General features: G+C 30.6%; 28 protein-coding genes and 1 long non-coding RNA gene across 47 annotated transcripts; 15 read left to right on the top strand and 14 right to left on the bottom strand.

The window, feature by feature from the left end:
- The first annotated feature begins 8,965 nt into the window (after positions 1 to 8,965).
- Positions 8,966 to 27,009, top strand: LOC126840258 (lysosomal-trafficking regulator). Its single transcript, XM_050575883.1, has 46 exons — positions 8,966 to 9,217; positions 9,299 to 9,439; positions 9,639 to 9,727; positions 11,388 to 11,538; positions 11,618 to 11,886; positions 12,144 to 14,263; positions 14,361 to 14,456; positions 14,547 to 14,701; positions 14,769 to 14,902; positions 15,024 to 15,134; positions 15,204 to 15,367; positions 15,434 to 15,549; positions 15,626 to 15,791; positions 16,619 to 16,786; positions 16,858 to 17,111; positions 17,201 to 17,563; positions 17,646 to 17,724; positions 17,796 to 17,986; positions 18,084 to 18,257; positions 18,320 to 18,601; positions 18,675 to 18,930; positions 18,995 to 19,107; positions 19,196 to 19,420; positions 19,504 to 19,713; positions 19,776 to 20,093; positions 20,322 to 20,525; positions 20,628 to 20,832; positions 20,922 to 21,098; positions 21,163 to 21,319; positions 21,390 to 21,528; positions 21,618 to 21,865; positions 21,934 to 22,155; positions 22,249 to 22,361; positions 22,440 to 22,651; positions 22,713 to 22,856; positions 22,933 to 23,177; positions 23,240 to 23,306; positions 23,561 to 23,692; positions 23,769 to 24,010; positions 24,081 to 24,382; positions 24,456 to 24,625; positions 24,909 to 25,132; positions 25,491 to 25,692; positions 25,768 to 25,985; positions 26,052 to 26,123; positions 26,191 to 27,009. The coding sequence occupies exons 2-46, from the start codon at positions 9,335 to 9,337 to the stop codon at positions 26,318 to 26,320; spliced, it is 10,134 nt and encodes a 3,377-aa protein (XP_050431840.1). The 5' UTR covers positions 8,966 to 9,217; positions 9,299 to 9,334; the 3' UTR covers positions 26,321 to 27,009.
- Positions 27,010 to 27,379: 370 nt separating this feature from the next.
- Positions 27,380 to 30,873, bottom strand: LOC126840675 (UDP-glucosyltransferase 2-like). Of its 6 annotated transcripts, none has more exons than XM_050576562.1 (6): positions 30,737 to 30,873; positions 29,500 to 29,589; positions 29,185 to 29,440; positions 28,519 to 29,111; positions 27,996 to 28,438; positions 27,380 to 27,804 (listed from the first exon to the last, which is right to left on the bottom strand). In XM_050576562.1, exons 2-6 carry the CDS (start codon positions 29,500 to 29,502, stop codon positions 27,516 to 27,518), a joined length of 1,584 nt encoding a protein of 527 aa, XP_050432519.1. In that variant the 5' UTR covers positions 29,503 to 29,589; positions 30,737 to 30,873; the 3' UTR covers positions 27,380 to 27,515. The 6 variants fall into 6 exon arrangements, with proteins under 6 accessions (XP_050432519.1, XP_050432518.1, XP_050432520.1 ...); XM_050576561.1 differs by having other exon boundaries at positions 30,741 to 30,873; XM_050576563.1 differs by having other exon boundaries at positions 27,381 to 27,804; positions 29,512 to 29,589; positions 30,741 to 30,872.
- A 1,365-nt stretch (positions 30,874 to 32,238) lies between these two features.
- On the bottom strand, positions 32,239 to 36,365 carry LOC126840677 (uncharacterized). Of its 3 annotated transcripts, none has more exons than XM_050576570.1 (11): positions 36,349 to 36,365; positions 36,062 to 36,123; positions 34,794 to 35,457; positions 34,563 to 34,718; positions 34,424 to 34,493; positions 34,150 to 34,316; positions 33,261 to 33,343; positions 32,901 to 32,967; positions 32,761 to 32,826; positions 32,610 to 32,687; positions 32,239 to 32,500 (listed from the first exon to the last, which is right to left on the bottom strand). In XM_050576570.1, the coding sequence occupies exons 3-11, from the start codon at positions 35,451 to 35,453 to the stop codon at positions 32,444 to 32,446; spliced, it is 1,404 nt and encodes a 467-aa protein (XP_050432527.1). In that variant the 5' UTR covers positions 35,454 to 35,457; positions 36,062 to 36,123; positions 36,349 to 36,365; the 3' UTR covers positions 32,239 to 32,443. The 3 variants fall into 3 exon arrangements, with proteins under 3 accessions (XP_050432527.1, XP_050432524.1, XP_050432526.1); XM_050576567.1 differs by lacking the exon at positions 36,349 to 36,365 and adding an exon at positions 36,187 to 36,322 and having other exon boundaries at positions 32,240 to 32,500; XM_050576569.1 differs by lacking the exon at positions 36,349 to 36,365 and adding an exon at positions 36,184 to 36,319 and having other exon boundaries at positions 32,240 to 32,500.
- A 2,587-nt stretch (positions 36,366 to 38,952) lies between these two features.
- LOC126840861 (uncharacterized) lies at positions 38,953 to 40,794 on the top strand. Its single transcript, XR_007686104.1, has 4 exons — positions 38,953 to 39,108; positions 40,190 to 40,415; positions 40,517 to 40,613; positions 40,690 to 40,794. It is a non-coding gene; the product is annotated as an uncharacterized LOC126840861 (long non-coding RNA).
- A 2,439-nt stretch (positions 40,795 to 43,233) lies between these two features.
- Positions 43,234 to 47,930, top strand: LOC126840260 (F-box/LRR-repeat protein 4). Of its 2 annotated transcripts, none has more exons than XM_050575885.1 (12): positions 43,234 to 43,686; positions 43,900 to 43,993; positions 44,064 to 44,277; positions 44,339 to 44,540; positions 44,613 to 44,723; positions 44,786 to 44,911; positions 44,984 to 45,108; positions 45,181 to 45,290; positions 45,355 to 45,513; positions 45,587 to 45,752; positions 45,827 to 46,178; positions 47,686 to 47,930. In XM_050575885.1, exons 1-11 carry the CDS (start codon positions 43,423 to 43,425, stop codon positions 46,167 to 46,169), a joined length of 1,914 nt encoding a protein of 637 aa, XP_050431842.1. In that variant the 5' UTR covers positions 43,234 to 43,422; the 3' UTR covers positions 46,170 to 46,178; positions 47,686 to 47,930. The 2 variants fall into 2 exon arrangements, with proteins under 2 accessions (XP_050431842.1, XP_050431843.1); XM_050575886.1 differs by lacking the exon at positions 47,686 to 47,930 and adding an exon at positions 46,562 to 46,580.
- Positions 47,060 to 57,858, bottom strand: LOC126840259 (protein white). Its single transcript, XM_050575884.1, has 13 exons — positions 57,565 to 57,858; positions 51,745 to 51,937; positions 51,238 to 51,476; positions 50,097 to 50,168; positions 49,752 to 49,850; positions 49,427 to 49,665; positions 49,166 to 49,349; positions 48,950 to 49,099; positions 48,722 to 48,853; positions 48,424 to 48,652; positions 48,113 to 48,218; positions 47,680 to 47,851; positions 47,060 to 47,297 (listed from the first exon to the last, which is right to left on the bottom strand). Exons 1-13 carry the CDS (start codon positions 57,649 to 57,651, stop codon positions 47,196 to 47,198), a joined length of 2,004 nt encoding a protein of 667 aa, XP_050431841.1. The 5' UTR covers positions 57,652 to 57,858; the 3' UTR covers positions 47,060 to 47,195.
- Positions 57,859 to 63,771: 5,913 nt separating this feature from the next.
- On the bottom strand, positions 63,772 to 65,705 carry LOC126841026 (uncharacterized). Its single transcript, XM_050577215.1, has 5 exons — positions 65,608 to 65,705; positions 65,151 to 65,328; positions 64,705 to 64,784; positions 64,266 to 64,431; positions 63,772 to 63,866 (listed from the first exon to the last, which is right to left on the bottom strand). Exons 1-5 carry the CDS (start codon positions 65,692 to 65,694, stop codon positions 63,799 to 63,801), a joined length of 579 nt encoding a protein of 192 aa, XP_050433172.1. The 5' UTR covers positions 65,695 to 65,705; the 3' UTR covers positions 63,772 to 63,798.
- A 4,706-nt stretch (positions 65,706 to 70,411) lies between these two features.
- Positions 70,412 to 74,164, bottom strand: LOC126840442 (translocon-associated protein subunit gamma). The gene is made up of 5 exons (XM_050576184.1): positions 73,821 to 74,164; positions 72,666 to 72,793; positions 72,516 to 72,607; positions 71,570 to 71,701; positions 70,412 to 70,662 (listed from the first exon to the last, which is right to left on the bottom strand). Exons 1-5 carry the CDS (start codon positions 73,960 to 73,962, stop codon positions 70,596 to 70,598), a joined length of 561 nt encoding a protein of 186 aa, XP_050432141.1. The 5' UTR covers positions 73,963 to 74,164; the 3' UTR covers positions 70,412 to 70,595.
- An 870-nt stretch (positions 74,165 to 75,034) lies between these two features.
- LOC126840443 (cofilin/actin-depolymerizing factor homolog) lies at positions 75,035 to 76,137 on the top strand. The gene has a single exon (XM_050576185.1). It carries the CDS (start codon positions 75,254 to 75,256, stop codon positions 75,698 to 75,700), a length of 447 nt encoding a protein of 148 aa, XP_050432142.1. The 5' UTR covers positions 75,035 to 75,253; the 3' UTR covers positions 75,701 to 76,137.
- Positions 76,138 to 85,080: 8,943 nt separating this feature from the next.
- LOC126840620 (hydroxymethylglutaryl-CoA lyase, mitochondrial) lies at positions 85,081 to 99,204 on the top strand. 2 transcript variants are annotated; one of them, XM_050576484.1, is made up of 6 exons: positions 85,081 to 85,401; positions 97,500 to 97,666; positions 97,741 to 97,864; positions 97,956 to 98,168; positions 98,415 to 98,603; positions 98,681 to 99,204. In XM_050576484.1, the coding sequence occupies exons 1-6, from the start codon at positions 85,375 to 85,377 to the stop codon at positions 98,963 to 98,965; spliced, it is 1,005 nt and encodes a 334-aa protein (XP_050432441.1). In that variant the 5' UTR covers positions 85,081 to 85,374; the 3' UTR covers positions 98,966 to 99,204. The 2 variants fall into 2 exon arrangements, with proteins under 2 accessions (XP_050432441.1, XP_050432440.1); XM_050576483.1 differs by lacking the exon at positions 85,081 to 85,401 and adding an exon at positions 90,450 to 90,725 and having other exon boundaries at positions 98,681 to 99,201.
- A 2,478-nt stretch (positions 99,205 to 101,682) lies between these two features.
- On the top strand, positions 101,683 to 115,305 carry LOC126840876 (RNA-binding protein 33-like). Its single transcript, XM_050576862.1, has 4 exons — positions 101,683 to 101,897; positions 108,649 to 108,790; positions 110,204 to 113,391; positions 114,532 to 115,305. The coding sequence occupies exons 2-4, from the start codon at positions 108,764 to 108,766 to the stop codon at positions 114,803 to 114,805; spliced, it is 3,489 nt and encodes a 1,162-aa protein (XP_050432819.1). The 5' UTR covers positions 101,683 to 101,897; positions 108,649 to 108,763; the 3' UTR covers positions 114,806 to 115,305.
- A 1,897-nt stretch (positions 115,306 to 117,202) lies between these two features.
- On the top strand, positions 117,203 to 122,551 carry LOC126840877 (dnaJ homolog dnj-5). Of its 2 annotated transcripts, XM_050576864.1 has the most exons (12): positions 117,203 to 117,287; positions 117,374 to 117,470; positions 117,535 to 117,670; positions 118,981 to 120,181; positions 120,244 to 120,378; positions 120,439 to 120,654; positions 120,728 to 120,848; positions 120,911 to 121,132; positions 121,229 to 121,382; positions 121,454 to 121,569; positions 121,634 to 121,996; positions 122,065 to 122,551. In XM_050576864.1, the coding sequence occupies exons 4-12, from the start codon at positions 118,990 to 118,992 to the stop codon at positions 122,198 to 122,200; spliced, it is 2,655 nt and encodes an 884-aa protein (XP_050432821.1). In that variant the 5' UTR covers positions 117,203 to 117,287; positions 117,374 to 117,470; positions 117,535 to 117,670; positions 118,981 to 118,989; the 3' UTR covers positions 122,201 to 122,551. The 2 variants fall into 2 exon arrangements, with proteins under 2 accessions (XP_050432821.1, XP_050432820.1); XM_050576863.1 differs by lacking the exon at positions 117,535 to 117,670 and having other exon boundaries at positions 117,229 to 117,470.
- Positions 122,552 to 123,071: 520 nt separating this feature from the next.
- On the bottom strand, positions 123,072 to 129,048 carry LOC126840879 (coronin-2B-like). 3 transcript variants are annotated; one of them, XM_050576867.1, is made up of 14 exons: positions 128,726 to 129,044; positions 127,901 to 127,988; positions 127,481 to 127,678; positions 127,300 to 127,416; positions 127,023 to 127,172; positions 126,785 to 126,949; positions 126,491 to 126,712; positions 126,103 to 126,189; positions 125,892 to 126,014; positions 125,705 to 125,822; positions 125,509 to 125,636; positions 125,357 to 125,446; positions 125,176 to 125,259; positions 123,073 to 124,780 (listed from the first exon to the last, which is right to left on the bottom strand). In XM_050576867.1, exons 2-14 carry the CDS (start codon positions 127,913 to 127,915, stop codon positions 124,640 to 124,642), a joined length of 1,638 nt encoding a protein of 545 aa, XP_050432824.1. In that variant the 5' UTR covers positions 127,916 to 127,988; positions 128,726 to 129,044; the 3' UTR covers positions 123,073 to 124,639. The 3 variants fall into 3 exon arrangements, with proteins under 3 accessions (XP_050432822.1, XP_050432824.1, XP_050432823.1); XM_050576866.1 differs by having other exon boundaries at positions 127,901 to 127,993; positions 128,726 to 129,043; XM_050576865.1 differs by lacking the exon at positions 127,901 to 127,988 and having other exon boundaries at positions 123,072 to 124,780; positions 128,726 to 129,048.
- A 1,907-nt stretch (positions 129,049 to 130,955) lies between these two features.
- On the bottom strand, positions 130,956 to 144,736 carry LOC126840875 (mediator of RNA polymerase II transcription subunit 12). The gene is made up of 38 exons (XM_050576861.1): positions 144,402 to 144,736; positions 144,020 to 144,319; positions 142,456 to 142,618; positions 142,199 to 142,377; positions 140,975 to 141,246; positions 140,780 to 140,879; positions 140,568 to 140,719; positions 140,375 to 140,469; positions 140,031 to 140,242; positions 139,698 to 139,965; positions 139,454 to 139,594; positions 138,718 to 138,836; positions 138,542 to 138,640; positions 138,323 to 138,475; positions 138,096 to 138,249; positions 137,885 to 138,031; positions 137,538 to 137,638; positions 137,277 to 137,406; positions 136,914 to 137,207; positions 136,667 to 136,849; positions 136,436 to 136,561; positions 136,126 to 136,200; positions 135,938 to 136,054; positions 135,555 to 135,867; positions 135,326 to 135,488; positions 135,170 to 135,265; positions 134,870 to 135,024; positions 134,684 to 134,781; positions 134,310 to 134,617; positions 133,687 to 133,880; positions 133,484 to 133,613; positions 133,021 to 133,416; positions 132,523 to 132,771; positions 132,047 to 132,399; positions 131,863 to 131,978; positions 131,731 to 131,795; positions 131,554 to 131,661; positions 130,956 to 131,251 (listed from the first exon to the last, which is right to left on the bottom strand). The coding sequence occupies exons 1-38, from the start codon at positions 144,489 to 144,491 to the stop codon at positions 131,075 to 131,077; spliced, it is 6,591 nt and encodes a 2,196-aa protein (XP_050432818.1). The 5' UTR covers positions 144,492 to 144,736; the 3' UTR covers positions 130,956 to 131,074.
- A 532-nt stretch (positions 144,737 to 145,268) lies between these two features.
- LOC126840543 (protein misato) lies at positions 145,269 to 149,402 on the bottom strand. The gene is made up of 8 exons (XM_050576371.1): positions 149,170 to 149,402; positions 148,981 to 149,067; positions 148,171 to 148,387; positions 147,550 to 147,803; positions 147,193 to 147,477; positions 146,712 to 147,022; positions 146,414 to 146,628; positions 145,269 to 145,767 (listed from the first exon to the last, which is right to left on the bottom strand). Exons 1-8 carry the CDS (start codon positions 149,248 to 149,250, stop codon positions 145,559 to 145,561), a joined length of 1,659 nt encoding a protein of 552 aa, XP_050432328.1. The 5' UTR covers positions 149,251 to 149,402; the 3' UTR covers positions 145,269 to 145,558.
- Positions 149,403 to 149,864: 462 nt separating this feature from the next.
- On the bottom strand, positions 149,865 to 153,993 carry LOC126840364 (WD repeat-containing protein 3). Its single transcript, XM_050576042.1, has 14 exons — positions 153,841 to 153,993; positions 153,568 to 153,768; positions 153,252 to 153,485; positions 152,989 to 153,186; positions 152,772 to 152,927; positions 152,484 to 152,686; positions 152,243 to 152,384; positions 151,796 to 152,182; positions 151,516 to 151,737; positions 151,133 to 151,399; positions 150,820 to 151,068; positions 150,570 to 150,739; positions 150,144 to 150,369; positions 149,865 to 150,062 (listed from the first exon to the last, which is right to left on the bottom strand). Exons 2-14 carry the CDS (start codon positions 153,736 to 153,738, stop codon positions 149,913 to 149,915), a joined length of 2,775 nt encoding a protein of 924 aa, XP_050431999.1. The 5' UTR covers positions 153,739 to 153,768; positions 153,841 to 153,993; the 3' UTR covers positions 149,865 to 149,912.
- A 9,855-nt stretch (positions 153,994 to 163,848) lies between these two features.
- Positions 163,849 to 185,752, top strand: LOC126840375 (protein patched). Of its 2 annotated transcripts, none has more exons than XM_050576058.1 (15): positions 163,849 to 164,079; positions 175,363 to 175,555; positions 175,639 to 175,846; positions 175,927 to 175,996; positions 176,262 to 176,359; positions 176,434 to 176,551; positions 176,635 to 176,727; positions 180,464 to 180,585; positions 180,689 to 180,974; positions 181,061 to 181,219; positions 181,598 to 183,304; positions 183,457 to 183,596; positions 183,676 to 183,775; positions 183,863 to 184,165; positions 184,251 to 185,752. In XM_050576058.1, the coding sequence occupies exons 1-15, from the start codon at positions 164,011 to 164,013 to the stop codon at positions 184,554 to 184,556; spliced, it is 3,972 nt and encodes a 1,323-aa protein (XP_050432015.1). In that variant the 5' UTR covers positions 163,849 to 164,010; the 3' UTR covers positions 184,557 to 185,752. The 2 variants fall into 2 exon arrangements, with proteins under 2 accessions (XP_050432015.1, XP_050432014.1); XM_050576057.1 differs by lacking the exon at positions 163,849 to 164,079 and adding an exon at positions 172,005 to 172,627.
- A 634-nt stretch (positions 185,753 to 186,386) lies between these two features.
- LOC126840376 (NADH dehydrogenase [ubiquinone] 1 beta subcomplex subunit 4) lies at positions 186,387 to 187,395 on the bottom strand. The gene is made up of 3 exons (XM_050576059.1): positions 187,137 to 187,395; positions 186,923 to 187,066; positions 186,387 to 186,574 (listed from the first exon to the last, which is right to left on the bottom strand). The coding sequence occupies exons 1-3, from the start codon at positions 187,281 to 187,283 to the stop codon at positions 186,506 to 186,508; spliced, it is 360 nt and encodes a 119-aa protein (XP_050432016.1). The 5' UTR covers positions 187,284 to 187,395; the 3' UTR covers positions 186,387 to 186,505.
- A 3,643-nt stretch (positions 187,396 to 191,038) lies between these two features.
- Positions 191,039 to 193,649, top strand: LOC126840473 (ATPase ASNA1 homolog). The gene is made up of 6 exons (XM_050576233.1): positions 191,039 to 191,408; positions 191,472 to 191,619; positions 191,676 to 191,830; positions 192,327 to 192,582; positions 193,027 to 193,230; positions 193,297 to 193,649. Exons 1-6 carry the CDS (start codon positions 191,284 to 191,286, stop codon positions 193,429 to 193,431), a joined length of 1,023 nt encoding a protein of 340 aa, XP_050432190.1. The 5' UTR covers positions 191,039 to 191,283; the 3' UTR covers positions 193,432 to 193,649.
- Positions 193,650 to 194,217: 568 nt separating this feature from the next.
- On the top strand, positions 194,218 to 195,830 carry LOC126840525 (uncharacterized). Its single transcript, XM_050576340.1, has 6 exons — positions 194,218 to 194,500; positions 194,578 to 194,782; positions 194,850 to 195,018; positions 195,098 to 195,234; positions 195,295 to 195,408; positions 195,479 to 195,830. Exons 1-6 carry the CDS (start codon positions 194,367 to 194,369, stop codon positions 195,761 to 195,763), a joined length of 1,044 nt encoding a protein of 347 aa, XP_050432297.1. The 5' UTR covers positions 194,218 to 194,366; the 3' UTR covers positions 195,764 to 195,830.
- An 878-nt stretch (positions 195,831 to 196,708) lies between these two features.
- On the bottom strand, positions 196,709 to 199,032 carry LOC126840344 (ATP-dependent RNA helicase DHX33). Its single transcript, XM_050576012.1, has one exon. It carries the CDS (start codon positions 198,783 to 198,785, stop codon positions 196,806 to 196,808), a length of 1,980 nt encoding a protein of 659 aa, XP_050431969.1. The 5' UTR covers positions 198,786 to 199,032; the 3' UTR covers positions 196,709 to 196,805.
- Positions 199,033 to 199,181: 149 nt separating this feature from the next.
- Positions 199,182 to 201,367, top strand: LOC126840574 (vesicle transport protein USE1). The gene is made up of 7 exons (XM_050576422.1): positions 199,182 to 199,481; positions 199,837 to 199,883; positions 200,030 to 200,108; positions 200,202 to 200,334; positions 200,400 to 200,581; positions 200,641 to 200,785; positions 201,032 to 201,367. The coding sequence occupies exons 1-7, from the start codon at positions 199,383 to 199,385 to the stop codon at positions 201,067 to 201,069; spliced, it is 723 nt and encodes a 240-aa protein (XP_050432379.1). The 5' UTR covers positions 199,182 to 199,382; the 3' UTR covers positions 201,070 to 201,367.
- A 1,790-nt stretch (positions 201,368 to 203,157) lies between these two features.
- LOC126840401 (protein Wnt-1-like) lies at positions 203,158 to 217,302 on the top strand. Its single transcript, XM_050576098.1, has 7 exons — positions 203,158 to 203,473; positions 212,956 to 213,088; positions 213,158 to 213,278; positions 214,072 to 214,232; positions 214,303 to 214,410; positions 215,884 to 216,155; positions 216,849 to 217,302. The coding sequence occupies exons 1-7, from the start codon at positions 203,406 to 203,408 to the stop codon at positions 217,036 to 217,038; spliced, it is 1,053 nt and encodes a 350-aa protein (XP_050432055.1). The 5' UTR covers positions 203,158 to 203,405; the 3' UTR covers positions 217,039 to 217,302.
- A 6,334-nt stretch (positions 217,303 to 223,636) lies between these two features.
- LOC126840592 (mediator of RNA polymerase II transcription subunit 20) lies at positions 223,637 to 225,435 on the top strand. The gene is made up of 5 exons (XM_050576443.1): positions 223,637 to 223,768; positions 223,855 to 223,997; positions 224,093 to 224,352; positions 224,479 to 224,589; positions 224,795 to 225,435. The coding sequence occupies exons 1-5, from the start codon at positions 223,755 to 223,757 to the stop codon at positions 224,912 to 224,914; spliced, it is 648 nt and encodes a 215-aa protein (XP_050432400.1). The 5' UTR covers positions 223,637 to 223,754; the 3' UTR covers positions 224,915 to 225,435.
- A 350-nt stretch (positions 225,436 to 225,785) lies between these two features.
- Positions 225,786 to 229,116, bottom strand: LOC126840599 (homer protein homolog 1). Its single transcript, XM_050576457.1, has 8 exons — positions 228,884 to 229,116; positions 228,656 to 228,812; positions 228,465 to 228,596; positions 227,977 to 228,261; positions 227,773 to 227,897; positions 227,504 to 227,685; positions 227,294 to 227,439; positions 225,786 to 227,224 (listed from the first exon to the last, which is right to left on the bottom strand). The coding sequence occupies exons 1-8, from the start codon at positions 228,916 to 228,918 to the stop codon at positions 227,039 to 227,041; spliced, it is 1,248 nt and encodes a 415-aa protein (XP_050432414.1). The 5' UTR covers positions 228,919 to 229,116; the 3' UTR covers positions 225,786 to 227,038.
- Positions 229,117 to 229,274: 158 nt separating this feature from the next.
- On the top strand, positions 229,275 to 232,317 carry LOC126840598 (protein SAND). Of its 6 annotated transcripts, none has more exons than XM_050576454.1 (9): positions 229,279 to 229,380; positions 229,505 to 229,642; positions 230,064 to 230,295; positions 230,373 to 230,570; positions 230,682 to 230,925; positions 230,992 to 231,167; positions 231,457 to 231,577; positions 231,663 to 231,944; positions 232,015 to 232,316. In XM_050576454.1, the coding sequence occupies exons 3-9, from the start codon at positions 230,072 to 230,074 to the stop codon at positions 232,153 to 232,155; spliced, it is 1,386 nt and encodes a 461-aa protein (XP_050432411.1). In that variant the 5' UTR covers positions 229,279 to 229,380; positions 229,505 to 229,642; positions 230,064 to 230,071; the 3' UTR covers positions 232,156 to 232,316. The 6 variants fall into 6 exon arrangements, with proteins under 6 accessions (XP_050432413.1, XP_050432411.1, XP_050432409.1 ...); XM_050576452.1 differs by having other exon boundaries at positions 229,280 to 229,380; positions 229,486 to 229,642; XM_050576456.1 differs by lacking the exon at positions 229,505 to 229,642 and having other exon boundaries at positions 229,275 to 229,380; positions 232,015 to 232,317.
- A 678-nt stretch (positions 232,318 to 232,995) lies between these two features.
- LOC126840946 (pyridine nucleotide-disulfide oxidoreductase domain-containing protein 1) lies at positions 232,996 to 234,611 on the top strand. Its single transcript, XM_050577039.1, has 2 exons — positions 232,996 to 233,092; positions 233,166 to 234,611. Exon 2 carries the CDS (start codon positions 233,204 to 233,206, stop codon positions 234,557 to 234,559), a length of 1,356 nt encoding a protein of 451 aa, XP_050432996.1. The 5' UTR covers positions 232,996 to 233,092; positions 233,166 to 233,203; the 3' UTR covers positions 234,560 to 234,611.
- Positions 234,558 to 235,689, bottom strand: LOC126840947 (pre-mRNA-splicing factor 38). Its single transcript, XM_050577040.1, has one exon. The coding sequence runs from the start codon at positions 235,463 to 235,465 to the stop codon at positions 234,629 to 234,631; it is 837 nt and encodes a 278-aa protein (XP_050432997.1). The 5' UTR covers positions 235,466 to 235,689; the 3' UTR covers positions 234,558 to 234,628.
- Positions 235,690 to 236,863: 1,174 nt separating this feature from the next.
- LOC126840556 (prefoldin subunit 5) lies at positions 236,864 to 237,752 on the bottom strand. The gene has a single exon (XM_050576388.1). It carries the CDS (start codon positions 237,581 to 237,583, stop codon positions 237,134 to 237,136), a length of 450 nt encoding a protein of 149 aa, XP_050432345.1. The 5' UTR covers positions 237,584 to 237,752; the 3' UTR covers positions 236,864 to 237,133.
- Positions 237,753 to 250,279: the final 12,527 nt, after the last annotated feature.

Genomic DNA, 250,279 nt, shown 5'->3' with positions numbered 1-250,279 from the left:
TAAAATTGTTTAGTGAAAGTTCCATTACGATATCATAATTAGTCATTAAGTAACCTGATCGTGAACTTGAGGTGTTTTCACAACAAATTTCCGGAATATAGCATCGCCCAAGTCGAAAATTAAATTTAAAAAAAAACGTTTTTCACTTTTTTGGTTTTATGGAACTATTTGCATAGGATATGTAAGTTTGAGACATTTCAAAAATCCACTCGCACACACACACATTAGGTGATTTGGCATGGAATGACCCTATTTAAATTTAGCTGTATAATAGCTAAGAAATAAAAAAACTTTAATACGAGTGATTTTTGATAGAGAAGTTATAAGACGTATACTATGCTATAATTTCGACTTTCAACTTTTTTATGAAAAATCTTTATGGTAGATTTTTACTTGAAAATATCTTTTACATTATGTGTTAAAAACGTTTCGAATCTATTCACAATATTAGAATCATACGTAGTTTCCATTTTGTTGGTAACATTTTTACGACAAAAAATCTTAATAACAAATTTTAAAAATATTGAAAACGTGTTTAAAATTATTTACTGGCATCAATTTTACGGCATGGAAACAACCATTTCCAATAATCGTTATTATGACCTTTTGTGGAAAAATTGAAAGGCAGCTCTGATCATGACGTTAAAAAGGTGGTACATAATTTGAAAGTGTTCATAATGGCATCATTTTGTTTAGTGAATCGTATTTTAAAACGTCTCGTATCTGTTTATTAAAATTCATTTCTCTGAATGCTTTTAGGTATAAATCCTTTATACAATATGAATGTGTTGTCCTTTCTACAATTCGATTTCAGTAAAACATTAGTATGTTAACTCTAGTCACTATCCTTTAGTCTCCTTTTCTGGTCGTTTACTGTATTTGTTAACTGAAAAACCCACATTTTCCTAAATGACCATTTATAGGATATGCTTGAACCAACGATTTTTTCATATTTTTATCATACAAATATAAAACAGATTTTTTAAAAAACATTACAGCTTTAATAAGAAAAAAAAATACGATTATGGGAAATTATATATTTATAAGACAAGCCTCTAATATCATTCTAACTAACGTACTTTCAGTTTTCGCTTTTGCTATATTTTAAAATTATTTATAGAAATATTATCCTTTTGAAATTTTGAATACAACCGGTGTCTAGTAAGTCAAAATTAAAAATTAAATTAACTTTTTTTCTATTATTATAAATTAAATAACTCTACAAAAAATATCAGTCTAAAATAATATACGCTGAATATTTTCGTACAAAATACTAAATACGAATTAATTAAATATTTTTAAATCCATTCAATTTCAATATTAATTTTGAAAACATAACTTTCACAAAATTATGAAAATTAAATAATTGTCAAAATAATAATTATTCTATAAACGTGTCATAACCATGCCAATGGCAACACGCATATCACAATTCTTCTTCAAAACATCAATTCGTTATTTTTTTTTAAAAGTTTTTAACGCATTCAAGGAGATACCTGTCAGTCAGATATATCGGCGTTACTCTATGGATTTTATTTATTCGACGTCCATTTGTAATTTGTTCGACGACGTCTGATTAGTAAAATGAGTTAAAAGAAACAGTTACCGAAGACTGAAACTCATTTCTCATTTCTCAGAACATTTAGAGGTTAAAATATTTAATTGTGTGACAAAGAAAAACACAACGATAATAATATTATTATATGGCACAGGACGGCGAAAACTCGTTGAAAATATGAAACCTAGTGACTCTGAAGAAACACATACCTAGTATTACATGACAAATTGTAACACTTGTATACGGTTTTTGGTTCACTCAAACCAGCTGACGTGGAACACACTTAAAGACAATCAAAGCCAATTGCCAGTGCCTTCTAATCCCTTTGAGACTATACCACAGCCAGCATACTATCCCACTATAATAATAGTATAATAATCAATCAGTACCTCGTAATACGATTGAAATTTCTGATTAGGAACTGCTGAATTTTACTGAACTGCTGAATTAGCTTGGCTATATTTGTAATAAAAAAACTTGTGGGTTAAAAACTATATCCAATCTTGATTACTTTAAGTCATCACAGTGGCTATATTTAAAAGTGAACCGCTAGATGAATCTAATTAGCAAGTGATAAAGTGACGCTTTAGAATAAACACACAAAAAAAATTAATACTTTGAAAACAATTTTAATGATACGCATAACTTACGTTTCATGAAAACACAATTATAATCGTAGACCGTAAAATTAAATAAATTGAAATGTATTACTCTAATGTGGTTATATTTTAAATGTTTTTTGACTTATAAAAGGTTTTGTGCATTTTTTTTTTTTTGCTAAACAACATAATGATAAAATATTATCAATTACTAAACTACTATAATTATATATAACTAGTTGTCGGCGATTGAGGTATATAAAAAAATCTAACATACCTAATTAAAACTTTATAAACGACCGTATAATGTTGTAGAGAAAATAATTGGGTATCTCATAGTTAAGCTAATTTCATTTTCTTTTATCTTACAAATTATAAATATCATTTTTTTTATTAATTGTAGTAGTTTTTTCTAGATTTGCATCGATGTAAATGTATATGTATATTAATTCACGCCAAATCGTCCGTTTTATGTAGTTTACGATAATTTTTTTAATTTATTATTATGTCATTGATAAAATTGTTAATTTTTTTTTCAAATAATACCTAGTTGTTTTTTCAATAAAAAAAAATTGGTAGGTATATTCGGATTGGGTTTAAAAAAAAACTCTAATACTTTGAACTAAACAATAATTAAGACAATGCAATTTATAATAGCTACTAAAAAAAAAAAAAAATATATATTATTTAGGTTTGAACTTTTATAGAATCGCGCTGTATTAAACTATTTTAGTTAAGAAAAAAACCCTGTAAATCATAAAAGATATATACATAATACATTTGTATTTAATGATGTTACAATAGGGTTTTTGTTGCCGTTCTTATCTTTATAACCCAGCTATAGACCTAACTTTAGTCTAATTTATTTTTTGGACTATCACAGCATCATCTTTAACAGTGATTTAAAAAAAAAATTCTAAACATAGCTACGCATATTCTCTATTGTTGGCTAAATAACCGTAGACAATTTTTTTTCCATCTTTATAATGGATGAGAACTTTATCTAGGTTCTCTCGAAGGTTTTTTTTAAATTACTAACCCGACATTCATAATTTATATTTTAATTGTGACATTTTTTAAACTTTTTTAAGCGCTTGTATTTGAGCTAAAATTAAAGTTTTCTAAAAAAACCGACGAGAGACCTAGTTGAAGTTGTATTGTTTTTAACGGTTTTATTGTTTTGCCATGACCTACACATTGCTTTCCATATTCGTCGTCTAAGGCCTTGGATTTACAATATAAAATTCATGGTGTAAATAGATAAAAGTACTATATAATTTTATAAATTCAAATGGTGTGGAAGACAATTTATACTACCGAGAGTTTTGCCAAAAGCAGGGTAAAGACAAGAGATCTGGACATATGATTAAAAAGTGAACTTTTATGGAAGATTTGGACATAAGTGGACTATTAAAAGTGCAAGTTATAGAGCGCTAATTATAACAAAATATTCAGATGTAGAAGAGAAAAAATGTTATAATTTACCAGCAAAAAAGATTTAAAGTGCAGGAATAAAAAAAACCGAATCAGCTAATCAAAACCTTGCTATCAGAGTAAATTATGCGCGAATGTCGGTAGCTTCAAAAGCAATGGATAATCAGTAGTTTTTACAAATCATAGATTAAAGTATCACCATTTTGACAGTGCAGTTAATATTTAATAAAAAAAATAAGATAAAAAAATAAACGTACCTATTAATTTTGGATCTCCAATTAAAATTGAGTTAAAAAAAAATATCAATATATAATTGGCACTTTCAATGCTAATATGTATTCTATATAAGTATTAGTGAATTTATCATAATTTACATATTCGTATTTCGAAAGTGCTTTTGGTCAAATATCACTTGATAATGTTAACCGATTAGTAGAGTCATTTTGATTTTTTTTATGAAACTAGCAAATGGTACAAAAAGCATATAAAATATACTAAATAGCATAACTGACTTAGTAAAAGAGTACTGCTTTTGTATGATAATTTATGGAAGATAGTCAGAGGCGAATAGGCTTCCCTTTCAAACTCACCCTTTAGGTAATATCCAAAACAAATTTTTATTATTTTTATCATGCACAGTATAGCCTATATAAATATAGAAAAATCCTATCGAGAAGTGTTGAAGTCTTTATTACCAATTAACCGAGAAAGTTTAATATCTTATATATGTGTTGATAGAATTAAAATTTGACCATCAAAAATATTGTTTAACGTGAATTTAGAATTCAAGTTAAATCAAATCGTATCGAAATAAATGTTAAATGTTCGTAGTCCTTTGGGTTTAGCTGAACAATTTAGAAAATAGAAAATATTAAGTATTTAGTTAGAATTTTTATATTTTATATTTAAATAAGAAAACACTAACAAAATATTATAACGCACATAAACTTTACTCGTGGATTTTTTTTTTGCCCAACACCGAGTTATTAATATCAACCTGCAAGTAGACTCAGTTATTTTCAAGGTTTTCCATAAATAATTTATTTATAAACATGGTAATGTGTTTGGCAAGTTACCTATCTTCAAATGGTTAAGGTGAGGCTTCAGCCTTACTCTACAGCTCTACCGAAACTTGTTCTCTGAATTCAATTAGCATTTTCATGGGGCTTCAAAGGACAATAATTATATTATTATTACAATTAGTAATAACGTGATTTCTTCACTCATCATATAATTAAAGTAAAACGGTTTAACTATCATTTTCTATAAGTACCTGTTATTGAATCTATGACTTAAAATTGATGCCTGTATCAATCTCTAGGTCTGTAATTTGTAGAATGACGTTTAATTAGTTACAAATAGTTAAATAAAAAACGCTGAACAACTATTCGCTTATGTTAGTAAATTTTATGATTTATGGGTACACAAATACACAACATATGGCTAATAATGGTAGGTATTTCCAATTTGTTTTATGTATACAAAATATGAAAGTATATAAATATAAATTATAAGTGTAGCTTTTTTTAAATAAAGTTAGCATATAATAGCCACTTTATATTTTATTTACAAGTTACAATATGTATTAAAGAGTATATTGGAATTAATTTTGCTTTGTTTTGGAAGGACTTTGGAAGTCATTGATAAAAATTAACATCAAGTACAAATAAATTTAATGATGGATCAGCGACGGAAGATTAAGAGTGAGAGATAATGAGAAATAATGCCATTGTATAGTTTTACTTTTCAATGAGCGATTATTTATTTATCCCAGTTTCCAATAAGTATCATTATTTCAGAATACACATTCTGAGCAAAATTGTGGTAATTATAATTTGAAAGGCTGTAACAGTTTGTTTTGTTTTACAATCTACAGTTATTAAATAGTTTAAGTTAAGTCAGGCGTTAGGTGTTAAGTACACGGTTAGGTTATGTACATATGTGAGTGTAGAAATTGCATACCTTTTACTCCTTAAAAAGTGATCACTGATTACCAATCGATAACAGCTAATAAGTATTACAAGTTATAACCATGAAATACAAATGTTATACAACCAAACAACAATATAGTGTGTAAACAATAATTTAGAAAAATAAACACAACATGCACTATATAATGTGTATAGATAACCATCCTTACTCGTCATCATTCGCATTACGCCATCATTATAATAATTATTTCCCAACACGAATAATACATACTAATATACCTTATTCATTATAATATGTGCTCATTACAGGATGAACATAAATCATTGAAATGAAAATCGGTCTAAAAATAGTTATTGTTAAGAGTATTATCTTATGGTTTATTTTTTAATTATCGATTATCAAGAACATTCTAAAATTATAATTTACACACACACTCAGTACAAATATGCGATTACGAATAATTACAAAATACACAACCAACATTAGGTTTACCAATTAATTATTATATTTTTTTTAATCTTTTGTGTAAATGATAATAATTGATTGATAGTAGTAGATGTACGTGTGTATTAGTTTTCAATGACTGTAACAGAAAATGAAAATATTACTTTTTGACGTAGGCATATTTCATCATATCAATTCATTAGTTGTTTTTTACATTGTTTACCTTTTGGGTTTTCTCAGATTTTATCGTTTAGAACTTTAGCTCGTCATTGATTATAATATAAATGGCGTTTTCTCAAAAATTATTATTTTTAAATGAAATAAATATTTTATCGGTTGCTTCTAGTTTGTACATAATATTATGTTGTGTTTTTTTTGGTCAACGTATATTTTAGATGTTAATAAATAATGTTGTTTTTTTACCAAAAAAGTCGTGGTTACATTCGTAGTAATATTATAGCGATCATAAATCACGGATCATATCCGTGTTTTGTGACCTATTGTGTATAAATTACTAAGTTATTTTTTTTATTATTAGGTATATTTACATGTATAAACATTAAACACAATAATGTTATTCAACATATTTACACATCTAATCTATGCACAATGTATTGTAAACTAGTGACAACATAACCGCTATTGTTAAAAATATACACAATTATATTATTGTTCAACATTATTTAGGCACAGGGCACTATACAATCACTGGAAGATGTGCCTCTATCTAAAGATAGGCATAGATAGGACACCTGTCGGCTATCACCTCTACCTTTGCACGTTTTCATGTCAAAAAGTACTACCGTTTTTTTTTGTAAATTTGTTTATTTGTTTTCAAATTAACATAATATTATACGGCATACTACGTATTAAAGTTACATATTGTATTTGACGAGACCGTACTATAAAACGGACTTTATGCTGATCAGTTATTATGATGAGATGTTCACTATCGTCTATCACATTATAATATGTTATGCAATGTGTAATTGAACACTATGAATGAAGCGATTCCAATAGTGGGGGTATTGTTTTGGTTCGAGAGACGGATAGTAGTAATAATATTAAAGTTTCATAATAATACATGGATCATTCATTGTCATAATATAATGCAATCGCAGTACAGCATTACGTAGATAGTAAAAAAAAAATTTAAAAAAAATCTAATTACACGACTCGAGGAAACCGTACAATTTATGCACAAAACCGATTATGCAATACTTTTTTTTTTATACTATAAAATCGATTTTTTAAGCTCAACCTATTGCAAACGCACGGCGCTCAAAGTAAAATAAATATTTACGAGGACAACACTGTTTCCATTGAGATCCGACCGTCATTTTATTGTATAGTTTATAAACATATAAGTTGTTTTTATTATTAGTTATTACTTCTACCATACTTACAAGTAAATATTGTATACAACAACTACATAGTATAATATGTGTAGTAAAATGTAAAATATGTAGTACACTATTGTAACGTGGTCGAGTAATTCAATACACTTTAGTAGGACATACATTTGATTCTCGTATATAATATAATATTTTAGACTAGGAATAATTGTATTTACCACCTATGAATAAGTTTAGATTACAATATAACCTTCAATTTATATATCAATAATACGAAGAATAGGTACTAATTTTAGTAATGTCTTATTTTTCTCAGAATTCTTGATATTATTTTCAACGTCTATTTAAGTTTTCTAAAATGGAAAGGTATGCATTTATAAAGTATCCGATGCAGTTGTACCAATTACCGGTCATAAAGTGTAGAAAGTAATTTATTCTATAAACTAAAGGATTTCACCACATTGCTCAACTCAACACGCATTAGTAGTATATAGTGTTGAACATTTTCACCTTCTGCATAGTTTAAAAGATACCTAAATCAACAGCTATCCGCATACCTTACCTTTGTGTGAAGGACAAATCATCCCCCTTCTTTTTTGAGATCTAAAAACTGAATGAAAACATTTTTAATTTTCTATTTGAATAAAATTAAATACATTTTAGAAAATTATTTTTGAACGTACAACATACGCTGAAAATACCATAAAACTGCCGAACCTTGGTCATCACCATTTGTAACAAACATTTTTTAGTACTCATAATGATTTTTTTAAACTCCTAGAAAATGTCATGAAATTTTTATGAAACCTTTCACTCGAATAACTACAAAATTATTGAATTCAGAAAAAAAATCGGATTTCACCAATCGAAAGAACGTTACAATTAAAATACTCTTGAGAATCAAGTTAAGAAAAAAAAATATACTTTAAAATAAATTTAAAACATTTAGGCGATTTCCATTAAGTGACAAAATCTCTAATGAACTATTAAAAACTACAAACGAAGACATTTTATTTAAAAAGGAGTAGTCCAACTTCAAATACGGGTGTGGCACTGGCCAGTGGCCACAATTGACCCTTCTCCTTAAACTTGATCTAGGGACTTAGATCTTAAAGTTGGAGTCCTTCGTCCCCCCCCGTGTAGTTGAAATTGTTTCAGTGGTTACCAATTTACAAACCGGGACGTTATTTAAATATAATTATTTAAAATAAAAATATATTTGATTTATTCGAATAATAATTATTTTTCAAAATGTTGATTTTTTTTATAAATATCCACGCTCATTATATAAATGCCCATTATTTACAATTTACGAGCAATAGTAAATAATAGATAATTTGTTATTATTCATAATATCCAAAAGGGGGGAATTTATTCGTTAGTAATTTCAGTAAAGCTGGTCTGTAGCCAATCAATAATTATCGTCAGTTGTATACTTGTATACAGTATACTAGTAGATCACGGTATTATATTAACATCTATATTATTTTGCGGTGTTTACTATATATTACAGCTATAATCTCGTCGACAGTAATAATTTCCAATCGATTATTTCTGAAACATCGATACGTCCATTATTTATTATTATTATTGTGCTGGTGAAACGATTGGCGAGTTGTGCAATAGAATACTGTCGAAGCAGACAGTCGTTTTTATGCCGTCGCCGTAGCATATCGCATCTCGTGAGTCCAGTTAATGTTGTGATAGTGCCGTATCACGTGTGAACTGTGGTAGTGATAAGCGCGCCAAGAACAGGAATTATAATATTATTCTTTTCCTTCTCATTCCTCTGTAATTATTCTCAATGCGGCTGTGTTATGTAACCGGTCGAATGAGTGTACAGTAATATAGGAAAAATTTACAATGTGTGTTTCTTCGAATAGCCGTTGAACGCTGTATGTACCGTGAATGTGTTTTTTTATTTGTTGCTAAAACGGATTAACGTTTATAATATCATGCCCCTTTGAATTTTTCAGACTATTTATATCTTATACGATTAACAATTGTACTACATGGATTATTCACTGCCGATAAAACCGTCGAAAATACACATCTTCTGGGAAGCTTATTCGAATAGTACAAAATCGATCGAGGGAAACGCACTGAAAAATGATTTTGTGAGTAATAATATGTATAATATTATCAATACTATATTATAATATTTCCTACAAATATCTCGTAATATAACATCACTTATACAATGGGCAGTGTTTATGATTGATCTTAAACCGGTAGAATAAATAATAAAGTGAACCAATAAAGTCAATATTCTATTAAATAACACTGTTAATAATTTTATTTATTTTTTTATTTTAGAAAATCGCTTGGTTTGACTTGTTGCTCTCTGAAATACTATTCGTCTATGAGAAGACTAAAAAAATTCCAGAAGACATCCCTAAAGGAAAGTGAGTAACAAGTAAAAAATATTAATAGTTGAATAGACAGATACTACAATGTTGAGTGCATGGTCTTTATTTTTTTTATTCTGAAGATAAATTTAGTCGTGTATAATAATATTAAGAAGGCTCAATGTTAGGAGTAACATTCTACATTTCTCTACAATATTATTTTAAATCACCCTAAGACAAGGGTCAACAATAGGCGGCCCACGGTCCGAAACCGGACAGTGGAGGGGAAATTAATGGACCGCTAAAAATATTTTACTGTTTATTCTGTTTTTATAAAAAAATAAATAAATTTATTAATTCATATTTAAGTATTTTCTGGATATAAAAATTTTTTTTTATTAAAATTATCCGGACCTCCTTAGAAACTAATGCCAACCCCTGCCCTAAGACTTCACTCAAAACCAATTTTTACGATTCTAGAGCTGCTTTTTTTGCAATATGTAGTCAGTGACGGTCCCTGTCATTGGCCCAATTAAACTTAAAATTTATGCTGTCGTTTCAACGTGTGTGAAAACTGGTATAGCATAGATCCAACCTCTAGAAGTCATTCCTTAAAATTAATTTTCTGTTATTTCAAAGTATACCCAAGATTAATCCTATTATAATAAATAAATGAGCCTATTAGAATAGTCAGATTTTTTTAAACATCTTAGAAAGTGATTGCATTTTAGTCTTTATTTTTGTATAAAATTTGGGTCTTTCAATCCTTTTTTTAGTAAATCCCCAATTGAAAAAAATATTTGTTTTTGATATTGCTTGAAAGTTTGTTAATATTCCAATATATAACTATTATTATGTTTTGGAAGATATTAAATGTTTGAAAAATAATATTAAACAAAATGTTATCAATTAAAATATAGAAAATATTATCATAATGCTTAAATATAAGAAATATTTTCTTAATATTTAAACAACATGGTTTAAATAATAATTTTTAGAACACTTAATTCAGTAATACATTTTAAAAAGCTAGTAACTGTTTTTTTTCTATATTAAATTTAATTAATTCTATTTAGTTGTAAATTATATCAGCTAAAAATGATGTCGTTAGATTTATGTTTTCTATGGAAATATATTATTATATTTAATCACAAATCTTTTTATAGTTCTGTCTTATTATTTTGTTATTTCTTGCGTAATTAATTATTCAACTAAAATTAAATTAGTTCAAAAAGTTGATAAAAAAAAAAAAGGTTTGTACATTTATAAATTACAGTTCACAATTGATTTAGTTATTTTTTATAACTGTTGTAATATTTGAGTCGTAATACTGTTTTATGAACAGCTTATAAAAATAGTAGTTGTGTGTAAATGACCTTTTCACATGGGTCCATAGTCCTAAAAACAACAGCCTAACTATCAGTTCCAATTTTAGAAATGTCATAAATTGTTTTCAATATTGTAGATACTTTTTTTTAACGTAATTTTGGTAAATGAACTATGTATTACGTACTATTGATATCACCAATATAAATAACTTCACGTCCCAAATTACTACAACTAACTTATATGTGGCCTAGTAATGGTATCAGCCTATTGTTTTCATTGTGTTCAACAACCAAAATTGTGTGTTGATTACAAGATGTATATTTATTTTTATAAATTACATTTCATGGATGACCTTATTAAACTCATAATATTTACTTTTTTCTTTTAGTATGTCAAATGCATTAGTCAATCAATTATTGTCCGATATCGATCATATATGCTCGGTTTCTGGAGAAGAAGATTTTTCTTGTTTAAAAAAATATATTTTAAATGATCGAGGATGGAGATGTCTTACTGTTTTACATTTACTAGGCACACAAGTAAATTATTATTAAAGTTAAAAAATACATTTTAATGCTTTCAAATTTTTATGTGCTCTTTTTTTATTTTTATTTTTAGGATGTTCAACAATTGAAGGAATTGGCCAACGTTTTAGTATCAATGTATAATATATTTAATGACGAATCCGATAGTAAGGATATAAATCATGATGTAACACTGACAAAAGATAATCCGTACATGCTTCCGTCTGACGAGTTCAACCTAAAGCTAGATGAATTGATCAAACTTACTAAATTCCAAGGTGTAAAAACAAAGTCTAAAAACTCTGGCAGATCAAGTCCGAGTGTACCTAGATCCCGTCGCGTTAGCTCTGTGTCAGCAAATAGGTATGTCATAACAATATTAGTAGTAGGTATACTAACGTAAAAAAGCCAGCATTTTTGGAAGGTAAGGTTAAGTCAGAAATGATTGAGTATTGAGAAAAGTATTAAATAACTTATAAAAAAACTGTTATAAAACTGTAGATTGTAAAAACCATTTATTAATCATTTTTATAAATAAGAAATTTTGTTTACAATTATATTGTTGGATTTTTACATTGTAGGTTTTTCTAAATAAAAAAAATTGTATTTCTTTTGTACAGGTTTAAAAATCAATCCATTGAAAATAATGACAAGGGGAACGATGTTGCAGAATCTAGTGAATCAGAATCTCATACTGTTTCTGAAATACCCAAGTCGAGCACACTACGAATTCGTTTCAACCCTATGGATTTTGATTATTTTACGTCTATTGTGCGTAGTGAAGATGAACAAGAGTACGATAACAATGAAGAAAAAAGCTCCGTAAAAAGAAAAACTTTTTATCCCGGCTATTTTTTCGATGATCGTATAAAGACTATTACTACCTGTACGACAACTCCTAGCAAATTGAAACTATTAGTACTTGATTTGCTTACACAGATATTATCGAAAGGTGCTCAAACCCAATTTAATAAATGCACGTTAAAGAGTAGTCACCAATTTGTACCGTTCATTGTGATGAAATTTTCTTTGGACAATATTTCCCTGTTGCAGTTCGATCCGTGTAACTTATATGATGACAAAATACAATCCAAAATGTTGTACAACATGGTTTTAGCTGTAAAACAACTTTATCAATACCCGAATATCAGTGAAACAATCACACAAGAAGGTATCGTGCCATTGCTGTTGCAGATTTTAGAAGGTCTGGTGACCAAATCCAGAGCTTATGAAATAAAAGAACATTCCTGCCGTCAAAAAATTCTTTTCGGAGTTCTTTGCGCCTTGTTAATGATGTACTCGCTGATGTTGTTTGAGTGTTATTCATACAATAGTCATTTTCATTTTTTAAAGCACATTCGTGTAATGCTCGACTGTCAACGTGGGAAGTTGATAGAAAAATGCATTTCGGTAATGCTTAACGTGAGAGGAAAAGAGCTTTGCAATGAACATATTAAAATTGTCGTAAACCTACTGGGTTTGTTGGTGTTAAACATGAAAAAAATAAGACAGCGTATGGTACACGTTCAGGACTGTAGTAAAGTTCGACACAGGCATTGTAATAAATTAATGATGCACCATCACGATAAACTTTTTGGAGAAGTTTACGTGAGCAGTTTAGTTTCGTCTCAAGACACTAGTCAGAACTGCTGCGTTACGTCATTATCGTTGATTCTCATTCGCCTAATGATAAATTTAGAGAGCCCCGACAAAGAATTATGGTTTTACCTCGCCAAAACTATTGGTGTTGCGGGAACGTGTTGTTGTATACCCCTGTCAGCAGTTTTACCGAAATTGTTGAAAGTAGTTGGTGAAAACGATTTCAAGAAGAGTTCCATGGTGTTGCAACTTTTAGAAAAAACATTATACAGAGACGCTGGCGCCGCGTACAAAGACGTCGCTTGCAAGGTGTGTGATGATGAAAACAATGGTACAATATCATATGAAAAGAGCAAAATTAAAAAAGAACAAAGATGGTTGACTTTTGAATTGTTCAGAAAACTGTTAATTGGGCCGAACTTAAAATTGTCTTATGCCGTTGGGCAGCATTTATCTAAAAATGCTCCTGTATTTATAAAAGATGTTCAACATATATTGTTGTTTCGAATATTTTATCCTGTGTTCAAAGCGAGTGAAAAATCATATATAGAAAATAAAAATGATTCCGATCGTTTTCTGTTGAATGTATCGCTGAACGTATTCAACATACTATTAGTGTCTTTGGATTTTACGTCAGAATTTGATTCGATGAACGGAGTCAAGTACATAAAAGATCTAATAACCGATCCGGTGTTTACTAAATTGGCGTGTAGCGTTTTAGAAACAAAAATAATGTCAAAAATGTGGACTTTAAATCAAATAAAATCTACTCCCATCATAATAACGGACACCCAAGCTGAAGATTTGAACGTCATTGTGAATGCAGTGTTTAATTTAGTAGAGTTATTCTGTAGCTATGTGATGAAGCCTCATTCGATAGAGATAAATTTGAAATTTAAGTACAGTCTTTCAGTTTTGGCGGATATATTACAAGATGAAATTGCATTTGATTCTGTAAACAAGTATAACGACTATAATAGCGTCATATCTAGATTGGGAGATTTATTTCAATGTTTGGCTAGACTTTCGTTGACGTGTCCAAGAATAAGAAGTTATTTACAAGTATCGTCCGTCATACATCAATATGACACGCTCTTATCAATTGTATCTTTACTTTTGATTAGACCTATAATTGTGGAAGGTACGTTATATTTTTATAGGGGTTTTTTTCCAAATGCAATAAATTTAATATATGTATTATAAGTGTCTTATGTTAAATGTTGATTTATGATTTGTAGGTAAAATTGAAGTAGCGATCGAAGACAAAAACGTTATGAACTTGAAACTAATTGAATGTTTATTGGTGTTAAACCTGTCGATTTTTGAAAATAAAAGTTAGAACCCAATGAATCATTTTTTATTTAAAATAATTATTTGGTTAAAAATGTATTGAATAGTCTCTGATTATGAAACAATTTTTTTAGTTACTTTGGATTCCCACGTAAAAGACTTGTTAATAGAAGCATTGTCTAAGGGCCATATTGGAATCAAACAAGTTTGCAGCTCTTTGATAAGGTGTGCTACAGTATCTTCCAACCGACACAGGAATTCTTTAACGACAGGACTGTCATTAACAAAGGTAAATATATAATTTAGAAATACTTAATTCCCCTCATTTATCAATTGTGTCAAAAATATTGTTTTAGTTGTTAGACACTGAAACACCGACTAAAACGGAATGGATGCCATTTGAAGATGATGACGATTTTAATTCAGGAGATGAAGGTTACGATGCTGATATTGAATTTCAGAGTTGGATTAATATTGATTCTTCTGATAAGTAAGTGTATACAAAGTGTTTAGTAGTTTTTATATTGTAATTGTCACACGAATGTAGAAAAAAAATTAATGGAATTAGTGAAAATGATTGAATAGATTTTAAAATATGTAATTTTTTTTAGGACTGCAGACGAAGTAATTTGTCATAAAATTTTCCATACAGATTCTAAAAAACTGAATATCATGCATCCTGCTTTATGTACATTGGCCGTAGATTTAATGACTTTTGCCAGGTAATGTTTGTGTTATTGTTATTATGTAATGTAATATGATGCATTTAAAAATTGAATTGTTCCAAATAGAAACCTTGATAATTTGGAAGGAATTATTTACTGTTTACAAAGACTAATCGCAATTTGTAAAGATAACAACGAAAGCTGTATAAAACTCGCAAAAGAAGGACTTATTGCTAAACTATTAGGTTGTATTAAAGAACATATGGCCAACTCAGACAACGTCGAGCTTTGTTAGTTTTATTTGATTGCTTAAGTAAAACATATGCAATTCATATTTATGTTGTTTTTTTATACAGACGATACAATTTATATTTATATGATGGAACTAATTGCCTTGATGGCTTGCCACCACATTGAGAATCACGAACTTCAAACATACTTAGAAATGTTTAAAATGAATAATCCGTCGCTAGTAAGAAGAGATATTTGATGAATAGATTATAATGGATAACAAATCTAATATGTATGTTTTATTTTATTTTGTTTAGAAATTGGTACTCCTACCATTGACATACTTGCTAGATCATATATCAGTATTGTGGGAACCGCACTACAGTATTAAATTTCCAGCCAATGTCATATCAGACATACCGATCAGCGATAGACCAGCAGAAGCCTTAGCTATTTTAACTCGAGAAAATCATAAAGAAATGAGTAAGTAATTGGGTTATTAATAACATGCAGTATGGTCTGTAATATGATACTTATATATCAAGTATTTCACAATAATCTAACAGAATTGTTTATAAAATATGTCACTGTGTCAAATCTGTCAGATTATCATTATACATTCTGTGGCAAGGAATATAAATAATAGTGATGGGCACACAATGGACTAATTCCCACCTAATTAGTCAGAGGCAGTACTGTGTAACTAATGTAGTTTTACATTTTTTACTTATTAATTGATTTACAAATAACAAATAAGTTATTTAACTAATGACTAGAATGTGAAGAGTGATTTATATCTAATGTCTAAAGAGTAAGGAAATCAGAAAAGAAGAAAACAAATTTATAAAAGTTTATAGAAAAACTATAACTTACTATAAAAGCAATTATATTGTGCCAATATTGCGTTATTGAATTTTTAATTGGTAAACCAAATAAGTTGACTAAATTAATGAATCAGTTTACTAATCATAAAATTATCGATTATCAATGACTAAATTAAGTTATAATCAACAATTATATTTGGTAGACTTATCTATAAATAGGTTGACTAATACTCTTCTAATTAGTTAGTCTTGCAAAATTATTCGACTGATTATAATGATAGTTACATTATATAACTAATAGTCAGTAATTAGGGGTGGAAAACTGACTAGCAGTCATTAATTCAAATAGTCTATTCTACCCATCACATTATTCAGGAGGTTAGCCGATGTAATTCTTAACAATATGCTTATTAAGTCAAAGATATTAGTGACATAAGTAATAATTGTTTTGTTACAAACTGATAAATTATTTATTATTCTTTGTAGGACTATTAACACCTTGGTCAGTTTTTGCATTGAGTTTGCCTATAAATACAGATCTAGGATGGTCTATATTTTCAACAGGATTTTCACTGTCATTGTGGCTTCATATCGACCATGTGCATAAATGCCCAAATAGCAAACTTAACAGCTCGTCTGAATCTATTGGGAAAAGTAATTTTCTTTAAATATAATATCACTAAATAAATCAATTAAAACAATTTCTTAAAAAAAATGGTTTCCAGTCCAATATTTTTCCAAGGAAACAAACTCTTTAGACGATTTAACTCATATGCTATCTATTGGATTCGATGCAATGCTTGTTGAGTTTTGGGTGAACCCAAATTCTGATGGACTTGTTGCAAGACTGTCGAGGCCAAATGAAAATAAATTTGATATACTTTCCGAAGCAAATTTCAACAATTGTATAAGTTCGACAGCGTGGCATCATGTCGCTATTAATGTTAATAACATTAAGAAAGGAGAAAAAAACATTGAAGTAAGGGTTTTCTTTTTGTTCATCAAATTATAATCACACGCTACATTTAAAATTTTGTAAATTTTCTAATGTTTTTTTTTTTTTTTTAGATTTCAGTAATAGTAGACGGTTTGTGTGAAAATAAAGCGAATCTCTCATTTAACGGATTTCTCATCAAGAAACCTAGGCCGTCCAATGTCCTCTTAGGCGACACTAGAGATATTGCTCCGCCGATATCCATAGGAAATATAATGATGTTTAGACTTCCAGTATTAACTAAAGAATGCGCGTGTACTTTAGTTGCTTTTGGACCAGACTTGGAAAATTTAGCTGATTGTTCAAACAATTTACTGAAACCCAATTTCAGCATATTGTTTAACGATTCGGTTTATAACTTGAATTCATCGCTAAATTCTAATTTCGACTGGCATCAAATGGCAAAACAATGTTACGAAACTATCAAACCTTTACAAGTACTTTGAATTGAACAATTTATATTTTTATTTTTATTGTTAACGAATAATGATTATGTATTTTTTGATTATATTATATTAGGATGTCATATTATTAAGTTTTACACCAAGGGAACCTCGCACAGTTTGTCTATATTCGCTTACTCTGCCTAATCCAACGGGTAATTTTGTTTACATTTTATAAAAATGTATTAAAAAAACAATAAAAGTGTAAAAGTAATTTTTTTTTTAGGAGCATTATTTCCACCTACGCAGCCGTTGATGTTCAAATTGGCAGTGTACGACTTACGCGCTTGTCAGAGTCCGCCGCAGGTGGTATCCACGGTTATTGTGAGTTCGATTGACGTTTTCGAACCACATGGATTTTTGACTGTGGTCAATAATATTGGAGGAATATCGTTACTCTTATTTTTATTTGCAAGGGTAATTTTGTTTTTTGTTAAATTTATACTAAATAGAGGGCCGTCTCGTAAAATATCGAGGCTAAAAGTATTGTATTTGAAAATCATTATTTTTATAGGTTTTAGAACTTGATTCGTCGAGCGATGACCAAGTCAAAGTGTTGAAAGTTCTATTACACTTTATGCAGGCCGATTCAAAACTTTATTCAGAATTCATAATGCTCGATGGATATAAATTATTAACAAAGGCTCTAACCTCGTCACGAACCCTGCCGAGTTGTTCGATGTTAATGGTATACATTAGTTGAGTAAAATAACTACAAAATATTATTAAATACAATTTGTATTTTTTAAGGTGCTCTTGGAAGCAGGTTGTAACAAAAAAGGAGCATTTGTTCGAGTCAACGATGAATGGACTATCAATATGTTCTACGAAGGAGTATTACTCAACACAAGTTTTATCAAAGAAGTAGTGTTACCGTGTTGGAAAATATGGACCGACAAGGACGAACAATCTATTAAATATTTGTTCAAATTTTTCAAACACCTTCTGTCGTCAAATCACCCACATAGAAAATTTAATTTAAAACAGTTGCAGTCGTCTGAACTGTTAGAAGTGATTTTGCTGCAAATAAAAGTATTATTTCATTTGTTAAATGTGTTTATGATTCTATATGTAATTTTAACTTTGTTTTTTTCTTTTAATTTAGTGTCAATTATTGTTGGAAGATAGTAACGAAACAGCTTTGTCATGTTGCGTTCAGAAGGATTTGGTGGAGTTTGTGCAAAATGTTTTTGATTTGCGAATGAATAAGAATTACTTAACTCTGATATTAGACTTCTTAATCGCCGTTCATTCAGCCACTTGTCTATATTCTCCACATTTCAAACCATCTGTTTATTTTGTTTTAACACCTCAATCAAAAACATTTTCATCACCAGATTATCAAATTTTTATTTCATCAGGTTCGATAGTGAAAATAGTTAAAAATTAAAAACTGTTTTAATTTGTTCATATTTCCTTGTTTAGAATCATGCGAGTCGGACATTAACAAATTGCATTTGATAAATGACTATTCCGAACCAGACTTTTGTAGTTCTATTGATACCTTAAGGTTGAATAATGAATTATTAAAACTTCAGGTAGATTAATTTATTAGTGGTGTATGCAATGTAGTTGCACAATCCGTGGATTTAAAAATAATTACCTCAATTTATCATAATTATTTAGGCCAAACAAAATTCAACAAAAGACGATAAATATTCCAAAACTTATTTATCAAAGGCTAGCGGAGAAACATCAGATAGTAGTGAACACATTATTCCCGAGGAAACTGGCCAGGATTCAGGTATTGATAGCAGTGTGAAAGATGTCGGAATAGCTATGAAACTAACTGACAATGAAACCTCTTGTGATGCTGATGCTTACGAAGCAGAAGTCTACTTTGACACAGAAGTAATTGCAATTAATTATATATACTTACAAACAAAATCAAACACATTTAATACATATATGTATATTTATGTTTTCGGTTTTAGGCTAAATCAAATAACATTAATCAATTTCGATTAACCGATACAAAAAGTAATTGTGAACTCATTGAAGGCTTATTTTCCATATTAAGAAATGCGTTGATCAATATGTCAAGCTCTATTCCGGAAAATATCTTAGACAAAGTGTTCAACATAGAAAAGTTTATTATTCTACTCAACAATCCTAGACCAAGGATTAGAATTATCATTTTAAAAGTAAATACATTTTCAATTTTAGTTGGCTTACAGTTTTGGTAATATTTTAATTCATATTTCAGATATTCAACGTGTTCTTGCAACGTTGTAGTCCGTCATACGCTAAAAAGTTCTCTACTAAACTCAAAGGGTTTTATCAAATGGCCAACGTGTTGGCGTTGCACAACACAACAATAAGTTTAGTCGATACTTGTGCTGCAATGTTCACTGGTAGCTATTGGCTACCTTTGGATGAACAACTTCAATGGGATCAGACTGTTGAGATGGCGTCGCTTAACTTTGCTGCGCTTCCGCTATTGCTATCACTTATACCAAAATCGGCACTTAATTTGACATTGTGTTCGAGTATAGTGAACTTTTTCCTCAAACTCGTAACAAAAGCAAGTTATTTAACTTATTCACTAGTCTGTGTTTACATAATTAGTTTATCTAGATAATTTTTATCTATCTGACAAATTCTATATCATATATAAATAATTTTATTCGCAAATAAAAAACTAATATTTGTTTTAAAACAAAAATTATCCGTAAAATTATTTATTGTTTAACTTTTTACTTTAACTAAATTTTGCTCAACACTGACTATAATGTTGCTTTGTTTACTGTAGATTCCACAAGTTTTGCCTACTATCATCGAGTATGGTCTGATAGAAAGTCTGTTTAAAACTTTATCAATAATAGCATGCATTTACCCATCGTATCAATCGCACACGGAATTGAGTAAACAAGATATACTTGTTGACGATATAAACTCGCTTATAATAACTCTAATTACTTCCGCTATCCACACTCCAGGAGTACAAAATATTCAAGTAAGCCATTTATTTTTGTATATAAAATTATATTTGAGTTTTTATTATAAAACCTAGTTTTTCCATATTACTCATGCTCGTGAACATTTTTCTATCTTATAGATTCTAAATGACGCCGTTTATCAATGTAGATATTTACAAAACACTGAATTACAAACGTCAACAGAAGGGTACAAGTCAAACTTAATTCTGAGAGAAACCCAGCGCTTTATCTTAGAATCTGGAATGGACACTATACAAGATCTTATACAGACACAACCTCCACCAGCTCCCGCATTGACTCGCCTGAAGAAAAATCTCAGCTCGGGTACATTTTAAATATAAGTTTAAAAACTATTTTGAAAAATGTTTTGAAACCAAGTGAATATATGTAATTATTTTGTTATATTTCCATAGTTTTAACATTAAATCACACTAAGGATTTTGTTGTCGAGCCTTCCATGTCTGCTAGCGAATCGAGTTTGTTTAGTGTTGCTTCCCTTTATTACCGTCAGAAACCTTTATCTCGGGCTGAGCTTGTAGAAAGATACAAAAACATTATCAATCGGTCTGTTGAGTTTATTTTTGCCCCAAGTGAGTATTGTAGTCTATTGCCAATATTGTCATAGATGTAATAATTGTCATGTAATAATATTAGACGTTAGCTGTGCTGATGATACCATCCCAGAAGTTCCGTTTGCGTGTCATTTATTCAATATCTTTCTATACAATCTGAGTAGCATAATTCAAAGTACTCGTGAACAGAGACAACATCCGTGGGTTTCAATTTATGGCGCCGCTCGTGATCTTATAAGGTAGTTATGGAGATTTTAAAATTTTGCCACTGTGTATGACATGATTTCAAACAATAATTTTCTGTTCTAGGTTGCAAGCTGCCAATTTGTTGGTTTGGCTTTTAAGCCCTCAGCAAACGAATAGGATTCGCTTATATGCCGTGGAATCGTTAATAAAAGAAATAAGAACAAAAGATTTTTATAAAAATATAATTTACATTAATCCACAAGTATGATTATATTGTATAAAACAATTATTGTATAATTTAACAGCGGTTGTTGATTATGTACTTGATTTGTATACTTGTTTTTATTGTAGACTGAACAACGGTTTTACATGTATTTGTTTTCACTAATAAACGCCAAGTTGCCGACGCCATTAACCGAAGAAGAATTGTATAAATGTGAAGTTTTAAAAGAAAATCTCATAGAGTTTGAATTGTTAACTAACGAAAGCAACGGCATGGCTTACGAAAAAGAATGGGAGGTACAAATCGATTCTGTCGTAGAAACTATGAACTTGGAATTAAACGAGATGTACGCCAGTCAGAAAAACAATATTATCAAGTATGTCCATAAAATTATTAAAATATTAAATGTACAAATAACTCATCGGCAGTGTTTGTATTTAATAGAAGCGTTTGTAAATGGGATAACACGGTCAAGTCGATTTGTAATGCAGCTTTATTATTGACTACTCGTTTGTCCGAAGAACAGAATTCCCAACGAAAACGGCTATTAGAAAAAACAAAAGAAAACTTCAGAAATACAATTCAAGCTACATTACGTTGGAAATCTATTATCAATCAAATGTCCCACGAAAAGGCACCCTGGTATTTTCCAAAGTCTTATCCAACGTAAAAAATATACCTCGTAAATAATATTTAAACAAAACAAGTGCAAAGGTTATACAAATTTTTTTTTTTTTTTCAAAATTCAATACAATTTAGATCGTGGGAACTTAACCCAACAGAAGGTCCCAACAGAATGCGAAATCGTCTTCAACGGTGTCATCTCAAAATTGCAAAAAGATTTATCAAGCCAGAATTTTCTCAAAAAGTCGGTTAGTGCTTTCTCAATACACTTTTGTAAAAATCATTAGAATTTAATTCGAAAATTAATTTTTGTATAATTTCTTCAGAAAAGGATACAGTTAAAGGGCCTTTGGAATATTTGATATCAGATAATTTAGAAGTGCCCGTGTCGTCGGCAGTAGTCGAGAGTTTGTTATCGCAAGAAAAAATATCGTACATGAGTACTGCTAAATTAGTACTTCTTTGGGAAAAAATTAAATGTGAAGTCCTCGTTAGTGAACATTCTATCTATATTGTCCCAATTGCCGGATCTCAGAATGTAAGACCATAAACAAAATAGTTAAAAATAGTTTAATTTTTTTTTTATATTGTTATTGTAGACCGTTCAAAATGATTATTCGCACGTTCTTAAGTTTGACGAAATTAAGGAAATACACAATCGTCGTTATTCATTAAAGGAAAGAGCCATAGAGATATTTCTCATTAATGGAAAAACATTTTTAATCGCTTTTCATTCTCAACAGGTTTGTTTTTGTTCTGTCTTGACAGTTTTGGTTTTAAATTTAACTTGTGTGTTAAACATTGTGTTTTTATTCTCAGGAAAGAGATGAATTTAGTAACTATTTATTGAATTTTCCAATGTCCAATCGAATTACCAGTGAAATACTCAGCGAGACAGTAAATTTATGGAGGACAAGACAAATTACCAATTTAGAATATCTAGGTATTCTGAACAAGATGGCTGCACGTTCTTATAACGATTTAATGCAGTATCCTGTCATGCCTTTTGTATTAGCCAGTTACAATGGCAAAGAGCTAGATCTAAATCAAATGTCTACTTACAGGTAATGACAATGTAAAATATAGTAATTGTGATAAGTTTTGTTTAAATTATTTTGTACATTAGAGATTTAATGCGACCAATGGCAATACAAAACAAGAAAAAAGAATCTCATTACATTCAGCATTACAATGTAAGTTGACAGTTTTATTACTTTTTAACTATAGGTCCCATTTAAGTTACAGACAAAATTTATATTCTAATTCTTAAAAAAATAATGTTTTATTTTCTAAAATACAACATGTTTTATTGTGCGATTCAGTAAAATAGATTTTTCTGAAAGCTATTTTTTTTCATAAGAGTATAAAATGTGGGTTTTGCCCGGACCTTCTTTCAAACCCCTTTTTTAAAATGTGTTGTTCAATCTCATTATTTTTGATTTGCCAGTATTTGAAAGAAGAAATGCATCGATTCGGAACTGATCCTCACCACTACAGTTCACATTATAGTAACTCTGGAACGATACTTCATTTCTTAATTAGAGTCCCACCTTACACTCAAATGTTCATCAAATATCAAGTACGTAATAATTGTTTCTGATGTTATATTTATTATTTGTTAGTTAAACAAGTAAAAAATGAATGGATATTTTAAGGATAACAACTTTGACGTACCTGATCGATCGTTCCATTCTATGGAAGTCACTTGGCGTTTATCGTCCGATGAATCGACCACGGACTTAAAAGAACTCATTCCAGAGTTTTTTTATTTACCAGAAATGTTCATTAACTTTGAACAGTTAAATTTTGGAACAAAACAGTCCGGTGACGTCGTCGATGATGTACTGTTACCTCCTTGGGCTCAAAACAATCCTAGGTTATTTGTATTAATTCATAGGTATGTAAAGAAGTGTTCAAATTTGTTTGTTATTTGTTTGTTTGAAATATGTGTTTTACTATTTTTAAAGGCAACTATTAGAATCTGATATTGTTAGTGAAAACTTGCCTCATTGGATAGATTTGATATTTGGTTTCAAGCAAACCGGTAAAGCTGCGATCGACGCAATCAATGTATTTCATCCTGCTACCTACTACGGGTCACACATAGAAGAAACAGACGATCCACTAGCGAGATCCGCATTTAAGACTATGGTAAATACCTATGGCCAGACGCCAAGACAGCTTTTTCGTTCACCACACCCAATGACGGTTGATGATTATTCTATGAAAAACTTGACCAAAAACACTAGTTGTCCAAGTGTTATATCGGGTAATTATAATTGACACATTCATAAAATATTATATGCAAACTCCAATAAAATACATTTATGTAAACGTTTCAGGCGTAAAGAACTTGAAATGGGGTAACTACGTCGGTTCTCCTGAAGAATACGCTCCAAGTTGTATTTGGAAAAGCCAACATAAGACTCCGGTTTTTAATTTCTTACCGCTGCGTACTAACGATGTTTTCGGACTGTCTAATAATTCAGCGTTAATTTTGACATATTCTAAAGTAATTGTAATTCATATATTTCTCTTTTTACAAGTACAGGTTTTGTTGTCAATTTAAGTTGGAGTCTTTTGTGTATTTAATATTTAATTAATAAGAAACCCTATCCACAATAAAAACAATTATACGCAGTTACCCGTATTTCGACAAATAACAGCCGACTGCTGTTAGTGCTGATAATGGAAACATAAGTGTTTTTTTATTTTTTTATTGTGGATATGGTTTCTTATTAAATTAAATAAGTTTTGTCGTTCATCGTAACCAAATTTTTTATTTTAATCTACAGGAGAAATCATTGACATTACTAAATGAAGGTGTTACAATAATGGCTGTAGCAATATTGTCGTGGAGTCATGCTGACGGCTTAGTACGTATTAAGCAGCGCAAAGAAGCACCGTCTAGACCGGCTTTAAAATTCTTCTCGGGTGATATAGTCAGTACGATCGCTACAGCACCGCATTGTCCATACATTTGGATTGGCTTCAAGACTGGTCTCATCCATGTGTACAAGTAATTAATAATGATTTCTTACTGCACATTATAACTTTTTTAAAAATCCAAAACTAGTACTACCGATATACTGTAGACAAAAAAAATCGTTAACCTATTTCCTAATAATTTGTATTTTTAACAGTTTTTTTCCAGAAGTTGAAAACATTTCCAGGCCGATATTTACATTATTTCTTATAACTAGTAGTGTGAATTTTGGCTTAGTAATGTTTTCTATGAATTGCATTCAAATCACTTTCATAACTATAATATTTTCTAAAGACTTGTGACTTCTCTGACCCGCCCCCCCCCCCCCACTGTGCTGGCTTTTTGATTTTCAATTATTTAAACATAATTAATATCTGAAAAACTGTCATAGATTTTATTTCGATACTACTGCTGGAAACGTAATGATATATAACGAACCTTTCATTCTTGTTGGACATCAAAGTGAAATTTCATGCATTTCCGTAAATCCAGCTTTTAGCGTTGCCGTGAGTTGTGGAAACGATGGCTCGGCAATTCTTTGGGATTTAAACAGTCTTACGTATGTGCGATCGTTACATCCAATGGATTATTCAGTAAGAAATTTGCGTTAATCCCTTTGTACATTTTTAACAGACGCTTGTAAAAACGATTGTCGATTTTTGTTTTAGATTAATTTAGTTACAATAAGTGAAACACTGGGTGATATAGTGACGATCGCCTATAATGTGAATACTGAAAAGTCTATTATGACTCTTCAAACGATAAACGCCTCTGTTGTCGGAACCGTAGCCAGTGATAAAAAAATTACAGCTGTATGTTTTTCTAACGCACCCGAAGGTATCTCAGTGAACGTCATAGCAACCGGATTGGAAGACGGAAGCGTCAAGTAATTGTTGAGGAGGGGCAAATGGTACCTATGTACTAAAAATATTAAAATATCAATTGTTTACAGGTTATATAGTACGTGGGATTTAACTTTTGTGAGTGAAATACCGATTAGCCACTTTGATGGTGCTATAATTGCGTAAGTTAGCTTTAATAATAACGCATATTAGTGGTGCAAAATGTTAAAAAAATGTTTAATCTTCTAGGATTATTTATTCAAACGATTCTCAACACTTATACATGTCTTCGGAAGGCGGTACGGTAACTATTTGGGGGTCGTTTGGTTCGAAACGAGTCAGTGAAACCCCGAAATTTTTAAACCTCAGTATGCTATGAGAAAGTAAGGGATTGGTTTTTGTATAAAATAGTATTATCATAAGACTGTAATGTTGAACAAAAATTCATTTCTAAACAATTACCTTTACTATAATTTTATAAATATTTCTTTATTGAGTTTACTACTGTAAATATGAATTATTGATAACTAGTCCATATTCCATATTTAAGTGCATTTATTTAAAAATTATATTTTATATTTATACAAATTTGTTTAAGATAGAACTTATCATAGTTTTGTAAATTATTAGTATATATAATTTATGTACTGTTGTGTTAATGTTTTTATTTATACATTTTTTATTATGGTTTTTTTTTTCACTTATAAACTGAGCGTGTATTTTATTGAAAATTTAATAACTCAAATTTTCTTTATATTGACTTATCATTGTTATAATTGGTTGAGTTCCTACTTAAAAATTTTGCAAAATTAATTAAATTTTTTTGTAATAGTAATTTATTTATATTTTTTTAACATAACAATAACTTAAGCGACATCACATTTCCAGCAATAACGTAATTTTTTTAATAAGTCAACGTGATAATGATCGACAGTGCCAATGTGGAAAATATTAAGTATTATTGAGTTGTTATAAACCTTTGTTTTACTTGAAAAAGTATTAATAGTATTTATTTATATATATTCTATATATTAGATAAAAATCTGTAAGAATTTATGTTAGTGTTAATCATATTTTTCAAATGTTTATATTATTTGTTATTTTTATTAAAATGTATGTGTTAATTAATATAATTTATACTATTATAATTTTATAAAAAAAAAATTTGTATTTATAAATTAATATTTACATATGTCTAATCATTGATATTTATTTAGAATGATATTAAATACTATAATAACTGCTATAAGTATATTATATACTGATGACTTGACCATTTTGAAAATAGGTTTTTTTTTTATTTCACTTGTTAATGAATTTTTTTTTTTTTTGCTCAACTATAAAACAATTTATAGTAATAAAAAATAATGAGTTTTTTAAACTTATTTTGAAAAAAGTAAATTTATTTTAGAGATGTTAAAATATATTTCTGATAATTGGCTTACAAATAATAATTTAATTAACAAAACAATATACTAAATGTGCGTATATACAATAATTCATAAGGCCTCTACAATTTATTTTGATTACAATGCTCTTAAAAAAATATATATCTTATTAAATCGTTATTAATTTTATTGACTTTTTTTCTGACTATCAATTTTTGACCTACGGGTTATACAGTAACAACACAATTTGAGTATTTTTTTAAGCAAATATATAAAAATAAATAAGCTTATTAAAATAACTCCGACGACATCGATGAGTAACAATTGAAACCAATTTAAGTTGTTTGCGGCAGTCTTAAGATGATGAGCCCCTTTGTGACGAATCACATACTCGATCCAATAAACGGCTCTATCGACTGGCTTAAGAGGTTGATCTTTAAACCGCCGAGACAATTCTTTGGCATTAACTTGATACCTAGAACAGAGTTGTACATGAATTATTCTAATAATGAATAAGTTACGAATAAAAATAATTATTCAAGAATAACCAAAAATTATTATTTTATAAATAATTTTCTATTCTGAATAATTATTCAAGTAAAAATGTATAAAATAATAAATGCTTCTAAAAAAAAACACTATTATGATTATAACAAATAAACCAACGTTTTATCATTGAGTATCTTAATTAAACTGTCTTCGAAAATGTCTTCTGTTAGTTCGGTGTACTTAATTCGTATCGCTGCTCCTCTAGTTTGCATCATTATAGAGTTATACCATTGATCTCCGAAAATAGCTATGGCCAACATCGGAACACCATAATAAACTGCCTCTACCGTACTGTGTACGCCGCCGTGTGTAATAAAAAGTGTGCAGTTTGGATGTCCGAGTATGTCTACTTGTGGAAACCATTTTCGAACAATCACATTAGCCGGCAGTTCTGGTAAATCGGTCGATTCCCATTTCCATAAAACCGTTTGCTTGAGTTTCCCCAGCTGACGCAAAAACATAGTGACAGTTTCTTTTGGCAAATGCATAGCTTGGACGACAGAACCAAAACTGAAGTACACCACTCCGTTGGGCGAGTTGTCCATTATTTCTTGCAGGTCCTGAAAAGTAATAATAATATTAATTATAATTGCAACTATTTATTTTTGTTTTTTTTTTTTTAAGTAAACACCCATCACACATTTGGCAACGGAGAAGCCGGTTTCAAATGCATTCCGGCGACTTGTACGAATGACGGAACTAGTGGCCGAGGCGATCCGATTGTGAAATGTGCGTTCATTAGTGTTAAAGATATGTTTTTGGTCATTTCTTCCAACGTCGGTCTTGTTTCCCATCCGGTGTAGTTGAAATATTTGTTCATAATTTCGGTTTGTTTAGGCATATAGAATAACGGATAGAGGGTCAATTGAAGGAGAGCGACCAAAACGTTTGTCAGTCGGTCAAAGAACGGCATGCGATCCGTAAATCCAGAATTCTGATCGGGTATGTACGCAGGATGAAAGGGTTGGCTATGCCATTGAGAAACAAAAGCGGTCGGAGTCGCTGGGATTAGTTGTACAACAGGTGCACCGTATTTATGACCCATGGCGACGAAACATTCGTGTTGGAAATTTTCAAATATAACCAGATCAAACTGATAACCATCTGCTTCGATAAATTCTTGAACTTTTTTATTGTTTAACGTCTGCTCGTTGATTTTGGTGCCGAGAAATATTATTCCTATGGGAATTGTCAGCGGCTTCAAAAATTTAACTTTATTCAAAATACTGTCATCTGAAAACATTATAAGATATAGCAATTTGTAAACATCATAAATTTGTATTATTATTATTTTTTTAATACATACTTTTATTTTTATACGCAAATTCATTTTTCTTCATCGATACATCAATATGATGGTAATTAGGAGGTGGATCTTTTAAAGGAAAATGCGATAAAACTGTTAGATTATGACCTCGAACTGCAAGTTCTTTTAGCATAGGTTGGAAAGCGCCATAATGACTCCGTGCAAATGTCGGTAGAAAAGCTAATATGTTGGCTGACCAACACGGACATGAAAAAGTTAATACAACAACACCAAATAGAAGCAGCAATTTGTTCATCTGTAAAGGAAATATGACATTACTATATATTTTACATATTATTTTAGTAATTTAATGACCATTGAACTTACACTGATTTGTCACAAAAAAGAAAAACTTGGTAGTATTTTAATTTCTAAAATCTTCTCTCACGGCTGAAGGTAGGAAAACTGTAAAAGTTGAATAATAATAGTATATTATTGTGATAAGAGTATAAATAAAATAAATGTCAAAGGTTATACTATTACGTAAGTAATTATAATATATATACTAACACTAAACAAAATACTTATTACACCTAATATGAAATAATAATAATAATATAAGATAATGGGTTTCTTATACAAAAGAAAGAAAAGGCTGGAATACCTGAACTAAAAATTTCAACTTTGACCTTTTTACATATTTATCAATAATACAAAATTAAGAATAATTTACAATTATATCAATAAAATTTTATATTCTGAATTAAAGTTATCAAATTATATTTTAAGGTGTTTAAAATACATACAATTTTCAAACATTTTAAATTAAAACAAAAAATGTGGTAAAATAATGAACTTTTGTCATATTTTCTTACACATTAATTAAGGGGTTAAAGGAACTAAGATTTTTGAAAATTTTAATTTTTTTTATTATATTTATTTTAAAATTTAAGAATTGTGTTTATTTTAATTAAAAATCATATGACGCATTTAAATGAAATTTATGTGGCACATTCTAGGCATGAAAAATCTAAGAAATTTTTTTTTTGGATCAATAATATTTTATTTAAACAAGGGATTTTTCCCACTTAAAATTCTTACGACTTTCAGAATCTATCATTTTGCTAAATTAAAAAAAAAACATGGATTATGCACTAGACAAACTAAAGTATTATTATTTATACTAATCATTTGTTTTTCTTTAATCAATTAAAAATAAACCACTAAGAAATACTGATAGCCACTGTAGTCTGTAGGGCATTATTTGTAAGAGAGTGTTCAACATTCAAACAGATAACTTGGTCCAAACTCCATATTTTGATAAGAAATTTACTTTCTTGAAATAATAGTGTAAAAACAGACAGATCAGTACTACTTGTCAAACAAAAAACATACAACTGTTTTAAAGACTGTTTTTTCAACCTACTGAAAACCCTTAACCCTTTAAGTTTTAATAAATATTATTTTGGATTATAATTGTTATATAATTAACTAATGTCTTGGTATTTCACCTATTAGGTGAAATATTGTACTTAGTGTTTATAATAATAATTGATATTGAACTGGAATCAAAAAATTATTAATATTAATTAACTATTAGAACTATTCTTACACACTTGATATTTTTTAAAAACTATTTTGGATAATACAATACGTGTTTCGTTACAACCCTTTCGAAATTAAAAAAATCTTTAAATCACTATACACAATATTGTTTTATTACTCAAATAACTTTACTGGTATTTATGAACTATATACTTAAAATACATAATTAAAAAAAAAATATATATATGACGTTGAATTACAAAAAAATTAACTATGCTTAAATTAAAACTACAACTTGATTTGTAATTCAAGTATTATATTAATAAAAGTGTTATTGGAAAAAGTAAATTGCTACATAAAATCATAACGTCTTGTGACCTGTGTTGTTCTTTCGAAAAAATACAAATTACAAATTCTTATCAATTGTATACAAACACAATATTTTTCCAATTAATATTTTATTCTGTGATAGTAGTTTATTTAGCCTACTTTAGAGTTTAGATTAAAAAAATCGAATACCAAATGGCAAGACAAGTACCTATGTACATTACTTTTGACTCTTGACTGTCTTGTAGAATCTGATATTAAAATTAGTTACTTTCTGGCTACATAATAAAATGAATTTACAGATAATTAATTTTTTTCAGAACTAAACTATTCTATTCAATTATTTTTTAAAGGACTTACCTGTCACAGTTACGGACAGTTTAACTGCAGCTATGAAAAGTAATATAGTTTCAACCCAAGAATACATTTTACAAGGGAGTGGTCTAGATTGTGCTGTTGAGGTATTATGCGACAATTTGATTCAGGACCAGAAACATTTAATGATCATGTGTTTTAGCACAAGCTATAAAATGATAAATATTTGTTTTCCATCTCGATTACCTAAGCAGTGTATACATTTTTAATCCTCGAATATTTAAAAACATTTTTGGAAGAGTAACTCCACTCACCCGCAGCCACACATACTGAGTCAGACGAGCAATAGATTATTTTGGATGTACGATATCAATTGCAATAGATTGGACAACCTGAAATTGCTACGTCAACAGTTATTAATTTGTTGGTGTTATTATTATTTCTTCGAGTTTACGCTAACACAACATGCACCATGTTGGTAAGATTAAATTTCTTGTCACGGTTCAATACATAGTAAATTCATCTAGTCAAGATAGAAATATCTTAATTGGTTGAAAACTAAACTGGTTGTTCACTATTTTTTTTTTTTTGTGAACCTTGTCAAAACAAAACAAAATTGGTCGGTCTCAAGCGATTCTGCCTTAGCATGGCTTTACTATAATTTGGTTGAGAAATTGTGGATTCAGCTATATAATATAAAACAAAAAAATCTTAAAACTACCAACACGAGTCGCCTGTGTATGACACCTACTTTCAACAAAAAATTCAAAAATTATTAGTTGACATTTTGTACATACGCAGTCAAATATCTTACCTGAGTTTTCCCGCTAAATTTTGGTTATTTTTATATCATTTAATTGAAAGGTAGTGTAAAATTGAAATGCTGTTACAAAGAAAAAAAACAATTATTGAAAAATACAGTTATTTAATTTAAGTAAAAAAAGGTTATATAATATATTATCACATGTTTATAATAAATCAGACTTGCTCAAATATTTTGATTAAATAAATTGCTTTAAATTCAGCAAATAAGTTTATAAAAACAGATAAAAAAAAATTATAATTATAATGACAAAGCAAGTCACTGAATAAAAAAGTATAGAATTAAAATAATGTATCAAAGTTTTTATAATTAAGGCTTCACATTTTCTTTCCCTTTATAAACAAATCGTTTGTACCCTGGCAATGCCTAAAAACATAAGACCACATTGAATTATCAGCTTATTAGTAATATAAAGCTTTCAAACTAAAAAAATTAAAACAATAATATTACATTAGACGTTTTAAAAAATATTTACCTTAGTTTTAGTAGTTGTTTTAGTTTTGTTGACTTCTGCATTTTTGTCTTTTATATCTTTATTTAAAACAACTGTTGACTGAAATGAAAGTTTTACATTTTTTATTTACAATTGACAAATCCACATATACAATTAGTTTTTATATACTTACATTGGTACAATTTTTTATTGATGAACTATTGGGCGTACTCATCTTCCTTGGCTTTATCAGTGAAGTCTACAAAATATTTAAAAAAATAATAGTAATATCATAAAAATAAGAAAATGTACATATTTTTTAATGAAACTTACATTTTTAATATTTTTTTCTTTTATGAGTAATGGTGTGCGAGGACTTGGTAATGATTTACGTAAACTCCTATTTAAATATGAATAAAAATTATTGTATGTAATTATGATTATAAGAAAATTAAATAAATAAATTCATGAAACTAGTCAATTTAAAACATTATTTTAAATGGAATACTTTTTCGTGGCTGTACAAAATGTATTAGTTTCAAAAACTGTTAATGGACCACTACTATGATTGCTCCAGTTTATGGAACTAAAATAATTTTGTACAACACATTATTTATATTGACACAACTTAAACATGAAATAAATTGTCGTAACAGTATTTTAATATAAAACATAAATTTAAAGTAATCGTACTGAGACTTAGCAAATGTATTGTTTAATGGAGTTTTCGATCCCATACCAGACAACGTGGGCGTTGAAGCAGCAATGGGTTTTATCTAAAGAAAAAAAATAAATACACACATAAATATACTGAATATTTCTTCAATTTAAAGGCGTGAAAACTTTTAAAAATGATCTATACAATGTTATAATATCGTAATATTTGAATATTATAAAGTAGTTCAACTATTTATGTTACCCAAATCAGTTAGATCATAAAAAGATAATAACGAAAAAATATATTGCTAACATTTTAGTTTTGATGCAGAGCTTCCCAGGTATTGTTTTTACAACCTTTGTGACTGGACTCACAATATCTTTTAAATCACTTAATTTATTTCTTTGTACAGCAATTTTATAGATCAGAAATTGTACCTGAGAGGTACTTTATTGGGCTAAACTTTTTAAAAGTTTAACCCTTTCCCTTTGATAAAAACACTTAATTACAGCCGTCTTTAAAAATAGTCCGATTAGTTTGGAAATTGCCAAATTTATAAAGATTATTCTTAATATTAAGTACTATTGATAAATGCTGACTAACTCTAAAATACCATAAGCCTTTTCTCCTAGAAGGAATCTTAGCCTTAAGGTTTGGATTCAGACTAAAGGTAGATCTAGAGTGGGTAAAAGGTACAATTTTCTCAAAAATCTGTAGTCAAACTTTTTTAACTGATATGTTTATAAAATGTGAGCTATGGAATCAATTAATGGATTATTTATAAGCTTAAATTAAAGACTTTTTTAGTATTCGTGTTTGCAATATTTAACAACTAAATTGATAAAAAAAAACTGTCTTTAGTCTATAAACTGTATGAAATTAAGAATTAAAAAATTTTTTTATAAACAGAATTACAAAGCATACTTGAATTTCTGGACTTGTTTTCTTTTCTTCCATAGAATCTTCACTATAGTTTCCTTGAACCATATCTTTGACAGGAATATGAGCAACAAAAGGACCTTTAGTGTTTAGTGGTTTTGTTTTAGACTTCACAACTGTTTGACTATTTATTATTTTATTGTTGGCAATTCCTAAAGCAGCAATTATACACGTAAATAATAGAATTTATTATAAAGAGAAAAATTATAAAATAAAACGAAGTTACAAATTTAAAAGCTATAATAAAATTAAGTATTACCTATACGACTTAGGGCTTTCAGTTTGATATCAATTGCATCAACATTCTTGAGTTCTTTTTTATTGTTATCCTGAAATAAAAACGTCCTTTGTACTTCATTGAATATTAATTATTATTTTCTATAGCAATATATCTTTACAATTTTCGAAATTTCAAATGATCCATGAGATCCATCAGCATCACTGAAATTATCAGTTACCCATTCAGGCTTAAGAGCATTTAAATCAAATGAATTATATTCTTGAGCACTTAAAAACAAACTAGATGTATTATTGTCATTGATATCAATCATTTCCTAAAAAGTAAAATTTATGAAATAACAATTCTCTATTTTCTCATTTAAAAAAATAAACAAGTTTAAAGTACTTACATTAATTTTATTAGTACTTCTGGAAATACAGCTAATAGAATTACTATAGAATGCTTTATTCAACATACAATCCGTTTTATTTAAGCTCGTCTCTTCGTTATGTTTATAAAAAGAATTTTGCCTATGTTTTTCTCTACATTGTTTTTTACTAGCTTCAATTAGCATTTCAATTCGTTGGCGTGTTTGTTCTTTAAGCTGTTTAATTTCTTCTTCATTGCATGGTAAATATATATCACTTTTGTTTAAATCGCTGCAACTTGATGACAAGCCTGGTTTTAAATCCTGTACGCAGTCTTGTTTAATATCGATTGTAAAACTTTCTTTTTCTGTTTGAGATCTATCATTTGGTGTAATTTGCTCATTGGGAGAATGAACAATATCATCAATACCAGTTAAGGAAACACTTTTTTGTATTTGTCTATCTTGTGGTTCCCATAATGGACTTAATATTATACCACATGGTGGTTCTATCCTTGACGATATATTATAAGGAGCTAAATCAAAAGGATCCATAGAAGCAGCTTCCAATTCAATTACATCAAACGGGTTGTTAGTAAAATGATTTTCATCCATATTTTTAGTCTTATTGACCTCTGGAGTTTTCCAGTCAATAAGACAATCAGACGATACATTCAGTATATCACCTCTGAATGAATTCATAGTTCTGAAAATATATAATTCTATATATTACATAAATACGGGTGCTGCAGTGAATTCTGTTTTTTTAAAACGGTTGGAGTAGCCAAAGAAGTGGGCAGGATTATCATTGTGTTTCATATCCAAAAGCATTTATTTAATTAATAGTTATTTTTAAATAAATGAATAATTTTGATAAGATTTGTAAAAATGATTGACTAAACTCGGTTCAAAACAAGAAGCGGTCTCGGCAGATATTAAAAAGTCACGTAAAAAAACAGCCGTCTAGTAGCAAATTTGTTATTAAGTTATTCTTGCTTAGTTGCATCAAGGTATAAAAATAAACGTACTAGTAAATTTTTTAAATATTTTATATTATGTTACAATGCAATGATCAGCGCTGTGATAAAATGTAAATATAATTCAACAACTATTAATATTATACCTAAAAATATCTTAATTATGTTAATCTATTTAGTTTTTTTTTTATGTACCGAGTTTAACTGTAATGATTTAAACATTACATTTTCGAGCATTTATAATACTGTATTAAAATTAAGAATTAATTTCGTGTGAGTACGTAAAAATCATTATTTATTATTCTACAAACTTAGTAAGTAAATTTTACAAACCTCAAAACAACGTACAATTCTTCGGGAAATGCCGGAAATACCTTCGATTTCAATAGAAATTCCTAAAATTAGTGTTTAATAATAAATGTAATAATTAATGTATTGTATTTAAAACAAAATACAACTCATCAGTCATCAATGCTCGCCTGCTCAGCAGTCAGCACTGAACCATAGAAAAGAGATTTGCACTGAACACAACATAGAACTATTGAAGTTTGAAGTTTGAACATCAACCGTCAACCGAGCGAATTAACCAAATACTATAAAATATAAATGATAATACCTACCGGAAAGTCAATGCTAATTTGTGTCAAACCAGAATTTCCCCCCAAATAACAGTGTTCCCCAAATAAAGGAATGAAAATAGCGTTATTCTGAAACGATGTCTACCCTGAAAATTGAAATTTTACATCGGCTTATCAATTATAAATTATTATCATATGCGTAATATGCATACGGTGTATTGTATCACAATATATGGTTACACTGATCATTAATAAAATTTGAATTTTGACCGAACTTTGAAGATTAAAATAGCGGTCATCATAATTTATAGTCTCTCTCCAACTGTGACACACGACAGCGGACAGACGCTTGTTATTTTATTATTATTTTACAAACCTTACTTAAAGGTGTGTACAATTAAATAATCAATTAAGTTAATTGATAATACAAAAAAAAATATTGCACATAAAAAAATGTGTATTAAATTTACAACTACCGCTTATTTAATATTACCGCGGTAAGTAGTACATTCATAGTGATTTTACCTAGGTAACTTTACATTTAAACTATTTTGTTAAGGGGCCTCTACACTAGCATTTATTAAGGCGCGTTGTATAGGTAATTTTTCGCTAAATTTAACATTATGCTAAAATTTTTAAACATACATATTACCCGGTTAAACCCATGATTGCAATATACAAAGTTATTGCACATAATATACCCTTTCTTCATCATGGAAATTACATTCATAATACATATTGCAAATTTATTAAGCATTTGTTTCTATTAAAATAATAAAATATACATTTTATTATTGGGATAATATTATTTAATAACTCAATATAAAACTTAAACTCAAAGGTACTGCTTTGGTGTTCTATTATTAATAAACAGAGGAGTCCTAGTATATAATTGAAGTATAATTCAAAATATGTACTCTACACAAATAACACCTGTATATAAATGTATTAGCTATAACCAATGAACTAAAAAAATCTAAAAATTCATAAGAGCTGGAATTAAGACAACATTATACCTCCAATTTATTAAGGAGTTAGTTATTGGTAATGTTTTGCAAAATCTTATTGTTAAAGGCTAAACTGTGATACGTAATTAATAATTCAGTAATTAGGACTCTTTTTTTTCTAGTTAATTTATTTTTCAGACTTATCACAAAACCAATAAGACACTTATTTTTTTTTACTTGTAGGTACATGCTTTAATACTTTGAAAATGTTTAAGATCATCCCTTACTATACGTAATAAGACTATCAACTTTGTTTTTTTTTTTTTAATACAAACACATATTTTTATGTATTTTTAACCGGGTGATAAAAAATGTAATGTTTAAATTGTCGTTTGAATTTTTACTTTTAATAATTGGTTCGTCACTTATGAATTTGTAAAGATTTTAATTTAAGATCGACATTCGTTCGGTTTTTTAAAGACAGCAGCTCGCCGATTCACTTTTCCGTCAAAAATAAAATCGAATTGAAGTACTTATTTATTCAGTCAATGAATTAAGTAGCTTATTTCCAAAACTAATAATCAGCACTTTTTTAAATTTTGGGAAAATAAGAAAAAATTTGTTAAACATTTCTAAAACAACAATATTTAAACCTATACACATGTTTGACAATTTATATGATTAAATCAATTTACCGCCGCCCAAGTAATGTACTTAGAGGGTCGGGTGTGTTATAAAAATGTAGAGGGGGGGGGGCATTTAGAATTATGTATTTCAAGCCCCGTCTTTTAATTTATTTAAATATACTAAGTCCCGTTTAGACTGTAGTAAGTGGGATGTAATATAAAAAGATGTAGGTAGAATTAACGACTTTTGTTATATTCCCCTTCTTTGTATAAATAGTTTATAAATTATGTAGAATGATTAATGATAATTATGTCCTGTTTATAATTATTTAAGTAATAATAAACATAATATTTAATTTTTGTTAGTCGGCAACACTGATCTCCGAAATGGAAATGTTTCCATCACGTCCCGTCCCGGGTTTTAGAATTATTTTTTTAAAAAGATCTTTTTTTATTACAATCTGGATATTTATTTCTATGATTCCCACTCTGTTATAAAATCAATTACAGAAGTAGCTTCTGATTTACCTGAAGATTCAGAAAGCATAGAAACTCCCATAAGTTAAACGATCCCATCACCGGAGACTAGCACAGCTAATCGCTCAACGGATGTTTTAGAAGTTGAACTGGGTAACATTTTAACATTCCAATAGACAATTAATGGAATATTAGATTTGAAAGAAGATTGTATATATTTTGATATTTGTTCCCTATTAATTATTCTACCCCGACAAATCATATATTTACCAACAGACACAGTAGCTATATTTATCACTGCTGGCGCTACAACTGCGGCTACTACGTAGGTTGCGTTTCTAATTGAAACATTAGTTCTATCAAGAGCGGAAGTTAACGTTTGACTCATAATTTTTAAATATGATTTACGTTCAATATTAACTACGTTAATTTTGATTAGACTTCTACGATCATCTTAGTTTTCTAATAAATTACAATTTTCTATTATTTTTCAGTTACAATTTTATTTCTGGTTTTATTGCAGGGTAGGTTTGTTTAGAAGAATAAATAACAAGGAACGTTTTAATAAAAAAAAATATGAACAAATCAGTAAAAGTAATTTTTTTTTTAATCATATGCCTAAATGATGTTCTTCGAGGTAATTCGGACAGTGTTACTGGTATAAACAAAATAATGAAGACTAAAACACTTTATAAACGCCAGACAGCCAATAATGATGGGACAAATAAAGAAACAAAATTTAAAACACAGTTGTAGGTTATTATACTTTTTCTTTTCGTTAACAAGTGTGTTTTAATATCAATGAATATTTCATCAAAGAAATATATAAAAACTCTCTTGAAAATTAAATGGATATTAAGTTATAAACGGGGTATTACACGATTTTAGTGGCTTCACATATTTTATTATCTACAAAATATTATAAAAACATTCTATCAATCATCTATGTAGTATTATACAATAAACTACCACTAGTATAACAACATTTTACAATATAAAATTTGTATCATATTACTATAACATTAGATCATTATTGTGACATTGTTATAAAATATCAACTAAATAAAACTAATAAAGCGTATTAAAATAATTTCTATGGTGATCGTCTTAGTTTTCTAATAAATTACAATTATCTGTTATTTTTCGCTTAAAATTTTTTTTTTCTGGTTTTATTGCATGGTAGGCTTGTTTAGAAGAATAAATAACAAGGAACGTTTTAATAAAAAAATATGAACAAATTAGTAAAAGTAATTTTCTTTTTAATCATATACTTGAATGATGTTCTTCGAAGTAATTCCGACAGTGTTACTGGTATAAACAAAATAATAAAGACTAAAACACTTTATAAACGCCAGACAGCCAATAATAATGGGACAAATAAAGAAACAAACACAGATTCACAGAGTGATATGTTAACAAGGTGTAGAAAAAACTCTTTGATCAAGCACAACTTTTATAGAAAAAAGCACGGCGTACCACTGTTGATTAACAGTGAAGAGGTTAACATACTTTGTATAATACTAATTTCATAATGGGGTATTCATTTTTCAATGAAATTATTTTTGTAACTTTAAAAGTTATGTGTTTGTATGTTTATTTTACTCAGCCTTTTTCTAAACTAAACAAACGCGTTATATTTCTAAATAAGAAATGTTAATAGATGTTATTTCTTTAAACCAGCAACTATCAATAAAACATTGAGCTAGTTCAAATTAAATTCGACTGTTTTAAAAAAATTCCCCACAAGTAAATTACTTTTATTGACAAGATTTTTTTCTCCGAAGTAAAGTATTATTTAATTTATTTGAATTTGTTTTTTTACCATGATCACAGCTTAACCAACTTAGTCAAGAATGGGCTGAACGTTTGGCCGAGGAGGACAAAGCATATCATAGAGAGAACAATACAAATGGCGAAAATCTATATTGGCTTTTACATCCAAGTATAAAATTATCTTTGAATAACGTCAGTGATTTAGCAGTAGAAACCTGGTACAACGGAATTCAATTTATAAAATTTAGCTGGAAGGAATCTCATATGGCTATCGCTAACAAAGCTCGTAAGTAAAAAAATAATTTAAGACGATTTTAATTAAAATATCAAAAATAGATTCTCACAATTACTTAGAAAAGAGGCCGATAAACTTAAATATGTTTACAGAGTTGAAATCGGACCATCTTAAGTAGACATCATTTTGTTAGGATTTAAAGCGTCCAAAAAAACCTACCACCGCTTTCAATCCCCTTAAATCATAAATGTAATATCCCACTTTTTTTTCTACAGTTACAGTAGTGTGCTATTAAATATATAATTCCGTGTTTTGTCATACTTAGACTATTTCAGTCAGATGATTTGGAAGGACAGTAAGGAGTTGGGAACAGGAGCAGCTATAAGTAAAAGAGGTTGTATATATTTTGTGTGCAATTACAACCCACCGGGGAATCTAGTTGGATCTTTCAAGAAGAATGTTCTTCCTCCAGTTGACAGGTAACCGAGGAAATCTTTTTTTTAAATAGTATGACGTAATATGCTGTATTCTCTATCTTATTGTCAACTTTACTTTCCTTAAACTAAAACTTAAAATATTTTAACAATCCACAAAATAGCAATTTTTTCTATTCAACAGCCTCAGTGACTTGCACAGAAGTGTTTATTTAAAAAACAATCTCATCACCTTCAGTTATAACAAGTTATTATCCAATGTTTGTAAATAACAGTTCCTATTAACCTGTGATCTCTCCGACCAAACTAAGTGCTGAACACTCTGTGCCGGCTTTTTACACGAATTTTAGAGAAATTATCAATATTATTGATTTATTATAATTCACTTAACAGAGGTTACAATTTACCAAAAGTCAAACAAGACATATTCAGCCATATCACTATTACTAAACATAAATTATTCTGATAAAACAATACATTTAATAATTTCGGTAAAATAATATTTCATTTTTTTGTTACTCTATTTATTATTATTGTATTTTTATATTTTTAGATGGCACGAATATGATGTCTACGGATACAAGCAAAACAAAGCAGATGCTGTTGATTATTCGAAATTTATTTTTTCAATTACAATATTTTATCACGCATTACAATAAAAATCTATAAACCTATTATAAGACTTGCTATAGCACATATACAATTTACCCTTATGCCGTACATACATTCCCCACGGCCTAAAACATAATTTAAGGGACCGTAAAAAAAAACTGACCAACATCCGGCATGTTTAAAAAAATTATTTTAGTTTCGATACATAGCTGAGGTGTTATTATTTATACTTGCATTATTCTATTGACAATAACTATATGACAATACAGCCAAAGTGTACCTAGTGTATGATTTAATTGATCATACTTGCATATTTTCCCTGCAAAACGATTTAGCTATAAAAAAAAAAAAAAGTTACAACTCCTGTAAAACGCTCAAGATACGCAATTGTTGTAGCGAGACGTTAGACAGATTGTAAATTTCGTGTACCAGGGTCCGAACAATAACGCACAACTTCGTCGTACGGCCAAAAATATTTAAACAAAACAGTCAGCGTTATTAAGATAATGAGCCCTTCTACGGGTTGATTTTCCTTGGACCCTGGTACCATGAGTCGTGACGCGAGTACGACGGGTTAGCACTTGAGCAGTAGCAGACAGTCCCCGCGCAGCGCACTCCACTGTGGTCACCATAGACCTAATAAGAATTCTTTTTAGGTCTATGGTGGTCACTGAACAATCACGATATAACCGTTGATTATCAAATATACATTTGATTATAATCAATCTGATATCGCACATCTAGATCAAAACTGTAGCAACTCACAAAAAACACATTTTTTTTTTCAGGAATTCCGAAAAACTTATTTTCAAGTTAAATTATTTTACCTGTTTATTTGAATAAAACGATTTTTGTCTTAGGATTAGTCATTTTTACAAAATGTTTACCTACAGCGCCATATTTTGGAGGTAATCGAGATAAATTTAAATTTGTTTTGTTGTTAGTTTATGCAACTTTGTTTGTAGAATTCGAATATACAAATCATTTAAAAAAAAAAACCAACTTTTTGAGTTGCTACAGATCAAAATCTAGGTGTGCATGTGAACTGTATAGCTATTAAATATTAATGCACAAAGATGTTTTACATGTTGCTGGTTTATTTATAAAGATAGTGTGAGAATTGCATAATAATTTAGTTTTAAAACCTATTTATTAATGATCAAACTTTTAATTATTTTTTTTACTTAATTTGTGATTCGCGTTGCCTTTTCTCTTACAAAGGTTAAATTATTTTAACAATTCATTTGATAAAATATTGAACTTATAACAGGTACCTATTATGTTAATTGTTATTAAAAAACGTGTAATATACATTTGAAAAATCGTGCAGTTTGAATAATTATTAAATGTACCAAATAATAATGTCCAAGAACGCAAGGTAGGAAGTATACCAAATTATAAGCCATTTTAAATTTAAATATAAGTCAAATTGTGGAAATTTACATTAGTAGCCTTGTTTTTCAAGTTACTTATAGCTATTACATTTTGTCTTTGTCAGAACACATTTATGTTTTCCGTCAACCAATTTACGGCGATAAAAAGTTTTTTTCCTGAGCTTCCCAACTTGTTTTTTCTATAAAGTGAACCAGTGAGTCAAGAAATCTTTAATTATTTATCGTGGGCATTAGAAAATGTTAATTTGAAATTTTTTATTTTCTAATTGAAATACAGCTAGATACAAACCACACAACCATGGTTACGGAACCATTTTATCTATAGCAGCTGCGGTGCACAAGATGAGCCCTAGTTCCCCTACTTGTTTCTTTTATAGGTACCGTGATTAAACATTTATAGTTATCATTACTTATCATCATTGGTTAAAATCGTATTGTATTTAATATTTAATAATGTAAAATTAATATAGATTTAGGAATAATAGGATTAGTAATTTAATAACAATTTAAATTTTAACTCTTAGTTACCTATGTGGTGTTCACTTTTATGAAAATGTGTTCACAAAATCATTTTTTACTAGTAATTTGACATTGTTTAGTTGTGTTGATCAAATCGTCATGACCGAAGAACAGGTCGGTTTCAATTTGGCCGATCTGAAGAAGTTGTGCAAGTCTTATATTGACTACACGAGAACTTATGCAGACCTAAACAACCAACAGTGTCATGAAATGGATGGATTCGTGTTTCAGTTTGCATCTGAGGTTGTTGACTTTAGCTCGCAGTACGGTAGCGACATTAGTATATCATACACAGCCAGCAACCTTACAGGCAAGCCGAGCAAATTTCCCAATTATGGAGATTTTCCACAATCCTATGTCATGGTAATTTAAACAATTTATTATTGCAACAACAAACATTTCATAATTCTGTGAGATGCAATGTATGCTTTCTTTAGTGTCGTGTAGGGATAATATGATAACGTTCTGTGAGTCTATCTTTCATGCTGTATTATACATAGGAAATAACAAATTGTTAATTAAAAACTAAAAATAGAATTTACTTTTATAATTATAGTTACTTAATTAATTTTTCAGAGATCTTATGGTCCATGGAAAGAGCAATCTCCATCTAGAAAATGTATAATAATGCCACAAAATGCAGATAAAATTAAGAGTGAAGATTTTATAAGTAATATTAATCATCATATAAGTAATCTCTAAGGTTTTTTGTTTTAAATACCTTTTCGTTTTTAATTTAGTTTTGTCATTTGACATACCCGTCATTCCCATGGTAATTTCCATTTTTGAAACATATACACCAGGATCAGTTGTTCGTATATCAGGTAAAGTAGTTGACCAACCAGATACGAAAGCGTGGAAATTGTTATGGGAAGGCATGCCTCAAAATTGTAACGGCCTACGACAATCTCGATTGTTCACTCCGCCAATAAATTTCATAGGAGAACGTATCAAGTATGGTATAAATGTGGTAATTGAAGAATTATACATTTTAAAACTGAAATTTTGATTTTAGGCAAATATGTATCGAGTTTAATCATACACAATTGGAGTACTACACGGAGTTGGATGCCGTTTCTTTAGGGGGTATTATAAATTACCCAGAAGATGGTGTAATCCGTGTAACAAAACCTCCAATTACACCATCTTTGGCAGGTTATATTTTTGATGATAATCAAGATGCTTCGGAAATTAGTGTATCTTCGAGTGTGCCCAAAGTAATATAATATTGTGATCGGGTATCATATGATTATGTATTTGCATTGCTCATGTGTTCATTGAATTTTTAGATGCCCATTTCAACAAGTTTAGATCCTTTTTTAAAATTAATAAAAAACATAGAAGAATTAGAAAACGAATGCCGCAAAGCGCCAAATGTCGATCTCATATCTCAATTACCCGTATGTTTTTGTTTTTTATAAGTTAAAAAACACATAAGGTAGTAATATTTTGTAATTCGCAGGATGAAACATTGCTGCAAATATTTTCATACTTGGATTTAAAATCTCTGCGTAGATGTATGGCTGTTTGTAAACGGTTCAATGATATTTGTAAAGACGAATTTTTGTACACTGAAATAAATTTAAAAGTGAGTTTATTTACTTTTAGTGTCGTAATAGTGTAAACCTATTTGAACCATATGTATATACTTGGTTTTCAGCCATATTGGTCTTCATTTTCATATTCAATGTTAACTTCATTAGAACCTTATTGTACTCGACTAACAATGTTGGATTTGTCATGGTGCGGCATAACTAATGGAATAACTAGTACGGAGTTTAACTGGTTGGTGTTTGTTGATCAATAATAATTTCCACGTATTGATTAGTTATTAAATAATTTTTGACAATTTGTTAGTTTCATTAAAAAATGCGGAATCAATTTTACACATTTGCGATTGGACAGCTGTGGATTTGTCAAAGGAACCGTGTTAACTGCCATTAGCTTATACTGCCCTAATCTCAAAGGTATGTTGTATTTTAAATTATTGTAATTGTAATTACAACCATTATATTTTTGTGGTATTATTAGAATTAAGTTTAAGAAACTGCACCTCAATCGAATTTGAGTTTAATTGTATGCTGTGTTTTCCGAAAATTGAACGATTTGACTTTTATCGGACTAATGTTAGCGTGAAAGCATTAGAATCCATTCTGCGTCATACACCTAGATTGAAACACATAAACTTAGGTAATTATTTTTAAAACTGAAAAATGTATAATCATTTTTTTTTTTTTAATATTTCTGAGTTTACTTTGATTAGGATCTTGTAAAAAAATTGAAACTATGGATCGAGTGGCGTTTACTTTGGCTTTTTGGAACACAGAACTTGTGTCTGTAGATTTTTGGAAAAGTTACACTTTGTCACCAAATGGACTACGATTCTTGACAGCTTGTTCTAAACTCGAAGAAATCGATCTTGGATGGTGGTTAGTATTTGTTATTCAAAATAAAAAATTGCATGGTATAATGATTATTATTATTACCAATATTTTTTTTTTAGTTTGGGATTAAGTATTCCTGGCGACAGTCTTGTGAGTTTGGCGAAAGCGTGTCCAAATCTTAAGAAGATTATTATTGTGTCTTTGCGAGGTGTATGCGACCGAGATCTGTTTGCATTCTCTGATAACTGTCCCTTATTGGAACAAATAGATCTAGTCGGTCTTAGAGCAATTACAGCTGATGCTTGTTCTAGGTTCTTACAGAATTGTAAGCGGTTAAAATTGATGGATGTCAATTTCTGTGAGAACGTTAAAGAAATGAATATCCTCGATTGGCGGCTGAACTATCCGGAAGTTTGCATAAAGTATACCACTTCAAATCATACCAACGTATATCACTACTAGACCATCACAGTAAGTATAAAATTATGTGTTTAAGTGTTTCTAGCGTTGTTTCTGCTGATCGTTTGTTCTTAAACTATTTGTTTGACAATTAACTTATTAATTTAGCTATCTCTATCTATCGAGTAAAATACCGAATTGAGTGTCTGAAATGCATTTAAAAAAAAACTTCCTCTCAAATAAAAATGTCAATATTTATATGACAGTTTACTTTTCTCAAAAACAAATTATTGAACTTTTATTGAAACTCATTTGTTTCAATATACATGCAATTTATGTTGAAATTATTCGATATTTTTTTTTGTATCTTTATTTCATTGTAACGTGTCATCACTTTTTTTTCTAGTTGAATTTCTTAAAATATATATTTAATTAATCTTTAATACTGTTTATAGAGTGAGGCGTATGTGTCATTTGCCAAAACTACTGTTACATAATTATTTTTAGATGAGGTACAGTAATAATAATAACAATAACTTACAACAAAACATTATAACCGTCTCTGGCGTTAAAACTATATGCTTAGATGTTAAAATATTGACATAGTTTTTATTATTAAATGAAAACGTGCATTAAAGTAAAATATGGTTTCCTCATTCCATTGATTTTTTAATATACTTTATCTATACAATGTATTATTATTAAACAAAATAGACATTTTGGGTTATTGCATAAAATTTGAGGGAAATTTTGAAATCAATTTCGATATGTAGAGTACATTGTGTAGGTAACTGTCCATTATTATTATTTTTTCTGAATACTTGATAAACGTTAATCACGTTATTTTGATGTTTATAACTAGTGTATGCTATTATAATATCTAGATATGTGTTGTAAAATGTTTAGGATAAAAATATAAACTTTCACAATTAATAAAATATTTATATACAATATAAGTATAAAATTTGCGTGTATTTAACAATAAATAATACGTAAATAAAAATAATTAACGAATAACAATGATGTTATCTTATGACAATGCCCAGTTCACTTTCAATAACATTCGTAAAACATTGTCCAATGTACATTTCATTTGTTTCTTGTTGTTCGGACAAGAAGGGCCAAAAATGCCAACATCCGAAATATGAAGATCAAACAGAACAGTAGAATTATGTCCATAAAGAAATCCGACTAGAAAATGTAAATTAAAATATTATCAGATTATATTTAAATACATTTAGTAACATAATTTAATGAAATCTAAGTGGATACAGTGCAGTATCAGTAATTTCAAACTAATGAACAGTAACCTTAATTAATATATTTATATAATCCAAAGCTTACACTTTACGTAATCTAATATTGCACATAACCATGCGTTTTGAAAAACTAATATTTTAATTGTATTGTGCATTGTTATATAGAAGAGAAAACTTAAATATTTAAAATTGTAAGGTTTTCAATGACTATCAAATTTCTTGTTTTATGCAAAAATAATCAAATTCTCTTTTAAATGTCTAACTTGAAATAAAATTAATTTTTAACAATAATGTGTACATAGTTATTTTTTTACCTCTAGAAAATTATTTGACTCTAAGACGCCGTGACCAGTTCGAGGACAAGTGGTGTTTACTCTATTACACTGAATTCTTTCGATATCAGCCCACTGATTTATTTGAAGTCCTTCGTTGGCATACTTGAACCATGAAAAGAAGCTCAACCACCGGAAGTAAGGGGGAATCGAACTACAAAAACAATTGGTGTTAATAACTAATATTATTTGTATATACTATTAAAGCGATAAACAGTTTTTTTTTTAAAATTTTGTCTTGTTCATGTTTTAATAAAAAAAATATATATATTAGGGTGGTCCTTTATTTTTGTCAAGTTCAAATTGTGAAAAAATATTCCTCTTTTTGGGAGGCATCTATTTAAATTTTCTAAAAAGAAAAAAAATTAAGGACCACCCTATATATATATATATAATATATTATATTAGGATTTACCCAACGTTCAAGAAGTAACCACCAAATAGCAAGAACGGTATAACAATAGTGGGTCCTATTGACAAAGCAACTGATATACTGCCACTCACACACGATATTAAATAACCTGTAAAATAATTAGATTTAATTAGAATTATTAATTAACATTATTTCTATCGGAATACAACAAATTGTGTATCTATTAATAGAATGTCATGTTTATACAAGGGGTTAGGCAAAGAAATTATTTGTATCGACTGCTTCATTAAATGCTCACTAAAACGATTATTGGTTTAATCGTTTCTAATAAAGAAGAAGACCTAAGCACTCACCGAAGGAAACTGCTACGAGACTAACTAGAGTTATAATCAAAACGGCCGTAAGAAAGTGTATCAGTTTAGGGTTGAGACCGATTAAATAGTACATGATGGCAGTAAATATTACTGGAATGGCCAGGAATATAGGCACTTCGGCTATCGTTTTGCACAGAAAGTAAACATCTGTTCGGTACATGCCGTTGTGATGTTCACGCATAAACACTGGAAGCTCTGAACAGAATACCTAAAACGAATTGTAATAAGTAAGACACGATAAATAGTGTGTGCTTACACAAATCAAAACGCCACTCACATTTATAACGGCTAAAACGTTTTGAAAAGTCATGTTCGATATACACATAAACAGCGCACCGTTGATGTTCGTAACGCCGTCCTGATCCGGATGCTGATTGTAGAATATAAAACTTATCAAACTTGCTACCATCTGCAAAAAAAAAAATCATATAAGGCAAGTACTTGCGACATGTTACAGAAATTAAACGGGTCGATCATCACTTTTTTGACAATTCTCTGCTCTTACCACTGTCTGTACGATTCTGACTTTGGTTATGGTCGGTTCTTTCTTGACGCTCAACCAAGACCGCCAAAACACAGCCGAGAACTGTTCGAGCCACGTGGCTTTGTAAGGCGAACGATTGGCCAACCTTTGGGGACTCAAGTCTAATGTATTCTACAACAATTCACAACAACATCTGTCATAAATAAATTTCATTGATTTTTATAATGATAATAATACTTTTTTCATGGCAGTCAAATCGTGCTGATGATCCATCATGTTTTGTTTGTATTTAGAATTCTCGTACGCTTCACAAACGGTGTCGATGGTCTCGTACGAAGCCACTTCTTGTGTAGGTACCACGGCCAACAGTTGTATAAAGAAATCGGCAGGGTTGTGATTTTTCGGACAGGTGACGCCGAGCCTTGAAAACGATATTGTTTTATTAGACCGGTTCCTCAAAAAAAAGGGAAGATATATTCCATGAACATGTGTACTTACATTTTGAAAAACTCTATAGCCTCGTTGGGCGTGCCTAAGAAAGCGGTCCGGCCGCTGGCCAATAGAAGTATCTTGTCGAACATGGAGTAAACTTCAGAAGAAGGCTGATGAATGGTGCACACGATAGTTTTGCCTTTGGTCGACATCGACTTGAGTACACTAACCACATTCTGCGCCATAAACGAGTCCAGTCCTGACGTGGGTTCGTCGCAAAACATCAAAGGTGGATCGGTGAGTACCTGGAAAACATTAAGCATATTTTAACGCTATAGTCTCCATCTCCAAGTGCATATCCAAAGGAAGTCTCATTAAAAAGTATAGGTACTTCTGAAGCAAAAGATAGACGTTTCATTTCGCCACCTGATAATCCTTTAATTTTTCCAGCTACACCGATTATTGTATCTTCACACTTCTTTAACGATAGCTATAAAATTCAGGCACAAAATTAAAATCATGACGAAAAGACAATAGTTACAATAATAATATTGAATGTTAAGACACGTGTAAATGCAATTTGTATGATCTATTACATTTTTAATGTTTTATGCAAATCTGATGGTTAAACGTTTACAATAAAAATGAACAATTTTTAAATTGTACTCGATTTGTTCACATAAACTTGATCAAACTCTGTAATATGCCATGCCACTATGATATTAAATAGGTGTACCTCTTGTATGACTTCTTCTACGCGAGCCATCCGTTTTTCGTACGGTATATGTCGATCCATCCGAACTAGAGCCTGTAATTTTCAATAAAATATCATCATGATTCATAATCAATTTATTTAAGAGCACAAAAAAAACATAGAATGAATTTGAACTTATAGGGGTTTGAAATCAGTAAGTTTTTTTGACATTTGAGACCTAAAAGCCTGACAAAATTAAGCCCAAGTAGGATGGTCCAATTTCAATTCAGTAAAAAGATTTTAATTTATCGGCCTCTTGTCTAGGTTATTGTGGGAATTGGTTTGTGATATTTTAATTAAAATTGTGTTTAAATCTTATTTGAATTTCTCAAATTTGTAGTACTCTATTATTGGTTTTTTATTTTAAGTAAACGTAACAATTATTCAAAATTCTATTTCCGCAATAAACTAGAAAAAGGCCGACGAGTTCAAATATGTGTACAGAATTAAAATCCAAAAGGCGTAATTTTGTCAGGCTTTTAGGTTTACATAGGTTTTTTGTAAGAAAAAAAATGACTTACTGGTAGAAAAAATTATATACGTTAAAAATTATACTCTAAAGTTTATACAAATTATCCGGAAAATAAATTTACATGGTCGAAATTGATTAAGACCACTTTTTTCTTAAATATTGCCTATATAAAACCCCTTAAAATCCACCAGCTTTCAATAGAAATTTTTTGTTTGAATACAAACTTAATTGGAATTTGGATCACATGTGGTATTTTTTCTGGAAAATTTGTGAATTTTTCTAATATATTTTTCAGAAAGCTGAGATAATTTTACATAAAGTGTGTAAATTTCAAACTGGGATCGCCATGAAAACGCTTAGTAAAACAAAAAAAAAAAAAATTGGGGAAATTTCATAGAAAAAACGGGGAAAATTACCACAGTTGAAATAATTATATGTAAAAATAAGATATGATTTCGGTTTTTTCGAACCCACGACAGCTTGTGTACTTAACTCTGTGAGTTTAAACAGTATTTTCAATCGTATTTGGAGCTTTTTTTACTTTAATTTTAATTATATCTGGTATCCGGCGGTACAGTTGTTGGGGGGATAGGTACCGAATACGTTTTACAGTATAAATGTAATTATTATACTAAGGTACTTAGGTCGTACTTGGAACGTCAGATGTTCCCTGACGGTGAGAGTGCCGATGAATAAGTCATGTTGTTGGACGTACGCAGAGACAGCTGCCAATGTGTTTGCATTAACAGGCATGCCGTTGATGGCTCTTGTGCCCATTTCCTCGACGTTTCGATCGCCCCTGAACGTTAAGGAATTTAGTAGGGTAGTTTTCCCAGCTCCGCTAGAGCCCATTAGAGCCAATAGTTCTCCGGGGTGCGCAGAACCACTCACTACAACATAATATATATATAAAAAAAATAAACACCGTTATTACTATTGCTACAACAAAACAAATCGTACGGAATAATTATTATAATGTTATTTATACAATTATTATTATTCATCCAGTTGATGAATAATACAGGTGTATACGTAAAATATAAACACAATGTGTAGTGATAGTACCCCCCCTATTGGGTTTCAGAGAGTTGACCAACGAGCCTTTTAGGATCGCCCAGTTGGAGAACCAATTTTAATATTTTATAATACATTTTTTACCGTTTTTTAAAATTTGCTTTTTCTGTAATTTGTGCTTGGAGTTGTTCGAACAACAGGAAGCCATCGTCTGGTAAATATTTCGACTTTTGCCGTTTTTCGTATGGACATTCATGTTGGTCCATGTGTATGTAATACTCTGCTGATTGGACAAATCCGTAGTACCAGCAAACGCGATCGGATCCCTGGATTGGTCCTGTAATTAAAACACAAACATTATTGCAAACAGTTATTAGCCGTCAATCTCATCTACCCAGAGAGATAGATGATTTAACTTTTATCCCTCCGTACTAATACCAATACTAAACACTATTTGTCATCTATAGAGTTTTTGATCGAGTAAATCAGTGAATAAAAAATAGAGTACAGACACAAAAAGCACAAACACGCGTCATTTTAAACTGAACACCTTCTAGGTTCGTATCAAAGCTAAAAAATTGGTTTAGATTTCCAATAACTTACTTTCAAAATTTTCCCCGACTATGAAGCTTGACCAAGTACATAGGTGTGTACCAATGCTGACCAAGAAAATCTAGACTTAAATATTGAGGTAGTCTGGATTTGATCTCACAATGTACGTGGGGGGGGGGGGATCAGTGGAGCCTATGAACCTCAGTTTAAGAGGATTCCCCTCTTGAAGAGTCATTAAACTTGCACGTTATTTAGAAAATATGTTATGTGTAATTGGTACACGGTTGGTGCAAATTAAAATTCATTTAAATACAGGAAAATAGTTTTTTTTAATAATTAGTTAAACATTAGCTGTATTAAACATTATATTGGCGAATGACGAGTTTATCGACATTTTTGAAAGGTGGAAAAATTGGTGGTCTGTAGCTTCAAAATAAAGAAGTATCAACAACACATTTTTCGAAATTTCAAATAAAAGTAAAAATATATGTGTTAAGTGTTAACACCCGTTAACGTTAGAAAATCCCATTTCATTGATATACACCATTTTTAAATCGTATACCTACCTACCGTTTAAAACCGATACCTACCTAAATTAATTAAAACGCATATTTTCAATAGTGTTAATACACTAATAATCGATAATACACGATCATTAATAATTTATCTGTGTGTATTTAGAATGCGTTCACCGACAGAATTCGTTAACGCTACTATCAAACATTGAGAGATTAATCTTTTCAAGAATAATTTCGCTTCACGGTTTTTACTGATATTACAACAATTGAACAGATTCGAAAAACGGAATACGAACAAATTAAAATTACTCCTAAATCTTAATCTAGTAAATAAGTTATCAACTTATTAGTATATCATAATAGTTATACAAACAGACAAATTAAACCGAGCGCACGGACTTTGGACTTAAGAATAAATTACAAGTACGAACCAGGAATGTGATGATTAAAGTCATAAGAGAACTTATTTGTTGTCAATAGTTATAATACTTATAAATACTCATTTTTTATATATATATATAACTGCGCTTAACTAATATTATTATTCTGAAATACAGACGTATTATGACTATGATTTATACTGTACACACAATCAGTATTGTATTATCTTAAAAAATATAATTATAATATAATCTCTTTTTTTATATACATAGGTTCCTTCAACATTTGTCAATATTTAATTTGGTAGATATTTGGCTTGTATAATCTACTTTCATAATTCAAAGGTCGATTGATAAAAATCGACGTTTGGAAAAAAATTTAATACTTCTTCGTTGACACAAAGAAACCTCCGGCGTGTTAAAAACCTATTTTTTTTTCAAAAGACAAAAAACAAACAAATTGCCAATGATTTATCGAAATCAATTTCATTAAATTTTATAAAATTATATTACACTCTTATTTTGAAAACAAGAAATCTGAGTTAAAAGTATAATTATAGCTCTATAAATATTTAGGTATTTGTCAATGTTTTGACCAACATTTTACTTCACATTAAAGATATTTCATAAGCGATTTTTCATATTTTATTTAACATGAAGATGGACATAGATGAACATTTTTTTTTATAATCTAATTATAAATCAATTGTGAAATTACGAAAAACAATTTTACATAATTTAAAAAAAAATAAACAATTTTTTAAAAAATAAGTAATAACGTAAAGCAATTTTTAATTTATATTTTTTAGTTCACTCGGCACTAAATATTTTGGTCTAAATTTAAAAATTATTTAGGTACTTAATATGTTAAAATAATTTTGGGAAAAAATTGTTTATTTTTAGTAATTTTACAGTGAAATCCTAGTTAATGCAATTTTGGAGAATCCTATACTTAGAGATTCCAACAAAATAGGAAAAATAACAAATAACTACAAAATAACAAAACATGAGTGACATAGGTACACTTATACACCTATATATGAGGCGTCTAGTTTCAAAAAGTGTTAAAAGCAATTTTTGAAAATGTTCACAAACATCTAATAATTTCTTCGATGGGTGATTTAAAAACCAATCAAGATTTTCCCTACACGGTTTGGAGTTAGTTATAATCTTTAATCTTTGATATTCAACTATAGTTTTACATACAATGTAATACAGTGTTTTGAAACTAGACGTCTCTATGGTGTATACCATATAATATACACCTAAAGAATTCAGTTTTGATTATAATTATTACATTGTTAGTTTTACATACCCCGTTAACAGGGATAGTGTGAAATTATAAACACCAAATGACGGACCTTTTTGACCTAACGTACCTATTCCATATTAGCTATCTAGTTCAAGGGTGCCTGGTAAAAATTCAGGGGGCGCCTATGATTTTTAATCGATTTTTACAGATTTGGGATATTGGATATACATTTTTTTCATTTTCAGATAAGCTGGGGGAATCTGTGGACTGCGATTGAATTAAAAATCGCTAACTACATCTATACCGATTTACACTGTACTGTTCTTTTTTTATTTCTAGTAATAAAAGCACAAGGTGAATACTGATAAAAACTGCCATGCTTCAGTGGTATACTGATATATTTTTATTACACGAGTAATTTAAGTAATTATATTACAGGTGAAATTATAGGTAAGTAAATGATCTCAGAAACCATTGAAGTCATATCATGCTGGTGTTAGATATATGTAATATAAACCAATATTAGTTTAGGTGCAGCTGTTGTATAGCTTCTATCAGTATCGGTGTAGTAATAATATATCAATATCGACAAATGATAATATACCTACTCCGGACACTTTAAGAAGGTTGGGTCACACGTCTAAGGGGAAAATGTATAAATTACTTGAGAAAACGCTTTGATACAAACTATAAATAATCTATTACCAGCAATTTTATTGATGAATTTTTTTTTGCGATTTGAACATAGTTAAGTGCATATTATGTTTATTTGTATGTTGTTAAAGTACAAATTTGAGTGTTTCACAGTTTCCTTTTCCGTAGAATTATTCCAGAAAATGCCTTTTAAATCAAAACTTTTTCCACTAAAGATAAAATGAAGGACATCTTAATCAAATTAATTCTTCTAGAGTTCTAAATCAATTATAAATAATAATTAGAGTTTTGAGGTTTTCATAATACAAGTGATTATACATTTATATATATATATATATATATATACAAGTACATTTCTGTGGTCAGTGGTGACAATGTAATTATGCTTGGAGTAGACAGTAGTAGATTAAACAAGAATACATAACCCTTCATAATCTCTTCCATAAATTGATTGTACAAGAATAATTATTCTTGTACAATAAATCTCATCCAGGAATCAAATTTGAGATTATCTCAAGATTTCCATTAAATACGATTTATTCAGAAATCGGAATACTGCTTGGGACATACGTGGAATATAAAAAGACTCCTGGTATCATCCAATAGATTCTCTCCACGTAGGGAGACCCGTCTGGGGACAGGAATAAGATAATCGCAGGCAAACCCTGCCAATGGTGTTAAAGTAACAATAAATGAATATGAATATTGTCGACTAAAAGTTGGAAGTATAATATGTCAAACACTGAACACGTAGGAATTTTGATTAAATAGTGCATATTTTTTTAAGAAAATTAAACAAAGTTATAATAAAATATAATGAGTGCTACGGAAGAAATATATTTGTTAAAACTCGAAAAAATTCGGTTTTTTTTTTGTTAGACAAAAGTACATACTTGTATGTATATTTTTTAAACAGTTAAATTATTTTTAGTGCAAAAACAGCCGAGTTTAGACATCAATTGGAAAGTAAGTTTAAAAAATAATTATTTAATTTACGATTGACAACACATGATAGGATAATTGTTTTATTCATTTTGATCATGCCAAATTAAGTTTAGGTTAATTTGTGTTTTCTTCAGCATTTAGGGTATAATTGTTAACGTTTAAATTTAAGATGCATAGTAATCAAATTTTGATTTTTTTTTTTTTGATAGACTATAGTTTACAATGTAATTTCTGTACGTCGTTATAGGAATTAAGTTATATACATATGAATTTATTTAACACATCGTTTTAGATGTGTTATTAATCGTTATAACTTAACAAATCTTTAAAAAATTGGTAGTTGATCAATAGTAAATAATAGTTGATAATAGTGCTAACGTATAACATAAAACAAATTCTTGAATTTTAAATACGTACGAAATAGTTTACAATTATTAAAACTATTTAGTATACAATTGATTTGTATAGTTGTTTGACTAAACCGGTGGCTTTTAAAAATTGAAGTGTCGTTTGTTTATGTACGACGGATTTGGACAAATAGCTTTTGAGATGTGCAATGACTGCGATGACATACGGAGAGTGATCTATTGTGTTTTTCTTGATATTTTTTTTAATTCAGTTGGTAAATACTTAACTGATACATGGATACCACGATTTTCACATAGGGGAGGTTCTTCGAGTGATATTTTTTTTGTGTTTACACGATAACTTTTTTTTTTAATATCTTTAGAGATAGTAAATTGTACCTATATATTATTTTTTTTATGTTATGTCATTTTGTATGTTAAATTATTCCAGTGTATGTTTTATGTATTGATATTTGTTTTATTATAATCAACTATTTTATAGTAATTAGTATTCATAATATTTGACGTGTTGAAAAGCATCTAAACGTTTTTAGGTAATTGAAATAAGCTCATAACTTAAAAATATATTTAATTGACTTTAATTGCAAATTTAACCCAAGTAAAACTGTCGGAATATTACCATTTATATCAACAATTGTTGAAGTTATAACAAATAATGTACTATATAATAATTATGTAAATCTTGGCATGGTCATGTTTGTAATCATCAGTTGCTAGTGATTAGAAAGTATATAATATTATAAGTAATCATTTTTAATTTGTTTTATAATGAAAATCACGGATTCTAGATGCACATTAGGTAAATGATAATTGATTAATTTGCATAATATAGTAATAACACATAATATCTAGTTTCTTGGCGTTATTTCATATAAATAAATTAAGTCGTATCTACCAATAAGTACCGAGGTTATTCGTGTACCTATCTAATGCGTAGTTTATATTATATTTCGTTACCATTCGTAATACTTAGCTAGGTATATCAATATATCATTTAAGTATGTATAGGAACTATAGGAATCGGACAATGCTGTATTTAACCGTTTAAGTAAATTCTTTAGGCATTCATTCGGTTTTTATTTAATTGTTTGTTGTAACAAGCCTTACGACAAAATATACCTAATCTAACGGTTAAATATGGGTGGAATTTGTAAATTTTCGCCTAATATTAATAGTGAAGAGTTTGACACATATTATAGACTATAATGTTTTCCACAATAATCATTAAGTGATGCATCATAACAAATGAGAGAGGTGCGGTAACATGAAAACATGATCAAAAATGTCAAACTCACCAGACTCAAGTAGTGGGACTTTGCAGTGGCATCTCCATTGTTGTTCCTTCCGCCCAGCAACGGTTTTCTTTCCTCTTGGTTGCCCATTGGCTGTCGCGTATTATATAGTATTAATTATTGGTTTGGTTACCGCGAATAAAATATATATATATATTTCAAGGATCTATAATATATACCGAAATAAAATACCTAGATCACTACGCTGGTATGGAAAGGATAAACGGTGGTATTCCCCGCACGTTGATGCGCACACGTGCTGACCGCGACGTCTGGCTGTCGCATAGATACTGTTAACTGACCGGTCGAGCAGAAGGTTGTGGCGATGAAGAAGCACTGAGAAGTGTGGGGGAGAGAGGGCGATATTACGTAATGTATGCTGTACAGTACACATAATTCACCTGAAATAAATATCATATTATTTTATTATCAATGTAATTATTATTTCAATAAGGGCATCGCTTTATTGATTCAACGACTGACCCGGGACTCCACGCTCAGTGAAATCGTCGCGTTTGCAGTCATAGACAAGTATATTATACTGTTTGCAGTGTGGTCTGGTCTAATCCGGTGTATAATATTAGATTTTACTTTAGATAATTGCTACACACATCTACAATTTATTATTAATAACGATAATAATTTATCTAATCTGTGTAAAACTGCGTTGCCGTATGCGGTCACCCTGTACACTTTGAATATGAATTCCTTGTATATATTAACATGATATATTATATAATGATACACGTGGGTATGTTCAGGGTGATCAACTTATCGTGAACCACTTATGTTTTTATACAATTTCATCTCAATTTCTCACAATTTTTTTTTTGTTTTTACCTACCTCTCAACTTAGTTTTTTTTTTGAAACTTAAAAATGGTACGGCATACATTTCATCGACTTTTTAAATTGAGAATAATGTACTGAAAATGTTGACTGGTCGATAACCAGTTTTGGACAACTATTTTTCAAGTTATAAGAGTTGAAAAGTTAATTAACTCTTGCCCTGAACTTGAAACTTCAATAACTTCATAAATAGTTATCCAACGCTGGTTATTGACCAGTCAAAATTTGTAGTACATTATTCTCAATTTAAAAAGATAATGAAATGTATGTATGCGTTACTATATTTAAGTTTCAAAAGTTGCTATGAAAAAAACGAAGTTGAGAGGTGGGTAAAAACAAACAAAAATGTGGAAAATTGAGATCACATTATATAAAAACACTTCAATAACAAAAATAATTCAATTATTAATTAAACTCGGTGAGATATTGAGTGGCCCATGTTAAAAAAATTACCATGTATACCAGTCAAAAAGTTTAAAAAATAATTCAATTATTTGGATATGTTAAAATAAAAAACGAATACGTACAACTTTTATATAAGCAGAAAGAAAAATAAAAAGATTCGGTAAAATGCACTAGAAAAACAGGCAATTTTTAGAACTATGTTCTTTAGATAGCTTTCTAGCATTACCATGTTAACTTTTAGTCTCGAAATTTCATATTAAGCCTTATAAAGTTATAGAGTATAATATAGAAAATGTGCTAAAAAAAAAGTTCTAATCATGCTCTTAAAAAATTATACTTTTGGCCGCCTAAATTGGCGTTTCAGACCACTGTGCGCCGCCTAAAAAGTTTCTAAATACAATAAAAATAAGATAACAATTTTTTTTTTTAAATATTAATGTCAACCCGTGCTCCACAAGGGTTGAAGTTTAAATGGGATTTAACATAGGATTTCGACTAGAGCCGACGATTCTACACGTGTATTTTAAACTTTAAACAATAAGTTGACTATTGTCTCGAATCAGTCATCCTATTTTAGATTTTTTTCATACAGATGTTTCGGTATATTCTTTTGAAACTGCTATAGGTGTTGTTTGAATATTCATCCAAAAAAAAGTTATATATTTCATTTTGAATAAAATCGCCTATAAAACACAAATAACGATCATGTGTCCCATAATAATGTATGCAAATTATACACATTGTCTTTTGGTTTGATATTTGTTTTATGGCTACACTTTTATGGCTTCTCTTGTCAGTAAAATGCGTGCTGTAAAAGTTTTAGAACAAAAGCAAAACACCTAGAAAAGCCAGTACAGCAGGGAGGGGGCGTAGGGGAACGGAGCATATTGGGACGAGGGCTGAGGAAACATGGGCTTTTATGAATTATTAGAATTTGAAAAATATGTAAATTTATCGGTTGTTTTTCTCGATTTCAAAAATCAAGTATCGTTTTTTGTGTGTACAGGTGTCCTACACTCTAAAAAGTTTTAAAATGTAACGACTTGGGTTAAAATTGTTAGGAAAAAAAAACTGCCGTCCCTACAAAATAATAAATGAAAACGCACGCGTTATACAGGAGATTTTTTTATCATGTGCCACTCAAAATCTCATAGGGTTTAATAAGGAATTAAAATTTGTTTTTTTATATTGTTTTTATACAATATGAAATTAAAAATTTTAATTTATTATTAAACCCTATGAGATATTAAGTGGCTCATGATAAAAAGATCACCTTGTATACAAATAATAAAAAAAAAATTGCTAGATACTCCTAAACGGCATTTATTAACACTTGTTCTAAAGGTAAAAAAATTCCTTAGGAACTAATTCGGCTATTTCAACGGTTTACAACTAATTTGACTAATTTTAAATTCGTAGAGCGCCGGAATTTTTAAGTTGAAAATGCAAAATTTTAAATATTTCATAAGAACTCAAACGATTAATTAAAGATGTTCTTCCTTGAAATGGAGAAAAACACCCAAAAAAAATGTTTATATTTTCTAACTCTAAATTACAAAGCACTAATACTTTTTCAAAAAAAATAGTCTAATTAGTTCGAAATTTGTATAAAATATGTTTTTAACATTGTACTACCAATAAACGTTGACAAACTAAGTAATAATGTACTTATATTTAGTCTTGTGCAGGGTGGATACAATAAGGGTTGATCGTCTGTTTATAAAAATGTACTGTCATAGTTACCCATATATCGTAATTAACAATATAATGAACATATTTTCATTACCTGTTGACTGTTGATTCACACGCACACACCTAGAAACTGACTACGGCCAAAGTGTATATTTACCCTATTTTTGGGGTTTTTCCTTTATAAAAAAACTTTGCTTTAAAAAGGAAAATAAAGGGGGAAATGCTATCCTTTCTAGGGGAAAGGGTTTATGATATTTGTTTGGTTTGTTAATGTTTATCGATAGTACTATGTTTGAAGAACAATTCACATAAATTTGGAACATTTTCGACTATTTTTAAAAAAGTTATAGAGCGTCGTAATTTTAAGTTGGAAAATTCGTAAATATTTTAGGTGTTTTTCTCGATTTTTATGGGGAAGGGGTGACTCTTTTAAATTTTTGGCCCGATAAAGTACCTTCCAGGTATGATTTCTGATCTATAGATTTGCTGCACGAAGAAATCGGATCAGCGGTTTACGAGATATCGTGGGTCCAGACACAAAAAAAAAAAAAAAACACATCATTGTAAAAACAATACCTTCTCAGCTCCGCATCGAAGCTAAAAATTACATTTCTTAATAAACCCTATAAGATACTGGGTGGTTCGCGATAAAATGATCACCCTGTATGTCATAAATAAACACGAACCACACAGTAAGTACATACGAACTAGTGACGACGATACTTTGATTTTGCAATGCGTTAAACACCATTTGGCGTTTTTGTAAAAATTGTAAAACGCTTACATACTAACAAATATTATATTCTAAAATAATATGTGACTTACAACGCCAAACGCTTAATATGGGATAGTAGTGTTGGAAAGCTTAGAGACCAAAACTCCAAATATTTAAGGGATCTCCAATTATCACCCTGCCCGCCCTTTTTAGCCATTAGTTCTTTTAATTGTAATCAATTTACTAAAAATTTGTAAAAATCCACAAGCTTGGTAGTTTCTCTGAAAACAAATAACTAAGTGGGGGCTGTGGTTCGGCACTTGGTCAGCTCAATACAGACAGATGTTTTCGACTCCTCACATTAATCCAACAAAATCAAACTAAAACAAATACTTGCCTTTTACTACTAAATAAAAAATATGCCTAAAAAATAACAAAAATAAATTTTTTATCACATTGTTGTAATTAGGTACAATGTTTTTATCAATAATGATATTTCTACTATAACAGATTTTATTTTTTTTAATTTTATTTGTGATGTACAGCGTGGGGCAGATGGTTTCGAAAGTTCTTGTGAGGTTATCCTGATAGACTTTACCTTAAGAAAGGATTAGACAGGAGGTGGTTTAAGTCCCACTAGCCATGCTGAAAAATGTGTTTAACAACTTTTCTTGAATGCTTTTTCGTGTACTTTGATGTGGTAAAAATATAATTGGAAAAAATCTATGCCATTTTTTATATTCTTTTCATAATTGCTCTTTACTCTGCCCCTTAGTATATTCAATACGAATAAAAATACATATTTTTGTCTTATAAGAAATTAAAATTTCATATTTTATTTTGCAACATTTTGATTTTGTCGCAATATTAAATTAAATATCTGAAAACTATGTAAAAATTACATAAGTAAAATAATAAAATGGTTTTAATATGTACCGTGCCTAACGTTGTGTTTTTGAAAATCAGTGTGAATAATAAAATATACACATTCGGTTCGATAATATATCAAACAATTTGGTCTTTTTAAAATTAAAAATTAAAAATTTCGATGCTCTCTGCTCTCGATTTTTATTTCTTTGCTTTAGTATAAACATTTGTGAAATTCGAAGGTTACAAAAAATCATAGGTTGACAATATTCTCGCTTTAGACATACTATTTTAGGATTTGTGCAGAAATTTTAATATGTTTGTTTACCCTGACTGTAGTTTGTACACATTAAAACTCATTGTTGGTATATTTAAAGTTTAAAAAAATATGACTTGGCCAAATACTGTCGGATCGAGTACTAGTTTATTAGGCATGTTCCTGACTTAAAATTTCGACCACGTCAACCGGTTAATTTGTATAAGCTTCGTAGTATTATTTTTAGTTTAAATCATTTTGTCTATGAGTAAAAGCCATTTTAGTTAATATAACATACATTTTTTGTTCCATCGCACAGGCTGAACCAGTGATCCGATAAGTAATCTGAAAACAGATTTGAATTTGTCATGAAGTTTACTTGGGAGCCTACTAGGTACTTTTTTGATATCTTTTTCTTGCTATGAATAAGAAACGTTTGAGCATTTTATAAAATTTCAAATTTTAAAATCAAATTTGTAAAGGGTTAAAATTCAAAACTGAAAAAAGTGCCTTGTCGAATCTCAAGTAAACTTAATGACAAATTCAAATCTCTTTTCAAATTACTTATCGGATTACTGGTTCGGCCTGTGCGATGGACAAAAAATGATGTGTTTTGACTGAAAAAACCGACCGCATGCAATCCCCTTAACTTAAAATGTATAAGATACGGTTTACTTAGTGAATACTACATGAATAATATATTACATTTAAAAAAAACACGTGGCACGTGGTCGGTTTTTTTTTATGTTTTAGTCGAAAAAAAGCCAGATCAAAATTTCTACTGCTTAGAACGGTCCGACATCAACTCTGTTAAAAACACAAGTACATTGGCAACTTTACTAGGATTATGTAGGAAACAATTTTTTTAAAAAATTTTTTTTTTTTAAATTGATATTAATATTGAAAAAATTGCAAATTTAGTTTTATTAACTACAAAAAACTGAAATTTTTAAATGAATATTGGCATTTGAAAGATTAGCACTTTCAGTAGTACTATTTCATATAAATATATAAAACTGTGACCCATGATCTGAAAGGTAAAATGATTTTACTTTGGGCCGTGTCTCTATTTTGTACAAATTTGTTTATAAAAAATGTATATTTTCTGTTTATGACTACAACGTGTACCTTGTAATGCCCTAATAACTCTTTCAAAGTATTATACTTTGGAAAAACCATTTTTTATAAGCAACATAAACCAATTGTTATAATTAAAAATATTACCAAGTAATGTCCTCAGACATAGGTCAAATCTTATAAGAGACGGGAAAATTAAGAAACTATTTTACTCTGTAAATGATGGAACTATTTTATTGATATTTCATCCAAGATTTGACGCACTTAAATAAATGCTAACAAAATATAAAAGCAAGATTTATAATTTAAACAAAACTACATTTGTATGTGACAAACCACATACATAAACATTTATAATTGAAAAAATTATAATTATAATCAAAAAGATCCAGGAAAGAAATAATCAATAGCGATGAATGTGGCTTCCTTCTTAGTGAACTCGTATTCTGAAAATAAAAAATATTATACAATTTTTAACAAACGAATCGGGTCAATTTAACAGCAAATGAGTTATTTGAGATGCGATACACTTGATGAATATTATTATTTCAAATTATTAGTGAAGAAATCATAATGTAAATTTTATTTTTTACATTATTAGTTAAGATTAAAAAATGTAAAAAAAAAAACCGATCATGTGTGCCACAAGTTTTTTCAATCATTCTGTCCACCAACAATTTTTCAATATTTTGTCTGGTCCGAGAATTATGTTATTTTTTGGTTTAAAAATAATTACAATTTCGAGAAAAAAACATGACAATCTCCATTAATAAAATGGTTTTTCAATAATTTTCATCATTTGAATCAAGACATTTATGAATTATAATTATATTGTTCATTATTACCTGATCTTGCCGTTTTGTACGGTATTGACGTTTTCGGTTCACTAGCATATGGGTATTCGTCAGTAGAACACGGAAATTCCGTTCTGAATAGTGTAAGTATATCTTTTAATTCATCAAAGAATATGCCATTTTGGTCGAACGTTCTGAAGCACCTACTTACCCATGTCTATTGTTTTCAGAATAAAAACTATACATTAGAATGTTTTCAATAAAATTAAAAACAAATTGTCTAGCGTAGGGTGTTAAAAAAACCATTAAAAAAACAAATGGTTCAAGTATAACACTAATTCACCAAACAATAATTTACATGTTGTACAAATCAGCAAGAATCTTGCTAATGAATTTCGACCTATTTTATATAATTTCGTTGAAACTTGCAATATTTTGAGAGTCCTAACACATACAAGTTGACTAGCATTGTAATAAAGTTTTAATTTACCGCCATAGTCGGGGTTAATTGCGCAACATCTAAGTACTTTGCGGCGTATCTTTCAACTTCCTGCAATGTGTATCTATACCCTGAAATTATAAAATATTGCAAATTTTTATTTAATAACTCAATAGGACAATTATTTTACCTCGAACGAACTACGAGCGTACACTTATAACAATAATAATAATGTGATATTATCTTAGACAGTTTTATCGAAATGTAAAATTAAAAAAAACAAACATTTTTGTATCGAACATTTTGTCAAAAATATTTTTGCACTCTCAAAAAAAGTCTCCCTGATTCTTAAATTTTTTATTTATTTTTGTGGTTTAAAAATATAAAATAATTTAAATCTATACAAATGACAAACTAGATTCGTTAAATGTATTTTCAATATTTTTTTCATAATTCAATATATTAAGTTAATTAGATAATTGTCCATTGTGTATTACTTGTTCCTATCTGTTGCAGTTCTTCAAGACTGGGAGTATCTATATGTACTCCGAATTGCTGTGCTGCTGTTACAATGACATCTTTGACTCCATTTAAGTTTATGATCAGATCTCTGCCATCTTCAACGACCATGCCATCTGGATTTGCATAATTATCGACTATGTTTTTAATAGTTACCTATTGTTTTCAGAATAGGAATTAGACGTTAAAATGTATATTATAATTTACACATCAAAATCAAAACACTAAAATACCAGACATAATTATATACTTGGTGAATTTTTTCAGCGTAATACCATTGAATACCACAGTAGTATTTTTCCTTATTGTTACTATATTGTAATAACTTTTTACGTGTAAATATCATTTAAATAAACTCTTCGGTGCGGAAGTGGGTAAGGTTAAATCATTTAAAAATAAAACACATCTTGAACATTGTTAAGCAAGCATACTTACAAACCGTTCTACAGTAGGGTCCAAACAGTGACATTGTAAGAGGTATAATTCCACGCAAAAAAACAGTATGACAATTTTTAAATACATTTAAAAAATTTAAACAATATACTTGGATTCGAAATATTTAATTTATTAGTTTTGGAAGTAAAAACTGTATTGAAACTATTCGATAATAGTACTCAATACTTATGTCGATTTTATAACGAAATGGGAGTGTTGTATCTTTTTGAATTATCGCAAGACTTTCTATAAGAAACTATACTACAGGAATGGAACGGTTTCAACACTGTAAATATTGAGCTGTGCGATTTCGGTGTAAACAAATGTTGTTTACGAACGTTCTTGTTTGTCATTTTTAAGACACACGCACCCTCTTACTGTTATTGTTTTAGTGAATAATATAATTTCCAATGTCGATGATGTTTACCAAAGTCTGACGACTTTGGCGTGACGTTGCAGCACGGTTTTCAACCAGGTCGCTCTACCACGACACGGGATCTTGTTCTAAGCGTTAATTTTTGTATGAATTTTTCCCATTAGGATCGCAGCTTGATGTTATCTGTACGGACTTTAATAAAGCATTTGATTCTGTTAACCACTGCGTTGTCACTGCAAAGTCCTCGGTTTTGGCGAGCTTTTACTATACAGACTCTCCTACTATCCTGTACTTGATCAACTTTGAAGTTCCACGATTAATTATTATATCAACAATAACTTTAATGTAATAATTATTTTTAACACTTCACTTGAATTAACGAATCGGCACAAATGCTCGAGTCTACCCTGGTTGTTTAATGTTTTGAGACTATACTAGAGACACACATTTGGAGGTAGAGACCAGACAAATTTTTAGTAAAACCACTACAATAAATACCCTACTATAGCATAAATTTTAATATTATTAAATGATTTTGTTAAATAATTGGTTCTAATAAATGCCGTTTAGTAGTCTAGCAACTGTTGTTAAGTTGTTGTTGCGGTTGGTTTTTAAGGCGTTTTGTATAGGCAATATTTAGGAAAAAAGTGGTTTTAATAAATTCTGATCGTGTCAATTAATTTAACGGTTAATTTGTATAAGAAGGTTCATGGTATTATTTTTAATTTAAATTATTTTGTCTATGAGTAAAAACCATTTTAGTTAATATAACATACATTTTTTGTTCCATCGCACAGGCTGAACCAGTGATCCGATAAGTAATCTGAAAACAGATTTGAATTTGTCATGAAGTTTACTTATGATCGGTCAGGGTACTTTTTTTATATCTTATTCCTACTATGTATAAAACACGTTATATTAAATTTCAAATTTTAAAATCAAATTTGGAAAAAGGTTAAAATTACAAATTGAAAAAAGTACCCTGACCGATCACGAGTAAATTTCATGGCAAATTCAAATCTGTTTTTAGATTACTCATCGGATCACTGGTTCGGTCTGTGCAATGGAATAAAAATGATGTGTTTTGACTGAAAAACCCGACCGCATGCAATCTCCTTAGTATTTGTATGGCGCGCACGTTTTCATTTACTATTTGCCAGTAATTTTAAAAATGGTTTTAACTCAAGTCGTAACAAACACGTTATGCATTGTGTGGTATACAAAAAAAAAAATGATACCGACACCTTGATGTTTCAGTGTGTAGGTGAAATAATCATTAGATTATTACATTACCTACTAGCTAATTTCAAAATATAATTTTGAAACATGTTTTTAAAATGCTTTGTTACGGATGACACCAAGGAATGTTTAATCCACCAAGTATTAAATCTAAGTAAACACATTGAAATTGGGTGGTGGTGGTGGTGGGTGTTAAGAAATATCATAACTGAAAAGCAATTTATTCATATGAATTAAAGTGTGATCTAGTAATCTTCTTGCTAGATAATCTTTACATGAACCAATTCAGTTCCAGACAGAACAGTAGTTTCAAGCCAGTACAGTCCAAACCAAGCACAGGGTAAACCAGCAAAGTTAGAAAGTATTAAATTGAAGTGCTGTATTTACAAATAATCATCAAAGCGTTAATTTGAAAGTGATTTTATCCGGGAGGACTAGTTCAGTAGATTATAGGCATAATGGAATCAAAGCATAGAGGGAACGGAGAGGTTACAGGTCCAAATAAATATTTCTTATAAATTTCAACTTGATCCGACACTTTTTATTGAAATTATTGCCAGTAAAAGTTCTAACTTAAATACTTGTACGGTTTTTTTTAAATTTTAACTGTGAAGAAGTAAACTTTTTCTACTTTTACTCCCCGCCCCAAAGTACCAACTAGATAAAATTTGTGATTTATAGAGTTGCTACTCTAAGGAATTGGTCCAGTGACAAGCCCACATAATATTAAAACCAATACCTTCTCTGCTTTGCATCGAAGCTAAAAAAAATGTTTTGGCACAAACCTGAAATAGTATGTCTAATGCGATGATATTTTCAACTATAATTAATTATAACCTTCGAATTTGAATATATCAAGTTATATTAACAAGCGCTAGCACAATGTAAAATAAAGAAAATTCTAAAATAAGTCTGTATGTTATACACATAATATTATTATTGTTATAATATAAAAAGCAAGAAAAATATTCAATGAATATGTGAAATAAAATGTTCATCAATTAAATTGCAATGACATTTTGGTAATCAACTTCGTCATTTGTATAGCTATTATTAACTATTATTTATTTTTTTCACTAAAAAATCATAACTCTGGACCAGTAAAAAAATTGAAAATACTTGAGACCTTCTTTTGACGATAAAATTGTTTTAACAAAATCTAATAATTTTACAAATGTTTTGCAAGACGTGCAAACACATGATTTTTTTAAGAGATTTTATCACTTTCGGTTATAGTAATTTCTGTAGACCTGCGACCTTCTCGTCCCCACTATGCATGCCCCGAACCTATTGTACTGGAATTTTTTTTTTTTTTTACAAAAAAATTATAACTGAAGAACCACACGACAAATTGAAGAAAAAAACATGAGACCTTTTTTGATGGTGTACCAAAAAAAATGTATAATTTAATATTTGAAATAAATAGCTTTGCATGTGTAACACATTGTTATTTTCAATTCTTTTGCGGTCAAATTTTGGTTGTTTTAGTTATTTAAAAAATGTACGATATTTTTTACTTTCAGACAGGAAATTTACATTGGACGAAGTTCAATGGCTCGTCAAAGAATATTTAATTACCCAAGATCCGGCAATAATGGTAAATAAAAAACAATAATACTATATTACAGATAAAAGGCTCGTTAGATTTTTTGTGTGGGGATATTCACATTATTTCAACTCACTATTCTCATAAGTAAAATAGGTTTAAAATAATCTCGTAGTATGATAAGTACTTATATTATAGTATTTATATGTTTATTGTCACGGTGGTAATCCCACTCCAGAAGAACAAGCACTTAGTATTTATGATAATAAGAAATTGCTGAGATTCTTATTTAACGACATACAAAATGTAAAATATTGTTTAGAAAGTCAATGTAATGTTTTTACCAAAAAGTTCATTATCAAAGAGTATTTTTTTTAAAGTGGTTTTTTATTAAATTATAAACGATTCTTAATAACGATAGGAAATAATGCTTATAAATTCCTAATAATATGTTAGTATGCTGAAAAAAATCGCAAGGCGCATATGTTTGTCTGGTAATTTGGCAATTTGATTTTGCTAATTAAGTCTCAGTTTAATGTGTAAAATATCACAATATACGATTTATCGTTTATTTCTAGTTCTGTAACAATAGGGATTTGACAAGAAACGCATTCGTACAACATACAAATCATCAAAATATCGTAGACATTGGAGGTTTAAAAAAAAACAATAAAAAAATATTCAATAAATATGTTTAAAAAAATGTTCAACTACAATTGCAAAGGAATTTCAGTAATCAAATTCGTCATTTGTATAGCTGTGAATCATTTTTATTGTTTTTTAATTAAAAAATCATAACTCGGACCAGTAAAAAAATTAAAAATACATGGCACCTTTTTTTTGGACGGTAAAAAAGAATTTAGCAAAATCTTATCAATTTTACTCAATGTGTACAATGTACTGAGATTTAATTACGCAAGTAACAGTTTTAACAGTAAGATAATTGTTATCATGAAAAAAAATATATAAATAATAAACTCTTAAAACTAGACGCTTAAATGGTACTTACAACTTTAGTTTTTGATTTGTTTTTTTCATGTTAAATTGTTGCAGGTTGTACGAGTTCCTACATGACTTTTTTTCTTTTTAATTTGAAATAAATAAAAAAGTGTTTTATTTTAATGATAAACAAATATATACATATTTTTTTTAAATTTAAATTCGTTTATTAGTACACTAAAGATTCTTTGGTTTTTATCGTGCTTACCTGATCCATCTCACTAAATATTAATACATTAATATTATGTTACTCATCAGATTAAAACTCAAGACACACCATTTTTGTGTCTGTATTTAAATATTTTCAATTGAATTTCAGAACAAAATAATAATAATAAGATATGTATTATATGTTCATTAAATATTATTATTATTCAATATATTATGTATATTTGTGTATATATAATATATATACTATATTAATTATTATTATTATCCCAATACCCCAATTATATTTGCAGATTTACAAGACATTTACAAAAGTAATAATAATAATAAACAATAAGTCAGTGTAGTATTTTTGTTGGGGAGTGAGGGATGTTTTAAATATTAAGATTTTGACTACTAGCTATTGACAATAAATAAACTATGTTTTGTTTAATGAACAAAATAAAATTGAATTATTAATAAATAAGAAAATGATATCACTTATTATTAAATATTTATTTTACACAATGTGTTGTATTTATTTTATAAACTATAAAATACATTAGTTTAATCTTAACAACATTATAAAATACAAATCATTTTTAGTTTTAATCCGTAAACAGTTTTGTTAGTAAACAAATTGGAGCTGTTTAACTTGTATAATGTACACGATGAAATAATTTACTGAGTACCAGTTGAGAACAATGCTATCAATCCACTTGCTATACCAACGGAAAATATGTAATTCCTATAAATAATACGAGTTAAGGCTTAATTTATCAAACTTTAAAATACCTAAAATATAAAAAATAAACAATTATTATTTACTAAGGTAACAATGTTAGCATTTATGAATTAATCATTTAATACATAAATGATACATCACAATACAAAATGTTATGTTATCTAACGTTTATCACAGATGAGCGGCCGTACCTAAAATGTGATCCGAGTCAAATGTATGTTCTATTTTAGATATAATTTTAAATAATCTAACTACTTTAACACATTTAATAACTTTATAAAAATTATTTGCTACAAATAATCTGTTAGTCCATAGATGGATTAAATATTTGCAGGTTGGGTTTGGTTTGATATTAAAAATTAGGGTTTGTCACTTAGTAGCTTTTATATAGTGTTCAGATATCGATTTGGTCACGTTTACTATAAGCAAAACACTATACTATCAGTAGGGTAAAACAAACGGATTTAACATAAAAGACAAAAATGAATTATAGTATAAATAGTAGTAGAGGCCTACCACCCTGCATACTAATTGCTATTGTCTCAAAAATAAAAACTTAATTTTAATATTTGTTGAGATAATGTGTAATCTACTAATTATTAATTATCTTAAGTTTAGGATAATAAAAGTTATGAATTTCATATTTTAATACTTAACATGGGATGTTTGTAAATATTTTTAAACATAGTGATCGCTAGTATCAGGTAGTGATCATAGTTAATCAAGTTGAGTTAATCATGTTTATTTCAAACTTAATAACTAACAAAGGAATTGTAAGTAGTATATTTTCCAAATATTGCATTTCCTACCTTAAGAACGTAAATGACACAGTTGGCATTTATTAAGAGGGTCAATAATGATAAATCATACAATAACTGTGTTTTTTAAATTAAATTTATCAAAAGGATACGCTGTTGTTGAGAAGCCTTTCAGTAGGTAAAAACTGAGCAAGACTACAATGACCAAAAATATTGCATTGTTATAAAAAATTGAAAATGCAGTTGCTTCATAATCTGCTACATCGTTTTTCTGGAACAAAGCTCTGAAAAAATGTAAAAAAATTATAAATTATTACATTGAAATTAATTTTAACTAAAAATTAACGTTTACAAAAATATTATATTTTTATTAATAGTATATTCTAGTTCAAAAGTACTTCTAGGAAGTATTAGTCACTGGCCATGGCCGTGCACCACCTGGGAAGTACTCTTGTGGATGGAATGAACTAGAAAAAAAATGTTCACTTTTTAACTCCTATTAGTCTAATAAGAATTATCAGTGCTTGATCAAGTATAGGATGAGCAAAAAGCTACGCTTATGATTTCTAGTGTCCCACGACGACAGCACTTGACTTAGCTCTAACATGGCTTTTATTTTGGGACATAATCATTAGAGAATGTTTAAAATTTAACTTAATTAGGCTTATTTGAAAAGTTTAATGTTTCGCCGAAGATTAAAATCACTAAATGCAAATTTAATACCTATTTAAATAACTGTATGAAGAAATAAATTATACTGACAGAATTGGGGAAGTTACTTGAGCTTACCAATACATTTTTATTCAATTAAACATTTTTCATGACTAAAATGTAATCCTATCAACAGATATATTACTTATTCTTAATCCTCAACGAGTAAATCAGATTTCATAAATTTTAAGTTATCGATAGTATGCTTATAAATTTCATTTGTCGGTTATTTGTGAATAACCATCCAATACTGGTTATAGTCAAATAGTAAAATTTGTAACTACTTTAACTATCTTTAATTAGTCCAAAACCCTTATGCGGGTACTGGGAACTATATGAATCAGATTATTCTAATAATATAATATGATAATATAATAGATTAGGTACTTTTCATCTTTTTCTTTCTTGCTAATTTTCTTGTCTTCGGCATATTTAAGTGTAATTTCTCGAGTCACAGCTTCTTCTCGTTTAATAGCAATCTAAATCATAAATCATAAATTAATTTTTGAAATGTTAATTTCGTTCCATAATTATTACTTTGTGTTTCAGTATGAACTTGGTGTTTTTGTAAGCAAATGCAATCAGGTATGTACTACCCAAAGTAACCAGGATGAACCAAATTAGTGCTGGTTTCATGTCAATCATATGTATTCTCCAATAGAGCCCTAAAACACAATTAATCGGGATATAAATAAACATAGTGTAAACCTGATAAATAATAAATGTAATTTTGGCAAAAATAATAAGACCGGTGCAGTAGCCAGTAAATGATAGTTGGATAATTTTTTTTAAATATTTTGAATGGCTAAAGGGCCCTTTGTTCCTAAAATAGTGACATTTTCCCTAGGTTAGGGCATTGTATCCATTAATGTGTAGATATAAACGGAACATTTGGAATAATATGTATGATTGGCAGAAAAGACAAGCGGGTTGAGTTTATTTTGAGAGTTGGTGGTCGAATTTCATTTGAATAGCATTGCAAATCTTGGACGATACCTCTTTTACTCCAAGTGTTAAAATATATTATCTTCTGTAAATCTGTTTGGAACCACCATGAATACTAGTCGTTGGGGCAAATGTTCCATCAAGATGTATACACGTGTCTATGATTGTATCTCAGACATTAGTAATCGACATAATTAAACTTAATTTATTTGTTGATTAACTTTTTAACGATACAAAAAAACTATTATACTTTTTATTTATTTGTATTGAAAATTAAGATAATTTATAAGCATGAAAACGTTATAGCAACTATTTTTTAAATAATTGATTGAGGGAACCTGAATTTTAAATTTGTAGTAAGAACTTAGAAATTAATTGGAAACAGCTTAAGAAGCACATGTAAGGCCATTGCTGCCCCCTCCTAAGGTTTCCTGACTTTTTCTTATAGAACTTAAGAACATAATATTTTAATCTATATTATAAATAATAATGAAGTTAGTGAAACAACTAGCACCAAAAAAAGTACACTTTTTTTTTATACACTAATGATTTATATAAAAAAAAATGACTTTTAGACATTACTAAAAGTATATATAATAACTTTTGTAACCCTCTAATAGAATGTTTTTAAATTTTCAGTTTAAACTTGTGATTTGATTCTTAATGACTATTTTATTTACGTGTTGTTTAAATTTTTTTTAGAGAAAATCCGAGGAATTGATTATCACCGTTTAAATGTATACTTACAAATTGGTAAAGCAGACACCATGAATGCACTTCCATAAAACAAGGCCGATGATTTTTTGGAAACATTTCTGCTAAAATCTGACAACAATTGTTCTTCTTCTTTGGTAAACAAACTCTGTTCGGATTTCTCTTTTTTGCCCATTTTAAATGATTATACCTAACTATCGAAACTTAATAACAAACTTTAAACTTTATTTACTATTTTATGGTAATATATAATATGTATATTTATTATTTATATGAAACGTGTACTGTAGACTAACTGACAAGTGACAACTGTACAGGGTATATAATACTAGGCCTAGGCCACAAACTACACACTCAAACAGACTACAGTTATGTTACTGTTTACGTATCATCCATTCACCGCTAAATCACCAACCGCGCACAACGTGTTCAATCTAACAGTGTTGCCGAAGTTGAAAAACAAAATGTTGTTTTATTTCAAAGCGATAACACACTGATATCTACGAACTACGCTTTCTCGATCGAAACCATAGACCTATAAAAAAATCATATCCTATGGTCTATGGTCGAAACGCACAAGTATTAAGTACTTAAGTAGCAGCTATAGAATGCAAGTAACGATGAAATGATAACGAATGACAATATTATGATTTGTTAATGCCAGTTTTTAAGTAAATCGAAATTAGTATAATATATGTAAAAATCATAAAAGTACCTAAATATTGAACTTAAAACATAAAAAAAAAATAAGTCAATTATAGCAACAAAAAATTTGTCTTTTCAATGAAAAAATGGAGTTTCCAATGAATTTATATAAACATTTAGATACCGTTCCTGGAAAGTGGATGTTTATGACTGAATACCAGCACCGAAGATGTATTTTAAATACATTTTTCAAAAACTATTCTACCCACTGGAATATAATATATTATATGATTTAAAACATACTTTTTCCAGCACTAACTATAGTTTTTAATCGACCTCCGGATTGATTTTTGCGCTCAAAACATTTAAATTTGGCGCAATTACAGAATTACCTTGGGAAAATATCGTTTTTACTTTTTATTATCATCTATCGCCGGTTCATGATTAGATTGCAACGACTGCAGCCGAGCTCAGCTGCAGTTGCAGCTGTGCCGATGTCGTTGACAGTGTAGGCGTTTGCCCGGTAACCGTGCGGTAACGCGTCGCGTTCGGTTTTCTATTCCATGATAACGCATACAGGCTCCTTGGGGTGTGCTTAAATCGGAGTCGAGCTGAGTCATATTGCAAGAATCCTCTGCTCGCTAGTACTACCATAAAAACCGAACGAGTTTTTCGCTCACCGTTCGTGATTGTCCGCGCAACCGCAAAGCTGTGCCGTGTAAAACAGTTGAAACTTTAAGTGATCAGCCGAGCGACGCGTTTGACCATTGTGTCGTTTTCGTTCACGTTACACGTACAATAACCTAACCGCATCTGACGATATGGCATCGGGTGTGACAGTAGCGGACGCGTGCAAAAAGGTGTACGAGGAAATCAAGAAAGACAAGAAGCACAGGTACGTTGTTTTTCATATAAAGGACGAGAAGCAAATCGACATCGAGGTGATCGGCGAGCGCAACTTCACGTACGACCAGTTCCTAGAAGACCTGCAAAAGGCCGGCCCGCAAGAGTGCCGTTACGGGCTGTTCGATTTCGAGTACACTCACCAGTGCCAGGGCACGTCCGAAAGCTCCAAGAAACAAAAGCTGTTCTTGCTGTGCTGGTGCCCGGACACGGCCAAAGTCAAGAAGAAGATGGTGTACTCGTCCAGCTACGACGCGCTGAAAAAATCGTTGGTCGGCGTCCACAAGGCGTTCCAGGCTACCGACCAGTCCGAGGCGTCCCAGGAGGTTATCGAGGAGAAGCTCAGATCCACCGACAGGCAGTAAAGAACTTTATTTTTTTTCTAAATATTTATATATATATATATATATATACAAATCATATATGTATAAATATATGCGCCAAAATATATATATATTTATAAGTGAAGGTTTTTCATCTTTTACGTTTTGGTATTTATAAACAATATATAAGGAAAACATTTTAGTACTTCCACAACGTAATCGTTTACTACTATACAAAATACATTTATGAATTTATATTACATTTACTAACATTAAAACAAAACAAACAAAAAAAAAAAACCCCCAAATAATCATAATATTCATTATTTTTTTTTTTTTTGTTTTTATCAAAGCAATATGTTCCCGTGTAAGAACATATATTTATTTTATATCTATATATTATATTTATAAGTATTAATGCATGCGTGTTTAATTTTTCATGGACAAATTATACATAATTAGAAACTTGATGCTCTCTATTTTATTTCGTTTTTCTTTCTCGTGTGCCGGCTGGGCTTACAAAACTTCTCCGGCATGCTACAAAAATATGTTATACCTTTTTTTTATGAACAATTTATTTAAATTTTTATTACGGTGTACGCCGCCGACAAGAGGGACGTGTATAGGTTGTGTGTAAATATAATTAAAATATATTAACAACGTTTGAAATTATTAATAAAAATATGATGTGTAATTTCCACATATTATGATGCGATCTGGACTTTGGATTCGGATTTATTTTGCCGTCCCGTCTATTATCGGCGTTTACTCATCCGACCGATTCACGGTTGGTTAATTTTATTTGGTTTTTTTTTTTTTTTGCCCGTCCGCCGCAGTGGCGCGGCCACCGTGGTCCGTGTGAATTGGACGCGTCGTTGATAAGCGGCGGCGACGACGGCACGGCCGCAGTGGCGGCCCTTGTGTGCATAGTAGAGATACGGGCACCGGGGACCGGCGCAGTGCTGCCAACGTTGCGCGCATCTCTCCGAATAAAAAAAAAACGTGCTCTCTCTCTTTAGTCTTTAAATGGGAGTCACGGGACGAATGGAGAGAGGAAACCGGCGACGAGCGCAACGTCTCAAATTATAAACGGGCGTCTAAAATAAGAGCGTCCCACACACAGACGTTCGGATTGGAAGTTTTTTTCTCTCCACCGCAAGGGACGTTATTTGTGAAGGCCGGTGGTATAAATGGCCCGTTTTTGTCGTACGAACATTGTTGAAATAAAAAAAACATGTATAATAATTATAATGTAGGTATTGTGTCATTAAAGGTGATAATGATATTTAAAAACTAATACATTTATGGCAAAAAGAAACCTGGAATGGTAAATGGTTGTATTAAAATCGAAATTATCTATCAAAAAGAACATATTTTTAACTTTGAAATAGCTTGTGCCTACTGAAATAAAATAAAAATTTATTTAATTGTGAAGGAAATATTTATAAGTAAAAAAAAAATAAAGTCATGCGAGTACCTTTACAGTATTTAGTGTAACTTCGGTTGTTTCACTAAATTAACACTTAACTGTATGATAGTGCTTGTAAAATCTGCATTTTGCTCACAAATAAAAGTGTTATCACATTTATATAGTTAAACGAACCGTTTTGTGTGTCATGTAAAAAGTACTGCCTAGTAAAAAATATGTTGTACCTCTTCCTCTACAAAAAAAATGGTGTTTGATCATTAAATATTTAAGTTTGATGTTTTTTTTTTGTCAATGAACAGCAGCAACGTGGTGAGCTGGAGGGATTATTCTTAGAAACGTTTATTTATGACTTGGCGTAACAGAAGCTGTTCTGTATTTGAGGGGGGTCTGGGCTATATATATATATATATAAATTATACAGGACGATTAAGTCGACGTATAAAGTCCTACTTCTGTATACAGGGGGTTACTTACATTTTATGTAACAGTGATTTTTTTTAAAGAAATAATTATATAACCTAAAAATAAGGCAGCCCAATTTTTTTCTAGTAAAATATTAACATTATTTTTTTTTAAATTTTAAAGCTATGAAATTATTATAAAAAATGTTTTATTTTTATTTAAACGAACCGTACACACATCAAAAGAAAGATTTTGTACTTTCTTTGTTTTTAATTGTAACTAGATAATACAGCACTATTCAAAAGCAATGGAAAAAAAACATCTTTTAATATATTTATAAGTATTTTATTTAAAAAAAAAAAACAAGTTTTTACCAACTAGATTTTTTGTACGTCTTGTGAAATACCCAATTTGTTTAATGTTAATTCATCTAAAAAAATGTGTTGTATTGAGGACGACAATTTGAAGAGATAACATTTTTAAAATGACAATTTATTAACTTTAATATTTAAAACCAATACTAGTTTTGCATAAAAAATATATGTATATAATTATAAATGATAAATTAAAATTTTGATTAGGCAATGATTATTGGTAAAAATGATGCCAGCGTGTACATACTTGTATAGTAAGTGCAGTTTAAACAACTTTGTCTACATAACACAAAAAATTGCTAGGACAAGCAAAATAAAAAACTACTGTGATTGGAAACTGCAATTATTATATATATATATAATCAACAAGAAAGAAAATATTATATACAATGTACTACTATAATATTAATCATGTCACAGCTATGAATATATTTTTACAGTTAATACAATATAATATCATACAAAATTATTTTACTCGTTTTCGACGAAGAAATGTATACGAATATAAATTTGTGTGTTGTGAAGCAATTCATAAGATTAAAAATAGATGTTCTTAGCAAAATTAGTGTTATTTTATGAACGGCATCGAATCTACGAATCTGGAGTAACAAAATTTATAGGTCAAGGTTCTTGAAAAAATGTATGGTAAATAAAAACCAACAGTTTGTTGTAAACACAAATGCAGATTCCTTTATCACTTTAAAAGAAACATAATTTAAATTAAGACAACCATTTTACAATAGTATGCATTTTATTAGAAAATGTATACAATGTACCAACCTAACGTAATTTTTTTAATAAATAATAATATTGTTAAAAAAATATCAAATGATCAAGATAAACTTGTGCGAACATAACAAAATGTAATTATCTGTGAACTACGGTAATAATATTAGTCATACCGAAAAAAAGTATTGTTTAAAGCTATTTATATTTATTAGTCAGTAAAACCGTGTTAGTCACCGGTGATTAATTGTATAAAATAAGAAATATTTGAATTGTCATTAAATAGGTATCATTATAATTTCAATAAAACAATAAAATGTATATAGGTCATCTACAAAATTGTTGAAGTACTCGACACAAGTTACCAAATACTTGTACTTACTTTAATTGAAGAATACTGTTATAAGTGCCTACAATAGGCAAAACAAAACATTAGTAGTTGGTAATAAACTGCAATGTAGAAATGCCAATATTGGAAGATTATAACTTTTTTGCCCTCATCAAACGATAAAAATATTAACCATACATAAGTGGGTATTAATTTATTTTAATGAAGGCATTAGCCGATTGCAACCAATAAAACTTTCAACCTGTCCAAAGTAATAATAGGCATACAATGATATAGTTATCAATCAAGTTATTTTTTTTTATCAAATTTTCACAGTTCGTTTATAAAGAAAACGGACAACGACAATATTATTAGGATTTTTTTCGGACAAGTTTGAGACAAGTTAAAGTTTCAAAATATTTGTCTAAACTAAAACAGCTACACAAAAATTGATAGGGTTTTGTAATGAAATTTCTATGAAAATCGTATTAATAAACATGAACAGCAAAATATATATTACAATATATTGTATACAAACGACAACGTTTTACTACGAATAGTGAATAATTAGAAAAACTATGACTATTAGCTTCGATGCGGAGCTGAGAAGGTATTGTTTATACAATGATGTGTTTTCATTTTTTTAATATTTTATTTTTATTTTTGTATCTGGACCCACGATATCTCGTAAACCGCTAAACCGATTTCTTCGTGTAGCAACTCTATAGATCAGAAATCATACCTGGAAGGTACATTAACGGGCCAAAAATTTAAAAGTCACCCCTCCCCATCAAAATCGAGAAAAACACCTAAAAAATGTACGAATTTTTCAACTTAAAAACACGATGCTCTATAACTTTTTTAAAAATAGTCGAAAATGTTCCAAATTTATATGAATTGTTCTTCAAACATAGTACTATCGATAAACATTAGCAAACCGAAAAAATATCATAAACCCTTTCCCTTAAAAGGGATAGAATTTTTTTCTTTATTTCACTTTTTCAAGCAAAGTTTTAGAGATTAGATCTGAAAATTAGACCAAAGGTAGATCTAAAATGGAACTATAACATATACAATTTTCTCAAAAATCTGTAGTAAAATTTTTTTTTTATAAAGGAAAAACCCCAAAAATAGGGTAAATTTACACTTTGGCCGTAGTCCGTTTCTAGGTTGCTATGTGTGTGTGTGAATCAACAGTTATACTATCCACAGATTCGCATCGAATCGTTTATTTAAAAGTTATTTTATCACTTTTAGTTGTAATAAAATCTGTAGACCTGTGACCTCTCCGTCCCCACTACGCCCTGACCTCACTGTACTGGCTTTTTTTTTTTATTAATAAAGCCTGGACAACTGGGCCATTGGCTAAACTATGACTATTAATAGTAATCATAAACGATTACTGTAGAATTAGTGGTTAAGTTATAATGTATACATTTTTTGTTGTTTTTACAACGGAAATCTGGCGGATTGTCGAATGAAACGACTACATAATAAGCCTTTTTAATTTTAGATATATTCCGAGTTCTCAGTTATTACTAGGGCAAAGCAAACGACAGAGATATTCTATACTTGTGTTGTTGCTCACATACATAATATTTAAAAAACTGTGCTGTTTAAAATAATGCAGCTTTCAAACACAAATCCTATAACATCTTATTTCTAAGTACCATAATAAATAATAATACTATTTTGGCCACGTCACAAATACCTTTTTAGGCAGTTATTCACATCATAATATGATAATATAATATGGTAAATGATTATCATAATGTGAATAAACAATTTTTTTATGGCACATCCACTGAACTAAAAAAAAGTTGCAAAGCTAATGTAGTGAGCATTATACTTTGGCGTTTAAATGCATTTCAGAAAACCCTTATTTTAATTTATTAATTAACAGTTCCCCTCTATGTAGGGTTTCTATTGTTTATAGATTTGTGCGCAAACAAGTCTTTGTCTTTAAGGTTTTGGGCAAATGTGTATTAATAGTGGATATAGCCAGCACATATTCTAATAATATATTTGAAAACGGTACTTACATTTGACCAATTTTCATGTTAATTAGGTATCCTTCTCAACCCTCTCATAAGTTTATTATATATAATTATCTAAAACTACGATGATGATATTTAAAATAAAAAATTTGATATAATAACAAGTGAGCAAAATGTTACTCAACAGTGTATTTTTCTTTAAAATGTTTTACTCAGCTATTTTGGATCATTTAATTGCATTGAATCAGCTCATAATATTATTAACTTTATAAATGATAATTTACTGATCTATTTAATTAGTTAAGTGTGCAGTTTGTTGCCGTTTGCACAATATTTTAATTTAAAACTATGTTGGTTGATACCACAACCTTGGTAATGTGCTAAATTTACGATGGTGTCAGCAATAACAACAATAACGTTATCAACATTTTCAAGAAAAAGTTTTATGATACGACATTGGTAAACCTCTCATTTTTATTTTTAATGACTAAAAATCGGATACATAATGTAGTAAATTGTTAAGTGGTAAAGTTATTAATGGTTCGAGAAGTTCATAATTAAATGTGTTAGGATATATTTGAATGACTCATTGGTGGGCTTATGGTTCATGGGCTAAGTAAACATTGATTGAACCCGACACACAGATTAGATTTAAATGATCTTAGGGTAAAGGAATACAGTTACATCTTACAGGGTGAACCGTAAGATGTGACTTTCTAAAATGCGGTTGATCTCGGTCAGGTGACTCGACCGAGTCGCGAATGTCATTTATAACTCACAAAGATTTACTTTATGCGGCATTATTTCCTTTTCTGAACGTTTCTAATTCGTCCTTGTCGCAACACGGCACACGCATTATTGTTATTTATTTTTTATATAATATACCTATACTATGTTCAAATGCGAAGTACTGCACTCTGACCAACACACAGCCGGCCTTGTTTTTGCGCCAACTGTATGAGATTATAATATTTTTATGCATGTACATGGACGTCAGATGACAATGCACTAGTTTAATATATTATGTATTCTAACAGAAAACCAATTTTAAAAACCCGATAAAGTGATAAAAAAATAGTACAGCCAAATTACAAATCACTACCGATAGGCAGAAGATTTAGTAACTATCCTGTATAGCAGCATACAAGGCTACGGCACCCAATTGGTATAGCATAATATTCGACAAAAAGTCGTACACGGGTGTAGTTTGGTTGCATTTTTTTATTATACGGCTAAATACATAGGTTGTTTCTGAAATTATGTTCACGCAGGAAACGGCGCAGTATACACTATATAGCAACACGTGAGTGTTGTTGTTTGCATAACTATTACGCCTAAAATCATAACTTTTAACCGTGTTAAAAATCTGTAGCAAAAAAAAAAAAAAATGTACAATATTTTTAAAACGTCTCGCTCGGCCGTACGATTTCTAAATAACTCGATAATTGGTCGTTGCAAGTTATTTTCCGATAAATGTCAAGTTGTAAACAACGACAATTGGTTAAAAATCGCGTTCCCCGATGTAGTAGAAGAGGCAATCAATCGTCAAGTTTCAGTAGAATACAAAGCCGGCATGGTATACCGGTCCATGGTAAGTAACACACTACTTTGGATACTATAACTAGACAAGTGCAAATGCCGTTAAAATTGTCTCATTGTATTTGAAATGTGTAATAGGAATGTTGCTGTCTTTGAAATTGAGATGGGTTATCGTGTACAGTGTTTAGTTACCTGGCTTGGTGCCATTAGTTTTTTAAGTGATGTTATCACTTTCAGTTATAATGATTGATAAGGCGTCACCTACTCCGCTATGTCCACTGTACTGGCTTTTTTTACTATACATTGCTATAGAATTATTCAAAGTTTTATTATAAAAAAATATAATTCTGTTATTCTGTTGTACAATTACAACATTTACCTCCTAACTGATCCTATGTGCAATGTCCTGTGCTGTCCAGGCAAATTATTTCAACAGGCACGATGTGGCTTTAACGGGATTTTACAAACGTTTCCTGAGACATTATCGCGAAGAATTCAACCACGCCGACGGTTTGTTGGAATTCTTACAGAAAAGAGGTGGAAAACCAGAGCTGTTCGACATAGTCAGGCCGTCCAACGAATGGGACGGCGTTGAACACATTGTAAAATCGGCGTTAGACCTGGAAAAGAACAACTACGATGTAAACGATAGTGTTAATCGTTAAAAATTATTATTTAGCGGATAAAATAAAAATAAAATAATAATAATAACGAAAATTACCCGTATAGGCACTGTACAAGATAAACGAATTGGCTCAAGAACACAAAGACGTATCGACCAGTGAATTCTTAGAGTCTGTTTATTTGACAGAACAACTGGAGGACCAAAAAGACTTGGCCGACTTACTTACCAAAGTGCGGTACGCGATCGAGTCGAAAACAATACATTTGCTCGACTATAACGTTGGCAAGATCGAAGCGAAAGAGTTTAAAAAATAATAATGATTTACACATTTACCTGGTAGAAAGCATACAACAAAAAAGTGAACCATGTTTTTTTCTGTCGAACAATTGCGGTGACGATCTCGTTTTCATCTAACATTGATTGGAAGATAATAATATAAAGGGCACAGGGGGAAAACGGCAGTTGTCACATTATGAAAATTTTAGAGTATAGCAAAAACAAATTTCGTGAATTCCTTTACCTCTTACATAAGAACAAAAAAAATCACATTAAATGCTACTCTAATAATAAATGTATTTATTTAAACAATCTATTGACATAAATAAAAAAAAATTATTGGCAAAAATTGAAAAAAACTATTTAAAAAAAAAATGTTTCATAATGTGACTACTACCGTTTTTCCCCTGTGCCCTTCATAAGTAAGAGGTTAGGAATCCAAAGCCCGGAAGTTTATACTAGAGCAATGAGCATATGCATATGTCGGTTGTTTTTAAAATTATCATAGAAATATGCATGCATTAACATATTGTCTGAAAATAGCCACTCTCTCTCTCTCTCTCTGTATATATATCTCTGTACATAGTTAGAAAAAATTCTACTTTTTTAATAATCAAACATAGACAAACTAAATAATTGTCAATTATTTTTCTTTTGCTTTTACACATCATTGAAAAATTAAGTTTTGGTCTTGAATTCTTTGAAATATGATTCAAATTTTTACATAAGGACATACTAACGGATTATGAGAACATTTTTATGTTTGCTAATTGATTAACAAATTACTATTTGACTAAGCCCTAATACTTCTAATTAGTTAACAGGAATGGTCGTTTTTATGTCATGTTCCTCACTATGATATTTATATTATATTTTGTTCGTATAAAAAATCACAACATACGACTTAAAGTATTAGTGAAAATTATAAAGATTTTTGCAAGTTTTCTTGTTTAATTTTAGTATGTATAATTGTGTTTGTAGGTTTTAATTTTTTTTCCAATTTTTTTTCAAAACGCTTTCTCTATTGTTCCACCAATAATATACTACACGTATAATATTAAGTGTAAACATACTAATAATTAACGTTAATAATTTTTTGTTAATAAAGGCTATTAAAAAAAAAAAAAAAAAAAAAATGTTAATAATAGTATACTCGTATTGATGGTTTGTAAGTATTTTTTCTCATTGCCCGCTTTACATTCAGTAGCCAGTTTAATAATTTAAGTTTTTCAAAGAAAACCAGTAATGATACACCTTTACTTATTTAATATAAGTTTTAATTTTAATTTGTGTATTAGAAATGTATTGAATTTTGTTCTCACGTGTATAACAATAACACCTAATATACAATCACAATGTCAGGTACATTTCAATTGTTCCGTGTTTATCAAGGCAAATGAACGAGGTAATAATTACTATTTTTTTTTTCTATATTTTAATATCGTTTCAAAACAGTTGAAATGATAATATTTTAATTAATTTTTCATTATTCAACTGCGGTGTTCACAGAGTTTATGCGGTGTTTACGACCTCGACGTTCACAACATTTGTTATTCAGTATTGTGATTTGTGTGTATTCTTCACTTGGGTATTTTTTTCATTTTCTCCGTAGTTAAAAAACAGTCGGACGTACGTCAGAAACTCATAGTTCTTTGCTTTAGCCGTTGATATTTATTTATTTACTGACCTCTTTCCGTCCAGTGACGTTGGCAATTATACATGTAACGCGTTATAGTTTAATATTGTTTTAAGAAAAAAAATTAAAAAGCCTCTTAAATTATAAACGGATAACAATTCAAAGTAATAACAGTATATACCTATTGGCTATTGCGTATGTATCCTTAATTAAATACTACTGATAATATTTTATCATCGAGATTAAACAATACTATAATACATGGTAATTATCTATTGTATTAATGGATAAAATATATTAGGTATTATTATAATACCTATCCCGGTCGAGTAGTCTTCTACTATTCAAATTTTGTGCAGTAATTGAATTTTATATAAAGTAAACATGGTGCGACTATATCTGCTGAAACAGGTAAGCTTTATAATATTATTATTTAACTATTTAATTAGGCTGTAACGTTGGCATAAATCAAAAATGACATAATTGACTATGTATCATGAGTAGTTACATCAGAATGATTATATTGTGTTCACTAATAGAATAACTTTAATAGTTTTTAGGCTTTTAAACTTATTTTAATTATTCATACATAATATTTAGCTGGGTAGTGGACAAATTATAAATAATTATAGGCAAGTGATAATTAATTTACAGGACTTTATTAATAATTGTAATTTATTAACTGAAACGATTTCAAAAAAAATATCGTCGAAAAAAAGATTAGCTTAACTTAATCTGGTTTAATTACTTCTCGTGTAAGTAATTTTTTAAAAGTATACAAATATAATAATAAAATTAAATCTTTATAATTATTAAAATTAAAGAATACAACCTCCTATTTGAATATTGATTAAATATATCGCCTACTAATTTATTGTATTTATTTTAGCGATCTAGTAGATTAAAATAGATAAAAGACAACTTTTTTAAATTAAAAACATTGTTTTGGTTTATTTATGCATATAAACTAGAATATTGTTTTTAGACACACATAATTTTAAAATGCACGACCTTTGATTTTATAATAAAAAATAAATTATAAAATCAATGATAATAAATTGATATTACATAATATTTTATATTTTTGACTTAAAAATAGTTTGTTCAACCGTAGCATTATCTAGTTGCCTTATAACTCGTTTTAATTTAAAACTTAATATACAATTAACAATGGATTTACCTGACGATACGAATTTCAACTGACAATTACTTGATCTTAAATGTTATCTCAACAACACAATTTAATGAAATGTTATTAAGCGAGCACTTCAATAGTAATGTCAATTATCAAGTAATCTTTAATACCTTATTAGCCTATATATTATGTACAAAAATAATTAACTTCTTCTTTTTGATGCCATATTTTGTGTACGTGACTCATCACTTGTTTTTTATAACTTCCAAATATTTCTGACTATATATTGTTACTATTTTTATCTGCGTATGTGAATATATTGTTACATATTAAAATTCAATTGAAATGTCGTTATCTCTCTTCTTATCGTCTCTTTTATGTCTTCTCCACTTGGCTAACACACTTGTCAACAATGTACTTATACTTAATATTCCATGTACATTTTATTCTATTATTAGCGCCACTCCTGACTTTTTACATAATCATTCTTAAATCCTTACCTCAATCGTTTTTTATTGTCTACGTGATTTAACTTCTTACCGATGTTACACCTAACCTACCATAGACGAGGGCTGACTTATAATTTTTTTTTACAACAGCTATATTTTTAGCTTCCCTTAGGCCACACGTTTAAAAAACCATATCGCCTTCCAGGGAAATAGCCCTTCACTTTAAATGGTATATTAACGATGTAAGCCTGTCTGGCCTTCAGTGTTAAAATTCCTTGTTGTCCGGCAACGAGTATGCAATATTGTACGTCACTGTTTGAATTCTTTGTTAAATTTTAGGATAGGAACAATGTAAGGTTAAATATATGTATCAAAAAATAAAACGAATAGAAGTAAAAAGTATAGCACTGAGTAGCGCATTTAGGGATGGGGCTGAACAAAGCAGGTAGGGAGGATTAGTTGATGAGATAAAATAAGAGTGCAATAGACAACAGTGAACATCTTGTAAAATAAAAAGGAATAAAATTAATGATTTTCGTGGATCTTTGAATAAAATGGATAGTTGAAAAATATAATAATGTTTTTTATGAAATTTATTCATCAAAATAATATTTTTTTCCAACAGCTGTAATCTTCTGGCATAGAATTCACTTACTTTTCACATTTATTAGGTTTATTCGTTTTATTGTTATTTGTTCGGACTTCGGGCTATTTAATAAAAACGTCTACTCGGCAAAAAGTTCAACAATACATTTTAGTAACTTATATATTATAGGGTGTTCAATGACTTTGGAAAGTTAACCCGTTTTCATACTAAGACAGAAACCGGTTCCCAAACGAATTGAATACTAGATACAAGTCTATTCAAGAACGTTTCTGAATCACGTTATTTTTTCAAAATCTATTTTTATTCTCCAGATTCTTGAATGAAAAACAATAATTATTGTTTTAATACATTTTTTTTTTAATTTAAGGAAGTAACATTAAAAAAAAAACACAGTTAAGACTACAGACCAGGGTGTATTTAGGGTTTTGGGGGGGGGGGGTAGGGCTGAGGCACTGAGTAAATGAGCAGTTAAGTAATTTCTGCGTTTTGATCAAGTTTCGATGTAACTTAGATCATCTAAGGAGAATTCAAACAGTTACTAGTTCTCCTTTAAAATGTATAGCCTATAGGTATTGTATTATTTTTTATTAACTCGCTCAGTCTTTACAATTAAATGGTGGCTATCTAAAGTTAAAAGAGTACATGCAATGTTGAATGAAGTATACAAGTAAGCAAAATGTAATTTTCATTTTCTTACTTATATTTTCAACGTTTTCTCAAAAGATAAAGGTTAAACCGTTGTCTGAGGACAGTTAGGCCTTACCTAACCATCTTAACCGTTATACTCAGTCGTTATGTTATTAAATATTCAAATAAGTTATGTTAGATGTTAAATAAATGATTTTTTGGACAAATCGCTAATTTAAATTTTCCTGTAGGGGAGGGGGGGCATCAACTCCAAATACAATGCTAATATAGTGGTAGGTTAGTTGGTTTTTTTTTTTAAATTTTTACCATCATTTATAATAATAATATTATACTTGATGACACCTTGAACTATATAATATTTTATTATTTCATCGTGAACGTGGTGGTTTTGCTTGACGACAACGACCTTGTTGTCTGCAATCCGGCCGAGTGAGGAGGCGGACGTTGAATAATAATATTATCATGACGTTTCTCAGTACTACAACTAATTCACTTCTATGAGTTCTACTAATTACCATTCTGTTTACGATAATAAGCATATAGTATGTGGGTACAGCACAGTCTTATTTTTTCCTCCTAATCTAGTAGTATTGTAATTCAAATATATTCAATATTATGCTGTTACAGGTCGAAAACCCACAGTAAGAAGCTCTTTAAAAATTAAGTCAGTATGTTATATAATCATTTAAATGATTAATCCATATCTACTTATGATTTTGTTTTTTGACTAGGAAATACAGATTTAACAAAAAACACATTTCTCGATGCATTGTTTATTGCCATAAATTAAAACAAAAATGTTTCGAATAAGTTTAATAATGATTGAATGTTTTTTACACGTTCATAGTATGTTGTTTTTAATACTAAATACATATGTGTATCTATTTTCACCTTCTAGTTGTATAACTTTGGTCAAATTCCGATTTCCGCGAAAACTTCTAGCAAAATAATACAGAGTGTGGCGGAGCCGACTGACGAGTTTTGAGGGGCTATAAATTACGAACAGTAAAACTTAGTTAAAAACGGTTTGTTTTATTAAAATCATTAACAAATCCCGTTTTTTAAATTACGGTTTGAAAATGATATCACCAAAATGGTGACCGTCATTAGCAATACATTGTTGTGAGCAATTTCCGAAGTTTTCCCACGATCTTCGGCACGTTTAATATGGATATGACCACGATTTATTCAGTGATTCTCTCCTTCAGGTCTGCTAAGGTATAGGGACGATGTTTGAAGACCTTATCCTTAGGGAAGCCCCAGAGGAAATAAATCGCACATGCTAAAATCAGGAAAGCGTGTTGGCCAGCCCACGTCACCCCTTGAGATACCAACCACCTAGGGAACATTTGTCGAATAAAAAACTAACAAATTTTGAGCTGTGTGCGCTGTAGCCCCTATTTAGTTGAAACCATACATCCCCCAAGTCATATTCTTTTTCCATTTCCTCCAACCAGTGCTGCAGTTAAGTGTCCGACATTAGAACATATCGCTTCGAAGTGACAGTGACAGTCCTGTTGTCCTCCTCAAAAAAGTACCGGCCGATCACCCCAAGTCGGGACCCAGTATTTCCCAATTTGGGACATTGTCACTTTAGTGGAGTAGAATGGTCTTTCATGGAGTTTCCGTGGGTTATTTTCAGCTTAGTATCGAAAATTCTGTTTATTTACAGATCCTAAGATCGCTGAGTAAACACTAAATATCGGCTACAGCAATTTATTGCTGCTGACAACCGCCATCTTGGAGGCATAATTTTAAAAACATAACTTAAAAAACGGGATTTCACACTGATTTTAATAAAACAAACAGATTGTTTCTAAGTTCTACTAATCGTTATTTATAGCCCTTCAAAACTCGTCAATCGGCTCCGCCCCACTCTGTATATTTTACATCACCAAAAAAGTTATTACTTACTTTTGGCTTTTGCTTAAACGGATAATAACCATTTAATGTATAAGACCTGTCCTATACTAATTATCCACTCACCAGCCTATAAAGGTGTAGGGAAAAGTATTGTAACTATATACTATATATATATATATATATATATATATATATATTTAGATGCCAATCATCCAAACGTATTTTCTAAAACTAATTTAACTGTTGAAATTGTTTAAATATTTATAGTTTAAAAGTCGAGACTATATTTTATTGTTGTCGAACAATACGTCGTAACGTTTCAAAAGATTTTGTTTATACGTCAATAAATTTTGCTATCAACTGAATATATATTGATATAATATCACAGATTAGAAGTTTTATCTAATCTGCGATAATATCATAATGTTAATAATTTTAATCGATAATATTTGTAGTTATAAAATATTTGGTTTTGGTAACGTTTTTAATGTCTGTAGAGTACTACGGTATCACAAATGTAAGCATAATTGTGGCAAAAATAAATTCCTCCTACGATCTGTTTTCTGACCACTGTGTGTCGTCATCTCGTTGGCGGTTGCCGGTTGGGTAAACATATTAGTTTGCGTTATTGCCATACAGAGACCGACAACGACAACGACCGCTGCGCTATACAGTGGGGCAAGCGCAGAAGGAGCAACGCGTTGAGAACATTACACATTATCACTTGCACCAAACAACTCTGCTCACTGCTTGGCTCAGTGTCAGTACCCGCTTTGCCGTTCGCGTAGGGTGGACTTGTTTTGACCGTGTGTTTGTAATAATTATCCGTTGTCGTTGTAGTACAATATTATACTACTATTATCCCTGGGCCGTGCCAGCCGTATTCCTGTGTCTTCCGGAATTGATATTATCATTCATTGTTTTATATATATCGGGACACGTTTTCATTAGCCCGTCTAATATTATGAACTTCGTCAACGACGTGACCAAGTTCATTTACGGTGGGCTCAGAAACGAAGCGAGTAGGCTGAGGGTATGTGTATACTTTTTACCGATAAGCCATAATAAAAAAAAAATATATATATATATATTGTAAAACTGCACGCTTCCTTATCACTGACGATTGTCGTTGTTATCACCGATTGCGCCCGTTTAGAGAACGAGATAAAACTCATCTAGTTTTTAATTTCTATTACAAGTTTTAGGGTTTGCAGGGGGTGAAGCAAGCGAGGCCAAATCGTCTCACCAAAAAATAATAGTAAATATAATATTTTAATAATTAACTTGGGTGTTTAAAATGTTAATATTATACACTAAAAATGTATCGAAGAAATTATCAATTTTTTGGTCACACGTGATTTATTATCAAAAAAATCGCACTGTTTACGGTTCTACAAAAAAAAAAAAAATTGTATAAATAATCATGTTTAACGTAACCGTGTTGTAAATCAAATCTTTAAAATCGTATTCCCTAATATACGTGATTTTATATATATATATATATATATATATTTCCTACACTAACCTTTAGCCTTAGTCAAACTGTATTATTTAAAAAAAAAAAAACAAGTTGGAGCTTATTCCTTTTTTTGGAAACGTGCAATTGCAAATTGTAGTTAATTTTAAAATAATTTGTTTGTGTATGTATACTTACCCATATTTATCTTGTTAATTGCATTTCGACAGGTGCATGACAAATGTGTAACATAGGCAACCTTCAAAAAAAAAACAGTGATGTCCGGGTCCTAAAAACAAAAATAATCATCTAAAAAAAATGTCTACTAAACAAAATAGCCATTTTATTTTAAAATTAAATAAATTTACAATGTTTAAGTTCTTAAAAATTTACATTGTTGTAGAATACATTCAATTAAAAACAATAGAAATTATGAAATACTATACCGATTACTGACGCAATAAAATAAGACTATGGTTATCGGTTTTAATCCATTCATTGGTTCAATTATATTGGTATTTTTTTGCACAACTCTTACTTTTCAATATATAAAATTAAATATAATGCAGATACACGTGTTTATTATTATGGTCACTAAAAATTGCAATAATATAATTTTACTTAAGTCTTAAGTCTAGAACAAAATAATAACCAAACGAATTCCAATTCAAAAATAACTTTGCCAACATTGCATTGAAACTATAATAGCAAATTAATTATAATAATGATTGGTACCAATTAATTTTCGTTTAGAATTGTCTGGTTCTGCCTTGTACTACCATGTAATAAAATAAAGATAATAATATGGCGCGCAATTACAAAATATAATTATACTTAGTTGGGTACTGCTAAAATTAGGTTAAACTAAATTATTTATAAATATATATATATGTCGTTATAGGGTCAAGTGAAGTAATAATTCATAGTTATATAACATAAACGAAGTAAAAGTAAATGCAACTATTTTTTATGTAGAACAAATGTCAATGCGCGCTAAAAATGTATATAAAAAAATAATTAATGCAAAAATACACTTTTGGTTACTTCTATGAACAAAGATTTTTTCGCCTTTCCCGACAGAACACTTAACGCTGGGTCGAATGGTGTAACCCTTGTTTTTCTATCTTGAAAACGTAACAGTGTCTATATTAATTTCCTATTTTAATTTAAAACCTTATTTTTGGTCGTCCTGTACAATTTTCTGAGCGCGTGTTAATATCGGTTAAGGTCAAACAATTGTAATATGAAATAGAATTTTTCCAACCCAAAACAATTTTGTTTTCGTTTGAATCATTTATCGTAAATATTTTTTTCATAAATTACAATAATATGCACAAAATGAGAAATATTGATATATTTTCCTTGTATAGTAACTGGTAGCTAAGAAATATTGTAAAATCCTAATGCTAGAGTTTAGTAGTCATAGATTATAGATGCATATATTTTAACTGTGGTTCGTTGATTACAAGTGTTTTAAACTTTACCGGAAATTCAAACTCGAAACGGTTATCGGTGTTGGCTATTGGAGACTTTTGTTCACTCAATTGTTATACATCCAAAATTTAAAGTTAACAGTGATATTTACCTGACAAGGTTAGATTGGACGACTACGTAAACATTTTTACATCGTAATTATTTAATTTTTGTAATTTCATACAAATTTTAAACTGTACATTATAAAAGCCAGTTTAGTTAGTTACTATATTGGTACAATAATAAAAAACACTTGTTTTTGTCAATCTACCTTACAACAAATAAATATAACCGGTACCCTTATATTGTTCTAAGTATTAACTGTAAAAATATTACCATGCAACTACATAATTTTTTTTTAAACATGTTTGAATACTTGTTCTTGTTAATTCGTTTCATCAAAAATGAATTAATTAGTTTTTAGACATAAAAAACATTTAGTTGAATGAAGGTAGGATTAAATCTAAATCATTTATGAAAGGTGCCATTTTTTACTGAATTTGATTGATGATAAACATACGCTCAATGATCGTTTGTATAGCAATATGTTTAATGTGTTATTTATGAACTATACGAGTAAAAAATCGTTTATTTTAGTTTTGCACGTGTTTAATTTATTGTTTTTGGTAACTTAAAAATAAACAATTCATTTCTGTTGGACGGTATTATCGATTTTTGTTTTTTAACTCTACACGACAACACTACAATAGTAGGTACAATGCTTTAAGACTCATTTTCATCGACCCCTGAAACGGTCAAGGTTACATTACGATTACAACACCGTAACAAAAATTAAAAGCCAGCTGTATGTACATATTAAGCTTAAATAGAAATTTGAACAAGTTACAGCCAACATCTATGGTACAGCTGTATAATATAGATAAATATAGAAAAATGTACATGGGTAGGTAATCATATTCATATGTAAAAATGATAACAAACACGATGATATAGTACCTGTGTTTTGTGAAATGTAAAATTGCATAATCAATGTTTTTTTTTTTTCATCTTGCATTTGATTGGCGATTTCTGGCATTTAATTAGCTGTTATTTTACTGATCTCTTACGTATGCGAAAAATTCCATTAACAGATATATTTATTCTTTAGAATAAATGGCCTAGAAATCGAGTATTTTTGATCGTACTTACAAAACTAAAAAAAAAATTTTAGTTGAGATTACTGCAATACAAAGTGATCAGAGATACACCGAGTAGGGAAATTTAACTTTTAACTATTTTGTGATACGTTATGTTTGAGAATAAAAGAATGGAGAAGAAGATTCATTTGAAGTAATAAGCAAAATTATATAGACTGCAGTGAGACCAAAAAGGAAGTTTTGTGCACTGATTGAAATAGATGAAAATACAATTTTTTTTTAAAAAAGAGCGTAAAATTACTAGGTTTGACAGAGGAAAGATTGTGTACATTTGAGGAAGAATAGGAAGAAAAAAATGTGAGGGTTAATGTGAAGAAATTAGAAGCGTGGATAAGCCTAGAGAGATTTAGAGGTAAGGTTAAACATGGAGATGTGTGTGAGAACTGTGTTTTTTACCATCTATAGAATGATTTTATGGCATATTAATTATATAGAATGTAAATTATATTATATAACTGGGCGGTGCGGATAATATCTATCCTAAAGTATTTTCTTGATTAAAGTTCATTTAGGATAAGTATTATCATAATGTAAGCATTACTTGTTCTAAAATAACCACTTGTGACGAAACACCGCATATGCATATTAAACACCAATTTCGAGTTATTTGTTTCAAGCACGTTTAACACGTTTTGGAATTACTTAACAAAATAGTTATCGATTTTAGGTATGAAAAATATCAAATAGTATTTTTAGTTTTTTTTTTATTAGTATAAAAGTAAAAATATTTCCCATGTCGATTAACATTATTTTAATCGCTTTCAGTTAGATATTATATTATTACTTTTATTTCATTGTTGCACATAAATAAATAATGATAACAATATAACAGATAGTATGTTTTTTATATTATGTACATACATGTAGGTCATTGGTAGAAAAGTTTTGGATATCAAAAGTAATTATTTACTAACTATTAGTACAACGACACCAGAAACATATTTATTTAAGTTAAAGTATGATGTTATATTATAATAGTTGAAGTTAATTTCAATAGAAAAAATCTATGGGTATTGTATAATATTTGTTTTTATTTAAAATATACTATTTCAATAAACATGTGAACGTTGATAATAAAAAAAAACTTACGACCTAATTCACTATATCTTTTGATAAATAATAAAGGTCCCATAAACAGTTTTATTATTACATATTGATTGACAACTTCATTTACATCACGTAAGATTTGCTTCCTTAGAATTATAATGTTATATCTCAAATCATTATGCTAATCTAGTTGTACATAATTCTATACTTGATAATTGGTTAATAATAGTCACGATAATTGTACAACAAAATTTAAACTTTTTTTCAACCAGAACTAAATTTCAATGATTTGTATTATACATGTTTCTCGGAAAAAATTAGTTTTTAAACAACAAATTAAGATTATATTTATCGTTTCTATATTGTTTTAGCATGAACACTATTTACATAGTTTTTCTTAGTTAAAATCAAAATTATGATATTTTCTTTTATGTTAAAAAATCACAAAGTAAAATGCAACCAGCAATAGGGCAATCCACATTTTTTAAACCTACAATTAAAAACCAATTATGAAGTACATGTTCAAAATAATAAATAGTAAAAAAAAAACAGTTAAATGACTTTACTGCACAATGTTCCATTTATGAAACAAAATATATATTTATTGTTTATATCTGTTCATGATTTGTTGATATTGTTTTTATGTATAGTTCAAAAGAATCGGCATAGATGTCACTAGATGTTTCCATAGAAATAAGTATAATATAGCTAAAAGCATATGAGTTTGTTATGATGAAGTTCCAACAGACCAGTGTAAGAAAAAAAAATAACGCAGTGAAGGGTTAAGATGCGATTTACAAATAATATAAAACGGGTGTTTTTAGTTTGAAACTGATGAAATTTATTTTTAAATTTCAAAATTTGTGTTGTATCACTTGTAACCAATAAAAAATCGTATTCAGTCGAAACCTTTCGAAATATCTCTTTGGTTTTAGAACAACTATAATTTATATTTGAATAGGGAATCGTTTTTTAAGATGATGCGGAAACTAACATACTTAGTTTACCTTGGTTAATGTTTGAACGTTAGAAATAATTTAAAATAAACTCAATCGACAATAGCTGATTTGTAATATGCGTCAAAATACATATATTTTGATTTTATCTTATTTGGAAAAACACATCATTATTATTCAATATGCGAAACGCCTAAAAACAACTGTTTACGTTTAGATTCTGTCAATAATAATAATAATAGTAAACAACGCATTCCATGTGCAAAGTAAAAAAACAGGTCGCAGACAGGAAAAGGTCCCACACGTGTTATCTACAGACAAAACATAGTAATTAACAGAGAAATATTATACTTACTTTACGGTACGGCGTTGTTTACTATAGCGAAAAATGTATGTAAATTGTAAACTTACATCAGGTTTTACCGATTCGTACACACAATACCGAATAGTTATTGTAGTTAATAATAATGAAAATAATTATTTTTACCATTGTCGATCGACAGTAAGGCTGTGTATTGGGAAAAGTAATATAATAGCTGAACAAATCCATAATAATGAACAGTAGTCGTACCATACCTAGCTATAGCTGCAGGTGACAAAAAAATATTGTCGAACAATGACAAACTATTATGAAAACTGTTAAAGTAACAATACAAATTGTATCTAAAATAATTATTCCATAAGTCACACATTTATCACGGTTATACGTTGGCGAAGAGTTTACAAGGTCGTACTGTCCAAGGGGTATTTAAAAAGATGTTTAAGTTAATAAATTTGGAGGTCAATGACTTTGTTATCGGGTGGTGTCCAATATTAATACTTATTAGAATACATTACATAGTCGAAACCAACGTTTTCTAAATTTTGTCTCTAAGAAAATAAACATGTATAAACTAGGTGTAAAGTTTAAAATATAATCGTTAAATGTAATTTTAAAAAGTTCTAAAATTGTGTTGTTTTTTAGACATTAAAATAAAAACAAATTCTCCTTTTCACATTTCGGAATAACACATGGAATTGATTCCATCGATTGATTTTGTATTTTTATCAATGTTGTTTTGTTGCAAAATTAGTCAACAAAACATATCAATGGCTGTAGTTTTTTCCCCGAAAATAAATAAAGATAATATTATGCTAGGAATTGCTGTAAACATTAAGTGTATGTTTTAAAAAGACATCAGAAAGTTGCACGCATTCGTTTTGATGGGACAGTTAACTTCCTGTAAACAGGTATTTAAATTATGAATGTTTTCCAAAACAAATTTTTATCTTATGGGCAAATATACTTTATTATATGAGTCGTGACCTTCCAATTGTATTATTTTGTTTCTTTTTACTCAAGTACATTGCGCTTAGTCCTTGATGAGGTTTACAACGATCGCCGTCTTTAGCCTTACAACATTAATCAATGCTGTTTTAAATCGTACCTACTTGTAAAGTCATTATTGTATCCATACGTTTCTTTTAATTGGAAAATATTGACAATTATATATATATATATATTTTTTTTTTATTACGACTATCAGTTAAGACTTATAATTAGTAGCTTATGTTATAACTATAAATTGCAATCGTCCTTTTGCGTGGTGTCAGTCAGGGTTTGCTTACATTTTTGTTAAGCCACCTTTGTAATTCTAATAGGTACTAGTGTTTTTCAATCTTATGCAAATCTAATCTGAATATTTTTATATTTATGTTTGGTACTTTGTCCGTTCCAGAGCTATGCGGTTCAATCGACAAACCGATATCCACCCAAAGTTCGCATTGTCGAAGTTGGCCCCAGGGACGGTCTTCAAAGCGAACCAACCACTATTCCCACAGACGTTAAAGTAGAATTCATTAACCGACTATCCGTCACTGGACTGAAAAATGTTGAAGCTACTAGGTAAGTTTATATACATTTAGATTTTAGAAACAATAAAACCTATGTTTAACCTATGTATTGAATGTCATTTACAGTTTTGTCTCTCCCAAGTGGGTCCCTCAAATGGCAGATCACGCTGACGTTTATAGCAGGATCGACAAAGTGCCCGGGGTTTCCTATCCGGTGCTAGTGCCAAACATGAAAGGTTTAATTACAGCAGTAAGTCGAAATTGTCAACAACTGCTCAGATTTGTGATACACGCAATCATATTGAGTTATTGTTAATAATAATAAATCTTATTCTGATCAGATGCAACACGACGTCAAAGAGATCGCAGTATTCGGGTCCGCTTCCGAAGGGTTTAGCCGGAAGAACATACACTGTAGCATTGCAGAGAGTCTAGTGAGGTGTGAAGATGTCGTTTCCACCGCTTTGGACCACGGTATTAAAGTTCGAGGTTATATTTCATGTGTTTGCGGATGTCCATACGACGGAGCTGTTTCTCCTCAAGACGTTGCAAAGGTACTTAACGTGATCGACCAAAAAATAGGTTAGGTCTAAAAATAAGCGTTTCAAAAATATGTTTAAATATTATAAATTTAATAATTATACAAGCAATGTAAATTATTTACATTTTTCAAGTGCTAGGTATTAAAATGTTTGTGTAGTAGTCATTGTGTAAAAAACATAGGTTAACAATGTAACTAACAAACCGTTGTTAATTACGACAGTTTATCGTGTAATGATTACTGTTTGTTTGTTCATTAGGTATCAAGTGCGCTGTACAACATGGGTTGTTATGAAATTTCTCTTGGAGACACAATCGGCGTTGGCACTCCTGGTACGATAAGGCCAATGTTACAAGAAGTTATGCAAGTGGTACCCGTTGAAAGATTAGCTCTGCATTGTCACGATACTTACGGCCAAGCCCTGGCCAATATACTCACTGCACTAGATGTAAGTTATAATAATAGTGTGTTTTTTTAAAATTAAATATATATTTGCTTTATTACATGTTCGTTGTTCGTTGTTAGATGGGCGTTACTGTATTCGATTCATCCGTTGCCGGTCTTGGAGGTTGTCCGTACGCCAAAGGAGCGTCCGGTAATGTTGCCACAGAGGATCTTATATACATGCTGGAAGGAATGAATATTGAAACAGGTGTAGACATGGAAGCGTTGCTCAGCGCCAGTAGGTATATTTGTGAACAACTGTGTAAGACCACTGAATCGAAAGTGGCCAGGGCTTTGTCGGGAAAAGAAAAACCTCTCAAATTTATACAGACTTACAGGAGCAAAGCAATGCTGGCAGATCATTAATGTTTCATTCACAATCGGTTGACTTATTATATTCCATTGTTTTATTAAATTGTACTTTTCGGTGATTTTTAATTTTAATTTATTATTTATAAGACTGAGTATAATTAGTAATTGTAAAATGTTTATAATTTTAATAAAATGTAGTTTACTTTTAACGTGGTTTTACATTTTATTTTTACAAACGTTGATCAAGACAAATTTTTAAATTTGAATGTAATGTTTTTCTAATTAATTGATATTTATAAATTGTGATACTTAATGATTTTTTTTTTTTTAATTAAGTTTGTATTTACTTTATAATTCATTTTCATAGCTGTACAAAAATATTTGAAAATTATAAATGTCTAAAATATTATTGTAATTTGCCCTCAGAATTATGATTTTGTTTTTAATAATAACCGAGACCTTTTATAAGATACTACAAATAGTTCTCTATTTATATTTTTTTATTTATCCAACTTTTAGAGTTTTGTGAACAGTAGTTAAGTTGATAATTAGAATAAGTATACACAAAAGTTGATTTCATTTAATTATGAAAAAAGAACATTTTGGAACTCGCTAACATGCCAAAAAAAAAAAAACAAAAGTGACATATTTAAGTTTGTAAAAATTTTAAATCTAAAAAACTACCAAAGAGGCGTTTACTCGTTGAAAAAAATGTATAAGTTAAAAATAATACTTCAAAGTTTACACAAATTAATCTGTAAATAAATAAATTTATTTTAAATTTACATGGTCGAAATTAAAATCGAAATCTCTTTTTTCTTAAATATTGCCTGTATAAAACTTCTTAAATCCCTTTCAGTTTCTTTAATCGACTTAAATTTACTACACTAGAAAAAATATATATCAAAGGGTGGCAAGTTAATAAGAATTAATTTTGGATGGTTATCATGTATATTTTTAGTAGCATTGTTTATTTGGCTATTATTTAAACAACTGATATTCTGATTAGAGAAACGGAGTAATATTGGAAAAAAAGATTTATATGGGATAAGTCAAGGAGACTAATTATCCTACTATTACTATTTTTTCGATAGCTATGTAATAATTATTAATTTTTGAGTTCCTTCTTTAATCTTTCATAAAGTTATTTATACTGAAATTGTAAGTAAATATTATTAATTAATAATTTTCATACTTTAATTTACTATTTTTTAGTCTTACACCTTTTTCATTTAGGTTGGTTAGACAACTCTTGCTCTACAAGAGACAAGAGTTGCCATCCTGGAGAAATGGGTTAACTTACTAAAAATATATATAATTATTTTGTTAAAAATACATTTGCCTACTAACGGTAAGTATCTTAATCGACTATTACCGTCCAGTCAATTATGAAGTCTACCTTTTAAAATTTAAGGCGCAACATTTGACATATAACATGTAGAACCACTAAATAAGTGATAAAAATCACTAAAAAAATGCTTCTATGTGAATCTGTGTATAGTTTTTATAATTTAGTAGTTTGTATTTTTAATAATACATACCACAGTGGCAATTTTGTGTTTAAAACCGTGTTATTATATTATTCAAGGCAATAGCTTCTTAGTTCCTAGACGAGGCTATTTTTTTAAACATATTTCTCCTAAAATAGCATTATATAATATTATCTAAAAAATTAGAAGCTAGGTGATTTTTTGTATACGGTTTTGGTTTTGGAAAGTCATTTATGGTTTTTACTGATATTTATTATGATGTGAATTTTTCTACTATTGATGATTCATTTCGAGTGCAAATTAGATGCATTTTCCGTTTTACAAACGAGACAATAATAGAAGAAATCAGACCATGGGAACCGAATGAAAAAGTGTTTATGGAAAACAATAAAAAAAACAATAGTATCTCATAGCTATATTATGATATAGGTGTACACATTGAAATGATAAAAATCAAATACACTTCTTTAAAATAACTATAGTCACGTAATTAAAGAGCATATTAAATACAAAAACAGTAACCAGTAACGACTTACGACCCAAACCAATAAAAACAGAAGGTATTTTTGGATTAAAAGTCTCATTTACAATGTACATAAGTAGTTTTAAATTAACATACTATGTACGTTAACCAAATTATGGTTGTATGTAAATGATCAGTTTATTAAAAACTCATAAAATGTCATTTTTTGTGATGTCATAATATATATTTTTTATTGCTCAAGTTTGTGAAGTTACGTCATTGAAATGAGTATAACATTATTGCTTCATATTATTAGCCAAGTGTGCTCAGTTTTTCTAAAAAATTGCATTTACTGAGACAAATTTAACACAAAATGAAGTAGTCCAACATTCTTTTGCCATACATCACAAAAAAAAATGGCATTCAAAATATGTAACAAACAAAATAATGTGTTCTATGTAGTTATTGTTACAGTTTTATTGTGATTATTTTATTATGTTATGATGACTAATGGATTATTGTAAACGTCTCTCGTTTGTACGATAATACCAATAGTCGATTAGAATGTGCGCCCTATTTATAATATTGTTATTGTGCTCTACTTACTATATACATATTTTGCATACAAGCATCTGTACCGCTACCTGCATAATATTATTACACTCGACGGCTATTAAGAAAAAGGTATATTACACCACAACAGTATAGTATAACATTTTTGCATACAGTATAATATTTTATAGTCGATGTTTACCCATATTTTTTTCACACTATTCAAGTAAATGAACAATTACCCGGCGCCACGCAGTCAAACGCGTGCACAGGTTTTTTTTTATTCTAACATAATAATAGTATAACATTAGCTGAGCATGAAAACCGGTACTCTTATAATATTGACATGTAAAACGTAGCAAAAAAATGTAATCTTTTGATTTGCGGTCAACTACACTAATCTTGAAATGCTCAATCGTCTGTAACCATTCAAGAAATACCTAAACATGAGAATATATGACCACCAATAGTATTGCAACCTGTAAGTAAAATGTAAATTATTGTTTACCAGTGATAGTAATTACAATCCGAGAGATTGCTTTCTCGTCGGCCATTGAAATTGCTATTATACTATTAATATGATATTTATGCCAAAACCGTTTCCAAACAATTACATAATATACAATTTACAAAAACACCCAAATTGTATATGAATTTTGTGGTAATTAAATTTTATAAACGTCAAAAAAGAGCATCGGCTGTATTATTGTAAGCGATGAGTATACACTTGAAGTACCTATTTTGATTCTGAATGTTTTTACATATTGGTAATTTTGACTGTACACGTCATATATCAATTATATAGTCAGAAATATTTTTCAAACGCTTTCCCCGCTCAATTGGTTAACTTTTACCATTGATTATAAATACTATAGTCCAGAACAAATATGTAATATAATATTTACAATTAATGCTTTTACTATGCTACCTTAAAGTATCCAATTTTATTTCCAAAGAAATTATTTTCTATTTGAAAATTTAATCAAGCTACACTTGTAAAGGTAAGAACTGTTTTTTTCAGAAAATAGAAATCTGATAAATCTAATTTAACTTTCAACAAAGAATCCACTGCCCGCAGTAAATAATAATAGGTACTTATAGTAGTATAGTAGTATTGTGTATAAGTATACACAATAATCTACAGTGAATAGTTTTAGCTCCAGTTAAAATTTTGGAAATAAATTTAAAACGAAACGAGACTAACCAATTAAGTTAACTGAATAAGGTAATTACACAATAAACTTTAACTTAATTGTCAATATTTTACATAGTATGCATAGAAATACCGAGTACATTTCTAACAAACTGTGCGAACACTAAACATATGAATATTATAAAAGTTATATTCTTTATACTTGATCAATTTTCGGTATTGCTACTGCCTAGATTAAACTTAAATATGTTTAATATTCGGTAATTTTAAATGCACATATTATACATAGATAGAGTTCTCTATATTGTGTCTAAGTTACGCTTTTATAATTAAAAGTTGTTCTATTTATCTCGACGACACAATGTGTGTAATTTAAATTATTAAGTTATTTTGTGTATTTATCTTCAACACAATTACCTAGTTCGATTCGGCTATAATGTAAATTATGATTTTGTGTAAAATTTGTGTAACCGATAAGTGAAATGGAATTGATTTAAAAAAAAAAAAAACAACAGAACTATGCAATATGAATTATGCCACCTATATTAATCAACTACACCATGCTGTCCAAATAGACTGATAGGGACACAACATTTGAGTAGGTACCGCTATAGTGTGAATGATGGCCGATACTGGTCAGATACACACGATTTATTGTTCTGGTTGACTTTCACTGCCATCAAATTTGATTTCTGTTTGTGCAACAACATTCATATTTCAAATTCACATTTAAATGGGTAGTCATCTTTTTATTGACGCATTAAAAGAAGCCGCAGTAACTGACGATATTTTATATGTACACGACATGACATAATATCTTGTGTTACGTGACCGCGTCATCTCCTCTAAGTAGCATAAAATAATAAGGTTAGGCTATTAGATTTTTTTTTTTAAATTTATAGTACCTATTATTTGTCTTGAAGATTTTTTTAGAAAACTTTGTGTACTTTGCATCAGCTATTGGAATAAAATAAAATATACACATATTCGTTGAGCTTTTTTGTTTACCAATGCTCCCACTAGATTTTCACTTCCGTCCTCGTGCGTCGTGGCCGTTGTATTGAAAGTGAAAACGATTGTTTTGTATGAAAGCAAAAAAAAAAAAAAAATCATCCTTTTCAGTTATACTTGTACAATATATTTCACTCTTTCTTCCTACAGCCAGCGTCTGCCTCCCACAAAACGACTACAGGTATGCCAATGAATTATTAATATTCTTTACTGCTACTACAGACTACTACTACCTATACTAGTTACTACTACACACAACAATAACTTTCGATAAATTCAACGTCACACTTGTCATGAACGTGCACGACGCACGTGCCAATTATGATAATTGCTACATAATAGAAAAAACACACACACACACACATATAATAGGTATCTAATTTGTTTCCTCGGTCTATGATTGATCTGCAGACGGCAAGGAATATTTGAAATTGATTTTTTATTCTCGCCGTTTTAATACAATGCAAACTTTGTGATTTGTCATCAGTTATTATAGAATATCACAACAACTTTTCAATGAAATATTAACAACTGACTGATATTGTGATTCTATGTTGTAGCTTGCGACCCTAACTTAACTGTGACTGTCGACTTCCCGCACCCCAGGGTATTTGAGCTAAATTGTAAAATTAAAATTCACATTGCGTGTACCATGTAGTTTTACCTCGTGTGCAATGTGCAATGTTCAATGTGTTGTGTGCACACTGCATAAGTACTTTTGCATATATTATATTAATAAGGCTCGCTTTGGCAACTTTGTCGGTGAAAGTTTATAGTGCCACGCGAGCAGCGTTTGTTATTGTTGTTTATTTTTCTGGTAAATATACATAAAACGTGTAGAATATTATCGGTAAGGTACCCGCATATGCAGGAAGACGCACAGTGTCCAGTTATGTGTCTATATTCATTATAATATTACATATTAGTATTTTATTCATCCTAGTGCGTTATTGAAAACCACACGATAACTTGTTGCGCAACGGTTCATGATAATCCAGCGATAATAGTCTCTCTAGATAAAGCAAATACATTGTGCATACTTGATAATATATTTATACAAAATGTATTTTTTAGTAAGGATTTTTTTATTTATTTTTTCTAATCCGTTTAACGGAAACGGTCATAATCGCGTCGTAACATCTTCATAGAGAACGTGCGTGCGTAAACGTTATAGACACCGCAATCGCAAACCGTTTCCCATGTAAGGTGGCGATAAAACTTTTTATTTCCCTCGACTATTACCTGCCGTCATTACACACCGTAGCGCGACTGCGTTGACCCCACGATGACCCGGGCCATACTTTCATTTCTCTCTCGCCACGGCAGTGAAAAATACATGTACCTACGTTTTTTTTTATTTCTTTTTACATATATTTTTTTATATATTTTTTACCAATGCCGACGACGACGATGATGATGTTCTGTTCCTCGTGTATTGTATTACGCCTGCGGGCATGGTGAGCTATGATGGTTGTTATCCCCTTTCACCACTGCCGGCTATAGATAGGTACACATACAACACACCCGGTTATTGCATTTATATGGATGCCATTTTTACGTCACTCCGCGCGATTATCCACCTAAAGCTGTTATTATATATATTTTATATACCTATTTATTATTATTGCGAACGGACGCTGTTTTTTTTATTTCTCCTCGAGATGCTCGACGACAGTGTCCGGCAGCGTGGAATCTTCGCACGCCGGTCTCGTGTAAACGGTAACAATTACACTATTATATGGACAAATCGTTACGGCCCGGTAAACGCGAGGAAACGCTATCGGTTTATATTTTAAGAGGAGCGCAAAAATAATATAATAATAATTGTCTATTGGCCGACACGAAACGAGCGAGAGCGTTTGGAAAACTATCCGCGAGAATTTCGAATTAACTTGTTTATTATTAAATTCAGTTACATTGAGGTTTTTTCGAAATTAATTATAATTAAACGTTGTTTGCCAATGAGCTGTAGGCTATCGCGATGATAATTGACAGTCCTTATAACACATAATTCGCCTTCCCTCCTTATTAGCGTATTCGTTGATAGAAAATATATTTATTACTAGGTACTGAGATCTATCTAAAAGATTCTATGTAAAAAATAAAAAATAAATTTCATTAAATTTTAATAATAATTTTGTACAAATAAATGTTTTTGTATAAAAATACTATACCATATATTTAAATCCTATTGTAAAATGTCTAATGTTGACTCAATTTATTCGAACTCTATCGCTTGTTTAATTTTCAACTTATCAAGTCCTTGATGTATAAAACACTTAACCAAATAGAATGTACAAGCTAGATGTCAAAAAAAAATTCCAAAAAATTGTAAATAGAACTAACTGGACACGAGTTCCCGATATATATTTTAATATACCATGCTTGTAAATTCAGTAAATAATTATTTATTTTGTTTGTTTAGTTATGCCAAATAAAGTATTGATGATTAAGTTAACTGAATATTTCGGGTTATTTAGTTAGGTTAAAAGTTAAGGCTTACTGCATGAGTATTTTTTCTATACCAATACCAAAATTGGCTACTCTATACTTTTATATGTACTCGTTCTCAATAAATTATGCTTGTGTTGGGCCCAATTTGTTTTACTTTTTCTAGCATCAACACCTCGTTAATTGCTAGGTATATAGATAAATTTAATTTTTGTGATTATTTAAAAGACTCATTTTGTGATTCGGGCATGGGTCTAGACTAGAAGAAAGAGAGCAGTTGGCCAGGATTAGTTTGGTTATCTTACACGAAATAGTATCCCAACAATAACACTTGGTTAACTCAGTATAAATATGATAAAACAAGTATCTCGAGACCTCAGCAATGTTGTGTTATTTTGCTTATAACTAAGAAAGTATTCAATCAATATGTTTATTTGCCCGTTCCCTTCTATACAACTTTCCCAAACTACTGATATCTCATATGATCAATTTTGTTCAGCCGTTCACTCACAAAAAGGTGACAAAATGTATGATAAAATTTACTCGCGTTTAATGGGTATAATTAGTATGAAAATCAACCGGATTTTTTTTTTTTTTTATTACAGCTTGAAATAACGAATTTTAAACAAAATATTATGGCTTGTCTTTAGGAAAATTTTGGACCGTATTAAAAATGTTTGTCTTTCTATAATAATACATTTTTTTCCGCCCTATGCGTATCGAGCAACGACAAAGATATCTATTTCCCAATAGACAATATGTCTTTTCAATAATATTTGATCGAATTATCTGCTAGTAAGATACGTTTTGCGTGCCTATTAACTTATTAGACTTCCAATAGTAACGTGGGTCTGAAACCCACAAAATGAATGGCTGCACCAGGGCTTTTCGGTCTGATATCTTGTGAAAATATTTATCGTGGACCAAGTTGCGTGATAGAGTGGCATAATAATTATTCATCTCACGCGAATTGCTATTTATGATACAATTATGGCCGTATTATTATTATCTACTGCTGTCATTCAATATAATATAATATTATAGTTATAGGTATCGTATATTTTGAAACACGTTCAATCGACAAATACCGTTTGCAATTTCTAAAGAGCTTGGAATTATTATTTTTATTCGTTATGACAATAATGTTGTCATAAGCGAGTTCAGAATTTTAATAGGAAAAATAATTGAATGCGTTATTTGTAACTACTGTTACACATATTATATCTATATATTTATATCTTTATATATATCTCCCTCTATATATAAATAAATACACATTAAACATTATTATTATTATTATTATTATTATGTAATTTCAGTACTCACTTAATACAGTGGGTATGTTTATAGTTCCTTATTGATGCATTACGATTCTTATGTTCATAATTTAGACACCGAACCGAACAGCTATTACGTAGGAACCAATTTATAATAATACACAAACTATCTGTATAATGAATATAATATTCCATTGTGTGTTTTGTTTATTTTGATTATAAATATTTCCTTTTCTTTACATTTTACCAATGCGAAATAAGTAGGAACACCCACCTTATACTACTACATTTTTTTATTATTATTAATACAAATATATTTATGATAAAAATCTAACAGATTGTGTTGATTCAGTAAATTCAGTAAATTAAAATAAATGTACTCAAAACAAATGAACTCACTAGTCAATATGTAAATACAGTAATATATTCCAAACGAATACCCGTCAATACAAATAATATTTCATAAAGACGTGTTTTTTTAATGTTGTTGAGTTCATTTTGAATTGAGTTAGTTTCATTTCATACTCTGTAATATTCAATAGCACAGTTAGGGGCTCTAATTAAAAACTCCTCCAAAAAGGTTCAGTGCGGTTTTGGGGTTTATTAAGTACCTGCATACCTAATTAATCTAAAATTGAAATCCGGTGTGAAGTGGAAAATCTAGTTGCTATTGTCTACCTATAACAATAATTCTATAAGAGTTTGTTTGAAAATGCACTCTTCGAGTGTTTTGTTCTATTGAAACGGATGATAAATGGTTAAAGTGGATCTTATAATATTATATATATATATTGTTAAAAATAAAAGAGAAAGATCCTTGTGGGTACACCTGTCACCTACGACGTAGGTAGGAGGTATATGCTATTAGAGAAACAAATGGATGTAATAATAAAGTATCTATATATTATTATTATTATCTAAAAATCAAACCCTTCGCCTTTCAAAAACGATTTAACCGTTCGTGTGTCTGATTATCTGTTCATACCACTTATTAAAAAGCAAAGATTAGCGGCGGCGGCAAACATTCCAAACGAAAGTATCTTATGTACAAAAAAAAAAATAAAATAATGGTAGATTTAGGTAGGGAATCTTGGGCATCCTCGGAGTAGTAGCGGGTGTGAATATAGCGCCCAAGAAGAAAGTGACCAGTTTTCGACAGTCGGTTGCACAGGTCAAAACTCTTCCGTGAACAGAAGATTGTGTGTTACTATAATAATATAATTTACACGTTAAAAATTAATAATCAACAGGCGATCGCGCATGAATTTCCTAAACGGCTATACAGTATAATTGTTACTTTTTTTTTTTTTTTGTTATTATACAAGTGATTTTCGTTTCAGTTAATTTTTTTTTGGTTTACTCGTACTCTGTGTACATATTTGTGTATAACTCAGCTATGAAGACCGTAAGACGTATTTAAAAACTAATTGTTTAACCGAAAAACCCGAAGACACTATGGTTGAATCGCATCGACTTCTGCGGGTAAGTGAATAAATACAATATATTATATTCAATAGATTTTTTGCCACGCATACTTAAAAATTCCCATACCTCATACTATGTGATACTTGTTTTATTTTTAAACGTTCCGATCAATAAATATCCATTTAAATACGCCGAGTTACACATGAAATTGATAAATTTAATGGCTCATTCAAATGCAATATACCGACCGATCCGGTAGATCATTGTCCAGTGAAGTTAGTTAGTCGGCTATTAAACTTTTATACAAAACCGACTTTAGAATATACATATCTATGGGTGCTGTAGTAAAAAGGTGTTAGACTAGTGATATTTTTTTCCAAAAAGAGCCAATTCTGTGAGTCATAACAGTGAAAATTGCATACAACAGCTTAGACCAATAAGAAAAATGTACTTAAAAAATCGTTTCGATTGCATTAAACAATTCTGGAAAAGAAAACTTATTTAAAGTAGAAAAATAACATATTATATAGTTTACATTATTTTTAATTTAATCATATAAATAATATAAAATATATAGCACGAGCTGTATATGTTGAACAGTTTAAATAATAGTAATATTTTGAAAGCTTTTATGAATTATGTCTTTTTAACAGCCTAATGATAATAAAAATAATAGCCTATTAAATTAACGGGTAATTAATTTGAAACATACACTTGTGTTTTTTCTTTTATTGGCTAGTTAGTTGCAATACAGATTATTTAAGTATTTTAAATGGATAACATTTTTTTTCTATAGTGGCTACTAATAGATTTATAATTACATAAAAATTCGAAATAAAATAAAATTAATAACATTAACTTTGATTAATTTGATATTTATGTAAAACAAATGTATATTATCGATTAGTACTCACAGTGAATATAATTATTTTTTATTGATTTTTTCATGTTAGAGTAATCTCATTGATTTGAAATCGTATTTTCTAATGTCCACAAACAAAAAAAATTACTATTATAAATACCATAACTAATTATATAGAATAGTAAAAATATTTCTACAGTTTTGGCTATATGTTATATTATTATTATTATTACTGTAATACGGGAAGTGTCAATCCAATGCCAGAGAGATTTTTTTTGTTAGAACTTCGACAATTTGACCATTGTTAATTCATGTTGTCAAGAATTCGCACGGTTTTCTCTCATTGTCTTGTTTTTTTTTTCTTAACAAGATCTTGGCAAGATTCATTCAAACACAAGATCACTATTGTTCGCGCGGTCTTCCCTTATTACAGTAGTTACTGCACCGGATAATCTTAATCGACCATTAAACGCATCGTGGCCATCGTTAAAGTAACTCTATTACATCATTAGCGCATCCATCTTGAACGTTTTTTTTTCTCACGTGTACATTACTATTTTTTTTTTTGTTTATTATAATTGTACCATACAATGTGTAACACGTTCTAGGTTTGCTTGCTGATCGGATTGTTCACGAATGCGATTTGTCTGCGAAACATTGATCAGTCAAGACTGATAGCGGATAGGCCCAAAAGCATCATTAAACCTTCATCGCTATGGGACCAAAACAATTCGAACAATTGGAAACACAAGCAAGCCGCCGTGCCACCGTACGCTGTGAAAATGGAACCTATGGTACACTATTCGCAGCAGGATCCCCTTTACCTCAACGCTGCTGCTGCTGCCAATAACGCTTCTTTAGGGAAATTACTCGTCAGCAGCGGCTATGTAGGTGGTTCTGAACCGAGAATATCCACAGACTACGGGGTGCCCGGCACCGGTTATGGCGTGCCATTTCAACACGACTATTACAAAGAGCCAGAACCGATTATCGAAATTATCATAAAAGAGTCGAACGAATCGCTGCCGGCGCCGCCCACGCCACCGCCTACACCTGTTACGCGTCCCCCGAAGGAACCGGTTCAGGTGTTCTACGTGAAATACAAGAAAAATCCGAATTCGTACGGCGACAAAGAAGATGATATCATCTACGAGCCGCCCGTGCCGGCCATAACGCCCAGTTCCGAAACGGCGAGTGAAAGTGAAACGACATACGCTACAGAAGTCGCACCGCAATACAGTTACGCCACGGAAGCGCCGACTTCTAGCACGACGTTCAGGACGATAATAAAACCAGACTCCGAGGTGTACCACGGAACCGGTCTTCGAGTGACGTTTGGGAAAACCGAAGAAAAATGGGGGTCCACGTTGGACGAAGCGCAAAAAAGAGATTCGGTCAGCGAACCGAGCGAACAACAACGTAAGTTCAAAAATGCGGATCAAGAGTTCAAAAGAAGTTACGTTCAACCTCCTCCTCCTAATGCACAACATGCAGATTATCAAAGGAGTAATAATTTTGAATCGCCACAGATTTCCAATCAGCCTCAACCAAACAGCAATAACCAGAGACCTAACTTTGAACATCCAACACAACAACAATCGTTTAAAAACCCTGAACCTCAAGTTCAAACTTTTTTCAGAGAAGAACACCCCCATTCAAATTTCCAAGGCCCAGTGCCTATTCGTGATCCAACATCAAGTAAACAACAATATAAACCGCAACAAAACAATTTTGCAGGTATCGTAGAACAAAAACCACAACAACTTAATGATAATTTACCACAACAGTTTAATCCTCAAAGGGTTCCAGCTTTCCAATTAAACCCACCACCTAGGAACCCAGGCACGTTTATCGAAAGACCAGTCCAGCCTAATCAAGAAAGATTTGTCCAGCCTAATCAAGAAAGACTTGTCCAGCCTAATCAAGAAAGATTTGTCCAGCCTAATCAAGAAAGACCATTTTTAAATAATCCTTTTGAAAATCGCCCAAACCCAAACCACCCCCTTGAAAATAGACCTCCGCAAGAAATTATTTTTGATAATAAACCTTTCGAAAGTCGTCCTATTTCGGACCAACCTTTTGATAATCGACCTGGTCAGAATAGACCATTTGAATCACAACCTATTCAAAATAGACCTTTAGAGATCCGGCCTACTCAAAACCGTCCAATTTTAAACCGTCCGTTTGAAAATAACGCAAATCAAGATAGACCGTTTGAAAACAGGGGCAATCAAAACATTATCAATTTCAGACCACATAATCCTCCAACCAATCCGCCGAGTGTACCACCAAATTCAAACAATCCATTTGTGCCAAGCGATAGACGGCCACCTGTTCAACCTCCACAATTTCCAGTTAATTTCAACAACCAACCCGTCGGTACTAAACATACAGTAGATTTGAAATTTCCCCCACAGCAACATCAGCAGCAGCAGCAACAACAACCGCAGAAAATTCAGCAATCTCAATTCCAAGCCCCACAATTCCACCAACCACAATTTCATCAACCCCAATTTCAACAAATTCAGTTCCAGCAACCGCAATTTCAACAGCCACAGCTGTTTCAACAACAACCTTTTCAACAAATACAATTTCAACAACAGTACAGACCGGAAATCCGTTTACCCATAAGCAACAACCCAACAATATTTCAACAACAACCACAATTCAATCCGGAAGTTAAGTCGGCCGTTACACAGTTCCAACAACAGCCATTAAAGTCGCAACAGTTTAACTCTGAAAACGTCAAAGCTACATCAATTCCTCAATTTCATTTGACTCCGTCGAGTGGATTCAAACTGGAAACACATCACCAATCAGCTCAATCTGGTCAATTTATAGAAAATTATAACAAACATCAACCAAAACAACCGGAACAAAATTCTTTCCGTACAGACAACGGTCCGTGGCAAGTAATGAATCATCCTCAGCATTTTGCTAAACTTCAAGAAAACAAAGAAACCGCCAGCGCGAGCACGGTGAAAAACGCTATAGACGCTACACACAAGACCATACTTAAGACCACTGAAAAACCTGTATCCTATGTAACGTCTCAGTACAAAGACCGCAGCACACTAGCTTCCACGACTGGCCCTCCGCCGCCTAAACCGACAGCCGCAGAACCGACCAAAAACGAGTCGACGAAAACAAATACCAAAAACATTGCCGCTCTTCCCGACGAAGTCCCGGACGAACTCCGGGAACAACTGCTTTCGTCTGGTATTCTGAGTAACGCCGACATTCAAATATTGGACTACGACAAAGTCGGCGACATACCGATCGAAAGTTTGCCTCCAGAAGCTTTGGAAAATTTATACGGACAAGGCAGTGCCCCGGTGCCGTCGATTGCGCTTCCGCCAAACAGCACAAACGTCCAAATGAAAGTCATCAAATACGATCCGGCAACCGAGGAAGGTAAAAATATCGAAAACAAATATGTTGCGGACAGGCCAAAAGCTCAAACACTCAATCCGGTCGTTTTAAACGACACCGGATACAATCGGTTTCTACCGCTTAACGTGAACGGTTCACAGTTCCCAATACCCAACTCGCCGTTATTGAAAAACAAGGCCATCGGAAGTGTAGTGATTCTGTCGCCCGTGGGTTATGATTTGCCGGAAGATCAGAGCCGGTCGTCCAGAAATACCGCGGTCAAAGTGAAAGGCGTTCATTTCATCGTAGGCGACGTGGTCAAGAACCTTGTCAAGGATCCGAGTGCAAGTAATTTCCAGACTTGGCTAGAAAAAGAGAAAAATACCCCGACCAACGAGCAGTCCGTTATCCTCTTGGTCACAAAGTAAGTTGTGATGCGGTGTGTCACTTGATTTTTTATTCTCACTCCATTTTTACCAATGTTGGGCGTAATCGATTACTCTAAGATTAAATTACGTAATCGATTACAACAATGTAATTATGATTAAATTAATCATTAATCGTTTTGTAAAAGTAATCAGTAATCATGATTACATTTTGTAATCATTAATCATTTTGTAAAAGTAATCAGTAATCATGATTACATTAATCATTCAATTGTAATCATGAAAATTAAAAAAAAAATTGTTTAACCGCCCCAGGCTTTCTCTAAAATATATAATATATAAACATATTATATAGAGTGTTCCACGGTGATTTAACCTTTATAATCCCTTGGAAAAATTATTTTTTTAATTCTGCTTTTTCTAAATATTTCATTAGCCAACAAGAAGTTTATTTATATTTTAGTAATTTTTATTTAGTAAGTAGTTAATTTATATTTTATTGGAATGGAACGGTGCTATTTTTCGTACGACGCGTCGATATGTAATAAAGAAAACCTAGGGCGGTTAATAAAATGTAATTATTAATCATTTCATGATTACAATTAAATGATTAATGTAACCATAAATATAATCATGATTACATTTATATGATTAATGTAATCATATATGAGGCGCCTAGTTTCAAAACCAGCTATACAACTTTGGAAAGTTTTCACAAAACAACAAATAATTTCTTTAGATAGAACCAACCAAGATTTTCAAACAAACACAGTTTGAATTATTTGTATTCTTTATTTGATATTCAATAACAGTTTTACATAACATGCAATACATTGTGGTCACTTAAAAAACAAACATGTTGTCAAAATGTCTTAGGACTGGATTTGAAACTAGATGGTTCATATGTAATCGTGATTACATTTATATGATTACATTAATCCAACACTATGATTATTGATTACAATTATTAATTGTAATCATTAATCATTAATCAGATTAAAATTTGCCCAACACTGATTTTTACACTTTTAAACCGTTTTAAAACCAATTCAAATTACAATAAAATGTTTTAATTCCAAAACCAAAAAGTGAGGATTTTGATTATTGTTAGACTACAAAAATGTTGCAGTATTATGTTTACTAGATGAATAAAATTATGTATTTATATCGATTTTCAGGCCAATCGGTAAAGCGAGTGGAAAAGAAATTTACATGTACGACGTGACACACAACCGGGTCAGTAAATTGTCCGGTGAGCTAAGTGCGACTTTCGTGGACGTGGCCGAGTCTAACTCGCAGAGTCACGACTTGGATAACTTATCGTCGGACGAGGAAGCGGACGTGGTTGTGTCCGGAAGTAGTGCAAACAATGATCCCCGCATCGTATCCGGTTACAGTAAAATGAATAATAATAACTCGGCGAGTAGGAAAAATGGCGCAAGCGATAATTAGACTGATCTAATATGAATACTTTAAAAATGTATTTAATTGTTTTTAAAAATAATCGGTTTGCAAAAAGTAATCGAAGCAAATTATCAACTATTTATAATAACGACATCAATAGTAATTTATATCAATGCATTATATAAACGATATCAGTGTTTTATATATATACAACAACAGAAACACCGATAATTAATAATTGTAATTTTTTTTTTTTCATTTACCCGATTGGTATTTCTTTTTGACAAATTAATCACTTAATATAAAAAAAATTAGGAAAACTGCGCAGAGAAACGATACGAAATCGTGCGTTCAAAAAATGTGTATAGCTACAATACTTATGTTAGTTATATTATTGTGTTTCATTGTATAAATTATGTTTGCATAAATATCGACAATTATAATATTGTTTTGGAGTTATTATTGTAATTTATGATAAATCAAGTGACTTTTTCAACCAACTTTACCTGTTAAATATACTACATAATAAATAATTACTTGGATTGAAATGTGTCGATAGAAATGTATTATTAAATTAATTGATTTATAATATATATATATATATACTATATAGAGTCAATGGTACCAATTAGATAATATGAAAATAATAGTACCCAGAGCAAAATCAGTTGTTCAAAAATATTTATAAATGTTTTAAAATGTGTCTTCTAGGATTATTATAAGTAATCAACAAAATACTTAGTAGTAGTTTTTCTTTACCAACGAATCAATAATTATTGATATTAATCTTTGAAAACATGACATTGGTGTCACAACTCATAACCTACAACGAACAATTGCATTTTAATGTCAATAATGTTTTTATAACTTTGGTTTATTGTGGAAAATAGTCTTAAAAAATTTGAGATTGTACCAATGTGTCTATCACTCGGTGAATAATTAGTTAATTGCCAATTAAATCACTTTAAAATAATAAAATGCAGTATTAAATCCTAGTACCTTATTAGTTAGATATTGGGCTACGCTAGGAACATATTATATTCATAAATCATCATATTATAATTGATAATTAACAGAACGGAGAAATGTTAATAAGAGGTTGTTATAATTTATTATGTTTGCTATTTGTGCTTTACAAACTTTATGGAAGAAATGTGCTTAAACAAACCATTTTTAATGCACACGGTACAGAGTGAATTAGCTAACTAAACCTTTTATCAATTTCTTAAAATTCTAATAATCTTTAACTGTTCCTATTATTTAGACTTCCTGACATGAAATAATATACATTTTTTAATTATTTGCATTAAAAATACACCTTGTTTGTTTTTACTGTCGTCTATTTTTGATAGTCAAATGACAACCTACAAACTTGACAATTTTTTTAATACAACAATTATCCAAACATGGTAACTAAATATACAAATAAATTTACTTCACATAACGATTATAGGATTTATGTTCATATAAAATGTTGTTTTGTCACAAGTACATACTTAATATAATATGTTCTATTACCAAAATAAAACGTTATGTTGTTTGTATTGGTTGGCCTAATTACATAGTTACACTTATCGTAATTATCGTTTAATAATTAGCTTTATAAATGTAGATAAGTATTTTAATGGGTCGTTAATATTAATGAAATTGTTTGTACCTACAGGCTATATTTGTATTTATAATGTACCAACAATTGGCTTGGATCCATATGAAACAGCAAACTATTTCTCTTTAATCTATTTTCGTACTTGAATATTTAAAAATAGTATAGTGTTATTTTATAAGGAGACAGTCGAATACAAATAATAAAGCTATCAGATATTGTGTTTAAAAAAAACTAGATGCTATTGTGTTAGGAAAACAAATTCACTCAATTCGATGCTTATGAATTATATCCGATATAACAATAATGATTAAAAACTCTAATAAAGTTTATAACTATATATATTTAATGTAGAATTGTTTAAACCCTTCCTTAAAATGTATCGTAAATGAACATTAGTTAACATGAAAAATGTTTAATGGCATTATGAGAATAATAAGATAACAAAAGGAGAGGAATTTTTTGGTTCTGTTTTTCAAAAAAAAAAACAATCCTTATCATAATAAGGTAATAACAATACGTTTATTTATTTATTTTTTTTTTTTTTTGAAAAACGTTTAACATTTTTGTGCAATCAAAACGAAAGTAGCAAAATATATTTTAAACAAGTACAACCGACTCCTAACAATATTTCGGTTAGACGACATAACTTACTTCGGAGAAAAAAACATAAAAATATGTACGCTGGCGCGATTGGTGCGTGGAAACTAACCTTAAAAGTAAATAAAATAATAATAAAAAGTCAACGAGAAACTGTGTAAGAAAGGGAATACACCTAACATGATATGAAGAACAATAAATTGCAGTATCACACGTTTAAACGTTTTGGAGGGGGCAAGCGCGGGGGATCTCATCGATGATTCGTGCACATGACCCGTGCGAATATCGCAAACATGGCCGACACCATTGTTTTGATTGCATCTGCATGTTAGTAATTATTGTATTATATGATGTTTTATTCTCAAAATGATCGCCGCCCGCCGACTGATTGAATATTGTTATTTATTTTCTAGTATTTTTTAATTGCTCGGTGTTTCTTTTTATTAATACACCATCGTCGATAATGTGAACGACACAATTGCTACCGGCAGCCATCGACTACAATTTTTGGTGAGTTTTCTTATCACAAAAAAAAAAAACCCTAATTTAATATTAAATCTCGACTTTTTCGTAGGAGGTACATTTATAACGTATAATTTTCTCGTGTTAGCCCTATGCTGAATTGACATTTTGAAATTAATATGTTTTCACACATTTTTAATGCCGAGTAAAGATCACATCACCGTCACTCACCGATCACGACGTCCGGGGTAAGAACAATTCTGACAAAATACAAATCTTTAAATGTATTCCAACATAATACAATCTTATCTCATGAAATTCGCCTATTTCATTCATCATAATATTTTAATGTTATTAATGCTAAATTTCAAATAAGTCTTGACCGATTTACTGTTGTACGACAACGTAAATATAATGTAAAATAATTTTATTTGTTAATTTTTTTATAATAATTTAAATAATTCTATTGTGTTTCATTAGATTTTTACAAAAGCAAACTGTCCATGTATAGGGCTTGAATGATTTAATTATACAAATTTATATGATAATTAACCTTAGTTCATCTTTATGTTATAATGAAAACTAGTGACAATGTGGGTTGGGATTAATGAAAAGTTTGTTAGAATAAATAATAAATATACAAATAATATAGACAATAAAGACATACTAACAGGCTTTCAATTGTTACATATTATTTGTTCCTTAAATTTAATAATTGTTATTTTAGTCAGTTAATGCAACTTTTTAAGTAATAAAAAATATGATCTCTCTATTAACTAACACCTCTAATATACTATACACATAATTTGTTCACCACATCTTCTTCTTAATAGCTTATTTTTTACGTCCAAAGAAAAGTTGTTATTAAAACATATTTTTATATTTATATCAGACATTAAAAACTCTTAAATGTATAGCAGGTTTTTTAATAAACCATAATTTTTTTTTTAGAAAATAATACATTAGTTAAAAATTAACATATTATTAATTAACTATATTAAAATGCATTTAACGGTAAAAATTCTATTGTTCTTTTGTTTTAAGACTTAATGTCTAGTCAAGGCTGCAAAACACTGGGAAACTATATCTATAAACATAAAACAATAGCATTAAGTAGCTATTTTATAAAACTGTAATTATTGTAATAACATTTCAATGTTACTCTCATTTGCGTAGTTTCTCTATAAATATTTATAAAATTATCCGATTAATATTATGTTAACACTTGATAGTTATTGCTGGTTAATAGATAACATTACAATTTATTGTTAGGTAAATAAATTAGTTTACTGGTGTGATGTTTGAATAATGGTTGTCACTTAAACAAATATCATTAACCACACTTGGTTTTAAAATACTTTGATGTAAAATATCTTTATAAAAGTTAGACTGAAGCTCTGCTTTATAACAACTTCATCGTTAATGTAAAAATAAATTAATATCGAGAGAATTTTATTTTTTCGCTTTAATGATGACCATTAATATTTTTTATAAACCATTAACTATTTGTGCATCTAATACATTAATTAATTTAATATATATTTTTAATTGTTTGTAGATTTCGAAAATGGACAACGCTGGTCATCATCCATCTGCAGTGAAAAAACGTTCCATCGATGATATCATTAATAACATTACGTCGGATCTCCAAAGTTATGAAGGTCGTTACATGGTTTTGGGTAACCCTAGACAATCAAATGATTTTATGTGGCAGCAAGTTAATAACTATGCAACGCCACAACAGCAACAACAACAACAACAACAACAACAACAACAACATAACATTTATAATCCCGAACCAATCAATTTGACAAATAATCAATATGTTTTGAACTCTAATCAGTATAACCGGTACATGCAACCTCAAAATCCTATGCCACCGGGTTTTGTAAATTATGACCACCAAGTTTATCCACAACATCATCATCATCATCATCATCCTCCTCCTCCTCATCACCATCAACAGCCCCAACAACAACAACAGCAGCCGCCAACACCACAACATCCTTCTCAGCAACAGCAACAGCAAATGAACTATACTTACTATCAACATTCACAATATAATGGCCATCCTGTATCATACCAAACTCCGTCGTATGGCCTTTTCGATACACCCTGCAACGATGCTCTAATTGAAAACTTAGTTCAAAGTTGGAGTCAAACTCAAAGTGGAGGTGTTTTTAGTCCATTTGGGAATCAGGCGTTTCAGACTTCAAGAGAAATGATCCCTGAATGTGAAATCAATGTTCACAATAGTTCACTGCCCTTTAAGGATAAAACAATCGCTACTCCAGTGAAGAAGGTTCGAATGGTTGCAGAAGTCCGTCCAATGCGACCAAGTTATTCTGATGTTCTTGCTAAATCTCCTGCTGTTGGCCCTGTAAAAAAAACAGCGGTTTGTACACAAGTAGAAACACCTTCAGACATTAAAAATACTTCAAAAGCCAAGACAGCTGTTAAAAAGAAGAAAAACTCTACAAAGGTTTCCAAAGTTGAATCCGGTTTGAAAAGACAAAATTCTTCAGCCAGCAGTGAAGAACGTAATACTCCTATTATCGAATTCAAAGAAGATAAAAAATCTGAAGCTTCAATTAATAGTAATGATAAAATATGGACTTCTTCTGAAGATTTAAATGGATCTGAATATTACGAAGCTGATGAAAATGCATACGGTAATATTCCGGTACCAAAGCCTAAAGAAACTAAAAAAGATAAAGTCAAAGTTAAAACCAAGTCTACGCCTCATCCAAAAAATTTAGGTAACGTTTAACTGTTTATACATATCATCAAAAACTCGAGAAAACAAAATATTATTTTACAGGTCACAGTTTTAAGCCTTATAAAGATAATGTTGACAAAAACAAGACGAGAAAAACTTTAAAATCAAGCAATATGAATGGCGTTATAAAAAAAGACAAAACTATTAAAGACACTAAAAGATGTATTGAAGTGAACCGTATGTATACTTTTTTTACATTTTGTATTGATTTACTAACTTATCTAACGTTATTTACAGACATAATTATAAGTAACGATAGCAATACTGAAAAAGCAATTGACAACGACAAAATGTCTTCTAAAATTTCTTCGGTTGTGTCTCAGCCACAACAAACTACTACTAGCAAAAATCAAGGATCGCGTAGTACGGCTACATTTACCGCCTTGCCGTTCAAAGCTAGATATCAGCGTGTAACTAAGAAGCGTCCCCGTAGCTCTGCCATTAATACAATGAGTAAATAATTTATCAACAAATAATATCAAATTTTTTATAATTTATATACATTTTTTTTCCCAACCATTTTTAGTTAGCAAGTATTTCAATTATTTACAGTCCCGGCTTGTACAGTACGCCCCTTTGATGGTCTTTTGGTTTATTCATTTGCTATGGGACGTTATCACTATGAGTTTACATCTACTTATTCATTTGTAATTATAAAAAATTGAAGTATTACGATAATTTTTATATTAATTATGCAAAATGCCCATAGGTCGGCATCTGGCATGACTCAAGTATTTGACTCTTGCAAAAAATGTTGGTCGCAGTTCTGGCTTGGAATAAGTGCACCGTTTACAGGTGCATCTCATTGGGCAAGGGTTAGATGGAAAGATCCTCAACCAGACAACACTCTCCAGACAAATATTCCACTGCCAACGACTGGTGAAGAGGCTCTAAAAAGGCTGCTAGCTTGTAAAGGCAAAGATCCTTACAGGTATACTCACAAAAAACATCCCCCCCCCCCATTGTTGTTTTGTGGATATTGTGTTTCAATGGCTAAGATTATAGTTTATTGTTGTTTGTTGTACAGTATTTTGGGTGTGACTAGTGACTCTTCGGAGGACGATATCAAGAAGTATTATAAGCGACAAGCAGTTCTTGTTCATCCAGATAAAAACAATCAGTCGGGTGCCGAAGAAGCTTTTAAAATCTTAATTCATGCATTTAACATGATAGGAGATCCAGTAAGAAACAGGCTTTATTAAATTTATATTATTTTCATAAAAACTAAAACACAACAAATATTTTGAAACAGGAGAAACGTAAACTTTACGATAGTGGTATTGAACATATTAAGGAAAATTACGACGAATTGAATAAATTGCTGAAGAATCTTCATGAAAAAATGGCACAAGTGGCTAATACAATCAGGTAATACAACCTTGTTATTTTTTCTTCCGTGTTGGTCTTTTAACCAATGAAATTTGCCCATCAGATGTACGAGTTGTGGCAAACGGCACAAAAGAAAACTAGTATCCTGCCGTCCAATGTACGCTGCACGTTTCTGTGCACTGTGTAACGTCAACCATTCGGCTCGCGACGGTGATATCTGGGCAGAAAGTAGTATGTTTGGTTTGCGATGGAAATACTACGGTTGCATGGACGGCGGTATATACGACATAACCGATTGGGCCACTTGTCAGCATGGTAGTTTGAAGCATATGAAAGCGGACACACATTCAGTACAGTACAGAATAATATTTGGGGGCAAACAACAAACTCCCGAACCAACAGTTTCCACATCGCCGCCTCCACAACCGCGGACTCAAGTGCCTCCGCCGCCCACTCCGTTATTTGAGTATGTTAAATTAATGTTGAACAAACTTTTAAATAACAAAATCTTCTAATAACATTTTTATAATATAGTTTTCACCAACCTCATTTGGATGAATTTCTAAGTTCGTTCTACCAACATCCTATGCCGGGATCAGCCACTAACGGAGAGTTTGGTACTACATCGGATATTCCCCGACAACGCACCAAGAATAAAAGGAAAAAATAAACCAAGTTGCTTCCTTTAACAAGCCCCCGTTAGATATTTAAGAGTTCAGTTAAAAAAAAAAAAAAACGAATTATGAAATAAGTATAGGACGACTAATCTTCTATAAAAATTACACGTTTCCTATTTAATTATTATTTTCTGCGTTTTAAAATAACCTTATCACTTCAGTAAAATCAATAATATCAGCTAACCATAATTTAATTTTTTTCATTATCATTTTTGTCATAATTAACACATCTTTAAAATCAAATCAAGTGGTATTATTTTTAATAATTTGCGATAGTGTTTTATTAATTTACTACTACATACCTAACATATGATTTCCTATTCTGTTTTAATGCTTATTCTTTTATTTAACTTAATATATTAATATATATTATTATAATAATAATTTCATCATAATATATTCCTGTTAATTTACGTTTCAAGTTTCCTTTTTATTTAAATGATAACCTAATTTAAAAGTAAGAGTTTGTTTATTTAATTTGTTTAATAAATTAAATTTAACATTGTTTTTTTTTTTCATTTTCATCTAGTGCAACTAGATACTACGTACAAATTATAAAATACATAAATTCTGTGAAATCTAAACAACAATCTGTTATTTATTAGAAAATAATCTATGATTATTTTTTTTCGAGTCAAATGTATTAATTAATTAATATACATGCAAAACTAATTATTTAATACTCGTCCAAATGCTAAGAAACTATAACTTTTAGCGAAATTAAAATATTTAAGTATTGTATGCGGTTTGATATTGAAAGTATTGTTTTATATACATATATAATATATGATAAGTAAAATTTCTATAAAAATATTATTATAAATTTAATATTTTGCATAGACGTTTTATAGTGTAAAACTTTAACAATGGTAATTAAATAATAAAATATACGGTTGTGTATGACAAAATGTTTGTTAAATCTAATTATCAACTGTAAAACAAGAGCAAAGCTCTGAAGTTTCAACTAAAAAAAAAAAAGTAATATTCAGTTAATACAAAACTTGACATTATTTCAATAGTTGAATCGGAAAAAAAATACAAAGTCATAAGTTTAATAACAATATTTTGTAAAAATAAAAAAGGAACATCAAATAGTACATTTATTTCATTAATTTTCTTTAAATACAATAATTTACCGATGGAATGAAATGTTAATAATCGTACACAACGGATGGAGCGAGTAGCGACTATTTATGTGTTAAACGATATCCTGAGAGAAATGGCGTCTTAACAAATGTTTAACATGGCCCGATTATCAAGAAATACATAGTTTTATAAAAAAATCACCTTCACCTTTGGTGTGTTACAACAAAAATACAAGTTACTCATTTTATTTTGCTTTGTTGATCTAAATGAATTAGTCAAATTAAAACTATCGGCTTTCGATGTTCAACTTATGTTTTATTGTTCGAAAATATTTAAACAAAAGCAATTAAAACAAATTGTTTTAAATGACACAATTATGAGCTCGTAATGTACCTCGTTGAAGACTTATACGATAATTTAGAATAATTATACCAATAATATAATCGTTGTTTTTAACTAAAGTATTTTTTATAAATAATTTGTTTATCTTAAAAAATATACACTTATATTTTGATTACCCGTTATTCAAAACTATCTGAATGATTCAAATGATGACAATAATACTTAACAAGTTGTTTACTTGATGCTTAATTTTTTTAATCTTACAACTATATTGCACTAGGTACAGCGTAAATAATTTCCTGTCGTAACAAAATAGTTATAACAAAAGTCAAAAAAGTAGTTTTCCTAATTATAAATATAATCTAAAATATAATATAATTTGTCCATATACTCTAATTATTGTTTGTTGTACAAAATACTTACATTTTTTTTACAAACGTAAAAATGAAACGCAGCTGAACAATTTGATAAAACAAATTTTACAACTCTATAGCCTCTTTATTAGTAAACATATATATATATAAAAAAAGAACAATGCATATAATTACGCAATTCTTAAAAGCTTAAACTTATTTGGTAAAATGGAATTATTGCAGAATAAAATGTATAATATAATTTGATCCAAAATTTGTGTTTTTGCCTTTAGTCTAAACCCTGAATGTAGTCTTAATTTTAAAAATGAGTTTGGTTAAATGATTTACAAGTTCACATTAGACTACGATAAGCACTTAAGAGGACGTTATACCCCCGTGTTATTGTCTTTAGATATTTTATAATGGTGTTTTTGTTCTAACCGAGTAAAACGCATTCTGCGGAGTTATGAAGCTGTGAAAATAAATTAACCACCAAAGTGAGTCTTAATAATTGAATTAATACTTACAGTACCTTTAAGTTTTAAATAAAGATTTTATAAAAAAAAATTGCCTATACCAAACTTCTTAATAAATAGGAATTATAACTTCCTTTTAAGAAAAATACTACATCGAGAATTTGGACCTAACAAATCACTGAAGTCTTTGAACTTTTAGTTGCGATTGAAGGGTAGATACGAGTTCTTCTAAATCTCGAATTCGTCTGTCTCTGTGGGCCAATTGCTTTCTTAACATGTTTAACTCTTCGCATTGTCTTGTAAAAGCTTTTTTCATCTATAATATACAAATTGTTTATTAATTATCTAATTTGTAAGCCTTTTTTTTCTTTTTAATTCATAAATAATCTTAGAACTAACTTAATTAAAATAGTCAGTACGTCAAACTACAGAAGAGACGACAACGTAGAATTTAAAACTTCATTAAGATTTAAAATCGGAACTTGGATTATTGGAAATAAATACATATTATGAACAAAAATAGAGCCTGCGTGCATTATATGTTGAAAACAAAAAAATATTAAATATTAAAATAGATCTCTCTCTATCCAGTGATATAAATGTAAATGTTTACAAATTTTAGCTTCATGTTAAGTTTTTTGTGAGTAGTTTTTTGCAATAATAATTTTTTCGAGTAATTTTCCCAACCCAATTTGCTAACATTGATCTTACTTGATATTCATTTTTAGAGTTGTCGTTATTGTAATTGAAATTTTCAGGTACTCTGGTATTGACGTAATCTTCTTCTTTATTACCCTAAAATATATACAAATATATAGTAAGCTCATATAAATCCTAACAGAGTGTATAAACTAAGGTAAGGTGTTCACAATAATATAGAAAATCTACCCACCATTGAATTTGTTAGTTTTTGTTGTATTTGTTGAAATCTCGTATTTTGGTTTACTTGGGTTTTTTGTATTTTCTCATTTTCCGGTAAAATCTACAAAATTTAATCGGTTAAAAAAAAGATTTCAAAGAAAAACGACGTTTCAGTATTCTCACGTCTAGTGGCCGATAATCGGGTACAGTCTCCTTCGAAAGAAATGCATACTTCATACGATAATTTGTGTCGTTACGAGTTGCTTCGTTGCATACAAATGCTTGAGGCTTGTGCGTTTTTACAGAGACACCTGCCAAAAACAAGTCAGAGTTTTAAAATATGTATATTTTCAGTTTATTTCATATTTATTATTATTACCAGTTTTCATCGACATCAACACCGGTGGTTTATTAATGCCGCCAAACCATTCTTGTGCACTCAAAGCTGGTACTGGCGCGGCAGTATCGGGATACAAGTCGTGTTGGTACTGATCGCTCTAAAAAGGTAATTTTAAATAACTCAACATTTTGATTGCTCTTAATCATTAAAATTATTTTCAACTTACTTTGCGTGGAACTATCATTGAAATGGGTTCACAGACATTACGGGTTGTATGCAATTTGTAAAACCTCATTATCTCGCAACGGCTCACATTGCAACCTCGTTTCACCATCATTCCAAATCCTTTCTAAGAGACATAATAATACATTTTTTAAAATTAAAACGACATAAAATCTTGAGCATTGCAATGTACAGTTAATGTATTAGTTAGTTACCTGTGGACAACCAGATATGAATTGATTCAAAAAGTGTATATAAGGATGTTCATCGACTATTTCATAGTATCTTACATTACCGTCGCCCTAAACGAAAATTAAAAAATTTAAATTAATTTTTTTAAATGAAATACACCGTGATGAATTTTACAATAGATACTCATCTTCTCAGAAAATAATTAAGACTGTAGTTTTTTTTTTTGAAAATATTTTTAATTATGCAATATTGTACAACGTTGTTAAATTACCAAAAATTGACCATTTTCAGTATTTTTTCAAAGCGCTATCAACTAAGTAAAACAAAGTGATTTTTTTCTGAGAATATTAGTCTTACTTTAAGTTGATCATCCTGTATTTATTATTTTATGTATTATATATGATGAATTACTTTTCCGGCTAAGTAAACCATTTTTGTATCGAAATCATAGTATGGAAATAAAATTCCAGAAGACGAATCGACCGTGAGACGATTTAATGGTTCTGACAAATCGCTATGATTCCAAACGGCCAGTTGTCTATCAGAATATGTCGAAAAACCTGTTGTTAGTATTCGTTCATTGTCCAAATAAACCGCCTTGCATGACCGTGAACCTTCATGGCAAATTCCTTCCTAAAAGTTAAAGCCGAATTGACTATATTATGTTGTGACAATTAAAAAAAAAAAACAGTTGATATTACGTACCGATACTACGAGCCCGGACCTAGGGTCAATTGTTCTGATTTTTTTGTCTTTACAAGTAGTTGCTAATCTGCTTCCGTCTCTATTGAAAGTGATCGAGTGCACTATATCGGGATGACAATCGATGATATTTATGGCTTGGCCGGTTCCTACGTTCCATAGTATAACCTTTAAAAACAACACAGATTAAATTTTATCCATTATAAGTATTTCGCATTCAGTGTTGAACCAAAATGGTTACCTGATAATCAAAGCCAGAACTAGCCAAAACATTTTCTGCAGTTGGATGCCACTCTATGTAACCAACTCTGCGTCTATGACCACGTAGTTCTGTTAACCATTCAGTGAGATTGCAACTCAATCCACTGTCCGGAATGTACCATAGCTTAATCTAAAAAACATAATTCTTACTATGTAAAACAAGTAGACGTAGATATGCAGTACTGATTCAATTCTTGAATTTGAGACTGACATCAGTTAAATGATTTAAAAAAATAAAAAGATACAGTGACACTCACAGTGCAGTCGTCCGAACAAGACGCAATTATATTGTCGTTGAATGGATTCCACTTAATATCCAATACAGGGCCACTGTGGCCAGTGACTTTGCTAGTATTTAAATCCAAACGACCCGTCTAACAAATATAATATAGAATTAAAACGGTTGATAAACTTGCTTCAAAAGGGAATGGTTTTTACCTTAGTAATTGGCAATACTAAAAATGCTCCTCCGCCTGCAACTTCAGTGACAATTGCTACAAATTTTGGGTTGGCTGCACAAAAATTGGAATCATGAGCATTACGCGTTATTGGAATATTATCGTAAAGCTCTTCTCTTCTAGATGGAGAACCATAAACGTGGCGGAACTTTGAACTACGCACCCCACGGAATAATGACTAAAAATTAATAAAATATTCAAGTACACAAGTAATGGTTGAATAATAAAATTTGTCGACACTTTTTATGAAAACTAATACGTTATCTGCCGAACAAAAAATAACACTTTGTCTCTTTGTCAATCCAAAATGAAGTGTTGTGTATCGTTGACAAAGTGAAATGTATTAGTATTTATAAGGAATGTCGTTATGATCATCATACAAATAAGACAAGTGCCATACCGTATTATTTATCATATTGATGATATTTTTGCATAAAAATTAAACTTCAATAGCATTCATGCAGTTCAAAAACAAATCTAATGTAAAACTAAACTGAAAAAAAAAAACAAAAATAAATAAAATTAATAATGAAAATCAACAGTTCTACATACGTTTAATGTACGTATATCATTTTGTCATACTCTACTACTAAAACATACGCAACTAATCTAATCATCAAAACACTCTCTTTTGAAATCAATTAAGACAAGAGCTAAGCTAAAAGTAACAGTTTACACTTAACTGTTACAAGTGTAATGTGTATAGTGGTATTGCATACAACACAATATGAAGATATTAGACTCATGAATTATGCAAAAGGACAAGGAAAACGTACAAATAAATCCTTTCTCTCGGTCTGTATTAATTATAGTGATTGTTACTATACCGTTTTACAACCGAGTAATTTCGTATTATTTAATTTATTATTTTAGATTAAATCAAAACTTAAGCACGAAATCCATCAGCTAATAGGTCTTATGATTAAAATCAGTATAATGTATGTTTCTTTGCAATTTTTAAAACAAGCTAGTTTTTTTTTTTAGCACTCGGTTTGATGTTAAATAACGTGTGTCGAACAACAAATAAAAATTAATCGTGCGAATAAATTTTGCAAACCATATAGGTACACCAAATACATTTTTTATTTTTTTTTTAATCGAGTACCTATATCTATTTATCTTTTTGGGCGACACGTTTAAAAAAAATAAAACTAAGGGTTTCATACAATACACATCACACCCTTTGGGTAATAAATTTGCGGCCACAGTTTTCTTCAGTCTTTACCTTGACGACCGGCTTGCTACAAGCTCTGATGTCTACCAAGGCGTTCGATTTGAACACATCGTCGATCTTGTAACTGGTGTGCTTGTCTAGTGTTCCCATGTTTGTGACGGAGTAATAATTAACAAAACCAAATAATAATTAATTAAATAATAATAATAATAAAAAAACGCTAACGACACAAGTCGACTAACGAGACGACCGACGACGACAAGTGAATGGACGCGACTGAAAGCGCGCGAGGCGAGAAACAATACAACACGAAACAAGTGCGTCCGTAATAGCGCGTTATTGCTATTGTTGACATTTCGACTGCGGCGCCGCGCCGGTGCGCTGCTCCGACGACCGACTCTCGTTGCCCCTATTATGATTTATGAGCAATAATATAGCGTGGGCGGCGGTGGTTAACATATTCTAACCATGGTAACCATAGCCGAGGGAGAGGGCGAGAAGGCCGGCGAGCCGCGGACGGGACGAGGTCGACAACCCGCGTCCCGCATGTCCGGCGTCCGCGTTTCATTGCTGTGGGTCGCGACGCCAGGGTCCAGACGCGACACGACGGCTCCGCGACCGTCCATAACTACTAATCCTCATTCCGTCGGCGACCCTTTTAACATTATTATATTTATGAATGTACGTAATTTTAACCCCGGGACGTGGGTGGGGGAGTGGAGTAGCTAGTCTGGAAATGTATTGGTGTCGTGCCTAATGCCTATAACCAAACCGATTATTGCAACTGACACTCAGTCAAGACAATATCTTTTAGTACCTATTTAGATTTAAACTGAAACTAAAATAAGAATTTCCTATTTTCATTTACGTTTATCTAAAAAACTTGACTATCGAACAAGTGTTGGAAAGTACCTGAATACTATAGAGGGAAGGTCTCTAAATGGAACTGTATCCAGAAAAGGAGAAATAAATGTATTGGTCGTGCACTGAGGGTTGAGTCATGATGGATTACTTGAATCCTACATATATAGTAGTGTTACATTAAAAAAAGTTTTTTTTCTAAATCTGCTTAAAAGAGAATAACTCTACGGAAATCGGCAAGGTAATTCACATAACTTTATGGATTTTGTCTGGTTCTTATAGATTTTTAAAAGTTAATTTTATCGAAAGTTTAACTACCTAACGTAAAATGTTTAATTTAAATTCACTAATAATTTAACACACTTATCCAATATTTCTCTATAGAAGTTTTATAAATAAATGGAGTAAGTCTAAATGATTTACAGTTTGACCAAAGGCTATGTATTGGCTGTAAAATGTAAATAGTCTTAGGTCACGATTCACTATGTATAAAAAATGACTGTAATGCAGTCATGCAGTAAGATCACGTGTACCATAATTCTATATTATGTAAATTTTAAGCATATAAATACTCAAGTTAACACGGACTCTCTTGTTAATTAAAATTGAAAAAAGTGTACATTCATAGTTTAACTAGCTGGTTTTTTTTATACGACATTCATGCATTATTTAAACTCGCAAATAATTCATTAAAATTTAAAAAAAAGTGCTGTGACATGACCTCGGATTTCTTTATTGTTGTGTTATAACGTATACATTATTATACCTAATAACCTAAGGTACTTGCAAGTGTTGAATGATGAATGGATAATATTATAACGCAATACTTATCTAATACGTTTTGCCATTGGTACCAGTTGTCAACAGACACTATAACATAAACAGCTAAACTATAACAAGTAGGAAAAGAAGTAAAAACAACAATAAAAATGAATATAACTTGATTGATTTTAACAATGACCAGATAATAAGAAACATATTACTCGACTATGGCCTTGATAACTATTTGATTTTTAGATTTGCAAACATGTGCAATAGACGTCCTATTATTATTATTTTACACTAAATAGTATAATAACTAAAATTAAACTATAGTAAAAAAATGATGTACAATTATTATTCATATTTTTTAAATGAATAATTATGCAATTAATTTTGCTTGCCTAAATAATATAATCAGAATAATGAAGTCTCCATTTTGTTCAGAGACATTCTAGTTGTCAGTTTTACTTATACATTACACAGTATAATTTGTGTACTGATAAGAGTATTTATGAATAATGTAAGACAAAATTAATGATCCGTAGTAAAATCCATTATAATAATATTTTACAGAAATCATGTTAAAAAATGTATAATAAAAATAAGTTAATTTGCATCACATATAAATAAGTACAAGGCGCGTACTTATTGATAAAAAAAAAAAAAACAATAAAAAATACTAAGTCACATTTGATACACAGTATGTTTTCTTATACATACATTTGTCGTAACCACCTCTAAAAAATATTATGTATTTTACATTGTAACACCAAGAAATTAGTAAGGCGGTGGCTGTAAACCATAAGGATGTCCTTGTTGTTGTTGCTGCGGATTTTGCATTTGCCTTTGCATGTGATGCTGTTGTTGTTGCTGTTGTTGTTGTTGTTGCTGCTGTTGCTGTTGTTGTTGCTGTTGCATGGCCATTATGTGACGGATACGTTGTTGGCTCAATTGCTAAAATAAAACAATAAATTCAATTAGTGGGGCTGGTGTAAGGTAGTGGGCATGTAGCTGGCTACTATGTGTCGTATAAACGGTTTGATTCCCGATGTCACTTTTAGGTGAATCTATAACATGTTGTATATACTCTAATTTGTTATGCAACAGATTAACAACACGTCCCGTACAGCCTATCTGTTAAGAAACTTTTTACTGATATAAGGCGACAGCAGGTTCTTAATGGGCCACAAACTAAATTTCTATCTAAAACATTCACACCACCCCATAGTTACACCACTCATTGTTTATACACTTACCTGTTGGTATTGTGAGTTTTGCGCCTGTTGGTTTGGCCCAGCTGGACGAGTGTATGGCGGTGCCGGATTCTGGGGACCACCCATTGGATTCATTGGGACATTTTGGTTCTGAAAAGATTACCATATTAATAAAATGACAAAACATAAATGTTTTTTTAATTGTAAATTTCGACTGACTTGCATGTAAGGAGGTCTCATTCCGGCTTGCTGCCCTACATAACCACCATAGTTTTGATTCATACCTGAATAAATAAAAATCATTTTTAGAATAAATAAATGTTCATATTCACTAAATTAAATTACACATACTGGGTTGCATATTAGAATACATTTGAGTTGGCTGTTGTTGTTGTTGTTGTGGATACATTTGTGGAGTGTTCTGTTGCTGTGGTGGAGGTTGTATCGGAACATTGTGTTGACCTCTTCTACAAATTTTTTAATACATAAATGCTTTTGTAAATAAAAATTACAAAAAGTGATATATTTTACTAACCGCATAAACTGTTGTCTAGGCATAGGTTGGAAATTAGGGTTCATGTTGGTCTGTTGGGCAGTTTGACCCATGTATTGATTAGTAGGAATTCGCATTCGCAACATATGGCTCAATGCTTGTTTAGAAGTATTTACTGGTCTGTCAAATCGAGATACAGGACCTGGAACTTGTGTAGGAGGCACTTGCTGAGAGTAAAAAGCTCCGCCCTGTGTTTGTTGTCCATAACCAGCCCATTGAGGATTTTGCTGAGGAACAGGAGCTGGACCTGGAACCGGACTTGGGCCAGGACCTTGTTGCATTGGGAACATTCCTCCATTTGGATTACCATAACCCATGTGCTGCGTTTGTTGGCCCTTTAATAATCATTATTAATTAATTTAAACAAATTGGTTACTTAAAAAACAACAAATGTCGATATTTCAAAAAATATATATATATAAAAATATTCAGGTATACAATATAAAAATTTAAATTACCGGCATTTGAGGATGCATTTGAGTCGGTCCCATTTGGGTATTTGGATTCAGAGGTGACATCGCTGGTGGCTGCTGTTGTTTCTTACGACGTTGGTTTGGTGGGCCGCCTTGAGCTTTCATACCTCGTTTCATGCCTCTTCCTGGTGATTCAGGTACAGAAGATGGAGTATCCGGTCGTCCTCCTGGTCCTGGGCCCATATTTATTCCTGGGCCCACACCTTTAATCTGGTTGCAATAAACACAAGGACACTACATTTTAAAAGTGAATGTACTGTTCATTTTACTTTCCCCAGAATAAAACAACAAATTATAAGCTCCCGAATAAAAAAAATATATCACTCATCGTAACTTAAAAGATAATAAAAACAAAAAAAGGACACGTAAAAAATATTTATAAATATACAATACCTAATTATAAAAACTGACATTTTAACAAAATTAGATATATTAAATATTATTTAAAAAAAATATGAATTGTTTATAAATTTGTACACGTACCGGTTTTTCCTGTGGTGGTTCAAGATCTTCAGGCGGTAAAGGTAAAGGTTCCAAAAAATATGATGCCGGTTTAACTAACGAATGTGTGTGGAACTTCAGCATCCTGTGATTCTCTTCGTACCATAATGGTTTGCGCTCTACTCTAACTGCACTAAACCAAGACCATGACAATGGAGCTGGGTTTTTGTGTCCCTCTAACAAGTCCCAAGTGCTTACACGTTGCTTATCACACACTTTCAAACCTTGCTTATCATTAGTGTCTAGTCCCGAAGATATTTTATTTCCTTTGCCATCCGTACCAATTTGTTCACAAGACACAATTTCACACAGTTGTTTTCCTAAAGGCAGAAGTTGTCTCACTTGAGAAATCGATGCTGAATGCTTTTCTCCTACCTCCTAGATTAAAATTCAAAATTTAATAGCTGTACAATTGCAGATTAGTTTCGTATTATTAAATTATTACTTTTTTTAATTTTTTCATTAAGTTTTGATAATGTTTTCGATTTTCTTCTCCTTTTTCTGTTTGAGAATCTGATACAAGAGTCGAATGTATTAATGTGGCCAGCATATCAATGACAGTGCTAAATAGTTTTCTAAGAAAAAGAAAAATACATAATATATGAGACGTTATATATTTAATGTATTTAATATATTAAACATCCTTACGTATTATTAGTCAAGTCTATCACACAATATGTCACAAGCTGTACTAGAAGAACTGCCCAATCAGTTGTTAGTGCTGTGCTTCGTTGAATAGTATCAAACATACCTCCGACGAGACTAAATCTTAAAGCAAGGGAGTCTTGCATTGCATCTACCACTTTATTATTGGCGCAACCTTCTTGAATACCAAGGCGCTCCTGTAGTTGAAAATATAATAAAAGTTATTAAACATAAAAACATGCAAACTTGGTTGCACAATATGTATATTATTTTTCATAAATAATTACTTTTGTTGTAATATTTACAATAGTTATAACTTAAAAGCAACCAACAAGATTTTTCATAGAGAATCAATCTCTTAAATCAACAATTTACTCAAGCATTATTTCCATCTTCGACCATTATTATTACTTGAATATTAGGTCCTTTTATACTCTACATATTCACATTGACGAATGTCAAGTCTCTGGTTATATTTTCCTTCAAATTTGTTACACTGTACACCACCATTACTTATTTTTTCGTTCCTACTCTGTTATGTAGTTCTTTATACTTCTACGGAACATACACTTTTTATTGTGCGCTTATTTTTAAACTAAATATATGTTAATTAATGTTTTTTTTACCTCCTTGGATAATAACAAATATTGTGATAATTGATTGTGTATCGATGACAGTAAACTTTCTCTTTGATCATCCTGTCCTTTTAAGCAGCTAAGCACCAATGACAAAAATGGCTGGTGGTACGCTAAAATAGCAGCGGGTGGAACAACGGGAGTTAAATTTTGAGCAGGTCGGGGATGAGGTGGAGTGCCTTTATTACTGCTCCGACTGCTACTGCCTCCTCCGCCCACTCCATGAGTAGAAATTGGAGTAACATTTCCAGATGTAGTACCACCTACTCCTACCATATTTCCACTTTCTAATACTTGGCCTAAATAATTATTTGAATAAGATATAAAAAAACAAGTATAATTTATCTTTTTATTTTTTATTTTACCAGCTACTTTAAGTACTCTTCCTTGAACTGCACTCGGTAATTTTGAAATAAGAGGTGCTAACAACCACATTGAATGAGTTTTTTTAGTACATTCACTTCTAAAAATATAAACAATATTTAATAAACAAATCAAATTGTCAGTAAACATTCTTTGTTGTTGATAAGTTAAAATTAATTTTAAATTACTTGTTTTGTGAGTTTGGATTATTTTGGAACATTTCAATGGCAGCTTTGGCCACAGTATCTAGCCATTGGTTTAAATCTGGAGAGTTGGGTGAAAATTGTTTGAACATGAGTTGCATTTCCAACCAAGACATTCTTAACGTCCATTGATCAGAATTCTATAAATAAATATATACATACTGGTAAGCTTAAATTATTTAATTTTCATATTATCTTATAAAACAGGGGTTGTTGGGTCACACCTATTCCCTCCAATATATTTATATTTAGATACATCTAGGGCATATTTAAATGTGTTTATACCTCTAAAATATTGGTAATTATAGTCTTTGAATCCAAAGAAATGTCAGATCCACTAGCAGTTTCTGGATAACAAATCATGTGCAAAAGTCTTTGAGCCTAAAATAATATCATGACATCAATGTTAGAACACACACAATTTACAGTACGATTATTTACTTGTTTTGAAGAGAGCATGTTATCTAAAAGCATATCTTGGTGACAAAGTTCTTCTGGATTTTGGAGACAACGTTCTAATACCCATTCTTGACTACATATTTCTCTTAATACAAATTGCGCTAATTCAGACAAACCCGGTGTTTGAGTGTCGGAATTTCCAAGGCTAAAAAGAAGTTAAAACACCAAATGCTATTAGTCCAGACAACTAAAAAAAACTAAATAAACCTACCCTCTTAGTTCCATCAATAAATGGTCAGCTGAGCCTCCTAATATATCGGTTGTACCCAAAATATGACTGATTGACAATTCACCGGACATTTTACTAGTGCCACCAGGAGTACTAACTTGACTTGAAGGTGATTTTTTTACAGACTGATTTGGGCGTTGTGCCGTAGCATCACCAACAACGATAATAGCTTTCAGTACGGCTAACAAAGGACCAACTCTGATGTTGTTATGAGCCGCAGCCAACAGATGTCTATCACAGCTCTGTTTGATACTACAACCTGAGCTTGTATTAGGTATCGGATTGGGCGACGTGCCTAATTAAATTACAATAATTAGCTTAATTTGTTAAATGGCGAACTTAGAAATAATTTAAATTTTACTAACCAACTGAATATAAACTAGGCTGAGGTACTTCGGTGGTTTTAAAAAGACGCAACAGTAAATGACACGTTAGTCTAGCACTTGCTTCAGCTTCAGGATCGGTGTCAGCAGCACCATGTCCTAAAAAATAATATATTTATTATTGATTTTTATATACTAAAAGAAAATAGCACTTTTTAAATATTACTGACCTTCATTGCTAACTGTCAGTAAAGAAGGTAAAGCAACGTGAACTACAAAATCTTCCAAAGAAAAACAATGCCGTGCTGTAAAGAAAATAAATATGTCAATTACAAATGTTTAGTTGAACTTTATACATTAATAGTATTACCATTGATTTTAATATACAGATAAGTGGTGCTATACATACAAATTATGGGCCTGTCTATATACTATGATAAGGGTGCCTCTTTCTGCTACCAATGCAAATTGATTTCTGTGTTCATGTATAGCTCCGCTTATCTGTATATTATAAAACCAATAATATTTATAAATACTTACCAACAAGAATAGATGTGAACAATGCTAAGGAATTGTGAACAGCTATATCGTTCATTTTAACATGTGAAAAAACATCGCCAAAAATAATGGGGTTGTTAGAAGAACAACATAGAGCCATGAGAACACCTTTAAACAAAGTAAATTATTCAGTCGGTACTTTTATTATTGTTAAAATGTTATATAAGTTAAATAACATGAAAGTATACATAAAGAAAAAAATAATTGAATTACCAAGCCATTCTGAAGCTAATGAACTACAAGAAGCTGTTAATTCTGCACTTAGTATTGCTAAATCATTAAGACGTTCTATATCTGACGTTTCAGTGGCAACAGCAATTATCACATTACAAACCAGACTGTAACGATTGCTTTGCGATTCGTTTAACTGTCTGTACCAGCCCGGATCAATTTTACCTATTAATACATAAATAAGTCGATTTAAATATAGCGTTTCAGAGTTAGAAAAAAACACACTTACAGCCTCTTCTGAATGTCGAAATGAGTTCATTCATATAACTAGAATTCCAGTTTCCTTGGGTCATAGTAGACGGCTGTAAATTTGCATGAAGTGTCTGTCTTATTTTTACATATAAATTATTGAAGGATTCTGCTCCAGGGAGACGACCTTTAAGTAGTGGAGCCGCTGATAAATATAAATCATATAGATGGGAAAGAACGCAGCGCTCCACACTTAGACATTCTGCAGGATTTGAAACATGTTTGACTACACGATAAAGATTTTCAAAAGCACCAACAACCTGTTCTTGATTCACTGTAAATAAAATACAATTTAATTGTTTAATCAAACATTTAAGTATAGATAAAATAATATTATACACACATAATAGGCAACAATGGTATCTACGTAAAACTCCAACAATGTACAGCACTAACGATGTTGTGTATACACGCACTAACGATGATCCCTTTGCAATTAGTTGAGCTTCAACGTCAGGTATATCCATTAAGATCTAGTAATAAAAACAATACTTCATTGACATTTTTTAATTTTATTTATTTCAATTAAAATGTATCAGCATTAATTGAAATTAAAACATGTTATATATGAATGTATTAATATTGGCTATTATAATTTTATTACTTGAATGCAGACATCCAAAAGAGTGTTTACATTTAACGCTAATTCCATAAGATCAAATAAAAACGCTACGTGTTCTTGAACAGGAAGATAATTCGAATTTCCTGTTAACAAAAATCAAAAAATCAAATAATATTACAAATAATAAAACAGTAGGATTTCGAACAACAACTGGTTTGTAGGTAAAAATTATTATAATTAAAAGTGACAAAGTCTCTTTGAATTTTCATAGATGTGAGCATGTAAAACATGAAAAACAACTTTACATTTACCGGCTTTAAATAAAATAAATAAAGATATTTAATACTAACTAATTAGTAATGATACATACTTAATAAAAAATAAATTACCTGTAGCAAATGCATTGATAGCTTCAAGTACATTAAGGCTACACTGCCATGTCACTACGTGTTGATCGAAATAAGATAAATTTTGTACTCGTGCAGTAGTAGCTTCAAAATTGAACTCGTTACGAGAATGTTTTTTTACTTTTCCACCTGAATTAAATTATATATATATTTGTATATAGAATTGTAGATACTAATATATTGTAATAATTACCTTCAGCAATATCAATACTGAACTTTTTACTAAACAACTTGCAAATATCTTTGCTTATGCGTTTAACAGTATGTCTTGCGTCATCTCTCATTTTTCCAAAACCATACAACAGAACATGTCTTTGATTACAATCATGACTTGTGGTCTCTTCATCCTAGAATTATTAATACATTTGAGTAAGGATATATCATTTAGTTTGTTCATCGAATATCGGATTTAAAATTTACTAGAGGTAATGGAAAATGGGTTGCATAAAGTAGATGGCGCGAAGGTCTACATTTATACATATTTTCATTGGTGTTAGTTGAAGGATCATTCGAATCTAATCCACCGATCGACGAACCGGCAAATGGTTCAACTTTAGGTGAATCTGGTGCATCCTAAAACGAATAAACAACTAATTTAGTTAAGACTTTTTATAGTGATTATTTAACCATTAATGTTACCATTGAATTTTGTTGCTCTTCTTTAATGTGTTGTAGTAATTTATCAAGATCATCATCGATTTTACTATCGTCATAATCCATATGTCTGTTGTGATGCTCCTAAATAATTATAATATTGAGTTTGATGAAAAGTATAAAGTTACAAAGCAACTTAATGCATTTTACTCATCACTTACTGGAACATTGGGTTTTAAATCAAACAAGTTATCATCCTCCATGTGAACTTGCCCTTGAGATGGACCAGTACCCGATGGCGTATCTGCTGGTTTATTACTGCTTGCATGTTGAGCCATTCCTAATACAGTAAATTTAAATAGTAAACACTATTAATTAAGTACTGTATTGGACTGCGAAAGAGTGGCGCGATGATTGGAATAACTTTTCCATATTAAACAAAAATCTGGTGCTACACCCCAATCAAGCAGTTAAAGGAATGGAACTGCCTAGAAAAGAATGGTTAGTATTAAACTGTCTACGAATTGGCCACGGCCGCTGTGGTGACATGATGTACATGTGGCTGCTTAGAGATAGCCCAGAATGTAACTGCGGCAATAAAAGACAAACTGTAACTCAAATTATAACAGAATGCCAGGCGAGAAAATTTAATCAGGGTATCGAAGAGATTCATACACCAAAAGCAATAAAATGGATAAAGAATTTGGACGTGTATTTGTGAATTAAATTTGTATGTAATAAAATATTTTAGTTATCATTACTTATTAGCAGCTGATTAAGAGTTAAATTTATATATTTTCTATGTTTTTTATTACTTATTAATATACTAATGATGTCATCATTATTATTTTTATTAACCCATGTACGGTCATTAGTTTAATTCATTTTTAGACCCTATTATAACGCTAATTTTGTGTAATCCATACAAATAAATAAGTAAGTAATATGTTTTTATACCAATATTATTAGTCGATTGTAAATCTCCTCTTGATATGAGCGTGCACATATAAGCATCGTGGGAAAAAACATCATTTCGTATAAGTTCAGTAAATAAATTAACTAAATTTGTGAATGTAGTACGGCTTGCACTAGTGTTTTCTGTAAATGTTCAAAAATACTCAAGTTAGTAATTAGGTATTAAAAAAAAAAAAAAAAATAGCTGCTCAGCTTCATTTTAAATCTATCAAAGTAATTTACTTACCTAATACTGGAGCATCATGGTCAAGGAAATTCATTAAAAGTGGTTGAAAGAGTGGAAGAGTGGATGGTGATGAAACAACAGAATCTTTATCTTCATTTGGGCCACCGGGAGCAACTTCTACAGACGAATCGCTTTCACGACCCGTAATTTCTGCCTGTCGTTTATCTAATAATTTCGCAACTGCCATACCACGGTGTTCACCGTGCCTTAAGTTACTTAAAGCCCATTCACATAAAACTTTAACAATAATTTGATCCTGTTCTATGGTCTATAAAATTGAATTTATTTATTAGTAAGAAATAGTGTACTTGAAATTCAACTAAAAATAGTTACGTATTCCACTTTATTATCCTTGGATGACTCATTTTCTATGGTTTTTGAAATTCCTCCAACAGCGATCGGCACACTGTTCGAGCTATCTTTTATACTTGGCAATGAAAATATTTTATTATACAGAGTATCTAATGAATTATTTTGATCAATACGTTCAAAACTATAACGGTCTAATGCATCCAAAACTGTTAAAATTTTCATTGTTTTTGCACCTAAAATATGATAAAATATAATATGAAATACTTGTTATTAATTAAATTTCAATCTGCATCACACTATGTTTTATGTTAAGTCTTATAATAGTGATATAATATTTCATCACTTTTAAATTTATATTATCTTACCAATAGAAGATTTGTGAAATTTATCTAAACACCATCTACCTTCTGCTGCTTGGCTCCTTTGCTTAACAATTTCTTCAAAATGTTTTAGTTTTATCCTAGAAAGTTTAATTAATAAAAAAATCAATACTTATTAAAAATAATTGGTAATAATTTAATATTAATTTTATATAAAAATATTGTGTAATTACTTTACCTTAATGAAACATTGTTTGTTCTTTGCGGCATAGGTAACACAACTGGTGAACAAGGAAGATAATCTAACGGTGAACCATTTAACACAGACGGAAGTTTTCCACCACCCAAGTGGTTCCAAACTAGAGAAGTAGGGCATTCCAGTGAAATGACCTATCGAAAACCATACACAATATTTAAAACATGTAATGTAAAACAACAATAGTAACTTACCTGAATTATACAACTTAGCGGAAGTATTATATCTCTATGATGAGCACAAGACATTATGTCATTAAGTATTGTTGCTGCATTGCTAGTTCCAGAATTATTACTATAAATAACATTTGAACAGTGGCCATAAATTATTACAGTTATAAACTTGTTTGTATTTAACTACTTTTAAATTAATATTAAAAATATTTGTACCTGGGGACACTAATACTAGAGGCGCCTTTAGAATTTGGACTCGAAGGGGGGTTGGAATCTACGACAGAATTACAAATTGTGTTTAATTTTCGCGAACAGAAGTAAACCAATTTACGACTCAGGAGTTCGGATTGACAAAACTCCGAACAATACTGCAAAGCTAAAGGACACAACACTTTTAATAGTCCGTCTTCACTGGACGATGATGATTTATAGCGCTCAAGCAAATCTAATATCCATTGGAGAACTTCTTGTCGTTCTAGTAGACCCTCCTTAAGGAAAAAAATATATATTAATAATTAATAAACAGGTTTTTAGAAAATAAAATATCAAGTTTTTATTATTTGAAATCTACATTTTTAAGAACACCAGTTCATACTTTAATTTCTATATTTAATAAAAAATAATCACCATACATTTTTTCCTTTAAATTATTTTAACGTTTAATTACGTACCTAGGGGTGTTCTAAACAACCCACTGCTTTAGTATTGAAAAAATTGTAAATTAATTAATATTTAAAAAACTTTTAGGGGAGATAGGAAGATGTTAATAGGTTTTTTATTTCCATAAATTTACTTAAATTACCAATAAAAGTAAAGGATAATGAAAATACCTCACATACCTAGTTATGTAGATTTTTATCACATACCTAAAGAAAAATTAAGATGGGTGTGATTAAAGATTTAAAGATTTTCTACGCTTCAAGTGAAAGAATGTACATCATGTACATGTTTTTACCACACTTCAGAGTTTGTTACATAATAAAAAAAAAATAATTCTGAACTGTAAGTATCTTTATTATTGTATAATAAAGACGCTGTAGAACTCTTTGTATGGAAATAGGATTTGTAATCGACAATGAAAGTTTGTGTAACAAGATATAATACGATATATAATTTAGCGTCTGCATGTGGGCAAACACTAATATTTTTTAAAAATTCTTAAGTATTTTAAAAGTATTAAACTATTTGATACTAATGTTAGTAATGCGAAAGAAGTATGATAATTTGTCCACGCAAAAAAAAAAACTCTCCTCGGGGAAGTACATATTAAAAACTACTTTTCAAGAAAAGATGAATTTTAAATAATTTTTTTTTTTCAAGGAAATAAGTGAAAATTTAAATAAAAGACATAGGTAGTATAATTAATTATTATCAGTAAAATTATAAGTATAAAAAAAAAAATCTTATGATTAATGAATATTATCGTTATTTATACTTTACTTGATACATGTATTTGATTAAACTAGTACAATAATTCCATTGTTTAAGTGATATTTTTTGTTCTTCGGTCATTGACATGTATTGCATTGAACAATTTATAGAATTTGATGCATTTTGGTAATAATCCTGAAGTTTAATTAATTGTTCTTTAGTAAATTTTAATAGCGTACTCGTCCATTCTACAAAATACAAAAAAAATTTAATAACATTGTTTTCTTGCATTGGATGATAAAATTTAATACGGAAACAAAACGAACCTAAAGTAGGATCAGGTAGTTGACGTTTTGATTTAATTTTTGCTTCGGATACGGCAATTGTGTAAGCAGAGCTTAATTTAATGAACCATGTAGCACGAATAAGTGGAACATTATAATCACACAACAACATAAATATTTCTTCTTTTTTGTTAAAATTTGGTGCCTGAAAAAATTAGAATTTTAGTTGACTTTTTTCAACAAATAAAAAAATAATATATATTTTTTATTTATACACTATATGTATGAATGTGTTGAAGCTTTCGCGGATTGAAATATCACATGAATAATTTTCGGATATATCCGCGTCAATGGTTGTTAACTCTTTCATGCACAAGAGATTTCAAAATTTCTATACCCAAGATGCACGGATACTTAAATTTTAAATTTTTTATTTTTTTTATCGTTGATTTGTACTTACATATGCATTAAAAATAATATTAAAAAAAAAAAAAAAAAATTAGTGGCAAAGTCTAGGAGTTACAGTATGTGGGATTACGTATATCCCACCGCACATACTGTGCGCACAACATTTGCATCTCGTATTTTTTTTTCATATCAATATACTTTTATACCATTTATTATAAACATACCCTAATATGGAAACGAACAAAAAAAGAACATTCAAATCGGTTGATTATTTCCCTCACAAATAACAAAATAAGTTTTGAACATTTTCTGGGAAAAAAAAATATGTGTATATGCCGATGCCTTTTGTTCAACATAGACAGGACAAATCGGCGTTACTTATTAATATTCTATAGACACACGGTCGTATGAAAAATGCTAAAAATAAACGAAAACGAGATAAATAAAATTTAGAAAAATAATATAATATGTGGTATATTATTTGTCCCACCATGCCGCAAAGGTGAATTTTTATGTGGGACAACTGTAATCCTACCATGCCGGAAAGTGTTAACCGATGTTTTGGACCCTTTGCAGAGTCCATCTTCAGGGTCATGTCACGACTGTTCCGCTGCCGTGACTGTACTGTACTAAAATATCAGTACAGTCACGGCAGCAGAACAGTCGTGACATGTCCCTGAAGATGGACTCTGCAAAGGGTCCGAAACATCGGTTAACAACCATTGACGCGGATATATCCGAAAATTATTCATGTGACTATATGTATGGTTATGACTGAGATGGACACATTCATAAAAGACAAAAAGTGAGTAAGTTAAGGCCAGTAAATTATGAATGTTGGGCAATAAAAGACAAATAGCTTAGAGGCTTCGTTATTAATATTTATATGAATAACGATTTAGTTTAACAGGCGATATAAGCGATTTTGAAAAAATAGGAATGGAGTCAGATAGAAGAAAGTTTAAACTGAATAAACAGAATGGTAAAACAAAAATGTTAAAAATGGTACATGAATGCCACTAAATCAGCAACTATAAATTAAAATTACTTATATAAAAAAAATAAATGTTATTATGGAAAAAACAATAGGAATAAAATATTATATATTTCCACCAAGAACTTATAAACTTAATGTTTAAAATGGATTATCATTAAAACTAGATAATTGTCCAGAATAAAATTAAAATGTTAAATTTACTTTTTTTGATAGTATATTCAGTGGTTTAATTCCAGCTAAATCCTTAAACCAAGCTTCAACAGTAGTTTTAGACCGTTGGGTGGCAGGCCAAAAATTGTCTTTAGGATTAATTTGTAATCGTTTTCTTCCTGTGTCTAACAGTGTGTTTAATTCTTCTTTTTTGTTGATAATCGCATTAAAGAATGCTCCAATTTTTGAGGCTGTAATATTATAATTACGGGCAGTTCCATGTTGGTGCTCGTCAGATATTGTAAGCGATGTAGTAAACCCATGTTTCACATTAACAGTTGTCAATTCGTCCTGAATTCAAAATAAATTCCAAATGGTGCTACACAACTACATACTACAAAAGAACAATAAATAAACTTTGTCACAAATTTACCTCTTTTTGCTTGGGTTCTTGAGGATAAACATCTGGAGGACCGAGGCGCGGTCGTTTCAATGGGCGCTTCTCGTAGGAGAAACCCATCATTTATATAAATTTTGTTTAATATTTCATTATAAACGATTCAATTTAAACATTACTTAAGGTAAACAATATATTCAACTTGGAACACTTCCATTCCAAACGTACTTCCTATCCTTGATATAATTCATTCTGATTACAACAATAAACAATGGAATCAAATCAAATTAAAACTAAAATTAAAAAAAAATCACAATTGAGACTATTAACGATATTTCTTTCTACTAAAATCTATTAATTTATAAATTTTATTTAGTATAACAAAAGTATAATATCTTTTATTTTATTGTTTACGCTATTTTGTTATTTTGATAAAAATATAGATATATATTGATAAACGTAAAACGTATGGTGAAAACAAGTCTTACCAACATTACATGTTTATTAGGTGACACTGAATATTTTTATTTTTTGCTATACTGAGTGATCCATCTGGTGAGACAACTCATTTTCTCAGAAAATATGTTTATTTTGAAAATAATTTGTTTTCCTTTACTTGTAGCCTGTAGGTACATATTTTACTATATTTTTCAACGCGTTGAACATTTTTAAATAAGACATTTTATTTGCTATATTTAATGAAAAAATGATAACCAAACAAGTGACAAGTTTTATTTAGCCGTATTAGAACCTTTTTTTAATTTAAAGTGTAAATTACTTAAAAAGTAATTAATTACAATATTTGTAAATACAACTCGTTTGAAATAATACAATTAAAAAAAAAATACAATATATTTGTAATAAGAACATATGTAAATGTGATTTAAATATAATAACAAAAAATAATACTAACCAAAAGTAATTAAAAAGAGGTAAACAAGACTTAATTAAAATTAGAATTTAGAAAAGCAAGAAATGTTGTAAGTTAGCAGATTGATGGGAGGAAATCTGAGGATGATAATACAAAAAAAAAAAGAATTTATAAACTTAAGTTTAATTATGTTTAGAATATCATCTTGAAATGAGGTATACAGACTTATGTGAAGACAGTGAAATTCAAGTAAAAAATTAAAAAAAGCTAAATGAAATAAAAAACAATTTTTAACTTAAATTACATTGAATTATGTGTTCTTCTATAAACAATCATTTGTTGAATAATTATCACTTAAAACTAACAAATTTTCAAGACATTCATTGAAATCCACTAAATCGATACTGCTGTCAAACATCTGACTCAATTTTGAACCTTTAACTTTATCAGAGTCTTTTTTTAATTCCACAATCATATTTCCCATTGAATTACTGTTGTGCAAACCACTAATGACTGTGCTTTTTGCAACCACTAATAAAAAAAAAACAATACATTTTGTCAATGATCAAAAATCTTCAATGATCTTGAATGTAACTAACATAAAAATTAGGCTATGAGTATCTTAACATGTACAATGTTTATATACAGTACTTTATAACTAAATCCTAGTTCATGCATTCTAATATAGTGTTAATATTGCTGAAATTTTTAATATTTTGGCCACCAAAAATTTAAAACCTTCCATTGCCATTATGTACCCAACTTATACCCATTGACTTTGCAGGTAGCCATTTAACCTATTTGGTTAAATCAAACAATATTTAGTGAAAGCCAAAAATATAATTTGGAAACAAATAATTACTAAGACATTGCGATGATTATTATAACGATTACTAATTGAACAATAATTATAGTACATCAACACAAAGATCTTATAGAACCTAAGTAAATATCGATCTCATTCGGAATATTAAAATTATTATTCTTCTTCTGACACCACTTTGGTAGTGGTCTATAAAGTTGTTTTTTTTTGTGGATTCTAACAAACACTATCGTATTAATGGTCCAAGCGCAGACAGTTCAAGGTATCAGATGACAATGAAAAGTCAGATTGAGAAACAAATGTTGTCTGTCTTCATCAAGTTAAAACAGATTTGGGATATTGACATGCAATTACCTGAGGTCGATGGTCTGGTAGTATCTGTTAAAAATCCATCTTGATTAATATACTGGGAAAATATGTTAGGGAACGGCGCTATTGTTTCTAGCGGAGATTCGAATCCTAACACTTCAGTTGCTCTCACTTGATCGCAATATGTCAAAAAAAGTTTTAACATCTCATTGGTTGAAGAGCAATGATGAGAAGCATTTTTCGAATCCTTTATAAGATTACTAAGAGAAAACAACCATATTATTATAAGTATTGTTACTCTGTAGGGTGTTAAAGTAATTTTAGCGTAATTTTATGCGTTCACCTAGCATAGAGCTTCTTTTCATTTAATCCTCTTAAAACAATTAACTGTGCGACAGACAAGTCTGTTGTACACTTTGGTGAAATAGGTTGCCATAACGGTAGTTTTGCATTTTCCAGGTAATCCATTAAATTGGATTTGAAATGGAATCCGAGAGGCATTTGTACAGAAGCACTGACCGCTTTTCGCCCTATCGGAGTTAATTTTGTGCATATGTCATTCATAGACTTGCATTGAGAACGTCTTCTGTATCCTAACGAAAACGTATCCACAGCCGAAGCTAATATAGCACTCGTATTGTAGTCTAAGTGGCTCTGAAAAAATACAACATGATTAATTAAATACGATATATTACCATTGATTATAAATATTTAATTTTAATATAATATAATAATTATTTATAATCAATGGTATTATATTTTAACACATCACACAATTCATTTAATTAATAAAATATATAAAAAATTCATATTTTTGTACATACTTTGTATGAAATATGTTCTAAACTAAGATTGGACAAACTTTTTGTCCAACCACCGTAAGAGGTAGTCAATGGAATGAATATATTCGAATGTTCAAAAAGCGACGAGAATAACAATGCAGTGTTTACTGCATATAGATCTATATTTTTTTCTTCGCAAATCTGATTGACTGACATTACCGGCATAGCAATGACCGCTTTATTTGAATAATCGTCTTTTAAATATTCAAGTGCCTTACAAGACAAACCACCGAATCCATTTAGAGAGTCCATCATGACATGAAATCCCTATTTACATGTTAAAGAACGTACATAATTAGTCTGTTGATCCAAAATATAAAACTGATAAATTGTTTGCACCTGTAAGTAATCGCATTCTTCAGCATATAATCGTAAGTTATCGACCCAAGTTTCTTTCATTTCATATGAGTCCCACAATGCAGTGCCTTGTGCGAAATTATCAAATGTGCGATTCGGATCATTGTGTTTGTACTCACTAACAGTCGTAATTGTTCTCGGATGAAAACGAGCTTTCAGGTAATCTGACCATAGCTTTACTGTTTCATCCAAATCGTAAACTTTTTCTGAAACGCTTATTTCTTTATTATCACCATCTAAAATAAATTGTGGTCAATTACAAATTGTACACTACAAATTCTAAATGTTACAGGACAGCCAAACAACATTTTTGGTTTTACTTTTTAACCAAATAATTGGTATTTGAACTACAATTAATGTGGTACCTAATAATTTAATTAAAATTTGCTTGCATCATAAAAATATAATCGATTACAGTTCAACCAGTAATAATTGTATCATGTGATATCTATTCAATGGTGAATAGTGTCAATAAATTTGTCATATTCCCCCCAAAATATAAAAGACTATTTTTTTCCACAGAGTTGCCTATGCTCTTTTTCCAGTCCACCATTGATAAATGTAAAACCTCGTAAGTGCAAAGTTTGAATGCATGACTCTAACCTTTTAAACATTTTTCTTCTTCAGCCAAGTCCAATAAAAATTCATTAGGAACAATTTTTTCTTCTTGAATCGTTTCAATTTTATTAGATGAACATTCTTCATTGTCTTGAAGTTCATTATTATCAGGTTCATATAGACCTTTATGCACTTTTGGAAGTTGATAAAAACTATTCATAAGATCAACACACAACAGACGAGGTGTAAACGTCACCTCACCCTATTTCAAAAACAAAATGATTAATAGTAAAATAAAAATCAGTAATATTACAGTAGGTATAATTTTTTTTTTTTTGAACCTACACAAAAATAATTATAATAGTGACGCCTGCTTAGGAAAAGGACCTTGGGGGTAACTTGTTAGATTAAGTTTTTCTGTTGGGAAGATTAAAAACTGAAACCTTTTGAAAGTTGAGAAGGTTGCAAAAAGTAGTTTTTTAGCTTGAAAATGTGTAAAATGTTTTTTATTTTTATTATAAAATTTTCATAAGGTCTTTTCTCAAGCTCACGTCAAATATTACGTTGATATCAAGTTTCACATTAAACAATGACGTCCATTTTATAATAATATGTTTTTGAAATTTAAACAACAACTTTTTAGACAGAGATTGAAAACTACCCTAAAAATACACAGGAAAAAAACAAGAATAATTACGCTCTATGTCTAAATTTAGTATCGTATTAAATCCTTGTTCTTAGGTTTTTGTAGATAATTAAAGTTTTAGTAGAAAAAATTATAAAAGACTGTTGATAAATAATCAACCTACGTTGTACAGACTACAGAACGAAAAAATACAAATACATTTAGTTTACCATTAAATTTGATCCTTCTCTGTAAAGAACGTCATGGCATACTTCTAACGGCTTTGGAATATTTTCATCGTAACTAAAACTGGCTTCCTATGAAAAGGTTTAAGAACATAATAAATACATTTAATTATTTTAGTTTCGTTGGGGAGCATAGAAGGTATTTTATTTAAATGTACAAGAACATAAAAGTACCTGTAGATTCCAGAAATGCGTTCCGATGAAATTTGAATAATTTCCAAACTGTAATGTGATACATTCTCTAAAGGAGTTCATTTTGATTTAAATTTATATAATTGACAAAACAGTATTCACATACATAAACTTATACGTGCAATTAAACTTGCGAAATCAGTTAAAATTAGTTTTAAAACTGCTCACAGCTCATCTCACATTGCACATGGTCAACAATATTATCATGATAAAAAAAATAGGCAATAGGTATGTCAGAATTTTTTTAATACGATGGCCGACTTTTTCCCTTTGAAAATACACGGTCGCCTGAGAAAACCGGCGGCCATTTTCCGGTTATCACAAGTTGCTGACATACCTGTTTATTTTTCATGATGTTGCTAGTACAAAAAATTGTTTCTTATATGATAACTGATAACAGAAACAACATATTTTCAGATTACGCCTACCTGTTATCCGCAAAATAGTACACTAGATTTTATGCGCCATTATTATATTTTATTGCAGATAATTGAGACATTAAACAGTAATAGTTCAGAAGGTGTGAATTAACTTCAATTGATACTATCTATACATTTTAATGATTTAAAATAAATACCCATAATGTCCATTTCAAGAACACATTTTTTAACAAGAAACGACATGTTAAAATAACAGTTAAAAAAAATTAATGTAGAAACTAATCATACAATAACACGTCTAGAAAAAAAAAATCTTATTTTATTTTAATAAAAACAAATACAAATTTAAATTTGTATAACAGTGGTTTTCAATATTTTTTGCTTTTGCCGTTTTCTCTTCTTGTTAACGTTTTGAGTTATGTTAAATACGAGTTCTTCTTCTTCTTGGTTATTGTTTATCAATAACAAAGAATGTAAATTTTCACCTACGAGATCCTAAAATGAAAAATGTGAAAATAGTTTAATCAAAGATCTTCGACACTTATTACTAAATATATTGAAATTGTTTATACTTACTCGAAATTCACTTGTTCTTTTATTAGCGAGGATATTTAAATTTCTTAACCTAGGCAGCATATCTTTCGATGATGTTAACGGTTTGTGCAAAGTCTGAACCAAAAATATAAGAGAACGAACGACCGCTTCGATGTCATGATGGGTGTGACCCAATAACGAAACCAATAATTCCATAAAGTAACATATACTATCAAATGGAATTAACAGTAACACCTCTTCTAATTCACTGTAAAAAATATTTAAATAAAAGTTTAAACTCAGCGGTTTAACCGAATAAGATGCACTAAACAAATCTAAGGGTTTTTAAAGATAGAATATGTCAACGATATGTTTGCTTATTCGAACTCAATTATAATTGGGCAATCTGTTTCTTAGAATAAAAGCAATAATTTCAATCATAATTTGTAATTATGGAATATGCCATACCTTGAACGAATTCTTTTGATAATCTCTAATAAATAGTCATCAGTTGTTTTTACATTGAACGCACTCATTATTAATGGTAGAGACGGTAAAGCCGTTTCTTTACTTTCACTTTGAGCACACGCATCTTTATATTCTTTAATAACGTTCAAACATTCTAGCAAAAGTTCTGCCTGAAATAATATAATTATATGAAATGATCATAATAATAAATTATGAAAATTTAGTTGTTATTATTAACTTGTCAACCTACTCCTTTTTCAGAAGTTATAGTTTTCTTTGTAGGCAATGAAAGTACAGATGGTCCGCCATAGACATTTGTGTCTTCGCCCGTAGCCAATTCATTATTATCTTCTTGCGCTCTTTCTTCTTCACGTTCATCCTCCAATACTAGTGGTTCGTCAGTTTTCTCATATAACCTTATAACATTGTCTTGACCAGAACTGATGACATAAGCACCGTTACTACTTACAGAAGAACTATAGCATTCACCACGATGACCCTGAAAAGGATTATTAATTTTATCGACAATACACAAAGTATTTTTAAAATTGTTTTTTTTTTACTTGTAATGTTAATATGCGTTCAAAGGCGTCTCCATCCCAATGTTTCACATATCCTAATTTGTCCGTGGTAAAAAACTGATGAGTTTGAGGTACAAATTTTATACTGGTCAAAGCCGAGTCCGTCGTCAGACGTCTGTGACAATCTCCGTAATCCAAGCCCCAAACTCTTATTGTTTTGTCACCACTTGCAGTTATAATAATAGACGAGTCGTAACTTATATCCAGATCGTTAATAGGAAGCGTGTGTCCGTAAAGATCTATGAAATACTGGAAGGAAAAAAAAGGATTGTGTACAAAAGCTTAAGGGTAAATATATTATTGTTCTTAAAAAAATAATAAAAAATGTATTGAACATTTTTATATTCTACTAATTTAAACTATACCTTGAATGTGTCCATAAAAAATATTTTGACGGTGTTGTCAAGTAAAGCTACTGCCAAGAGTTTGTTATCCGGGCTTACTTTAGCGCACTGAACATTTTCGTCCAACTCTAATGTTTTTTTATGTAATAATGATAAGACTCTTCTATCAGTCTCTGGCAAAGTAACTAATTCTAATTGCCACAGTTTAACTGTACTGTCTCCTCCGCCGGTGATGCATCCCAACTGCAATTCAATATATTAATTAAAAAACATTTTATTAGACTTAAATAAATAATTATACCTCATCCGGTAGCAAATAAATTGATTTGATGTCTTTGGTGTGAGCGGGAATAACTTCAACTACGTCTCCAGCGGCAATATCAATCACTAACAAATTACCATCTTCGAGTCCAGCTAATACATGCCGATCGCCAGGCACGACACACATACACTGAACAGGACTGGTTGTATTTACAGTACGAATACAATTTAAACTTTTCCTGTTCCACATTTTCACAGAATCCGCTCCACCGGTAAAAATGGCCAAATTATCTGAACTAAATGTTACAACTTTTGCGTAAGATCTATGACCGTGTAAAGAAATCTTGCGCACAAGTTTTACTTCTTTACTTTCATTCAATGGGATCGAGTACAATATTAAAGTATTATTGGCTAGACTTACGGCCACCTGATAAAACAAATAAAATTAACTACCATTTTTATAATATTTCACTAAAATGTATACTACCTTGATGTGAGTTTGATTTAACGTTACATTAGCAGATTTGATTTTGAAATCTGTTAAAATAGCTGGTAGTCTTCTAACAGTGTCTTGCAACGCTGGATTTGTTTCATTCAAAAACTTAACATCATCTATATTTTCTTCACGTCTAATTTCAAAATAAAAAAAAAATGTATTTTATAAATTTTTTTTTCAATGCTGTTACAATTAATTTTCATGTAAATAAAAAAACATCCATTCATCTTACTTAAGAGCTTTTTTTCTAAATTTACGTTGTCTGTTACGAAAACGTTCCAGTGCTTCTCCATCGTCGGTGAAAATAAATAGCTCCAGTAACTTTCCGTGTCCGTGGCAACAAATAATATGATTTGTATTATCCGTAGCAGTCGACACAACACGACCAGGTCCTTCTCGCATTAACGATCCCACTTTATCACATTTTATCGGAGCCTTAAAATCAGGGATTAAAATAATGTTATTTGATTAAAAATGTTTTATTTAAAATTTCTAAGCATAATTATTGAAAAGTACTAACCGCATAATCTAATAACCCGTCTGTTGACAAAAGTTCTGTCATTTTAATGTCTTTTTCATCTTCGTTAGTTTTTGATATTTTCCAAGTACGTAACTCAGCATCATTACTGCCGGCAACAATAAAATCACCATCGCGTAACACATTTAATGTCCATACCTATAAAACATTAGTTGTAAAAAAAAAAATGTATTGTTAAAATTTATTTATAATATATTACCTCAGTTATGTGACCGGCTAACGTTTTAAAACAGTGGCCAGTAGTCAAATCCCAAAATTTGATGTAAGTGTCTTTAGACGATGTCACTACAACATTGTGTTTACTTATAAACTTTATGTCTGTCACTACACCTTTATGACCACAAAGTCTATGTAATCCTTTTTCAGCAATAACATCCCAGACTACAGCTTCGGTATCCTAAGCAAAAAAAATTATTATATTTAAATTTAAATTGACTTTACTAAACATTAAATAATATCCACCTTTGAGCCTGACGCGAGCATATGACCGTCTGAATCATAATTTAACGCGGTTATCGCTGATCGATGTCCTTGGAACGTCCCAACTAGTTCACCAGTGGTCAAATCAAATGTTTTCACTATTCCGTCAGAATAACCGGCCGAAATGTGTTTGCCGTTGGGAGCTGTTGCTAATTTAACAACGCTCACTTTCTTAGAGGTATTATTTTTCGTATCTTCGTCTTCTATCATCATGACCTAGTGATCAAGTAAAAAAATTGTATAACATTAGACGATATCATATTGAGAAAAATGTTTATATATTTTACAAAATACTTACCAACTTGGCTAAACGTAAATCCCAAATAATTATATTTTCACAAGCTCCAACTGCAGCATATCGATCATGTACCCCGTCAATAGTTACAAAAATTATATTGCAATCGGGATGGCATATTATGTTGAAATTTTTCAATGGAGCGTAACGTAAATATTGTTTAGTCAAACCCATTTTTTGTAAGCAATATGTTCAAACGCCTTACTGTAATAAGGTAAAATTATGAATATTTTTGTGTGCTTTTACAGTGAGAGTTTATTAATGTAAGTTAATTACTGTTAAAATCATTTAAAACAATAATTGTTGTCCAAGTACATAATCATTATTAAAACATTACTTAATTTTTGAATAGTTTAATATAAACAAAGTTATAGAAGCTAACCAATTACCAAATTTGAAATTGAGTATTTATGAATTATTATCATTCTAAACCACGTGCTGCCTTCAAGTTCTTATCACTTCTTTTGATTTTTTTTTATCACACTTGGATTTGTATGTTGAGTTTTTAACGCCATCTAGTTGCTTAATTTTAACTTTCAAGCAAATATTTACAAAAAAATCTAGTAAAATTTGTTCCAAATTTGTATAGAATATTCTTTGGATACTATCACCTAAAAAGTAAAAACTATTTTATTATTTCACTATTTCAAGGGTAGTATACTATTTTAAGTAGGTAAATTGTTGCATTTATATCTTTGGTCCCAGGTTAAAGGAGTTTAAGTAATTTTTTCGCATTTTTTCTTTTTTTTTACAAATTATGATAGCTTGTATTTTACTGTATTTATTGGTCCAATTGGCTTGCAGTTATGCAAAAAATTGACTTAAGTCCTTTATTATATTATTGATTCTTAACGATATTTAATATTTATACCATCTACAAATTCTCATCGTAGCGTTTTATTTATGAAGGATTATTATTTTTATAACCTCTTGGTAATAATAATAATTCTGCAGTTATGTGATTACTGATTACACCGACCACTCTGTAAGGCTTTTATAATAGATAAATATATAAAAAAAAAATTGGCAAAGTGATACTATTAATGTCTTGCAATTAAATACAAACCTAGTGTGAATTTATAATGATAAATTTGATAATATAAAAGAATACTAAAGTTTTGACTATAGTTTCTTCTTCTACTAGTTTCGTTATTACTTTTATTACCCGAGCGTATAAATACAATGTTAATAATCCTATCATAAAACATATTATATGTTTTATGGATATAATTTGAACGTGGGTGGTCGAGTATTTTACTTAGGCAGCGTTAACCTTCTTACCGCAGAAATTTGTAATTTTTTTTCTTGCATACTATAATATTATTTTCTTGTATTACATAAAATTATTAATACACAGAAATACATATTTTGTTTTAACTGTATTAAATTTTTACTTCATTTATAAAGTTAGTGGAAGTTCCTATAGCCTTAGATCTCGTGGAAACGTATTAGGTATATTTATGAAGTATGTCTTTATCTATACATTACAGATTAAAACCTTTTCACTCGCCACAGATAAAAATATATAAAAGAAAATGAGAGAAGAGTAGTAAAAAATAATTTATAATATGGTTTACTTGACTTATCTTAAGGGCATTTTATTAAATCATTATTTAACTTAAACCTAACCTGACCTTAGGTTAAAAATGCAGTACATTTTTATTTTTGGGGCATTTCTGTCCGTGTAGTATTTATTGCATTATCTATTTAACTGCTATTGAAAATAATGTAACGTCAAATAAAACGGTTACTTCAAGAAGACGGACATGCTAAGTAAACTGTAATTTTTATTTTTAATCGTAGTACCTAATTATCATGTTTTGTTATATATATAAGTATATTTTGTATTTTAGTTGGTTAATATTATTTAAATATCGCTAAACATCTAGCTGCCGTGTACAATTGTTTGCCTATTCAACGTTAGTCGGGCAATCAAGTTAAAACCCGTAAAAATTTTGGGAGACCAAAATGACCGTTTTTTATATGTTTTTTTCAAAATAAATTTAATATTTTGGGGCTTTCAAGTGGTGCAATATTATTATTTACCTCTTGTACAACAATTTTTCTTCTTGTAGATTTTTTCCATTTGATAAAAGGTTGTACAGTGGGTATATTCTCATGCTATAAGGTGTGTGGTAAAGATTAAATACGATTTTGACAGTTAAGTATAAATTTCCAGCATTGAATAAAAATATAAACCTTGACAAATGATTTGCCGCCAAAACAAGTGTCGCTCGACGTTTGGCCAGCATCGGACACAAGCCGTCTTATTAACCAGCGCGCGCGAGCGACTTATATTAATTAAAAGGAGAGCGTCTCGGTCCGTGCCACGGCACGGCGGCAGCTTACACTGGTCCGGCGGCGCAGCGAAGGGCAAGAGGGCCCACCCACGGCGGCCACACAAGTAGACAACACCGAAGACCACACGCGCGCGCGCCAACAACGTCGTTGCAGTCTCCCGGCCACTACCACCACGGCCTCAGCCACGGTCGTCCGTCCCAAACCGACACACACACACATACTATAACCGTGTCAACTATACTAAACGACGACGCCAACTTAATCGTCCATAATAATAATAATAATAATATTATTATTTTACGTTCGACTGTAATTGTTTATTTTAAATGGGAATATAATAAATATATTTTTTTACGTACGAATAACGAGTACGGCAATAATTTTGTACGAGACAACGTCCGTCGTAAAATTCGACATGTCCCAACGCACAAGCCCGGACGTAGGCAGTAACAATAATTATTAACATTTACTGTATCTCATTCGATGGTAATGCGATCTGCGAGTGTGGGTATTATCAATATATAATATATTTATGTGTTCACTGGCATTAGCGGCCGGCGCGGCGCTACCGGTAACCAATGGCTGTACGCCGGGTGTTGTCTCTGGCGGTGTCGGGTTGTACCACAGTCTTAGTTGCTCGTCTGTTAATTTCCAAAAGGGGAATAACACCTCAGAATTGACCCTGATTTGTTTAGGGTTTGTCCAAAGTTGGGCAAAGCTATTTTTTTATACCTATTTTAGCTAAGTAATTTAAAAAAGTAACTGAGACGACTTTAGTTATTTGAAAAACAAATTAACAAACTAAGTTTAAAGTTAAAAGTATATTTTCATAGTTGCTCCATTAAAAAATACTTATTTTTGACATAATTCAGCCAATTCAACCAATTTACTAATTATCAATTACTAATTTATACCTTCTTACTCTCTCATCAAAGCTTTTACTTAAGATCCGGATTACCCGGATTTTATTTCATGTTTTACAAAAACTAGTACCTAATGGGATCACAAAAAACCATGTTTTACCAACAAAACGGTTATTTTAGTCATTTAAAATCCTTAAAGTAAGTATGTAATATGTTATATTTAGTATTTATAAGTATTTAATTGTGTGATCTCATTAGGTACTAGTTTTAGTAAAACCAGAAATAAAATCCGGCTAATTCGGATATCAAGTAAAAGCTTTGATGCGAAGCTAAGAAGGCATTAGTTTTACAGTAGGTTAGGTTAATAGCTAATGACTTAACTATACGATTATGTCAGTTGTCACTCATCTGTATTCAGAGACGGATCCAAGACTCTAACCGGAAGTAAGACAGTTACCAATTTTTTGTGTTCCTAATACCAAAACTTGTATGAAAAATGTTCAGTACCCAAAGATTTTTTTTTAACGGGACTTCCGGGAATGAGACTCCTAGCCTCAGTGCTCCCTCTCATCTAATTTACGTAATCATCAAACATTTTACCCAAAATCCGTTTCATAATGTATTAATTCATGATTTTTCTTATGTATACATTTTCCATGGAAAGACAAGTCCCCTTCCCTTAAATGGACACCCGTGCTTAGTTGTACGATTCTCTTAATAATAATAATATATTTAATGTAATTGTTCGTTTTGGTACAAAGGGGTTACGTTATTGCAGGTGAGTGTATAGCAGACCACCCTCGTCGTATTGTAGTTACTTACATTAACTCCAGTCTCCAACTTGGCCGTAGGATATATAATTATTTTCCTATTCAGCAATTTAGAGCACAGCGGAAGATCTAAGGGGTGTTCTTTAGCTTCGGCCTCCCCTCAACAGTGTCCAGCATTTTCTTTATAACAACTTCGCCCTCTATTTATCTAATATTATCTTATGACATTTTCATGTCAAAATACTAATTTCAAATCAGCTTTGGTACCTTGTTTCTTTATTGTTAAACGACCAAAAAACATTGTTTCATATCTCTCTCAATATTTTTAGTCTCTATATTCCTATCGGTTGTATTTTGTTAATTATGATGAGGTTGTGAGTATTTTAATTGTCTATACCTCTGTATATGAATGTGTATAGGTACCTACCTCTAAAACAGTATACCCGGCAATCGCGTTTGTCTGGTGTGTGAAGTATTTGATATTCTGCAACTCGTCCTCTAGGCTCTGTTTATGCATGAGTAATATTGTAATTGTAAAATTTTAAAATATAATAAGAAATAACATACACACACACACACACTGCGTACAGCGTACATTACTCATTCTACAGACAACAATGACTTCCATTTTTCCGCAGACACATATTTTTTTCTCGAATATTATATTATTATTATTATTATTATAACAAATTAATATCACATTATTGACTACTCATGTCTTATTGAATTTCAACACTAATGTCTCCTTATAACACATCTCTGGGGCTACTTAATAGTTTTGCTGAGTACAACTGAAAATGCCAAAAAATTACATAACTACTTTTATTGTTATGACACAACAAAAGCTGACTCTACTAAAAATCACGTTATTGTGAGAAATGTCATTTCCCGTTATTTCCAACGATTTAAATTATTTTTTAAACTGGTCTAATGGGCTCTTGCCAGTTTTATTAATTTGAGTAACTAATATTATCTATTATTATTCTGACTCATTATCTAACGATACAAATATACAATTTAGCGATAAGATTCTAAGGTCGCATGGAAAGCTTTTCTCGTGCTTAGGTATGTACAGTGTATACTAATTGTCACCACCAGTCTTCCAACAACTGTCATTTTTTTTTTTAATACATAGAGCACTTTGTAAATTGTCTCTTTAATATCCCGCGGTGGTGGTCCATCGAAGCGTGGCGCATATGTTAAAGAAGTTGTAGTAAATAAAGTATTATGTAGCTATACGAAGGAGGAGTACAATCGAATCCATTTATATGATTCAGTCGCATAGAAGAAACTAGACATAAACGCTGTCGAAGTCAATTGGTGAACGACGACCACCAACGATGACAACGTACCCGAAATTCATATGGGGTAGGGTTTATATATATATATATATATACACAGTGAAAACACCATCCAAAGAAGTGAGATTAATTTTAAGAATTCTCCAATATACTTTTTCTGTATAGCTGTCATGCCGCCATCGGAGCACGCGGAATTCGTTTTATTTAAATTTTTAATATACGAAAAATGCGTTAAAAAAATATGCAAATATTAAATAAATGTATATTCGTTTTAAACGGGATATTTAAAATATGTCAACCGTGTATTGTACGACCCAAACTCTCATTTTTGTTTAATAATATATTGAAAGTACATTGTACGATGACACACGAATACAATAGTAGATAAACCGATTTCTTCATGTGGAAACTCTAGAATTCATTGTACATGAAAGGTACTTTATTGAGCTAACAATTTAAAAAGTTCACCTCTTTCCCTTCATAAAAGTAAACTAACCATACTAAAAAAAAGTATGGTTCACCTTTTATTGTCCGGTCATAAGGGCAAATTTATACAAGGGAGCCAGGAGGAAATTTTTTGATGCCAGACGGTTGGAATCTAGTTTCTGATTTGCTGAAATTTGGTTAGCTATTGGAAGAGCTACAGAGAAAAACATGTTGATAAAGTCTCGATCTTTGATTTTATATATTTGTTACTTATTTGTTTGTTGTTATATTGTAATACTTTCATTTTTCTTTATTTTTTATACCTTTGTTTCTGGAAAATATTTTAATTCAAGTGTATTTACTCGTTAATTGTACTAAAAGGGCTCAGCCCGTATATTCATAAAAATAAATAACGGTTATTCCCAGAAGAATCTAAGCTCCTTAGACATGAATGTGTTGAAGCTTTCCTGGGTTGAAACGGCTCCTTAGAAATGTTTTAAACTTTTTATAAGCGAATACAATCGGTTAACTACCAATATACATATATATTATACAAAACAGTTATGTTTTACTAGATTTTTTCTTATTAAAAATGTCTACCATAATAATATGGTATCTGCGCTTTTTTTTTGTAACTCGAAAAGCGGTTCGAGCCGATCTCAGTCTTTAGTAATAATTTAAAAACTGTAAAAAGAAAAAAAAGACGAGTAAAAAAAAAAAAATACTAAAATCAAACGTCTGCGGAACTATTTGAACATAAAATACATTTGTGATAGCATCGTTTTGTCTTCAAACTTTATTATGCTGTTTTACCTCACAGATGGCTCGGAACAAATAATATGTTTATTTATGCAAAACATTCGGTCGTCTTTCACGAAAGAATACTATACAACACCACCCGTTAACGAATACATCAAACCCTATATATATATACGTGTACCAGTGTACCTATAAAGTTAAACACAATGTATTTGGAAATACACGCACAGTATTATTTTCATATCGGACATAAGACCAACTGAATGCCTGTATAGAAAAAAAGCTGTAATAAACCATAATGAGCAATATATACATACCTACACAAAATATGTTGTTTGTGTACATGACGTTATTTTTTTGTACGGTTATAATCCGACACGAGAAAATTTCAATTAAATTTTATTTTATTATTATGATGTCGAGATATGTTAATAAAACGGACGCGGATATTGTACTTGGATATATTATTATATAATATGTTTTGAAGTTTGTGCAAAACCGCCTGTATCTATACAGCCGATCGATATTATTCTCATCACACAAACTATATGTACTTACCTCCCATGTAGTGACTTCTTTACATTATTCATTAGATAATCTACAAAACAATTATTATTTATTATTATTATTCTGTGAAAATACAGCTATACTGCTGTTTATTATAGTGTCCGATGACGAACATTCGACATTTTAATAATCACTACGAGTCCATCGTTAATCGTTATTCAGTTATATTATTATGCTATGCTATATTGCCACCATACAATATAATATATATGTCACACAACAATGACTGTTGCAGAGCCAGACTATACAAATACAATGTTTGCGTTTGATGGAAAATTTTAACCGAATTAAAAACTGCAAAAAAATGTTGCTTTTTCTTTTTAAAATGCTAAACTTTTTCATAGCATTATAAATATTGAATTGAACTAATGCTCTAGTTAGGACCTACCTACGCTGGTAGATTCTTGACCTTCGGGACCGCCTAACCTAAACTAGTCAGTAGCCCAACCACAATACATAATATTTTATCAAAATTCATATTTAGGAATTATATTAAAGGTACATTATATTAAGTACATACACACAATCTTGAATAGTAGCTGTTGAACTACGTTAATTTTATAGCTGTAAGTAAACAAATAAAACTCAAAAGTATCCCTACTCCTGACATGATATTTTCAGGTATCAAAATATAATTTAAATCAATTAGACAGATATCAAAATAATGTAATAATACCAATCAATGAATATTACTAAAAAGAAACCCCATTGCTCGATGGAGGAGTGGGTAGAAGTGGCGAAGGGAGGGGTTGGTAGAGTGATAAGTATCGAGGAGGTGGAGATAGAATGGTGATAAGGGAGAATCGATAATTCCTAGATAACTGAGTAGGGATCATTGATAAAAGACAGAAACCAACTTATCATAGGAGACAATGTCTTGATCCAATATCTTTTCTTCGAGGGAAAGATTGGTGTTTTTTTTTTCAAATGCTCGGCCAACTTCAACTCTAGTAAAAGGCAGATCACTCATTATTGTCTGAACAACATTTTATACGCTTCTGAAAAATATTTTTTAAGTATTTGTAGAAAAGTGTCTTTCCATTTTTGAGATTTAATGCAATTCAACTTGGTGTAGTTTAAGAGTAAGGTCAATAAAATGTTTTATTTACTGGGAACATTAACTTCGGTATAATTTTACTGTGTAACCAATCGAGTGAGAGACATTGTTTTGATCATTTTAAAATGTAAAGTATACAATTTATTTTAAACTGAAAAAAATAGGTATTTTATTTGTAATTTTTAAACCATCTGTAAATAAAATACAATGTTCTTATGTCTGTTCGAACATAATACCGTAATGTACACTGTTGTACAAACACTGCTTATGATAATTCTGCTTTTTGCATTTATAGTGAGGTTGTGACAGTAATTGCTCAGGCAGTCGTGTTTATGAGTGTTACGTTATGCGGGGCATGCGGCACAAATACCACCCTGAAGTTACTCTATACGTTTTGAAAAAAATTCATAAAGCATAAAATATTGTGCGTGTAACTTATATGTGTGACACTTATTATAGTTATTAGATACTTTTTTAAATGTATAAAAACATGAGTTGACACGGTGACGTTTAGGCGATAATGAATTGTAATTAGGCGCAAGTATAGTAATGAAAAAATTCAAAAATTCTGTATCCCAAATAGTGAATTTTTATACTTTGTAATTGCCAGCCTATTGGATATTGTAAAAAAGTGTTTTAGTATAAATCATCAACTTTTTTCGGTAAAATATACCCTTAAAGCGAAGTATGTTAAAAATTCTTATTCCTGATTACTTCCCCTTTTGGAAATTATCCAAGGCTGAACAATGAGAAGTTTAAGTTTTTTTCCAAAAAATATTTGAACTGTTATATCATACCGAATTATTTTTGTTATAACAAAGTTACTCTGTTGGTTACATTATTTACTAAACCTTTTTAATCTATACTTTTATTGATGTTATCTATAATGCTTCGAGGAATAACCACGATTTTCCAGCAATAATATGCATATAATACCTTAAGGGGGCTCCATACAGACTATTTTTTCAGTCAAAACACACCATTTTTATTCCATCGCACAAGCCTAACCAGTGATCCGATAAGCAATCTAAAAACAGATTTGAATTTGTCATGAAGTTTACTTAGGATCGGTCGAAGTACTTCAATTTTTCATTTTAACCCTTTCTAAATTTTATTTTAAAATGTTGAAATTTTATAAAATGTTCAAACGTGTTTTATATATAGTAGGAATAAAATTTTTTTTACTAAAATAGTATAAAAATTCAAGTTCAAGTTTAAGGATTTTTAGTACAAAATTCAAATCTGTTTTTATATTACTTATCGGATCACTGGTTGAGCCTGTGCGATGGAACAAAAAAATGTATGTTATATTAACTAAAATGGCTTTTACTCATAGACAAAATGATTTAAACTAAAAATAATACCATGAAGCATATACAAATTAACCGGTAAATTTATTGACATGGTCGAAATTTATTTAAATCAATTTTTTCTTAAATATTGCCTAAACAAAACTCTTTAAAAATGGTCTGTATGGAGCCCCCTTAACGAAATAGTCCATCTATTTAACAAATTATTGAACGGTTATACTAAAAGCATTTGTTACTTTTTAGCTGAAATCATGTCAATAATTCTTCAATATTTATGTTTGTGAAAGCGACTTTTTTAATTATAAATTTAGATAAATTTATAACTCATGATAATAATAATAATCTGTCATGAGTCACGGGGGATCTTATTTAAGATGTTAATGATTAAAGAGTTAAACATCTTCTGTCACACGTTGCCGAAGATATAAGTAATGATTAAATATGTCGTACCTACTTGAAATATGCGGACAATGCTTATGGACAGTTTAGGATAGACAGATCTTGAAACATATTTCTTTTATGTTCTCAACTGTGGTGACGCACGATAGGTATGTATATTTTTTAGAGATAAAAATGTAAAAACATGTAGGTGAGCTTTAGGAGTACTTGGGGGGGGGGAGTGGTAAGCCCCCTACGTTCGTTTCGCTTATCAGGGTTAATATTAGGCCGGTCTTACACGATTGTTCGGCCCAACAGCCGTTTTGGTTGATAAAACATTTGCTTATAAGTTTGTGTGTAAGTGCAATAATAGAAAATTGTCTATAGTATTTCTATAGTATTCGAGGTCGCCGAAGTACCGAACCCATTGCTGTGCTCGGCGCCGCCAACGCTAACGGCCGGTTGGCGCGCTGCGGGTCCGCCCGCCGACATGAGTGAGTAATACCGCGTGCCCGGCACCGTTTGTAACCGCCAAACGACGGCGTGCTGCTCACACCGAATCGCGTTTCAGCTATAGCCGGCGAGTGATACCTACACAGTGTAGACGTGACAATTGACCATGGAGCATTTGCGGCAAACGATTGTTCGTCCGATGTTTGTGACACGTGACGTGTGCTCGACCGTATTAGGCGCGAACCGGTGCTAACACAAGACATGCTGCTGTTACCTGGCGAATACTACAAACATCTACTGGAATCGCTTTTAAAGCACCGCATCGAACGAGTAAGTCACAGTTTTTTTTTTTTACAAATTACATATTATGTCATCAACTTATCAAGTCATTTTTTTTTAAGAGTCACAATAAAAGTCTCAAAAGTCCATTGTTGATCATAAGTAATTGAAATTAAAATCAAGTAAATTACCCACATTTTTTTTTTTCATTACAGGGAAGTAAAATTTTAATAGAAGCTATCTATTTAGAATGTTATTGAAATTTGATCACTGAGTACATCAAATGTATTTTATGATTGCTTTAGCGAATTAAAATGTTATTAACTTGACAATCTTTGGATGTATCCGCCGCATGTCTTCTTTTCGTTGCTAACTTGTTCGGTATTTGTATGTATGTTTTACTACCAAAACAAATCAAATTTTCAATTTCGTTCAGAAGTCGCCCTATCAATAGTCCCCACCTTAGCGCAATCACTTCGATATAGTTAGAATACTTAACAAAAGTTGTAATTCTTAAACACAAAACAAAATTAAGGCTACCCCCTCCCCTTATTAATAAATTACCTGACCTACCTAACTCGAGGATAATGAAGACGTTTTTAATTATTGCTGCATATTAGTGCTTGAACAACAATTGACTTACACAATAAATATCTAATGACGGGTTGTTATTGATGTTTAAGAAACTTGAAAAAACCTAAGACTTCACTACCCTGTAGGGTTATGCCCTGTTCAGTTATAACCGAATTTCTAATTATTTATGTTTTGTTGAGCCAAATAACAATAGTAATTGAAGGGTACATGAAAACTACACACAGTAGCTTTTTAAAAATATATATTTTCTATTTCGGATTGAATACATAATAGGAGATTTGGCTTTAGCAGAAAATTTTGGTTAAACTTTCAATTTATCTTAACTTATCTATCAAAGAAAAATTTAGATTTAGATAAAAATATCAACATAAATCACTGCAAACACAATAATCGTATTAAGTAAAAGTTTTTTTTTTTATGAATTATTCTTTAGGGTGTTTCTCAACTGGTTATCTTCAAAGCTAAAATAATACTGTATTTGTTACAAGATAATCGAAAAATGTAGTACTTTCATGTAAAGTTAATTATAATTATAATATTTTTTAGTATGGTAAATCTTTTAAGGCTTACGACCAGTTTGAGGATGGATAGTTATAAATTGCTGATAGGTATGATGTAAAAATCGTCAAAAGGGCGTATTTTGCTTGTTTAACGGTGTTAAGGAATTTATCTCCACGTTAAAAACTCTATTGTGTACACAAGAGAAACGTTTACGCGCACAGAAATTTGTATTGTGAACATACATTTTTCCCATACTAATATGTAAGCAATGGAAATAACCCAAATAAATACATACTTGGCTAGGTCGAATATCAACGGGGGCCCTCGTTGACCACATAATAATAATAATAATACAATGTGTGGGCAGATCGGTCCTCCTGGAGTTTAAATAAGATATTATTCCTTATATATTATAAAATATTATAATATTAAGATATCTCATGTCGTATTTAAATGCCGATTGTCCGACAATAATAATTGTCGGCAATGTAACAAAACGACGTTGAATTTTAAGAAAAATAAAAAATGTGTAAAACAATTATTAGCATGTTAGTACACAGCTTTTTTTTATATTCCAAAGCCATAATATGCCCAAGTACGATTATTATGGTAATTTGTTGAAAAATCAATTAAAATTGCATTATATTTCATAAATATTATGATCGCCCGTCTGTCGCGTCGCATTCGCGCATTCTGAAAATTTATATAAGTCTATTAAACTATACATTACATTATATTAGCCGGTTTTTTAATGATAATAATGTACGGACAAGATAATATATATATATATATATATATCTTGTTGTATTGGAGAGGAGAGAGGAGGGGAGGGAAAATGTAAATAAAGATCGGCGCCACCATCAGCGGGACGGCATCGGCTACCAGAAATCTATACCAGCGTTCGTTTATCGGAAAGACCACACACGATGATCACCCTTGATTATATATCTATAGAAATATATATATATATAAATTCCCATAGGAAATATAATCATCTCTCTCCGTTTCTATCTGTCTCTCTATCTTACCCCAGACCACCAGTTTACACCGTCGATGCGAACTACATTTCCGCTTGTACAATATATAATTTTGACATCTTAACTATTATATTTTTGCAAATTGTTCCCGACTAAGAAATGTATATTCATAGGTTTACTTATGTTAACTTAGAAAAGAAGACTAAGCCCTTATTTCAGTATAAATATGTTAGCCCCTCCCCAAGTTACTCAAAGGGTAGATTACAGCCCATTCACATTATTATAAACTTAAATGTTAAACTCTTGAGTGTCACTTCACAGCTGTTTTAACCTCCAAAAAATGTGCAACTAACGAAACATAGTTTGGTACAAAAACCGCACCAAAATAGAGCCTGAATGCGTTATAAAAGTTGAAAATAACATTTTTTTTTATATAGATGCATCTACATATAGATATATACATACAAATTTAAGCTTTAAGTTTTCTTGAGAAATTATTTATACTCTATTCCTTAATAGGTGGTTTAACGCCCTTTTAAAATGAACCATTTATATTATCCTTTGCCACTACTTTTCCTTAAGCCATAGGCAGAACTTTCATTGGGCGAAGGGGAGTTAAACTCTTAATAAAACAATTCTCTTATCAAATTTTTATTTATGTGTCATATAATTAAGTATTTTAATTTACCATTTTTGCAGTCACAAAACATTTTACATGAAACATGAAACATGAAACAATTTGAGGAGGCTTTTTTATAATTCTATACATTTATTATTTATTTATATATTTCTTTAACGGAAGAGCACGTAAATCATATGGCTAAACCCTTTGTTCAACAATTATTATGTGCCTATATTAAACAAAATTATACACTTAGAGTTATTTCACCTGAAGTTACTCCGACACATGTATAATTAATTTATAAAAATACAGCATCATATTTAAAAGCTACTCGCCGAAGGCAGCAAAATAATAACTTACATTTTGGGGTTTTTTAAAACGGTTTTTTTTTTATGAAATTTTTTTTACAAATTACGAATACCCCAATGTATGCAAAAAAAGATTCATTAATTTTTGTTTATGATTTATTACTATTATTAACTTATATTATTACTATAATTCACACTCCCCTAGAAAATCGAGACATTTTTTATTTTTATTTCGCATTTTTTGAGGACAGACTTTGGACTTATTTTCTTAGCGAAAAAATGTATTATAATGACTATTTCACTGGCATAATGATTGAACTCTCTAGTCTATTTATAGAATGTAGTATTGTGTAATCGAGAAGATAAATTTAAAACCATTCAAGCTTGCTAGCTTATATTATTATTTTATGCATTCGTGAGAAATAAACTAATATCTGATTACAATCGTCCCCCGTTAAAAAAAAAAAAACATCTACAAGACATATGAGAAAGCTTCAAAAACCTAATCTCTAATCTCACATGTAGGTATATTCAATTTCAAGCTAGAAAAAAAAACGCTACAATATAATATAATGTATTATATCATTATTATTTTCAACGTGAAACGTTTTACTCCTGCATTAGTCTTCAATGAACCGAGCGTTAACATTTTTATTTTAACGGTTTTTTACGGATTTGGTTAATATATTTTGTTACGGCCCGTTAACGAAAAATGTACAACAATAATAATTATTAATCTCTTTATAGAAAAAAAAAATAGTATAGTAATGTTATCGTGTACACGTAATCTATTTAATAATATTATGATATTTATTTACCAACGTCCGACCCGCAATCGTTCATAAACTGTAAATCAAATTGATGTATTCATCGTAACCGAATATTTGACAGTTTTATTGCACTTTAAGAATAATAATTTCCATTACAGTACTGAATTAATCGACCGTTGATAATTTATTGATCTCGAAGACCAATAACCGTGGAATTACAGGTCCATCGGTATCGCGGTGCTATAGAACTATAATTGGTCATACTTAAAAAAAAAATATATAATAATGTATATATATTATAAATTACTCTCGTGCTCAATAAAATATGTCATATGATCACGATTGAATAATTTTATTTTTTACAAATAATTTTTAATCGCATCTTTGTTATTTTTTTAATTACAAGACTTTCAATTACAGTTGTAATATTTTTAGTCCATAGGGAAAGTTGCAAACGACAGAATTATTTATAACTTTATACTTTTCTTCTTTACTTGGGAGCCATAACGTCAAATATCACCGCCCCTTGCTAGTTTCGTTACTGACACTAGATACACTAGAGGCTTCCCGCTTCAGCAACTCTGTACTTTTGCCGCTGGAAATCGATCTAGTGTATTTTATAAGCCGATAACTTATCGGCCGCAGGTTAGGGAGCAAAAAAATCATATGCTGGTTTTAAAAAATAATAATTATAATCTACTTAGAAAATATCCAGGTTTAATGTTTATTTTTTTCATTAACATAGAAAATTATTCTGAAAATGTAACAGTTACTCCTCCTCCCATATGTGTATATACTGAAGCGACCTCAAACCCAGACTACATACAACAATGTATATTATATAGCCGTATAGGTCCCTACGAACCACAGCGTTAATCAATTCGGTTGCCCGCAGTCAGCCGCACCCGAAGCGGCTGCGGCGGCAGAGCGACTTGATGTAAGTTGATACATATTATATTCTATACACCACCCATTATCTATGCATACAAATTATTATTATTATTTTTCTTTTTTTGGAACCGCCCCTACACTACCACCGTCGGCTTTCAATTATGGCCGTGGTCACATTACGCGCGTTTAATAAACGTATACCGTATTATTTTCTATTATCATTATTACTATTATTATTATTATTATGATAAAACGTGTCCGTATAGAGCACACGGCAAAATATACGTTTTATGTTTGTGGAGGAGGGCGAAGAGAGGAGGCGAAGAAATGGAGAAGGAGATGGCATTCGGTCTACCAACATCACAAACACTTTATATATATATATATATATATATATGTGTGTGTGTGTGTGTGATGCTGTATATATATATATATAGACGTTGTGGGTCCCGGTGCCGTCGGTCCTAATGACTGGAAACGGACAATCACAAATTACCGTATACACCGTATTTATATGCTGACAATGAATGACGGGCGGACGGTAGAAAAATTCAAGAATTTATATCGGCTGCGGCTGGGCGGCGGCGGCTATCCTACGTCAAAAGCGGTACATTTGACACGGTCCGTTGGCCCCACGTACACACAAACGGCCACGGCGGCGGCACGCACACACACACACACACACTATCGCCGACAACGACGACGCGTATTTATCATCCGAACCGGTGAACCGGACCATAAGAATATCAAAACTTTTTTTTTTCTTTTTGTTTTTTTTTTCATATCCGTCCGTCCAAGTCATACCGCGTTTTGCACGGTGTCCGCAGCGTGTCATTTATTAGAATTGAGAGTTAAAGTTGAGCCAAGTGTCCGAAATCCTTCTATCAAAAATTAAAAAAATGTTTAATTCTTAAAATTAAATTACATTACCTCAGGAGGATATTAGTTCCCCCCCCCCCAATGTTTTAGTGTAAAACCCTGACTACGCATAATCCAATTTACTCGGGCCATGGTTTAGCTAAAGAAAATACATTGTAGGTAAACTAATGAATTATAGAAACACATAGAAAAATAATTAAAATTACAATCATACCTATTACTTTTCGTTTAAATTGTATAACCTCGCGTGGTCAGCCTATATATATTTTTAAACTAAATTAATCACTAACGTTTAATGACCCAATAGACGTTTAAGGGTTCCTTTAGCCTAATTTGTTTGCCCGTGATTGGTCAATAAAATTTTAATGAGTTATCAAATTTATTATTTTTAATGCAACCCTTTATAGGTATCATAAAAAAATGATTTGTATATAAGATAACTAAATATACTAGGTTATTTTTGCCTATTAGAGATTAAAAAAGAGGAATATTTAGCTTATGTGTATATGACATACTTCAGAATATGTTTAGAATTGTATGGAAAAAAACATTTTATTTTAATGAAATTTAACATTTTAAAAAATCAACCAATTTGGGAGTATTTAAATATTTTTTTTTTAAATAGCAATTTTGAATAGATTATGTTATATTAAAAAGGTTGGAGTAACCTCAATAATATATTTTAAAAGAAATTTAATTGTTATTATGTACCTATATTTTAAGGTTTTTCATCGAGGGCTTCGATCAAATCTTAAAAACAATTTTTATATAATGTTTAAAACTTATTATAATTATTTTTTAGTTACAACCATTATTGTGATTATGGTGGTGTATTTGCATTATCTTAGCGATAACCTTGATTATATTTATTGTTTATATTTAATTGTTAACTATAATTTTTAATACAATACAGGTCATAAACAATATTCTTATTGTTACCTTTTTTTATAATAAAATATAGTTTATTAGTAAAAATCTAAAGAATAGTATAGTGCTCACAGACACAAAAAAAACACATCAGTGTAAAAACAATACCACATCAGCTTCGTATCAAAGCTAAAAAAATATACCATTTAAAAGATCTATTTTGTATTTTTTTAGGGATCTATTATGTTCTTACATTAATCAAAAATAAGCTGAACTTATTTTTACTTTAGTTTTAAAATATAAAAATATATTTTCTGTAGGTGGTCCAAATTTAATAGAGCCGAGGTTTAAACCGTTAATAGATTTTTTTTTGAATTTCTACTGGTTTCAATTCGGGGTTGAATAAATTATAATATTATTATATATTTTAAGTACGAACTGCAGCTAGCTCATCTTCCACACTAATTTCACACGTGTATTTTTTATATAGTTCTATGAAATAAAAAATTATAATCGTTGTAAATATTTCTAACGGCTGTCGTTGACGAATTTTCAGATTTGTTTTTGGTAATGTGTTTAGATATGCCTATTTAAAAAGTAGGTTTTTGTTCGTAAAATATTAGGAAACCCTTTCAATTTATAAAAAAAATCACCCCTTAGAAATATTGTATTCTACACATTTGATAATTTGGATGTTTTCAGTCTCAAACCATCGTGGACCAAGTAAAAGGGTTCTGCGTGACAATGTTGGGGTAAGAAATATATATTTAGACACATTATTGTGGCTGTGATAATCTAATAAAAAAATAGAATAACCAATAAAAAATCTTCTTATAAATGTAAACTTTAATTTTTGCTTGACATTAAAGATGCAGATTATTAAAAATATTTCAACAAAATGGCCAACTTTGGCCACTATTTAGAGAAATCAGTTGGTTTCATGCGGCGCTCGTTTTTTTTAAATTATACTAAAATTAATCTTTTCATTTTCCATAAATTATAATAATATTATTATAGTTGTACAACGGGTGGTAGCCGCTAGTGATGGGGATCCGAAAATCCGGATTTTCACAAAAAACCGCTATTTAAGCTACTTAAAAATCATAAAAAAATTTACAATATAAAGCTGTGTACCTAAGTAAAATTTCTTTTGCAATTATGTAAAAATAAAACAAAACACCAATAAGATAAACCGCTTTTGGATTTGTTGAAATTCGAAAGCATTTTATAGACAAATTTAAGTTTTTTAAAAAAAAATTGTATCGACAAATTTTACTTAGGTACACATCTTGATATTATAATAGTATTTAATTAATTATACGATTTTTAAGTGGCTCAAATAGCGTATTTTTTAATGATCCGGCCATCCTGATTTTCGGATTCCCATCACTATAGCAGCCGCACGATGTTTTTATGGCGCGCACCATAATTACCGTATCGGCGGCGACACTGCATCAACGGTCGTTGAGTGGGAGAATTTCGGCCATCTGCCCCCTCGCGGCACAATCTCGATACGCCTGGCACAGGAAATCTTCTCCCGTTCTTATTCGTCCTCGCACTAGTAGTTTGTAGCCACAGTCAGTAATCGCATTCCGCGCGCCCACGACACGTCGTCGCACAGTCGTTATGTCCAAATTATTAATATCACTCTAGTATATCATAATATCATGTTATACAGTATTCATTTACATATGAAATTACCTTTACTATAGTGTTATTATTTTTTAATTAAGTTGACGCGTGTGTTCGTATGTGTCTTGTGTGTATGCGAGTACGTCAAGCCGCTATTCGTTACCTACCGAGGAAAATATTATCTATATAGTTTGCCCGCCACAGTGATTTTTTTGTTGTTTTTAACTTGTAAATATTACAACGTTAGAATTTCTGTTTTTTGTTTTTAAGAAAAGTCTTCGAAGTCGTCTCGCTAAGTTCGGCGGTTTTTGGTTGTTCTACTAACTATTTATTGTACAGTGTGTGCCGGTCGACTGTCAATCGTTTTCAAAACAAAACAAAAAACAGTCGTTTACGTTTTATATGATCTACGGTTATTATTCAAAATCATTATTTCCTAATGAGGATACATTCGATTAAAAGTGATGCAGTGGAGATATGGTCGACCACGTTGTACTGGACTTGTACGTGAGGACCACTTTTCAAGATGCACAAGTCGCACGTAGACAAATCGAAAAGGTACACATCATTTTAATAGATAATGTATAGATAGTGTTTTCAGCTATATCGCGGTACATTGATGATTTCATGAAGTTAGGGTTCGAACGATTAAACGGTTTGTATGAATTTTGGGCTTGCCAAAAAAAAAAAAGATATCGTAGACCTCCCACACTGAGCGAATACCGACTTTTTATTATTCCACCGAAATTGCTCGACGTTTTTCCTTATATTATGAGTTGTAGTGAATATTATAACCTTTGTATTCAGCACGTTATAGTAACCGCTTCATTAAACACGTGTAGGTACCTTTGAAAATGATAAAACTTCCGACAAACGATTGTTAACCGTTTACCGGGACACCGCGTATACCCTAAAATCCTTGTATTCAAAACACTCTGTAGGTAAAAAAAAAAAAAATAGAAGAAAAAAAATTAATAAACACATTTTACCGTCACAACGCGCGTTCAATTAAGGAAGAGAAGGAATTTTAATTTGATTTACTAACCGTATAAAACATGAATACAACTATTAACGATCAAAAACATGTTTTAATACGATTAAAACATTAACATTGTGCTTTACTGTCTGGGTAGTTTATGGTACTCGTCCCTTGAACACAAATCTGAAATTATTAAGTATACTGATTAGGTACTTATTATATGGGTTTATAGTTATATAAAATAAAACAAGAAATGTTTCGTATTGACATGTGATTATGATATTTTCTTATTGTAAAATCTTGGATATTTTGTAAATTCTGTGCCTGTTATAGATACACCTAACTGTTTTAGATTATTTTATATGTACCTATGTATCCCTAACAAAAAAAAAAATATATTCAGTATTTTTAAATAATTGAATTTCGCGAAAACGCGATCAAAAATAAACAAATACTTTATAGGTGTTATCTCATAATTTTAGTTTTGAATGCTCATACAATAATATTGTAATTTTCTAAAATATTTCAATAATATTCATCAATATTGTTCAAAATGGGTTTAAGATCATATCGTTGGCAGAAAATCTAATGTTGCAATATAACTTTCTAAGTATCAGTTTCACGCGTAATAAAATATTATTATTTCTAAATTGTTGTGATGTGCAGTGTGAGGGAAGGTAATTTTGCTTTAAATAATTGACCGTACACGGTACGCGTACGTTTAAAAGTAAAAAATCCGTTAAAACTAATTTTTCAAAAAATGCGTTAAATTAACTCAAACGCCATATGTTCTTATATAGTTCATAACCTTTCAAGAAGATAAATACTACTCTTTTTTTTTTCTAAGCGTTTTGTACGCCTTAAAACATTTTTTTTTTATATTAATTCTATTACACGCAGTGCATCGGGGCGACCCGTTGCTACCAGGAATGATTATATGTTGCAACCAAGCCCCGGTCTTTCTTTCCCTGCGATTGAGGTGTCTGGGTGGTCCTCATGACTTCACACAACACAATGTGGTCCCCATATATATTATATGTATATTGTATACACACACACACACACACATATACGTACAAACGCATTAAGGAAGTAACATCCAGCTGGCACATTGCTCCCACTGATCGCGGAACAGTGGTTCTCATACTCTACAGGACATCTTTATCCGAGTGTCCCTTTTTTCTTTTTTCTCGGCATAGCAACGCGTTCACGTGTAATTACATTTTTATCGCCGCCGTTTTACTTAAGAATAGTTTAGAAAAACGTCGGTTGTCTGACGTTTCTACTTGTAATATTATAATCATATTATAACAAATTTCCAACTGTATACTATTTTTATAAATAACGATCGAGCCTAAACCAATTTTATTAATCATGGAAATATATTTTCCAAAATATGTCGATCATAGATTATATGGACTTAACAAAAAATATATTATAATAATGCGTAGTCAATAGAATGTTGTATTTCCCGTTTGGAAAGCATTGCGAATTGCTGTCCTCCGCACAATATAAAATTGTCTTAACTTTTTTTGCGGATTAATGGAACCCGTTTAAATATAATAGTTATTTATAATTTCGAAATATTTATGTAATTACATTTGATTTACTTACTGCCAAAATATGGTCTAAAACGTTTTGAAAATATTGGTAAATACTATTTACATATTTTAGAAGTAGGTATATAATTTCTACGTGAACCCAGATAGTAGAAATTAAATATTATACTTAAAATATACCGTACAAATATTTGTCTAGGTTTGTATACCGTTTTTACTATATTTTTACTACATGTATTTAAATAATACGTTATATTTGTCTTCGACAAACGTTCATATAAATGAATTTTTATGTTTTAAAATTGTGTTTGAATAAAAGTGTTTAATATAATTCTCCTACTTCTTTTTTAGAATCTCTAAATGCCTCTACCGTAATTTCTCTAATTTGTTTTACTTTTTTGTTATTTTCTCTTTTTTCAACATGTTCAAACCATCTCAATTCGTTTTACATTATTTTACTCTTGGCGTAAATCATAAACATACTCCCTATGTGCTCATTTCTTATTCTACACATATCCATTTGAAAAATGTATTAAAATATTTATTCATATGCTTTTATAAAATCAATGTTGGTTTAAACGCATAAGATGTTTGGTATTTACCTGAAGATATGGGTTTTATTGGTGTATCAAAAAAACATAACCGGTGTTTTGCGAATTGTTTAAATATTTGATCTCGGCCATTTAAAAGTATTAAACAAAAATGATTGTATTATAATTATTTTCCTAACCGCAACCACTATGTTTAATCAACAGGGCAAAGCTGTAGGGCGTCTATGCGCTGTACGGTTCAGAGCTTGGGAACAAAAGTGCTTGGAGCGATTGGGCCGGTCCATCCATCGCAAAACCCATGTGTTCTTTCTACCCTTGTTGCTGTGCCTCGGAGTGCTGTTGGCCGGATTCAAAGCCTTCGACAGAAGCTCGCAGTTCGATCAGCTATGGGTTGAGTGTAAGCGTTGTGTTTTTTTTTAAATATGTCTAAAATTATTGTTTGGACAGGAAATAACAATTTTTTGCGGTGGATTTTTACAGCGGGAGGACGTCTGGAAACGGAATTGCGTTATTCGGAATCGGCGTTGGGCGAGACGGAAAGCGTTATTCATTTGTTGGTCACGCAAACGGCCAAAGAGGCCACATCCCCGGAAGTGCCTCAGCAGCGGCTTCTCCACAGAAAAGCCTTGCTCGCTCACCTGCAGCTCCTCAGAGCTGCGTCTCATGTCACCGTCAACCTGTTCGACGTGTAAGTACACTTCCACTGACTTATTATAATTTACTCAAGTTGACCTAATTAATTGATTTTTTTTTTTTTTTTATAAACAGGACATGGAGTCTTAAAGATATTTGCGTATCGCCGAGTCCTCCGGACTTCGAAGTCCACTATATAGATACTGTAAGTATAATATGTGTATTGCTAAGATTGCCGTTGTCAAAATTGGCAAAAATCCCCCCTCCCAAACAAAAAAAAGTTTATGAAATCTCATATTTTTTTGGTAAATAGCATAATATAGTTGGCCAATAACAACTAGCAGGAATTTTTAAGCCCAGCAAATGTTTGTTATTTACCCGGAGATATGGGTTTTACTGGAATTTATATTGTATAGCTTGAAACCCCTAGTTTTTACCCTGCTCACTCCTGTTTTGCATGACTGTTTTAGATTTTTGAAAATATGATGCCTTGTGAAATAATTACCCCATTGGATTGTTTCTGGGAAGGTTCTAAACTACTCGGCCCGGAAAATCCCGTGACCGTTCCGTGAGTAAAATCAAATTTACGCTAAAAAAAAAAAATAGCAACGATATTTATTTATTTATTTGTTCCGTTTGTAGCGGTGTCGGCAACGGCATTAAGTGGACCAATTTAAATCCCCAAAGCCTAATGAAGTCGATCAAAGCCATGGGCGACACTAACTTCCCGTTCGACATGCTCGAGACTTATATGAAACGAGTAAGTGTTGTTTATTATCGGTCATTAGTCGTAAGTAGTTTGTAAAATACAATAATTGATTTCTATTTGTATTTTTTTTTAAGGCTGGAATAAATTCAGGTTATCAAGAGAAACTGTGTTTAGACCCGGACGACCCAGACTGCCCAGAGACTTCGCCAAACAAAAAAACCAAAAAAGTGAGTACCGTTTTTCGCTGTATAGTAAAACAATAATAATTACATTGCACAACCCCATAGAGGACTTTTTTTGTTGTCATTAAATAATTGAACCTGTTTGTCTGGTACGGGCGTGCGATTTGCATCGCAGCTTAGGTGCAATTAACTGTCGTATATATAATAATAATATGACTGACTATAAATTATCATTATATTATCTATAGAAACATTTTTTTATGTAAGAATAAGCCATAAACGGGTGTAATTACATCGCGATGGGAGGTAAACAACGCTTGGGAGGTAAAATGGGAATTGCAATTTTTTTTTCTAAGTGAATTGCATGTATTTGCGCATTAGTTAACGATTAGACAGATTGAACAAAAAAAAAAAACACATACCCTCGAATTTTAATTGATTCAACCTAGAAAATTGATAGTGTTTATACCCGAAAATTTGAGTTTTATGTACAAACGCGCGCAAAAAAATGTATTGGATAAGAAAATTTATTCATAAAATTACCTGAATTTAATCATCGGTTAGTTGGTTTTTTTTTTTAATGTAGGTCATTTTCTCACTCTTGAAAAGGTAAAGTAGTAGGTAATACGAGTTGCGTATGATTTCCTAGTATAGTGTATATTTGTTTTTGTATCGTTTTTTCCCTATATAAATCTTGTGTTTATATATATATATATATATGTATGTTTGTGTGTGTGTGTTAGACGGTGTATACCTAGCCAATATGTATCATTTAGGCCCCCCCAGACAACATCTATGTTTGACTTATTTGCATAACAAAGACCTCTTGGGAGGCATTGTGTTGGCCGGTGCCTATTCATGTCTTGTCATAGCCGAACACACACACAACCAGACTCTCTCGCTCGTTGGTTCGGTCTGCTCCCACTTTTTTTTTTTTCCTTTCTATCTCCATACCCAGGGTAATAATTGAAGTGTGTATAGATATATATATATATATTCATACCGATGAACCCGGAGAAGAGAGACCACACACGCCACACTCTGGAGCCATCATTCTCTCGGTCGGTGATGCCTTCATTATGGTCATAAGGTAATAGGCCTTGGGCCATACACAATGCACAGCACCCAAGCATTCCTTCGCATAAAAAAAAAAAACACCAATTTCACCATACATTTTTATTACTATATTACAAAAAAAAATTGTAAGCGTTTGCGCGCTCCTATCATGTTTACGTGCAGCTCGAATGGATTTAAATAAATTATTTCCTAAGCGTTTTTTATTTTATTTTTCTATTAATTGTAGGAAAACCCCAGGAGAAAAAAAAATTAAAATATTATACCAATACAGTTATATCAATGATAATACAAATATTTGAACATTTTTTGTAGTAATTTAATAGTCATTTTCATGAATACATTTTTTTTTCTTCAAAATGAATAAAATCTAACGAAATATTTAAAAATATATTTATGCTAATCAAAAAATGTATTAAGATATTTTACAGAAAGTTACAAAAACATTCCGTAAAAAAATATTTTATATACCTTTTTTGACTAGACATTTTTGTTTGATAATATTTTTAAATTATTTTTTGATAATGCTATTAATATATAATTATGTTTACTGAGTATTTTCCCGAAAAACATCAAATTAAATTATTTATTAGGTAATTTAGTCAATAGTGAAAGTTGTCATTGTAAAAATATCACTTTTGGATTGATTTTTTAAAACAGAAATTTTGGCTATTCAACATTTGTTTTGTTTAAAATAAGTTTGGTTGTCACTTGACGACCCTTATATATTATTATTTTTATTTTTCCCTTACTGTATAAATTTTTATTTTGCGAATTGTCTATAGTTGTATGTGTGCAATGCAAGTTCGAATATACTTTCGATTTTTTCGAACTCTGGTGGTCTATCTCGATGTCGGTGGTCTAATTTGTTGAAAAATGTATTAAAAAAAAAAAAAAAACAATTGTCGTCGTCAACGTAAATTTGTTTTCTTCTGGACATCCGCTACTTAATATCATTATTATAATAATAATGTGTATATTTTGTAAATATCGTTAACGGTAAATCAAAATACATGTGTTATTATCAATTTATATATTTTTTTGAAAATGTTTTTGGCGTTTGTGTGAATGCGTGTAGAGTATAGGAGAGCGGTCTCGCGTTCTCTGTGTGTAAATGGCAACTCAGCGCCGGCCTCTACTTCATGGGAGGTCTCCACATCTCTTTTTGGGCCTCGTGTGTGTGTGTGTGCAATGAAACCTGAACAGCTTCATCCTCGCGTCATTATATTATTATATATTATTTTGTTGATGTGTTCTCAGAATACTGCCCCCAATGTCGTCGTCCCGTAACACTAACCCGTAACTTTACCTGATCGTAATAATAATAATAATTTTTACGTGTTTCGGCCCCTTGTAACGGCGTGCAATATAAATGGCCGCAGAAAAAAAATATCCAAAATTGTTTGCTCGCTTATAAGGCGGAGGCGGCGGCGATGGTGTTCACCTGCTGACTTGGAGTCACATTCTTGAAGGGTCTTATGTATAAGGCCGCAGCCGCAGCCGCCGCCGCCGCAGGTAATACCTCTCAATGAATGGGCCACATGTCACAAATGTGGCGGTATTTCACATTATATTATAAGTCAGATTAAGTTACATCGATGAATGTATATTATGTATATCACACATAGACCGTCTGTCGGCCACAATAAAGTGATATTGTATTGTAAGAACTATAGAAATTTGCAAGGAGCAATTTCCGTCGCTATTGATATTTTGTAGCCATTTTCTAGTGGTCGCCCTCATCGCCCCATAAGACTTATTGTGGACCTCCTTAAATTCTTTGCGAGGACCCATACTACTTCTTTAACGACAACTTTATGAGAACGTTAGAGACACAGACACAATACATCTCTTGTTGTTCAAATAGTCTACAATAGGGAGAGAAAGTATAAAAAAAATACCGCACGACGGTTACAAAATAAAATGTATTATTTTTATGTATCTCTTTTTATTGAAAAACCTATAATCACGTCTGGACGATGCTGGCTTGTATTTAACGGAAAAGGCACCATCTGGAACACTATAATATTCGTTCACCTAATTTTAACTTTGCCTTTCCACAAGAGGGGTGGTGAAAAATGTACGAATGTTTGTAACCCAACCTAACCCATTTTCGTTTATAAGCAAACATGGCGGGGGGGCTGTTTCTCACATTCTCCCCCGACCTAACCTAACCTCACATATTTCACAACTCGGCAGTATTATGCTATATTGGGTTAAGACGAAATACCATAAGTCTAATTAAAATGTTGCTGGTTTCTCTATGAAGGCTTTACTATATAGAAAGGGACGTTGACGCCCCACGTTTCCTGTACCCACATCCTCGCCGTATAAGGTATGAGTTGAGTTGTATATTATACGGGCGATGCTCGAGGGTGAGCGACGGATTTAGATTATTATAGACCAGGAACAATGCCATGTAGACACAGAAGTGGGTGTTTTAAATTTCATTAAACAAAACACTTGTTTTCCGTCCCTCGACCGGACGTTTTCATTAAGGCGTCAAGCACAATACACGGGTTGTTAATAAATAATAGCATCAAACGATTGTCGTGGATTAGTAGATAACATAATAGATGTGTCTATTCCTTATGAAAACTCTTGAACAATTTTTAAAAGCGTTTTTATAGGTACTAATACTTATTATTATAGTGGGAATTTAAAAACCAAACACCGTTAGTTATAGTGTCGATTGATTTTTGTTTAGATACCAGATATAGGAGCCGAGTTGGCCAACGGCTGTCGAGGTTTCGCCAGCAAGTACATGCACTGGCCGAAGGAGTTACTGTTGGGCGGTATCGTTCAAAACAAGACCGGCTACATTCAAAAGTAATTATCCATTTCAACAGCAGTCGCGTTTACTTGACCCGGCCCCATCGAAACCCAAAACAACCTTACCAAACCTGACCAAAATATTTGTTTTTTTTTTTAGAGCCGATGCACTTCAGTCCGTTTTGCAATTGATGGGCGAAAAAGAACTGTACGAATTTTGGTCGCAAAGCTATAAAGTGCTACACTTTTCGTGGGATCAAGAAAAAGCCGCTTTGGTGTTGAAGACTTGGCAAAAAAAATTTAACGAGGAAGTGAAAAAAGTGTTGAAAAACTCGACAATGGCGCCCTACAATTTTTTCACTTTTTCAACAATGTTGTTGAACGATTTGCTCAGCCAATACGATTTTTTAGATCCCAAATTGATCTACATTGGTTGTTTAATTATGGTGAGGTTTTTTAAAAAAAATGTTTTTAATTATAATGGATAAAATCGTAGTGCGGTGTATTTTAATAATGAATATTCAATTTTCAGGTTATTTACGTTAGCATAATGCAAATAAATCTATTCGACGCCGTCAGATCACAACTCATCATCGGGCTGTTCGGTCTTGCATTGGTAGTGTTGTCGATAGCATCCGGAATAGCGTTTTGCTGTCTCATAGGAATTCAAATACATTCGGCCACCATAGCCGTAAGTATTATGCTTCTTAACACTATAAAATTGTATAGCTTTCAAAATCCGAGGACATAGAACAAAAATGTTAGGCTAAGATTTCAATTGTACCATACTAAAAAAAAGTTGCGTTGGGGTCTCAATAAGCGACCTTGAAAATATGTTTTATCTTTCTTAATTTAATGAGTTGTGATTTTTAATTTATTTAGAATATCTATAACAGTTCTAAAAAATACTTTAAAACTGAAAAATAAAAAATTTATATTTTTTCTGCTCCATCCTAACCCATCATATATTTTACTTGTTGGGTTTTGGATTATTCTCTGACCTCAAATCCGGACAACACGTCATATCGCTGTATAAAAGTGCGTAATGTATGTAATGTTGTGATTACAGGTGGTCATATCGATCGCGTCCGCCTTGGGAGTGAACAACATGTTCTTGTTGATGTTCAGCTACAAACGGGTTTCGAGCCACGGGTTCGACCGCGTTACACAGAAATACAGCGGTCACATGGGTAAAAAACAAGTGGGAATGGTGCTCAAGTCGGCGGGAACTAGCATACTCATGACGTCACTGATCACGATTTCCACATTCATGACGGCCGCCGTGGTGCCGATTCCCGCTTTGCGAGCGTTTTGCCTGCAAGTGGCCATTTTGGTGGCATTCGTGTTGGCCACCACGCTTTTCGGCGTGACGTCACTGATCAGCTTCGACGTGCGCCGGCGGCGGAGTGCCAGGATCGACATATTCTGTTGTTTCCCGTCCGAAGATTTGCAATGGCCGTTTTTCAACAACACTAAACAGCCAATGGTTGGCGTGGCCGACAGCACCATCGACGGACAAATGCGGCAGTTGGGCAAAAAGCCGGTAGCGTTTACGCCGGCGGCGGCGGCGACTTCGAATTTCCTACTGAAAGACTTCAGAGACGCCAATTCGGACTGCGAAGACAACATGCCGTCGGCGGCCACCGCCAAGACACATTGTTGCGAATGGACGCCGCGGGACATTGCCCGGAAATACGTGCAATACCTGACGACCGGTTCGTGCCGGATTCGGGTCATCCTGTCGTTTCTTGTCGTTCTGGGTGTCAGCGCGTGGGGCATCACCAGAATACAAGCCGGGCTGACCCTACCCGAAATGGTGCCCAACGGTACCAACGAACAAAAGTTCCTGGGCACGTACGGGCAGATGTTCGGCTTTTACAACATGTACGCTGTCACCAGAGGCGACTTTGAGTATCCGACTAATCAAAAGTTGCTGTACGAGTACCACGACGCGTTCATGCGGGTGCCCAACATTCTGAAGAACGACAACGGCGGGTTACCCCAGATGTGGCTGACTTTGTTCAAGGAATGGCTGCTGGGATTGCAGAAAGCGTTCGACAAGGACTGGCAGAAGAAGTGCATAAGCCAAGAGGGTTGGGATACGTGCGCGACCGAGAACGGCATATTGGGTTACAAGCTTTTGGTGCAGACAGGTAACAGCGACAACCCAATCGACAAATCGCTGGCGTCGACAGCCCGACTGGTCGACGAGAACGGTATCATTAACGAAGAGACTTTTTACAACCTGTTGACCGCCTGGGCGTCCAACGACATACTGGCGTACGGCGCTTCGCAGGCCAACATCAGACCCGAACCCAGGCGGTGGACGCACGTGGCCAACGATTACGATTTGCAAATAGTCAAGTCGTCGCCAATTATCTACGCGCAGATGCCGTTCTACGCGAGCTACCTGTACGACACGACGGTCATCACCAAGTTCATATCGACCGTGCGTGGCATATGCAAGCAGTACGACGAACGAGGGCTGCCCAACTACCCGTCGGGCATACCGTTCGTCTATTGGGAACAGTACCAAGAGCTACGGCAGTACCTGTGCGTGGCCATGGCGTTCGCGTTCCTCTTTCTGTTCCTCATTGGCGGTTTGTTCCTGTGCAACGTCCGCGCCGCCCTCATATCGTCGTTCATGTCGGTCGTGTTGGTCATCCAAATACTGGGATTCATGGGATTTGCCGACATCAAATTTAGCGCCATACCCGTAGTACTGTTGATCGGCACCGTCGGTACTGGCGTGACGTTTACCATTCACCTTTGCCTGGTGAGTACCACTTACAATATCTATCATTCAAACCTAACTTGTCCTAAAAAAATCATCCTCGCCTCCAAACTCTGACCTAACCTGAAGTTTTCTCATATTGTTGTATTTTATTAAATTAAATTAATTAATTTGTTTTTTTTTATCTTCAACAGAGTTTTGTCACTAGTATTGGCAACAGACACAGAAGGACTCATTTGTCGGTAGATCACATGTCCAAAATGGTCCTTCAATCCGGCGCTACTCTTATCATAGCCGTCATAATGTTGGTTTTCCAAAACAACTATGTTTCTAGGTAAAGTAGTCAACATTAAAAAATTAAAAAACGATTTAATTCGTACACTGTGTCTAACATGAAATTATGTTCCTTACAGATCATATTTTCTTTTATTAACGGCGAAAACGGTTTTCGGTCTATTCAACGGGCTTATTTGTTTACCAGTGTTCCTTTCTATGTTTGGACCGCCACCAGAGGTAATAAAACAATATATTTAAAAATATTTATGTAATATGATGTTATGTGATTCACGTTAATAAATGTTGTTCCCATTTACCAAACAGATAAAACCGCTGAAGTACGCAGACCGAATAAGTACACCGTCGCCAGAACCGATTAAGAAGCGGGCTCGTTACACGAGCGTTAGACAATCGGTGCCACCGCCGCTGTCGTCACGGTCGCATCACGGTCACCAACAACAACACCACCACAAGCATCATCACCAGCAACAGCAAAACAACACTGGGTCGTCAAAGTTACACGGACTACACTTTGCACCCAGGGACGGATCGCTTTCTACCATTGCCGAAGAATCCGGTTCGTATCATTCCGCATCGATGGCTCAACTGGAAAGATCCAAATCACAAGTAAGGAGGAGACTAACACCACAGTTGTTGTACTATTTTGTAATGTATTGTACTCACCGCTTATTGCAATTTTTTTCCATTTTAGATGTCTTTATCGCGGTCTCCGTCCCCGTCTCTCCGGTCCGAATGCTGTAGTACCGACAGCAGCTCCGAAGACGATGCGCCCCAACAAAGAATTGCTGCACAGCCCGCGCTTTCCACTTCCAATTCGAATCAGACCTCTGCCCCGACCAGGTGCATAGTAACTGCCAAGTTCGAGTTGGAGCTAGACGGCAACGTGATGAGCGCCGCTGCTCAGCCACGTATCCACAAGTCGAAACACCATCACGGCAGCAATCGTCAGTCGTCGAAACGGCACAAACGCCATCATTCAAACTCCTCTCGGTACTGAGATAATGTATGACAAACTCCTCGTGCAATTTGTTTTGTTTTGTTTATTTATTTTTATTATATACATATTTTTTTTTTAATGTATAACGAATTCGCCAAAATTCTTATCCATTTCATCTAGTAAAAATGCTCAAAAATTTATTTATTATTATTATTATAATTATAATACTTTCATCATTATTATTGTATCGCGGTTAGGTTTTATTTCAAAGATAGTTGTGTATTATCAGATATAGCTCTCTTTGTTGTAAGCTCTAAAAGACTGAAAATTGATGAGTATAGTCTTGATAAGACTTATTTGTTTTGTATAACTGCTCTATTTTTTATGTTTTAACCAAATACGTTTTTAAACGGTTCAATTATTATTATTATTATTATTATTTATTAAGTAATCGAGGATATATTTTCTTTATCCTCCACTGAAATTTCTATATTATATTAGGAGAACCCTACCCTACCCCCTTCCGGCAAGTTTCTTATATTATTTTTGTATTATGGAACCTAACTATTTTGCTATTAAAATACGATGCACGGTCCAAGTTACATTTTTGTTAAGCTTCAAATAATCTAGTCAACTTAACATTAAAAAAAAAAATTGCATTATTTTATTTATTTATTATTATTTTATATACTAGTTTAATCGGTCACAGTAAAATTCAACAAACGATTATTATTTCAACGATAAATAAATATAATGTTTATTAAGAAATATATATTATATTATATAAATGCGTAATGTGTATATCGTTCCTAATTATCGTTTTATTATTTTTGTTTTTTTTTTTTTTACTATCAACTACATAGATATTAAAATTTGTATTTAATTTTAATCACACACAATACACATTCCTTGTATTATGTTAAATATACAATGTAATATTATATATTACATTTTGTGCTCCAAACATTTCAAATCATTTCTATAGAAACAATTTTATCAAGTCACAGTCCATAATAACCCAACACGAGAGTAAGCACAAAAAAAAAAATTTGTGTGCGAATATTATATCGACATAGATATTTTTCTTTGAATATATAAATTTTTTTTTGTATAAATATATAAATTCCAATACAATTTTGTACCATTAATTGGACGTTTTCACATTTCCATTATAGTTCTTAAAAATCTTATTTATTTTGTATTTATTTTTAAAAAATGTACACACTTTTGTATAAAAAGAGAAGAAAAAAATGTAGTTTATAAAATATAACCAAAGGTCTATGTTAATATTTAATGGAGCTGTTTGTTTTATTTTTTCAACTTATTTTTACGGATTTTTACCGAGTTATTTTTGACTGAATTGTATAAGAGCGGCTTAAATGCAATGAAATTATATTGCCATACTAAATCTTACGGCAGGTCGATTTGGAGTAGAAATGGACAAAACTGTATTCAAATGTAAGACTCGATATATCATGATTTTTGACCTTACTAACTCTTTCCTAAAACCATTTATTATAAATTTTAGATTGCCCACCGATACAATTTGCAGTTCTGTACTTTGGCACGGAACGGGCGCTAGTTGTAACGTCTTCAATGAAAATTATACTACTAGCGCCAGTCCCGTGTCAACTTCCAGAACTGAAAATTGTTTCGTTGGTCTTTGTATAATAATTATAATAAATGCCAAAACTCATTCTTTAATAAAAAATTATGAACACAAAATCATTGTATGCAGGTAAAAATATTATTATATTTATTATAATAGATAATAAATCTATTTTAAAATATTTTTTTTTTGATGCTTAGTCAGTATTGATTTTTTAAATAATTTCAACAATATTTGGTATAAATTGTTAATAGTTTAATTTGAACAAAATAACCACTGTAGACAAATTACAATTTTATTGTATTAAAAAAGTGAATGGATGTTTTCTACATTTTTCTTATATTTCTAAAAAAAAAAAAAACAATTCTATAATTGTGGTATTATAATACGGTGAAAATAATTATGCAAATTTATATCCTCTGTCCTTGTACGCTACTTGACCAGTTCTAAGTAAATTTTCACGGCGGTCCTAAAAAATAAAAAAAAATAATGTAAATGTAAAATTTTTGTTTTGGATTTTACTATCCTAAAGAAATTTTCAAATAAGGATTTAAAAAATCCGTTAGAAATACAACATTTTTGGTTACTTTAACCTGTGACCTCTTTGAAGTTAAATTTTATTTGAGCTGTATTAAATGTCAGAAGCATAATTTATTTTATCAGATAAAATTTATATTCAAAACAACATAGTCTAATGATTTGATAAGGACATTTGAGTGAAATGGTTTCTCCATTAGCATTTGTTCCATACAATTTTATAAAATAACCAAAAGAGTAATTATTAATATATATTCATGATTGAATACAAGATACGTACACGTTCTTTTTTAATGAAGTACGTCAAAGCACAATAAGGTACGATGATAGTCAAAATTCCAAGAACCGAGTTCTTAGTAGTCGGTCGAAAGAATTCGTTTGAAGTGGCTTTCATCGACATGAAACGTTGAATTCCCTCGTCGAACTACAAAGATAAATAGTAGTGATATTAATGAAAAAAACTTATTAGTTTTGTAAAATTTCATTTAAATTACCATAGTACCGCCTTCCATTTTGGCATTTCGTAACGGATTGGACAAGTTCTTGATGTATTCAGTTTTTATAGCGTTTCGCATTTCATTTTTTTTCCGAATGATTTCCGGATCAGTGATCACCTTGTACGGTGCCCCGTGAACATTCATTTTTTAAACAAGATTAAACCCTAAGTATAAAATAGAAATAGTTAAAATTCAATAACAAAACGCATATAGTTAATGCGAAAAGGCAAAATCCAAAATGAAGAATATGTTTTAATGAACTGTTATCTCTTATCACAAGATGTTTGAAGGTTAAAAGTTAAAAAACAGTGCAGCTGATAAACGGGTAAATGTCTACCAGTCCCAAAGCTCTTTTGTACCACTATAGTGTTATTATTAAAGATTTGTGATATGGTGTTGTTTCAATTGATAATAAAAATTAATTTTTAGAAATTGTAAAACAATTTCATGTCTTAAGACTTAAATCAAGTGAAAAGCTTTTAAACCGTTATAATTATTAGTCTTATGCGTTAAACTAGGTATGTTAACACGTTCATAAAATATTTTAAATGTATTTAGCTGTACTTAGTACTTTCTACTTTTTAACATAAAAAAGTAAAATCTTTTAAAAAAATATACCAAAATGAACACTTTTGCTTCCAAAATGAATGTCCTGTGTAAATGGTCATTATGGGTAAGTTAATTTTTTAACGCTACAATCGTTTACCAAAGTAAATTTTCAGTAGTTCATTTTCTTTTTGTAAAAATTCAGTTATGCCATTTGTTTGAGATCAGCAAAACCATACTACAAATGTGTTTAATTCTTACAGAGCAATTACAATACTTATTTTGTTTGTCGTATTGTGGCCAATAAGTACTCTCAAAATATTGGAGCAACTACAGCAAAGTCTAACCAAGACATTTTGAGAAACCGTCTTATTTATCAATCAAGAAAGAGAGGAACACTAGAGAATTGTATCATCTTCACTACATTTGCTGATAAGTACTTGTGTGATTTCGATGACTCACAGTTAAAGAAATATGACGCATTAATAAATAGTTCGTTTGACGAGTGGGAATTGTATGCATGGGCTATAGGCTCCAAACCTATTCCACAAGAATTTGACAATGATGTAATGCAACTCTTGAAAAATCATACGACCAGACAGAATAAGAGATAAAAAGTTGATGACAATTTTTAGTCTAGTTAAATATTATTATCTATTTATAAATGTTTTTGTTAAAAATATCATTATTTGTTCACTAATCAAACAGTATTTTTTTTTATAGTATTAAGGTTACCATTTGTTGATTCAGTAGTACTGGCTTTCAGCACATGGTCCTGGTATCTTTTGTATAGGTACTACAAAACTGTTAAATGATTGTTATGCAAAACCATAGATAATAATCTTTTTCTTCTTCTTTATCTTTGCCTTACACTCCTACAACTACGTGGGGTCGGCCACCCTAGTCCTTCATTTCCATAAAGCTCAGTCTTCTACATCTCATTCTAACCTAACCTAACCTAATCTAATCTAACACTAAAATCTTCCGTTTCTCGACACACACACACTCTTCACTCTTGTACTTGCCTTTATTACACATAATAATAATAATAAATAGGAATATTAATCAACTCGTTTATAATTATCACAAAAATTGTTAAAAAAAAAAAAAAAAATTAGATAGTATAAAATTGTGGAAAATGCATAATGTATGATTTATAAATTGATTGTGTCCATTTATGGAGTTGGAAAAAATAATGCTGCCACACAAGAAGCTTCACATACACCAAAAGCGGTGTTGCAAGCGGCTAAAGCTGGTGTAGCCGCTATTACTGCTCCAGGTACGGTTCCAAAAGTAAATCCTGCTGCAGAAAAGCATGCTACAGTCACTGCAGCACACCCTGCATAGCAAATTCCTGTTCCAATTGGGCCGGCCTGGACGACGGATGAAGATATTAAAAGAAGTGCCATGAAAAAAAGTGTTACTTTAGCGGAAGACATTTTTGCTGAAAACAGAACAATATACCAATAATACTTAATATAAGTATGTGCTTGTTTGACTTAAAACAAGCTAAATAAAAGTTAAACTTTGAGAGAAAAAACATTTTCTAGGAAAATTTATTTTGAAGTAAAATGTTCATTTATGTTAATAGCAAACCGCATAAGGAGACAAACGATTATTGTGATGAGATAAAATTGGACTTTTTTTTTTAAATACTTATAACATAAGCATTTTCAAAATAATAAATAATTTAAATTCAATTCATCTTATAAAATTTAATGATATTTTTATTTATAAATATTAGGAATACATTTTTATTTACTGTTTTAAATAATAAATCATTTTTTATTTAAGTTCTTATATAAATAATGTCTCGGGATGAGTAACATAAGTGAATATAGTCTCAAAATGTAATTTTTACTGTGTTATTGTTTATTTAAACTCTATATTATGTATCTAAATTTAAAAAGAAATGTATTGTAAAAATAAATGGAAAAAATGCTGTACCATTCTACTTTATAAATTGTATTTAAAATGTGGTTCACCTGAAAAATTCACTTATCTTTTATATCAATATATGATTTTAATATAATATTTTATATTAAAATAATATAATATATAATATTTTAATATTGTATTTATACAATAGTAATGAAATATATTGTAACAATATTAATAAAACAGATTAATCAATTTTTGCTGTCTGGGTAATTAAAAAATTTGATTAGGTTACGTTATTCATTACATTCATTAATAAATAATATAATATATATTTCAAAACAATTATCGATTAAGTTGTAGTTTTTTCACTAATATTTCTATAATTTTAAAATTATATCCGAAATTAACATACATATTTATAACAATTTATTAAATCCAGTTTATTTTAATGAGAACAGGAATTGTTTTTATTAATAGTATATTTTACAAAACAAAAAAAACGTCGATTTTTATAAAAATTTGAGTTTATTTTTAAGTTATTATAAGTATATTATATTTAAAATAACGTCTGGCATTTATTTATTTCAGACTGCACACAAATTAATTTATAACTGTTAAATAGGTACTATAATGTGAAATGAGAAAAATGCAAACCAACACCTTATGGATGTAATAAAAAAATCAAAATTACTTAAAAATGTATGGTTAGACGAAGATTTCTGTATATTTTGCTTTGAAATTCAGTGATCCGACACGACGCTAGACGATAACGTGTAAGCACTAAGCAGACTATAAAAACACAGAATAAATGAAATCTGAATGTAAACATTGATGATTTAACCTTGGAAGTATAAGACGCACATCTATGACCTTCGGCCATTTTCTAAGGGGTTGTTCTTTTATTATTACACATATATCTATATCAAAATATATAAATATATATATAATTCATTTATTTCGGACCACGCAGAAAATAGCTGCCGTTTTTTGTTTACACACTACCTTTCCATTTTGATTTCATGTACACTGTGCTAATAGTGTTCTTGGTCGAACCTCATTCCCATCCCCATCTCGAAAATTTTAAGAAACTTGAAGGGGAAGGGGTGGATTGTGTAAATGTTTACACCATACAAAATACGAGTAGACAGAAAAAAAATAGTGTTGAAAACATCAAATATTGACAATTTATAAAACGGTCAAAACAAATTTTTTACTAATCAAGTAAGTCTTATATAAGTCTTATATAGTCAATTTCTGTCTTCCATTTCATGCATATTTTTAAGTAGCAAAATCGTACATTTAGGTCTATATTTTCAAAACAATATCGCTTTGGCGCTAAACTTCATTTGTACCTCAGTTTTTATAGTAGGAAAAATGGTGTTTGGTAAAATTGGCAATAACCCGAATTTTGTGATGTCATCGTCACCATAGATAACAGATATAAAAATATAAAATTTATATTATAAATCATATTTAATATTATTATAGACGACACAACGATTTTAACGGTAATCAAATTCTGTACTAAATCTTTTTGATCATTCCATTTCGATTGTGCTTTTGTAATTTGAAACTTTGTATGCACTTGTAGTTGTAGTTAATTAATACTTATAACTACAATTTTAGATTTAATGATTGGATAAGAATTATCTTTCAAAGTAATTGTTATTTCTTATCGACTAATTAGTCCTACCAAGTATTTAGGTATACCATAAACATGGATAATAGTGAGATGTTTAGTGAAGACCAACTCGAGCCGTCCCTTAAAAATGTTATCGACCAAGAGACACTAAAATGGATTTTTGTTGGCGGTAAAGGAGGTGTTGGTAAAACGACTTGCAGGTAAATAACAGTACCCGGTAGTAGTAAAATAAAGTCTGATATATTATTATTTTCATTTTTCAGCTGTAGTTTAGCTATCCAATTGGCTAAGGTGCGTGAATCGGTTCTTCTCATTTCGACGGACCCCGCACATAATATATCTGACGCTTTTGGACAACAATTCACCAAAGAACCTACCAAAGTAGATGGATTCAACAATTTATTCGCAATGGTATGAAGAATATAGTAGGTGAAAAATGGATTATTTTTGTTCTGACTCTGATTTAGGAGGTAGATTCATCTGGTCACGATATGGTAATGGAGGACTTATTGAGCGGAGATGATGATTCTGATACTGTGCGACTGGGTAAAAGCATTTTACAAGACATTTTTGGAGCATTTCCCGGTATCGATGAATCCATGAGTTATCTCCAAGTAATGAAGTAATTTAAGTGCATTTTCAATAATTAATAGTAGATTATTCTTACATATTATGTTAAAAAAAATAATGGTATATTCACTATAATATGGTTCGTTCAAACAAAATATCAACGCCTTTTAACTCATTGAAGAGTGTATTAAAAATACAAAATTCCGGAGCAATGACGTATATAACAGCGTAAAGAACATAATTTTCCTTGGGTCTCATAACAAAAAATAAAGAAAACAACAACACATTGTCGCCAATGTGTATAAAATGTATAAATGTATAAAAACTTATATAAACGTCATTGCTCGTCAAACGTTGAAAAAAAAGTAAGATAGAAGATTCAAGTTAATCCATAAAGATAAGCTATGGAAATTATTGCCTACGCCAAATAGCGATTTTATAATCGATATGATATTACTAGTTAAAACCAATGTACTTATTATTTTCTACTTGAAATTAAAACATAAATGTAATACTACTAGAATAATATTTATGTTTGTTATTAATAGGTTGGCGAAAAATATGAATTTTTCTGTTGTCGTATTCGATACAGCTCCGACTGGTCACACTCTGAGACTTCTAACATTCCCCCTGATAATTGAACAAGCATTAGGAAAAGTATTAGAACTAAAAAACAGGGTTGGCCCTTATTTGAATCAAGTGTTAATGCTATTTGGCGCAGGCATCAACATTGACAATATATCAGCAAAGTTGGAAGAATTATTGGCCACTATTAAGACTGTAAATCAACAGTTTAAAAATTCAGTAAGTACATTAAAAAAATGTATTAGCTTTTATAAGTTGTTTTGACGCTTAAAAAGTTGGAATTAAATCAATTGTAAATTAGGGTGCCTAAGTCAGCCTATCAAAGTAGTGATATCTACATTGTGGCTAAGTCTGCTATTTCTTTAGTTCAAAACCTCCCTCACTTCACTACAACTTTCATGAGCAACACTTCTCTTTTATTTGTATTGCTTAACACTTGGCCAGTTTTTGGCCACAATGTAGGTATCACTACTTTGATAGGCTAACTTTTTTGGGAGGGGGTCTCGAACTTGGTCCTTTTTCACTGTCAGGTTTTTATTGGATATACTAATAACAGCATCAAATCTGTAAAATTACTAAATAAATGTAAATAACTCTAACTAATGTTGAAAAATATAAATTATTTTTAATTTATAATTAAAATTAAAAGTTTTCAATTTTTAGGATCAAACAACATTTGTGTGCGTGTGTATTGCCGAATTCTTGTCATTATATGAAACCGAAAGACTGGTACAAGAATTAACTAAGAACGGAATTGATACTCATAATATTGTCGTTAATCAATTGTACATGAAAAATGGAGATTCCGATCCAAATTGTAAAAAATGTGCGCTTAGACGTGCATTGCAGCGCACATACCTTGAGCAGGTAAACATTGTGATATTAAATAATTATTTTGGCAATTTTCTAATAGAGTACTGTTTAATTTTTCAGATCAGTGATCTATATGTCGACTTCCACGTTACGAAGCTTCCACTATTAGATAAAGAAGTCAGAGGCGTCAAAGATATTTCTGAGTTTTCTAAGTATCTAGTTACTCCAAATTATGCGTTTAACGTGAATAAATAGCAGTCGTTGTTTTAACATTTTGTCCCTTTATTTAGCTTATTTTGATACAAAGCAGTAATATATGTAAAAATATATATTTTTTTTCATTTTCTTATCATTCTGGTGTATTCATTGTCTTCACTGTAAAAAATATTTAATTATTAATATATTTTGTGTTGAATTAATTGAAACATTCAAATTAAGTTGGTCGTAAATAAAAAAAAAATTTAAATCTTTAATTTTGGACTGATAATTATTTTATAAACCTATTGAATAAATACATCATTTACAGTTCTGACTGAGACTCGAGGTCAAGAGTTCAAGAACTTAATATTATATTGTTTGTCAGTTCGATGCGTAATAATATTGGGTACAATATTATTGACTGGTGTAAGACGGAGAGTACACAATGTATTTTTTATTGTTACTCAATCAGTCGCTATTTTGGTAATTACTTCTTTTGGTACTACATTTAATGTCATATTACATTACAAAACCTACAAAATTAAATTGGCACTACAAAAACCAAATACTTAATTCAGGGGAACGGACATTCAAAATTTAACACGGTGTATATACTCAACACTAAAAAACGTGACGGTCAAATGATCTCATCACGATAATAAAGAATTATAATAAAGTTCTTTATAATGGTGCTTCTAATTAATCAATCAGTATAGTGTTAATTCTATACATTAGTCACAGAATAACTTGAGTAGTTTGTACCAAGCAGTAATTTCTCAATACTCATGGACATGTTATTAATTTTTTATGTGTGATAAGAAATAAGTGATAAGCACGGTAGAATAATATTATGAAAAATAAAACATAAAACTTATTATTCATAGCACATAAAAAAAATTAAATAAGATTAACTCGTTAGCTGTATTATAACTATTTTAAACTTATATTGTTATTACTATTATCTAAAAAGAATCATAAAATAAACAAATATTATGCTTCATAAGACGTGTTCAGTATCTTGTCTGTTGTTCAAAAACTTAATGATCCGTCCGGTGTTAAAAATGCACGCTTCGTCGTTGGATGCTAAAATGATGAACAAAGTAATGGGTCTCCGTAAAAAAACTAAGTATGTTCGTTAAATCAGTTTTAAAAATTAACACAATTTCATTAATTATATAATGAAGATTATATATATTTAATTAGGAAAAAGAGCTGGTATCAATCGACTGTCGGAGCTAATAGGTCGTTTGAAGATATCATTAAACAAACGACTAAGAACGAGTCTGGTCGTAATACTAACAAGCGAGTAAATATTTTAAATAATATTCTAATGAAAAATATCACCGACTTAATGACTGCTGGTGAATTATTTGATAAAATCTTTGGATATGGTCTTGAAATAACTAAAGTATGTATTTTATTGAAGTTTATTTATTATTTTTCAAGTAAACATAATAGTAGAATGGTACATTTAGGTTAGTATTTCAAGCGATTATAGATTTGTCAAAGTTTTTTGGATGTCAAAAGCATTTGAGGATGAGGCCAAATTAGATGAATTACTGAATAGCATAAGTGGTGCGTTGAGACATGAATTATCCAACTTACAAATCATGGGCGAAGTGCCAGTGTTAAAATTTGTTAAGGGTAATACTGATAAGTCTATGGACCATGACTGTCAACTAAAAATGCATTGCAATAAACTAAAATATGACTTTATTTATAGATAAGACTTTTGATAATATTAAAGCAGTCGATAATTTATTAAAGAAAGCAGATTTTGGAGAAGATTTTGTGCCAACCTGTCCTACATTATTGAACAAATATGAAACCATTTACACAGTTATTGAACCAGAATTAAAAGTAATACAGCAGTAAAAATGTTGAGTTATTTGTCATGTATTAACCAAGTATTATTTTTAGGTAAGAATAAATGATCTAGAAGACAGTGAAAATATAAGCGAGGAACAAGAAGAATTAATACCTCCGATGAAAATGGACGTTATGGGCTTAGATCATGCAACAATTATGTCTAGAGTAAGATAAATTAATTTCTTTAACAATAAATGAACTTTACACTTAAGAATTACTTTTTTAATGTTTGTAGATAAATGCATCTCTTCAAAAATCAAAAGCTGTCCATCGGCAATCAAATAATACACAGAACGTTATGAAAAATATTGGTACTTCCAACTCTGAAGAAGAGCCACAATATATGTCGTTTAAAGATTTTGTAAAAAAAAGAAGAATTCAACAAGCCAAAGCATATTGTAGCAGAAGAAGTAGATCGATCGAGAGAGACATGTATGAAGAAGACCTGAGGTCATTTTATAATAATAATAATACGACTGATGAGAATTTAGTAGACGATGAATACCCTTTTAATGTTTAATTAATACTCATTAATGTTACTTTTGTCGTTCTTTGTATTTAATAAATGTTTGTTTTAATAGTGTTTATCAGTAACGTTGGTCATTTTTAGAGATTGGATATTATGTTATGTAGATTGTATCGAACTAACTTTCGGAATAAGGCCGTCTTAGTGACTGTGGCGGATACAGAGTCATTGATGAACAGATCTTGTACACTCTCGTTGTCACAGTTACAACGCCCAGAGTCAATTTTTGGTTTACGTTTTAAATTGACATGACGACTAATCATTTTTAAAAAACTTAAAAGAAAGCCACACCACCTGTATTTTGGCTGTAAAACTCGTTGTGGGGGAACAAAGTTTTTGGGTTATACTCGTAGTAGATTTAAAACATTTTTACACTACACAGAGAAGAACTATCTGTGTCGAAGTGTTTTTATTTTTTTTTTTTATAACTAATCACAATCCAAATTATTCATTCGTAAAATTTGTTTGTTTTGTTTGTTTATTAAGTTAGATAGTATTAATATTACAAACGCTGTGGCATAAATAAAGTTTTCTTCTATGTATTGTGAAAATTTTGTAATTTTACTGTGAATGTTAGCCTAATAATTTTTTCTTTCACAAAGCAATTTTGATGCGAAAAAAATTGTAATTTATATTTTATCCTATAGACATGACCGTGATAGTCTGACAAAAAAAATGACAGAATAAAGAATCTTCATAACTGTATTAATAAGGAATACAGTATAGTTCAAGCCCTTAAAGTTTTAGCAAAAAATTGTTTATACTTTACTCCTTAACAAAAGCCATAGGAGGAATTTTGTCCTCTTAATATTAATGTTAAATACTGATGAACGTTGGTTACGTTGGCTTAATTTTTTTTTTAACAATGAGCATTTTAAGAATATTGCCTAATATAATATTTACTATTTAGGTTAAATACAGTGAAAAACTAGTATGAAAATTGAAAAAAATATGAAATATATAATTTGTTATTCAGTACATATAAGTTAAAACAGTTTTATTTTTTTACAAATTGATTTATACATTGTAACAAAAACTAAATGTCACTGTTCATTAACATTTGATAATTATGCCGTTGGTGGAAATTAGGAACAATGTCGAGTAACCATTCTTTATCGATCACAGTAATGTATCTCATGTATGGTTGACTAGTTTCGATAATTTCTGTGTACAGAACACAATGAGGATAAGAATGAAACAAAGTTGACGTTGGATGAATTTTGCATTCTTTTTTAGCATTGACCGTTATATATTTTTTGTCTTGCGTTATGTAGGCTAAGTTTTCGAAAAACCCAGTCAACAAACACTTTCTTATGGGATCAAAATTATCCCCACATGATTGACCAATAGGTAAGTGTAAATATCGACATATGTCCAGCAATTGTTCACGAGCACGTTCCGCATATTCTAAATTACGAGCATTTATAAAATTGTCATCACACCAGCTGTTTTTAGATTCTTTTCTTATTTTTCTATAGGATCGGAATGTTTTTAATAGCATTATATGGTCGCTAACGGACGATTTAAATTTTGCATGAGCGTCTTCTGCTTGTTTCTTTTTCTTCTCAGACAGACTGGACACAAAAAGAGAATCGGTCGATAAGATAGACACTATATTGACAACGTCTTCCAAACATCCGTAATTTACCGACGAAAGTATTATTTTTGAATACCTTGGATCTAAAGGAAATTTAGTCATTTTATGACCAATTTCAGTAAGAACTTTGTTTTTGGTTGCTCCTAAATTTTCTAACATTTTATATGCCTGATCGATTGCCTCCGATGACGGTTTGTTTATGAAATCAAATTTATATGGGTCCATGTTCATCGCTAGTATTTGTAGCACTACATTTCCCAAATTACATCTTAGAATTTCTGGCACTGGATCTTGAGTCATTTCGTCATATTGCTTTTTAGAATACATTCTATAACAGTAACCATCCGACTCACGACCAGCTCTCCCTGCTCTTTGTTCAGCTTGAGCCTGTGATATATTTTCAATTTTCAGCGCGTCCATTGATGTCTCTGGATGAAAACATCGAACTTTGACTTTACCACAGTCGATAACATATTTTATACCAGTTAGAGTAACTGATGTTTCGGCTATGTTGGTACTGAGTATGATTTTTCTAGCGAATTCGTTTGCTTCTAACGGCATGAAAACTTTTAGCTGCTCATGCGTAGGCAAAGACGCATAGAGAGTTCTTACTTTGATGACAGGGTAACTTCTTAATGAGGGGTCTTGATTGATATGCTCAATTGCTAAAGCCATATTTTCTATTTCTTCTTGACCAGTTAGGAAAACCAAAAAGTCATGACGTTCGGGTGCTTCTTTATGTAACTGAAATATTGTTACGAACGTATCATGAAAATAGTCTTCTACATTTTTTTTGGCATGGAATATGTTGATATTGTGTAACCTACCTTGTAAATAAACAATTTGGGCATTTCCAAAATAATCTGCAAATAAATCGGCATTCATTGTTGCAGACATAACAATAACTTTCAACGGGTTCTGACCGTTTTTACGACTTTTCTGGACCTTCTTCACGATGCCAAAGAGTAAATCAGTATTGACAGTGCGTTCGTGAGCTTCGTCTAATATTACGCAGCCATATGCAGATAAACTTTTTTCTAATATAGCCGTTCTTAATAACATACCGTCGGTCATAAATTTAATTTTCGTGAACTGGCTGGTTTTATCTATAAATCGGACACGATAACCGACTAAGTCTCCAATTTCAGTATTAACTTCGAATGATACACGTTCTGCTAAAGATATAGCTGCTACTCGCCTAGGTTGAGTGACTACAACGTCTTCGTTGGAACTCAATATGTGCTCATAGACGATTTGTGGAATTTGCGTAGTCTTGCCACTTCCCGTTTCACCAATGATGATTAAAGTTTCGTGTTGCTTAATTAAGCTACAAAGTTGATCTTTTTTTAGAGTGACCGGAAGAGTCTTCCGTTCATCGTCAAAATACTTGACTAAATCTTTTTTACTAAAATCGTTCATGGTTGAAAATTCTTAAAAGAAATATTTATTGAAAATTAATTTATTTGAATTATTGCAATTTTATTTATACTTAAATCTACACGTGAAAAAAACTTAATTATTTAATTAAAATTTGTTCACAATTTTAAATAATATTTCAAAACGATTTACGACACTATATTTTCAAACTGTAATATTAATATTACAATAATAATAATTTTTTATTGTCTTGTTGTTACTTGTTTTTGGTTCTTATCGACATTCAAAACCATGTGTCGATTTCCATCAAACTGATAGTATCTTAGTTCGTACTTCTTATCACACGAAAGAAATTGTTTGAATGATAACACGCAATTTATGATAAACTTATCAACTATTTGTGTTTCGTCAGTAATCAGTTGTTATCATTTGTTGGGATTTTAGTTTTTGTTTTTCTCAAAAGCTGTCGGGTTAAGTGTTCAAGTCAAACTTTGACGTTAACTTCAAAAGATTATGGTTTAAATACTAAGTTTCTGTAAACTCTTAGTAAGATCTCTTATGTATAAACAATTCCTTTTACAGTTATGTTATTTTAGAGATCTAAATTGTTCGTATTATACCTAAATTTCAAATTTCACAATGAGTATTACAAGATTACAAGTAGATATTAAAAGGCTTTTGGCAGTATGTGAAGATATGGCTCAGAACAATTCTTCTGATGACTGGCGATTAAGCAAGGTAACTTCATTTTACTGGAAATCATTTATGTCAAATGTTAAGTAGCCTGAAATGTATAACTCGTTTTGGATTTGTGGCAAAAATATGCATTGCTAAAACAAAAAATAAAAGCTAAACGATATTTGTTATAAAATTTGTTAATATAATTACATCAACCATTTTATTATTATTTTTCTATGTTTAAAAACTGTTTTAAATAATTTCAATCCTTGCTTATTTGTTTTTATTATTTTTATTTGATGTTATTAGACAGTTATTACATTTTATGATATCATGGCTTTATTTTGGTTTAGTACCATAATATAATAATTAAATATTATTTTAAAAATACGATGATATTTATACATTTTTTTAGTACATAGAAGCTGTTAGTGAAATGATTGCAGAACTAGTGAAAAAAAGGTAAATAATGAAATTCAGTGTAAATGTGTTTTCTTACTAATAATTAATTATAAGCATGTATACAAACTACGCTAAACTAGTATTTTAATTTTTGTAATTTACTTAATATTTACTATTAGTAATCCTAATACATTGGTGTTATTTAGTGATCCTGATAACGATACACTTAATCAATATACGAGGAGAATGCAATTTTTGAAAGGATTTTTGAATACTAAAGACATTGTAATTAGATTGTGATTTCACTTAAAACTTTTAAGATGTACAAATACTATACTAATTATTTTATGTATACATTTTTGTTTGATTTTGATTTAGAAAAATACAGAAGACAAGTTGGTAGCTTTAGAAATGTTAGAACCAGTTCAAGTGAATAATAGTCGTTCGAAAGATATAAAACAGAAATATAAAATGACTTATACAAAACAACTCAGGGAAGAACTACTTGGAAGTAAATATATGTTTTATTTTATTTTAAGTATGAATAATTGATTATTTACATATTTGCGTTTTTAGGTGATACAAGTGAATCAAAATCTTTCAGACAACCAGACGTAGAAAGTAATGATAATGTAGACGAGTTACTGAGACATCATCAAAATAAACAAGAGTCCATCGCCGAGGAGTTAATGTCTATTACTAAAAGTTTACGGGAACACTCTGAACTCGCTGGAAAAATAATAAAACGGGACATAGAAGTAATAGTGCGCCATTGTAATTTAATTTTTTTTTATGCACACATTTTTCTTTTGTATAGGTGTTAGAAAGTTCGTCAAAAGGAATGGATAGCAATTTTGAAAATTTAAAACGCGAAGAACAAAGGTTATCGGATTTTGTGAGAAAAAGTAGTTGGAGGTGTTGGATATGGATTATAGCTGTTGTTATGGTCGCTATATTTATAAGTATGTTTTATTATAATATGTATTATTGATTTTAAAACATACATTATTATAAGTGGTGCTATACACAAAAATGGCAACCAATTTTATTGGGCATCCCCACCGTCAACAGAGGTTCCCACATCAAAGTTGACCATTTGCCCATCCTTAAACTGTGATAAGCACTGCTTAACTGTATACTTTAAAAGATCAATGGAAAACTGTTTACCGTTAATCGCTTTATAAAAATGTGTTAAAAATATTTTTCAGAAATGATTTTGTTCATACGGATTACCAAAAAGAACTAAATGAAGTATATCAACTATAATAAAAAAAAATTCTTTTTCAATTCTTATCCCCGCAATACTTGTCGTTATAACAATGAAAAATTGAAGTTGAAGCAATATGATTAAAAAAGTGAAATTAATGTGTTCTATAGCTTCTATTCATAAGTTATAGCAGAATATTTGGTTCGGCTTTTAGTAATTTATACACCAATTATTTTATTAAAACATTTTTGTAATTTTTTAGAGAAAAATATATTACGGTTATTGGAATTGTTAAATTGTTATTATGTTTTAAATAAATACTCTTTTATAATGTTAATTCGTAATTTGTAACACTTATTTTCAACAAGTTTAAAGTTCTGAGTAAGTTTGATGATATGTCAAAAAAGTAATCTACTTATTGTTAAACCCAACATTAAAATTAATTTGGACTTTTTTTTAATGAGTTATTGAAGTAAAAAAAGGGGAATATTTCAAGTTTTTTCTCCGAAAATATCTTTTATATATTATTTCTGCTTGATGTATGGTAAAAAACCGATCCCGCTATTGAAATGGTCGTATAAATAAAAAAATAAAACAATTTCACAGCTTCACACCAAAGTTAAAAATCACATTTTAAAGATAATGAAAGTAATAAAAAGTTGTCTAGTAATTTGTAATCAGTTATTAGTAATTAATTAGAAACTTGGCCATTTACTTTTTAATAAATGCACAAAATGTACTTAAAAATGTATATATATATACTATTTTTGTTTATGTGCTGACGTTTCGGACCAACTGCGCAGAGTCCATCTTTAGAGATCTCTGAGCTATGTATCAAATTAATATTTCAATCAATGAAAGTTTTAAAACATTCACTTAAAAGTGAAATTAACTTTCCTGGTTTCTGCTATAATATATAATAATATACATGTCCTCCTTTTTCCAAGATCAAGTCTCATTTACCCACTATAACTATTTAACTATTGGACCTATTTCTTTATGTAAGACTTACAGATCAAAACTTGTACTCAAAAGTAATTTGTTGGTCTCATAGAGTAAAGATAAAAAGTACAAATTTGTGGGGAATATTCTTTGGATATTTTCAAAACCCAAAAAAAATAAACTTTTTTTTTTATAACTCTGTGGTGTATTTTTTATATTTCCGGTCTGACAATTAGTCTGAAGCGATCAAGAACGACCCTACAACGTATAGATAGTCAAAGCCCAAAGGGAAATCACTATTAAACAAATTTTACATGATAAAATAACATATTTTGAGAGATAACCAAGAGATTTTTTAAAATGCGTACAGTAAGTGGTTGGTGATTTACCGTCAGTTTACATTTTCTTAAGACTGGTAAAACTTTTAAGTTTTTTCTGGATAGGATTGTAAAATGGTTTTAAATATACGCAGTACACTATGTAATATAGTATGATTCCGATTTTCAATCAGAAACTAAATAGTATATAATATAATAATTTTTCTCAGCTAATGACTCATAGTAATTCACTGTTTTAAACAATGAATACATTTTTTTTTGTGTCCCACGATATCTTCAGGAACGATTTTTCCATAGATCAGAAATTGAACCCGAAAGGGCCTTAAATTTAAAAAGTTTAACCCTTCCGTTCAGAATCAAGAAAAACACCTAAAACTACATTCATTTTTCAAACTTTTTTAGAAAAAAATAACATTTAAATAATCCACATAATATACGTAGCAATTTTTTGTATGCAGCAGTCTTCCTGGTTAAAGACAATATAGATTTAAAGTTTTGTGTAATAGAACCGACCGAACATTGTTGTAAATATTAAACTTATTTTTGCGTTTTCTATATAATAATAATATATACTTTGAATGTAGGTATTGGAGCCGTACGCGTTTACTTAGTTCTATACAATAAATAACAATCATCGAACAGTGGTAATAAAAATTTAAATCCCCATAAAGTAAACGACCCAGGGTACCCCTCCCCCCGGGGGCGAGGGCAAATGAAATCATAGGAAAAACGGCCTCTTTGTGTTTAAGGAGAGCGTTACACTACGGTTATAAGTGGTCGTGTTGAGGGCTGACTAAAGGGAATGGCCGTCGCTGATCTGGTGATTCGGTTTCAGTTGCCAGAAGCATCCCCAAGTGGTCGGTTTAGGTTTGATGAGCTATGTTCAGTTTGTTTTGTTTTTGCCGTTTTATTTTAAACCGCAAAAGTTTGTAAATTATAATAATATTATAAACGGATTCGAATGCGATGGACGAATTATTATTGACACACGACACGGTACGCGTATTGTCGGTACAAAATCCTTTTAATTGATAAATTACCGGAATAAAAATATTTTCCCAACGCTGTACAGCTGTACTACTATTGTCTTCAAGCATGTTTTTCAAAATCAAACAGTTGTTCGTGACGGTCGTTCTGTTCAACTTTTCCACAGCGAGTTGGTGGTATGTAATTAATTTTATTATGTACAATGATACTGACAAAATATAATTTATAATAATGTATGGCCCAAAAAAGTCCCGTGACAATCCAAGTCTATTTGAAAATTATTTAAACTTAAAAAAAAACTAGTACAAATAAAGGTAGCACAGTAAAAAATCAGAAAATTAAAATAATTAAGTAGAAAACTATACTAGAAAAAAATGTTTTTTTTTTGTTGTTTGTGTGTCCAGACTTTTGGGACATCAGTATGTATATATTATAATTTCTGCTTTGTTAAAGCGTGCAAAACCGAAATTAAAAATTACTTATATACCGGTTATATTATAATTTCAGGTGTGGTTACTGGTTAGGCAAAAGTACGTTAGGTACTTAGGTACCACTTTTGCTTAGCTTTTTTTTCATATTCCATTTTAAACAACTCTTAAAAGCGTCAATTGATGCAATTATGGAATAGTTTAATATGATACAATACTAATTTAAATAGTTCCACATAGAACGTGGTAATATATATTGAATAAGTTCACAATTATTTAGTTTAATTTGTAAATATTTTACATTCTATCGCTAAAAAAAATGATCAAATCGTATGTTAGGCCATTGATGATATTTTGAGTTTGTCAAGTGCATTGATGTACCTAATATTTATAAAATGTTACCTACTATGATTATTTAAACTTCTAAAAACTCACACGGTTAATATATACATTAGGTTATTTATCTTGGGGAAATTAATTTTTTAAAAATTCAATAAAAAATTAGTGCTGGTAACTGGTAACTATTAGTAACTGGTTTGGTAATTGCTTAGTTTAAAGTTTTAGTTATGCGAACACGGTGTTCAACCCTCTGTTGTTGGTAGTTAATTTTTAATGTTTTTTTTATACATGGAAATTGGTAATTATCATTTATTGTTTAACAACACAGATACGGGGAAGTCATTTGACTAATAGCCCGTGAAAAATGTATGTTTAAAAAAAAAATCTTACTTGAAAATTATATTAATTTCGTTGTACACATTTTTTGAGCCATATGGTTCTCTACGGGCCATAAAATACACACGAATGTATACCAATTTTCTGGTTGAATAATCCAACTGATAACACAAATAGGTGAAGCATTTTACCCATTATTGGCCATTACGCTGTAACGACTTTCTCCGTTATCCCTTTTATATAAAAATAAACGGGCTTCTGTTGGTAGCGATGGTAATTGTTTTTTATAAGTACCCACCATATAGTCCTTCGTTGTAAGATAGTAACCCTGCAATGGCTTTGGATATAATAATTTACATAAACGTGAAGCTTTTTTTATTTTTATTTTTAAATCACTTTTGTCTAGATCGCATTAAACCGTGTAAAACTACAAAAAATGTACAGTTATAAAATATAACGATAGATAAGTAATCAATACAGTATCAATTTCAGAGGAAATTGTCTTGTTTTTTTTTAAAAAATCTCTAAAAAAAATTTTAAAAGGTAGACCAAAGTGAAAATATAAATATTAACAAATTTGAAGAAATTATCGCCTTACTAAGAATTTGAGAGGTTCTGGTTTAAATGCTGCCGGTCTCTTTTATAATATTAAATTTCAAATCCATTATTGTTTATTGTTATGGTAAATACTATTATGCTAGTGTCCCGAGGCTGATGTAGATCAAGTTTTGTTACAAGGCATAGAAATTATTTTTTTGAAAATTTGAGGTTTATAAAGAATTTGTTATGTAAAGTCTTCTTCTTAAAAATACCTTTTAACCCTAATTCGATTACTCTACGAGGCGCCATGTTTTTTTTCTGTAAGTCGTGTTTTTGAACAAAATAATTGTTTCTTAATATTTGTGCTTATAGACACACTCAAAAAATAAATAGTAAACTTTATGCGATTATTATAATAGTGACGAGCAAAAATATTACGGTACTTATCTCTAATTTCAAAATGTATTTATTTTCTTTGTGACTTGCAGTGTGCACTAGAATCCTCTTTAAAACTTTTAAACTAAAATAGGTATTATAGATTGTTATCAAAATAATTTATTGATAGATAAATCAGCATTTTATGTATATGAGATAAAACACATGCGATCGCCTTTCAAGTCTTCATGCTCTATAATTATTATTATTATAATATCTAAATCACAGAATAGATTTAATCTAGTCATTGAGGTCTTAGTAAGGCTATAACGACAATAACAAGTTTGAAACACAGATGGTTTTTCGAATTTACTAATATTGATGCACACGTGCTTGAGATAGGCATGTTTCACAAAAAGTCAGAGTTTGGTCGACGTTGTCTCTATTTTAATTTACCTTTGGCGCATATTGTATTAGTTCTTTTCCTTGTTTATATGTAGATGTACTTATTTGCGAGGTTCGACATTTATAGCAAGTAAAAGTGCTTAAACATGCGTTATAGTATCAAGTATGTCCTAACAAATAGCACTACTTTTAAACAAAAAATTTGTTTTAATCCAGCTAATATATTTGAAGGACACAGGGGAAAAATGGTAGTAGTCACATTATGAAAATGTTAGAGTATAGAAAAAACAAAGTTTGTGAATTCCTCTCCCTCTTACATAAGAACAAAAAATATCACATAAAATGCTATTCTAATAAAAAATGTAATTATTTAAACAATCTATTGTCATTAATAAAAAAAAAATGAATGGCATATATCAAAAAAAACTATTTGGAAAAAAAAATTTTCAATAATGTGACTACTACCGTTTTTCCCCTGTGCCCTTCATTTGTTATTTTATAATTATGATTTTTATAAATGACCTTTGTACACAATGAATTGAATGTGTATACAATTTTATACTGGAGCAAAATAAAGAATTGTACTCCCAATGTGTGGTGGTTATGGAAGATACTCATTAGGTTTTTGTCAATATGTCACAGATTGAAAATGTGTTAGTTGTTCACTATTCTATGATCAAAAATCTTGGGTTTAAACAAATTGGCACTGTACCTACACTTTTGTTGTCATCAGTTAAATTACAAATTGGATGAGAATAAAAAAATATTAAAAAATATTTTTATAAATAAAAACTCTGAATTATTTATATATATATATTTATATATATAAATTCTCTATCTATTTATCTATTTATAAAAGTTATCTATTTGATTTGAATACATTTTTTTGTTTGAACGTGCCTGATATCCTGATAAAATAAAAAAATAATTAATTTTAGAAAACTGTTTTAAATTGATTGTGTAATATGTTTGAACCGTTTAATAGTTGCTTCGTGTTATAATAAATGTAGTCATTAAAAACGCTGGCGTGCAAAACGAAAATACTTGTTTTTTTTTTTTTGGCAGATCGCGCACACCGCATATTATTATTATTATTATTATACGGTGTGCCGGTGTGAAATTTCGGTGTATCTAATGTATATAGAACTTTGGTGGGCTTGTGTCGTTTTTAAAACAAAAAGGGGAGGTTAGTAATAAAGTCGTTTTTATATGTCGATCATAAAGTAGAAAAGCCGTTTACGAGCGAGAGGAGGGGCCGTTTTCTGGGGGTGCCGTTTTCAGTTTTCAATAAAGATACGGCGGCGGTGTGTGCCGCATACTATAATATGCAGCTGCACGGTCCGCAGTTGCTTTTTTCTTATTGTCGTCGCCGTACCCCCTCCCCCCGCCAACCACCCCGTTCGTACGGGGGCGGTGGGGGATATAAAATTTATAGGTTGCGAAAACTATAAAATGAGACGATTTCCAGAGAGTTTTGTCGGTGAAATTAAGTTTCCCCCAACCACCACACTGTCGTCCCATTCGCGCCACTCACGTTCACCCCATCACCGTCGTGATACGAGGCCGTTTAAATTTTATACACAACGCCGCGCCGCGCCGTGTCGTTATCACCCCGATGGCACGATGGCACGCACGCCGGCCTATAATCTTTTGCGTGCCACGTTCTTCAACGTGGACACGGCACGGTCAAAACACCAATAATACATTTTGAAGAAAAAACAAATAATAATAAATTGTCCATAATTTTAAAGAAAAAAAAACAAATTGATAAAATAATAAAAAAATTACTGGGCAACATGCATATACTTTTATAATTTAAAAAAATAACAATTTCTAACTCGAGTTCAGCGTATCAATGAAAATATGATTATATGAAGATTCAAGATAGTTATTTCTAAGTACTGTAATTTATCGTTTATTGTTTTTGAATCAACTTAAATTATAAATAGAAATCAAAGAAATACTGAAATGGTTCAATATCTTGGAATTTCAGACACGTTAAAAATATAAGTCAAATTTGACTTAAATCTTAATCGTTAACAGACACTTCACACTTTAGTTTAATAAAAAAAATTTAGTTTTTAAGTATTACTTTACTATTAATTAATTTAGTTTTTAGCATTATAAGTTATAACTTATAAGATAGGTATTTTGAGTAGTGGAATGTAGATAAACATTTTGGTTAATACTATTTGGCTAAGAGTAATTTTCAAATGTTTATTAAATCAAAATAAAAATTGAAACAAAATATAATATTCAAACCTAAATGATTTTGTCAAAATGAGTTTAGGTTAGGATTTTTTATACTACTTTTTATAGCAAGAATTATCTTGATGTAAGAAGTCTAAAGTACGGTATTTTTCACAAAAGCATTAGCTCTCTAAAGGAAAAAAGGTCATTTCCGATACGTTAATTAAAAATTAAAAGTGTACTTACCGTTTCCTCTTTGTTTTGTGTTTTATTTTACTTAAGAATAATAAATAAGAGATTGTACTTACAGACTAAGTCGGAGACTCCCTTTCTTGTAAACAGTAAAATGATAAGTAATACATAAGTACATATTGTAACAAACGAAAAATAAATTAATATTTAATGAACTGTTACTGCTTTAGATACTCCATTAATAAATATCTAATGATTAGTTCTTCGTCGAGTTCTATCTTTACAATTAAGCTTTAAGGGGAAAATGTAATTAAATTTATATACTCTCTTTTAAACAATGCTGAGAACTGATAAAATGTATAATTACTTCAGCTTTAATACACCGAATAAGAAAAAATTAAATATGACCTTATATTTGATTTAAGAAGGGTTTGTTCAAAATAATCCTTAGGATCATTAAATATTAAAAATTACATAAAAACTCTGTGATTACAACAGTTAGTGTCGATCTACTTATTCCTCTCTGGTATAGAAACAGCCAAAGTTTTTAAGTTAAAGTTTTTAAAAGTCTAGCGATATAAATTACAGTGTTTAAAAGTTTAAAACAATAAAAACACCATCTTTAAACATAATAACTTTATTAATAAAACCTTCTACAGTCTGCATTATAATGTGTTTACCTGTTTTACTAATTCATTTTTCTAATCTTCCTCTTATACAGCCTACACCATTTAACCAAGTCCCCAAATTTTACTTTTAACTCTCAATATCTAACACATCACTACAGTTTTATGAACTAAACTATTGTAAAGAGATAAAATAACTTTCAAATAAACGCTTCGGTACAGATCTGTAAGTAATGCATGGTAATAACAATAATATGCTTAAAATTGTATTTTTAGTAAAATTAGTGTGGAATACGATTTGGGGTGATCGTCTGACTATAATAATGTGTTGTCGTTGATCTTAATCAACAATGTAATGAAAATATTTTTCAGATACCTGTTGACTTTTTTGTATTCATTCACACATTGCAACCTAGAAATTTACAACGTTCAAAGTGTGATTTCCCCCTTTTTTGGGGGAGGGGGGCTTTTTAATAATAAATAAAAGTTGACTAAAATTTTATATATTTTGGCCCACTCTATATCTACCTTTTCGTCTAATTCCAGACTAAAAGTCTTAAGACTACAATACTGAAATTCAAGGGGGTCATCAAACTATTCAAGCAGTCCACTTAGGTATTCTCTATACATTGCTACTTTCCAATAAGTAGGTACAAAAATAAACATTTTGAGTTTAAACTTTGCATATTGTATTAATCATAGACAACGATTGTTTTTTAATGTCTAGCTAAAAAACCAATCTATTAAACAACTTATACGATTTATAATGTAAAAATTAGTAAAAAGCTAAGCTATAAAATAAAAAGTTAATGTTATGTTTTATGATTATGATTGTATGCTGTGTAGGAAGCTATGTGTTTCAAAAAGATAAACGTTACAAAAATAATTTCCGGTCAATAATTTACATAAAAAGTTTTTATGAGACGTGCAATGTCGACTTCTGTTTAATGTGTACACATGCTTTTACGATTACAGACACCGCTGCAGACCGCTGTTTACAAAACATAATTTGAGTAAACAAAATTAGTTTATGGACCTCCAATACTCATATTTATTGTATTATTTATTTAGTCCTATGTTTAGCACAAAGAACGAAATGTTCTAGTAACTTATTTATATAATAGGTTCGATAATAGAAAAGCATAATAAATATTTATTTAACGGACAGTAAATCAAATGTTCTGCAGGTGTAGATAAAAAATATAATACAGGTTATATATTATAGTATTTAGCATTTAGGGAATTTATTTTTTGTGATATCTCATATTTAGTTCATTTTAACAGTTGAAAAAAAATTATAAGTGAGATGTTGGGGAAAGAGTTTTTAACTTTTGAACCTTCAAAGCACCAAAAAGATGTAATTATGAACAATGAGCACTAAATAATGAACACTTAATGGATCGTATAAAAACTTCAGTATAGTCTCTAGACATAAAAAAACGATGTTTCCTTAATCCTTTCGGGTGAACTAAAGCAGAAGAAACTACAAAAACCGTGTAGGTACACATTTTGTAAATTCTCATGTTACCTTTCAGGTGTCATGTCAAATTATCGTCTTGTCGTTTTTTTATGGTTGTATTGAGAGCAGTGTAAAGATATTAATGAGTTCATATTGCAGATAATTCATTTAGCTTTAACGTAGGCACTCAACCACATAATACTACACTGAAAAAAGTATTATCTATAAAAAATAAAATAAAAACAGCTATAGAAAAACATGTTTTTTACGTAAAAACTATAAAATATACAAAACAATTAATGTTAATGGTTGTTTAAAAAATATTTCTGGTAAAAATTACTTAAAGTGTGTTGAATGTTGATATTATTGTAGCTGGTTCTTGCGTGGGTTGACAGTCCTTGGGGGTCCAAAATGGCCGGTGATTGACATATAAAGGAAAACCGAAAAGGCGGAGCCTTGTCTTAGAGTTCAAGGGGTTACCAAGCAACCATGAATACAACAATATGCTCCTGTTTTTGAATAATAATAATAATGCTATGCCGGTCTAATAAGGCCATATTATATGTATGAGTGCATAAAATAATAACCCTCGTTGAAAGAATTTACTAGAGGTACTTGGCAATCTAGTGTGTAGTATACTAATTAGCATGAGGTTTATGCCATTCAAACGCAAGATTTTTCATGTTGTTTTTACAAGTGAAGAACTAATAAAATAATTGTTATCCCTTTCAACAAAAAAAAACATTTGAAGTATCTATTTATATTATATGCAGAGTTGAGGAGAATTTTCATTGGAATAAAATATCATTCGAACGGGCTTTTTAACATTTAATTGAATCTAATATTATCTGAATAGTTTTTAAATCACGTTTAGTCTAATAAAAAAAGCATTAGAACAATTTTAGATTAAAAAATATTGGAATACTGGCTTTATTTTAAATGTTTCTTTCAATCTCAATTGTTTGATTATAGAACATTTGACAACAAACGCGTTTTTCAATCTGTGCATGTTTTACAGTTTTTAAAAGATTGTTGTAAGAAACTCTAATTGTCGGCATATCAACCACAAGAACACAGTGAAAATATAATTATCTTCTCTTGTAATACTATATAAAAAAACACTTGTATCCTCCTTTTGATTCTTATTACTTCAACATAAATGGTTATTTAATTATAATTATATTCAAATAATGCCCAACTCTAAAAATATGTTATTATTACTAGGAATAATAAATAAATATAATATATTATCAACTAAAATATAGACTCAATAGAATAAAATCTAGATAAAATCGTTAATGTACAAATAAATACCTAATCGCAATTTATTAGGAGTTAAGACCTACCTTACAATTATGACTTCTGTAGTGCCATTTATGGATGACCAAAGAAGCTCTAACACTGATATACGACGATTTATAACCTATATTCGGTAATCTTGTATCGCCATAATAAAAATGATATATAAAAATATAAAGAAAACCATTCTTGTTTAAAGTTACTATTAATTTTTACCGCCCATGTAAGGTGACCGGTTTCGGCGTTTTCATAATTACTAGCCACTAGATTATACTTAAATAATTTTATGTTTTTATTATTGTAAACGCCCATTGTATTTTCTACAGTCAATGTAGACCAACCCATAAGCGGTCAAATAATAATAATAAAAAATGTAGATATTGTCAGTAATTATAACGTCTATTAAATAAGTATAATTTGATTTTATGACTTGGTGTTTTACACAGATATTTATATATGTTGTCCAACACTCTTGTATGGGTGTGTACCTAGCGATAATTAATTGTTTTTATTGGTAGCTAATCTTTAAATCATTATTTAATATATACACTTAAAAATATTTAACTGGGTTAACTTGTGTAATTTATTATTTAGTGCAGGATATGATATTATCTCTTGAATGTTTTCAAATAATTTAGAACAATAATTATAATTTATTTAAACCATAGCATAGCAATTTTTCATTAATAAGTGCAATTCGATTTTCCAATAATATATTAAATTTTTAATGAATTTTTTGTGCCTTATGACATGCTGTCAAAAATAAGTAAAAATATTATGTGTATTGTTTATTAATTATTATAAAAAGAAAGTTTTAACATTTTGTGAAATATTTTTTATATACTTTGAATATTATAATACCGATCACAAAAGATCAGTTATTTCTTAAAATATATATTTCAAATACTAAAAACCGTTTTGTCAACAAATTAACTGTTTTTTTAATAATATAGCTAATACGAATTATTATAACTACTATTATTATTGTGGGAGCTTTGCCTAAAAATACTTGAGATAAAACAATCAATTTGTGATTAAAATCTCAATGAAAAAAGCCATCACAAGGTTATGAAAAATTAAGTTTTTTTTTCAGTGTTTTTCTTGACAATTTTAATAAAATGAATCCCCGTTGAAATGCGTGAAAATATATATTGTAGTTACAACTGACTGCTTTTATCAGGTTTTTATTTTAACTTATAGGTACCTATTATAGTAAATAATGACTCAGGTTGTACTATATAAGCTGTAACTAGTGCTCGAATTGGAAAAATAAAAGTAGGGGGATGTTTTTACTGTGAAAAAACCGCCACTTATAAAAATGAATAAGGGTAAGTTTCCCCCCCCCCCTTTCACATTTGAGCACTGGCCGTAACTATGTAACTATTCTGTAAGGTATCTTATAATTGACTATTGCCCATTTTACTATATCTGTATTTGTTTAGTTCTAAATCTCACTTTTTTTATGATAGGTACTTAGGGCTACAAAATTATCCACCCAAAGAGTTCAACCCGTTGCTCAGTCACAAGGAAAATTGTTATCGGTACACGTTTCTCAAGAGCAGACAACAACAACTGTGCGATCTCGGTGAAAAAATAATGAGTGTAAGTAAGTGTGAGTGCACGTTGCTAATGCAAATGTAAATAATTTTATTTTTCACCCCTTCCGTGTAGGTCGTCAGCGGTGGTACGAAAATGGCCATCGAAGAGTGCCAACACCAGTTCGGCGCACAACGATGGAACTGTACGACTTACTCGAACAATACTTCAGTATTCGGAAATGTATTATCATACAGTATGTATTTTTCAAATGCAAATCACGGTTATGATCTATGGATCCCTCAACAATTATTATAATAACCTGTCACGGGTAATACCGACCGACTGATGTCTGATACCGTAAACATAAGAACTTCTCGACGGTACGCATTAGTATCAGTTTGGTCGGGAGATTCCTATTTTGAATCAAATCAAATCTGAAGTAGGATGACAGAAGTTAATAATATGTCACTTTTTGACAATTTTAATTGCGTTATATTATAATAGGTATTACATGCTGGGGAGGCTAGTATTTCAAAATTACATATTGCTGATATGACGAAATAGTTTGAATCAACTTTTGGTTATTGTACTGCGTTATTAAAAAGAATATATTGAAAAATATTTATAGAAATAATAAAAAACTATTAAGGTCTGGGGTATATATTAGTACATTTTCAAGAACTTTCTTCGAGAATATACATAAACCCAATAAAACCTGTATTTTTTTTTGGGGGGGGGGGACATTTGCTGGGTCTGAAAAACAATAAAGCCCGTTGGGTGTTAAGGATAACCATAGGAATTATTTAAGACTATCTGGGAGTTGAGTGGTTTGTGAGATGGATTTTGCGTGAGCTTTAAGATCAGAACGCGAAAATTGGTAGGTCTAATGGTGCCCTAAAGAAATCCTAGTGATATCCCAAAGGGTTTCCATGCAGGAAGTCAAATTCCTCGACGATTGAGCCCCAACCCAGTTAAGTTTTTGCGATGGGGCCATTAAGGTCTACTACTCATACTGTTATTATTAATGTCGTTTACATGTTTTCTAGAAAGTAGAGAGAAATCGTACGTGAATGCCATCACTTCAGCCGGAGTGGCGTACGCCATTACCAAAGCATGTTCCAGAGGTGAACTCAACGAGTGTAGTTGTGACAACAGGATTAAAAAGAAACAAGCTAAAAAAAATTGGCAATGGGGAGGGTGTTCAGAGGTAATAAACGAAAGAGAAAATTTTACCAAAAACAATAAAAGAGACGCTAAAAAATGATTTTTGTTTTCAGGACATACATTTCGGCGAAAAATTTAGCCGTGACTTTGTGGATTCTATCGAGGACGTGGACACCGTTCAAGGTCTAATGAACATACACAACAATGAGGCAGGAAGAAGGGTATGAAAATGCGCGTTTTATTCAGTATTTCAAAAACCTAAATACTTACATCCGCGTTGTGTACAGACAGATTTGTACTTACTGTGAAATATTGTAGGTTCACTGACTACTCCGTGAACACTCCCTTGAGTGAGCATTTATTAATAATAGTATAGACAGGTATGCGGGGACCTGTCTATCAAAATTTTTTTTATTGTTCATTTAGCTGTCCATCATTTTTTATATCAAACTCCGTACGTTGTTATTCGCTATATACACGTCATATTGAATTACATGATTTTATGCTCGGTGGGTATTTAAGATTTCATTATATTGTACGAAGTATGGATGTCGATTTGAAGGAGAGTGGGGGTTTCCGTAGAAGCAACATCTTCAAAATATAATACTCTAATTCTCTTGCATTACTGATCTCTCAAATACTTTAAATTAAGTAACGTATTTTGGCCAATTTTTCGGAAATTACCCGAAGTGTAATCACAAGAATTAGATTGTATTACATAGGATAATATATCTTATAAAATAAAATCTTAATATGTTTTTTTTTTATAAAACGGTAATAGTCACCTCTTTCCAAAGGGATAAATAAATCGATTTTCAATACATTAATAAAATGTTAACCTTAAAATTCATTTAGTCGTTACATTTTTAATGAATCGTTTGTGCTGTATGACATGCTGTCAAACATATTATGAAAATTATTTATTAATTATTATAAAAAGAAAGTTTTAACATTTTGTGAAATGATTTAGTTAAAGTACTTTAAATATTAAATTGTCGATCACAAAAGATCAATTATTTCTTAAAATATATAATTAAAATACTAAAAATCGTTTTGTAAACAAATTAACGGTTTTTTAAATAATATAGCTAGTACGAATTATTACAATTACTATTATTATTGTGGGAGCTTTGCCTAAACAGACTTGAGATACAAAATTAAATTTATGATTAAAATCTTATTAAAAAAAGCCATCACGAGGTTATAAAAAATTAAGATTTTGTTTTTAAATGTATTTCTGGACAATTTCAAAAAAATGAATCCCTACTTAAATGCGGGAAAATATATATTGTAGTTATAATTGACTGCTTTTATCAGGTTTTTATTTTAACTTATAGGTACCTATTATAGTAAATAATGACTTGGTTGCAGTATATAAGCTGTAACTAGTGCTAGAGTTAGAAAAATAAGTATATTAAAAGTTAAGTTTTTGTTTTTCAATGAATTTTACAACAATTCTAAGTTCAATTAGGAAATTTGATCTGTTTTTCTGATTTACAGAAGTTAGTATTGCACTTGATTGGCTTCTTATAATTGTCTTTGAATTTTTTTTTGAAACAGATGCTGCGCATTTTTAAGCATGTTTTGCTAAGATAAAAAAAAAATAGTGACTTGTCTGATTTGTTCGTACCCTTTGGTTAATAATAATAATAATAAGGCGATAATTCGTATAAATTACCGTTTATTTTTTACAGATCATTCGGTCCAGCATGCAAAAAGTATGCAAATGCCACGGTATGTCTGGGTCGTGTAGTGTGAGGATATGCTGGATGAGACTGTCGTCGTTTCGCGACATAGGAGACACGTTGATGGTGCGGTACGAAGGAGCTTCGCACGTGCGCCTCGGCGAAAAGAAGAGAAAAAAAATTAAAAAATTGCGACCCATCAGAATGGACCGAAAGACACCGAACAAGACCGAACTCGTTTACTTGGACCCGTCTCCGGATTACTGCGAACGTAACGAGTCGTACGTTGACTGAATGATCATTTAAACATTAAAATTTTATCTATTCATAACACAACGGGGGTTTTTTTTGTTACCCAGAAAATGTGGTCAAAATTCTCAAAAAAAAAAAATAATAAAAGTTTTTCAGCTGTCTGCAACCACGAAAGAGCATTTTCATGTCTCGTTGAAGTACCGAATAAATTTAGAGTAGTGGTGGAATTATAGATAGTGAAATAGTGTATACTAACAAGCTAGTATCTAAGATGGCTACTAAACATATCAAGTTTCTGGCTTATATTTTAGTGTTTTCATAATATCTGGCCTTGAACAATTCATAGGAAATACGACCTGTTAAATTGCATTGAATTAATTATTCAGTTATAATTTGATCGTTGTGAACACAACGTATCTCTTATCTCTAATCTCTTATCAGATAACAGCGTGACAAGTTTTTGTGATAAGTTTTTCGGTTATGTGCCAGAGCTAATTCCCACCCCCAACCCCCAACCCAATAGAACTGAATAATAAATTCAATAATTCAAAGGCCAAATTCTCTATGAATTGTTTTAGGCCAGATATTATGAAAACACTAAAATATTAGCCAGAAACTTGATATGTTTACTAGCCACCTAGGATACATGAAAACACTCTTACGTGGTCGCAGATTCGACTGAAATATAGTAAATAATTTTTCTGTTTTTTTTTCAATTACAGGATGAGCATAATGGGAACTAACGATCGGGTGTGCCAAGGTTTGGACGGTTGCAGACACTTGTGTTGCCACAGAGGGTTCCAAATTCGTTTGAGAGACGTCGAAGAAAAGTGTAAATGTAAATTCATCTGGTGTTGTAACGTTGTGTGCGAGGTTTGTAAGTACAAGAAAGAAGAGTACATTTGCAATTGATTACAAGATGTATTTGCAGTACCAAAAAAAAAAAAAATATCTTTAAAAATCCCATGGACAAGGTTTAGAGGTTAGATTAACCCGGATGAAACGTGTTTGTCGATTATGAAATTTCAATACTTTTTAGACCGTAGTCTTCTGTCGCTTTCAATATTAAAAAGTGACACTTGTTTTTCCTAGTATTATAAAGATTTTGTACAATAAGTTTTTACTAGATATATTTATTTATTTATTTAAAAAAAAAATATCAGTTGTGCAATTTTTTAAAACCTTGTATAATTATTTTTTTTTACATTTACATTAAAGTCTAAAGGCTTTTGTAATTTACAAACTAATATGTTTAAATTAGTTGGTCATTTTAATTTTAAAGAAACTAAAAATCGCGAGTTTATTCTAATCGAAATTCAATATTATTATTTATTATAACAATTAACTTTTGAAAGTTGTTTTCTTAAAAAGTCCTATGAATATGAATATGTATATGTACACATTAACACATTATTCTTAAAAATATTGTAAAAATACTTTATGTAATATTCTTACGAGTATATTGTTAGGTATTATTTAAATACTAATACCTAAATAAATGCACGGTGTATTCATCAATATTAGTAGCTGAAGACACTAATTTACAATATAATTCCGTTTCTTGACTGGTTAATTGAAAATCCAGAGACTTCTAAAATGATTTATATAATAATAATAATATTTATGTAATATATTATTAACTATTTGTGCACGTTTCCTTCCCATTTCTGTCCCACCTCAATTTAAGTTTTAATGTAAAATTTGTATGTATTATTTATTTATTAAACTAAGAACATATTTTATATAATATATGGTGTATTTCACGCTCATAATATTATTTTATTTGACTTAGGAATTACATTTGTTTGATTTCCTAATGTTTTGCAATCGTATTTAAGTTAACTTCGCATGATAAATAAAATGTATCTTTCTATTTTTTAATTAAAACAAAAAATAAACTACAAATCATCGATAAATAGTGTGTTCTTATAATATAGTTAACAAAAAATATACAAAATAGTAAATGTGTATTGCTGTCAGTATTTTGAAAATTATACTTCTTATAAAATAGAAAAATTAACTTTTAGTTTAATATTATAGGATAATTAAAAAAAGGATGTTTACTTATAATTTTTTTCCTATAAAAATTGTGTTATAACCATGGTTGAAGTATACTTCTACCAAGTAAATTTTAACCATGGTTATGGACTATGGTGTAAAACAAATCTGCAAATTATAATATAGCATCTATGACGTTTAATATGTTTGAGTCATCGGTGGACGGCTATGAATTCGGGATTATCTGTGGGGAAAACAACATGCAAACATTTTTCGGTACACCAATAACGACGTGACGGTTTAAACTATGTAATCATTTTAATGTTTTTGTTTTCCTTTTCATTTCTTCTCATAGTTTTAAGTATAATATACTTTTCTGTAGTCTGTACGGTTCTTTTACAAATTTAAATTGCACCATACCTACCGATTTACCGAGTTCTCGTTACTTGAGTAGTGTAGGTACGCTACGGTTTTAGGTATAAATATTTTTTTCATAATTAATGAACGTCGGCTCGCGAATTACACTATACAAGTCTAACTTAATCAATATATCTATATTATACAAAAGTGAATAGTACCGTTTTACATGGTACATTATGTGACCAGACGCAGCAACAACAACAGCTGAAGTTTGAATTGCTTTTTTTTCTCTAATTATATTAAATTAATTTATATATGCACTATGATAAAGTAATCACGTTTTGGAAAAAAATTTATAAAATAAAACTCAGAATAAAATTACTAATTTTATTAAGTTTGGACGCAGGACAAGACGTATAATGTACAATATTGTAAGTTTTGAGATTGAAAAAACATGTGACAACATTATAACTACTGTATAAATTGAACAATAAAAGCCAAGACTATTTTTATGTTTATGACGAAGATGCTAATTTAATTTAGGTCCAATTTTTAGAAACCAATAATTTTTAAATGGTCCTTATTATTATTAATTTTTTTTTACTATATAGGAGTAATTAGTTGTTTTGGCACTGTCTGAAAATTAATTATAAAACAAAATTAAATTAAAAACACTTATGTATTACTAAAAAATCTATTAGAAACAAAACATATTCTAAATTAACAACGAGTAAACTGTAAAAGTAATTTAAACTAAAACTGTTACTACCATTCATGGAAAAACAAAAACCAATTATTCATTATTTAGGGTTATACCCATAGAGAAAGATACATCACGATATCGGTTAAGTCTTTACACTCTCAAAAAAGTATTAACCGAACCCTCAAGATCGGTTTGTAAAGAATAAAACTATATTTTTTTTATCGGTCACTAAATATTGCATAGATTATTTTAAAAAGTTCTTAAATTCTTTAGAATCATGCTGTTTGTTGAATCATGTAGGTAAGTAGGGTGTTTTTGATTGAAGTATAAAATAGCTGACAGTAATTATATTCGATCACACCAAAATTATGTTTTAATGTTATTGATTTGGTAGAATTTTAGTTTGTGTAGTACTTCTTTTAGCCATTAGTTGCCACTGTGTCCACGCTATAATTGACAAAACGAGTAAAATTTAAATTTTATTGGAATGTATTATTCACTTAACATCATTTAGATGCTATAGGTCTCTTTATGCTTATTAACTTAGGTACGGTTTTGTAAATACTTTAGAAACAACTAGAAAATATCGAACCAGTCAATTTGTAGTAGAGTAGGTGTCTAATAATAAAAATAGACATTAGGTAATTGAATAATATAACTAAATTATGTAATATTTAAAATTTATTTATTTGATATATATATATATATTACACATACAACATGTTCACATAATTGATACCTACTTAGTACGTCAATAATACCTTAAATCGTAACTAGCTGTCTATTTACTGTTGTTAAGCAGCACTATTTAACATTTTTTTTTTTTTAAATCATACTTAATAGCGATAAATTCTTACAAACAAATAACATTAGTGTCTTCTGAATTGAAAGACAGTTAGTTTTGTTTAATTGAGAAAATAATTAAACAATTAATAATTAAGAAAAACTGGGTATAAATACCCATCAGAATATGAATGTAAAATTAACGTAGTGTTAGAATAATATGGCAGTTTTATATTATTAATTTCATGAAATTTTCGACGCAGAAGAAATCGTGTTTAAACTTGGCCACCCATTCTTCCACAAATACTCTTAACGGTTCTATGTAGGTTTCTTGGACATCACCGCTTGCATGTACGTCGCTGATTATGTTGTTTGACTTCAAAACGCTGTAGTAATCGGACATGTTTATACCATAAAATTCAATTTTTCTTTCGATTTTATCCTTCAAAATAGTCGCCTTAGTTTTGGAAATTTTGTTTTGCTTGAAACACCAAATGAGGATGTTAAAAATGTATTTGGGCGAATCCACTTTTAAATTAGGATACACGATGCTTTCAAATTGTTTGAAATTTTCCAAAATCGATGCTATTTGATCGTCGGTAAAATCTACTTCGTTTTGACCGGCAGACTGTAAAATATTCAATATGTATCCTAAAAATATGGATGTCACACTGTTTTGAACCAAACCCTGATACGCGGCAAACTTTTTTGGATTTACACTGGACAGGACATCATCTCGAATAGTTTGAATTAACTGTAATGCTCCGTCCCACTGGAACTTTAATTCGGTGATAGATTTTAGCGGATTGAGATCTTGTTTTTTATCAACTACAAGCGTATCAAAAGATGCTAAACTTTTGGTAATCTCACATTCATCATCGATCGGCGGTATGGCACTCATAATATGTTGTACAACAGTCACAATACTGGCAATAATTGTATAACTAGTAGTTTGGGGTGTTTTTGATGACTCACATCTCCTTTTTATCAGCATCCTGTTTTTGTATTCATAGGCGCCATAAGTTTGTACAATGAAGTATTCAATTTCGTTTATAATAAGCACAGTCAATTGTTTGAGCTTGTTTACTTTCTGTAAATTGACATTCACGTTATTTTCCGCTGGATTTGTCAACTTTGTATCAAACATAAACATTAAAACGATTACATTTCGAAGATTCGCGTTTTCTGATTTTGGTGTTTTTATCATTTGTACATACAAAATCCGAACTATCGATAATAATCGTCTCTGGAATTTTTCAGCTAATAAAGTTAAATTTTTTAAATTACAATTACCGTCACTTGTATCTGAACAGTTGAAGCGATCCAGATGTATTTTGAGTAAGGTGAAGAGATCTACAATGCCTGTTAACAATTTATAAACATAACGCTGGGCCACATTATTGAATTGTTCAGAGGGTGCCATCAATTTTGTTTCTTCAAAACCCGAAGCTTTCAACAATAAAACATTGTTAAGATTTACATTATTTATAGACATCCTCAGCTTTGCAAGTTCATCAGTAAATTTCATAAGGTTATTTAATCGTTTTGCGTAGTCAGTCTCTCCGAGATTCTCTTCATTGTCACCGAAGTCAGCACTAAACGTTTTCATTTCTAATTCCAATAGCTTGACCACTTCTTGTGGATCCACAATATACTCATTTTCTACATAAACAATAAGAATTTTTAAAGTCTCTGTTGCCTCTGCTGGCCAATCTACAGACAGAAATTTGATCAATTCGTTTTTAACATTTACCCAAAACTCTTTCTTGGCCAGTCCATTGTCTATTGGTTTGCGTGACCGAATAAGGCCTGTCCAGAAATTGTTTACAAACAAAGTAAAATAATTCAGTGGTCTAATTTCGTTATTTGTACCACTCCATGTCTGGAAAGCCTGGACAGTTACCAATAATTGTTTATAAAACATCTGGGCGATACACTTGAGTGATAATTTTTGGAATGCGGCAAATGTCTTGGTACTGTACTGAGATTTGACTTGTTGTACGACGGTTGTTACCTCTGTAGGCTCGTCTAACCAGCGGATTCGTATTTTCCGGCCACCTTGCTGCTGTCGTTCAAGCAATTGCCATATGCGCTGTAAGTCGATATTGTTGTTGTTAATACTATATAATTGCAAATGTGCAAATCCGAGTGCGACAAAATGTTGCTCGTTGAATTTATTCACTATATTCGACGTTGCATTACTATAATTTTCATTCGAATCAGAACTTTCATTAGCAAACAACGTCTCGGTATATATTTCATATGTGATTTCTATATCTTTTAGTCGTATCGGTTCGATTGTCGGCAAACAGTACATTGCCGCAAACCTTTGAATTTGAAGATCGCTGGAAAAAAGCAATTGTTCGATTTCTTGATATTTCACGGCGATGTTATTTACATTCGGTTTACTTTCGGCGTCGAAAAAAAAACCAGACTCCGTAAATGAGGTATTTGTCTGATACTCTGAGTAAAGTTTCAAGGCCATCAACGCGTTGTAAAAGTGTTTAAAATCGGTGTTGGTAGGTGGTGACAACCGATAGATGTACGTCAAAATGTTCAACATCTGTGTGATCATAGAGTGGATTTTTTCAATATTTCCCAACAATGAATTAAAGCAAGTGGCAAGTTTGTTGCCGAATGCTCGAGTTCCGCATATTCGTACTATGCTTAAAACTGAAATAATGTACTCCCTTACAAATGTCGATTGTTCACAGCCGAGCATGACTGCCAAATGTCTTGTCAACTGTCCATTAGACGTTATTTCAGAAGTTTTTGCACTATTAGAGGCATTTAACAGCTTTAACATAGTTATTTCCTTACCGTCGTCTAAGATTGTTACATTTTCTATTGATTTCCAGCCAGTGTTTTGGATTAGCTCTTCCAGTTTGATCACAGCATCGTCGTCATTAGCCAATATGAATAACTGGTGAGCAATACATACCGACGACAATGCAAATAAAAAGTTTAAAAACAGTTTTGAGTACATGACTATATATACTATATAGAAACGCGAATTGTCAAACTATGAACATTAATATGAAATCGAGTGTTCAGCGGCTTGAATTTATATATTCAATTCTTACAGGTTTGTAATTTTATTTGCATTTAACGTCGGCAAAATTTTCGGTTTGAACGTTATTAACGCATATGTATAATCATGTCGATTTATATTTGTAATAACCATATCAAATGTATATATTTGTTTTGGATATCTACAGAAATCACTTTTTTTTTTTTACCTGTAACAGCTTTATATTGTGCTCACGAAATGTAGAGTAATGCAAATTCCTACATCTGATTCGATAAAACAGGCTTATAATTCTGAAATTTTTATTATAAATTCTAAAAAATTTTAATTTTTACATGTACATTTTTTTTGTTATTTAATTTAGTGTAATGCTTAAAAAATCTAGAGTAGGTGGATGAGTCATATAATATTAAAACAATGCTTATAATATATTATAATATTTTTTTTCCTATATGGTATATTTCATAATATTGAATACATAATTGTCAATTTTTTTTTTTAAATAATAAAAAAAAGAATAGTACGGTGTGTTTGGGGCACATGTAAACTGCGCCCCGTTTATAATTTGGTTTAAAAAAGGTACATGTAAACTGCGCCCAGTTTCTTATCAAAGTTAGGTTAGGTTAACTGATAATACGTTGTTTACAAAACACTTTAACTTATTTGAATATTTTTAAAATTATAAACATTAAGTGTAATTCGTACATTTCTCTGAATTATTAGTCTACTTTGCATTTACTGCGTTGGTTGTGAAATATGGGGGTGACAATGTTTGTATAATAATTTTATATTGTTTTATAAATTTTAATTTTCCCTAAAACTAAATTTTGTTTTAAAATCTTAAAAATGTATATAGATTACAACAGTTTCCTATGAAAGAAAACCGTTCTGGATCGCAAATAATTGAGTTTTTAACAAAAAGAGTGAACGCTCTTGGAGCAAAACAGTGTGGAACGTTTTTAGTCGATTGTGAAACTTATGCATCAATTCCTCAATTAGGTAACTAATATAATGTTTAATTGATGACATCCATTTTGATAATCAATGATGATAATGTGAATACTTAAATGTAATAATTATATGTTTATATTTAGGCGTTCAACGTACTCTACACGTTTTCCACAATTCGGAACATCCAGCATCTGTGTTTGCGTTATTAGATAACGGAACTGGAAAATCGGTGCCGGTTGTGGCAGATTCTCTTTTTGATTTATTATTACTAAAGTTGTCTCCGGTCTATCCGTCGAAAAAATCCAAAGTAGAAATCAGAGGTCCCAGATTTGAACTAAATGATTTCGTCATTAAATTTGGCGCTATTTATATTAATCATAATGTTAAAGGCATTATTGTAGAGGTATGTAATGTTTTAAATTGTTTTTTTGAGTAATAATATTTTTCATAGAAAAGAAATAACAAAATGAGAAAACCTTTGAATAAATAAAGGTTCTACAAAATTATATATATTGGACATTTTTTTTAGGCGGAATATCGACCGTGTGTGGTTTTTGGTTTATGTTGGGATATGTTAAGAGAATTTTTGCAAGGTTTTCTTGGATCATGTGTTTCAAATATTCCACCACATTATTTCCAGGTATTTCTAAGAACAAACATTTTTTTTTAAAGAATGAATTTGTAGGTTAAGCTTTTCTGATGCATTGCGCCACATACGTACACTATCATTTCAATATATAATATTATATTACCAAAAACTTGAGCATTTGACTCATTTTGGCGTTTGCGAAATAGGCCAGCAATCAATAAAATATGTATAATGAGATATTTTTTTTCATTTTTAGAACCGAATGAATGATATATTTCAACCGTTGGACATTATACAGCAGTATCTAGATCATATCACAATATACAGAAAAGCTACTGGAGTTTTACAACAATACAACAACAACAATAGTACTTAGAAACAATGCTTTGTCGTTTCAATATTCTTAAACAAAGTCGTGTTTATTTTGATTAGGCTTAATATCGTACAACGTTTGTAAGATAATGTATACACCTGTATCTGAGTATTTATATTTTTAAATTAAAAAAAATTCCTTAACTTCAAGAATTTTGAGATAGAAATAACATTTCTTTTTTTTTTAATTATTATTTTATTATGTACACATGTAGAATATTTATGTAAATATACTAAGACAATTATTAATTATTTGTTCACTTGACGGAGCAATATATTGCTCCGGGTAACTCCGTTACTTCCTTTTTAAAAAACAACTACATAGATTTATAACCGATTTTATTGTACGCAAAGAATATCGACTAATTATGAGATATTCTCTTCACGGTATAGTTCTTTGTCCACTTTAAGCACAGGTAAGATAAATAATTTTATCGCATCTATGCTTAAGCGCAATCTTATGACACATACATCTCGATTACTAATAATAGCTACGTTTGGTTAAACATAATATTGGAATAGATTGAGCTTTATTTGAAAATGTTTAATTAATGCATAAAGTCCTTAAAAACTAAATAGTGAAATTAATATAAATCATATATTTATAGTTAAATCATACAATTCTATAACAAAATAATACTAATAACATTTATAATTACTTGTTTTTTTTTTTTGTAAAACAAGTAATTTTAAGTAATAAATAAAAAAAAAAAATTGAAATATTAAATTTGATCTTATTTTATTTCATTTCATCTTACTATATTCAGTTATTATAATCACAAATTGTATTCAAAATGACTTGAAATTTTACTTAAAATTAAATAAGTACAGCCTTTAATCTAAACCGTAATAAAAATAAATATAATAATATAAATCATACGTTATATATATATATGTGTGTGGGTACATACGATTGTTAAGAAATATATAAAATTGTACACGTCACAATTGGCTAAAATGTACATTTGAATAAATACTACCTAAAATTATCATAGCTTACTGTCTGGACACGAGTAATGTGTACTATTTCATACTATATTGGATATTAGTTAATACTTATATTCTGTAATAAAGAAATAGACGGCATTCCGCTTAGTAAGTATTTACTTGTATAAATAAATTGCTTTTAAGCAAATAATAAAAATATTTATGTATACACATAATACAGTTTATAAATAAAAATGAGTATCGGGTAAATACTAAATACCATGAACATTAATTACTATAATAGAAAATGTCTACTAATATTTAAAAAATAATTTAATTATAATATAATATGTAGCAAGCTTTACGTTAACTAATAAACTTTTTGGATTAATTATCAATGAAAAGTCAATAATAATACTAATTTTTACACTATTTGGTAATTTGGTTTTAAAAAAAAAAAATTCCAACTATAAAGGTTTGAAGGTTTTTTTGGGAGGTAAATAATAATGTACACAATTGAGAATAATAACAAAATTAGTTTAAAAATAATTGGTATGACAACAAAAATATAACAATCACTTGTACGAGACTCGTGGTATAATGTCATCAATTCGTTCTAAGATTTTTTTTTAAACTATCATATCATAATAATTATAATTGATTAAACTTGGTAACAAAATAAGTGTTGAATATTTATTGAAAAGTTATTAGATAATATAAATTTGAATCGCTTTAATATTTCATTTCATTAATAAAATGAGGGTTGCCATTATTTTAGATGGCACGAATAATAATACTTAAGTTGGAGAGGTAAAATCGCATATTTTACAGATGCAGTCAATCATTTAGTTATTGCGATATCCAATTACGGTTAGGTTTTATGTGAAATCAGTCTCGTATTAGAATTTAAAAGATGATTTGACTGCTTGTTAAACATCGGCGGGATGGCCTGCCTTTAAACGGCCATTTTTTCGATCGAAGCAAGAAAGAGGAGGCGCAGCTGACGTAAAATTGTTTACCCAATTATGTATTGCAAGCTTTTCATTTACATTATTGAATTATTATAGAAACACAATTGCACAGTCAAATTCGTACAACTCAAAGTTATAAATATAATATTTTTATAGTATCTATAAAAAAAAAAATCACCAAAATTTGTTTCACTAACAACCGTTTATAATAAATTAAGCAGCCGTAATACTTATGTTTGTATTGCTGTGGTCATTTCTCGGTGTATTGCAGCCAATTCTTGTATACGTACAAATAGACTGTTGTTCAATGTATCGATAACACGTCTCTGCGACTCTTGAGCTGCTAACGCAGTTTCCAATTGCGCTTGAGCTAAGCTCACTGCCGCTTGAAGTTCTGCATTTTCTTGACTGAGAACCTAAACGGATTTAGTAGGACAATAATTAATAAAATTAGTTTTTTTTAGCACATTCTACGATAATAGTACCTTGCACTTATCTTCAAGCGGCATTCGGTTCATTGTCAACTTTTGCAGCTCTTCGTTTTTGGATTTTAACTCGCTATCCATGTTTTCGACTTTTAAACGTAAATTAGTCAACTCATTTCTCAACTCCGAAGAAACTTCTGACCCTCCTTGAAATATAAATGTTTACAGATAATAGTATCGAGCAATAAACTAAAAATGTTTACAACACACCTTTCGCTACTTCAGCATCGAGATATCTATTTTTCAAACGCTGATTTTCTTCTTTGTACGACTGCAATTGTCGTTTCCATTCATCTACATTAGCTGTGCTCTCTTGCAACGCGTTGGTTAACCTCAAGTTGTTGTTTTTCAACGTCTGTAACTCAATTTCCCATTTTTTGGCATTTGCCGAACTGAAACAACAATGAAGCGACTAATAATATTTCATAATAACAAAACAATTAATTTATTTATTAAAAATAATTAAAAACTAAAAATACCTATGGGTCAAAGCCAATTTTAATCTTTCGTTTTCGTACTTCAACTGCGATTCAGACATCGTAGAATTTGTTCCAGTGCTTGTCCGTCCGTCGATAGGCATTTGATGTTTGGGGCTTTCGGCAGCCTGAAAATGAAAACTTATTAATAGTGTACAAAAATAAAATAATAAAAATAAATCAAGCGTTAAAAATATTATATCATACGTGGTTTGAGTTAGAAACCACCATATTTTTGGACATCTGATTCATTAGTTGCTCAGCAGTGTTAGGATCTTCAGGAGTGGTAGTTGGTTCAGTGGGAGTCATATTGGGAGGTTCAATAATACTTTGGCCGTCGGACGACTGGCTTATACGCGTAGTCACCGGACTGGCGTTAGCGCTAGTCACTGGCGTGGTCGACGAACTCATGTACGCTTGCTGAAGTTGTTGAGGATTATTGGCAGTCGTTTGACGGGTTTTTTCTTTAACTTCTTCAAACTTGTGGATAAACTGTTAAAAGTAAAAATGTTTTAATTTGAATCAATAAGAAGACACATTGTAATGTATTGACAAATAGAAAGACGTATTTAAAAGTTGCACACAAATGGGATAAAAAATACAAATATTTGTTTGACGTCCGCTTTGACTTTCAAACGCACTTGTCAGAGTTGAAAATACATTTTTCAAATTTAATTTAAACTATTATGTAATACTTTGTTTAATTCTTGTTCTGAAGAAAACCCAAGACCATAAACAGTGTTGGCACGCGTGTCAGTCCATTGGCCAAATTTTTGTGATGTTTTAGTGAAAGACATGTTCGGAGTAATCGTACTGTTGATGACGGCCTACAAAATGCATAATTTATATTTTGTTTTTCAATAAAGTAAAAATTAAGCCTCCTTACTTTAGTTCCTTCAACACTGATGATTCGATACAACGCCCGATGGGAATCGAAGAAGAATGATACAGTAACAGCAACGGTAGATGCAGAAATCCACGACTTTTTTGTCTTGGGATCGATATGGAAGACGTGTGCCTTGCATGAGAATATCGGTTGTTCACTTAACAACAAGAATAATAATCAAGTATAAGAACAAGTAAGTATTTTATATTTAAGTCAAGTACTACTCACCCTCCCATTGTATCTTTGCCTGAAGTCATAGCCATTAACGGCAGAATGATTACGGTTGAAAAAAAAATCACTCAATAAAACGACGAGCACTTTGAACGAAAAGTGTTTAAGGAACAAAAAAAAAAATGTTAAGTAGCAAATTCAAAACGGGTTTTAAGTAGGTACAAAAATGTTCTGTTTTTAAAGTTAACAAGCCGTGTAAATTATTGGAAATTTGTTTATCAATTGAAATAAGTTAATGTTTATGCGCTTTTGATAAGAATACCGATTGCCATGAAACTGCGCATGCGCAATAAGGACAACGCCCATATACGCATGCGGTTTGCTTATCAGCTTGTTATCATTTATTATCACTGTTTGTTTACGATAAGTGATAACAAAAAAAAAAAATTGAAAAACTATTCATGAATGTTCATCAATGAACAAAATGTTAAATTTTGTATAACTAAAAAACGGAAACAACTTTTAATATGAATACATCATTAAAAAAAAAATAGGTAATATTATTACTGTTTTAATTTCATGACGATCGTCTGTTTTTGAAATGCTCGATGTAAAAAAAATACACATTCAATAAGAGTATGTATTTTAATTTTATTTAGAATATTGTACATAACATAGGTAGTCGATATTGTCGCCAATTGTATTCTAAGTAAATTTTACAAGAATTGCACGATTGTTATGAAGAAACCGTGCAAAACTATTATCTCATAATCGGTAAAATGTTCATGCCAAGTTAGAAAACTACACAATTTTCAGGTATGCATTTATCATTATTTTGAATTTATGTTATTTGACTATATTAGCGTATTAGATAAGTAATAATTGATAATGAAGTATGTTATGTATCATTAATATCGTTAAGTTTTAGGGGCCCATTGAAAAAAAATTGTAACTTGTAAGCTACTTTCTTACTTAATATATATATATATATTTTTTTATTTGAGATTCTGCATATAGTTCAGTTTATCTCAACAATTACGTATGATTTAACAATAAAAAACGGCTAATAGATATATACAAAATTACAACAAAACTTACCGAAATGCATTAAATCGAAAAATCAGCCGCGATAATTAAGGAAATAATGTGTAGGATGGGAGGTTCGGAATTGGAAACCACTTTTACTTGTATTAAAAAATCATTGAGTTGTACAAAATTAAAGTTTTATTATTTCCAGCATTTAATATGGAAGAAAGTCAAGATACTGAAAATATTATAGCAGACCTGGAAAACACGTCTTTAGTCGAATCGGAACCAGAAGTATCAATTGTCAACGAAAATAGCGAGTCAAACGAATTAGCAACAGAAAATGTAAACGTTAATTTACATGAAAATTTATTTGAAAAACTTAAAGAGAACAATAAACATGTATTTGTGTTGAGCACAGCTGGCAAACCCATTTACACGCGGTTAGTTGAGAAATGTATCACTTAAATAAATATGATATTTATGCTTCCTCATAATAAGTTTTTCTTTTCTTTTGTAGTTATGGAAATGAAAACCAAATGGCTTCCCTGTTTGGCTTAATGATAGCGTTAGTATCGGTTACACAAGATTCTAACGATACATTACAATCAGTGTATTGCGGACCAACCAGAATAGTTTTTTTAAATAATGATCCGATCATATTAGTTGGTGTATCTCAGACTTCTGAACCTTACGATAGAATCAAAAAACAGTTAACGTAATTTTTCTTAAGTATTGCAAAAGTACCTTAGATTTTAATATTAATATATTATTATCGTTTTTGCGATAGCAACAATTTGTTTACAATTTGCTCGTGTTTTCCTTTCAGGTACGTGTACAATCATATAATTAGCACTTTGACGCTAACGCAGCTAAAGAAAATATTCCAGAACAGAACAAATTTTGATCTGCGACGTCTGATGAGTGGATCCGAGAGACTAATAGACAAGCTTATAACGTTCACTGAAAACGATGCTGGCTTTTTGTTAGATTCTATTTGTTGTCTACAAATGCCATCGTCGAGTAGAGACAAAATAACACAAACCATACTGACGGAATGTAGTAAAATAAAGGTGAAATATAAAATCATATTCATCGTTATCTCATCGTGTATATATTTTATTCGACCGTTTTATTAGAATTTAGTATTTGGCCTGTTGATTGCTCAAAAACATGTGATATCTATTGTGAGAATGAAAAAGTATACACTGCAAGTGTCCGATATTCATTTGATACTCAACCTCGTCAATTCGACTGAATCGTTTAAGACTGCCGAGAGTTGGACGCCTATTTGCTTACCGACGTTTGACGCAAGGTTTAAAGCTTTATTAGACTACTTGTCGCAGTAAAATTTGTCATCTCTATTGTGCGTGTGTGGTGTTGGACATTTTTTTTTTTTTCGGAGCTTATTAATTATTATTATCAAAGAATTAAATTTCGTCTGTTATATTAAATTTTTATGCACAGTAGTTATTTTTTGCACAATTCATTATTTACACTTGCTACGTACGTATATAATAGATGTATTGTAACAACAAATTTTACTGTAAAACACATTTTTCAAAATGTATAACAAAAGTTTCAATAATAATTTATTTTAACAGTGGTTTCATGCACGCTCACATATCATACTTGGCTGAAGATTGTCAAGCATGCCTGGTATTGTTAACTATCGATCATAATTTATTTTTTTTACTCTCCGACGCCAAGAGAAAAATAACCGAGGTGTGTGTAATTTGTATTATTTACTATTTTTGCTCGTTAAAACCATATTATTATGTTGAATTGTGTACCGTCTTTTGTATAATAGAAAATGCGTCGAAACGATTGTCTGCAAGCAATCAACGAGGCAATGTTACGTCAACCATTGAGTTTATCGCGGATCAACATTGTTGGCCTGAGACATTTGTTGTACAAAAATAAAAATCGATCACAACATTGGTGTCCTCCATTTACAGCTGTGTACGACACTGATGCACTTCGGCAAAACCTTATGTCCACGTATTACTCATTAAACAGTCAATTAAATTTTCCCGGTCGCACGTTAAAAGTGATCTATCAACAACTAATGGCTGAAACTATGCTCGCTTGGGTATTTTTTATTTAACTATTATTGTTACAACAATTTCTAACAAACAAAATGATTTTGTTTTTTTCTTCAGGCGACTGACGACGTAGAATTGTACATGTGCTTCGAGCCACTCGTGTCCAAAGAATGTGCAATGAACGCAGTTACTAGACTGACGCAATGGATGAAAAAAGAAGAAGATTCTTTGTTCATTTTCAATATACCCATGTTTTAGATAATACTGTCATGGGAATTACTTTCAACATGTGTGATATGAAGTTTAAAATAATTATTTGTTATTTTTAAAATAATATACGATATATATATTATTTTAATGTCTATTCATATTATGTATACATTTAACCATTCCTTTAGATAAACTAAACGGTTAGTCGTCACTTGTGCATAAATGTAATTAAATGTATTTTATTATAAACATTTTACTTCTGTATGCGTACGATAAACCTAATACTTTTTTTATTATTTTGAAAAGCGGTCAAATAAAATAGTTTCCCATGTAAATAAAAATTGACTTATTATTTTTAAATAATAAATTATTTTATTTATTATTAATGCAACTAGTTATTAGTTATAAAACTGGAAAGCGAATATTTGACTCAAACCTACTAAAATTAAGTATAAATAAAGTTAATCTTTTATCGTTGGCAGCAAAGAACATCTAACTTGATTATTGCAATAATAATTTTAATTTGCATTAGTGATTTTGCATCAATCGGTATTACAAAATGTATACTACCATATTATGAGTATTGGTCATCGCCGCTTCCCAAGGGTTTCCACTAATCTTTAAAGGGTGTTAGTCCACCGTCAGAGCAAGGATAAAATATGTTAGTTGGTTTTTTTAATAGAACAATTGCCCTACAAATCAAATAGTTCCAAGAATTTATTAACTTAGGTATTTATAGTTTATTTAACTTGGATACATATTGAAAATTCTTGGCTTTAAAATATATTGTGTATATTATTCATACTGTACACACTGTGTTTATCATTGGTTCTTTAAATTCTACTGATAGTGTTATCAGCCTTATCACTAATTTTTAAATGATAATAGATTTTGTAAACAACACAATGAATTATGAAATTGAAATTTGAACTTCTTATACCTGAATTTTGAAATGAATTAATTATCGAATTGACTTATAGACAAAGTACTGTACAGATAATTTTCAAAACAAACAAATTAACAAAATTTGAATAAAAATTATATTTTTTGTTTTTCAGTTTTGTCTAAAACTATGATGTTATTCCAAAACTGAAAAATGTCTAATGACGAAGAAATCGAAGCCACATATGTCATTGTCGGTGGCGGTATTGCCGGTATGAGCTGTGCTGAGACATTGAGATTGTATACAAAAGATCCGATACTGTTAATTTCGGAGTCGCCCACTGTTAAAGTGGTCACCAATATAAAATTTCACACAAAAATGGCAGCTGGGTTTGACGTAGAAGAAAAATGTTTACAAACGCTTAGAGATATTAAGTTTGTTGTGGGAGAAGTGATTTCAATTGACTCGGTCGCACGTATAGTTTATACAAACAATGTAAAAATCAATTATCAAAAACTATGTTTATGTACTGGCGCTACGCCCAAACTTCTAGACGATAAAGACTATATTATCGCTCTACGAGATACTCACTCTGTTGAATACTTCCAAACGATTCTCGGCCAAGCTAGTCAAATAGTTATTGTCGGCAATGGCGGTATAGCGACTGATTTGGTGTACAAGTTAAACGACGTTAAGATCATTTGGGTGATTAAAGACAATTATATAAGTTCACATTTTTTGGATGCCGGCGCAGCCGAGTTTTTCAGCAACTATTTAAACGCTACACAAGTAGAACCTAAAGTCGTCAAAAGACACAGGTATACAGGAGAAAAAGGAACTGGTGCTGCGCTGGGTCCGGATTGGCATAGCGGTGTAATGTTTGGAAATAACAAAAATAAAGAAGTCATTATTGAATATACCACTTCGATCAAAAGTATTTCCAAAGACAAACAAACAAGAGTGGAACTGGAAAATGGAAAAACGTATGAATGTGATTTTGTCGTATCTGCAATAGGCGTAACCCCAAATAGTGATATAGAATTGAAAAACAATAAACAGTTTGACATTGCACCTGATAACGGTATAAAAGTAGACTGGAAAATGGAAACAAATCTGCCAGATATATTTGCAGCAGGCGATGTATGTACCACCGAGTGGAAATCGGATCATTGGTTTCAAATGAGATTATGGACTCAGGCGCGACAAATGGGCATTTATGCTGCAAAATGTATGTTTCATAGAAACGCAAATGAAGCACTATACCAAGACTTTTGCTTCGAGTTATTTACACACGTGACTACATTTTTCGGATTCAAAGTCATACTGTTGGGTCTGTACAATGCCCAGGGGTTAGAAAAAAACGACTGTGAGTTGTTGGTTAGAGTTACCGATGGACAAGAATATGTCAAATTAGTACTGAAAAGTGGTCGAGTCGTCGGAGCCGTTTTGATCGGCGATACCGATTTAGAAGAAATGTGTGAAAACTTGATATTGAATCAAATTGATATCTCAAACCTCAAGGATGACTTGTTAGATCCAAACATAGACATAGAAGATTATTTTGATTGATTTAATTGTTTATTGTCTTGAAAAAAAATTGTAAATACACGTAAAAAAAAAAAAAAAAGTATATACTTATTACTTCCTATAAGGTGATCTAGATCGGTGTCTTCTTGACCGATCACGGTCATGGCTCCTACTTCTTCTGTGACGATCTCTGTCCCTCCTGTCACGGTCCCCACGATCTCTGCGTTCACGGTCTCTATCCCTGTCTCTGTCTCGATTCTTATTTCTTTTGTCGCGGTCGCGATCTCTTCGTTTTTCTCTGGCCGGAGAACGTTTGTCTCTGTGGTCTTTTTCTCTCTTCTTGTCGACTGGTTCTTCGTCTTCGGACGATTCAACTCCTTCTTCAATATCTTCCTCTAGAATGGACACCTTGGGTTCCAATTCGTTATTTTCTTCCAACACGTGCCTACTTTGTATACGCGGCAGAATGACGTCGCACACACGTTCTTCTCGTAACAACGAGTCGATAAACTCGTCCATGTAGACGAGTTCGAATTGGCCCGTTCGATTTTGCTGTCTCAGTTTACGACTGTCGGCGAGCAGAGGTTCCAAGTATTTGTAACAGTCCACCGACGATCCGGTCAGACGCATGTAGTACGCTCCCAAAGCGCGCACGTACTTGAACTCTTCGTTTTTGATGAATTCCACAATAATGTCCTTCTCGGGTTGTATTTGTAACATTTTCAGAGTCAAACACAGAAACGGAGTCGGTTTGATGTTTCCCCCGAAAACGCCTCCGATGAAACGGATCTGCATAGCCTTGTCGACCAACAGTTCGGCGGACAGCGCAAAGCATTCTTCTTTCCAGAATTTGTTGTCGTAAATCCGAGACCGAATGATCTTTTCGATCAAGTACTGCGGATTGGTTCCGTGGATTGTTTTTGCGTCCTTTACAGTGCGATTTGCCATTTCGTATGACGTACGTTTTTTTTATAGCATAGCTCGGCTAGCGGAAATGACAATTTTTGTTGAAAATGAATTTTAACGTTGACAATAATTATTAAGATCAGACTCCGATGGGTATTTTACTTGGAAAAACGCTGCTACATGCCAGATGTAAACACCGGCTTGAGCATTATAACACAGTAACAAGTAAGTAAACGCAACTCGTTCAGTTAGTAATTGTGATAACGGTGATAAGTTTTGACAGTGTAGCCAACTGTCGAAATCGAGAAATTGAATCATCGGCATAGATTATACAGTATTGTTTATCTAAATCGATGAGTAGAAGAGATATGATAATTGATAACTTGAAATTTGTATCACATCACTGATCACACTGCACACTGCACAATGTACAAACCAAATTTTAAATTTATATGTTTTGTCTATTCTGTACTAAATTGGAAATACACATCTGACTAAATCGAGTCAAAACATCTTTAGATATCTGTTATTTACTATATACACGATATAAATAAAAATATCATTATATGAAAATATATTTTTTTAAACCTAATTGTCTGTTTACACAACTTGTTATTTTGTGTAAAAACAACAACATATTTCACTCATATTTCTAAAACGTTGTTGTTTGTCTTAAACGTCCTACATTTGTTCTAAATACTAGGTAGTGTTTTAGTGAGTAAATGTAATAAAACTGACAATCGTTTTTTTTAATTTTTAGTGTAATATCGAAAAAACAACAAATAGTTATTTTTCTCATCACTAGTAAATAATTTACCCATTTTAAATAGTTTTACAAAACATTTAAAATGAGAATAAAAATTAAATTTCTAAAATCGATTTCAAATACAAAATATTATTGAGGGCCATTACAAGTCTTATACTTTTTGTTTTTGGGTTAATATTGAAATAAAAATGTACAAGGCTTTATGATAAATCGACCATTCATTCACATGGCTTATCATTTTTCATTAAATAAAATAAATGTATTTTCTTGCTTCGGCAATTCAGTGCAATATTGCATTATATACCATAATAATATATTACACTATGTCAAAAACAACCTGAAGACTAACTTTTTACTTATGCATTAAGTGACATGCTTAGATGGAGAAGAAAGATAATATTCTAAAATAATTACAACTACAAATGAAACGTCTGAGATCATGCGTGTATGTAGGTAAAAAACTACTTGCGTACAAGGCAAATGAATAAAATACACAAAGACTGAAGAAAATATTTTTAAAATATATTTCAATCATTATATTATGTTTTTATAAATCGAAGAACATACAAAATTAGAGTTAAACAATTTGCTTGGTAAGTTTAACAACACAGTCAGTACTGGCAAAAGCTACAGAATGTGACATTTTAATTTATAATGTTTCACATTGTTCTCTGTCAATGTAGTTTAATGAGAAGGTAAAAATGGTATTTATTAAAAAAAAAAAAAGTAATGCAATAGAATGGTACAGTATGATAACGAACATTTTCTTTTTAGCCACAATATACTTAATTATAATATAATGAAATCAAATTATGTTATCGATAAATTATTAAGTTAGTTTCTTAGATGTTAAAAATACATAATGCGTTGACAGCTCTATTTTTTTTTTTTATTAAATGTTAGGATTAGGAAACACAAAGTAGTAAATACAGTTAAAAATTAAATTATTTACTTTCGTTTTGACTTTGTTGTACTTTAATTTCAATCACTTCAGTTATGACATTTTGAAGTTTCTGTTTTTCAATGCCGATCTGTTGAATGCTTTCCATTTGTTCGACAAGAGAGTTGACGCGCCTCTTGAAATATTGTATAGAGTCGTCTATTTCGAGCCGCAGATAGTAACCGGCTCCGATACACACAGTTACGTGTTCAGGATCGGTTAGCTGTCCGGCGGCATACATGGATTTGGTCAACGGTATCATGAGCTTAGTGCCCGACGGCCGACTTTTGGTGCTTTCCAACGCTTCTTGAGAGCTTAAGTAACGCTTTTGTGCGATTTTCAACGACGTGAGAGAATCTTGGATCAAATTCACTTCCTTGTACACCTGTTCCTTCATTTTGGCCAATTGCTGTAGGTTTAGCTTTTTGAGGTCTATAAGCTGTGGTTGTGCCATGTTTTCCAATATAACGGTTGAATCTTTACAAATTTATAATCAACAAAATAACAAACTAGGTTTATGTTTTTTTTAAAACTAGCTGAAAATTCGAAATTTTATACTTTATCTCAGTGAGTCTCGCCGTTTGAGAAATGTGCCATAGGTTTGTAAAGACAGGCGATACTATTGATAACACCTCAAAAAGACACCACAAACCATGCATTGATAAGGCGGTTACCGGTTAGAGCCATGGGCAGTTCTTCCAAAAAATGATAAGAGATAAGAGTTCTTCCAAAAGATAGATGACAAATGAGCTGCTTGTCCATTGAAGACATAGCTAAAAGACAAACTACACGTCATGTAGCTGAGAAGCTACATGAATTGTTTTTACAATAATATTTTTATTTTTGTGTCGAGCCGATGTTTGAAATATAAAAGGTTATTGCACATAATATCATCAAATATTCGATGATGGAAATAAATATGTCAGAGTAAAGGGAGCGAATTAAAATCCAGTACATAATTACACAATAAAATGTAATATAGTAGTAGTTAAGTACAATTGATATCGCCTTACTCTGTCATTTTTTGTTTCTGAAGATAACAACTATTCGATGTGCAATGAACTGTATAATATATTAACCATGATCAGGACCCAAAACATCAATAGTTAAGAAATCGTACCTGAAAAGAACTTAATTGGCCAATAAATTTAAACCAGTTTTAAATAGTTGGTTTGTAGATGTAACAATATGGCACAAAGAAAGAGCATAAGTATTTTTATTAACTCAATTGTTAAAATTAAAATGTATTTGCAACAAAACATAGTTAAAGTTCTCATCTTTCAAACAATTTATATTTTTTTTATCCCTGCATGCATTGAACACAATATACCATTGGAAATACAAAAGTACTATTTTGGTGCTATTATTTTGTATATGACGTCCATTTAAGATGGAAATATTTTGCTAAAATGATAAATGTAGATACCGTGACAATAAATAAAAAATTGCTATTTTATTTAAATAACGACATATTTTCAAAATGTAAATATAAAAAAATCATTATTATTACAATTTCGGTCGTATAAGGTCTGAAATACATAATAAATATTTTTATACCTAGAGGCCTAAAGCGTAAGAATCCTTTTTTTCAACGTCCTTTGACGTGCGGTATTATATAAGTGGCGTTCGAGTCCCAATCGTATTGAAAGCCAGAAGTGTCGTAAGATTGGTTAAAATTTTTGGTTATACCTTTTAATTTTAATTTTATTGTATGCTCAGCGTTTGACTTACGTTTGGCTAGATCCCTACCAAGGCGCAAAGCTTCTGTATCGCCTATATTGTCCCGGGTCCAACTGGAACGGGGTCGGCAAAAGCTATTGTAGAAATGGTTTGACCGAGTTGCAATGTCGGACGCGTGCTTTTCATGTTTGCCGCATTCTCTGTAAACGAATCTCCAAATCTCATCTACCGACGGATTAGAGGTTTCCGGTGGTCTGGAGACGGGTTCTGCCTGGCAGTAGTCCTGTAATTCCAACAACATCTCATAGACTCCCGTTTCGAATGACGTTTCGGGCGACAAATCTTGCAGGGACGAAAGGGCGCCCATCATGCGTGCAATCATCGATTGTTTAGACTGGATTACCAGCAAGTAATCATCAAGACACGGGAACGCTTTATCAGTCGTTCGCAATAATCCTCTGCACAGATGCCCTATGACGCTCTCGTGGTCGCAGTAGTCTGTCAACACTCTGGCGTACGAACAGCTCAAAAACTGATGGGCTAGGCGGATTTTTTCCGACTGGTTTTCCTCGGTCACCGGGGTCGCCGTCAAATCGTCAAAGGTCACTTCGATTTGCCCATCCTCTGTGTGGTCAACAACGTTGAGAAGGCGTTCACCCTGCTCGGCCATCGCCAGCCACGCGGGAGAAGACAGCAGCTCGTTCATCGTGTCCCAGTTGTTTTTTGCAACACAACACAACGCACACGACAAGACGTGTATAGCCGAGAAAAACGATAAAGACTTCATTTTCGACGCGCGGATTAACTAAAGGAATTAATTTTATATGTATAATGGTAAAAAAAAAGATGCACACAAGTGACAATGTCGCGCCTACGTGTCGCGTATCTAACAAGAAACGACGTTCGTCGTTTGGCGACTTTCGAGAACTTTCGCACGAGGCGGGGAGGGGGAGGGGTAACGTTTGCTCAAGTAGTTTTATTTACATAACGCTAATTGTGTACCTACTGTGAAAAAAAAACCGATACGGTAAATGATGGCAACAGTTGTTGTTGTTTTTTAACGCAGGTCTCGACCTGATTTTGACATTTCGAACCACAAGCAAAATTTCATTTGGGGGGGGGGGCCCTATTCCTATATATTGAATACCGGCTTTGAACTTTTTTTTATGTTATAAGAGTTTAAAAGTTATAATATTGTCTTATTTGGACACTGTTGTTTGAAGGAACAAAAAAAATAGTCTATTACCTAATAATACCTAACCATAACAGCTAATAAGTCCTATTTTTTTCCCGTAACGATCGTACAGTCTTAACATTTTGATGGAATTTAACAAAATATAATACACATTGTCGGGTTTTTTTATACTTTAGTTAAGTAAGTTTTTTTTAGAGTAAATAAAAACTGAGTGGGTCACGGGACCATCGGTAGGAACGAAGTTCAGATATCATATGGTTGCATTCGATTAATTTATAAAAAGTGATTGATATAATATCTTTTTATCATATGTATAGTATTATATTTTACTAAATCTCGCATTCTCGCATAGAAATTATTGATTTATGTTGACTAAAATATGATACTTATATTTTTGACTCAATTTTGTTCAAATATCTGGAAAAACAGCATCAATGGTTGTGCCATATTTTGTCGTAGATTATGTAGGAACACTGTTCAGAGACAAATTAAACGTTTCGAAAAGAAAATGTATTCTTTATTAAAAATATAAATGTGTTATAATATTCTTTATTAAGTTCCGAACGTCTTGAAGTAAAACGGGTGAAAGAATTTTAATTAAGGAATAAGAAATTTGTAAGCAGTAGCACGTGGGAATGAATTTGAAGTGAGGAATAAGAAAAAATCATTAACGTGCCAGGCTCTCATTCTCTCTACCCACCCCTCTCTTAAATTTTGATTACTGATGCAATAAATAACTATATTCATAAATTTATTTGTCAGAGAGTCACTGTGTCAAGCATCTCAGTAGATAGTGAGATAAAGGAAAAGAGATAAAGAGCCAGTGCAAGTTATCAGCCAGTTATCATGTACTTTTAAGAGTAAAAATGTATTCTGTAGTAAGAAAATATAAATATTTTATAAGTTTTTAGAGTTAATGCAATATAAATTACCATAAAAGTTGAAAAAAAAATTCAAAAAGTGTTGAGAGGGTAGCCCCGGATTTGAACCCGGTACCACTCACTCCTGGGAACCGATCACGCTCGACCGCACTACATATAGTTTTCACGTATCGCTTTTTTATAACGCGTAACTTTTTTTCTCGGCTAGGTCCCCTCGCCAACCCGCGATAAGGAACTTGGTTCCAAAAAAAAAATTGCGATTTTATTTAAATAACGATATATTTCCAAAATGTAAGTATAAAAAAAATCATTATTATTACAATTTCGGTCGTATAAAGTTTGCAGGTATAAGGTCTGAAATACATTATGAATATTTTTATACCTTAAGGCTTAAACCATAAGAACCTCGTTTTTTTCTTTCCACGTCCTTCGTCGTACGGTATTATATAAGTGGTGTTGGAGTCCGGATCGTATTTAAAGCCGGAAGTAGTGTCGTACGAATGGTTAAAATTGTCGGTTATACCTTTTAATTTTTCTTTTATTACACGCACAGCGTAAGTATCTTTGTCGTAGTCCAAGACACTTAGGTCGTCGTCAGCACGTTTGGCTAATTCCCTACCAAGGCGCAAAGCTTCTGTATCGCCGTCCTCGTCTCGGGTCCAAAGGGAACGGGGCCGGCAAAATATATTGTAGAAAGTGTTTGACAGAGTTGTTATGGCGGACACGTGCTTTTCGACGTTGATGCATTCGGTGTTAGCGGTTTGCCAGGTGTTTTGTTGGTCGTTTCCGGCCGGTCTGGGGACGGTTTTTGCCCGGCAGTATTTCTGTATTGCCGACAAAATTTCATACACTCCTGTTTTGAATGGCGTTTCGGGCGACAAATTTTGTAGGGACGAGAGGGCGCCTTGCATGCGTGCAATCATCGGTTGTTTAGACTTGACTACCAGCAAGTAATCCACAAGACAGTCAAACTTTTTCGAAGCCGGCACCAATGCCCTGCACTGTGGCCCTATGGCGCTCTCTAAGTCGCAGTAGTCCGTCAGCACTCTGGCGTACGAACAGCTCAAGAACTGATGGGCTAGGCGGATTTTTTCCGACTGGTTTTCCTCGGTCACCGGGGTCGCCATGAAAACGTTAAAGGTCACTTCGATTTGCCCATCCTCTGTGTGGTCAACGACGTTGAGACGGTGTTCACCCTGCTCGGCCATCGCCAGCCACGCGGGATAAGACAGCAGCTCGTTCATCGTGTCCGAGTGGTTTTGTGCAATACAACACAACGCACACGACAAGACGTGTATAGCCGAGAAAAACGATAAAGACTTCATTTTCGACGCGCGGATTAACTAAAGGAATTATTTTTATATGTATAATGCTAAAAAAAAAGTTGCACACAAGTGACAATGTCGCGCCTACGCGTCGCGTATCTAACAAGAAACGATATTCGTCGTTTGTCGACTTTAAAGAACTTTCGCACGAGGCGGGGAGGGGGAGGGGTAACGTTTGCTCAAGTAGTTTTATTTACATAACGCTAATTGTGTACCTAATGTGAAAATAAATACCATACGGTAAATGATAGCAACAGTTGTTGTTGTTTTTTAACGCAGGTTTTGACCCGATTTTGACATTTCGAACCACAAGCAAAATATCATTCGGGAGGGGGGGGGCCTTCCTTTAAATTGATAACCGGCTTTCAACGACTATTTTTTATGTTATAAGAGTTTAAAAAAGTTATAATTATTACTATAATATGTGTTATATTAATTGGACACTGTTGTTCGAAGGAATAAAAATAGACTGTTACCTAATAATACCTAATATAACAGCTAATAAGTTCTATTTTTTTCCTGTAATGATCGTACAGTCTTAACATTTTGATGGATGTAAATAAAAACTGAAAAACATGAATTTTCTACAGTTAATAAAAACGAAGCTATTTTGAGATATCAACAAAACCGACCTTTTAACCAAAACCTATTAACTCAAACGAGGATATTTAAATCAATACAAAATAAAATAATAATAAACTAATTTATCTAACTAAACAAAATAAGGCTATGGCTCTTTTGATTAACGTAATAAACTTCAAAGTTAAATCAAATTCTATTTTACTAAAACATAACATGTATATCTAAATTAATATACAGATTTCATTAGAGATTTCAAAACTACACATTGGTCGTTTTATTATAACGCAAGCTCAATATGAGTGTCTAAAAAATGTGTACAGTCTTTTAAACGTGTAAAAAAATTGTAAATAAACAGTTGCCATCTTTTCATTTGTGTAAACAGTCCCATCGATATGATGTGCAATTGTAAACAACGCACATCAAATTACACAATTGTTTTTCTAAAGAAAAAATAATTTTTTTCACGAGTTATCGACTAGTTAAGAACTCGTGGCAAGTAAATCATTTAAAAATTCTCATTATTGTAAATTAATGGATGAAAAAAATTGGGAAGAAGAGAATAAGTAAAAAGTTCCAAAATTATGTAATACACAAAATAACTGTTTTCAAACTAGCCATTAGCCATTGCCAAGAATATAATTTATGCTTGGTGAATGGTGGCGAATCCGATTGATTCTTTGAAGATTAGTCTCTGAAATACCCTTAGAGATTAAACTATCCTTATTATACTCGTAATCGTTCTGGTTAAATTTTATTTGCCAACTCTCCACTACATCATCTTCACTCGCTAGACTATTATATTGCATTATAACTTAAATCTAATACAATTATAATGAATAAGTTCACGTATAATAAAATATAATAGTAATGTAAATTATAGCTCTAAATAATTTTAATGTTGCTATTTGAAAATCAGAATTTGCTAACAAATAAAAGTCAGGGACCAAAAACTTTCTGTTTAAAGTAGAAACATATATTTTTATACAAAAATAGAGCCTGTATGCGTTATAGAATTGGAACAAAAAAATTAAATATCAATAATGATCCTTCTTTTCTGTGTGTTAACACATATTTTGTTTTAACATTTTAGCCTACTGTTAAGTTTTAGTGCGAAAATTGCCTATACAACGCGTCTTAATGAATGCCAGTATAGACTAGTACTTTAAGTATTATGAATATTTTAATAATTTTAATTAATAACGACAGTTTTATAGCTTTTGACCTTGTCCTCCAGCTTATTCACAAAAATAAGTATTTGTTCTAAATGTGACACCAGTTTTTTTTTCTACTGGATATTTATGATATATAATTTTGTTCGTATCCAAAACATTTTTAACGGATAGAACGATTTTTTTCCGACGTGTACAGGACTTTTTAACCCGAAGCCCAAATTTGGGTTTCCAATTGGAAATGTGTTAGGTTTTATTTTATACTCTGAATTTCACTATATCTCTTATATCAAAAATATTCGAATCAATAATAACTAAAAAACTGACAGCAATTATGTCACCCTACTTTAGTATAAAGCAGCATGGATTTAAACCCAAAATGTCAATTTCAACAAATGTATTACTTTATCAATCTAAAATTGTTGAAGCCTTTAATGATCGGGTCCAATTGGATTCTATTTACACAGATTTTCAAATTGCATTTGATAAAGTGAACTATAAGCTACTTGTTAATAAATTAGTTTCATTTGGTATCCATGGTAAATTTTTAAAATGGATAGTGTCCTATTTAACTTCTCGCTTAAAGGCAGTAAAGGTTTCTTATCATATTTCTAAATATTTATAGTTAGTTCTGGTGTTCCCCAAGGTTCACATCTAGGGCCCCTTTTATTCATAAATGATCCTTCTATTTTTGATAGCTCAGTAAATATTCTTCTATTTGCTGATGATGCTAAAATATTTTCACCTATTCGACACCTAATCTCTATCCGACACGTTAATTTTACAGTCAAATTTGGACAAATTTGTCACTTGGAGTCGTCAAAATTACCTTCCACTGAATGTAAATAAACGTTGTGTTATTACGTTCTCTCATTTAGATAATGTTATAAGTTATAATTATAAAATTGATAATCATACTATCACCCGTGTTAATTCTATAAGAGACCTAGGGGTATTATTGAAAGTAATATGTGATTTTCATTACATATTAATACTGTAATTAAAAAAGCATTTAAAATGTTGGGATTCATAAATAGGAATACGAGTAATTTTAAAAATATTAATTCTTTTAAAACATTATATTTTTCTCTAGTGAGATCTCATCTCGAGTTTGGCTCAATCGTCTGGTCACCTAGTTATTCTTCATACAAACATATTATTGTAAATGTTCAATATAAATTTTTTAAATTATGTTATAAATTAAATATGCCCATTGCAAGAAACTTTTATAATGTCCAAATCCCTCAACTAGGTTTCACAAATTGTGAATTAAGGAGAAATGTTGCTGACATTATGTTTTTATACGATTCATTAAATGGTCATACTTATTCTCCTGAATTATTATCTATGATTAATTTTAATATACCCAAACGCACTTTACGAAAATCTAAATTATTCTTTGTTCCATTTTATAAAAACAACTATAGTTCCGCATTATTTTTTCCTAGATTTTTGTCATGAGCTAACCTTATTGCTGATCATATAGATTTTCTTTTTATGTCACGAAGTATGTTTAAACAAAACGTATACACAGCACTGAGTCTGGTTGTTATTTAAATTGTATATTATTATTTAATTAAGGATTAAAATATGTTACTAAGTATTTATTTATTGATACCATTTGTTTTATTTTTTGCAATAATTGCTATTGTCAATGTTAAAAACTACTATTACTTTATTATTTCTTATTCTTATTATTGTTTTCCGTTTAGTTTTTAGCTATTTTTCTGATTTTTTGTTAAATTAAGATTTTACTGTACTATTACTTAACAAAGGGCGTTAACCCGTTTATAATAATAAAATAAAATAAAAATATTTTATTATACATTAACTAATTTATTATAAATGTATTAGATTTAAGTTATAATGAAATATATTAGCGTAGCGAGTGAAGATGATGTAGTGGAGAGTTGGCAAATCAAATTTAACCAGAACGACTATAATGAGGATAGTTTAATCTCTAAGGGTATTTCAGAGACTAATCTTCAAAGAGTCAATCGGATTCACCACCGTTCACCAAGCATAAATTATATTCTTGGCAATAGCTAATGTCTATTTTGAAAACAGTTATTTTGTGTATTCCATTATTTTGGAATTTTTTTACTTATTCTCTTTCCATTTTTTTGCCATGAGTTCTCGCCTAGTCGATAACGCATAAACAATATTTTTTTACTAAAGAAAAACAATTGTGTGATTGATATGCGTTGCCATTTTCCACTGTTTACAGAAATGAAAATATAGCAACCGTTTATCTACAATATTTTTACACGTTTAAAAGACTGTAAACATTTTTTAAACACTCGTATTGATTTTGCGTTAAAATAAAACGACGTATGTGTGTCATTTTTGGTTTTTATCATACAATGATATTTTAAGGTCACTGTAATTTCCCCCCCCCTTCGGTAAAAGGATTTAGATTTTAGGCAAGGGTGGTTTTGGAATCTCTAATAGAAATCTGTACATTAATTTAGATATACATGTTAAACTATTTAATGTTTTAGCAAAATAGAATTTGATTTAACTTTGAAGTTTATAACGTTAATCAAAAGAGCTATAGTCTTTAGTAGTTTAGTTAGATAAATTAGTTTATTGTTATTTTATTTTTTATTAATATAAATATTCTTGTTTGAATTAATAGGTTTTGGTTGAAAGGTCGGTTTTGTTGATATATATTCTTTTTTATTAACTGTAGAAAATTCATGTTTTTCAGTTTTTATTTACTCTAAAATAAACTATTACTTTATAAGAACCCTGACAATGTATATTACATTTTCTTAAATTCCATCAAAATGTTAAGACTGTACGGCCGTTACAGGAAAAAAATAGGACTTATTAGCTGTTATGATTAGGTATTATTAGGTAATAGACTATTTTTTTATTCCTTCGAACAACAGTGTCCAAATAAGACATATAGTAATAAATATTATAACTTTTATACTCTTATAATATAAAAAATAGTTCAAAGTCGGTATTCAATATATAGGAAGGCCCGCCCCCCAATTGATATTTTAATTGTGGTTCGAAAAGTCAAAATCAGGTCAAACCTGTGTTAAAAAACAACAACTGTTGCCATCATTTACCGTATCGTTTTTTTTTCGCAGTAGGTGCAAAAGTAGCGTTATGTAAATACAACTACCCGAGAAAACATTACCCCTTCCCCTCCCCGCCTCGTGCAAAATTTCTTGAAAGTCGACAAATGACGAATGTCGTTTCTTGTTGGATACGCGACACGTAGGCGCGACATTGTCACTTGTGAATTTCAATTTTTTTTTACCATTATACATATAAAATTAATTTCTTTAGTTAATCCGCGCGTCGAAAATGAAGTCTTTATCGTTTTTCTCGGCTATACACGTCTTGTCGTGTGCGTTGTGTTGTATTGCAGACCACTCGGACACGATGAACGAGCTGCTGTCTTCTCCCACGTGGCTGGCGATGGCCAAGCAGGGTGAACACCTTTTAAAAATTGTAGACCACACAGAGGATGGGCAAATCGAAGTGACCTTTAACGATTTGACGGCGACCCCGGTGACCGAGGAAAACCAGTCGGAAAAAATCCGCCTAGCCCATCAGTTCTTGAGCTGTTCGTACGCCAGAGTGTTGACAGACTACTGCGACCACGAGAGCGTCATAGGGCATCTGTGCAGAGGATTATTGCGAACGACTGATAAAGCGTTCCCGTGTCTTGATGATTACTTGCTGGTAATCCAGTCTAAACAATCGATGATTGCACGCATGATGGGCGCCCTTTCGTCCCTGCAAGATTTGTCGCCCGAAACGTCATTCGAAACGGGAGTCTATGAGATGTTGTTGGAATTACAGGACTACTGCCAGGCAGAAACCGTCTCCAGACCACCGGAAACCTCTAATCCGTCGGTAGATGAGATTTGGAGATTCGTTTACAGAGAATGCGGCATACATGAAAAGCACGCGTCCGACATTGCAACTCGGTCAAACAATTTCTACAATAGGTTTTGCCGGCCCCTTTTCAGTTGGACCCGAGACCATAACGGCGATACAGAAGCTTTGCGCCTTGGTAAGGAATTAGCCAAACGTGACCCAAACGCTGAGCATACAATAAAAGAAAAGTTAAATGTTATAACCGAAAAGTTTAACCTATCGTACGACACTTCCGGCTTTCAACACGATTGGGACTCGAACACCACTTATATAATACCGCACGTCAAAGGACGTTGAAAAAAACGGGGTTCTTACGCTTTAAGCCTCAAGGTATAAAAATATTTATAATGTATTTCAGACCTTATTTACGTTTATACGACCGAAATTGTAATAATAATGAATTTTTTTTGTAACTTACATTTTGGAAATATATCGTTATTTAATTAAAATCGCAGTTTTTTTTTATTGTCACGGTACCTACATTTATCATTTTAGCACAATATTTCCATCTTAAATGGACGTCATACACAAAATAATAGCACCAAAATAGTACTTTTGTATTTCCAATGGTATAATGTGTTCAATGCATGCAGGGATAAAAAAATATAAATTGTTTGAAAGATGAGAACTTTAACTATGTTTTGTTGCAAATTAATTTTAATTTTAACATATATACATTTGAGTTAATAAAAATACATATGCTCTTTCTTTGTGCCATATTGTTACATCTACAAACCAACTATCTAAAATTGGTTTAAATTTATTGGCCAATTAAGTTCCTTACAGGTACGTTTTCTGAACTATAGATGTTGTGGTTCCTGATCATGGTTAAAATATTATACAGTTCATTGCACATCGTTTCGAATAATTGTTATCTTCAGAAACAAAAAATGACAGAGTAAGGCGATATCAATTGTACTTAAAACTACTATATTATATTTTATTGTGTACTTATGTACTGGATTTTAATTCGCTCCCTTTACTCTGACATATTTATTTCCATCATCGAATATTTGATGATATTATGTGCAATAACCTTTTATATTTCAAACATGGGCTCGACACAAAAATAAAAATATTTTTGTAAAAACAATACCTTCTCAGCTAATGCGTAGTTCGTCTTTTAGCTGTGCTCCTTGGTTTTCAAAGGTTAGGCAGCTCATTTGTCATCTAACCGGTAACCCTCCTTATCAATGCATGACTGGTGGTGTCCACGGTTATAGAACATACATAAACATACACCGTCGAGTAACCTGTTTATCTATAACCGTTGTGGTGTCTTTTGGGGTGTTATCAATTATCGCCTGTTTTTACAAACGGGATGACACCACTTTTACCAAAAACCATGTTATTCCATGGTACACTTTTCCTAATCAACATTATTTTCCAGAGACCATTTTTTCTGTTAACCACTTGTTCCAAACTGGAAAAATAATAGATGGAAAAAGTGGTTATTGGATCGTTAGTTTTTACACTTAGAAAAATATTTCCCAATTTTAAAATATCTTATAGAAAATATATTCGCTGGAAAAAGTAGATGTGTCTTATGGATATTTTCATACTTTGGAAAATTAGAAAATTATTAACTTTTATAACAATTTATCTACTGTCGTTTTTTCCATTTAAATAATTTACTGCTTTTTTAGATTACTTATCTCATGTTTGATTACATTTTGAAATATTTTTTTCCAAATTTATAGTCATAAACATGGACGGATGTACGCTTTTCAGCGTGGGCTTTAAATCTTCGGCATCCACTAAATCCTAAATTTAACTAATTAGCTTTATATATTTAGCTAATTTTTATACAGCCATAGCCGTCCAAAATGCACACTTATTCATTCATTAGTTCATTTTAATCATATTTCATATTGCGTATAACAGAAAACAGTTTTAATTTTTTTAATATTCAATATTAGGTAATTATTAGCGTCTTGAATGGTTTATTCATACATTTTCAGAGCTTTTACTTAACCCCGTCTACCTTTATACGTTGTCCATTAAATGAAAACCGTACATTGCCGGACTTTGTAAGTTCATCATTATAGGACTTACTTGTATTATCATATAAATAGTAAAATGTGCAAAAATGTTAGTAATTAGAATAAAAGTAAACTAAATCCGTGGATTACACGACGTGGCTTAATTCAATCAAAACTAAGAGGACGATTTTTAATAAAACGAAAATGCAACAATTCATTGTAATATGTAATAAAGTAGTTTATAAAGTGTAGGGATTTCTTGAATAAGCTAATGTATATGGCAAAAAACATGTGTTATGGTACTAAAATTATTAATTCATGAAATAATTAAAAAATAGTTTGGAATCTAATCAAATATTATATTATATTGTAGAAAAATAGAAAAAAACGTTAGTGAAATAATAGATGACACAGGGAAGACTGTTGACCTTTCTCT

Source organism: Adelges cooleyi, unplaced genomic scaffold (genome assembly GCF_023614345.1).
Source record: "Adelges cooleyi isolate 19-005CV unplaced genomic scaffold, UGA_ACOO_1.1 ACOO_flye_CR_arks_rails_tigmint_CR_PRNA_376, whole genome shotgun sequence".
Taxonomy (NCBI): domain Eukaryota; kingdom Metazoa; phylum Arthropoda; class Insecta; order Hemiptera; family Adelgidae; genus Adelges; species Adelges cooleyi.
Note: the sequence above shows the minus strand (reverse complement) of the source record. Positions and strands in the feature narration are given on the sequence as shown.

What these genes read in the sequence shown, in the direction of transcription:
- LOC126840556 (XM_050576388.1), bottom strand. Translation starts at nt 237,583, where the DNA reads ATGGCACAACCACAGCTTATAGACCTCAAAAAGCTAAACCTACAGCAA.
- LOC126840620 (XM_050576483.1), top strand. Translation starts at nt 90,657, where the DNA reads ATGAACTTCGTCAACGACGTGACCAAGTTCATTTACGGTGGGCTCAGA. An exon ending in AAAAATGTTGAAGCTACTAG is followed by an intron (nt 97,667 to 97,740) that starts GTAAGTTTATAT and finishes TGTCATTTACAG; the next exon opens with TTTTGTCTCTCCCAAGTGGG. An exon ending in TGAAAGGTTTAATTACAGCA is followed by an intron (nt 97,865 to 97,955) that starts GTAAGTCGAAAT and finishes TATTCTGATCAG; the next exon opens with ATGCAACACGACGTCAAAGA.
- LOC126840259 (XM_050575884.1), bottom strand. Translation starts at nt 57,651, where the DNA reads ATGGGCAACCAAGAGGAAAGAAAACCGTTGCTGGGCGGAAGGAACAAC. An exon ending in GGGAACATCTGACGTTCCAA is followed by an intron (nt 50,169 to 51,237) that starts GTACGACCTAAG and finishes TGAAAATTACAG; the next exon opens with GCTCTAGTTCGGATGGATCG. An exon ending in TCAGAATCGTACAGACAGTG is followed by an intron (nt 48,854 to 48,949) that starts GTAAGAGCAGAG and finishes TTTTTTTTGCAG; the next exon opens with ATGGTAGCAAGTTTGATAAG.
- LOC126840543 (XM_050576371.1), bottom strand. Translation starts at nt 149,250, where the DNA reads ATGAACTCCTTTAGAGAATGTATCACATTACAGTTTGGAAATTATTCA. An exon ending in TAGAACATATTTCATACAAA is followed by an intron (nt 147,023 to 147,192) that starts GTATGTACAAAA and finishes GTATTTTTTCAG; the next exon opens with AGCCACTTAGACTACAATAC. An exon ending in GAAAAGAAGCTCTATGCTAG is followed by an intron (nt 146,629 to 146,711) that starts GTGAACGCATAA and finishes GTTTTCTCTTAG; the next exon opens with TAATCTTATAAAGGATTCGA.
- LOC126840592 (XM_050576443.1), top strand. An exon ending in TGCATCAATTCCTCAATTAG is followed by an intron (nt 223,998 to 224,092) that starts GTAACTAATATA and finishes GTTTATATTTAG; the next exon opens with GCGTTCAACGTACTCTACAC. An exon ending in TTAAAGGCATTATTGTAGAG is followed by an intron (nt 224,353 to 224,478) that starts GTATGTAATGTT and finishes CATTTTTTTTAG; the next exon opens with GCGGAATATCGACCGTGTGT.
- LOC126840375 (XM_050576057.1), top strand. Translation starts at nt 172,547, where the DNA reads ATGGTCGACCACGTTGTACTGGACTTGTACGTGAGGACCACTTTTCAA. An exon ending in GAAAATCCCGTGACCGTTCC is followed by an intron (nt 176,360 to 176,433) that starts GTGAGTAAAATC and finishes TTCCGTTTGTAG; the next exon opens with CGGTGTCGGCAACGGCATTA. An exon ending in AAGACCGGCTACATTCAAAA is followed by an intron (nt 180,586 to 180,688) that starts GTAATTATCCAT and finishes TTTTTTTTTTAG; the next exon opens with AGCCGATGCACTTCAGTCCG.
- LOC126840442 (XM_050576184.1), bottom strand. Translation starts at nt 73,962, where the DNA reads ATGGGCAAAAAAGAGAAATCCGAACAGAGTTTGTTTACCAAAGAAGAA. An exon ending in AAGAAAGAAAAAGATGAAAA is followed by an intron (nt 71,702 to 72,515) that starts GTACCTAATCTA and finishes ACATTTTTTCAG; the next exon opens with AGCTTTGTTCCAGAAAAACG. An exon ending in AAAGGCTTCTCAACAACAGC is followed by an intron (nt 70,663 to 71,569) that starts GTATCCTTTTGA and finishes TATTATTTATAG; the next exon opens with GAATTACATATTTTCCGTTG.
- LOC126840364 (XM_050576042.1), bottom strand. Translation starts at nt 153,738, where the DNA reads ATGGGTTTGACTAAACAATATTTACGTTACGCTCCATTGAAAAATTTC. An exon ending in AACGCATATTAACATTACAA is followed by an intron (nt 151,069 to 151,132) that starts GTAAAAAAAAAA and finishes AATCCTTTTCAG; the next exon opens with GGTCATCGTGGTGAATGCTA. An exon ending in ATCAAAAGAATTCGTTCAAG is followed by an intron (nt 150,370 to 150,569) that starts GTATGGCATATT and finishes TATTTTTTACAG; the next exon opens with TGAATTAGAAGAGGTGTTAC.
- LOC126840877 (XM_050576864.1), top strand. Translation starts at nt 118,990, where the DNA reads ATGGACAACGCTGGTCATCATCCATCTGCAGTGAAAAAACGTTCCATC. An exon ending in AAGATGTATTGAAGTGAACC is followed by an intron (nt 120,379 to 120,438) that starts GTATGTATACTT and finishes CGTTATTTACAG; the next exon opens with ACATAATTATAAGTAACGAT. An exon ending in CTCTGCCATTAATACAATGA is followed by an intron (nt 120,655 to 120,727) that starts GTAAATAATTTA and finishes AACCATTTTTAG; the next exon opens with TTAGCAAGTATTTCAATTAT.
- LOC126840376 (XM_050576059.1), bottom strand. Translation starts at nt 187,283, where the DNA reads ATGAATGTTCACGGGGCACCGTACAAGGTGATCACTGATCCGGAAATC. An exon ending in AAATGGAAGGCGGTACTATG is followed by an intron (nt 187,067 to 187,136) that starts GTAATTTAAATG and finishes TTATCTTTGTAG; the next exon opens with TTCGACGAGGGAATTCAACG. An exon ending in ACTTCATTAAAAAAGAACGT is followed by an intron (nt 186,575 to 186,922) that starts GTACGTATCTTG and finishes TTTATTTTTTAG; the next exon opens with GACCGCCGTGAAAATTTACT.
- LOC126840675 (XM_050576562.1), bottom strand. An exon ending in ATTTGCGTATAAAAATAAAA is followed by an intron (nt 29,112 to 29,184) that starts GTATGTATTAAA and finishes TAATGTTTTCAG; the next exon opens with ATGACAGTATTTTGAATAAA. An exon ending in AAGATACTCAATGATAAAAC is followed by an intron (nt 27,805 to 27,995) that starts GTTGGTTTATTT and finishes ACTCTGTTCTAG; the next exon opens with GTATCAAGTTAATGCCAAAG.
- LOC126840574 (XM_050576422.1), top strand. Translation starts at nt 199,383, where the DNA reads ATGAGTATTACAAGATTACAAGTAGATATTAAAAGGCTTTTGGCAGTA. An exon ending in GCAGAACTAGTGAAAAAAAG is followed by an intron (nt 199,884 to 200,029) that starts GTAAATAATGAA and finishes GGTGTTATTTAG; the next exon opens with TGATCCTGATAACGATACAC. An exon ending in TAATAAAACGGGACATAGAA is followed by an intron (nt 200,582 to 200,640) that starts GTAATAGTGCGC and finishes TCTTTTGTATAG; the next exon opens with GTGTTAGAAAGTTCGTCAAA.
- LOC126841026 (XM_050577215.1), bottom strand. Translation starts at nt 65,694, where the DNA reads ATGTATTTAAAAATTGTCATACTGTTTTTTTGCGTGGAATTATACCTC. An exon ending in ACTGCAACAGATAGGAACAA is followed by an intron (nt 64,785 to 65,150) that starts GTAATACACAAT and finishes TTATAATTTCAG; the next exon opens with GGTATAGATACACATTGCAG. An exon ending in GTACAAAACGGCAAGATCAG is followed by an intron (nt 63,867 to 64,265) that starts GTAATAATGAAC and finishes TTTTATTTTCAG; the next exon opens with AATACGAGTTCACTAAGAAG.
- LOC126840443 (XM_050576185.1), top strand. Translation starts at nt 75,254, where the DNA reads ATGGCATCGGGTGTGACAGTAGCGGACGCGTGCAAAAAGGTGTACGAG.
- LOC126840599 (XM_050576457.1), bottom strand. Translation starts at nt 228,918, where the DNA reads ATGGCTATGACTTCAGGCAAAGATACAATGGGAGG. An exon ending in TGGTTTCTAACTCAAACCAC is followed by an intron (nt 227,898 to 227,976) that starts GTATGATATAAT and finishes TTTCATTTTCAG; the next exon opens with GCTGCCGAAAGCCCCAAACA. An exon ending in CGCTTGAAGATAAGTGCAAG is followed by an intron (nt 227,225 to 227,293) that starts GTACTATTATCG and finishes AAATCCGTTTAG; the next exon opens with GTTCTCAGTCAAGAAAATGC.
- LOC126840473 (XM_050576233.1), top strand. Translation starts at nt 191,284, where the DNA reads ATGGATAATAGTGAGATGTTTAGTGAAGACCAACTCGAGCCGTCCCTT. An exon ending in GTTGGTAAAACGACTTGCAG is followed by an intron (nt 191,409 to 191,471) that starts GTAAATAACAGT and finishes TTCATTTTTCAG; the next exon opens with CTGTAGTTTAGCTATCCAAT. An exon ending in TCAACAATTTATTCGCAATG is followed by an intron (nt 191,620 to 191,675) that starts GTATGAAGAATA and finishes ACTCTGATTTAG; the next exon opens with GAGGTAGATTCATCTGGTCA.
- LOC126840947 (XM_050577040.1), bottom strand. Translation starts at nt 235,465, where the DNA reads ATGGCAAATCGCACTGTAAAGGACGCAAAAACAATCCACGGAACCAAT.
- LOC126840258 (XM_050575883.1), top strand. Translation starts at nt 9,335, where the DNA reads ATGGATTATTCACTGCCGATAAAACCGTCGAAAATACACATCTTCTGG. An exon ending in TTATTTGTATTAATTCATAG is followed by an intron (nt 24,011 to 24,080) that starts GTATGTAAAGAA and finishes CTATTTTTAAAG; the next exon opens with GCAACTATTAGAATCTGATA. An exon ending in GGTCTCATCCATGTGTACAA is followed by an intron (nt 25,133 to 25,490) that starts GTAATTAATAAT and finishes AAACTGTCATAG; the next exon opens with ATTTTATTTCGATACTACTG.
- LOC126840525 (XM_050576340.1), top strand. Translation starts at nt 194,367, where the DNA reads ATGCTTCATAAGACGTGTTCAGTATCTTGTCTGTTGTTCAAAAACTTA. An exon ending in AGTGTTAAAATTTGTTAAGG is followed by an intron (nt 195,019 to 195,097) that starts GTAATACTGATA and finishes CTTTATTTATAG; the next exon opens with ATAAGACTTTTGATAATATT. An exon ending in TTATTGAACCAGAATTAAAA is followed by an intron (nt 195,235 to 195,294) that starts GTAATACAGCAG and finishes TATTATTTTTAG; the next exon opens with GTAAGAATAAATGATCTAGA.
- LOC126840879 (XM_050576865.1), bottom strand. Translation starts at nt 128,824, where the DNA reads ATGGGAACACTAGACAAGCACACCAGTTACAAGATCGACGATGTGTTC. An exon ending in GTAGCAAGCCGGTCGTCAAG is followed by an intron (nt 127,679 to 128,725) that starts GTAAAGACTGAA and finishes ATTAATTTTTAG; the next exon opens with TCATTATTCCGTGGGGTGCG. An exon ending in AAAAACTAACAAATTCAATG is followed by an intron (nt 125,260 to 125,356) that starts GTGGGTAGATTT and finishes TATATATTTTAG; the next exon opens with GGTAATAAAGAAGAAGATTA.
- LOC126840598 (XM_050576450.1), top strand. An exon ending in CCAAGAGAAAAATAACCGAG is followed by an intron (nt 231,578 to 231,662) that starts GTGTGTGTAATT and finishes TTTGTATAATAG; the next exon opens with AAAATGCGTCGAAACGATTG. An exon ending in CTGAAACTATGCTCGCTTGG is followed by an intron (nt 231,945 to 232,014) that starts GTATTTTTTATT and finishes TTTTTTCTTCAG; the next exon opens with GCGACTGACGACGTAGAATT.
- LOC126840946 (XM_050577039.1), top strand. Translation starts at nt 233,204, where the DNA reads ATGTCTAATGACGAAGAAATCGAAGCCACATATGTCATTGTCGGTGGC.
- LOC126840876 (XM_050576862.1), top strand. Translation starts at nt 108,764, where the DNA reads ATGGTTGAATCGCATCGACTTCTGCGG. An exon ending in AATCGCATCGACTTCTGCGG is followed by an intron (nt 108,791 to 110,203) that starts GTAAGTGAATAA and finishes AACACGTTCTAG; the next exon opens with GTTTGCTTGCTGATCGGATT. An exon ending in GTTATCCTCTTGGTCACAAA is followed by an intron (nt 113,392 to 114,531) that starts GTAAGTTGTGAT and finishes ATCGATTTTCAG; the next exon opens with GCCAATCGGTAAAGCGAGTG.
- LOC126840260 (XM_050575885.1), top strand. Translation starts at nt 43,423, where the DNA reads ATGACCGAAGAACAGGTCGGTTTCAATTTGGCCGATCTGAAGAAGTTG. An exon ending in ATCTCATATCTCAATTACCC is followed by an intron (nt 44,724 to 44,785) that starts GTATGTTTTTGT and finishes TGTAATTCGCAG; the next exon opens with GATGAAACATTGCTGCAAAT. An exon ending in ACACTGAAATAAATTTAAAA is followed by an intron (nt 44,912 to 44,983) that starts GTGAGTTTATTT and finishes CTTGGTTTTCAG; the next exon opens with CCATATTGGTCTTCATTTTC.
- LOC126840677 (XM_050576570.1), bottom strand. Translation starts at nt 35,453, where the DNA reads ATGAATTCATTCAGAGGTGATATACTGAATGTATCGTCTGATTGTCTT. An exon ending in GAAAGCCCTAAGTCGTATAG is followed by an intron (nt 34,317 to 34,423) that starts GTAATACTTAAT and finishes TTGCTGCTTTAG; the next exon opens with GAATTGCCAACAATAAAATA. An exon ending in AAACAAGTCCAGAAATTCAA is followed by an intron (nt 33,344 to 34,149) that starts GTATGCTTTGTA and finishes TTTTTTCTTTAG; the next exon opens with ATAAAACCCATTGCTGCTTC.
- LOC126840401 (XM_050576098.1), top strand. Translation starts at nt 203,406, where the DNA reads ATGTTTTTCAAAATCAAACAGTTGTTCGTGACGGTCGTTCTGTTCAAC. An exon ending in TCGGTGAAAAAATAATGAGT is followed by an intron (nt 213,089 to 213,157) that starts GTAAGTAAGTGT and finishes CCTTCCGTGTAG; the next exon opens with GTCGTCAGCGGTGGTACGAA. An exon ending in ACAATGAGGCAGGAAGAAGG is followed by an intron (nt 214,411 to 215,883) that starts GTATGAAAATGC and finishes TATTTTTTACAG; the next exon opens with ATCATTCGGTCCAGCATGCA.
- LOC126840344 (XM_050576012.1), bottom strand. Translation starts at nt 198,785, where the DNA reads ATGAACGATTTTAGTAAAAAAGATTTAGTCAAGTATTTTGACGATGAA.
- LOC126840875 (XM_050576861.1), bottom strand. Translation starts at nt 144,491, where the DNA reads ATGATGGGTTTCTCCTACGAGAAGCGCCCATTGAAACGACCGCGCCTC. An exon ending in ATTTCACAAATCTTCTATTG is followed by an intron (nt 140,243 to 140,374) that starts GTAAGATAATAT and finishes ATCATATTTTAG; the next exon opens with GTGCAAAAACAATGAAAATT. An exon ending in ATAGACTTGACTAATAATAC is followed by an intron (nt 133,614 to 133,686) that starts GTAAGGATGTTT and finishes TCTTTTTCTTAG; the next exon opens with AAAACTATTTAGCACTGTCA.